The sequence below is a fragment of the Triturus cristatus genome, chromosome 4_1 (assembly GCF_964204655.1).
Source record: "Triturus cristatus chromosome 4_1, aTriCri1.1, whole genome shotgun sequence".
Classification (NCBI taxonomy): Eukaryota; Metazoa; Chordata; class Amphibia; order Caudata; family Salamandridae; genus Triturus; species Triturus cristatus.
In genome coordinates, this window is record NC_140585.1 from 751,629,148 (window position 1) to 751,917,505 (window position 288,358).

General features: G+C 44.5%; 1 protein-coding gene and 1 long non-coding RNA gene across 2 annotated transcripts; one reads left to right on the plus strand and one right to left on the minus strand.

The window, feature by feature from the left end:
• The first annotated feature begins 13,022 nt into the window (after window positions 1-13,022).
• Window positions 13,023-127,746, plus strand: LOC146855479 (uncharacterized). Its single transcript, XR_014980844.1, has 3 exons — window positions 13,023-13,071; window positions 105,439-105,531; window positions 127,207-127,746. It is a non-coding gene; the product is annotated as an uncharacterized LOC146855479 (long non-coding RNA).
• Window positions 127,747-138,450: 10,704 nt separating this feature from the next.
• On the minus strand, window positions 138,451-220,242 carry SPIC (Spi-C transcription factor). The gene is made up of 7 exons (XM_085650610.1): window positions 220,162-220,242; window positions 219,877-219,902; window positions 216,054-216,147; window positions 167,968-168,098; window positions 153,092-153,209; window positions 144,839-145,292; window positions 138,451-138,735 (listed from the first exon to the last, which is right to left on the minus strand). The coding sequence occupies exons 2-6, from the start codon at window positions 219,877-219,879 to the stop codon at window positions 144,865-144,867; spliced, it is 774 nt and encodes a 257-aa protein (XP_085506736.1). The 5' UTR covers window positions 219,880-219,902; window positions 220,162-220,242; the 3' UTR covers window positions 138,451-138,735; window positions 144,839-144,864.
• Window positions 220,243-288,358: the final 68,116 nt, after the last annotated feature.

Consider the following 288,358-nt stretch of genomic DNA (forward strand, 5'->3'; position numbering starts at 1 on the left):
TCTTGAATTATAATTTTTAGGTCAGGATGTAAGAATTAGCAGTTACTAGAGCTCCTTTCATAACGAAAAAGGGTTTTCAGAGAGGTGCTTTGGGCTAGCTACTTTGCTGATCAGTCTTTTTATGGCAACGCATCATTTAACTGACTAGGAAGGGAAGCAGCGTTTACATCGCATGCAGTACAACGCATGCGATTACAACACGGTCGTTACAACGACCGCGTTGTTACAACGCTAACCATTACAATGCAAGTCGTTTCTACGACTTGCTGTAGGGGGCGCTCTAAACTAAGGAATAGTATAATTTACAGGCTGGAGTTGGAATTGTAAATTATACTATTCCTAAGTCCAGCATGCCCGATACAGCAAGCCGTAGAAACGACTTGCGATGTAATGGTATGCGTTATAACAACGCAGTCATTGTAACGACCGCGTTGTAATCACATGTGTTGTTCCGCATGCGATGTAACAACGCATATTCGCCTAAAAAGTACTTCAATGGCAGTAGATCGATGGTGAAGTGCCTATGCTCTGCAATGTAGGTGATTTGTCATCATATATGTTCGCCATTCACTTAACCCAGAGCAAAGTTCCACCACTGCTGCCACATATCTCGTCCTCGTGTTCTACATCATTGTCTAGCAAACTCTGAGCAGAGTTAGAAACACTTTGCATCAGGTTTGCATCACTTTTTTAATGAAACCCGATGCAATGTGTATTGGTGGTATTTACAATCCAATGCAAATCACGACTTGAGGTGGATTGAAAGCAAAAGTAATGCAAATGCTCTGCCTTGCGTTGCTTTATGTTAAGGAGGCATTCCATGGGTAGTGCATGGGTGTTCCCATGGTTTTGACACAAATCCCTATCTACAAAAAATTGAAGACAGGGATTCGCACCAAAATCCTGCACCTCAGTGAGGCAGGCGAGTCAAGGAGAAATGTTTTAATATATTTCTCTGTTTGCTTGTGTGCAACATTCTACCGCACACATGCACCGTGGTAAATGCCTTAAATTTTAGTGTTTTATACTGGAAGGGACGCCGTCCTGTATAAAAGCTCTGCTTACCACAACACAGACACCCTTGCTCTAAGGTGCAAGGATATCTGTGATGGTGCAGGATAGCAAAAGTGCACCAGAGCATAGAAGAAAGCAGAGCAGCGCCACATCTTAGTGCATAATGGCACTGTTCTGCTGTTTCCCATTCATGGAATGCAGTGCACCAATTTTACTTGCTGCGATGCATTGCATGATTGTTTAGTAAATCTGGGCTTCTGTGTTTTCAAGTAGGAATAGGACTGGTGTGTCACATCATAATGTGTATGCCTCTGAGGTTTAGTCAAATAAGAAGTATCACAGTATTGTAAAAACATTGGTTATTGCCACTGGAGTCAAGCTATCCAGGCTTATGAGGGATGAAACCCCAAAACCGGACCCAGGATGCTTGGTTGCAGTCCAGGGAGGACCTGGCCTGGCAGTTCAGGCTGGAGTGTTCCCACTGGGCACAGGGTCAAGACTGATTTGCATATGGCTGGCTTCAAACCGGAATGGCATGGTGAGAAAAAACAGATGGATTTAGGCCCAGATGTCTGTACTGGGGTGAATGTATGACATTGTTCTGCATTCTGTCCATCAATAGTTCTTTTTGCATATGTCACCCCGAGTGGGACGGGTATGCACAAACGTGAGTCCTGGGCTCACTGTGCCACTGGATTCAAGCTATCCTGGCTGGTGAGGGGTGAAACCCCGAAACTGGTCATAGGATGCTTATTTCTGGTCCAGGGAGGACCTGACTTGGCAGTTCGGACTGGACTATTCCCATGAGGCACAGGGTCAAGACTGATTTACATATGGCCAGGTAGCATGGTGAGCAAAATAATGATAGATTTAACCCAGATCTCTTGACTGGGGGTGAATGTTTTGATTTGTTCTGTATTCCGTCCATCAATTGTGTGTCTTTTGCTTGCTATGTTGCCCTGCAGTGGCTGCTTCTGTCTTGCACAGTGAAAAGACTGGGCTGGACTTTCTGCATGTTTTCGATCAGTTTCTCCAAGGGCTTGAGGTAGAGCTTGCCCCCTGTTCAAGAAGTCTCAGGAACAAAAAAGACTTCAACTTCATCTGCTACCAGCACTTGGAACTGTGTGTTTTGTGCTGCAACAGAAGAAAAAGAAACCCGGCTGCATCAACGCCGCCACTACCGGCTCGGTGACCTGAAGGCAAATCAGCAAATCAGAGGGCACTGCAACCATGAGACCTCTTTGCTTCCCACCGGCCTCGATACCAATTGCTCCTCTAGATTGTTCCCTATACCTATTTATTTTTTGAGATTCTGGGACCAATTCTGCAGCTGTAGATACTTAAACCTAGACATGCCCTCCTCTAGCCTATTGTTGAAAGACGCCCATGATAAAAGTGACCCGTCAGGAGCCAGATCTCTCCATATCATAAACCCTGCTGTTCTAAGTGGTATAGCTAACTTGTCTTTCAGACAGTCTGTAGCCCCTGGAGAGTCCCACAGAGGAGCTAAGCTGGAAAAGTAATTTAGGCCTGTGCGTTGCTTAATTCTAGCCCATGTTCGGGCCACTGCCAAAAGGACTTTCAGCCTGATCTTCTTGAAGTACTTTTGGCCACCATATTTAAAGAGAAACCCCTCAAGTGGCAGCCCCACCCCCTTTAACATAGCAGAGAACATGAACCCCCTCTCTGAGTTGTCCGAGGTTTTCAGCAACATCCTCTAGTGTGATAATTGAAAAGCTCAGGCATAGTACTGAAGGTCGGGGAGCGTAAAGCCGCCTTTCTCCCTCCTGCGTCTTAGCTTTTTCCAAGCTATCCTCATGGCCCTATACACCCATGCAAACGAATTGACTGCTTGCTGTAATTTATCAATTGCCTGTTTTTCAAAATGTTGGGTAATAGCATTGAAGAGAAATGTAACTTTCGGTAGTATAATCATTTTGATCAGATTGATCCTGACCAAAATGGTCAGTGGGAGATGGGCCCAGGACTTCATATGTTTCTGACATTCCCTGGAGATGTTTGCAAGGTTAGTCCCAGCTATCTTATCTACATTCTGTACAATCCTGACCCCCATATATCTCATATCATTCTTGGTCTGATGTCGGCACTCCGGCAGGCTCCACGCCATGATTCCTGTTTTCTCTGCATTCACCTCATAACCGGAGACCTGTCCAAAGTCTTGTGCCTGCCTAACGACCTGAGGAAAGGACGCCTCCAGATCTGATGACAGGATCAAACCGTCGACCACATACAGGGCTACCTTCCTCTACCACGCTCCCAACTTAAATTATGTAATACCCAACTCGTCTCTTAGGCACTGAGAAAAAGGCTCAATGTACAGATCAAAGAGGAGCGGGGAGAGTGGGCAGCCCTGTCTGGTACCCCTGGTGATCTTGAAAGGGTTAGTCAATTTGCCATTAACTAGGAGTCTTGCCGAAGGATCTCGATATATAAGCTGAATAGCTCGACAAAATTTATCCACAAAAATTGAACTTTTCCATTACTGCAGAGAGATCTATCCAGTTGACCCTATCAAAAGCCTTGGTGGCGTCTAGTGTCGTGGCTGCCAGAGGTAAGGAGAGGGTGGAAGCCAAGTGGATAGCTCCGATAAAATCATAAGTGAGATCAAATAGGTTTTTGCCTCTTACAAAACCCTTCTGGTCAGGATGCAACAGTCTACCTGCTACTGCTCCCAGCCTGTCTGCGAGGATCCTTGTAAAGACTTTATAGTCAGTGTTTAAGAGGGTGATGGGTCTACAAGACCCACAGTTCGCGGGGTTCTTTCCTGCTTTCACGATTAATGAGATGGTAGCTTCTCCCCATGAAGCAGGAGGTCTAGCACCTTCAGATAGGATATTATTAAAAAGTGCTGTCAATGTCTGGATTACTGCCTCCCCCAGAGATCTATACAGTTCCGCTGGGATCCCATGAGGCCCTGCAGCCTTACCACCCTTGCAGGCAGAGATGGCCTTCCTGACCTCTTGCTGGGATATATCCAGCTCCAGATTTTCCAGCTGGGAAGAATTTAGGGAGGCGAGCGTGTTTCCGCCTAACCACTCCCTTTCACAAGTTCTATCTACTGCATTACCTTCTTTATATAGCTCCTGAAAAATGGCAAGAAGGCTTCTCCAATCTCTTCGTCGGTGGACACCGAAGAGGTGTTATCCTCGCTGTAAATTTGTTTTATAACATTTCGTGCCCTATCCGACTTGGCTTTCAATGCCAGGAGTTTGCTGGCTCCCTCTCCATATTCAAAATGGGCCAGCTTGCTGGCCTCCCATCTTTTTGGGATCCTCAACTGAATGATGGTATCTAGCTGGTCTTTCAGCATCCCTAATTTCACCATATGCTCTTGACGTTTTTCAGGGACGGTCTTGCTGGTCAAGCTCAGCTCCACTACCTTCATCTCGGACTCTGTTTGAGCCACCTCTTCCCTATATTGCCTGTTCTTATAGCATACCCTGCTTGTGACCATACATCTTAAGAAGGCCTTCCAAGCATTCCACACCACTGAAATCTCAGCCGAGCCAATGTTCGTGTTAGAAAAGCACTCTGTTTCTTGAAATAAGTACTTAACTTCAGGATCATCGAGAAGTAATTAACGATCAAACGTCCATACCCTTGATTGATCATTTCCTGCCAAACCTAAGTCCATCCATACAGCTGCATGGTCCGAGAAATGGGGAGTCAGGTAGTCCATATTCTTGATCTTACCCCTAAGGTCATGGCTGACCAGGATATAGTCAATCCTTGACTTTTGGCCATACTTACTGTTGTAAAAGCAGACACCTAACTGGGATCCCGACCTTTCTCTCCAAACGTCACACAATCCAGTCTGTACCAACATTGTTTGAAGATAGGCCCGAGACTTGGACAGTACATTTGCTCTACTGCTCGGGGACTTATCTAGCAGGGGATCTAAAACAATATTGAAATCGCCAGCCATGATAATTGGTTCTGGAAATTCCAGCAGGTTTGCAAAAATAGTATTCAAAGAAGAGGGGTCGTCTTGGCTGGGTCCATAGTAGCCTACCACGGTTAAAAGAAGACCTTGAATAGACAATTTGGCAATGACCCACCTGCCACCTGGGTCCATCATTGTTTTTAAGACACGTGCATTAGCTTGCTTTTTAACCAAGATAGCTCCACCCCTAATATTAGCACTCTGATTGGAGCTAATGAAATGTTCCACCCATTTTAATTTACTAAAGATTCCAGCCAATTCCTCTTTTAAGAGATGCGTTTCCTGCAAGATGATAATCTGTGCAGAAGAGTCTTTAAGGTACTGCAAAATTCTTGTCCTTCTGGTTTTCACTTGCAGGCCATTGACATTCCAGGATAAAAACTGGATAATGCTCATGCCGGAGTCACGATCCCAGACCAAACATAACAAAGATAAACCATCCGAGCTAAAAGGTGAATGAGAAAGACTTTTTTTACTTTTTTATCCCTATTTTATCCCTATTTGTCCCCCCCGGAGTACCCTACCCCCATTTACCTGGACTAATAGTCCAGCTTCTGCCTGCCGGGCCAACTTACCCTGTGCCTTCTTTACTTTATATACTACGAAAAGACTAGAGACTAAGGCTAACAGAGAACACTCCATTTTCAATTTCCGATAGAGATACTTCTGAAAGTGTGCCTCTAAAATCTTACATTTAACTGGATTGTAGTTGGCAAGTCGTTGTGTTGTGCATGTTCTGGTAGCATGGAGATCCCAAGACCTAAAGCAAAATTACACCCTTCCCCGAGTGTCAGAAAAGCCTAATACAGGGAGACATATATAAGGTTCCGTGACTAAGCTATTTAGTGACTGTGACTTTAGCGAGACTCTCGAGAAGCTGATCTGCCTCCTGTACTGTTTTAAGATTGTACATCTTATTGTTGTGCATAACTTTCAAAAGTGCAGGGAATTTTAACTGGGCAACCGCACCAAGTTTCTTAAAATCGTCTATTTTCCTGCCCAGCTCCCATTGTCTGTCCAAGGTTGTTCAGGCCAGGTCTGAACGGATTTCATAGGCAAAGTCTCTGGGTTTCAGGACTTCTGCTTTAAGGCACAGTTGAGGATCTTTTCCTTCAGGGAAAACGTCAGAAAGTTTATGAGGATCTTCCTCGGCTTTGACCGATTGGGATGCTTCCGGAAGGGATCCCTGTGGATCCTCTGTATATCTTTCCTCAAGTCCTCCACTGATTCTTTGATCTGAACTGATTCCTTTATGAGGGTGACAATGAAGGACTTAATATCTTCTCCTTCACACCCTTCCGGGGTGTTCAAGAGACGCAGGTTATTCCTTCGTGAATTATTTTCTAGCATCTCAAGTCTGTCCCAGAGCATTACCTCCTCTTTCTTGAGCAGTGCGATGTCTGTTCTGGCCACCCCCAACTCATCCCTAATTTCTCCCACAGAATTTTCCAAGACCTCTGTCCTGGAGTTTAGGAGATCGATTTTCTTGCCCAACGTCTCGCAAAAGAGCTGGATCTCCCCTTAGTTCGCCTCAGAGACAGAAAAACCCCTCTTTATATCCACCGATAAGGTGGAGAAGAGAGCCTCCAGAGAAGCCACTGAAGACCCACCAATTCCCCGCTCCTCAGCAGCTTTGCCGCACTCTGTGCTATAGTTGTCCAGTGTGGTTGAACAGCCAGGGTTCTCCTCTTGTGGAGGGATCTTATTTGTATCCAAAGCCACAGTTGTAGCTGTTGCAGGAATTGCCGCTATGATCTCAGAAGGAGTCTGCCTGACCAGAGAGGGGCTACCAGCCGCCTCCATCCTTTCTAAAACTGGGGATAACTCCAACTGATCTTTCGAGCGCCTCCTTAGAGCCTCTCCTTGTTTAACTACGTCCAGCACTAATGGTTGCACCCTAAAATAAGACCGCTAGGAGGGTGTAATCTTAAATTTTGACTTTAGAAAGTGGCTTTTAGCTCTACCTGCTTTGATACTTCAGCCCTTTACCTCACAATGTTGAAAAGTAGAAAGGTTATTAGCCCCCTATATATCGAGGTATGTGTTAGCCTTCCCCTCTTTCGCTTATGCCAGTTATTCCTACCTGAGTATGTTTATTATTCTTGGCATCAATCTTAGCCTTTGCAGCCCCCTGCATCCCACCACCACGCCTCTTACCTTTCCTACCACCAGTTGTTGTGGGCGAAATGGTTGAAGTGTCATTACCAAGCTGACTAGTAGGGTTCACCCTCTCCCCCTGGCCCTCCAGTACCTGGAATAATGGTTTTAGCTGCGGCCGCGACTGCAGCTGTGCGGCAGTAAACACTAGCTTACCCCCCTCTGTGGTCAAAGTAGCAGTAACTGGAACAACAGTAAGGTGGGGCCCTCTAACCTGCCCCCCTGCACCTGTTCTAGTAGCAGTAATTGTCATTGTCGTTGTCTTCTTCGCGGTGACTGTAGCAGGAATGGTTCAGTATCTCCGTCTTTGGGAGGCTGGAGCGCGCTGGACTGCTTGAGTGGAGAAAATCGTCTTGTGCTGCCTCTACCTGTGTCAGCCCGGAGGAGCCCGTGAGCTGCTGCTCTGCAGCCCCTTCTTAGCTCCAGGGCAGCAGCAGACCAACGCGGACATGCTGTGATTGGAAATCACTGCCCGGCTTGAGTGGCGGGGTGCCAAGGACCACAGTGCGGTAGAGAGGTCCAGAAAGAAGCGGAACATAGCCATGAGCATGTTCTGTGACGGCATGGGATGGGAGTTTGTTAGACACAGGCTCATTAATCTGAGAATGCCAGGCTATTATGCATAGACATGGGTCCACCTCTCAAGGGTTAGTATGGATATGTTCCTTCTTAACAAAGTACGGGCCCTCAGCTGGTGGGCTGCTCATAGCAACTTGACATGTTCTTCACAGCTTCGTGTCATCTTCAGAATACTTAACGTTCCCACTAACGCTCACCACAGCCCGAGCCCAGTGTTTCAAAGAACAACACCCTGCGTGGTCTCCACGAGTAAGATACAGGAAATGCTCGTGGAAGCCACGCTCATGGGCACGATACAAAACCACACCGTGAAATGCATATACAACACATCTCCCCCTTCTTTTTTTTTTTTTTTGTGTACTAATCCATAATATAATCCTTAAACCTTTCCGGACAATGGTGTTCACGTTTTCCTCTAGGAAAATCCCTTTTCCAATGAGAACAGCCAGGTTGTTGATCATACCTTATCTCATTGTGCACATTATCCAATCGTGTATCATTAAAAACATTCCTAAAAGAACTGTCACTGCGTACATCGTCTACACATGTGTCATTAGAAACATTGCTAGCTGGTTGTATAGGACCCTTAAACATAGATACTCTGTTCAGATTCCAAAGACCTCCATCCTCTACTCTCACCGCATTACTGAAAACTTGTACAACTCTTTTTGGGTCTGACCAACTTTGGGATCCTTTAAGAACATTCTCTTTCCTTTTTATACGAACCAAATCACCAACCCCAATTTTTTGTTTGCTCATTGAACCTCTCTGCTGGTCCATAACTTCTTTCATTTTGTTTTTGCACTCATTGACCCTTTGTCTAACTATATCATAATCTATAGCAATCAATTCCTTATCATCCAGACCTTTCTTTAACCACCATGGAACCAAACTAGTACTGGGTTTCCGTCCTCTCAAAAGCTCAAATGGACTAACTAAAGTTACCGAATTAGGGGACGTCCTGTATGCTAGTAACATGGACTGTAAAGCATTGCTCCAATTAAGTCCACCCTTAATAGCAAGTTGAATCGCTTCCTTCACCACACGATTAAAACGTTCCACCTGACCATTTAACTCTGGATGGAAGACTGAAATTCTCCTATGAGTTATGCCACACTTTCCAAAAAATGACTCAATTTCTTTGCTAATGAACTGGGGACCATTGTCTGTGACAATCTCCTGTGGAATTCCTTCCCTACAAAATATGCTATCCAGAAATTCAATAACACTTTGCGAAGTGACTTCCTTGACCATTTTGACTTCGGGCCACTTTGAAAAATAGTCAATCAAAACAATTCCAAAACATCTATCCTTGGGCAAAACATGAAATGGACCAATGATGTCGAGTCCTAGTTTCCTCCATGGACCAACGGGATACTCAACAGGACAAGATTCAACTCTCAAAGGTACCGCTGATTTATCACTATTCGAACATTTATTACATTTGCGTACAAAATGTTCAACAGCAGAATGAATACCAGGCCACCAAAATGCCTCCCTTATTCGGCTTCTAGTGAATGAAACTCCTAAATGTCCCTCATGACCAATTTCCATGATGGCATTCCTAAGAGAAAAAGGAGGAATTATTTTGTCCATTCTCATAACCAACCCATTTTCAATAGCTAATTCATCATGAATCTTTGAATAGCTCATCATATCACCAGTTAACTTCCTTACCGCTGGCCAACCTTGCACAATGTAATTCTTAACAATGTTTAGTTCATTATCGTTCCTCATTGCTTCCATCCAAACATTCTCATCAAGACTTGCCCTATTACCATGTATAAAGTTGATATCATGTGTCGTGAAAGCGACCTCACAATCATCCTCCTGATAATCTTTATCACTATCTAGAGGTAACCTGGACATGCAATCCGCATGCATATTCGCTTTCCCCTGGACATACTCAATGTGAAAACGAAAGGATTGTAATCTTGATGACAGTCTAGCTAACTGCGCAGACATGGATCTACCTCCACCAGGGGACATTAGAAATACCAATGGTTTGTGATCAGTTTTAATTATGAAATCAGTTCCCCACAAGAAACTTCTAAAATGTTCTGCTCCCCATACGCAAGCAAGTAACTCTCTTTCAATGACTGAGTAGTTTTTCTCCGCATCCCTTAATACCCTGGACGCATAAGCCACAATCCATTCGCTGGAATTATCTTTCTGTAGTAATACACCTCCAAGACCAAGATTACTTGCATCTACCATAACTATGCATTGTTTTCCTGGAACAAACGGTCTTAAACAAGGTGCATTGACTATAAATGCCTTCAAGTTCCCAAAAGCTTCAGTCATGTCACTTGTCCACACAAATTTAGCATTTTTTTTAAGCAAACTCCTGAACGGTTCAATTTTCGCAGAATAATTAGGAATAAACTTGGCATAGAATTCAATCAATCCAAGGAAAGCAACCAACTGTTCTTTCGAGGTCGGTAAAGGAGCATTGGTAATACTCTCAATGTGCTTATGTTTTGGTTTAATTCCCTTCCCACTAATTGTGTGTCCTAAATATTCTACTTCCTTTGCTTTTATTTTACATTTATCCAACCGAAGAGTGAGACCTTTTTTTGCCAAAGCCGCAATAACATTATGCAAGTTTTTATCATGCTCCTCATCATCCTTCCCGTAAACCAAAATATCATCTTGGAAAGCAATGGCCCCTGATAGCCCTTCTAGGGTTTCCTTCATCAACCTCTGGAAAACAGAGGCAGCACTGGCTAAACCAAATGGCATACGACAATACCTGAAAAGGCCTTCTGGTGTGATAAACGCCGTAAAAAATTTTGAACTGTCAGATAAGACAACCTGGTGGTACGCGCTTGATAAATCAATACAGGAGAATACCTGCTCATCGGATAGAGTGGAAACCATCTCATGCAGGTTAGGAAGAGGATGTGCATCCACCCAAATGACACGGTTCAAACTGCGCAAGTCCACACATAATCTGAGTTCCCCTGAGGCCTTCACTGAAATCACAATGGGAGAAACCCACGGGGAAGACTCTATTGGTTCAATAATGCCATTGTTGCAAAGATTTTTTAACAAATCTTTCAACTTGTCTCTGTAGGACAACAGTACATTTCTTACTTTGTGACGAACAGGAATGGAGTTTTCATGGAGTTTAATTACGTGTTCAAACCCTTTGTATTTCCCAAGGTTCCCACTAAAGACACTAGGGAATTCCTTAATTAACTTATCCACAATGACTGACCCATGGTGAATTTCAGGATCAACAACAAATACAGGAGGATTAGCTCTGGGATCAAGTTTGATGCTTAATTCATGTTGATGTGGCCACCCTAAAAGTGATTTTCCAGACTTTGCCACATAAATCTTACTGAAAGTGTGACGTCCTGCAAATTTTATATTCGCATAAAAATAATCAAGTAAGTCAATCTTGTGCCCTGTATAACCCCCTGGGGAAACATCAGGGTCAATTAGTTCCCTATTTGGCCAACTTTCATGGAAAACCTTCAAAGAAATGATGGAATACCAAGCACAAGAATCAACCAAAAATCTCAAAAGGATGCCATCAACACTAATGAGACAGGCAGGAAATTTTGAAACTTTGTCATCGCCACATACATTAATTACTGTATTGATGTCATTTTCACCATTATCATAGGACGTTTCATAATCCTCAGAGAACTGTATGTCATTTACTTTCTTTGTAATTGTTTTGCAAAGCCTGCTAAAATGACCTTTCTTATTGCATTTAGAACAAACTTTCTCAATAGCTGGACAACCTTTAAAGTTTGCTAAATGACTGTTGCTTCCGCACCTAAAACAAAGTAATGATGGATTATGTCTTTCAACCCTAGAGTTTGAATACTTGAATTTGTTCACATTTTTAGCAGGGTTGTCAGATCTTTGAATAAATTTTTTTTTTGTTTGTCACTTTCTTTTGGCTCTTTGTTGACACTAAATACATCTGATTTTTCAGTGCCTCTGATTTCCTTCACAAACTCTTCAGAGTGTTCAATGGATTTCACAATGTCAATAGCTGCATTTAATGACAAATCAGATGTGGACCACAGTTTTTCCTGAACTTTCTTCTTTTTTTTTTTTTGAAACCGTTTATTACAGAATCCAAAAGATATACAAAGATGGGCCTACAACCTTCAGGCCGGCCGCTAGCAAACAGAAAGAGCATATAATACAAACAGTAGAACACACGCTGCGGCAGAAGAGAGATCACAGGAGTTGAAAGAAGCGTTGGCAGCCACCCCATCTGGATCCCATACCACGGTTTTTATATAAATAACAAAGAAACAAGTCCACAAGGCAACCCACAATCGAAAACAATAGCATGTGCTCCCCTGGGGGGGACCCTACCGATCCACAGGAATATCAAGGGGGGGATAGGTCGGGACGGAGACAAAGTGGACTCAATGCCCAGGACCAGGAAGACAAGCAGGCTAAGGAGACGGTTCCTGAACTTTCTTGCTGTTTGTACGCATTAGAATTTGATCCCTCAGTACTTGTTCGTATGATATGTGTTCAAAATTACAAGATGCTACCAAAGACCTGAGTGCTGAGACATAATCGTCAATAGATTCATCGGTGCGTTGTTTACGAGAATAGAAAATAAATCTTTCCATCACTACATTTTTCTTTTTCCCAAAACGTATATTTAGCTGTGACGAAGCATACTGGTAGACATTAATTCTTCCAGGACTGATTAGAGCAGGTAATGTTTTAAATTCTTTTAGTCCAAAACCACCTAAACAATGTTTTAATAATGACAACTTCCTTTCTGGCTCACAATCATCACCTTCTAGAACCTCCACATATGCCAGAAATACTGGTTCCCATACTTCCCATGGCATAGGAGGATCACCAGATGACGATAGAAATGAGGGAGGAGGTACAATACCTGACATGTTGCACTATTAACAATAAAGTTGACTATATAGTTAATATGCAGAAATAGTAATTATTTGCTAAATAAAGAAATAATAAACTCATTGCACTAAAGAAATAATAAACTCATGGCACTAAGTAAAACTAATAAAGTTATGTCAAAGATAATGTAACTCACAAATTGTTTGTTGGTAGATTTTCCTTCATAAATGTGACAAATTAATCACATTCCATTCAAATCCAGTCTTCCAAGATACATTTAAACATTGCTCTCTCTCCGTTACACTAATACTAACACATAACACGCTATTTCTGTACTGGATCTTGGAATTGCGATTTGTGTGGTGAATCAGGCACTCAGGAAACAAAGTTAGTTATAAATCCGGAAAAACAACGTGACGCGATGATGCTATACGCGCATGCGCATTACATTGCAGGAAGGATCGAAGTCGAAAGAAAACAGGTCCGAGAATTCCAGTAAAATAGTGAGTGAAACCACTTGTTTTTGCTTCAGTTGTGCACTAAATGAATTCTCTGCTGCTCTCTTTACACTGATCAACTGCTCCCTTTAACTGCATCCTCCAAAAGGTTCAATGCCGTACTCCCGGAACATTAAACAGCATTTCCCATCATGTACTTTTTTTTTTTTTTTTTAAATTCCTCAATCTTTCCGAAACTTCCCACTAGCAATCCAGGCAAGGGGAAATGAATTCGTTAAATGAACGATGATGTTCTCGAAGAACTCTTCCCTTCCAATGCCAGTTTCAAACGGAAGTTAAAACAGGATTAATCCTTTTGAATTTACTGCTTAATATGCGTGGGCAGGTCCGTGCCCGATCGTTGCCAATGTAGGAAAGATCCTTAGTCCCTCCAATTACAGGAATAACGAGCAGACGAGGAAATCCAGTTGGAAAAGAAGTTTATTCCGTCTTCACAGCTTCGTGTCATCTTCAGAATACTTAACGTTCCCACTAACGCTCACCACCGCCCGAGCCCAGTGTTTCAAAGAACAACACCCTGCGTGGTCTCCACGAGCAAGATACAGGAAATGCTCGTGGAAGCCACGCTCATGGGCACGATACAAAACCACACAGTAAAATGTATATACAACAGTAGTCATTGGGATGCCTCCCGGCAGGGACACCGAACAGCAGCAAAGGTCCCCAAATGAGAGTGGAAATGCAGGCACGACACTTTCAGCCCGGGTGCGGCTGGAGAGAGACTTGCATGCCACATATAGGTAGCAAAGGAGGGCTCTACAAAGGTAAGCAAAGGAAACAATGAACTAGCATGTTGGTGAAGGACAAAAGGGTTGATGTAAACACGGTGAGTATATGCAGAGGTACAAGTAATGAGGGCAAATGGCGATATATGGTTTATTAATGAAGATGCTGCTTGTAGACCTTAAGCAACAGGGTATGTTAGTAGGTGCACAATTCATTGCAACTTTGTGAGAATTGTGACATTTAATGACTGATTAATACTATGATGCTTCATGTTCATGGTTTTAACATTCTAAAATTGTCAATAAACTGCTGCCTTTGCTACCACCCTTCGTGTGGTCCTTCAGTCTGGGGCAAGGGTAGATAGGAGGGGTGGCTGGGTAAGTGGGTAGTGTTATTAAAGAGGTCTGAATGTTGGGGACAGAGGGCAGCCCACCTGGGACAGGTTATGCACAATCTCTACACATATCACAGAAAAGTAACACAGTGCCTATAAACGGAACCAGTCTCCATCCACTACACACTGAATATAATGAACATATGCACGCACATACGTGGCTTTACATTGCTCACAGAGTGCTTTATGTGGGATGAAAAATAACTAGGAATCCTTTCCAAGAGGCGTGACCTATGACATAAAGATTGCGGCTTAAAACTTGAATTATGTGCTTCACATCATGCCACCTGACCAGTATTTGGGTGCCTCTCTCTCTCTCTCTCTCTCTCTCTCTCTCTCTCTCTCTCTCTCTCTCTCTCTCTCTCTCTCTCTCGAGGTTTTACATCCAGACATATAATACATCACACACGTCTAAAAAGCAAGACATTTTGGTTTTGCTAATGCTTATTAATTTGTTTACTTTGTAAAATAAATGGTGCATTTCATGCTCTTATTCGGAAACTTAGAATGCTGACTTGTCATCAGTGATGTCTGCAGTGGACACTCGACTGAGCTGTTTTAGTGCACACTTCCTGAGGTGATGATTTCCAATAGAGAGAAGGCTATGTGGCTTGTTTAATTAAATTGTCATTACTGAGAGTCAAAACATAAGTGGCATTTTTCAATGTTCATAGTAATTGCATTAAAGTGGTGCACTCACTGCCAAACCACTTAGAAATGTGCGCTCCGAATTCTTCACATAGCTCAAGTCCTGAGGTACACTCCTGGAGTGTCTCCTACACAGCAAGCCATGCGGGGGAAATGCTGTCCTTGAAGCTGCATGTTCTGAGTGTGCAGAGCAGAGTATACAATTTCTTTCAAGTCGACAACGTAATGTAAACAAAATGTAGCTTCTAAAATGTGATCTTAGATTCAGCTCTCTCACTAGGGCATTCCACCATGTTCTAATCATCTCATCTGCAAGGCGGAACTGTACACGAGTCAGTCACTGAGAAGGAGATTTATGCCCCAAAAACCAACTATTTTTACTTGACTTGCTGCCCAGTTTTAGGTCACTAAGAAGATCTGTCCGTCTTTGGTCCCCAGGTTACGGGGTGCACGGGATGGACATACTCTCCTGTGTCAAGGGGAGTTCTGTGATCCAAAACAAACGCCCCTTTAGAGTGCTTGGCCCAACCACAAGATTTGGGAAGCGTGGATTTGAGGGTGAAGGTGACATTTCAGCTACCTGTGCCAGGGCTCGGGGGTGCGCAAGGGCCTCGCCATTTCGGGTTGAACAATGCGGAGCCCCACTGATCCGCTGCAGGAAGTTTGCTTCAACCTTTTCCCTTGTATCACGTACCGAAAGCCCCACTAATCTTTTAATAGCTTGGCGAGAACCTCAAACATAGTCCCCTCCGGGGCAACACATACTGCTTGACCATATGACTCGGCTGGCACTGGCCGGCATTGTTGCTACCTCGCCTTGGAACAGTATTCGTGAGGCGTGGCTGTTGCCATTTATGTCTGTAAGGGAGGGAGGCCAAGGGAAAACAGACGGTGAATACATAGCAACGGCAAGCACTCTTTTACCGCACATGCACTCTACAAAGGCAATGGTCTCTAGGCGCTGTAAGTGTGTTACTAATGTTACTCAATTCAATGGCGCTCGGTATATAAACTTCTGGATTTAGAGTCGGTTCTTGCTTGGTTGACTCCTGAGTGTGTATTCGTGCATGCATGTGCACGTGTGTGTGTCTGTGCAGATGGGTTTAATATAGTGTCTCCCGAGTGTGTATTTATGTGTGTGTGTGTGCACAAATGGAGTTAGTGTATATGTGTGTTTAAGCTTGTGTATGTGTGAATCTGTGTGTATGTCCGTGTGCATGTGTCTGTGCGTATAGCTTTAGTCATGAAGGAATGCCTGGGTTTGATACTGGTTGGAGCAAAGCTTGGAAAATGTGGTCATAATGCGACGCTGTATGTACTTGAGCATTTATCCTATATATTCAGTGCTTTAAATGGGAAACAATATGTGCAGGTACTCATTAAAATGAGCTAGAGGTGTATGTAGTGAGGGGGCTAGGCTAAGGGCAAGACATGATGATACTTAACAACTTCTATATTAGTTGCAGCACATTCCAAATCATATGAGCAATGTGTTTAGATAAACAAAGCAGGTTCACTCATTACACAAAATGAAAGAGAAATTTGATAATATGTTAGCATTTCTTTTTTTTGCACCTTCTTAATGCCATACTGTTAATTGCTGTTGTTTGGCACAATGCTATATATTTCTGAGCAGGTGAGTAGAAAGAAACTGCAAATACCCCCACTTCGAACCAAAGCTCTTATGGCACCAAGCAAATGAAGCAAATCATCATGACCCTCCCCAGAAGATATCTCTTGTCTCGTCACTCGATCTATCCATTCATCCTTTCATCCAACCATTTACCTGCTGATGTCCACCATTTAACCTTTACATTCTGTCTGTTCAGTCTTTCATCCATCATTCAGTTTTTCAACATTCCGTCTGTCCACCCTTCATATCCAAATCTATCCACCCTCCCTCCCTTTCATTCATTCATCCATCCATCAAATCTTTCACTTATCCACCCATCATCCACCAAGCAGACATGTACACACAAAGTACCACCGATTTTCCTTAAAAATACATCCTTGGAGTGTCTTGATTTTCTCTCTTTCTTTCACTCACTTTTTTCTTTAAAAAAACAGGCATACAAATGTAGGTAAACACACAAACATAAGCAGACACACAAAAGACTCGGGTATGATAAGAGCCATGTTATACTCTTCACCTACCATGGCTTTTTTAATTGCCACCAGGGCCGGACTGGCCGTAGCCTGATTACCACTCCCAGGGGACTGACATGATTCCTGTGTTTGCACAAATGTACAGGATAGTGTGAAAGTGATTGACAGCACAGGGTCTGAACGGACCCTGCTCTGTCAAACACAGTGTGATGGTGAGCACCCGGACACTATATATGAATAGCTCAGCTGGGGCTCATATCGGGGCTACAGAAGCGGCGCCTTGGCTGCCAGAGACACGTTCCGCTCCTGCTTAAAAAAATTCAGTTCAGGATGTTTGGTAACTAAAAACCTGACTTACCTATTGTTTAACAAACAATAGCGTTGCTCTACATACTACAATATTGACCATATATACAGTGCACATGACAAACTGACTTCTGTTGGCTCAGTTATGGCAGAGTTGTCAGAGCATTAGATGTAGGGAAATATCATATTTAAAAGCTATTACTTTCACCAGATGTCAATCCAGTAAATTGATCTAATGAACTAATGTAAAGCATCAAAAAATAAACTTTCCCAATGTCTATCATACTTTTACATGGTATTTGCTGTATCATTTACATGTTGAACCTTTTGATGATTCTTAGAATTAAGCCAGACCCCTTAACATGCTTTTTTGTGTCTTTAGGAGTTGTTCATTCTGGGATATTTTCTATTTCGAAATAATCTTGACTTTAAAAAGAGAAAAAAAGAAATTTCACTGCCAAATTTTCAGTGGTAGGCAAACATTTTATCACAGCAAATTTAAACCTATTCTATCTTTGCAAAATAGAAATGAACGAAGATTGTATGATGTTACAATGCCTGCCTTTACTATGCATGCCTTTTCAGAAAACCCTTACCACGTTGATGCGTTTACCATGCATGCTTTACCAGGAAGGAAATACAAGATGTATTTACCTCTACAGAGTTAGAATGACAATTTATTCCAGGTTTTATTTAACTGCATAGATCAATAATACACCAATTCAAGAAAATAATCTTGTTCATCACTGTCATTGGGATCAACAAGTAGACAGTGGCTTTCAGAAAGTGAAATAAGCATTCGCCTGTGCTTCTGTTCTAACAATTCCAGGTCAGATACATCTTGGTAGACAATGGTTCAGACTGAACTTTTAAGGAAGACTCACTCCAACTTTATTTGTTGAAACTTTCAGTTTTTAACTTAAGCGTAATTTGTTCACAGAAAATGACTATTTGCAATTGCGTGGGAATATCCTGAATAACAGTATTTCACCATTTTCATTGTGCAAATCCACAGGGCTTACACAATTTTCAAAGCAGAAGTGGTAGACAAGCTTGCCAGGCCTACTGTCTTGCTCAATGTGGTTTTAGGGTTGGTTATTCTCATGGTTAATAAAAAAGTCTAACTAATGACTATAAGTTAGACTTAAGATCAAATTTGTCCATATTCCAGTCATGTCTAAATGTGCTAGTCAACACATACATTTTTTTGTCATTGTATTTGTGTAACTAGCAAAGCTTTATAATTAGAGATGATGTTTAATATTCAATAATTCTGCTATTGCTGGGCACAAAGGCATAATGGCGACCTTACATTTAATTTTTCACTCATTTCATGCCTTTCCTTTGGAAATTCATCAAATTATATGTAACATCTTGACCAGTTTGTGCTCGACAACAGAACATACTAACAAATCATTAGTGCATTTACGTACATTACCAGTGCCTTCTGAACCCTTTCATACCATCTCCACACATGTTATCAGTAGTTTGTCCATGTCTGTTGAGTAGATTATTATGGGAACAGTAAATCATGTCTCCAAGACTATCTTTTCTAACATTTAAAGAAGATACATTCACTGTCCGAGGTGAGACAAGTGTTGCTTACTCAGCCTGCTCCATTTAATTATATTAGCTTGTGGTCTTCAAAATACTTCTCGCTTTTGAAAGGCTGTTGTAACATCAGAATTTAACATAAAATGTCATCCGCTTACCATCCACAGACAAATGGAAATAAGAACATTGAGGGAGTAAACCGATCTATAGGAAGTATGAAAGTTTCACCTAGCATGCTACTATTATCTCACGACAAAACAACGCTAAACAAATTTCTGTGAGCATAGCATATAAAATAAGGTAACAGCACAGCATAGCATGTCATAGCATAATATTTACCACATATTGGATGAGGGTGATCTCTTCCTACTTGTATTGCTGAACTGTCAGCAGTATTTGAGTCTGTAAATCATCACAAGCTATTAAAATTACTTGAATGCGGAAGGTACACATAGCTCTCTCATCACGACCAACTGGAAAAAAATAGACCCCACAACTCATCCATTGCAATGAACTGTGTTTTCCCAACGCTCACTCTTAGCACAAATATAATTCAATTTCTACCTAAATCCTCTTTGTGAAATGTTAGTGGACTCTGGATTAGCAATATGAAAAGATGCTGATGACGCACCATAATATCTAAAAACTTCATGCATCAATGACATCAGTACTTCCAGGTCCCGTCTCACTAAAATCCATGATAGCCAAACTCTGAAGTGCAACGCAGGTGTATGATTCCCTGCACTCAACTACTCACTGGAACTTAAGAGTGGTTGTACTTTTTCCCTGACTCTTGCCACTCAGATTAAATTCACAATTTTAGGTTTATTCATAGTGTCTCATATAATGGACCATGTTACCATAGTCTTGAACGTTCCTTCCTCTTGTTCCTTTTCCTGGTAGAACCCAATTTCCCATGACTCTAAGCTAAAACTTTATGTGTTTGATGCGTTGGGCCACACAAGTCTCCTACTGTTGAGATTGTGGAAGATTTTCTGGAACTACGTGATACTTTTTTTTTTATGTGAATCCATTCAAAAGTTATTTTGTTACTTTACCTGGACGCATTTTTATGAGTTCTCTACATAAAGTAAAACAGTATTATAGGCCTCTTTTCCACTTGAAATATGCTACAGAGTTAAAGAATAGCTAGGAAGGGGAAGAATGGCAGCTGCCAAGTGTTAAGTGTCAGCTACTACAGTTAACAAGCATTGGCAAAGACAATAGATCTGGTGTTGACAGCCAGCCTTTTGACAATTCTTTTTTTCTTTTGCCATGGTTTTTGCAAAACTTTATTGTTCAAGAAGCTGCTGGGCTCTTATTAAATCTAAAATGCATATGCTAAATGGTTTTTCTGGTCTCAAAAAGTGCACATTACAATAGTATACCTGGTACTCAAGGGAGCTACTTTGTGTGTGGACGTGCTCCCCGTGAAAGGGCAACATGCCATAAATAATGTAAAGTCAGTATATGACCAAAGTGGGCTAACATTGCCCCTTGATGCATGCTGAACTGCGTGGAAGAAAAATGTGAATGACACAATCACAGACTAATGTATGAGGTCTGACTGAAAACCCTTATAAGTAACTATGTTATACATACCTTGAGCAAGATCAAAAGGTCTTAGCATACACAGACCTATAAAGCCATTGGTCTGGCATTGGCTGCTAGCCTCGCCTTTAAGAAAGAAGGCAAGAAAAAAGGGAAGAAAGCAAGGATGGAAGGGAACAAAGGAAGCAAGGCAGACACAGAAGGAAGCAAAGCGGTACAAAAGGGGGTGGTGATGGACAGAGCATCAGAACCAATCAAACACTCACACCCAGTCAGCAGATCTGGGTTTGATCCATCACCGTTCTTTAGCCCACTCTGCCACCCCAGTTCAGACATGGCCATATGAAAATTAGCCTGACCCTGTGCCTCATGGGAACAGTCCAGCCAAGTGAGCAAGGGACTGAACAGGGAAGGCATGGCTTGGCAGTTCGGGCTGGACTGTTCCCATGAGGCACAGGGTCAGGTTAATTTGCATATGGCCATGTCTGAACTGGGGTGGCAGAGTGGGCTAAAGAACGGTGATGGATCAGACCCAGATCTGTTGACTGGCTGTGAGTGTTTGATTGGTTCTGATGCTCCGTCTATCACCACCCCCTTTTGTGCTGCTTTGTTTGCCACAAGTTGGCAGGGTATGCTCAGACGTGAGTCCCTTGCTCACTTTGCCACTGGATTCAAGCAAGCCTGGCTGAAGACGGCTGAAATGCCAGAAACCGGTCCTAGGAAGCTTGTTTCCGGTCCAGGGAAGGCATGGCTTGGCAGTTCGTGCTGGACTGTTTCCATGAGGCACAGGGTCAGGCTAATTTGCATATGGCCATGTCTGAAATGGGGTGGCAGAGTGGGCTAAAGAACGGTGATGGATCAAACCCAGATCTGTTGACTGGGTGTGAGTGTTTGATTGGTTCTGATGCTCCGTCCATCACCACCCCCTTTTGTACTGCTTTGTTTGCCATAAGTTGGCAGGGTATGCTCAGACGTGAGTCCCTTGCTCACTTTGCCACTGAATTCAAGCACGCCTGGCTGAAGACGGCTGAAATGCCAGAAACCGGTCCTAGGAAGCTTGTTTCCGGTCCAGGGAAGGCATGGCTTGGCAGTTCGGGCTGGACTGTTCCCATGAGGCACAGGGTCAGGCTAATTTGCATATGGCCATGTCTGAACTGGGGTGGCAGAGTGGGCTAAAGAACGGTGATGGATCAAACCCAGATCTGTTGACTGGGGGTGAGTGTTTGATTGGTTCTGATGCTCCGTCCATCACCACCCCCTTTTGTACTGCTTTGTTTGCCATAAGTTGGCAGGGTATGCTCAGACGTGAGTCCCTTGCTCACTTTGCCACTGGATTCAAGCAAGCCTGGCTGAAGACGGCTGAAATGCCAGAAACCGGTCCTAGGAAGCTTGTTTCCGGTCCAGGGAAGGAATGGCTTGGCAGTTCGGGCTGGACTGTTTCCATGAGGCACAGGGTCAGGCTAATTTGCATATGGCCATGTCTGAACTGGGGTGGCAGAGTGGGCTAAAGAACGGTGATGGATCAAACCCAGATCTGTTGACTGGGTGTGAGTGTTTGATTGGTTCTGATGCTCCATCCATCACCACCCCCTTTTGTACTGCTTTGTTTGCCATAAGTTGGCAGGGTATGCTCAGACGTGAGTCCCTTGCTCACTTTGCCACTGGATTCAAGCAAGCCTGGCTGAAGACGGATGAAATGCCAGAAACCGGTCCTAGGAAGCTTGTTTCCGGTCCAGGGAAGGCATGGCTTGGCAGTTCGGGCTGGACTGTTCCCATGAGGCACAAGGTCAGGCTAATTTGCATATGGCCATGTCTGAACTGGGGTGGCAGAGTGGGCTAAAGAACGGTGATGGATCAAACCCAGATCTGTTGACTGGGTGTGAGTGTTTGATTGGTTCTGATGCTCTGTCCATCACCACCCCCTTTTGTACCGCTTTGTTTGCTATAAGTTGGCAGGGTATGCTCAGACATGAGTCCCTTGCTCACTTTGCCACTGGATTCAAGCAAGCCTGGCTGAAGACGGCTGAAATGCCAGAAACCGGTCCTAGGAAGCTTGTTTCCAGTCCAGGGAAGGCATGGCTTGGCAGTTCGGGCTGGACTGTTCCCATGAGGCACAGGGTCAGGCTAATTTGCATATGGCCATGTCTGAACTGGGGTGGCAGAGTGGGCTAAAGAACGGTGATGGATCAAACCCAGATCTGTTGACTGGGTGTGAGTGTTTGATTGGTTCTGATGCTCCGTCCATCACCACCCCCTTTTGTACTGCTTTGTTTGCCATAAGTTGGCAGGGTATGCTCAGACGTGAGTCCCTTGCTCACTTTGCCACTGGATTCAAGCAAGCCTGGGTGAAGACGGCTGAAATGCCAGAAACCAGTCCTAGGAAGCTTGTTTCCGGTCCAGGGAAGGCATGGCTTGGCAGTTCGGGCTGGACTGTTCCCATGAGGCACAGGGTCAGGCTAATTTGCATATGGCCATGTCTGAACTGGGGTGGAAGAGTGGGCTAAAGAACGGTGATGGATCAAACCCAGATCTGTTGACTGGGTGTGAGTGTTTGATTGGTTCTGATGCTCCGTCCATCACCACCCCCTTTTGTACTACAGAAGGAAGCAAGGCAGACAAAAAAGGAGGGAAGTAGGGTAAAAAAGAAGGAAGGAATGCAAAAAGGAAGGAAGGAAAGACGGGCAAGAAAAGAAGACAACAAAGATAGAAGGAAAAAAGGAAGAAAGAAGGCAGAAAGAATGATAGTATTAAAGGGAGAAAGAATGAAGGCAAAAAGAAAGAACGAAGGAAAAAAGGAAAGAAGGTAAAAAGAAAGATATAAAAATATAGGAAAGAATGTAAGAAAGAAGGCAAAACAGAAAGAAAAATGAGAGAAGGCATAAAGAAAGAACAAAGAAAAGAAGGCAAGAAAGAAAAAGGAAAAAGAGAAAGAAGGAAGAAAGAAGTAAGACAAATGGTAAAAAAGGCAAAAAAGAATGAGAGGAATGAAAAAAGGAAAGTGGACAAGAAAGAATGAAAGATAAAAGAAAAAGAAGGGAGAAAAGAAAGAATGAAAAGAAAGGGAATGAAGAAGGAAAGAAAGAACGAATGAAGGAAAGAAAGAAAAAAGAATGAAGGAAAGAAAAAAAAGGAGAAAAGGAAAGGGAAAAAAGAAAGAAAGAAAGAAGGAAGGAAAGACACGAGGAAAGGATGAAAAAAGGAAGAAGGCAAAAAGGAAACAATGAAAAAATGAGGAATGAAAGAAAGAAAGAAAAAGGAAAGGCAAAAAAGAAAGAAGCAAAAAAGAAAGAAAAAAGAAAGAAAGGAAGACAGAAAGAAAGAGAACAAGTATTTGCAATGCAATCGGTCTCGCCTTTGGGACCGTATATGTATTTAGCTATGCAGCATATTAGCCTGGGTGCTGAAACATCTACTGTTCTTTAACATGGAGGGAAAGTAAGCACCAAACTGCGTGACACGCCATGTATGGGAACACGTGGAGAGAAATATTGCCTTTCAGTGGGAAATGGTATAGTCCAAAGCTCTGTTTTTAATATAAAATTAGGGCCTTCGTGGTCATTTCACTGAAAATACAAGATTTGAAAAAAATATTATTGGCTATGCAGACCCCCCAGGAAATAGCGGCATAGATTAGCAAATTTAGCGGCACAAATATGGAAATTTAGCGGCACAAATATGGAAATTTAGCAGCAATTTTGCGGCGTTTTATTTGGCAGTTTATCCTACAAAAAACACAGATCTTTGTTTTTTGAGTTATTTAACGCCATGAAGCTATGTATACATAACTGCATAAGCACATAAATATATAAACGTGTTTTATTATGAATATAGGAAAGAGCAAAACTATTCATCATTTGAAATGTTCTAAAAAGAGGTTGCATCTCATCTCACCTGCGGCCCAAATTACACTATCCCCTCCACCCACAACCAAATTGCTATTTTTCCCATAAACTAGACATTCCCATCATTGCTCCCAAACCCCTAAACCCATTCCCAAAACCCTAGAACACCCCAAATTACCATACCAAAAACGTGCATTACCGCGACCTCACACAAGGCCTAAAGTCGCGTCAAAAATGCACTTTGAAACTAAGCCCAAAACACCCCTTCCCCTCCATAGATTTCCTTCAAAACACTTGCAAACAAAATTAGACATTCCCACCTCTGATCCAAGCTAAGTACATCCACTCGGAACCACCTGGAACACCCTGCAATCGAACCCCAAAAACATGTAAACACTCACATTTAACATGGGCTCCTATGGCAGCTCCTTCCTTCCTCGACTTTGACTAAAAACACCCTTCCCATCGATCGATTCCTCCCAATCTTCCTGCACACCCATGAATTCCCCCTCCATACCACCCACAGCAGCCCCGTTCCTCTCGAGCAAGTGGAACACCCTTAAAACCACTTCTCCACCATCCCAAAAACGCCCATTGGATAACATGGCATTTCGACCCTTTCAAAAAAGAGCGTTGTTTTTGCACTTCCCCTACTTCGATCCTCTTGAAACTCACTGAGACAGTAGTTCCAGCGATTACGAAGAATCTCAGCAAAAATTACACAAATACCTTCAGTGGAAGGGGAACGACTTTTGCGTCAAACACGCGCCCCCCGCAAACACCCAAAATCGCCCCAAAATCAGCCAAATCTGGATCGATTTTTGCCAAACAACTGGCAAACCTTCCCAACACCAAACCACACAAATCCAAACCAAATCCAGCCAGCTCACAGCAGCTTACCTGGGCGTCTGGGCCTCCTCAGACGACGATCTACCACCAGCACCAGCCACAACGATATGATGACGAGCCAGACCGCCGCTCCAGACCAGGTGAGTCGAGTCGTCAGCACTGCCTGCTGTGAGGACCCCCCCTACCCCCCTTCTATTGGTCTATTAGACCCGTGGCAAGAGCCACTGGCCCAATAGAACAATAGAAGAGGAAGAGGGGCGGGTGGTCTGCTGTCTGCTGCTGGATGGGGGGGATGCCGCCAGGATGCCAGGATTTCGCGGGCACTTTTGTAAAAATCGCGGCATTTTTACAAAAGTGCCGATTTCGCGGTTTTTTTGCAAATCGCGAAATCGCGAAATCCTGGAGGGTCTGGCTCTGGGTCCTTGTGGAAGACAATTTTGATGGACTGGAATCTAAAGAATGCTAAAGTGATTCTGGTATTTTACTGACCTCTGCTGGTCGTTTTCTATCAAGAAAGTTAAATAGAGGCAGTTGCCAGAAAAATTTAAAAAGAAAGTCCCTCAGCAGAAAGCAATTCTGGTATTTTACTGACCTCTACTGGGCGTTTTCTATCAAGACAGTTAAATACAGGCAGTTGAACAAGCAGAAAGAATTCTGGTATTTTACTGACCTCTACTGGTCGTTTTCTATTAAGACAGTTAAATAGAGACAGTTGAACAGAAAAAAAAGTCCCTAAGAGGAAGCAGACAAGTCCTAGGGCTGATCTCCAGAGCCCACAAAGTACATACACATATAAGTAAATACTAAAGTATATACAAGCAATGCTCGACCTAAAAAGGTAAAAAATAAATGAAAGAAAGAAGGAAGGAAAGAGGGTTCACAGTATAAAATATTGGATACTAAAATCCACATTACTCCTCACCCATGTTTAAAAAAACGTTTGCAATCTTCCTGCAAATGAAACATGATAAAGTGTGTGTTTCTTCATGGGCAAAGTTTATTAAAGAACCATTAGTGAAACCCAGTCCAGGAACACAATTTGGTATGCAATGAAATGCCAGCAGTCCACTTCAAAGGGAATTTACAACCACATTGAAAGGAGACAAAATCTGATAAAGCTGGAATGTGCCATGTGCTCACTTCAAATGTGTCCTACAATCACTTCAGGCAACACTGGCACTAAAGGGAACCAAACTACTTTGTTTGCAGATGTGCTAGCTGTGAAAGAGCAAAATGCAGTCACTCAAAGTGACAATAACCAGAGGCTTAAGTAAGCTGACCCATTGCCCTATAGTTTTATTTATTTAAGTGTTCGGTCTTTGAAAAAAAAGACATTACACCAAGCAACATTAGCAGCGCTAATAAAAAACATTGATAGAATTTTGAAACAGTTAGTCTTTGTTTCTATGTCTAAAGTGCAATGAAAAAAATTATTTTAAAATTGAAAAAACAATGTCATTACAAAAACCCATATATAAAACAGCTTATTTTCTTAATAAGTTTTTTGTATTGTTCCAGTAATTCTAAGAATCTGTTTGGGACTCCACAGGATTTTGACCAATTTTCTTTGAATACAGATTTAAAAGTTTTACCCCCCTACAGAGTAGGGGGATTGAGGACCCACCAAGCCAGAAGGTTACTGCTTCATTGCCCTATATTATTTACTGTAGTGGGCGGAAGAAACATGGGAATGACACAAAAACAGACCAATGGGTGAAGAGAGGTGGCTGAAAGCCCCTGTAAGAAAGTATATCATACATATTATTTTAGTAAAATCAAAAGTTCTTGGCTAACCCGAGACCTAAAACGTGACAAAAATTAAATTGTAAAATATAAAATGACTGGATGATTCTGAAGTTATTTGTATCGTAGACTATTAAGTGCCCCTAAACCGTATTGAGTGGGAACGTCTCCTGTCACTATTTGGCTGCAGCTAGTTAGCATGATTTGCTTTATTACTTATCAAACAGTACCACCAAGTGGCCGAAAGACTTTGCAGGTAGCGTGTTTCGCTATGCGTAGAATTATGAATTCCATTTTCCTCTCTTCAGCGCAAGGAAGTCTGGTCGTTCGTCTAATGGAAAGACCAGTAGCACCAGCTGGAATGGGGTTTACTAATTAAGGGCTTAAATGAGGGTGCGAACGAAATGTGCTATCACTATGGCTACCTTTCCATCGGTAACCAGTGCTCTGAAGTAGCCGAAAGGTTACATGCCAGCGCAGTGCAAAACCCAAGAAGAAGGGGAAGAGAAGAAAAAGAATGAAAGGTAGGAGAAGGAAAGGGAAAAGAAGAAGCCGAGAAGGAAAGAAGCAAAGAAAAAGACGAAGAAATGCAACTGCAAAGCGGTTTCCAATATCTGAGCTGGCTGAGGCTTTGCAGTCGGAAAAAGCAATTTCCTTTCCTCTAAATTGGACATGGGAACCGCGGTATAGACCCATCAGGGCATCTGTACATCCTCAGTGAATGCCCTATGAGTACCATCACCAAATGATCCCTTGATAAGCTGCCTTAGAAGTGCAGCCTAACATTCAATGAAGCCACTACAACTTGAGCAACTTGAAAATTCCGACAAAAATAAATCTCAGATGACAGACACTTGGATACTTTTTCTTTTTTTAATCATTTTTCTTGGACTATTTTAATATCTAAGCGAAGATTGGCGCAATCAATATATGCCCATTAACCATAGCAGTAAATGGACAAATGGAAGCAGTAAGTTAGTTGTTACGCTTTCTTTGGAGAGATGGATTCCAAAGTTTGTGCCAAGAATGCTCTATGTAAAGAAGACTGAAAAAGGTTGTCATTCATCCAAGTGTAATTGAGTAAGAACAATAAACAGGTAGGGCCTCGTTCGGAAAGCTATTTGCAGATGAGCCTGACTTACAAGTTCAAATATCGTTTTTTACCAGAGCCAAATGACTTTTGTACGGCATAGAATTCTGTTTTGCTCTTGTGTTATGATTTAAACCCACTGTTTTTCGTATGAGTATATCTCCTGTGGGTAGGGACTGGACTTCCCAGGATGCAGTATTCACAAATCATATTCCGATCACTGCCCAGCCTAGAACGGAATCAGGGGCAGAAATTTACATTTCTACTCTGGAAAGGGGAAGGAAGCCCCAAGGAGCATTACAAAAACTAGTGCGATTTCAGAGAAGTGGTGTCTCCTCTTTTACACATGGGGAAATAAGAATAAAAGAATTAGCAAATACGTTTGAAATTGCTTTGCTGGTTTTCTTTCAATGCAAAAATAAAAATATACAACTTTTTTGTGCGCGAAAGGAATTTACAAAATGTTATCAGGATTATGTCTGGGAAGATAGGACTCGTGTAGGCTTCCAGGCGTAACTCGAAAGAGATTTGTAAATTCCAAACAGCTAGAAATCTGCACTGCCGTGATATTAGGATGCTGCCTCCGGATTTCCGATTTTTTTTTTAAGAATTGGGCTAATAATACTTGTCTGAGGAATTGATTCTCAATGCCTAAGAAAAACAAGCATTTGCAATGCAAATTGGTCTCACATTAGTGAGAGTTAGAGGTATAGGCGCTATAAATGAGAATGTGTTTTACCCATGTGTTTTGGATTGGATTGGATGTATGTGGTGTGAAGTGGAACTATGTGGTTTGGAATTGTTAGTTGTGGAATTGTGTGTGGTGGAATTGTGTGGAGTGGATGTGTGTATTGGAATTATGTAGAATGGTGTGTAATGGAAATTTGTGGATAGTAATTATGTGGTATTGAGTCTATTGGAATTATGTGTAGTAGGAGTGTGTGTCAGAGTGTAATTGTGTGGAATGGCATTCTGTGTGGTCGAGTGGTATGCTGTGGAGTTTAATTATGTGGTATGTTGTTGAATTATGTGTCATGATGTGAAATTCTGTGGTGTGGATTGGATGTATGTGGTGTGTTGTGTAATTGTGTTGTTGAGTTGAAATATGTGGTTTGTTGTCAAATTATGTGGTGTGGAATGGAAATGTGTAGAGTTGAATTGTCTGGTGTGGAAGTGTGTGGTGCTGAGTGACATTTTGCTGATTGGAATTATGTGGCATGGTATGGAGTGTATTTGTGTGGATTGTGTCACCAAGTTTAAAAATGATTAAAGATAATTACAAAGAAAGGTTTGCCTTTGATTGCGCACACATTTAAAAAACCTTATAATATGTAAAGACCAAATATCAAAACAAAAACATGCAGAGTCAACTTCCAGCGACATTTATGTTCATGAACTCAACCGGGGGCTTGAACAAAGCACATATTTAGGGTACAGTCTTCCAGCAGAAGGAACTATGTTGGCCTTAGTCCCAAACCAAAATGAGGAGAGTTCGAACTCCTCAGCCAGCAGACAAGCAGAGTACCAGATGGTGCTAATGTATAATTTTTGGAGGGAGGTGAGGTGGGTGGAATGAACAAAAACAGACGTGAGGAGGAAGGGGCTGGTTAGAAACGTCCTCCTTGCTCTAGTTCTAATGCTATTGATCCAGCGCGAGACCGGAGAAAAAGGGGAAAATATCTATATACACAACTATCCTTCCTGCGTCGCAGACCCGACGTCACACTAGCTCATTCACACATGCAGTCATTGGTGGGGCCCATAACACCAACACTCACACGTCTCCATTCACAAGTCTGCACACAGGAGGGATGATGATTTCGCGCTGGACATGTGGGGGGGTACCTTATTACCTATAGGGAAGAAAAGTTATTTTACAGAATATACATTAGCATTCACCACCTATAGATTCCTAATCCCAAACATCAAGGCACTCTACCACTTGGTCAACGGACCAATTAGTTGGATTGGTTGATGGTGATCTAGAACCAACTAAAACACATTTAAGACTCAGAATCCTTTATTCTCTTCATCGAAAAACCACAAACTCGTAATTTCTGTTAATCAAATATTTGTTTATCTAAATATTGTTTGCATTTAATATTAGCATTTGTCTCATCAAAAGTTTTAGAATTTTTGGTTCAATTGATACAAATTGCATGACATTATATTTACATATTCTTGCTATCTGGATTTTTCTCTAATTCATTTGGCTCTGCATAACCAAATTTAGCAGTTAATTGTCGATATAAAGCAGGCCAAAGCTCAAAGTCCGAAAGTTCTTTGCTCAGCACGTTACAGTCCCAAAGATCTCCAAAGGACCAGAAATCGTGCAAGCATCTGTCATCGCCTGTGGGGTCAAAGAGGGTGTGCAGTCATCCAAACCGCCGAATGCCAGAGACCCTCCCTATTCTACTACTCTTTTATAATAATTTTCGGGATAACATGAAACATTTTTAGGCCAAGAAAGACGGTGATTGGCTGGTTGGGAAACGTCCAATTTTTATTCTATGAGGTTCTCATGGATTTTGCTGGTTCATTTCCTCTGTTAGTGTTGCCCTTATGCAACCATGTTGAAGGTTTGCTTGTATGTCCCAATTGTTCATTTAGACCAGTTTTTACTGACTGAAGCTTGGCAGTCCACCAAGATCCCATCCTTGACCAGGAACACGGTGAACTGAGGTCATCAGAAAGTTCACGGAGCCATCCGAGTCTGCGCAGTAGGCATCGCGCTCACAAGACAGTGGCCACTTCTGAACTCCATTTCGGACACCATTTTTAGGTAGGCCCAAATGCCAACTTAAGCGAAACAAACACAAAAGAATCATTAATACAAAGAAATGAAGATTCTAATGTTAAGCCCTCACTAATCCCTTTATGTATTAGTATTTTCCTAGCATTTAGCGACATTTAAAGCGATAATACTCACCTTTAGGATCCAAACAGGAACGCAAACATCACAAAAGCAACATAAATCATGCGATATCCTATTACCACATGCACTACTATTAATGTGCGTATATATTTTAGTTATTAGAGTTATTTTGCCATGCAAATAGCAATATCCCACGTATAATTGGTGTATGCAAATGGTTGGTTTAGTTTCACACTGCAATCCGTTAGTAAAATCATAATCAGTAGGTTATATAGTTAGTATTTTCATGCAAAATAGAGGAGGTATACAACATTGTGTTCTACCTGCTCCATCAATCCCCCCTTTGGTGATTTCTAAACATCTCCACACTACCTCCAAATTTTGTAAAATTTGTAAATAGAAATGAATTCAGTTCTCTCAATATTCTGTTAAATCACATGACTGTTTCTCCTGTCTCTTCTTCTCTTGTCTTTTCATACATATTCTCTTTCCACTCTTCCAATTCTACCTCCTCATATTCTCTTTCTTTTCTTTCTTTCTTTCTTTTCTTTACAGTTTCTCTTTTTGTGTTATTTCGTATTTTCCTTCTTTTGCTACATAGACATCCTAATCTCAGAATTAATACTAGAATAATCACACATGTTACTGGAAATAATATCTTACCAATAAAGGTACTACCTAGTTTTAGTAAAAAGTCTTTAATAGTAGAAAACGTTTTCCCAATCTTTTCCCAAATACCTTCAACCTCCAGTGGAACAATCTCCTCATGCAAATCAGTTATTATTCTTTATGTACGTCTTTAAATCTTGACTTTCATCAGGAATGTAAGTACAACAATGTTGAACTTTCAGCATTCCACAGACTCCACCCTCTTTTGCCAAAATCATATCAAGGGCAAGTCGATTTTGCATTACCATAGCTCTCATGGCAACCATTTTGGTATTTACCAACAAAAATCCTCCAGCAGTGCTTGTTGACAAGCGATCCACTACTGTTGATAATTTTCAAATTTTATGTGCATTCAGAGATATTCCAACTGCTGGTATCAACGCTCCAAAAATGTCTCCTACAATTTCTGACCAAGATTCTCTTCTCCTACGTGTTAGTTGTCTACCTATCTCATGTACACCATCTTTTCCTCTTCCCACATGAAATATCTTTGGGAAAACCAGGCCTAGATAACATGTGCCATACCATTGGTCAGGTAATCGATAATAAGCTTTGTTCCCGCAGATAAAATATAATCCAGGAAAAACTGGATCATTTCCTCCTTTAAATCCCCATCCACCCATGATTCTATAAGTATCATGGCAATCACTTGTGCCTACAAAATAGTTATCATACGCAGTTTGATTTCTTCTAATACACAACTTCCCTTTCTGAGGCCAATCTAGAGCCATTGTTGGACTAGCTTCTGCTTTCAAATGTTTTTCTCTTTCAACATCCCAAACTGTCTTTTCTTCTTTTTCCTCAGGTACTTTCTTTTGCATTTTTAATCTCCTTTCTTCTACCATATCTAAGAAAGTCTTCTCCTCTCTTTTCAGACTACAAGTTAGATTATTTCTAATTATTAACTCTAATGTTAATTCTTTAGTTTCTAAGAAAAAATCACCTAACACTTTAGCAGGTTTTACTTTATTCAGTTTATTGACTACAGGTACTTGTGAAAATATGTTATCTACATCTGAAAAATAATATTCTAGTCTCCCTATTTCATAAAACAAACTTGCTAATACGCTACAGGTCATTCCATATGTTGCTGGGAGGTGATGGTACGTCACTCCCTCAGACACTGATGCAGGCAACTGCATGTAGACATAACAATCCCTCACATCCATTGTCTTCACATATTCGTACAATAATTTTGCGAAAACATTTTTAGAAAAGTCAGTTATGGACCTACTTTTATATAAATAATTTCTATCTATTTTAGTCGGATACATCTTTTGAATCTTTTCTACATTAGTCTTATTCTCACTATGACCTTCTATTGTTTCTAATGTAACCTTAAATGAGACCATTAAAGCTAACAAACTCCACAGAAGCATTAGTAATCCTGTACAACAACAACACATTTTGCACCATCTTCTAAGGAACACACATGTAGATTTTCTACTTTCTGTGTTTGCCATTTCGAAAAATGATCAGTGTCTTTTGACTTAGCCTCTTCCACTTCACAACTAGTTTTGTCTAAACCAAGGCTCTAAGCACCTACTTGGTTCTTTTCAGTTTATGTCTTTTTCGGTAAATTTAAAGTTTCTCCTTTCAGAGCACTTTTGTTTCTTCAGTTTGGCATTTGATCGTCTTTCACTTTCCTTTCACAATCTTGATTCAGAATTTCCTGAACATCCGTCTCTTCCCCGATGTTGGACAAGATAACTCTCAGGATTTCCGATTCTTCGTCTTCCTCAACCACTTCTGGTATAGTCAACTCTAGATCTCCTTGGCTGTCTGACTCTTCTCGTACTTCAGGAAGTGCCACATACGACCATTCTGGTGACTTATACATCTGGTTAGGTTTTCTCGTTCGCTTGTTTTCTTCTGATGGTGTCTGTTAAACGTCTTTTGATTTCTCTTGGCTAGACACCTCATTCACTTGTTCAGCTCTAGATGAATTTACTCGTGTCAATCTGTATCTCAATCTCTTAATCTTGTTTGGCCAAATTTAATCCTTTGCTGACCTTTTTAGCTTACTTCCCTTTTCATTTCTCTCAGTTCTCCATGCTCTTTTCCTCAGGACTCGACCTTCTGGTACTTCTTCGTCACTGTACTCCGATTCAGTTCCATCTTGACTCTTACTTTCAGTAGTCTTTCTTTCCCCCACTTCCTTTTTCTTACCTACTTCTGTCCCTCCTTGTGGTTCTTCCACAAAATCTTCCGGCTGACTAACTGTCCCTTCTTCTACCTGGATGTCTGGTTTCCCTACATCTCCTCAGGGGTCTTCCGCGACAATCTTTCCCTCTCTCTCTGTATCTGGTACCTTACCATCTACTTCTGTTTTTTCAGGTGGAATTTCTCTTGACTTTCCATACAGAACTTCTTTATCAAGAATTTATTTGACGGTCTCCTCACTGTTTTTATTTTCACTCTTGTGTGCTTGTACTGGTTCAGTGTCTGATTCGGAGCTGGTGTCAGAAATTTGCAATTTTCTTCTTAATGGTAGATTCTCTGGTGCTATAGCTGAACTTGGTTCTGACTCCCCCCTTTCAGGGGTTTGTCTTGCTCTTGTTTCTTCTGTATCTGATTCGGAACTTGGATCAGATTCTTCAAAGTATTTCCTTCATTGTTATCCACTGGATTTGGAATTCGCAAGGTGTGGCTAGCATGAATCCAGTTCTTCACTCCTGCACATTTTACAGCTGTCGTCGTGGTCAGGATCACCTGACATGGTTTACCCCACCTTGGGACCAAACAATTTCTTCTTCTATGCACTTTTATTCTCACCCAGTCACCTGGGCTCAGATCATGAGCTGGCTTCTTTTCAAGGGTGGTGGCATCCGATCCAACCTGATGAAACACAGAATAAACGGAATCAGCCAACCCCTTGCAATAATCCAACACCAAGTCATCAGATATAGGCAATAGCTTGTTGACTGGTATGAAAACATGTTGCATTGCTCTCCCCATCACAAGTTCATGAGGACTCAAGCCTGTATTTCTATCTGGAATAGATCTTATAGTCATGAGTACCAGAGACAAGACATCAGGCCATTTCAATCCTGTGGCTAAACACATTTTTCCCAGTCTGTTTTTAATGGTAAAATAATCAATGGGGAGGGAAGGAGAAGCTGTGGTCCATTCGGCTTTCATTCATAGATACAAAGAATCAATAGAGAGTGGACCACTTGTCCTGTGTCGCCAGGGTCTATTAGCTCTTGGTTCCGTCATAAAAGAACCCTCACAACTGTACACAGGCGCGAAGGCGGTATATACTGGGTCACCGCTTATGTGTACTAGTACAGCATCATCATAGGGTCTTTTTTAGTATGTATGCTGTCCTCCGCCAGGAGGAAGACCAACTGGTAAAACAGTAGCGTCCAGACATGAATATGAGGGAGGGAGGGTGTGAGAAGTGCTCTTGATAAAGTGAGGTTAAAATTCTCTTAATCACTTTTTCTAATGAGACTTTATTGAGAGAATGTTGAAAAAGAGAAAAATAAAATATTGAAGTAAGGATATAGACCGAGTTACTGGTCTACCGTACTTTTAGATGTCAAGGGTCAGGGTCAACATGTTTCAGCCTTCTGTAAAAGTCTAAAGGCTTTCGTCAGGACCGATCTAAAGGAAGGCGCGTTGTGGCTCCTTGGGTAGTGAAAATTATTCACTAATCATATGTATAAGGGTCAGATCCATGGTATCTGTGCCTCATAAAGGTGCAATTTGCATTTCTTGGTGGTACCCGAAAGGCGTACACGGAACTATGTTCGATTCCGTGAAGTCATTGACTTGTTCTGCCTCTGTTCGCGGTATCCCCGGTGACCGTCACCAAGAAATGCAAATTGCACCTTTATGAGGCACAGATACCATGGATCTGACCCTTATACATATGATTAGTGAATAATTTTCACTACCCAAGGAGCCACAACGCGCCTTCCTTTAGATCGGTCCTGACGAAAGCCTTTAGACTTTTACAGAAGGCTGAAACATGTTGACCCTGACCCTTGACATCTAAAAGTACGGTAGACCAGTAACTCGGTCTATATCCTTACTTCAATATTTTATTTTTCTCTTTTTCAACATTCTCTCAATAAAGTCTCATTAGAAAAAGTGATTAAGAGAATTTTAACCTCACTTTATCAAGAGCACTTCTCACACCCTCCCTCCCTCATATTCAAGTCTGGACGCTACTGTTTTACCAGTTGGTCTTCCTCCTGGCGGAGGACAGCATACATACTAAAAAAGACCCTATGATGATGCTGTACTAGTACACATAAGCGGTGACCCAGTATATACCGCCTTCGCGCCTGTGTCCAGTTGTGAGGGTTCTTTTATGACGGAACCAAGAGCTAATAGACCCTGGCGACACAGGACAAGTGGTCCACTCTCTATTGATTCTTTGTTTTTAATGGTGCCATTTACTTGTTCCACCACACCAGAAGCCTCTGGGCGATAGGCACAATGTCATTTCTGTTGTACATTCAAAGCTTCACAAATTAATTTCATAATGGAAATGTTTTCCTCTATCTGACTCGATCGTGACTGGAAAACCAAACCTAGGAATGAACTCTCTCAGTAGTAGCTTGGCTACTGTAATTCCATCACTTCTTCTAGTTGGGTATGCCTCCACCCATCGAGAGAATAGACAAACCATCACTAGAACATACCTCAACTGGTTGCAGGGGGGCATTTCAATGAAGTCAATCTGCATTCTTGTGAAAGGCCCTCCTTCTCGTCCTATAGTTCCCAGACTTACCACTGTTTTTCTTCCAGGATTGAATTGCTGACATATAAGGCATCTTTGACAAAGGCTTTCAGCTACAAGTCTAAATTTTGCATTATACCATGTCTGTTTGAAAAGTCTGATCATAGCATCTCTTCCTACATGTGCTTGTCCATGATACATCCGTGCCATGGTAGAAACCATGCTATCAGGCATAACTGGTCTTCCATCCCGATAAACCCACACATGATCTGTTTCCCGTGGTGCACATCCTGCTTTTACCCACTGTCTCATTTCCTCATCTCCTGCTTCTTCCTGCAACTGCCTCACTTCTTCCCATGTATTCACAGTGTTAGTAAACAACAAGGGACATGAATTCATTTCTTTTTCTCTCCCACGATTGACTGAGTTCTGATTTCGTGCACAATACTGAGCCATGTCGTTGGCAAATCGGTTGCCAGCTGAAATATAATCAGCGGACTTGGCATGCACAGCACATTTCACCACTACTAACTGCTTAGGCAGCTGTATCGCCTGAAGCAATTTTCCAACCACTTCAGCATTCCTTATAGGAGTTCCACTCAATGTCAAAAACCCTCTTTGGGACCAAATTTGCCCAAAGTCATGCACTACACTGAAGCCGTATTGACTATCGGTTATCACAGTCACGCTCACATTCTTTCCCAACATGCATGCTCTCGTTAATGAAAAAAGTTCAGCAACTTGGGCTGATTTTACTCCTTTCAGACAAGATGCTTCCAATACAGCTGCTACTGTACATACTGCATACGCTGCACTCAGAATTCCCTCATCTGTTCTTAAGCATGATCCATCCACGAACATCACATAGTCACTTTCTGTCAAAGGTACATCTTTTATATCAGGACGTGGTTTGGTACAGAAATCAAGCACTTCCAAACAGTCATGATCCACATCATCTCTGACTTCCACATTCTCAGTATCAGGTAGCAATGTTGAAGGATTCACATTCAGACATCTCACAAGGCTTACATTTGTCGCACCTAAGATGACTTTCTCGTATTTAGTCAGACAGCTATGCGTCATGAACTGAGTGCGGCTCCTTGTTAAAAGGATTGCCACATCATTAGGTACAAACACTCTCACAGGATATCCCATCACGATTCCTTCACTCTGTTCCAGATTCTTACAAGTAGCTGCTACAGCTTTCAAACAACCATGCAATGCTACAGCTACAGGGTCTAACATAGCTGAAAAATATGCAATTGGTCTCCTCAATTTTCCGTGTTTCTGTATTAATACAGAAAGTGCACATCCATTTCTGACGCTGCAATAGAGTTCAAATTCTTTTTCATAGTCAGGCATGTCAAGAGCTGGTGCGTCACACAACCCATCTCTCAATTGTTTAAAAGCCTTCAACTCTTCTTTATTTAATTCAATGGGATCTTTCACATCACTCCTTGTCAAGCGTACCAAAGGTTTTGCAATCATGGAAAAATTACTAATCCACTGACGACAATATCCAACCATTCCAAGAAACATTCTCACTTCTCTTTGAGTCATTGGGGCTCTCATTCCTTTTATTATCTTGATTCTATCTGCAGTTACTTTTCTTAATCCTTTTTCAATTTTGTGGCCTAAATATTGTACTGGACCAGTACTGAGCTTTCAGGCATTTTTAAATTATTATTATTATTATTATCAAGGTTTTGTAAAGCGCGTAGTAACCCTAGAGCATCCCAGCGCTGGAACCTGAACTCACGGGGGTTAGCGGGGGAGGGGGTTAAGGGTCAGGGAAGAGAAGAGTCTTCAGAGCCTTCCTAAAATGCAGGAGATTGGGTTCAGTTCTCAGTCTCCGGGGGGGGGTTGTTCCAGTGTGTGGCCGTGTGGACCGAGAACCGCCGGCCTCCGGACCTGGCTTTATTGACTCTGGGGACTGTGATGAAATTCTCTCCGCTGGAACGGAGGGCCCTTTGCGTTTTGTAGGGGATGATGAATTCCTTAAGGAGGGGAGGGCCGTTGTTATGAAGAGTCTTGTGGGCCAGACAGAGGGCCTTGAAGGCAACCCTTTCTCTGACTGGGAGCCAACGGAGAAGCTTGAGGGCTGGCTTTGCCGATGATCTGGCGGGGGTGTCAGTGAGTAGGCGGGCCGCGGCGTTTTGAATTTTCTGCAGGGTGTTGAGAGTGGCTTCGGGAGCTCCTAGATAGAGTGCGTTGCAGTAGTCAAGCCTTGCCAGAATAAGGCCCTGGATCAAAAGTTTCTTGGCGGTCGCGGGGAGCAGGGGGAAGATTTTTCTACAGGCCCTGAGAAGTCCAAAGCAGATTCCTGCCGTCTTTTTTGCCTGTGTTTTAAAGCTCAGGTCTTTTTCGAGCCATACACCCAGGCTCTTGACCTCTTCCTTGGGAGCAGGGGGGTCACCCAAGCAGTCAGGCCAGAGGTGAGGCGGCAGGGAGGGCCCTTTATGTCCTAGCAATAAGATCTCGGTCTTGGAACCGTTTAATTTTAATGCTGAGGAGTTCATCCAGCTGTGGATTTCAGTGAGACAGCTGTGGAGGTGGGAGGGAGATTGGTGCGGGTGTGAGAGGGTTACCACCAGTTGGGTATCGTCGGCGTAGTTGATGATTGATACGCCGAACGGAGTGACCAGTTTCTCCAGCGGGGACATATACACGTTGAACAACGTCGGGCTGAGAGAAGAGCCCTGCGGTACTCCGCAGCGGAGGGGGATTGCGGGTGAGTGGCTGCCGTTCTCCCAGACTTGAAAGGAGCGGTCATCTAGGAAAGATTTTAGCCACTTCAGGGCCGTGCCCCTAACTCCGATTTCTCCCAGTCGTTGGATTAGGGTGTGATGGTTCACAGTGTCGAAGGCCGCACTGAGGTCCAGGAGGATCACTGCCACTGACCCTCCTGTGTCCAAAATGCTTCTGGCCTTCTCCACAGCCGCCAGGAGGGCGATGTCGGTGCCCTGGCCTGGACGGAACCCTGTCTGGGAAGTCCCGAGTAAGTTGTTGCTCTCCAGGAATAGTGAAAGTTGTTTGTTCACTAGTTTCTCCGTGATCTTACTGTTTCCTGGGAGAAGGGTGATAGGTCTATAGTTGGAAAGGTCGTGGGGGTCCAAGGAGGGTTTCTTTAGTAGGCCTTTGACCACTGCTGCTTTCCAGCTATGGGGAACTAGTCCCTGCGAGAGGGAGGAGTTAATGAGCGACGTGAGGGGGGTGATGATGGTGCTGGATACTTTTTTCAGGAAGCGGAGAGGGGCGGGATCACGGGGGGACCCACTTTTGATTGAAGCCAGTGTTGCGGATACCTCTTCCGTAGACACTGGGCCGAAGGTGTCCAGGGAGGGAGAGGGGCCGTCCGGTAAGTGGGAGAGGAGGGTAGGATAGTTGGCAGGATCCCTGACCATGTGGCTGGCTACGATAGGGGGAAGGGACGAGAGAATTTTTTGTATTTTCTCATCGAAGAAGGTGGAGAGTTTAATGCATTTGCTTTCTGCTGCTTCGGGGTCCAGTGGTTTAACAGGGGGGTCTGGGGCGTGAAGGAGTTCTTTAAGAATGGCGAAGGTTTCGTGGGCCGAACAGGAGGCGTTTTTAATTCTGTCTTCATAGAAGGCGCTTTTGGTATTGCGTAGCTCCGTTTTGTAAGATTTTATGGAAGCACGAAATATGTTTTTCTTCTCTGCCGTTTTATCCTTCCTCCAAAGGCGTTCGTTCCTCTTGCATTCCTTTCGTAATAGGTTAAGTTCGGGAGTGTACCATGCCGACGGATTGACTCTCTTGGTACGCTTAAGGGTGCTAGATTTCGGGAGAATGTCATCCAGAGATTGGGTAACCCAGGTATTGAATTCGTCGGCGGTGGTGTCTTGAGAGGGGAGGGGGGTGTTTTCTTTTAATTTGGCTGCCCATTCGTCCGGGACCAGTTTGTGCCAGCGTCTAGCAAGGGTTCTGATTTTGGGGGGTTGAGGGGGAGGAATGCTGATAGGCCATTCAAAGGGAACCAGGAAGTGGTCGGTCCACGGGAGGGGGACGTGAGCACGGGTGGTCAGATTTTGGATGTTAGTGAATATGGGGTCGAGTAGCTGACCTCTTTCATGAGTGGCCTGTGGGTTTTTTAGGCCGAGGCCAGTGGAGGGGATATCCTGTAAAAGTTCTGTCGCCTGTTTGTCGACCGGGTCTAGAAAGTGGATATTGAGGTGCCCCAATAAAAGATAATTGGAGGAAGTTATACCCTTAGTGGTGATCAGGTCGATGAGTTTGCTGGGAAATTCGGCGAGTTGGCCAGGGGGACGATATACAAGCATTCCCGACAGCGATGACACTGGGGAGATTTGGATGGCGAAGTGGCAGCTTTCACATCCATCGATGTTGCCATCCGATGTTCTGCAGGTGAAGACATCCTTGTATATTATGGCTAGTCCGCCTCCTCTACCCTCTGGTCTATTCAGCGAGCATATTAGGTAGCCAGGAGGGAGTGCGAGGACTATGGCAGGGCCATTGTTGGGAGTGATCCATGTTTCAGTGAGAAACAGGATATCCGTGGCGTGGGTTAGAATCAGTAGGTTAAGTTTGTGCGCGTGTTTCACGAGCGACCTACAGTTGAGTAGGCCTAGTTGGAGTCCGCCGGGTACTGGGTCAGGGCCAGGGGGGCTGCAGAGGCTGCAGCTGGTGAAGGGGTTGTCGCCCGTGTGGGTATAGGTGCAGGAGGGGTGTTTCTGGGTGTTTAAGGCCAGAAGCTTATCCCGGGAGTAAGTCGGGCATTTCTTGGCAGAAATGGGCAGAGTAACTGGGCCTGGGTCCGGCTGGGCCCGGACGGGCCCAGACGGGCTTGCCTTTGGCGCGCCTTCGGCGCGCTGACGGCGCGCCCGCTGCGCCCGTCCGCTGCGCTGCCTGAACTGACACATGATTTATGGAAGGAGATCAGGTATTTGAGAGGTGGGCGTGTCCGTGGCTCCTCGCGGCCGGTGATGGCGGCGTGCGAGTGGATTCCTGTCCCTGACAGCGTTTATATCGGCTGTCTCAGGGAGTCTCAGGTCAGTGCTGGGGGTATGTGCAAAACGATTTAAAATACAAATTTATCACAGTTTTAAAACAATTGTCTAGTTTCTAGCAGAGCGTCGCTCCCGGCTTCCGCCTCAGGAGGTTCAGGTAAAGTGCAGCTCTAGTAATCAGGGCGCGCTTTTATATGCTTTGCGAGGGGTGGGCGTGGCCACGAGAGGTGGGCGTGTCCGTGGCTCCTCGCGGCCGGTGATGGCGGCGTGCGAGTGGATTCCTGTCCCTGACAGCGTTTATATCGGCTGTCTCGGGGAGTCTCAGGTCAGTGCTGGGGGTATGTGCAAAACGATTTAAAATACAAATTTATCACAGTTTTAAAACAATTGTCTAGTTTCTAGCAGAGCGTCGCTCCCGGCTTCCGCCTCAGGAGGTTCAGGTAAAGTGCAGCTCTAGTAATCAGGGCGCGCTTTTATATGCTTGGCGAGGGGTGGGCGTGGCCACGAGGGGTGGGCGTGTCCGTGGCTCCTCGCGGCCGGTGATGGCGGCGTGCGAGTGGATTCCTGTCCCTGACAGCGTTTATGTCGGCTGTCTCGGGGAGTCTCAGGTCAGTGCTGGGGGTATGTGCAAAACGATTTAAAATACAAATTTATCACAGTTTTAAAACAATTGTCTAGTTTCTAGCAGAGCGTCGCTCCCGGCTTCCGCCTCAGGAGGTTCAGGTAAAGTGCAGCTCTAGTAATCAGGGCGCGCTTTTATATGCTTGGCGAGGGGTGGGCGTGGCCACGAGAGGTGGGCGTGTCCGTGGCTCCTCGCGGCCGGTGATGGCGGCGTGCGAGTGGATTCCTGTCCCTGACAGCGTTTATGTCGGCTGTCTCGGGGAGTCTCAGGTCAGTGCTGGGGGTATGTGCAAAACGATTTAAAATACAAATTTATCACAGTTTTAAAACAATTGTCTAGTTTCTAGCAGAGCGTCGCTCCCGGCTTCCGCCTCAGGAGGTTCAGGTAAAGTGCAGCTCTAGTAATCAGGGCGCGCTTTTATATGCTTGGCGAGGGGTGGGCGTGGCCACAAGGGGTGGGCGTGTCCGTGGCTCCTCGCGGCCGGTGATGGCGGCGTGCGAGTGGATTCCTGTCCCTGACAGCGTTTATGTCGGCTGTCTCGGGGAGCATTAACTAACCGTTTCTCTGGAAATAAGACACCTGTTGGTGACGCTCTGCTCCTGAGAAATAAAACCAGAGTTTCACAATTAAGTCGAATGCTATTTCATGCCTGTTGATGCCTGGGGGTGGAGTACTACATTACCCTAATAGTTTTTACAATTATTATACACCCGATTGGTGTTGGTTTTTGTAGAGTTAAGGATATTATTACAACACACAATAGGGACTCTTTGTAATTACTGTTTTTAACTGCTGCCAGGTTTTGAGACTGAGGCGGATCCGACTCACTTAAAACCATGAATGTAAGTAGTAGGGTTACTGGGTTTTGAATACTTTTAGTGTAAGCACAGTCAAGAGTTTGAAAACCTTTTCCCGGGAGAATGTGCAGAGAAAATGAGTGGCTACTTTAAGTAACAGTTCATCATGGAATGTACTGCCCATTCTTATAATGGATTTTGGGAAATATTTAATACTTTTATTGATTTCACAGATTGCTTCTTTAGAATTTACTTACTTATTTGTTTTATATAGCTTTCTTGTGATTAGGAGCTACTTCGTAACATTAGTGGGTTGACAGAAGTTTGCCTCTGTTGTCCCTTTCCTGACAAATGGAGGTTGTAAGATTCAGCACTTTCCAAAGCTAGTTCTCAGTAAGCTTGGACTGTTTGTCAGGGCGCCTGGTGTGGTTCAGTCGACTGTTGCCCTAAATCTATCATTAGCCAAGAAAACTTCATGGAGTGAGTCATACTACCTGTGATAAAGACCAGTGCATTCTGGCATCAATAGTACATCGGAGGCGAATTGCCTTTGGTAGAAAGGGATCAGACTGGGGCTTTAAGTGGGTTAGTCCTGCCGGTGCTCAGCACAGGCAGTTTTTAAAAGCAGGTTCCGAGACAGGTCCCTATTGGGCTCTCCATTTTTACCCTAAAAAAACAACCCTTTACTTTGCAATAGTACAAGCAGTCACTGCCTTTGATGTACGTTCAAAGAGACATGTTTTTCAGTTTTATATAGCGCAAACTTAGTGCGCTTTACATGAGCACCAGTTGCTGAGAGGCAGGAAGATGCCTTCTGTTTCAAGAAAAAATGCCTTTCGACATGTCTGATTCATGACTTTGTCAGCATTTTGGCCCCCATTTTAAATATGCAAATAATGGGTATATGTCGCTTTTTCCACTGAAAATGCATCTTTTGATTACCTTGTAATGCTGCTGCAGTTCGACGATTCTACACAAATCAAAATCTGGCAGACAATTAGCATGTTTGGCCTTCTCTTGGCATCTCGAGCTACATGCCGATCCGTAAAAGAGAAGAAAGGGCAAAGTAAAGGTCGGGGAGGCTGGTGATTGGCTAAAAACTTAGACAGTGTTTGATGGTTCTGCATTAAAGTTAAGATACCAGTGGTCGGCGTGATAACTCTTTGTGAAGCTGGAGGCTCGCTACAGAGCTTAGGCACTTGCTGTCGGCAGAAGAGTGCTTTGAACACTGGGATTGGCTGTAGGCCTGGCCCTGTAGTCCACACCCAAGGAATATAACCAACAGCCATGCATCGCGGGGGTTTGCTGCATGGTGGGTTGATTGCAGGGCTTGGCCTAAGGCAAGCTTCACCTGTTCTGGGTTGGAAGAAGCTTGCAGTGCAGCTGCCTGCATTTTGCTTTCAGCGATCGTGCTATAACATTTTTTAAAAAGCATTAGGAGAGAGCGAGCCCTGCCTGCAGCAGGTAGGACAAAGCTATTCGAGAAAATAGTGCTTGGAGGCTGTCATGAAAGCGTACAGAGTAACAACATACGTAACAGGGGTGTCGCCATGGGAGGTTACAAAATGAGACAAGGCAGTAGTAAGGAGGGACTACTAAGCCTATTGACCAATGAACAGCCACAGTTTACAGTGGACAATGACACAAGCCAATGAAAAATATGGGCGGAGAGTGGGCAGAGCTTCAAGTCCCTGCCTGAATACAGCATGCCTCACAGAGCAGCACATGCGCTGCCCAGGCTCAAACTAAAAATACAATACACCTGATCTCTCATTCCTCTTACCAGGTTGGCAGAGTAGATGCACGGGTGAATTGTAGGATTCTCAAGCACCAAGTATTACTTGTTCTTTCTGTAGATTGCTGTACATCGTTTGGCCCCTAACCAAGATGGTTACACAAATGGCAGCTTAGTTATAAGTGTTGGCTGCATGTTCTCTTTGCACAAGGTGAGCAACCGTATGCTCTGTGCGCAGCAACATAAACCATTTAAAATACAATGAACATGACAACTCAAGCTTCCCATGGGAGCCCATTGATAGTATTTGCAATGCGGCATGGGGTAGACTCCTGAGCACAAGTCACAGCACAATTACAAAAATAACCAATTTACACAATCCGCAAAGCATGTGCTTGCTTCATTTAGAAAGTGACTTGGGAAAAGAATAGGGTGTACTGTAGCTCTTTCCAGCTACACAAAAAAAGACATACCACTTCATTACAGCTCCTTGGCTGTTTGGGCTAGTAACTAATCCACTCACGAAAATAGCAGGTACATCGTCACCATTATCTGCATGTTTTCTTTGTATAATTCCACATGAGAGAGCCATCAGAACATAGCACAATCACCATAAGAAACATTGGCAAGCCAAAGGTCCCACACATACTGTTTTTAAAGCAAGCAGCATTAACAGAGTTAATCTGTACTCTCAAAGAGAAATGTTAGGAAAATGAGTTAGAAGATTAAGGGCCTGTAAGTTTACTATTTTTTTTATATATTCACAAACTATGAGTTTAATTTTACTAATAGTGATTTTACGACTGCAGAGACTACACACTTGCAGCGGAGATTCTGCACATAAAAAGATAGGCATGTCCTAACATTTTATGTGCGGAGTTCTCCCCCTCGACTGCGGAATTTCCGCAGTCATGAAATTACTATTAGAAAAACGAAACTCGTATTTTGTGAATGCCAAAAAATACCTGTAAATTTACACAAAAGTGTAAGTTTACCTATGTGAATCAGGCCCTTTGTAGGTTTTTTGCAAGTGGGTGCACTTAAATGACATACAGAACAAAATGTGGCATAATATATTCTTCTGAATATGGGACAGTGTTTTCTTTGCTTCTTTAAGCAAGCCTATCTGACCCCGCATCTTTAGTTTGTGAATAAAAAAACTGCAAATGCCACGACTTGTTATAGGGACAGCAAAGTTAAACGAGAGAGCAATGGTAATTAGTGATTACCAGTTACTTTATAGCAGGCTTAAGGCATCGAAACAGCACGCAATTTCTAAGCAAAAACAGATAAATCAGCAATGAAAGGTAGTTGTTCGAGAACATTAAATACATCAATGAACACAGACGTGTTCCAATTACAAGCTACGTCATGCACATGGGCAGCCTAACACAAGCATTTCTTGATGCTGAAAGATTGCCCTGGTGAGGGACCAGAACATTTTACAACACAACAGAGCTATAAAGAACTCGCAGCTATATAAATACATGTATTCTATGTATGCGGTTTATAAAGAGCAAACTACAATATGTTCTTGGATTTAGATTAGAGGGACCATGCGGAGATGGAAAGAATTAACAAGGTAATTGAGTATCTTGGGGGTATGGAAGAATACACGTGTTCTGCTGAGGAAGGTGGGTCGTGCTATGAAGTGCCCATAGGGACCTGTTCTATAGGGAGGAGCAGACTTTGGTGTGACAGACATTCAATATTTTCGCTTGCACAAGTGGAAAAAATCCTCTGCAAATTAGTGTTTTGAGTACTTTGAGCACTTAACACGCTTTATTTATGACCTTTAACATTGTATGTTAAGAAATGTCTCTAATCGTAGCCCCAGATGCAAATGTTTATTTATTGGCGTAAACAAAAGCTGTATTACAGACTGCTTCATCGAGCCTCCTCAATGAAACAGACATGAAGCAGACTTACAAAACAAGGGCCAATAGCCCTTCCATAAAAGCCATGTTGGCGTGGAGGCTGGCGGGATTGCTTTATGCCAAGATGGTATTCATGGTCAGCACTCTCAAAAACAAGCAGGAGCAGCACCACATATGCTCATAGAGTTGTGTAATTCAATGTGCACATGTTCTACATTATTTAGGAAAAACAGGACTTTGATGGTTCGGTTTATTTACCGCTGTGGGTGATATTTAATGGAATGTCTCCAAATCCAACTTATTTGTGGCTAGTACACAAATTATTTGCTGTAGTTCCCTTTTGAACTAAGGGTATCCAATGTACGCCAGGGAGGGGCGGGTGTTTACCAGATTTTGATGATATCTACATGAAATAAATTGCCCTACAATGAACCTACATGTAACTCATTTACATATCTAGTGGTTTTCTTTGAAACTTATCGCAGAGCCAGTCCTCCTGAACCTCTGTTGGACCTCAATGCTTTAAAGAGGGACTGTTCTTGTTTGCGTGTTTAAAATACAAAACCACGAGTTAGAACCAAACAAGGCCCCACAATTCTCTCAAGACCTGCCCAGCTTTTACCCAGCGCCCTGCTGATTCCGACTACAATCGGTGCAATAAATAATATATAAAGAAGGTGCATCTTAAAAATAGTAATGCATAACATAAACAAGTACCTTAAAAGCGCATCAGAGTGAGTGCCACACAAGCCGTCTCCATCTGAACCTCAATCAAACAGCAATGTAAACAGACCTGAGGAACGACCCATCTCTCTTTAAGTAATGGTGAAGTTGGAACTTTCCCGGAGAAGAACAAGCCATCTCATGTATAAAAGAATTACCCCCTTTATCAACTTTGAATTTGCTTTAGGAAACAAAATGAAAGTTGTGTGCAGCACGGTGTAAACACGCACAGAAACCAATAGCACCTGCTATTGGTTTCATGTGCTTTAGAGAATATATATTTTTAACATGCCACACTAGTACAGCAGAAGGCAGGAGTGACACATTAGACGCGGAGCTGACTATTCAATTTAAAACATTTGAAAGAAACTTCAGGAAAACTGTAAACCTCAGGAAGGAAATATGTACTACCGGAGCTCAAACGTACACACGTGGGAAATGCATAGGCTGGCAACCACAGAGAAAAAACAGCATGCCTCCTCCTTCTGTTGGTACGGTCTCAACTAAAGAAGGACATAACACATCTCACCCGGAGAAAATACGGCATTCTAATTAAGAGAGAAAAAGGCCCAACGCTGCCGACTTTGGTACCAGGGAACAGGATTCGAGTCTGGCGCCGGTTCATCATCGTGTGATTCTAGATAAATCACTTTATCTCCCGGGACCACAAAAAAAGAAAATACATGTTTTCTTATGTAACTTAACTGGTGCATGTGCACAGCGCTTAAATGCCGTCAAGTTTCCATTTTTAAGCCCTCCACAACGTATGGAGTTTAAAGCATGCCCTTTGATGCGCCTTCTTCTGGCGTGAAGCCACCCTTTAATGAAGCAGCGCACTGATACGGCAATTCACAAAGCTACATTCTCTATACCTAATGTTCCTTGTAATAGCACTGACTACGTGAGGTGTCTGTGGAGAGAGCTGCTCGGCGATAAGAAAAAGCCTTAATTGTGTGATTAAGGTGAGCAGTGCTTAAGACATCAAGGTCAGAGAGACACATTGAGGCTGCAGCGGGGTACGGTTAGAGAATTCGAAAGTAAAGCCTGTGCTCGTAGAAGCAATCACAGGCAGACCCCGAAGAAGTGGCTGAGCTCAGGAAGGGTTGGAGGGTGGGCCAGCGGCAAGGACATCGAACCGAGCAGAGCAGTTAAGATCGGTGCACAGAGTGGAACCCACCGCGCTTCACTTTATCCCGTTTCGCTGCTTGTGCTGTCTCTGCCTTCCGCCGTCAATTGGCCCGTGTATAATGTGTAGTACAGACCTTGTATGCGCATGTCTTCTGCACAGGATAGGACAGGTCAGGCAAAATATAGTGCGAACTCACCCAGCCAATCCGAGGAGAAAACAAGCATTTGCAAATGCAATAGGACTCGTATTTACGCGAGAACTATTGCATTGTAAACAAAAGTGTGGGCTCCAAGAACCTACGAAGGGGAGTGGGGGTGGGGGGGTGGTGGTGGGCAGAGAAGTTATAAACTGTGGGAGGGAACAGGGGGAGGCAGGGGAACAAAAGAGTTTTTAAAGTAAAGGGGCTGATAGCCATGGAAGGATAAAAATGATGACATGGCTGTCAGGAGGAGGGACTAACAAGCTAAAAACCAATGAGAATGCAGGATTTACAATTCAAGCCAATGAAAAAGATGCTTGGAAAGTGGGCGGAGCTTCCCCCACTGTACTGTATACTGCATGCCTCGCAAAGCGAACAGCGCATTGCGCTGCAACGCTATGTGAGACCTAAAAAGGGATGTTCCTAGTGAAGACCCAGCACTCTCTTCTGAAGAGGAGCAAGACGCTCTCCCCAAAAAAGGCGGTAAGGTCCTAAAAAAATCTAAAAACATTGAGCCTCGTGGTAACCTTCGTGCTACCAATGACAGGGTTTTATCGATTGGTAGCCTGTGCGCTTCAAATGACCTATGTACCCTGAGCGGCACAAAAAGAATGAGTGACCTTCATGGCGCAAAGAGCACAGGTGTCCCTCGCGGCACACAAGGACCAGGTGTCCATCGCGGCACAATAGACATCATCGAATCGAAGAGGACGATGATTACCTGTCTTTACTTGATATTGATGATGAAGCTGATGAATATGTCTTTGATCCCCAAGAGAAATTTGATGATGACCTCCTTGATGAGGACCTGGGGCAATCTAGCAACAACTCTGACTCTATTAAAGACCCGTCAGGGTCTGAGATGTTTAACCCCTCAAAGATCACCCATCCTAGAGGTTCAGAATGGTGGCCTTTAGATCATGTATCTAAATGTATTAAGGCCTGGATAAGGAAACCCCTTGAAAGAGATTCTCGCAATCTCATGAAATCTGAGTGTCCAAGACCCTTTTTGGATAACATGACTGGCATGACTCCCAACCTTGACCCTGAACTTCTGACTTTCCTATTCAAAACCGGTAGAGATCCTCGCAAGGGCCTGGAACGCTGCCTTAAGCAGTGCCAGGACAAACTATTAGACACACTTGGTCCCCTTGTCAGGATCTTGGACCTAGCTGAGGAGTCCTCAATGAATGGGATCCCGGTTGACACTGAACTCCTACGAGGTTGGAGCCAATGTGCCATTTGCCGCTCGGAAACGCTAACGCCAATTTAACCTCCGAAAGACGAAGGGCAATATTAAAGCGCATGAACCCCAAGTTGGGAGATCTAGCGAACAAAGATGTTCAAGGAGACCCGAATGGTCTACTCTTTGGAGAGACCTTCATTAAGACACTTGGTAAATACGTCTCCACATTCTCTGCCTTTAACAAAGCCCAAAAAAACATGAGACGCATGTTCGGAGGAAGAGTTTTTGGAAGGGCTGTCAGGGCAGGACCAGCTACGAGGCGTGGATATAACAGGTCCATTTACCAACAAAACCAACGTGTTTTTTTAAGATAATATCGGGGGAATAACAGCTTCTTCCCCCAGAGGGGCCGTAACAGTCGAACACGAGGCAGAAACAATCGAGGAAGATTGCAAGATCAAGGACAACAAGGTAAGGAGCTCTCCTCCTGGTTCCTCCCCCCCAAAGGTAGGGGGAAGGCTCTCTCTTTTCAGCCACAATTGGTCATCCATAATGAACGATGCCTGGGTCCTAGAGACTGTAAAAGGTTTCAAAATAGATTTTATTACTACTCCTTATCAGACCAAACAACCCAGAGAACTTTCACTAGACCAAGAACAATCCATTCTAGTAGATGCCGAAGTGAGTCAAATGTTAGTCAAAGGGGCGATTCTTATTGTTTCAAACATTGGTCCGGGCTTTGTGAGCACAATCCTTCTCGTGAAAAAGAAAGAAAAGGGCTGGCGCCCCGTAATAAATCTAAAGGAATTAAACTCCTTCCTTGTATACAGACACTTCAAAATGGAGGGTATACATCTTCTGACAGATATTCTCCAAGAGGGAGATTGGCTCATAAAACTAGACCTCAAGGACGTCTATTTTACAATCCCAATGGATCCAGATTCTCAGAAATACCTAAGGTTTGTATGGAGGAATACAACCTACCAGTTTCGCTGTCTCCCCTTCGGCCTATCCTCAGCTCCTTGGTGCTTCATCAAGGTCCTGAGGCCAGTGGTCACCTCTTTAAGGAGAAGAGGAGTACGTCTGATTATCTACCTAGACGACGTCTTATTGATGTCTCAAAGCCAGGAAGAATTACTGACTCACATGAAATTGACTGTAGAACTCCTAGAGAGTCTAGGTTTCATTATCAATGTAGAGAAATCCATTATGACCCCTTCAAAAACCTGGAGTTTCTAGGTTTTCAGGTGAACACACCTCTAACTCAATTACAACTTCCCTCGAAGAAATTATCAAAAATAAAGAAAGAAGTTTCCTATGTTTTGTCCAAAGACACAGTGAGCCTGAGGAAACTAGCAAGGATAGTAGGGTTCTTATCTTCATCCATTCAAGCAATTTCCCCAGGGCCCCTTCACTATAGGGCCTTACAGAGACTAAAATCTTCAGGACTAAAGAAAGATCTTTGGTACTCGGACATCGTTCCCCTGTCTCTGGAAGCTTGAGAGGATCTACTATGGTGGCGCAACAACCTAGACAGTTGGAATGGGAAAGCAATATTCGGGAATACTCCAAATCACACACTGGAATCCGATGCGAGCAATCTAGGCTGAGGTGCCAGACTAGGAAAAATAGAAACTGGGGGGAAATGGTCCCAGGAGGAACTCACCCTACACATAAATTGCTTGGATATGTTAGCCAGCCTGAACGCACTAATGAGCTTCAAGTCTACCTGAAAAACAGTGTAGTTCTAATCTAATTAAACAATTTCATAGCCGTCTCCTACATCAACCGATTAGGGGGAGCAAGGTCAAAGCTACTAGCAGATCTAGCCAAGAAGATTTGGTATTTCTGTTGGAATCACAAAATAATTCTGAGGGCAGAATTCATCCCAGGCCATCTAAACACAAGGGCAGATTGGAACTCAAGGTTCCTAAGAGACTGCAGTGACTGGAAACTGAATCCTTCGGTTTTCCAGAGAGTTCAAGATCTATGGGGGCCCTTCGAGAGAGATCTCTTTGCCAGCAGGCTGACCTTTCAGATAAATCTTTTTTACAGTTGGAGGTCAGTCCCACTAGCAACTGCAGTGGACGCTCTTCTCCAACCTTGGGACATACTGAATTGTTATGCCTGCCCTCCTTTCGCACTCATCCAGAGAGTTCTCTTGAAAGTTCGAAGGGAGCGTTGCCGCATTGTTCTAATTACTCCTTTTTGGAATTCTCAAATATCGTTCCCAGGCGTGAAGACACTGGCAGTAGAAACTCCACGCCTTATCCCAGGAAGTTTGGACCTCATTCAGGGCCCAGATGGAGAGGTACATCCTCGTCTCTTAGAAGTAAAGATGAACCTTCTTGCCTGGAAGATTTCAGGGGTTCAAGAAGATACTCGGGCCTTTCAGGAGAGGCTAAAAACCTATTGGATGAGTCATGGGCTCCGGGAACAAGGAGAAGATACATCAGTGTTTGGAATAAATGGTGTAGTTGGTGCATGGAATGGGTATGGATCCCGTGGACGCACCTGTTGTAGAGGTAGGAAACTACTTAGCAGACCTTTTTAAATCAGGACTTTCCTATAGAACAGTAAATTGTTACAGATCAGCATTTTCTGCAGGACATTCCTTGTTAAATTACTTCTCTATCGGTACTGACCCCCTAGATCATAGAGTGATGATAGGAATAAGACTGAAACGTCCTCTTAAAGCCAAATATGATTCATTATGTAACGTAAATTTTATCTTTGACCTTATTACATCCTGGCCTGGTAACCTTTTCCTTACAAGGAAACAACTTTCCACTAAGTTAGCTACACTACTTTGCTTAATATCTTTTAGACGAGTTTCAGACGTTAAAGCATTAGGAATTTCTAATAGGATTTATTCACCTGATGGTGTATTATTTGAGATATGGAAAAGGACCAAAACAATGTCAGAAAACATTTTCTACCCGTTCTTTTTTGACTGTCCCAAACTTTGTGTGGTAAGTTGCATGAAAGTGTATGAAGAGAAAATGAATGTTTTTAGACCTATGAATGAAAATCAACTACTGATTTCTTTTGTTAAACCCTACAAGGCAATCTCTTCTGCTACTATCTTGAGATGGGTTAGAACGGTGATGTTGGAAGCAGGTATTGACTTATCCAAATGTGACGCTCATTCTTCCCGAGGGGCTATGGCCAGTAAGATTTTCTGGGGAGGAGGTTCCCTTTCAGATATCCTCAAAGAAGCAGATTGGTCAAATGCTTCCACTTTTAGATTTTATCTTAAACTTGTAGAACATGTAAGCAACGTATCATTGCAGAGCTTTAAACTTGCATAATGTAGCCTCCGGTCTTGTAATGAAATGACGATTCTCCAATTATCATACAGAGAGAATCTTGATTTCATTAAAGACAACAGAGGCTGACATTATCCCTCCCACCACTCCCTGGTGGATGTTTTATCAATGTTAATTTATATCAAATGTTACTTATATGGATTTATGGAAATAGTCACTACGAATATTCCTTTTTTCTATTCCAGACTCTACATCTTTGTAAAGATGTCATAATGATGTTTATCTTGGAAGAAGTTGTCTATCTGTAGTATGTGTGTATTTAATGTAATTCATTTATAATGGATGTTGTTGCTTTAAGATATGGAATTCATGTGAGTGTTCTGTGTGACTAAGTATGATTCTGGAATGTCGGTGTGTGACATCCAGATGAAGACTTGGTTACGAATAGAGCACGTCGTGGGTCTGCTGTACTTGGATTAAACCTTCTAACATTTTAACGTCTTCCTGTGTTCCTGGAGTCCTTTATTATCTTTACTGCTGGAAGACGCTTACTACATATTTTGGCGACGCTAGGATTGGGATTCATTTGGCAAGAACGCTGTCGATTTAAGGAAGCGTTTAACCGATTTTCACATCCAAATTGACAAAGGAGAGGATTAAAGACCCACCGACCGATGCATCCTGTGTATTTTGGCATTTAATGCAACTTGGCACTTGTGAGTACGATTTTTTTCACTCACCCGTCTTTTCAATTCAACGGCTTACTTCGTGCCGGTTGGTTGATTGGGCATGATTTGAATTGCTCCCTGGATTCTGTGCGCATGCTGCTGCGTGGTCCGCGCTGGTATTCTGATTCCAGCTGATTGTTCGAAAGCCTCCTTTCCTGCTTCACGTTGAACGTCAGAGACACGGCAACGCGTGATTACATCATCACGTTTGGGCGGCCATTTTGTTGGATTGGGATAGTTTGTATTGAAAAGCATTGGAGCCACGTCATACTTTTTGATCGTTTTTTTTCTTCTCGTTTTTTTTTTCTTTCTCTGCATATTTCCGGACACAGTCTGTGAAAGAACAGTTAAAAAAAAAAAAAAAAAAAGAAACCTTTAATTTTCACAATGCCTAATTCCAATGAGAGCATTGTGGCTCCACCAGCTTTTTTGAAGGTTGCAGGTAAGCCACCTATACCTTGGCACAAGTGGTTAAGAGTGTTCACTAATTATTTGGAAGCAATTGATGCTCTTGAGTACTCTTCTTCAAGGAAAAGAGCTATTTTATTTAATCATCTTGGTGATGCCGGCCAACAATTATTTGATAGCCTACCTTCTGTTCAACATCCGACCTCTGATGACTCTTGGAATGTATATTCGGAAGCTTTAGCTCGCATGGGTAATCAATTCAAAGATGAGCCCTCCATAATGGTTGAAAGACATGTTTTTTTTAAACGAAAGCAGTCATCAGAAGAATCTATAGAGGATTATTTGGCAACGTTAAGGGTTTTGGCTACAAAATGTGATTTTGGATCCTATTTAGATACTGCACTCAGGGATCAATTAGTATTTAACTGTTTCAACAAAAAAATACAGGAGCGCATTTTGACTTGTAAAAACCCAACCTTGGATGAAGTTGTGGTTATTGCAAAAAGTATTGAGTGCTCTGTTACATCACAAAGAATTTTATCGGAGACTGCTTGTGCACCAAGTAACGCCAATGTTATGAGTTTATCGTCTGAAAATAGTAACCAAATTGAGATTAATGCTGTAAAAAATCGTTTTAAAGATAAAAAAGTGTATGAGCGTAGACCTAACATTTTTTGTTACAGGTGTGGTTCAAAATTTCATGTGGGTAATTTTCCTAATTGCCCAGCTCAAGACAAAAGATGCAATAATTGTAAAAAAATTGGTCATTTTTTTACTATGTGTAGGGCACCTAAAGACAAAAACACAGTGAATTATGTGTACACAGAGGATGAAATTTGCGAAGCCTTAAATGTTTCTTCTTTATTGGTACATATTAATTCACTAGATGATAAAAAAGTTAAAGGCCCCAATTGCAAGGTTTTGATAGGTCAAATTGATATTGATGTAATGGCTGATTCGGGTTCGCCAATCACCATTCTAGATGAGAAGACATTTTACAGGTTGTGGCCAAATACTGAGTTGATTTTTACTGATGTGAATCCCAAAGCGTTTGGTGAATACGATATCATCATGCGCGGGTACTTTAATGACACCATTAATTTTAAAGGACGGGTTATTGACACAAAAATTTATGTAGCTTTGGATGGAAGGGATATCTTGGGTTGGCGTGACCAAGCAGGGTTAGGTATATTTTTGAAACCTGGTCATCCTGAACCTGTTGTTCTGGGTGATTTTCCTGTTCTATTTGTTGATGATAATACAACACAAGATTTTATTCTGGCTGGATTGATTGAAAAATACAGGTCTGTGTTTAGTTCAGAAATTGGCTTAGTTAAAAACTTTGAACACACCATAAAATTGAAGGAGCAGGTCTGTCCCGTCATTCAAAAGGTACGTCCTGTCCCACTCTCGGTTAGAGATGATCTCAAGAAACATCTTGATGAGCTGTGTTCCCAAGATATTATTTGTCCTGTGGAGTCGTCTGAGTGGGTTTCGGCTGCGGTTGTGGCACGTAAGCCCTCTGGCGATATTCGTCTGTGTGCGGATTTGAGGGTTCTCAATCGCAACATTGTGGTTGATGCGCATCCTCTACCTAAAATTCATGACATGCTTGCAAAGTTGGGTCGCAGTAAATTTTTTTCCACTATTGATTTGCGCTCTGCGTATCACCAGATTCCGTTATCAGTTAAATCTCAGCCTTTAACTACTTTTGTTACTCCCTTTGGGGTTTATATGTATAAGAGACTTCCATTTGGGTTAGCTTCAGCTGCTAGTATATTCCAGAGGTTGATGGATACAATTTTTGGTAACTGTCCTGGTATTCAGGCGTTCCAGGATGATATATTAGTGCATTCTGAGTCTTTAAAGCAACATTACATTTTAATCGAAAAGGTGTTTAAGGGGTTACAAACACATGGCATGACTGTCAACATGAAGAAGTGTAATTTTCTTGCTCAAAATGTGGATTACTTGGGTCACAATCTATCTAGTGAGGGTATCAAGCCTAAAAATTCATTATTAGATGCTATAAAAAATGCACCAGCTCCTGCTGATAAGGATTCCTTACGAGCATTTCTTGGGTTAAGTGAGTATTATGCTCGTTTTGTACAAGGGTATGCTCTCGTTGTGCAACCCCTTAGGAGTTTGTTAAAAAAACATGCAAAGTTTGACTGGTCTTCAGATGTTGATGAAGCCTTCACATCAGTTAAAAGATTAATTCTCAATGCACCTGCGATCAAACCATTCACATATGGAGTTCAAAGTATCATAACTGTTGATGCTAGTGCAAAAGGTCTTGGAGCTGTTTTGAGCCAGATTGTGAATGGTCAAGAGTCCACGATAGCTTTTGCTTCGCGTACGTTGACCTCTGCTGAACTCAACTATAGCACCATTGAGCGTGAGGCATTGGCTTGTACTTGGTCAGTGGAAAAGTTTCGCATGTACATTTGGGGAACTAGGTTTCAGCTTTTTACGGATCATAAACCGTTAATGTACATGCTTGGTGACAGTTCTTCCAACAAAGCATCTTCACGGTTGGTGAGGTTGTTAGCTAAACTTCAGGAGTTTAACTTTGAGATCAAATATATTCCTGGGGGCAAAAATGTTAGGGCCGATTGTCTCTCACGTATTCCTCTTCCTCACTGTCAAACAAACATTGATTCTGAGGATGAGTTTGAATGTGTCTTTTTAGTTGAAGATGTTATTCAAAATTACAAAATCACACAGGAGGATTGGATAAAAAGTTTTGAGTGTGATGATTGCTTGCAGAATGTTAAAAAGTTTTTAGTTAAGGGTTGGCCTTCGGACAGGAGTCTTTCTGTGGAGGAAAGACATTTTTCACAAATTGCTTCTGAATTGTCCTTTTCTAGTGATATTTTGTTACGACAGGATAAATTTGTTCCTCCTAGGGGTATTCGGGACAAGATTATTCTGCTTGCACATGAGGGACATCCTGGTATCACTGCTACAGTTAACAAAATTAAGCAAATGTACTGGTGGCCTGGTATTGACAATCAAGTAAAAACTCATATTAATCAATGTCCTCAATGTCTTTGTTCTGACAAACATTGGAAGTCTGCAAATTCTCCCCTGTGTCCTGTTCAATGGCCTTCTGCAGCGTGGAAGAAAATTGGGTTAGATTATTCTGGTCCATTTTCTATTTTCAATTCAGATAAAAAGTATCTTATTGTCGCTGTTGATTATTTTTCGAAGTGGATTTATTTTTCTTTTGTTAAAAATGCGGATTCTGGTTCGGCCATTTTATTTTTGCAACGATTGTTTTACACTGAAGGAACACCTGATGATGTAGTTACGGATAATGGTTCTCATTTTACTGCTAATGATTTTAACTTGTTCTTAAAAAACTTTGATGTTAAGCATACATTAGCTCCTTTGTACAGCCCAGCTACTAATGGTCTGGTTGAGCGTGCTAACAGGGTCTTGAAAGATGCTGTACAAACAGCTGCTAGTAATGGTTTAAACATTCCTTCTTTCTTGTTTCAGAGAGTATGGAACTATAATACCACTCCACACACTACCACTGGTGTTTCACCATTCATGTTGTTGAGAGGTCGCATACCTACCTCTAAACTTAATCCGTCATGGTTATTGGAGAAAACTTCTAATGTTCCACTTGATGTTAACAAAATCAGAGAGAATGTAATTAAGAAACAAGAGAACTATAAGCATGATTATGATAAACGTATGCATGTTACTGATCAACCTTTATATCCTGGTGATTGGGTCTTGATTCGGAAACCAATTAGAGTTTCTAAAGGCAATTCTAAATTTTCATCTCCTGTGCAGGTTCTAAAAGTTTCTCGTATGTGTGTTCTTTTGCAAGATCGGGGCTGGTGGAATAGAAATGCTCTGATTAAAATAACCTGTAAACAAGCTGACATTATTCGTAGTAATAAGCTTAACACTCAGGTGACTGAAAATTTGAATTCTGATTGGTTTGGTGTTTGTGATGATATTGGTACTCGTTCACGGGCTCTTTCATCTCCTGGAGATTCAGGTCCATCGGATAGAGGTGATTCTAATTTCACTTTATCTCATCAAATCTCTTCTTCTTCTTCACCTCAAAAAGGAGAAGGTGATGGTAGTGGTGTAAGGTCAGTTCCTGGCTTTTCTGTTAGTTCAAGGGTTAGGTCAGCTCCTCTTCGTTTCCGTGATTATGTTATGACTTAGTTTATTTATTTTGTTATTTTTGTTCTCTGTATGGATTATATTTTATGGTTATGTTCTTTTAGTTGATATCTGTTTCTATTTTGTTAAAGGGGAGGATGTGTAGTATGTGTGTATTTAATGTAATTCATTTATAATGGATGTTGTTGCTTTAAGATGTGGAATTCATGTGAGTGTTCTGTGTGACTAAGTATGATTCTGGAATGTCGGTGTGTGACATCCAGATGAAGACTTGGTTACGAATAGAGCACGTCGTGGGTCTGCTGTACTTGGATTAAACCTTCTAACATTTTAACGTCTTCCTGTGTTCCTGGAGTCCTTTATTATCTTTACTGCTGGAAGACGCTTACTACACACTATCCTTTCGCAGCTCCAAGAGGAACATAGTTGGTTGCCATGGCACTTTGTTATTGTTATTTGGAATGTTTTATCTATGATGTACTTGTTACACTTTAAAGGGCTGCATGTCTTTGGCAGCAATAAAAGTTTTTGCATAATGTCAGCCTCCGTTGTCTTTAATGAAATCAAGATTCTCTCTGTATGATAATTGGAGAATCGTCATTCGCTGGTATGCTGTACCAGAAAATGTTTCGGAATGCAGCACTTTAATCGCTTATTCATTTAACCACGTGCTACTCATGTTTAGTGTCAGTTGCTGAGCGCCATTCCAACTTACAGTTTCAACATCTGGGTTCAGTTGAAATACACAAAAAAATGGCGAGTGCCTGCCTTCCTGCGTGTCTTGGTGCCAGCTGAAATTACCAAACAAGCCTGCTCCTTGCTGCCTTCAGACTGGCAGCAGCATGCTGATGCCCACAGAGCCAGGCAGATGTGCATCATTGTGTTTTCAAGGGGGGGCAAAAGTGAGGTTCTTCATTGCTGTGCTTCACATCTGGAACTAATTCATCTATTCCAGGCCTAAGCACCAAAGAAGACAAGCCATAGCTGCCCTAAGCTTAATAAAAACTGGGTGTCTGCATCCCGTCTCACCAGTGTACCAGTGGCCTCCTGAAGCACTGCTAAAATGTAAGCATAGCGCTCAGTGCAAAGTGAGGTGCCTCCAGGCGCTAGTGTGGCGGTATCTGGTCTCATGATGAGACACCGTCTATTCCCAGTAAAGCCTTTCTGGCCTAAACAAATAAATGAACTAAAAAGGGACGCTGCCTTGTTGATACCAGCACTTTTCCAATGTGAATCCATAATTATGGCCGTGGGTTGGCCTCTATTGCACCCTGAGGCACAAGAGCAATGTAATAACAAGCATTTGTAATGCAATAGGTCTCGCATTTGCAAGAGTTTAAGTTATTGGTATTGTAACTGGCAATGCCTTTTATCTATGTTTAAAAACCAACACGTAAATAAAAGGCATTGTCATTTATAATGCCAACAGCTCAAACTCTCGCCAACGCGAGACCTATTGCATTGCAAATGCTTGTTTGGTGCTACGACGACATGAGTATCACGTTTCCTCACAGGTTAATTTTTACTGTTGTGTAATTTTATGTTTACACACGTCAAGCAGCTCTCAGCCATGTACCTGCATGAAGCAGGTGACGCGATTTCACAAGGCGCATATCCTGCTCTTTAGTCACTCCAGTGCCTTTTAATATCAGTTGCATGTTAATTCATCCCAGTTCTTAAACAAGCATTTGGCTGCTGCTGTTATTGCGCGTGTCTGCTCATGAAGAAACAACATACCTAGGCAGCAATGGATATAAATACATAAATCTAAATTAACATAACACCTAAAGTTTGAATCAGTGTACTCATGCTAAGATAAAAATGTCAATCGTTTTATTTATTTTAAATAAAAATGTAGCTTTGTGTACATAAATGTACTACACATAGATTACATATAACATAAACACAGTGACATAAATCCATCATCTTGACAAATACTAGTACACAAAAAATCAATACATAACAACATATATAATACAACAAAATTTGGCTGAAAAAATAAATTGAAGAGTAATTTCAGAAGAGCGATGTAATTTTCTACGTGCGTTTCGGCATGTAAAGTGCCTTCTTCAGGAAAAGCCAAAGTAATTCCTAAATGTAAAGGATAAATAAAAAGACAATATATATGTACATGAGATACTTATTAACATAAACCTTATAGGTTCTCAGAAATAACATGAATTCCTAGGCATTGAACCATATAAATTATGAAAGTGTATAACCACATCACTAAAATACTAATCGAGTACACTGAAACAATATTGGTGTATATCTTAATAATAGGCTGCCTCACAAAAAATACCAAAAAAGGGACTACGACACTAAATGGTGTCTGTAGCTTATAGAAACCAACAGAATAAACAAGAAAGGGATTTGTTGTCCTAAAAAGAGATAGATAGAAGATTAAGAAGCTAATTAATGACCATTTTTTTAAAAGAAAGAGGGGGGAAAGGAGAAATACAACTAAATGTGCGCAAAAAGCAATTGGTCACCGTGCTTGTGAAAGAAAAATTCAACAATGTGTGCTAAACCAGTATCGTTGTGACTATAGCCAAAGGACCCATAGAAGAATCGTGAAAATGCAATAATATGTATCAGAGTAGCACCTAATGGGTCCCAAACAGACGTCAATACAGCGACAACCGGTGATAATAACCGGGACTTGTGCTAAATCTGTAGGAACCTCGAAATGGGTAAGGGGAAAAAAAGAGGGAATATTTAGCTGAAAATAGAAAATGAATAGTAATTTTATGGACCAAAGAAGAGGATACACAGAGGGAATACAATGGAAGGCGTGTCTGCCCCTTGTTTATATATGCATCGCGCTTTCACCTTAAGTGAAAGCGCGATGCATATATAAACACGTGTGTCTGGAAGAGACGCCGTGCACGAGCGTGCGCGAGCGAAATCTGCAGTCCGGGTGGGCGGGGCCTAATGCCGATAGGACGAACACCAATCCCGCTTCCACAGTCCCTGGACACAGAAGCTGCAACAATAGATCTCGCCGAGGCGAAGCAGCGCATGCGCGCTGAATTCACAGTCGAGACCTAAAAATAACCTAATATTTTAAACGCCCTAAGGTAACCTCAATAGAAAGGACGGCTTCATTGTTCAAACAATCAGGCAACACAGTTTGTTTCTTATAAAAAAGAAACACTTCTAGAACGAAATATATATATTTCTAATATTCCACACCGCCTTTGATAGGCCAGTAAAGCACTTGCAAAACCTTCACACCTACATAAAACAAGAGAAGAATAACCCGTCTCGTTTTCCATGCTGGAGAAAGCCTGAAGCATGTGGTGAGCTGTGAAGAGTTCTGGACGCTGCATTCCTCAGTCTGTAAGGTGAGCACTTGGCCCTTTTGCCCCCTCCTGAGTTTATGGCCAGAGCAGAGCGTGTTTCTTTTGAAAGATTTATGGGTGGTTGGTAAGGACAGCCAGCGAAACCCAGAGCAGAGGCAGGCAAACTAAAACCAGAGGGGAGGAGGGACAAGTTTATGCTTTGCGATGGTCATAAAATCACAGAGTCCAGACTAGTGAAGCTCAACTCTCCCGTGAGCAGAAAGATGAGTAACGCCACCATGCAATCTTTAGCAAAGCATGTAGCGTGCTTTTAATACAGGGCTTCAAAGATGTCCATAAAGGTAACATTTTCCACACGATCCTTGCTGTAAAAACCTGCCATGCTGAGATGGGCTCAGTCCAGCCGCTGCCCAGTCCGGGGCTCTCACCTCCCTGCTCTGCCGCCTCAATCCGCCCCAGCTCCGCGCTTCCCTCTTCAATGATGATTTACAGTTCATTATATGACAGGCGGGTATGAGAGCGTCCCTTGGAAGAGAACTGAACCCATCTCCTTGGAGTGTTGCCACAGCTGTCAAACTCGTGAATGGTTTAGCCTGCACCCGGGGGGCGCTAGAGGGCGCACAAGCAGAATGGCCGCACTGACGTGAGGCTCCTGCTGCCTGGAAATATATTCCTGCATTTATCCTCTTCAAACCGCCGATCCTCCGGCCAAAACCACGCCGGGCTGTTGCTGACACTGTCTTGTTGCCTCGAGGGAAGTTTGCTGGCTGTGTGACCTGCTGCGGAGGAGTAAGTGGCGCTGTGACCCGAGGCGGGCACTGGGCTGCGGAGGAGTGGAGAGACCTGGCGGCCGCGTTGCTAAGCTAGCGCGGGGCGCACCACGAGGGGGACGGGCCCTAGCGGACACCTGCTCTTCCGGCACCCTGTACTGCCTGCGGAACTGCTGCGAGGCGCGAGGAGAGCGATCTACGGCTGCGGGACACTGCTCGGTGCTTGTCCTCCCCCCCCCGCCCCTCGTCGCTGGAAGCGAGTCTAACGGGCCGCTGCTCGGAGCTATACTGGACGCGTGAACTGGAGGGCGCCTGACGGCCGCTGCGGGGGGCGAGGTGTGGGACTGCTGGAGAGACGTGGGGGCATCTGGAGGCCTGGTGAGTCGTGTACCCCCCCACCCCCTCCCCCTCTGTGCCCAGGGGAGAGGGTTCACCGAGGTGCCTTAGGAGAGACATGGTAACGAGCGGTGCGGGCGGACCCGTCGGATGGGATGCCCCTGGGGGACCTAGTGCACTGTGCTGCCGGGACGTGTCTGGATTGCCTGCGACCCGCCTTATGTGCGCAGCGTTGGTGGCTGGTGCATTGGAGGCCCCACTTGGACGGAGGAGGCCTGATCTTGCGGGGCGGGCGCTGATGTGACGGCGCACCCACCCGACTGCGCCGCTGCTAAGGCTTGTGCTACGGTGCCTTGGGGGCACGCGTTGGTCCTGTGCCTCCACTGCCTCACGACTATAGGAGAGTGGCGCTCCAGAGGCTGCTGGCATTACCGTGTCGCGCGGGCACGGGCGGTGCTGGCCTCGTTACCTTTGCTGATGTGGACTGCTGAATGCTACCGGTCCCGCAGTTGCTTGTCAGGTGGAGTCTAGGTGGTGCAAAGAGACCTATGCTGCTATCCCGGACCGTCGGCGGCTAGCGTTCCTCTGGAGGACACTGTGGTGGATGCCCCCCTTCCTGCCTGCGACTCTGGCACTCCGGTCCGAGTTTGGGGCTTCTTGTGCGTTGCTGGCCACTGCTGCAGACGCGCTGTGATACGCCTGGCGCCTTTGACCTCATCCGCGCCCACGTGGCACACGGGTCTTGCCCTGGTCGCCCGCCGCTGCGGGCCCGCACACGAGACCTAAGATGGGTAAGCAGGACAGTCGACAGCCCAAACTCACGTTTGAGGCCCCAGCTGCCAAGAAAAACGCACGGAGTGCACAGGACACTGGAAGCTCTACTGACTTGCCTGCGGATGGTGCGTGCTCCGGCCCCCCAGCAGCAGACTTGCGACAGCTGATGCAGGAAATTAGGCAGGGCTTTACTACCGTGGTTGATAAGGTGGATCGGCTGTCGTCCAGAGTGGACGCTTTCGTGCAGAAAATGGATATCCATGTAGAACGTATCTCGGAGGCGGAACGACGGATATCTGATCAGGAAGACACCTCTGTTTCACACACCTCGCAACTCTCAAGGATGGATAATGTTTTAAGGGTTATTGCCGCGAAGAATGAGGAGTTGGAAGCCCGTAGCCGACGTAACAACATCCGCGTGGTGGGTGTGCCCGAGTCCACCAATACAGGGCGCATGGAAGATTATGTAGAGAAGATACTCCTTGCCTCCATAGGGGCTGAGGCGTTCTCTAAGCAGTTTATCGTCGAGAGGGCGCATCGCTCCCTTGGACTGCGGCCCAAACCTGGAGCCCCGCCGAGGCCCATCATTGCTCGGCTCCTAAACTACCGGGACCGTGATGCTGCGCTGCGTGCCGCGCGCACGAATAAGACACTTGCCTGTGATGGGGTCAGCTTTACTATCTACCCTGACTTTACACCGATTGTACAGGAGCAAAGGCGTAAATTTCTAGACGTCAAAAAGAAATTGCGGGCCCTGCAAATTGATTACGCCTTGTTATACCCGGCTAAGCTGAGAGTCACCCACCAAGCGAAACAGCATTTTTTTACAAATGCGCAACAAGTGGAAGATTTTTTGAAGACTATTAAGCCTACGCGAACTGTGAGACAAGGGGGTGATGTGGAAGACCACAAGGACGATCACTAGGTGTGGAGTCACAGCTTTTTGTTGGTTGCCCGCCACACTAGTAGTCTACGGCTAATTTGGCAGCGGGCGGACCCACCCGCTGGACACACTGCTGAGACGGCGCTTCGGAGCACGGAGACGTCGTGACCGGCCATAGGACGGTGGTTGGTAATGTACTCCAGGCACCACTCCCCCCCCTCCTTGTTGGGTGGTTCCCTCCCTTTGGGAGGGGGCCGGACTTAGGGAGTGGACACGGGTGCCCTCTGGCTGGACCTCATGGGGTGTGCCCCACTGAACATGATGACTATGTTGCTCTTGTTGAGCTGTTTGAGGGGTTTCTTGGGAGGGGGAGGGAGAGGGTATTCTGGCAAGTTGGGGATGCTTCAGTGGGTTGGGGGTCTGTAGTGCGACTCAGGTCCCCTCTGATACACTCATTGTCTTCGGGACAGCTGTGCCACGACGGGCAGTCAAGCAAAGGCCTGCACACGCAATTTGGTTCTTGATCGTTGGTGGGTGTTTGGGGTGCTCGGAGCTGGCAGGATCTCTGGTTATGGCATGGGTCCTCCAACGACATGTACTACGCTTGGAAACCATTAGTGGATGGTCACCCTGGGCCCCTGGTTGTGTTTTATCTAGGATCGCTTTGTACTCAATACAAGTTAGACGGGCTATTGCAGGGGCGGTGGGTTACACCTTGCAGTTATTTTGGCAGGGGGGTGGGGGGTTGGGGGTGTTTAACACTGTTGTTACGATGTTTGGTGCGCTATTCCTTACAGTGATGTTGCATACTGTTCTGGCATGTGTTTACGACAAAGGGTTGTGGGAGGGGCCCCTCCTGCCGCCTGAGGTGCACGTACACATTCATATATGGCCTAGCAAGGCTACTTACAGTGCTGTAGGACACGTGATGCGCTATTGCAATGCGACGCAGGTGACACACCACTCAAGCACGCATCCACTACTGAGCGACTTGCGGACTCCTCTGCTTGTGCAAACTGATTCCTTGCTTCATGGCTAAGTCAGGATCTGATGTAAATGTACTAACCTGGAACGTCAGAGGCTTAGGGGACCCCAGGAAAAAGAGACACATCCTTTCTTATTTGGATCGCCATGACATCCACATAGCTTTCATTCAGGAGACACATTTTAGTCCCCAAGCCACACCCACTTTTGCCTCCAGATGGGCAACCTGCGCGTTGTTCTCCTCCTACTCCACATACTCTAGGGGTACGGCGATCCTGGTAAAAAAGGGGACACCCTTTGTTTTGGCGGGAACGAAATGTGATGCTCAGGGGAGATATTGCTTGATGTGGGGCAGGCTGGGACGTATGGCCGTTACTCTGGTTTGCTGCTACGGCCCCAACATCGATGATCCGCAATTTTTTGCAGACCTCAATGCGACTATTATAGGCATGGGCCCGCAGCACCTCATCCTGGGTGGGGATTGCAACACCACACTCGACCCAGGAAGGACAGATCTCACCCGGCCCCGCATCACTACACCAAAGCTCGTGCGATGTTGGCAGACATACTAGCTGAGCATAACATGATTGACACATGGAGAAGCCTCCATGCTGATCAGCGGGAAGGCACACACTTCACGGCGCAGGCGAGATCATGGGCCCGGCTTGACTATGTCTTCATATCTCCTCTCTTTTATACGGCACTGACTGGAGCACGCTATCTCCCACGGACGTTCTCGGATCATTCGCCAGTTCGTGTTACGTTGCGAGCTGCAGACCTTGGCCCCCCCGTGACTGCATGGCGCCTGCAACCACGGATGCTACTAGATCCTGTGTTTCAGGAGGAATTGAGGGAAGACTGTCTAGATTTTTTTAAGCGCAACAAGGATACTGTACAGGAAGTAGAAACGATTTGGGATGCATTTAAAGTGACGCTGAGGGGCATATGCATCGCTAAAGGGTCCGGGGTACTGAAAAGTATACTGTCACGCCTGCGAATACTGGAAAGGGACCTTAGGGCATTGGAGACGTCTTTGGTTGACGGTCCTGATGATATAACGCTAGCACATATTCGCGACAAACTGACGGAATATACAAGCGAGGCCACCAGGGAGACGAACTTTAGGGGTAAACACTGGATTGCCCGACGCTATGACGAGGGAGAGCGGCCTAGGAAAGCCCTGGCAGCAACGATTAGCTTGACGCGGCCTCCCACCACCATAGTGGAGATTGAAGACGTGGAGGGGGTAGTCTACAGGGACACCGCGCACATCCTTAATGCGTTTGTGGAACACTATGGTCAATTGTATACATCCACTAGGGTGGGGGATTTGCAATTGCAGGACTACCTCGAGGATGTGTCCCTCGGGTGGCTTAGTGATGCTCAAAGGGAGATTCTGAGCACCCCTTTTGAATTGGATGAGGTACGTGAAGCTATTATGCATATGCGGTCGGGCAAGGCTACGGGCCTGGACGGGATACCCATAGAATTCTATAAAACCTACATTGAGTTTATGGTGCCGGTCTTACGGGAGGTCTACGAGGATGCCCTCGAGATGGGCCGGTTACCCCCGTCCATGCGCATGGCCCTAATTACGTCACTACTCAAACCCGGGAAAGCTGCAGATAAATGCGACTCCTACCGGCCCCTCTCATTGCTTAACTGCGATGTGAAAATACTCGCGAAATTGATTGCTACTCGTATTAACTTGCTCCTCCCTAACCTGATCTTGCCTGATCAGGCAGGGTTTGTGCCCGGCAGGGCAACGTCCCATAACCTGCGCACTTTCTTCTCGATCCTAAATTCGGTACATGAGGACCTGCCAATGGCTGCTGTCTTCCTGGACGCCTCGAAGGCTTTTGACTCGTTAGAATGGGACTATGTCTTTAGGATACTGGAACGCATGGGGTTTCCACTCATTTTCATCTTGTGGATTAGACTATTGTATACGTCTCCTGGGGCTAAGGTGCTAATCAATGGCGTCCTTTCTGCAGCGTTTCCCATTTCCAGGGGCACTCGACAGGGCTGCCCCTTGTCGCCTCTGCTGTTCGCTATAGCTATGGAGCCGCTTGCTGCAAAATTGAGGCAACATCATAAAGATAAGGCGTTGCGATGTTTTCACAGGCAGATATTAATCTCCATGTATGCAGACGATATTACTCTGTATATACGAGACCCCAGCAATAATCTTAATCCGATTCTCAGAGAATTCATCCGCTTTGGTAGGCTTTCCAGAATTCAGATTAATTGGAACAAGTCGCGTATTTTCCCTCTCACGGCATCTACCAAGCGATTTGCGCTGGACTACCCTCTCGCTTGGAGTGACGGCGACTTTACGTATTTAGATATCCACATAGAAAAGGACAAAGATGAGTTATTGCGGGCCAACTATGGAACGACGATGACGCGTATGTCTGACTGCATTACAAGATGGATCACGCTTCCCCTTTCTATGGCTGGCAGGGCCTCCCTGATTAAAATGGTAATCTTACCTAAACTGCTATATTTGTTTTTGAATATCCCCTTTCACCCAGGTAGGTTTTTCTTCCGGCACCTCCGCTCAGAGCTTATTAGACTAGTCTGGGGTGGGAAGTCGCCCCGGCTACGATGGGAAGTTCTCACTAGGCCATATAGTCAGGGCGGGTTTGGCGTCCCCGATTTTGAACTTTATTTTCAAGCAGCGCAAGCACACTACGCCTATTTCTGGATACGGCAACCAAGATATATGCCTCAGCTTGCTGCGGAGCACTGGCTTGCACACCCGATCCCCATAGAAGGCGCCTTGTATATCCCAGTACGGGGGACAGATACTACGCCCTCGACCGTGATGAGCACGGTGACTGCATGGAACCAACTCACGACTAAATTAGAGAGTGCCGTGTTATATGCGCCGCTCTTACCACTTGTTTACCATCCCAGTCTGCCCCTGTTACAGGAGGTGGGGTTTCGGAAATTGGTTCGCACTCCAAACGTCAGGACGTGGGGAGATCTATATCATAATGGTATGTTCCGCTCTATGGAGCATCTATTTGGAGGCATCCAACCTTCGCCCCTCGAGGTTTTTCTGTACCTTAGGCTCCGGCACGGGATCAAGACACTAACACCTGACTTTCCGAAGGAGCCTCCGGCTGTTGTGCCCTTACAACGTATCCTCTTGGACGAGGCCCCTGCGAAGCTAGTTTCCAGAATCTACGGGTCGGTTCACACACTAGTGATCGCCCCGCCATTGGCGGCTCGTGCGAAATGGGACCAGGAACTACCGGCCCCTTTGACGGACAAACAATGGGAGTTCTGCCTCCAGCAGACGGAGCGTGTCTCTCCTAGTAGTAGATTTAGGATAATACACTACAAATACATCCACCGATTATATTACACACCTGCGCGGCTGTATAGATACCGTCTCCGAGACGACGATAGATGCGACAGATGTCACGCCCCTATGGCGGACTTTCTTCACCTGGCATGGGAGTGTGAGGCGGTGAACCGCTATTGGGGCCAGATCTTTACGGCACTCTCTACAATGATTAATTCAGAGATAGTACCCTCCCCTATCCTTGCCCTTTTGGGTTACGTAGAGCCCATACAAGCATCACATCGTAAATTCATTGCGCTAGCCTTCTTGCTTGCCAAACGCCGAGTTGTATGTAAATGGGGTAGGGGCAGGGCCCCCAAATTTAAGGACTGGCTGCGAGATCTTACTTATTGTCAGGAACAAATACATACATACTCTGAACTTCTACCACCTACATCGCGACCTGTGGATATCTGGGCTCCGTTACACTGCTACTTGTTAAGAGGGGAGGCGGCTGTTGAGGACACGACATCCACATAACCTTCCCGCTGAGCCAACACTTGAGCCGTACTGACAGTCAGTTAGGAGAGGGTACCCCCCCCTTTGGTATGTGGTGCTCTAGGTGCTTCACAATGTGGGACTTCATTCCCTAGGCTACCTTGGTGCTGTGTGCAGGGAACCGTTGGGGATGCCTGATTATCGGGAGCCCTATGGATGCGATGAGACAACTGTAATTGCTTGCTACGTGGGTTAGGATCGCACTGTTTATGCTTGATGTGTTTACTTCCTGCCTACATTGTATTGTTAGTGAATGAGATGTGTACCAATTGCTGTACTGATGCAACGCACTGTATGTTCGCACAAAAAACTTCTAAAATAAAGGTTTAAAAAAAAATAATAATAAATGGTTTAGCCTGCACCCAGTATAACAAAGAGGTGAAGCGGCGCATGAAAGAGCAGAGGCAGGCAAACAGAGAAACCGTGCGGGACCATTCAATAAATGTACTAAATAAATAAATGTACGCTGAAAATCAAAGTTACACAAGCAATGATCAAGGCAGGAAGCATCAATTAACAAGGAGGAGGGGCGGGTAGCGGTGGGCGACACCGAGGGTGGGTGGCAGTAGGGGTGATGACGGTGGGGGCACAACAGATGTGCATCAAGCACTGCAATGCAGAATAAGCAAGCAACGGAAAAAAACAAAAGAGTTCCAAGACAAATACTTCATTCCACTAGCAGCATGTTTACAGCAGTTAGGCTATGCTGCATAGGCGTTCCCAAAGAAATAAAGGAGGAACTAAAAAGCGCATTAGCCTGTGAAAACAAAGTGATTGAAGCAGATAAGCAAAGAAACCAATAAAAAGCCAATAGGGGGAGTAGGTGGAGTTTCACCACATATACTAATTACTTGATGTTCGGAGAGATAGCGCATGCAAGCGCTGCCAAGGCGAGACCTAATAAGCAAACAACATGCACCAGTTAGACCTGCGCCTACAGGACAAGTTACCTATTTATGATCATTCAGAACCATTTCATTGAGTACCTATGCTGATTGTACAAGGCATAAGATGCCTATGAAAGTGCGCTTGAATCACAGATACTGGTTTGTCCACATGCACTGTCACAAGCCTTGCACAAGAGACTTGCAAATGACCACCGTGAAGTGAAGTAGTCAGATTTTTTCCTACACTGACGTAAATGCGCTTAGTCAATGGAAGAAGGGTTCGATTTTGGGGGAATATTGATAAAAGAAGCAATCAATTCCCTCTTATTTGCCCTAGTAATATTTCTAACTTGAGCCAGATTGGTTTAAGAGTTCTTAACTACCAAGGAACGAATGTGCAAGTCCTGTGCTTTTGTGTCATTGTGACTCCCTGGACTATGTTAGTGCTCGGCTGCGTGCTCCCTCCACTGATGGTTCCCGCACTGAGAAAATGATGTTAAAATGAAGCCTAGGCGGAATACGCGGAGTTCTGCTATGCGGAACTCCACGAAGTGCAAAAAGAACTCCGCCGCATTACGCTGTTCGTGGTGATTTTCAGTGCCAGGTGCTTGTCCGCACTGTACAATCATCGAGAATGGCACCATGCGCAAGTGGACGCTGCTTCCTTTCTGCCGCTCGAGTAGATTTCTCAATGCGACTGGATGGTTTCTCAACGCTAGTGGTCGCAAGCATACGCGGCCACTCGCAATGAGTAATCTGACCGCCTGCAGTTGAGAAATCTCGCCGGGAAGTTGATTTTCCACGCTCTCGCTCACCAACTTGATGTTGGCGATCGCGAACGAGGAAAATTCTCTCCAGGAGGTGGATTTTCCTCGCTCACGCTCCCCAGCTTGACGTTGGCGATTGCGAGTGAGGAAAAAAACTCTGCTCCACAACGCGAAGCAGAGTTTTTAGGAACTCCGCGAGCTCCGCGTAATCCGGAGTGCTGAATACTCTGCAAACGCCACGAGTTTAGCAGAAGTTCACCGCCCAGACTTAGTTAAAATGGGGTGAAATAGTTTTTTTAAAGTACAATTATCAAATAAATGTACTAAAAATCCATAGAATCAGAAAGAGAACTCAAAAAAATATTCAAGTACTTTTATTCGGTTTGCTCATCTTACTTCATCATACTCATTCAGACTCACACTCATTGCCACTCTCGCTTCTCCTTATACTCCTGCTCAATTACTCTTTCTCACTCACTCACATTCATTGTCATTAATGATCGCTCACTCCCCTCACTTAGTTACTGTCAATATCATGCTTTCACTCATTGTCAGTCATACCTACTGCCACTCTCACTCACCATAACTCACACATACACACTCACTTGTATTAAGCACACAACATTTGAGAGTTTTTTTAAAACTAACCTCAGCTGCCTGCGTTGGTCTGGTTCAGGTCCCCAGGTGCTGGGTGCTCCGTGAAAGTTTGGCAGACATACAGTTTCCATCTCATCATGAGATGTGGAGAGGTTAGTGAGGAGTTTGACCCCCACCATGTGAGAGGTGTGCATAATGCATACATTTATCAAGGTAGAAACATATAAAGGTTTGTTTCGGCAGAGGTGGGGCTGGTGGGGGAGTTTGCCAGTGTAGGAGTTCAGTATCTAGAAGGAACACAATCTGGATTATGCATTCGGGGTTAGTCTGTAACGAGGTTGGCTGAATCTAAGGGCCAGATGTACGACCCTACCAATTTGCAACTCGCAAATTGCGTCGTTTTGCGACTCTCAAATTGAAATGTAACACTGTGGTGCCGATCACGATCCGGTAAAAAAATTCCCCGTACGACTCGTATCCAGTGCCGTACAAACTGCCAATTATGATTCGCATGGGAAAAAGACCATACGAATCGCATTGGGAAGAATTCCCCACACGTCCTCGGGTCGGAAAATGTGTCCGACACGTCCACGGACGATTTACCGTACAAACGTGAAAAGTGAAGTCCGACCGAGGAATCACGATCCATCCCGTGCGTCCGATGTTACAACCGTATGGAAAAAACACTGTCCGCACCGAACACCCATAGCAAATATGGAGACATGTGCCCGCATACGCGTCGAACCCCCCCAGCCCCCGTACATTCGAGTCGTACCCCCACCCGTGTATGTACACCCCTGTACGTGTCGTACTCCCCCGTGTATGTACACCCCTGTACGTTCGAGTCGTACCCCCACCCGTGTATGTACACCCCTGTACGTGTCGTACTCCCCCGTGTATGTACACCCCTGTACGTGTCGTACTCCCCCGTGTATGTACAAACCCTGTACGTGTCGTACACCCCCGTGTATGTACACCCCTGTACGTGTCGTACTCCCCCGTGTATGTACACCCCTGTACTTTCGAGTCGTACCCCCACCCGTGTATGTACACCCCTGTAGGGGTGTACATACACGGGGGAGTACAACACGTACAGGGGTGTACATACACGGGGAGTACGACACGTACAGGGGTGTACATACACGGGTGGGGGTACGACTCGAACGTACGGGGGCTGGGGGGGGTCGGCGCATACATACGGGGGCTGGGGGGGGTCGGCGCATACATACAGGGGCTGGGGGGGTCGGCGCGTACATACGGGGGCGGGGGGGGTACGGCGCGTACCGGGCCACCTACTCTGGTCGTTTCGCGCCGTACTTCGCTTTTCCGGCACTTTTTGGGTGCTGTGAAAATATTGCCGTCCGGACTGCTGTCGGTTCGAATCGTACTTCCGGGGTCGTGAAACGCTGCCTGAAAGCGTCCCGACGTCACGTCGCAGCATTCCCGGATCACATTCGTATGTATATTTTCGTCGGTCGGTGTTTTTTACGATTCGTACGGAAATGGTGTTTCCGTGCGAATCGTAATTCCATGTTTGTAAAGTTTTACGACCGGGTACGAGTCGGACGGAGAAAACGCTCCGGCCGACGGTTCGTACCCGGTTTTTACCGGATCGTAATCGGCACCTGTGTCTCAGACACTGTTTGCAATTCCTAATGGGATCGCAGATTGCATGCCTCATTATTATTCATGAGGCAGGTGCAATATGAGAGAGGATGTGGTCCGTCGGCTTAAACTGCCGACTTTGGTGCAGGAAACCAGGGTTCGAGCCTCGAGGTCGCGTCCACATCCTGTGATTCTGGGCAAATCACTTACAGGCACATGCATCATCATAGGGTTTTGCGATTCCTTAATTGCGATTATTAAGGAATCGCAATTAAGGAATAGCAAAACCCTATGCATGTAGGAATCGCTAAAGAAATAGCGATTCCCACAAATTCCTTAATTGCGACTAGCAAATTGCGAGTCGCAATTAAGGAATGTCTTCCCATTCATTCCTATGGGCCTCCAGGCCCATGGGAATGAATTAGAGATTGCGGGAGCAATTTGCGAGTACCAGTGGGTACTCGCAAATTGCTCCCGCAATTTCGATGGTGCAAGGGTGTCAAAATGACACCCTATTGCACCCATGTATGTTAACTCTGCACATATGTTGCATACTCACATGCTCTAAGGGTATGTGTGTGCGCAACATGAAACTTAGAAAAATGCAAATAAGTGCATTTTTTCAAGTTTTCGCAAATTACCATGAAGTCCAGCTTCATGGTAATTTGCTCACGCTAATAGCGAAATCGCTATTTTTAAAACTGTAATGCATCGCATTTAAGGAATCTCAATTAGGGATTCCTTAAATGCTATCGCTATTTAAGGAATCGCTATTTTGAGAGTCCTTAAATAGCGATTTGTGCATTTGGGATGATGCATCCCAAATGCAAAAATACCGGTCGCAAACGGGCAGATTCTGAGAATCTGCCCGTTTGCGACCGGTTTTGTGGTTGATGCATGTGCCTGTTAATCTCCCCGTACCTGAATATGTAATGTAAATACGGTGCTCATGTACAGCGCTCCAATGCCTTCGGGTCGAGTTCGCGCTATATAAAAGATACAAAAAAAAAGAAAAAGAAAAATATGCGACCCCATTAGGAAAGGCTAGCACTCCCAGGGAAGGTGGCCTGCTGAGGTCAGCAGACCACCATGTCTGTGAATGCTTTTGTTTTAAGGAAAACGGGCTGCATTTAAAAAAGACAAATGAAACATTTCTGTTTAATTTTCTAAGGGCAGGTAGTGGTCGCTGGGACCACTGCCTGCTCTTAAAAAATATTTTTGCATCCATTCACAAAGGGGAAGCCGTTTGTGAGTAGCTTACCACCTGCTTGAAGTAGGTGGTACATTCCATTGTGACACGCTATTAGGAAGGGATGCTCCTTCCTAATAGCGAGAGTCGCAAACGCTATTTTGCTACTCACCGACTCGCAAAATAGCTTTTGTAAATGCCAAGACCCTTTTTTGCGGTCGCAGACGGGCCGATTTCCCATTTGTGACCACAAAAAACAGTCGTACATCTGGCCCTAAGTTAAGAGCTGAGACGTATCAACTCAAGATTCGAAAGGAGTGTTTGGGAAGGAGCCAATTATGACTCTGAAAACCAAGATCAGCAATTATCAGTAATGTGTTAAGAGATCTATTTTTATCGGACAAACAGCCATTTGGTGACAATAGTCACAAGTATAAATCAGTTAGAGTGTCCTTGTGGCAAAGTTTAGGGCATTTTTGGTAGAGATGTTTCTGGGGCACTGCTGTCTGAGCCTGGAAACAACAATGTTGTTCCTGTTTACAATTCACGTTTTACTTATTCTAGATTTCCCAAGTGCATTTAGTTTTTCCAGGATGGTGTGTTTCTGTAGTTTTTCATGCAACGTGTTATTCATGTATAGAACATAGTGTGAGAATATTTGCTCCTATGTAGCTGTGTGTTTTCAAGTTGTGAGTGGGCTATGATTGAGAACTGTGGAGTTCAGAATGAACATAGTGCAAATTTCTTTCAGTGTTCGTCAGTGGGTCATAAGGAGGTTTGGAATGCATACTCATCCAGCCATTGCCCTCTCTGCAGAGCGCACACATCAATGGTCAGGTGGCACTGATGAAAGTTACAGCGCAAGGAGCGGGAGCTGGTGATTGTGGTAACAAGGTGTGGTGTGTGGTAGGACTGGGGCCACACCAACCCGCTTGGGATTAATTTCTTTCAAACTTGTCTAAAACACGGCGACTCATAAGAGTAAGAATAAAGCACTACAACTACCATGAGGCCACGGTGTGGCCACACCTAGTTGGGCGGGAACTGTGATGAAAGAAAGGTGCCTTGAAACGGCCGTAGTCCACTAGCAGCGAGTAAGCCTTAGCCCATGAGGAAGTGCTGGGAAGCACGAAACGCGTCGGGCTTGACTTTGTACTTTGATGTGAGGCTCCTTTTTCTGTACCCACGCCGCAACCTCTTTTAAATACAGTGTGGCAGATCAACTACACATGTGGGCCTCTCCATTTTGGGTGTAATTCTGTTGGATTTGTGGCGGCCACACCTGATCAGCGGAGAGAGCCCAGCTGCAATTTCAAGCAGTCTGGCTGTGGCGCTGATAACCGTTACAGAGCAAGGAGCGGGAGCCGGTGATGGTGGTAACAAGGTGTGGTGTGTGCTAGGACTGGGGCCACACCAACCCGCTTGGGATAAATTTCTTTCAAACTTGTCTAAAACACGGCGACTCATAAGAGTAAGAATAAGGCACTACAACTACCATGAGGCCACGGTGTGGCCACACCCAGGTGGGCGGGAACTGTGATGAAAGAAAGGTGCCTTGAAACGGCCGTAGTCCACTAGCAGCGAGTAAGCCTTAGCCCATGAGGAAGTGCTGGGAAGCACGAAACGCGTCGGGCTTGACTTTGTACTTTGATGTGAGGCTCCTTTTTCTGTACCCACGCTGCAACCTCCATTAAATACAGTGTGGCAGATCAACTACCCGTGTGGACCTCTCCATTTTGGGCGAAATTCTGTTGGATATATATATATAAATATATATTTATTGAAAAAACCACAGGTTTCAGGGACGTTGTAGTTAGTTGGACATTTCACTCATACAGAACCAGAGAAATGTGGTTGTTATAGTTAGTTCAGCTAACTATAACTCACACTCCCGCAATGCACTGCTGATGACGTCACATATTACATCATTCATGACAATGTCAGTGACATCACTGATGATATCTCATATGACATCACTGATGACATCACTTATGACATCATCTAGTGACTGTGTGTTTCTGGGAAGTTTAAATATGTTTTATATATATATAGGCCAAGGTGTATTGAAGAATGAGTGAGTGTATGAGTGTGTGAATAGATGATTTAGTAGGTGCGAGACTGTCTGTATAATTGAGTGATTAAACGTGTCTTGCTGAATGCATGAGTTATTGACTAAACTGTGTGAATGTCTGTATCAGTCTGTCAGTTGGTGTATAAGCGGTTGCATGGATTGGTGAGTAGCTACATGAGTGTCTATATGGATTATTGATTGGTCGTCTGAGTATCTGTATGGGGAACTGAGTGTCTGTGTGGGTGGGTGGGTGGTGTGTGAGTCTGTGCATAGATGTGTGAGTGGGTGATTCACTGGGTGTATGAGTGAAATGTCCAACTAACTGTAACGCTCCTGAAACATATGGTTTTTACAGTGAATTTCAAAGGTTTTTTAAATGTTAATTTCTAACTATAACGTCCCTGAAACCTATGGTTTTTTCAGTGAATTGCAAAGGTTTTTTAAATGCCAATTACTAACTATAACGTCCCTAAAACATAAGGTGTGTTCAGTGAATTTCTAAGGTTTTTTAAATGCTAATTTGTAACTATGCCTACAGAGGTAGGACATGTGCAGAAAAAGGAAGAAAGGAGCAGAAAGAAGCAAGAGAAATGCAGAAAGAGGCAACAGAAGTCCAGAAAGACAAAGAAAGGTGCAGAAAGAAGCAACAGATATGCAGAAAGAGGCAACAAAAGTCCAGAAAGACAAAGAAAGGTGCAGAAAGAAGCAAGAGTTATGCAGAAAGAACCAACAGAGGTGCAGAAAGAAGCCTTGTTGCAAAGTCATCCTCTGCCCCCAACTTTTTGCTGACGGGTACTGGTGGTAACTTACTCTGACTAACCAGGCCTAGAGCCAGTGCTATGCTAAAAGACACTTAGAATACAGTGAAAACACCTACATACACTAGGGAACACTATGCGTTGGGGTACCCCTGTGATTGGCATGACCTCCTCTGCAAGGTTCTAGTACATCATAGGGCAGGGGTATTAAAACTACCTCTAAGTCAGAGGTGGAGAAAGATGCTTATATAAGTAGTAGCCACATTTGCAGAGTGATAGAGAAAGGGCGCTGGGCCTCCGACCAGCGCTCAGAAATTCTGCTACATAGGACTTACAGGAGGTACCAGGAGGGCTTCTTGGCCCCTAAAGTCCCTCAGGGGTAAAGTGGACTTCATCCCCCATCCTGTAGTCAACCATGAGGCGCGTTAGCAGAGTGGTGGAGAAAGGGGGAGTGGCCTCTGTAGACATCTTAGTAATCCTACTGTGTGGGACTTACTGGAGGTAACAAGAGGGGTAGTTGGTTCCCAAGGACATCCTTGGGGGCCAACTATCCCTCCTATCACCTCCAGTAAGTACCACACAGTAGGATTGCTAAGACATCTTCAGAGGCCTGGAGGTGTGGTGCAGCGCCCCTGCCCTACTGAAACTAGCTGGGTGTCGGTGATGCCCGGGCCGCGGAGGCGGGGAGGACCGCAGCCGCCATCTTGCCTTCTCTCTGCCGGAGGTGCCCAAGGCGAACTTTGGCCTTGTTCAGCAGACCCTGACTGCAGCCTTTCACTGCTGGAGCGGCATCCTGGACCACCCGACCCACAGTTTAAGCCCTGAAGGTACCAGGCTGGAGGTGCGCAAACGCTGCTGCTGGGGGAGAGCCGTGCCAGGGGGTGCTTTTTTTCCGCCGCTGCTGACGGGGACTTGGACACTGGCGGATTGCAGCCTGGCTCTGAGTGGTGGCACCCCATAGCTCCCGGGTCCCCCTATCCGAGGACATGCAGCAGCTAGACGATTAGGTGGAGGTTCTTCGCTACCAGGTGTCATTTTGCTGTAGAGCTCAGGTGCGCACATGAATCTGACTTCTCGGAGCCTTCGATCCCCAGGGGGCATTGCGGTGGGTGTGACTGGACCTCCAACTTCCCTGGCGTACACCTCGACTGGGGAGTGAGACTTGCCCCCTGTGCCCCTACTGCACTGCTCTGATCGGCGGGGAACCAGGGGACCTTAAGCTGCGGAGGTGGGGAAGGCAGTGGCTGCCATTTTGTGCTTTCTTTTCTGCTCGAGGCGCTTGGGAGAACTCCTGACCCAATTCAGCAGCCCCTGCCTGAAGACTGCCAGCGCTGGGGTGGCGACCCGAGTTGCGAGGGTACTGAGATTGGGGTGTGCCTGCTTCATTGGAGTGTAACTGCTCGATAGGCTTTGGAGATAGCAGGATACATATGGTCGCCTGACAGTGCCTCTGCAGCAGTTCCTGTCACCTACCAGTGCCGCTCTCCTCCTGGAGTAGGGCTTTATCCTGAGGACGTTACAGGATGTTGGTGCCATTGAGTTCTCTTGGCGCCCCAACTGGCCATTAAGCCATGTCTCCCTACCAGCCCCGGCACACCTTTGGGGAGATTTGGGGGTTGTTACTATGCTGCACAACCTAAGTTGGATTACACCCCACTGGCACCCTGTCTGGGTAGCGGGATCTACTCACTTTGGCTGGACCTTGCAGTGCCCTTGTCAGTGTGGCACCTGTGGAACAGGCCCGTTAGCCTGGGGCCATGACCCGCTCGCGGACCGTGAAAGAAACCTCTGCAGCTCCAAAATATAACCCGGTTACAGCTCTGTGGCATAAGCCAGGTACCACCGCAGCAGCAGATATGGCAGTGGCGGCTGGATCATCCTCTGAGCCTGTTACACAATCTTTTATGGCCACTTTTATGCACACACTCAAATCTGAAATCGGATCCCTTAGAACAGAGGTCCAGTCCTGTGTCAAGGAGCTCCGGAGGGATGTAGTGGAACTTGGGGGGCGAGTGGATGATCTGGAAAAGACACTTGACGCCCGTTCGGAGGATCAAGAACATCTTTGGCAGTGCCTGGCCACCTTAGAGGAGCAACATATTGAGCTGCAGGTCAAACAAGAGGACTTGAAAAATAGGGGACATCGCAACAACTTGCGCTTGCGAGGAATCCCTATTGGTGCAGAAGGTGCAGACATCATGACCTTTGTGGCCGAGCTGCTCCAGGATATTAGGGGGGACGAGGATGCTTCGCTGCCAGCATTAGACCGAGCGCACCGAGTGTCGGGCCCTTCTGGAAAATCCAGCCTCATACCAGACATTCTGACACAGGTCCACTTTTATACAGAGAAGGAAGCTATCCTCAAAGCAGCCCGTGATAGGCCAAATATCTCCTTTAAGGGCACTCTCATCCAGCTGTTTCAGGATCTTGCGCCCGCGACGCTCTGTCGCCGCAGAGCCTTCCGGCCTATAACGGAAAAGCTACGTGAACTGGGTATACGCTACCAATGGGGCCATCTGTTTGCACTTATTTTTCAGTGGCAAGCCCAGCGCCGGGGTACTGAGGTCCTTCTGCGAAGCTGCTCAACTGCTTCAGATCCCAGATTCTCCACCGTCGAGCCCCTCGCGCTCGGCCCCAAAAGCCTGTGACCCGATAAAACCCGTGTGGTCTACAGTGTCTCACTGCGGGCGCCCCTCGCAATGCAACATCTACACATCATCGCAAGAGAAATAAGACATCATACAGCACATTCGCTGCTTAGAGGGTGGACACTCGCATACAAGCTCTCAGTCGCCTCCTAAATGAATATACAATGCACTCTCACAGTGATGCAGATGGCCTGCTTCTACTTCTTCGAATTAGTCTCCCGTGGAATCAGGATTAGCGTCCTCTCCCCTGGAGATGCCCTCTGGATGTGACCTTTTCTGTGCCGGCGCCACGTCCCGACGGCAAAGCCGGGTTCTGCTCCCGATGGTGATGAGGTCTCAGTATGACCTACCCCCACTTCTATTCTTTTCTCCTCTTCCCCTCTTTCCTATCTTACTCCTTCCCTGGGCAGGGGGACAGACCCAATGACTCTTGGGACTCACGATGGGTGGGGCATCCTGCGTTCTTCTAACGCTTTGCGGCGATTGCGCACGCCTTGATATTCTCCACCACACCACCGGGGGGAAGCCAGACCGCCTAGTATCCAGCCCTCACCCCACAGCTTGTGCTAGCGTTCACCCCTGACATGCTGACAGCATGACCTCAGTACCTTGCTTGAAGCTTCTCTCCCTTAATGTAAAGGGGCTTAATGCCCCCAATAACCACCACCAAATTTGGCGCTATCTCCTATTGCAAAACCCAGACATTATCTTCCTGCAAGAAATTCACCTTTTGCACGAAGACAACCCCCGTATGACCCACCCCTGATACCCTCTTCAATTCTGGGCCTCGGCCTCAACCAAGATGGCAGGAGTGGCAATCCTTTGTCGGGATGGAATCCACCAGGGAGACTCCACAACAATTTGTAGTAAAGATGGTAGATTCCTCAAAGCGACGGTCAAGCTCGAACACCGTGCCCTCACGCTATGCAACACTTATGCACCAAACCAGGCCCAAGACCCATTTCTGCGGGGGCTGTTGCGCGAGCACATAACACATGACGACCTCGGTCTTATCTTAGGGGGTGACTTTAACCTAGTATGGGAAGCGAAGCTGGACCGTAGTGACGGCACTTTTCATGGGGCGGGGACCATGTTAGCTGCCTTAAAGAAGCAACTAACTGCACTAGGCCTGGTAGATACCTGGTGATATAATTTGCCTGACACACGCGATTACTCTTATTATTCTAATGTCCACCGCTCCTACTCGCGTATTGATCACCTTTTTGTCTCACACTCCCTAGTTAAGGACAAGCTAACAGCGTCTATGTTTGATATCTCAATTTCTGATCACGCGCATGTGGAACTTCTTATCCATGATAGCTTCTCCCTTCCCAAACGCCCTTCACGATGGCGGTATCCCCTTCATGTTCTCAGAGACCCCGTAGACGCTAAAGAAATTCGGGACGCCATCATATCTTATTTTGAGATCAACGACCTCCCGGACACCCCTCTCCCAGTGGTCTGGGACGCGTTCAAGGCCACGATTCGTGGCCCTCTTACCTCTATAGCTATAGCTCGGGCAAAGGAGGCAGGTCTGTTCGAGGACAAACTCTCCCACGACATTAAGAAGCTGGAGAGGCTGGACCAAGAACGTCCCTTGGCGGTGCACAAGAGGCGCATAGCCTTGCTCCGCGGCCAGCTCCGGGCACACAGAACTAACAAGGCCGAGCACGCTCTCTTAACTTTGAAGCAGCGGTTTTATGAGGGAGGAGACAAGGTGGACACAGTGCTGACGCGCCATCTTCGAACGCAAGCAGCTAAGGCCCACATTGCTAAAATTAAGCTGGACGATGGCACCTGGGCCACCACTGAGGCGGCTAAACTTCAGGCGTTCAGGAATTACTATTCGTCCCTGTATGCGAGGGAGTCGTCTGACCCGGACCAGATCCTGGCTGCCCTGGAGGCCAGTGAATGGGCCCCGATTAGCAATTACCATTCACAATTAATGGAGGAACCTATCACCATTGAGGAACTTACTGGAGCTTTAAAAGATCTTCCCTTGGGCAAAACTCCGTGCCCAGACGGCCTCCTGGTCTCATTTTACCGTGCCTTCCTACCGCAATTACAGTCTTACATTCTCTGCCTTTTCAACTCTTTCACGGATCAGTTAAGTCCTTCCACAGATATGATAATGGCAGAAATTGCCCTAATTCCCAAGCCCAGGAAAGATCCTGTGCTCTGCTGTTCATTCCGCCCCATTACACTTTTAAATACAGTTCTTAAACTGTACACTAAAATACTAGCTAAACGCCTCAGCATCCACCTTCCTGGCCTCATAGAACCAGATCAGGTGGGCTTTATCCACCAACGCCAAGGGGCGGACAATGTTCGCTGTATTGCGCATCTAGTAGGGAAGGCCCACCATTGGAACATACCAGCCTGTTTACTATCGCTCGATGCTGAGAAAGCATTCGACCGAGTTGACTGGTCATTTCTCCGAGCTGTCTTGCAGAAAATAGGACTGGGTCCACAAATGATCGCCAGAATCATGGCTCCTTACATCTCCCCGCTTGCTTGGGTCCGAGTCAACGGTCAGCTCACACAGCCCATTTCCATCCACAGGGGAACCAGACAAGGGTGTCCCCTATCCCCTCTCCTCTTCGCCCTTGTGGTTGAAACCTTGGCCATCCTGATCAGGCGAGATCCGGACATTCATGGCATTAGGCTCGGGGGCCTGGACCATAAAATAGCTTTGTTTGCAGATGTCCTCCTTCTTACTTTATCTAATCTGCGGGCTTCCTTACCTGCCTTGCATAAATTGCTCCAAATGTACGAACAGGTTTCGGGGCTTAAAATTAACCACACGCAATCATGGGCTTTAAACTTTACGATCCCGCAGACGAGGTCTCTGTGTTACAATCTCTTGTTCCCTATCAGAGGGCAGCTCGCTCCATTCGATATCTGGGACTTAACTTGACCTCCTCTCTCGCCACATGGATCCAAGCAAATTGGCAAGAGTGCAAGACTGCGGTTATAGCTGACTTAAGGGCATGGAAGCCTCTGTCACTCTCCTGGTTGGGGCGATTAAATACGATCAAAATGTCGATCCTCCCGAAGATACTTTACATTTTTCAGACGCTGCCCACGCCCATTCCGGAGCACCAAATCTGTAGCCTCCAGCGAGAGCTCAACGGGTTTTTATGGGGAGGGAAAAAAACACGCTTTTCCTACAAACTCCTTATGCTTCCGCGAGACAGAGGGGGACTGGTGTGCCCCAACCTGCTCGAGTATTATTGGGCGTCTCACCTTCGTTTCATCTCGGAATGGATGGCATGGGAAAGCGAAAATGTCTGGTTCCATATGGGGTGAACGACCAAAATATAGAATCCAAAATATAGACAGGACAGAATATCGAATTATCATAATATAGATAGAACAGAATATCGAAATTGGGGTATGAAATATCGATTTCCATAATATAGAATTTAAAAATATAGATTTCCATAATATCGAATTTAAAAATATAGATTTCCATAATATCGATTTTTTTTAGTGTTATGTATGGTAGTATATGTGTTAAAATTTGGTATTATTTTTGTAATGTATGTTTAATTTTTTTAAACTAATGAATGTTATGTAATTTAATTTTTTCGTAATTTAATTCCGTAGCGGGTTGTGGGTTTATAGGGGAATAGGGTGGGAAGTAATTTAATTATGGTAAATTAAATATTCATTGTATTTATATGTGTTGATAATTAATTGATTGATAATTAATCATTAATTGGTAATTATTTTTTATTAATTGGTAATTAATTTATATTAATTGATTAATTGATAATTATGTTAATTGTGTTTTTTATTATTAGGAGCGGGTTGTGGGTTTATAGGGGAATTGGGTGGGAAGTAATTTAATTGTAATTGAAGAAAATAATAATTTTGTTATTTATGTGTTTTGATAATTAATTGGTAATTAATTATTAATTGGTAATTAATTTGTATTAATTGGTAATTAATTTGTATGAATTGCTAATTCATTTTTATTAATTGCTAATTCATTTGTATTAATTGATTTATTGATAATAATGTTAATTGTATTTTTTATTATTGAGAGTGGGTTGTGGGTTTATAGGGGAATTGGGTGGGAAGTAAATTAATTGTAATAAAGTAAATATTAATTTTTATTTATTTGTATTGATAATTAATTGATAATTAATTATTAATTGGTAATTAATGTAATCTTATTTTAATATTAAATCATTACTTTCCCTACTGTTGCACTCATTGGAGTGGGAATAATAATTTTTACCCTCCCGCTATCCAACTCTTTCCCTACTGTTGCACTCACTGGAGTGGGAATAGTCATTTTTACCCTTACGCTATCCAACGCTTTCCCTACTGTTGCACTCACTGGAGTGGGAATAGTAATTTTTCCCTTCCCGCTATCCAACGCTTTCCCTACTGTTGCACTCTCTGGAGTGGGAATAGTAATTTTTACCCTCCCGCTATCCAACGCTTTCCCTACTGTTGCACTCTTTGGAGTGGGGATAGTAAATTTTACCCCTACGCTATCCAACGTTTTCCCTACTGTTGCACTCACTGGAGTGGGAATAGTAATTTTTACCCCTACGCTATCCAACGCTTTCCCTACTGTTGCACTCATTGGAGTGGGAATAGTAATTTTTCCCTTCCTGCTAATCAACGCTTTCCATACTGTTGCACTCTCTGGAGTGGGAATAGTAATTTTTACCCCTACGCTATCCAATGCTTCCCTACTGTTGGAGTCACTGGAGTGGGAATAGTAATTTTTCCCTTCCCGCTATCCAACGCTTTCCCTACTGTTGCACTCTCTGGAGTGGGAATAGTTATTATTACTCTCCCGCTATCCAACGCTTTCCCTACTGTTGCACTCTTTGGAGTGGGAATAGTAATTTTTACCCCTACGTTAGCCAACGTTTTCCCTACTGTTGCACTCACTGGAGTGGGAATAGAAATGTTTACCCCTACGCTAGCCAACGCTTTCCCTACTGTTGCACTCTTTGGAGTGGGAATAGTAATTTTCACCCCTACGCTATCCAACGTTTTCCCTACTGTTGCACTCACTGGATTGGGAATAGTAAATTTTACACTCTCACTATCCAACAAAATCTCTACTTTTGTTACATTACTTTTATTATTTTTACATTTTAAGCTTTTTTATATTATATTAGGTATGGTTTATTTAATTGTTTTTAATATTTAATTACTTTTATATTATTTTTAATACATTTAAAAAATTCGATATTTTAGCTAACTATATTTTAACATTCTATATTTTGGAATCGATATTTTAGTACTTACCTGTTTGTAGATAGTGAGTCTATATTGTGTCCTTCTATATTTTAGAGTCGATATTTTGGGCATTCTATATTATGTCCCTCGATATTTAGTCACTGAATCTCATATGGACCGGGCGGTGACTTGTCACCCCATCTGGGACCTAGCATGGCTTCCACGGGAGGCACGCTCTCGTAGCGCCTATCTAGCAGTTCCCACCAAGACTGTTCTTGAGATATGGGATAAAGTAGCAGTGCGCAAAGGTCTCACGTCTTTTCTGTCCCCTTATACTCCCATTGCTCACAATGCTCACTTTCTGCCGGCTCTTCATCCGCCCTACTTCACGGACTGGACAGAAGGGGGCTGTAGGAGAATTTGGGACCTTTTTATAGGGGGCTCTCTTAAAACTTTTGAACAATGTCAACAGGAATACCAGCTGGATGAGGGGGCACGGTTTCAGTATGCCTAACTCTGACATTGGGTACAGACATCCTCGCTGATGCAAGCGGCTACTCGGGCCCTTACTCCTTTCGAACAGTTGGTGCGGTCATTTGACAATTCTAGGGGATTAATATCTCGCACATACCACGTTCTGCAACATTCGCAGCGAACCGCTCTTCACCCTTATCAGCAGAGGTGGCAAGCAGCCTCTGCTACTGATATCACACCTGCCCAATGGATATGTCTGTGGCGGGACATTCCCAAGGTGTTCTGTAGTATCCTCCAACAGGAGTCGGCATACAAGGTTATGACGCAGTAGTACTACAACCCTCATAGATTGCACACAATGTTCTCTACTGCCTCGTCCCTATGTTGGCGTTGCACTGGGGCCACAGGGGACTTTCTTCATGTTTCGTGGACCTGTCCGCTCTTGACCGTCTTCTGGAAGAAAGTTCTCAGTCATATCTGACAGGTATTAGGCTACCCAATCCCAGAAGACCCACTTACAACAGTCCTGGGCCTCCGGCCAGTGAACATGCGAGCCACGACCCGACGTGACCGGCACCTCAGCCTGCATATGCTGGGGTCTGCCAAACAAACTATTGCTCTTTCCTGGAAAAAAGCGGAGACGCCTCCGATTAACATATGATTCACCCGCCTGTGGCACACGGTGGCGATGGAGCTCCTTACAGCGCGACTACAAAATCAAGATGCCAGGTTTGCCAAATTGTCGAGTCCGCTGGTGGATCACTTAGGACAACTGGAATATGCTAGACTCAAACCCCCGAGGTTGAGGGCCCTTTGCCTCTTTGATGATGCAATCTCCCCCACAAATGCAGGCCCTTAACTCATGCCTTGCTGCGACTGCCGCTGTCTCTGATCTGCATGCTCTCAGCGCTGGCTGGTGACCCTCAACATTATAGCGTTTGTGCTTTTGCAGTCTATGGCTTTGGTGATGCCAACTGCTCTCCCGCCCATCACCCCCCAGTCCTCTCTCCCTCCTTCTCTCCTTTGCTCTCACCTTATTCTCTCTTTTCTCCCTCACTTGACTCTTTGGGGACTTTATCTCCCCCCCCTCTCCTTTTCTAGTTCTCTTTCTCTTTGTTTCTATATTTCTATTAGAGTTGATTTGCTTTTCAGTGTGAAGGAGCTCCATCACAGCATTTCTTTAATACAGTAGTCTCTGCACGCGGCCGGCCCATTTTGGGTTGTAGGCGGCTTGCTGTGTAACCCAACAAGTGTGATGTCAGATATTGCCTTTATCACATATATTGAATGCTAACCAATACATGTAGCCGGCCCATCATTAGGTTGTAGGCGCTTAGCTGTTTATTATGCTGAAGCTCCTTCTGTTCCCTAATAAAAAGAGTTAAAACAAAAACAGCGTCCACACTGAAGTCGGAGAGATGTTCACTTCATGTCAGACTCGTTGTGGAATGCTGCTGTCACCTCGGACTGAGAAAGAAGATAGCAGTGCAGAAGAAGTGTGCAGGCTTGAGCGTGTATTCCTTAATGCACTTAGGCTGACTTTCTGACATACAATACCGAGGTATAAGTTTGGGTCATTCCAATAGACTGGCAGGCTGTCTTTAGTGTAGAGACATTAGGACTAGGACTAGATATTAGGACTAAATAGGAGTAATGTTAGTAACATTATGAACAATTAACAAGGTTGATTTGTTTGTGTTTTTCACCATTCTAATAAAGTTTATTACAATGATGTCTCATTTTTTTCATAACAGCAGTTCATATTATATTTACAACGATTATAGGTTTTTAATAAATATTTGGAAATGCAATAGTGTATCTTTTCTTTGTGACCCTTTGGGCATGCATGATTGACAAACTAAAGGGTTAGATCTGCTTCCACAATTTCCTTGGGAATCTGAGAGTTATGTTGTAGGTTACTGTGCAGAAGTAAAAGAAAGGAAAAATAAAATGATAATAACACAATGTTATTATCATGTTATTCTTTCCTGCTGCTGCAGCATGAGGGCGGGGCTGCTCTGCTGACAGAGCAGGGGAGGAGTGATGGACACACTAAAGTGTGCATGGTGACTTGACCGGCCCTCTCAGGCCGGCCAAACAGTCATGCACACTTTAGCGTGTTCTACATGCAGGCTGCATTACAGCCTGCATGGAGGTCATGCCCAGGCCCCCAGTCCACATCTGAGTGCAGAACCACAGCACTCAGACCAATCACAGCACTGCATTGCAGCGTTGTGATTGGTTTAGCGTTGTGATTGGCTCAGGGGGGCTCGGTTGCTTCCTGTTTGGCGGAGGAGAGATGACTTGGGACAAAGCGGCAAGGGGGTAAGTGAAATTATTTTTTCCTCCTTACCCCCTCGCCCACCCGCCCCACTACCACAGATCCGTGTTGGCCGCAACTACTGACAGCATTCTTTGTGACACTTTGGGCATGCCACTTTGGGCGTGACACTTTGGGCATGCACGAGTGACAAAGGAAAGGGTTCAATCTGTTTCCACAATTTTCTTGGGAATCTGAGAGTCATGTTCTATGTTGCTGACACCAACTATAATTCTGTTGGTTTAGGAGATTAGATGCAGTACTGTGAGCTAGCTAAACAGATCAACATTTGCTGATTATTTAGTAAGACTCAGCCCCTGTAATATGAAGCTTTGTTGTTCTAATTATAAAGTCCTGCTAGATCAGTGGGAACAGCTTATCAGCCCATCAGCAGAACATCTCAATTCCGGTGGTTAGTCTAAATATCGAGTTTTAAATGTCGACCTACAAGTATATCGAGTTGTTAATATCGTAGGTAAAGAATATCGAAGTCAAGAATATCGATGGACAGAATATCGACCCCAAGGTAAGTATTATCGAAGTTAATAATATCGAAGTCATTAATATAGATGTAAGTAATATCGTAATGAAAAATTTCGATGTCAATAATATCGATATTTTATTAGTGTAATGTATTTTAATATGTATTTTATTTGTATGTTAAAGATTATTGTAATGTATTTTAATACATTTAAAAATAAATGTTTAGAGATTAATAATTATTTAAAATATAATTTAGCGTTTTAGTATCAGAGCGGGTTGTGGGTTTATAGGGGAATAGGGTGGGAAGTCATTTAATTATAATTAATTAATTAATATGTATTGTTTAATTGGTATTTATGATTAATTAATTGTTAATTAATTACTAATTGTAAATTAAATATATTAATTGATTAATTCATTTTTAATTAATTATTAATTGTAAATTAATTTTATTAATTGGTTAATTATATAAGTTATAATTAGTTTAATATTAATATTTATTTATTGGTATTGTTAATTAATTAATTGTTAATTACTAATTAATTGGTGATTTAATTTTATTAAGTGATTAATTGGTGATTAAATTAATTATGTGAATTTTTATGTGCAGTGGGTTGTGGGTTTATAGGGGAATAGGGTGGGATGTAATTAAATTCAAATAATTACTGATAATTTTTATTTACTTGTAATTAATAATAATTAATTGGTAATTAATTATTAATTGGTAATTAATTGGTATTAGTACGTTAAATATAGTCAATATAAATAATTTATTATTTCATGTTATTTGTTGTTATTGCTAATTAATGTATTGTTAATTAATAATTAATTTGTGAATAATTGTAATTTGGTAGTTAATATGTATAAATTAGTAAATAATAAGTATATTAATTATAAAGAATGTATTATTAATTGTAAATATTAGATAAACTGATATTTAAATGTATTGTGTATTTTGTATGTGTAGTGTGTTGTGTGTTAAAGGGGGAATAGTGTGGGATGTAATTTAAAGTTATTTATATAAATATTTTTTTAAATAATTGGTATTTAAGAATAAATATTTTGTAAATTAATTATTAATATGCTATTTTTTTATAACTAATTATTTAATTGGTTATTATGTTTATAGAATCCCTATGCTATCCAGTGCTTTCCCAACTGTTTTACTATCTGGAGTAGGAATAGTAATTTTTACCCCTACGCTATCCAGCGCTTTTCCTACTGTTGCACTCTCTGGAGTTGGAATAGTAATTTTTACCCCTACGCTATCCAGCGCTTTCCCTACTGTTTCACTTACTGGAGTGGGAATAGTAATTTGTACCCCTACGCTATCCAGCGTTTTCACTACTGTTGCACTCTCTGGAGTGGGAATAGTAATTTTTACCCCTACGCTATCCAACGCTTTCCCTACTGTTGGACTCACTGGAGTGGGAATAGTAATTTTTACTCCTACGCTATCCAACGTTTTCCCTACTATTGCACTCTCTGGAGTTGGAATAGTAATTTTTTTCCCTACGCTATCCAACACTTTCCCTACTGTTGCACTCTCTGGAGTGGGAATAGTAATTTTTACCCTTACGCTATCCAACGCTTTCCCTACTATTGCACTCTCGGGAGTTGGAATAGTAATTTTTACCCCTACGCTATCCAACGCTTTCCCTACTGTTGCACTCTTTGGAGTTGGAATAGTAATTTTTACCCCTACGCTATCCAGCGCTTTCCCTACTGTTTCACTTACTGGAGTGGGAATAGTAATTTGTACCCCTACGCTATCCAACGCTTTCCCTACTGTTGCACTCTCTGGAGTTGGAATAGTAATTTTTACCCCTACGCTATCCAGCGCTTTTCCTACTGTTGCACTCTCTGGAGTTGGAATAGTAATTTTTACCCCTACGCTATCCAGCGCTTTCCCTACTGTTTCACTTACTGGAGTGGGAATAGTAATTTTTACCCCTACGCTATCCAGCGCTTTCCCTACTGTTTCACTTACTGGAGTGGGAATAGTAATTTGTACCCCTATGCTATCCAGCATTTTCACTACTGTTGCACTCTCTGGAGTGGGAATAGTAATGTTTACCCCTACGCTATCCAACGCTTTCCCTACTGTTGGACTCACTGGAGTGGGAATAGTAATTTTTACTCCTACGCTATCCAACGTTTTCCCTACTATTGCACTCTCTGGAGTTGGAATAGTAATTTTTTTCCCTACGCTATCCAACACTTTCCCTACTGTTGCACTCTCTGGAGTGGGAATAGTAATTTTTACCCTTACGCTATCCAACGCATTCCCTACTATTGCACTCTCTGGAGTTGGAATAGTAATTTTTACCCCTACGCTATCCAACGCTTTCCCTACTGTTGCACTCTTTGGAGTTGGAATAGTAATTTTTACCCCTACGCTATCCAGCGCTTTCCCTACTGTTTCACTTACTGGAGTGGGAATAGTAATTTGTACCCCTACGCTATCCAACGCTTTCCATACTGTTGCACTCTCTGGAGTTGGAATAGTAATTTTTACCCCTACGCTATCCAGCGCTTTTCCTACTGTTGCACTCTCTGGAGTTGGAATAGTAATTTTTACCCCTACGCTATCCAGCGCTTTCCCTACTGTTTCACTTACTGGAGTGGGAATAGTAATTTGTACCCCTACGCTATCCAGCGTTTTCACTGCTGTTGCACTCTCTGGTGTGGGAATAGTAATTTTTACCCCTATGCTATGCAATGTTTTCCCTACTGTTGCACTCATTGGAGTGGGAATAGTAATTTTTACTCCTAAGGTATCCAGTGTTTTCACTACTGTTGCACTCTCTGGAGTGGGAATAGTAATTTTTACCCCTACGCTATCCAACGCTTTCCCTACTGTTGGACTCACTGGAGTCGGAATAGTAATTTTTACCACTATGCTATCCAGTGGTTTCCCTACTGTTGCATTCTCTGTAGTTGGAATAGTAATTTTTTCCCCTACGCTATCCAACACTTTCCCTACTGTTGCACTCTCTGGAATGTGAATAGTAATTTTTACCCTTACGCTATCCAACGCTTTCCCTACTATTGACCTCTCTGGAGTTGGAATAGTAATTTTTACCCCTACGCTATCCAACGCTTTCCCTACTGTTGCACTCTTTGGAGTTGGAATAGTAATTTTTACCCCTACGCTATCCAACGTTTTCCCTACTGTTGCACTCTCTGGAGTGGGAATAGTCATTTTTACCTTTACGCTATCCAACGCTTTCCCTACTATTGCACTCTCTGGAGTTGGATTAGTAATTTTAACCCTATGCTATCCAACGCTTTCCCTACTGTTGCACTCTTTGGAGTTGGAATAGTAATTTTTACCCCTACGGTATCCAACATTTTTCTTACTGTTGTTTTTGTTGGAGTTGGACTAGTAGTTTTATTGTGTCTGATATTTAATATGTTTTGTATTATTTTTGCTATTGTAATATATCATTAATAATAAAAATTATTCACATTAAAAATATTGATTATTATTTGCTATATGTAATTATTAAATATTTATTAATGTTATTGTTTATGTGTATAGATGTATCGGTAATTTTTAAAAACATTTAATAATGTATACGTTACAGAAATTATTATTAAAATTAATTATTAAGTAAGTATATATATTATATATTATATCACACGCTGCAGACTTCTTCAAAGAAGGACTCGCACTCAGGGAAAACCAAGATTTATTCACCACGGTAACGCGTTTCGACAGACAAGCTGTCTTGCTCACAGCAAGACAGCTTGTCTGTCGAAACGCGTTACTGTGGTGAATAAATCTTGGTTTTCCCTGAGTGCAAGTCCTTCTTTGAAGAAGTCTGCAGCGTGTGATAATTATACCGGGAGACCTGCCCGGTTTGACTCGCCACCTGTCTACGGGCCACAGACTTTGGAAACTTGGTCGTTTGGAAAGCTATTATATATTATATGTATATGTTTAATTAAAGTTTTATTAAATTATATATATTAATTATACATTTTAAATATTATACAATATTTAATTATGTTTATTTAATTTCTAAGTATAATTTGGTTTATTTTACATATATTTTTAAATTAAAAGAAAAACGATATTTTTAATAACGATATTTTTGACATCGATATTTAATTTTCGATATTTTTGTACTTACCATGTTGTAGATAGGATGTCGATATTCTTGACATCGATATTTTTGTTGCGATATATTTGTAGGCCGATTTTCTGTCTGTCGAAATTATGTCATAGAACCCTCAATTCCTACAAACAAGCCCTAATTTCTCTCATATCTAGTTTCACAAATGCCAAATTTTCCTATTAACAAATCTGAATCTACTCATTGTACACCCAGCCCACCTTCTGCCTTATAATATTAACATTCTTCTGTCCCCTCATTGTATGTCCATCACTCATTCCTCCCTTTTAGATGAAGTTTAATTGTTCATGTTTTATTCTTAAGCTCACCTCATCTGTGGCTTTAATCATGAGTAGAAAAGCAGGCAGATATACTGCCCGCTCTACCACCTTGAAATATCTAATTGCTTCACCCGACAATTGAAAAGGTGTTAGTGAACACATTACATTATAGAGACATGACACACCTAGGTCACTTATAGATGGAGGATACATTTCTGACATTAGTTAAATTCCAATAGGATTATGATACCCCATCACTACACATATTTATATATACCAGAATGAAGCAGGCACTGCATGTAACTCTTTCTGTCTTTTACAGAGGAACCACATACATTTGACATAATTGACTACTGTCACAACTATAGGTGGTGGGTATCAACACATGAAAATCTTGTTGTGCACAGACTTATAAATATCAATGAGCTGTAGACATAAATTACTCTATAAGTCCCATCTGTGGCAGATGTTTATAGACGTACGCAAACTTCATTAAGTTTGCTTGGCATTAACAGCGTATGGTACAAAATCCATAATGTTTTATCCAAGATCTCAAATGCTCCTTTGTCTTTTTTTCACCACTGGCATTACTGTTGGATTATGTGGCACAAAGTATGTAACCTGTCATGTACTAGCTCTTGTGCTTTTGTTATTGGCTAGGTGCCAAAAAGGAATGACATATTAGCCAGGTGCCAAAAAGCAGCAGCATGGGTAAAGACCCTACTCGATGTTTCATGTCTCCGGGTGAACTAGTCCAAGTTGGGACTGTACCCCTTCCAAGACGGAATCTCTAATCCGAATGTTAATATGAATGGCTCCCCTCTCCGTTGGCACCCATCCACATTTCGCTACCTCTGCATTTTTATTTATAGAGACCCTAACAACATCCTGGAAGGCAACCTGATAACAGCAATATCTGCTATCAAAGCACAGATCCAATTCTGGAAAACACTCCCACTGAACGTGATGGGAAGAGTAGCACTTTCCAAGATGGTGGTGCTACTGAAGTTACTGTATTATTTTGCCAACCTCCCGGTATATGTTCCGGCGGAAATTTTATGTGAGCTAGAGTGGTTGCTCCGCGAACTCATCAAGGGGCCGGGGACAAGGGTCGGCCCCGGGTGGAGCTCTGGAAACTCTATGCCCCTACTGACAGAGGCGGCCTGGCGGTCCCCAACCTGAAGCTGTATTACCTGGTGGCACAGTTACAGTAGGTAACAAAGTGGCTGGTGGGTCTTAATGTAGATGAGATGGCTACTACGCAACCCCCATGGTCCCAATTCCTGGTATATCGCTCATTCCACCGTATTGTCAGACCCCTACGCCCATCATAAACATGTCGTGCCCTAGCATATCACTGCTATAAAAGGAGCCTGTATCTCACTAGGAACACGGTCCCTTATGCCCCATCCTTACCACTCTTAGGGATGCCAAGAGGCAGGACGAGCATCACCAACGGGGCATTGGTGTCCTGGCATGAGGCAGAATTGCATACCCTAGGTGACCTTTACGTCGAGGGTGCCCTGATATCTTTTTTTTTTTGTGGAATTTTTTTATTGATTAACAAAACAGATTTGCTGACATCAGATGTTATTAGCAGTCTCAAATTGTACAATTGACAAGGCATTGTAACGTTGAATATTAAATACAAGTTTACGATGCACCCTTATCTTTGTAGCATCAAATTAACACATATCACTTCCATGTCTTCTATGCGTACCCACAGCATGTCGGGGAGGTTAGTCACTTAGGTCAGGGTTAGAGGCCACTGCCGGAGGGGAGCATATGTTGCCTCGGAATGCATTCCATCTGCCCCATACACGTGTCCATTTATGGGGACAACCCCTGTGGATGAATACAAGTTTCTCCGCTACCATTGCCCTATCTAAGTCTTGACACCAATGATGGTGCAGAGGGGCAGTAGGCGCCCCCCAGTGGTGTGCAATAGTCCGTTTTGCCAGAGTGATCCCCAGGGTTGCCCATGTCTGCACTGCCCTGATATCTTTTGAGAGTTTGGCGAAAGATTATAATTTACCCGCAGGTCAATTCTTATTATATACCTCTATTCTGCGGTCACTTACTGCAGCATGGGGTGACGTTAGTGCCGAATTGGAAACACACCTACTAATGCAATACCTGCACGTTATGGGTAATGGGTCCCATATCATTCACTGGTTGGTGGAAGCATTGCTTACACACACTATACAACCACTGACGTCGCTCCATGTCAAATGGGAAGCAGACAGAGGCACCCCTTCGACAGACAGCGAATGGGCCCGGATCTTAGTCACCCCCACAAACATACCACACAACTCCAGATTCAGGCTCATACAAACATATATTGTGCATAGAGGATACCTTTACCCTGACAAAATAAATACATACTTTCACACGACTACATCAGCATTTCCCCGCTGTTTGCAGGTGAACGTGATTTTTTTACATATGCTGTGGTTTTGTGCTTCTTTGCGCGCATACTGGCAAGAGGTTACCACGGCGCTTGCGGCATGCACTGAAAGAGCGATACCGCAGACATGGGAGGTGTGCATACTGGGTTTATATCCTAGACCCAAGAAACATAGAGTCGCATCCAGGTTCATTGACCTAGGCCTCATTGTGCTAAAAGGTTAATCACTAAACGCTGAAAGCACTCCGACCCTCCCGTAATGGCCGGTTGGGGGAACTCTCTCTTAGTGTGAGCGCAGGCAGAAAGCACATCCCTGCTTAGGAAGGAAATAGCGGGAGTGCGTAAATACCCCATTGCCCAGCCATGGGATGCTATACTGACAGATTTGATGCGTGCAGACATGGAGGGGGGAAGAGGCTCCATCCGGGAGGGGAGTAGATCCGATGGGGTTGACCGAGGGGAAGCAGGTACACCTGTCTTTTGCATGAGCCAAAGAAGTGATAACACAATCATTGATCCTTATAATCACCAGTGGATAGGGAACCACCTAACTCAGTATGGCGATGTAAAAGGTTCATTTACTCAACACACACTGATCAGGGTGTGACGCTGTAATGACGATTTTCTTTGTTTGTTGTTTCCTTTTTATGTTTCGCTATAAGATTTTCGAAAACAACAATTTGTACCTGATTTTGTTACCATTTAGCACTGAGACGAATAGCCAAGTGCAGTCACGGACGTGTGAAGTTAAGACAGGATGGAACATTCTATCTGCTTGGTATAGACACTTACAGGTGATATTCTAAATAGCTGGTGCCTTAAACTTACACTCTTTGGTCAGCCCATGGCCACGTGAATTTACTATACACTACAGCTGAATGCATCAGAACTGACTGTTAGCCATTTACTGTGCCTGTACTACTTACATGTCTATTATGCCATCCGTATGAAAGAAATTATCCGTCTCCATTTTCCCCTTCCTATCCTTTTTCATTTGCGTTCATTGTAATTTGTTTGTTTAACAAAATGCAAATAAAGATATTGTTTTTAAAAATGGGTAAAGGCCCTACTCCAGGTGTGCAAGACTGGCTTAAGGGGGCTGTAATGGTGATGCAGAATTGTACTCCTCAATGCAACCAATTACTGGGAGACCTAGAGACATATGGGAGCCCTTAAAAAACTAATGACCATACATTTGATTACTACATGGGTGTTGACCATTCCTGGCTGTGCACCCACCAAAGGCTGACTTGTGGATATTTTGTGAGCTATTTATATGCAATGTTGGTGTTATAACTGAGATTATAGATAAATGATAGGACTGGGCACAATGCGTCGAAAAGATTTCTGTTAAATATCTAGAAAGTTGCACTACCAATGAGTATTACAACTTGGGCGATTGTACTAGCAAATTTTTGCTGCAATATATTACTACTTAGAAAACATTTGAATGGTGTAATTCCTGTTCTGGTGGTTCACCTCATTCTTCCTGGCTCATGCTCAATAGCTTTATGAACTTCCTCATTGGTTCAGGCCTGCTTGATGATCCACTTCAGTCTGGTTTTGGTTTTCTGCAGTCCACAGAAACTGTAATCACTCATATGTCCAGTTTTATTAACTCTGCCATCACAATCAACTCTCTTCTTTTCTTATAAATCTTGACTGCTCTGCAGTATTAGACACTTTAGATTACCCCACTTTATTATCCACCCTTTATTGAATTAATTCTCATCCCATTTTTTGGTGTGGTCTAATTATTTTGTACACTGTAGGGAATCCAGGAATATTAAAATCATATTTGATCTTTTGGCAGTGTTTAATTATTTCACTGAATGATGGAATGGCTGCTTCATAGGAATATATTGGCAATAGGTACTATCACATTAACCCACAGACACTGAGGTGGCGATTCTGATCCGGGAATTTTCTTTTGCGTATGACTCGTATCCGTATATTTTCACGTACGAATCGTACAAGCACCGTACAAACTGCGAAGTACGATTCATACGTGAAAAATACATACGAATTGCGTCGGGAAAATGGTCCGAGAGGGAGCCGTAAATTTTTACGTCCGAATAGCATCGGGAAAAGTGTCCGATAGGGATCCGGACATTTTTTACGTGCAAATCGTAAAACAGAAGTCCGAGCGCGCAAGTACGATCCATACCGCCCGTCCAAATACACAACCGCATGTAAAAGGCCCCGTACGGAGCGAACGCTGTAGCCTACATGTACACGGGTAAACTTGTGCCCGGATACGAGTCGTACAGCCCCCCTCACCCCGCACATGTCAGCACCGTACCCCCGTATGTCAGCACCGTACCCCCCCTCCGCACCGTACCCCAACACCGTAGCACAGCCCCCCACCTGTACACGCCGTACCCCCAGCCCCCGTATGTACGCGCCGTACCCCCAGCCCCCCGTATGAACACGCCGTACCCCCACCCCCTTATGTACGCGCCGTACCCCCAGCGCATAGCGCTGGGGGTACGGCGCGTACATACAGGGGCTGGGGGTATGGCGCGTACATACGGGGGGCTGGGGTACGGTCCTGGGGTACGACGCGTACATATGGGGGTGGGGATACAGCGCGTACCGGGCCCTCTTTTCCTCGTGAATCACAGCGTACTTAGCTTTTCCGGCACCTTTTGGCTCCCGTAAAAATATAGCCGTGCGGAGTGCTGTGGGTACGAATCGTACTTGCTGGTCCGTAAAACGCTGCCTGACTCCGTGCGGATGTCGCGTACGCGTTGTCCAGGATCGGAATTGTATGTATTTTTTAGCCGCACTGTGATTTTTACGATTCATACGGAAAAGGTATTCCTGTACGAATCGTACTTGCTGGTTTGTACGGTGGAATTCCTGGGTACGAGTCGTACGGAGAAAACGCTCCGTAAGACCATTTGTACCCGGGTTTTACAGGATCGGAATCGGCACCTGAATAGGTAAAACCCTTTGATAAATCAGCCCCCTTCTTTAACAATTCAGTATTTATAATGAGTCAATTGCCAAACACCCTTGGCTTTAAATATTCAATGCAAGCTGTAGTGACAAGTGCCTGTGAAAATAATGCTGTCACCATACAGATTGGATAGTGGTGAAAACATGACTCAAGACTTTCCAGATACCATCAAAATTCATAGCTGCAAGATGTCCCATTCTTATGTGTGATGCCTTAAACTAATGTGGCTTTTTACCCAAGTGCAGCTTACTGTAAATTTACAGTTACAATGTTAACAGCAAAATGTAAATTCCAAGAGTAGAATATGATGTATTTTAAAAGGTCATGACTAACTTAAAGAGAGACATATGCCATGAGATGATAACAAAATGTGATGAGTGCGCACAACATATGTATCCGATACAAAAGTCAAATTTTCATTATTTTTGATGTGCTCCTGGAGCGTTCAAAGCAAGAAGTAGTGTGCCCTAAAATAGGGTTCCCCCAGGCACAATCAGGACCCCACGAAGGGTATTTCAGGTTTTTCGTTCAAAAAAGAAGAAGAATCATCCAGAGTTTATGGTTGAATGCTTCAAAAATGTATCCAAAATTATATAATCTATTATATAATCTTCATATTGCATTAATGGCAATAAATCCAAGCCTACTATTATACAGCATAATTATCCTCCTCTTGCTTCATGCCCATCCCAATGCATTTCGGGCACTCAGCTCTTCATCAGGGGATAATTCTATGATACAAAACAAATAATATAACTTGAGAAAACCATCCTATTGTCTAATTTTCAATATAGGAATGCTTTGCGGTGCCCGGTAATAACATACATCTTTATTGACTGCTTTGTTGCTCAATCAGTCATGCTCTGCGTGCAGGCTAGATCTTTTAAGGTACAGTGAGGTTAATAAACAACCAAACAAAGGGCAAAATGGTCAAGTTTAAAAAATAAAATAAAACAGAATGCACGTAATAAGTAAGTACAACTAATAAGACACCCTTAAGGTGCTGTAATCGGCGATCGTACCACTGGGAGCTGTCCTTGTCAAATGTGCGGTTGTGAAAAAACGTGGATCGTAAACTATGTTATAACATATGTGAAATTATAGTACCGTAAACCCCAGTGCTGTTTAGTAGTGAAAACCGAAACAAAGATTAGCGCAATTAAAGAGCTTAATACTCACTCATAGAGCCTGTGTATGGCATCTTCTACATGCAGTGGTTAGTCAGCAATCAAACGAACGCATGCTGTGAACTGTTAAGAAATAATGTGAATGAAAAAGCGGACTTGTGCATTCAAACGGTTCTTGAAAACGAAAACAAAAATGAAAAAGAACTACTGTGTACTCTTGAGTTAGTGCAATTCACGGTGGCCATATTGTAGAGTTAAAAATACACCCATTAAACACCTAGAAAAGTACAACATATCATCTCTCGTGTAGGTAATAATCGTAAACCATACCTAATCCATGAGCAATGATTCAAACAAGAAAATTATTACATGAAATCGTCAATTAAGAGCTTTTCAAAATGAATTCAAAGATAAAAAGGAACGGAATGTTAACAATAGTCAACGAAGAGGTACAGATCACAAGTAACACTGAAATTCCATTCTATCGTTCATTCCGTGTGGTTTTAGTGTGTCAAGATATTTAATCCAAAAGGTCTCCCTTTGTAGTAAGTGGTTGTTATTATCTCTACCCTAGCTTTTAGTTACAACTTCTGAAACTAAAAATTTTAATTGACTGATGTTATGGTTTTTTTCAATGAAGTGACAGGTTACAACAGATCCCATGTTCTTAGTTCTAATGTCACTTTTGTGTTAATTAATCCTTGTTTTAAGTTTTCTCTCGGTCTTTCCAACATACACTTTGCCGCATGGGCACTTCAACAGGTAAATCACATTCATAGTATCACAAGTTGCTTTGACTTTCAAACCAATCTTGGTGCCCTTTCTGGGATGTGTCATGGTGGAGCCTCGAATAACATTATTGCAATTAATACAATTGTAGCAAGGAACTGTTCCTTTTGATTTGGTTTGCTGGTAATTCTCTTTATAACCGTTCAAGATCTTTCCTAAATTTTCCCCCCTCTGATAGGCGAAAATCAGATTTTCTGCAAACAATTGATGAAAAACCGACTCCAATGTCAGGATAGGCCAATGCTGTTTAATGATTTTCTTGAAAGGGTCACTAATTTTTGAGAATTTCGACACTATTACCATGCGGTTTTGAGTGGATTTGATTTTGCTGGAAAGCAATTCTTTACGAGATTTTGTGTGACAACGAAGCTTAGCTTGTTCCAGGACCACTTTAGGATATCCACATTCTGCGAATCTGTGGAACGTGTTTTCTATCTGTTCCGTAGATTTGATTGGGTTGGATACTATTCCTTTAATTCTGAGTAATTGTGAATACAGTAGGTGGGGTTTTAACGATTGTTGGTGGAAGCTGTTGCAGTGAAGTGTGTTGTTTCTGTCCGTTTTTTCCCTGAAGGCATCAGTTTCTAGTGTATTCTAGGATTTTCTGATTTCAACATCCAGGTAGGTGATGCTGTGTTCTTGTATGTCATAGGTAAATTGAATCCTTTCATTGATTCTGTTCAACTCACTTAAGGCATTGGAAAGTTTAACATTTGACCCATTCCACAAGTTTGCCCCTTTCTGGACAAAAATCATCAACTCATCTCCCAAATCAGGTTGTGTCCCAGACTCCCTTCAGCTAGGACAAATCACACCTATATTAAAAAAACCAGGGGCTGACCCCAACGAGCTCAACAACCTCAGACCTATCTCCAACCTTCCGTTCCTAGCTAAAACATTGGAGATGTGCGTTCTCCAACAACTTAACAAACATATTGATGACTTCAACTTCCTTGACACCTTTCAGTCGGGTTTCAGGAAAGGTTGTAGCACCGAAACAGCAATGCTCAATATTCCACACGATATCCACTGAGCCTTAGATGAAGGTGAAGCCTGTCTCCTCATCCTTATTGACCTATCTGTGGCATTTGATACAATAAACCATCGAGCTTTACATGATTCCCTGAAGAGGCGATCTGGCATTAACGGCACAGTACTAGAGTGGTTCACTTTCTTCCTTCAGTACCTTTTGCAACAGAATAAAATCAACTCCTGCCTCTCTGTACCAACACGAGTCAAACTTGGAGTCCCACAAAGATCGAACCTCTCACCATCCCTCTTCAATCCCTTCATGGAACCCCTTGCAATTATTCTGAAACAAGCAGGGGTTCAATGCCACCTTTATGCAGACGACACACAAATATACTACAAAATAAAATCACCCAGCGACGTCCGACACCTCAATGGCACGCTAACCAAGATCCAAACCTGGTTTAATGCAAACCACTTAAAAGTGAACCCAGACAAAACGGAACTAATACTGTTCTCTCCAAAAAATAACCACCAACCAACTCAAGACTGGCCAAGGAGCTTGATGCTCTTAACTGCACCCTCGTCCTATCTGACTTTGTAAAGTCACTAGGCATTACCCTGGACAAGAACCTGTCAATGAAGGACCACATCAAGAACTCTGCAAAAAGTGCGCTTTACTCTCTAAAACACCTCAAGAAAATTAAACCTTTCATTCCTTAAGATGATCTCAAGACAATTGTACAATCCCTAGTCCTAATCCCTTGTCCAGTGTGGTTTGTGGCCGAGATCCGCACCGGTAGGGGTGGGGTCAGTGGGCGGGGCGGGGCTAGAGTAAAAAAAAACAGTTTCAAAACATTAGACAATGCTGTATTTCAAAAGCAGCTGTAACTACAAAGAGCACATTTTGATAATACATTCAGACAATAGCAATCTTAAGAAGCATTGCATAGCTTCATACACACTTTGACCCCAGTTCCATCACAGGGTTACTTTTGGCTCACCCTTAACCCCGCAATAGCCTGCAATTTCTTGCAAACGGAATGGCAGAAAGGTAAGGACCAAAAACTGAAGAAAGTCAAGAGGACTCCAAGAGTTTACTTTTTATTCCTGGAGCAAACTCCATGAACGCTGAGGCCAGTCTGAGAGGGCACCCCAGATTTTCTTCCCCTTCTGCCTGGCCTTCCTCACTTTATGTTGTTATAGTGCAGACTCTAAGAAACGGGATTGCGATCCAGCCATGATGAAGAAATACAAATATGACAAACTGCCATGGCGATGAAGACCATCTCTTCCTTCACTGTTTACTTCATCTTTCTCCTACAAGGCAGACACCTTCATATCCATGCTACCACACTCCCATCACACACCCTGTATCTACTACCCATAGGCACTAGCAGTTTAGCTGACTGTTCTGATCATTTTTGTGGAATCGCTATAGACAGCTTCAGCAGTCTTTCACAGCTGCATACAATATTACATAGAGTGGGCTTTGGTTCAGTCCTTGCTCATGATTTCAAGGCTTTTTGTCAATTCCATTGCCAGATCCTGATTTTATGTCTTGTCTCTCTATTATTGTGCTAGTGCCACTCCTAGAGGAATTTGGCTTTACCTTGATTGAATGATTTATTTCCTTGAAATGCTGATATCAGTGAACAACTTTTCTTTTTTTTTCTTCACCATTTGTGTTTACCACTCCCGGGAAGTGCATGTCCTGCTCTTACCCCTATATTTTCTCTTTATTTAGCTTTGCTCTTTTCTAGCTCATGCTCTTTCCCTTGCTTCTCCTCTACAGTAATCTTTTCTTGTTTCCTCCCTCTGGCACAAAGTACTGACTTCACAAAGTACTGGCGTCTCTCTCTCTCGCTCTCTCTCTCTCTGTCAGTCAGTCTCTCTCTCGCTCTCAGTCAGTCTTTCTCTCTGTCAGTCAGTCTCTCTCTCAGTCAGTCACTCTCTCAGTCAGTCACTCTCTCTCTGTCAGTCAGTCTCTCTGTCAGTCAGTCTGTCTCCCTCTTAGTCAGTCTCTCTCCGTCAGTCAGTCTCTCTCGCTGTCAGTCAGTCTCTCTCTCTCTCAGTCAGTCTCTCTCTCTCTCAGTCAGTCTCTCTCTCTCTGTCAGTCCTTCTCTCAGCCAGTCAGTCTCTCTCAGCCAGTCAGTCTCTCTCTCAGTCAGTCTCTCTCTCAGTCAGTCAGTATGTCCCTCTCTCTCTGAGTCATTCAGTCTCTCTCTCTGTCAGCCAGTCAGACTCTCTCTCTTTCAGTCCGTCAATCTTTCTCTCTCTGTCAGTCAGTCAGTCTCTCTGTCAGTCAGTCTCTCTCTCTCGTCAGTCAGTCTTTCTCTCAGCCAGTCAGTCTCTCTCTCAGCCAGTCAGTCTATTTCTCAGTCAGTGTATCTCTCAGTCAGTCAGTCTCTCTCTCAGTCAGCCACACTCTCTCTGCCAGTCACTCTCTCTTTCAATCAGCCAGTCTCTCTATCAGTCAGTCAGTCTCTGTCAGTCAGTCTGTCTCCCTCTGTCAGTCTCTCTCTGTCAGTCAGTCGCTCTCTCTGTCAGTCTCTCTCTCAGTCAGTCTCTCTCTCTCTGTCAGCCAGTCTCTCTCTGTCAGTCAGTCTCTCTTAGTCAGTCAGTCTTTGTCTCTGTCAGTCAGTCTTTCTCTCTGTCAGTCAGTCATTCTCTCTCTGTCAGTCAGTCTCTCTCTCTCAGTCAATCAGTCTCTCTCTCTCTGTCAGTCTCTCTCTCTCTGTCAGTCAGTCTTTCTCAGTCAGTCAGTCAGTCTCTCCCTCTCTGTCAGTCAGTCTCTCTCTCTCTCTCTCTCTCTCTCTCTCTCTCTCTCTCTCTCTTTCAGTCAGTCAGTCTCTCTCCCAGTCAGTCTCTCTCTCAGCCAGTTTCTCTTTTAGTCAGTCTCTCTCTGTCAGTCTCTCTCTCAGTCAGTCTCTGTCAGTCAGTCAGATTCTCTCATAGTCTCTCTCTCTCTGTCAGTCAGTCTCTCAGTCAGTCTCTCGCAGTCAGTCAGTCTCTCTCCCCACTCTCTCTCCACTCTCCTCTCTCTCTCTCTCTCTCTCTCTCCCTCCACTATCTCTCCCCACTCTCTCCCTCCACTTTCTCTCTCTCTCCCCTCTCTCTCTCTCTCTCTCTCTCTCACACTCTCTCTCCACTCTCCCTCTCCCCACTCTCTCTCCACTTTCTCTCTCCTCACTTTTTCTCACTCCACTCTCTCTCTTTCCACTCTCTCTCTCTAAACAGAAGCTGGGGGCAATGAGGGCATTACCTGCAAGGTCCCCGGGCTGCCAAGAAAGGCCCACAGGCTGTACTATGAGTCCCACGGACCTAGAGGGTTCCTCGTGATAACTAACTTGCCTCTTAGTTCAGTATTGGCATTGTTGCCAAGTTAGGAGGAGGCATGACTGTTTCTATGTTCATTTTGAAAACTGTCACTTTTAAAAAAGACATCTCACTGATGTAATCTGATGACTAAGGTGAAATGCATGTTAATGAAATATACTTTTTTAATTAAAAAAAAAAAACTTTATTTGTACACGTTTCTTGAAAGGTGTCTTAAAAATGAATGTGTTCCTAAAGTTAAGAGGTGCAGGACACCTTATGTGCTTCTTTTCTTTTAGCTCAGTTAGGTGTGTAAATAAACGCTTTCCCATTTAATTAACATCTTTGTGAATGTTAGTGCTATCAGCACCCCCGTTCTTTTAGCAGGGGGCCGCATGTGAAGGTCAGGATGTCCACATGCACCCCCTGGCCGTACTTTGAGTATCCCGTGTCTAACATAATCCCATTGACTACACTGCCAATTGAAAGACTCTACATACCCTGAATTAGTTCACCTTCAAATTAAATATGTGTTTTGTAATAATCACTGTAAAAAACATGTTTTGTAAACACTGGAAAAATACAGTTTTTACTATTTTGGGGGGTTATTCAGCTGAATAAGTACTGATTTCAAAATATTTGAAAACACTGAAAAACACCACTGAAATCTACAAAAAATAAACACTGAAAACAGAACAGTCCCGGGCAGTTTCCTTTTCTCTCGGCACACCCGATACTTTGGCAACATCATCACTTGCTTTGGCTTTTTCTTTTATTTCTACTTTGATGATGCCCAAATATTTCTCTCGTTCACTCCTCTCTTACAGACTAAAATCTCAAATTGCCTCAGTAGCCATCTGCTACTGGATTTCAATTTACTTTCTACTCCCCCCGATACACTGACCCTTGGCCCTCCTCCAGAAATCTTGGAGTACACTTCAATACCTCTATGGCATTGGAATCATTTCTAACCAGTATTAGCAGTCAGATTTCAGTCATTTAATATTAGAAACATTCACCTTTGCATTTCCCTTTAAACATTGAAAGCACACTTGTCCTTAGCATACCTGACTTCTAAAACAATCTGGTGGGCCTGGCCTCTTCACGTGCCAATAGAACAGGCAAAATAACTCTTGATGCATCTCACACTTTTTGCTTTGTGAATGATGACTTCTCTGTTACATGTCTATTACCAACTAGAAAATATGTCCTGTGTCTCTCCTGTGGTCCTGGATAGCAGATAAGTGTGAGTGTGTTTGAATGTCAGTTACATGCACAAGTTGTTAACTTCCTTGACAAGACTATGGGCCTTATTACGAGTTTGGCTGTCTGTGTAAGGTTTGACCGAGGAGAGCTCTGCAGTCCAACTGGCATATTACGAGTTGGGCAGATTGCCTTTGCGAAGACAGCAGCTGAACCGACGAGACTGCCAACACACCGCCAACCGCCAAGTTTGCGGTTGGAGAAAGGCAACTGCCATGGGGCAGTACAGGGGAGATATTACCTATTACGAGTTGCCTTTTCCATGAGTTGACCGAGGCAGTCCGACCGCCTGTTTCAAGGTGTCAGTCATGAAGGATTTGGGGTGTGTACTCATACCTTTCTTGTTCTTCCAGGAAGAGTCCCACGTGGATCCCTTTCTTCAGGTCCCCCCTTCACAGGAGGATCCTCACCCCGAGGATTGCGACCCTGTTTGCGATGAGCTACAGGTGAGTCCTTTTCGCACCATATACCCATTTCCAGGACTGCCCACATATGGGCTGGACTCTGGCAATGCGTAGATGGTATTTTTCCACATGTATCATAGCTAAATACATATAACATCCCAATAGCGAGACCGATTGGCATTACCAATGCTTGTTTCTTTTCTTTTCAAACTGCCGGTTTGTATCTATAAAGTACACAATATCCCTGTTCTATGCTTATATCTGTTGATTAAGTGTTAAAATAAAAATAAATAATCTGTATAATAGATACCCAAGAGGATATTTAACACAGTTTGGCAATCTGATTTCTGCTAATCGAGTCACATTTAACTGTCTCAATACTGTGCTATCATTAAATGAACTGTAGCTTTTCACCAAATTTAATTTAAATTGATTGAATGCAGTTATTCTTGGAAACAGCTTGTTAAAGCAACTTAACGATAACAATAAACAATCCTGTGCGACAAAAACATTACCTTAACAGCAACGAAAAGACGACAAATGGTTTCACTCCATAAACTTCCAATTAAACATGGAAGCAAATTAAGATTAACATCATATTAAGAATACACACACCCTGACACAAGGTTTAAAATAAACACTTTACCCCTTAAGCTCAAGTAGTAACACTAATGAAACGATACGCGTCCTTGTGAAGTGGTTTCCAGTCTTACTAAGGGGCGTGCGGCTTACGCCGTTTTAACACTGCAGACCACAATCAAACCCACTCTTAAGTGATGTGTCTCGGACATGACTGGGCAGGCGAGGCCTTCTGGCACAATCTAGCGCCCACGTGTGAAATGCCATCTGTGCTGGAACCGTAGTAGGGAGGTGAGCATGTGGAGTCTAGGGGACATTTGACCTTGCGAATGGGTTCGGGAGACAGGACAGCTTTAGAAGGCCACCACTGGGGGCCTCTCACCATTAAAGCCTCTAGCAAAGTCAATAGGTCCATTTATCACACAAGAGCACCTTTAAATTCCCAAGTTCAGGATGCGGGCTTCACAAAAACCTCTCGTCTTTGATTTATTAGCCTATAATGTTGCTCCACCAATAATTATCTACACCGCAATATAGGGTGCATATCACTGGAGGCAAAGTTGGCAGTGGGTGGAGCGAGTGGCAGTGGGTGGAGAGAGTGGCAGTGGGTGGAGCGAGTGGTAGTGGGTGGAGCGAGTGGCAGTGGGTGGAGCGAGTGGCAGTGGGTGGTGGCCTCTTAAGAAAAATGTTGACCACCTGCACTTATTTTTTTACAAATTAACCTCTGAGATCTGTGTTTTATGTTCCAACACTAATAGTAAAGTGCCACACACACGGGAGACAGCCAGCAGGGAAGGATAGAGAGGGCTGTAGCTGAAAAGTAGCCCCTCACAGTTCCATGTAAGAAATCAAGTGGAGGCGGAAGGTTACACCCAAACAATGGCCTTAGAGGTGATATGAATACTCCACTGGGATGACAAACGCATGATTGACAAAGTCTCAATTCAATGGGCGAAAGTAGCTGGTCCAAACAAGCCAATGGATAAAAGGGGAGGACCCAAAACCCACTTCCTTGTTCCTGGTTAGCAATAGATCTATTTGACAGCTGTGCTGTTAAAATTCAGATCAAAAGAAAAGAGGCGAAGAAACGGAGATGGGTCAACGATGGTGCAAAACCAAAGCCCTTGTGAAAACTCAGGCTGTGTCAATTATGCATATGGAAGAAATACTTCTTAAAGGGAATCAGTAACAACCAATAACACACTGCATTGAAGACAACAGTAAACTGCACGTCTCGTTTTTTTCAGTAGTCTGACTTTAGAGACATATGTTAAACAAAAATCTTAACCTGCAAAGTTGCTACATGAAGGCTTTATGACTCAGCAGGCCAATAAGCAACTAGTAGCGCATGGCAAGACACTGCACTTTCTCCACATCCTCCCCTGTCTCAACTATATACTGAAATCTTTTTTAAACAATGTTAATTTCCACTATCAGCAAGGGAAACACTGAATCATAATGTCAGTTTTTCAAACGCCCATCAAAGTAAGCATGATGGACAGAGAACCCTATACACAGAAAGCATATTAAGGGTAACTGGCTACACAATGGGGTGTGTTCTATAAGTTGTAGCAAGATGTAGGTTCACTATTTTGCAAAAACATGGTTCTAAATATCTTGAGCAGAATTGCTTAGGGTACTGCTACCACTCCAGTTGCTTTTCCTCCAAATTATTCTTTTAGTTTTTTGCATGCAAGACTCTCCCTTCAAAGACATGCAATTACTGTTTAGGTTCCGGCTTCTTTAGGAAATACACTATTTAGCAAAATATCAAGTGCACAGAGAAGAATCTATGTAATAATGCCAATAGAAAATTTTGAGAAAAGCTGTAACTATGATGAACCTATGTGCAATAACAATATCAAAAAACACATTGATGGAAATAAGCAAACATAAAAATAAAGTGCTTTGAAGCAGACGCCATGACGGACCCCTTCTGAGAGACCAACATTTCCCAAGGTATATACTATATAGTTTGACAACTTTTGGGATGTAAACAGCGCCATAAGATACTATGGATTTGGTGAATCCCATACACACTTTAGAGACCTGAAGAAGTCGTATGTGGACGAAATGCAATGGCTACTGGATTTTATCATTCATTTCATTGATGTAACTGATTGAGAAGATTATTTAATAAAGAACCAATGAAGAAAGAAAATGTCGACACTGGAAGTTCTTACTTGTTTACATAGAGACTGTGATCTTTGATGTTGGTGACTAAAACATTGTTGCTATACTCTTATTATCTCTTACAATACAATAGGATTACTGAGTGCTGAACCACTATCCGTTCTTTAGTATTTTTGAATTTATTCCATTTTGGAGTAGAGAGGGGTTATACTCCTAGGTTCATTGCAAATTTGGAAATATTTTGTATCTTTCCCGGAATATTAATGTTGGCAGGTGTGGTTTCTTTTTGCCTCAACCCTTCAGTTCTGTGTAGTATAAAAATAAAGTGCAAAGATTGGTGTCTGAAAAATAAAAGCAACTGGGAAAACAACCAACCAATCAAGAAGAAATAATAACATTGATTGATGTAGCATGGATTGTACTGATGGGGAGATAATATGCAGAAAGTGGGGTTGCTGATGCTGTGCACAAGGTGGCCAAGTTTTGCGGAGAGGAGCATGCAGACACCAAAGATGTGGAGGTCAGTGTGTGACAGAAGACAGGACTATGGATGAGTGGAGTCTGAATTAATATGTGGAGCTTATGCGAGTAAAGATTAGATGTAATTGTGAGTACACACTGGATGCATGAGTAAAGCCCACGTGTGTGTCAATAAATACTAGGTAATGAAGACTAGGTTAGAGTGCGTGTTTGTAAGCAACTTTTGAGGGCGATCAGAGTGCCGGTATAAAGCATGACAGATCTTTCTGTTCAGTAGGATGATAATGTAGGCTCTTCAATGTTCATGTCAGCTCTTACAGTCGCCAGGAGACCAGTGCTGGAGTAGCAAATATATGCACATCCTCAGCCACTCTCTGCACATGCACTCTTACATATTTAGCCACTGTTTGAAGAACCTCAGACATGCTCATTGGATGGGGCTAGAGGAAGACTGACTATTTATCCAGTTTTGGACGCGATCTTGGGAAGGTACAAGAGACAAGCACTACCAGAAAAGATGATCAGAGGAAGATGTGTAGGAAGACCACAAGGGGAACATACTACCTTCTACTTTGATGTCCCCGGACAGTGTTTGTGAGCATCTGGAGGTTAATGGCGTCTTGGTGGCACACATGATCTTCAAGATAAGTTCCTGCAAAGTTGAGCAGCACTTTCCAACAGACAGTCCTGACTTAGATGATTCCTTTAAATATTCCTGTGGAAGCCAATGCAGGGAACTGGTGCCACCAGTACTGAGAGTATTGGAGGCCGAAGTATAACACAGAACTGACAACATGGCTTTACAAAACTCTGTCACGCAGTCTTCGTTCATTAGTTTACAAATTGTAGCGATCCCTAAACCATTCCTAAATAAACCTCCCACACCTACTTGTAACAGCATGACGCAATTCCTGTATTGAGAATGTGTTTTGATGCATCAAAGGAGTACTGAGGTTCCTTGCACCTAAAATACAAGATGGTGGGAGCTTGTCTCAGCTGGGCAAAGCTCTTCTCTGCCACAGTTCAGCATAGGTTTCCCAGAAGGAAGGGACATAAGAAGGCCTCACTAACCTCCACTCTTAAAGGAAAAGCGTGTTACAGATTCACTTCAGCAACAATTGTGACAACAATACAGAGATGTTTAAAGGCATTGGCAAAGTGGGCACTGGCCAAGGGAGCCTGCTCGGTTCTGCAGACAGTCCTACCCTGATGACCTTGAATGAGTCTTAAACAGTTTGTTTAAAAATCTGTTTTCCTTTCATTTATTTTTAATGTGGATGATCTGTAGGACTCTGTAACAGACATTTTGCAGAGAAATGTAATGCTTGTTTTTCAACACCATGCAACATCCATAAAAAATAAGTTTATTTTAGGTCGGAACAGGACCTTGCATTTGAGGAAAGAGAGGGTGTCAGATTATTTGCAGTAATATTCATGAGGTGCTGCTCTATTACGATATTGAAACCACGTCACTATCACCGAGTATTAGATGTAAACACACTTAGACTGTGGATCAGTGTGCCTCTGACCTGTCACTGACGTGCCACAAAGGCATAAAAGGCCTGCAATTTGATCATACAGTCACAGCTGTTCTGAACAGGGCCCTCAACATCTTTAGGATGCCCCTGAAACACTATGCCAAAGCTAACCACTATTGGTCCTGTGCACTGTGTTAAGAGTCCATTTAAAAGGTCTACTGGAAAGCTGAGAAATTACTAAGTGTGAATTACATATTATTGAAATACACTTATCGTGACTGTAGGCAGAATACCTCATAACTCATAACTATTATAAGCATACAGGAAGACTGGAATCTAACTGCAGCTTGTTTCGGTTCAGATTAGCAGTACAATGCACATTTTGCTATTTTCCCATTTTACAGTCAAGGATCCAAATTAACTGTCACATTGCTCATTAAGGAGCAGTGAAAATATATTCCTGCACACTAACTGCCAGGAAAATATGCAAGCTAAAACCAAACTTAATTCAAAAGCAAGTGGGACAAATCAATCTTCTGCTTCTGTTTCCAATATCTGTACTAGTTCCAGAGCTTCAAGACATCTGCACACAGACAGCGGTCTTATGGGAAGGACAAATACGATAATATAGCATATAGACACGCGTATCCTTTGTATAGAACACAAGTGCCTAATCACATAACAGCCAGGCTGCAGCCATAGCAAAGGACAAAATACAAAACAAAAACATGCGGAACACACTAAACAGATTGGATTCCCTCATAGCATCATATTGTGTGTGAAAAGCATTATTGGAAGTGCTTGAAATGGAGAAATAGAAGTGCAGGTAGGCTGTACCAGAGTGCCTGCTTGTTTCTAAGAAGTGCAGGTACTCTCCAATTAAAAGTATTACGTTATTCTTGAGAAATGCCGGTACTCTCCTTCTCAAAATAAAAATGTGTCGGTACTCAGTACCGGCCCGTTTAAAGCACTGCTTATAGGTTGTACACATTTGTAGATGCAAATTTCTGATAATAGTGAAAATGCAATAATTATGTTTCAAGACAATAAGTGTCCACTACCTTTAAACCCATGAATACCGTCAAATGCGCAAGGAAAGGCCACATTCCCCACACTATGATATTAAACTCCCAGAGCATGACAGGAATATAGGTTTTTTCTTTTTAAAATGCGTTTCAGGGCAAACACTAGGGACTGCCATGCACAAGCTGTATGTGTTCTCTTGGCCCGTGTGCTGTTGGTCCAGTGTTGCTGGTTTGCATGCCCAGGTACGATAGGCTGGGGGTAGGTGCGTGGGCAAAGCATGTGTGGTGTAGGATGTACATCAACCTACTTTCATTCAGTTAATTTCTTTCTTCTCACTAGTCCAAATGATTGAGTTAATTAAGAACAGGAGAGACAGTGCTGCCCCCAAGAATATTACACCTCTGGCCCTTCTGAAAAACCTGGCGGAAGCTCATGAATCTAATTAAATCTTACTTCAGCACAGGGATGTCCCAGCAGACCTTACACATATCGAGGCAACACCAGTATTCTTTAGAATACCAAAATGTGATAGATCTTTCCGCAGTGCAGAGACGCCGACGAGAAGAAACCGGGGGTCGCACGGGCCAGCATCGGGCTCATCGCAGCCCGCCTCACAACAGTGCAACCCCGAGCAAAAAGGCTGACCCTGTCAGGACCCACCAACCTCTAACAGGTCCAGCACGGCCGCTTCTGGGCCCCTCCGCAGTGCAGAGACCACGGCAGGAAGACACCGGGGGTCGGACGGGCCTGCATTGGGAGGTGGCTACAGAAAACCAGGGGAAGAAACATGGAGTGCTGGCTGTGCTACAGTGCGCACCTACTCCAGCGCATGTGGTACTGCACGTCCCATTCGGCAGACATTTAAGAATCAGGCAAATCTCCTAGCAGCTACGCAAGTCGCTTTAACAGCATTTAAATATTTATTTTGCCCCCGAGCATGAAGCGTGTGCTTTTCTGCACTGATGTTAATCCGTTTCAAATATTTCTTTTGATGGCGAGCACGAAGCGTGTGCTTTTGTGCACTGATGCATATCCGTTTCAGGCCAACTGTCTGGTCCCGGTTCCGCAGGATAAGAAAAGCTAAACAATGAAAGGAGACCTCTATTGGCGGGTTCGGGTGCAGCAGGGAGCAAAGTCTCCTGTTTGAACACAGCACCCTAACTGAGCTGTATGGCTTTAGCCATGGTATACGGGGAACAGGCGGCACGTCTCCACTCACTGAGCCACGCTCACCACAGAGGCACTAGTTCCTCTGCAGCTTCCTGCTCGGGCCTCGGATGGCCTGCAAAGCACAACAGGTGCTGTATCTGCCAGGACAGCAGCAGGAACAGATCGGAGCCCTCGTGCTCCAGGGGAGCGGAAACAAATCGGAGCCCTCGCATTCCAGGGGAGGGGTGGCAAGAAGTCAGGGACAAGAAAATAGTCTGTGCAGTAAAGGGGCTGATAGCCGTGGAAGGACACAAGTGACGACATGGCTGTCATGGGGAGGGACTAGGAAGCCAAAAACCAATAAGAATGCTGCATTTAGGAAGTAAGCCAATCCAAAACATGGGTGGAGAGTGGGCGGAGCTTATACAAAACTTCCCTGCTATAGTATATACTGCATGTCTCAACGAGACAGCGCAAGCGCTGCCTAGGCGAGACCTAAAAATATCTATTAAATGTGAGCTAAGGCAGAGAAAGGCACATGGTCCGAGAAGGCAAAGAGACATGCACGTAGAAGAAGGATGGAAGAGGGGCAAGCATACAATAAAATATTCCACGCTCCTGTAGCAGATGAGGAGTAGGGGGCAGCTGCAAAGAGAGTACAGCCCGAAGCCAGGGAAAGGCAGTGCTTGTAAGTTGTGTTTGCCATGGGGGTGAGGCGTTTGGAAAATCCTCAAAACTGTGCAAAGTCTGCAAAACAAAATTCCATAAAATCCACCCAGCTCAATACAATTGTTGAAAATAGCAAATGAACTTTGTCAGCTAAATTTCCCACATGGGCGGGTTACTCACGTTCCTCAAGAGTGTTTTCCTTTCACTGTTTCCATATTTAAAGGTGGCTGTCCGCAGTTAGGTATTGCTTCAATATGCTGTTGTCTGTAGTTAAACTAGCAGCACTGTGCATTACCAATTTTTGAAGCGTGTGCCATGACAGTAGATGGAGCACACAGGGTCCTTCCACTACCAGCACTCACTCAGTGAGAGAAATGAAACAGAAGTCAAATGTAGCACATGACATGTACTTCGAATGCACCGAGACACATACTTGAGCCCTGCTGAGAACGGAACGCAATGCAGAGTGGCAGCTTCAAATAAGCTGTGGGATAAACTAGTACAGGTTGTAAACCGAGCAATAAAGATGCCAGTTTGACAGGCAACCCTTCCCCTTACTCATCCTATTTTTGGCTGGAGCATGCTAAAGCTACTTACCAAAACAGATGAAGACTAGTTACTGGACTTCCCGAATCAGTTGACATGCTGGGAGAGCGTGTGTATTATGTCAAATCACAGGATAACAATGATGCCCAATGGCATGGCGATCTGCCTGTAAAAATGGCCTAACTGTTCCCCCTCTTTAACATAACAAAGTGGATGGCGCTCTCGCGAGGCTGGTACTTTAAAAGCTGCCGACTTTGGAGCTGGAGAACCGGGTTCGAGCCTCGGTGTGGGAGGCATAATTTAATTATAAAAAAATAAATAGCGATCTCGGTGGGGGGGGTGAGACAAATGTAAAAAATAATACACGTGGAGGGGGAGACAGATACAATTTTTTAAAAACACGGGTGAGATGGGCAAATGTAGCATCTGAAACCAAGCAATAACAAACAGTGCGAGGTGTTGGCTCAACAAGTAACGCTGCCGTCTTTGGAGCAGGCGAACAGGGTTTTAGCCTCGGCAGTGGGCTGCATCATTTAAGCATCTGGGCTGCATCATTTAATTATGAATAAATATTAAACGTAAATAAATATAAATAAACAGCGTCGGGTGAGGGCAGGAAGCTGTCAGATGTGGAAATGCAAGGAGCAGCAACGAAAGAAAAAAAGTAGTCCCTAAATAAGAAGATAACAGCCAGCAGTGTAAGTTAACCGTAGTTAGTCCATACTGCTTCCTGAAGAAAGGGAAGAAAACGGAAGTGACATATCGGACCACCAGCCAACAATGAGCAAGATAAGAACAGCAATGCCAGATTCCACCAATGGCAAGCGACAAAACAAAGAGAAACGCAATGGGTGGAGTTTCACTAGTTATACTGATTACTTAATGCCTCGTACAGGCAGCTGCGCTGCCTATGCGAGACCTAAAAAACAGCCAAACAGCCCAAAAAGACACTTCACAAATTACAGTTAATGACAGAAAGGGCAAGTTTTCCATTGATGGCCCTCTACTTTAAAAGTAATGCAAATCGTGGTTAAGAATCACAAACTGCGAGGAGGAGGAGCCTAGCGCACATCCAAGATGGTCGCGTGAGCACAGGGCTCCCCGGACCCTCGCTGCTCCTCGGAATTTATCCTGACTTTATCCTGACTTGGCTGATGGAATCTGGAAGGCGAAATCTGGCTGAACGTTGACCTTCTTTCAGAAATCGAATCGGACCTGGAAATCCTGATCTAAGGTGGTTTGAACTTTCGAGGCCCAATCGATGGCTGTGCCCGGTGCGAGGGTGAACTGTGGAGCCGGGGCGTAATTGAACAATAGCGGCAGCGGATCTGTGCCAGTGGCCGCTCCATTACTTTCGGTTTCACTTTTGGATCCCTGAGGGGCTGGAAATCGTAACTGCTTGGAGCGGCTGGGTGTTTATCTCTGCTGGATGCCCTTGTCTCTGCCTGCCACCAGTGTGCCCGTTGACTTTGGTTTTCTCGCCCGGCCGCATCACGGTCTCTGGTGCGGCTCCTGACTGAGTTGCCGGTGCCCCCTTGACGCTTGGCCGGTGGTCCCCGTTGGTGAGCGTGGTTCTCATGGGTGGCAGGGGGGGCCCCGAGGGGCGTAAGACTAAGACATCCCTCCGCGGGGGACCGGTCCAGACGAACAACATGGACCGCTATACTCAAGGAAGAGGGTCCCCTGGAGCGGCCGGTGCCCCCCCGAACGACGCTGGTGGTGGCCCGTCCGTCTCTTCGGATCTGTCCCTGCAGGACATTATGGGCGCCATTAACGGCATCAAGGAGACCATTGCTACGCAATACGAGGCCTTGGCCCGTAAAATCGACACGGTGGCTATTGATGTCGCACTGATTCGGGCGGATCTCTCTAAGACCAACGAGAGGGTTCAATCGCTTGACGTGCGGACGTCCACCCTGGTTGCGGATGTGTCGGACCAGCGGGCCACTCTCGGCGACCTCAAGTCGGCCAACGATCTGATGGCCCGGCGGCTGGAGGACTTTGAGGGACGGGCCCGCCGCAATAACATTCGCGTCATAGGCGTCCCGGAGACCTCCGACAACCACCCGGTGGATCTCATGGTGGAGGAGCTCATCCTCAAGCAGCTTGCCCCCGCTGGCCTGAGTAAGTTCTTTGCCGTGGAGCGGGCCCATCGAGTTCCGGGCGGTCGACCGCGGCCGGGGGCCCCCCCGAGGCCTATTGTTGCCAAACTATTCTACTATAGAGACCGAGATGTGATTTTGCAGGCCTCGCGGGCCCATGGCCCGGTCCGCCATGAGAATGCGTTTATTAACTTTTTCCCGGACTTCACCCAACTTGTCCAGAAACAGAGGATGGGCTTCCAGGGGGTAAAGCGTCGCCTCCGCGACCTGGGTCTCAAGTACTCCATGCTTTTTCCTGCTAGGCTCCGAGTGGAACACGACGATCGGACTACCTTTTTGACTCTCCCGCGACTGTGAGTGACTGGCTTGACTCGCTGCCGGGCCGCGGGGACCGGCCTGGGCCCTTTGCTGGTACCGAGGGTGGCGGGTCTCCCTCGGAGTGACTTTGGTCCTTGACTTTGCCATTTTGTACTGTTCGGCTGGGTTCAACTTCTTTTTTGCATTTTGTTACATTATGATCTATGTGGGGGGCGGTCGGGGACGGGTCCCTCTCCCCCTCCGGGGTCTTTCCGTAGAATGGGGTTTATGGGGCGACAGGCACACTGCAAGTTGGGGTGGTTTTTTGGGTTGCAGGGGTGCAGGGTGGGGGGGGTTGGAAGTGGGGGGGGTTGGGGGGTTTTGATTTGTGTGTTTTGTTTTTAATGCGAGGTCTTTGTTCTGTTCCAGTTTTGGGCGTTGCGCTATCTGCTGAGGGACCCTTGATCTATTGGAGGGGATGGGGGGGACGGGTTGAGGTTGATGTCATGGAACGTCAATGGATTGGGGGATCGTATCAAACGGGGTGTTGTGCTGCAGTATTTGCGAAGTATGTCTCCTGATGTGGTGTTTTTACAGGAGACGCATCTGGTGGGTAACGTTTGTCATGCCATGAACAGGGGGGGTTACCGACTCTTTGCCCATTCTGGTTTCACCACTGGCTCTAGAGGGGTAGGCATTCTCCTGCGTTCTTCACTTCCGCTGGAGATCACCAGGGTAGTCCCGGACGATAGAGGGCGCTATGTGGCTTTGACTGGGCGGTGGGAGGGGCAGTCCCTTTCCTTGGTCTCTGTCTATGTTCCCCCGGGCCTCCAGAACTCCACCTTTTCAGACTTGGGTCGAATGCTGCTTGAGCTTCCTGACAGTCTTCTGCTTATGGGTGGGGATTTCAATTCGGTAGTCTCGGGCGACCGGGATCGCCACCCGCCCAGGGCCCTCCCTGCTGCCCAGGCGTGGCTTGGCGGATTCTTGGAGACCTTCGGTCTTGTAGATTGCTGGAGGTTAATGCATCCTACACAGTGTCAGTACACCTTTCACTCTGGGGCACATGGGAGTCTCTCCAGATTGGATTACTTTCTTATGCCCGCGGCCCAGACTGCCCGGATTCGAGAGGTTAAGCACCTGGCCCGGGGTATTTCTGATCATTCCCCACTGTGGTTGCTTTTTGACACTGGGACGCGGTCTGCTGGGCGGATCGCTCCTATTAACCCTTGGTACCTGCGGAACCCCACGATAGCCTGGTCAAGTCGATTGACCAATACTTCCATGAGAATGATGGGTCGGTGTTGTCCGCAGTGTCCCTGTGGGAAGCTTTTAAGGCAGTACTCCGTGGGCAGGCCCTATCCCAGATAGTGGCGGCTAAGAAGGTTAAGATGGAGGCGGTGGTGAAGCTGGAGACCGACATCTTGGGGTTGGAGGCGGCCTTGGAGACGGGTGTCACCCCGGATGGGCTACATGCCCTCAGCCTGAAGCAGTTTGAGTACAAGTCCCTTGTCACTGACGCTGCCAAGACCATGTATAGGGAGCAGCAGGGCAGGTTGTATGATGCCGGGGACAAGGCTCGTAAATTGATTGCTTGGCTGGATAGGAAGGAGAGAGTGAATCGTGTGGTCCCAGAGCTCCGGGTTGCGGATGGAGTGTGTGTGACTGAGCCTGGCGAGATTGTGGAATGTTTTGCTGACCACCTCCGGGCGGTGTATTCCCCGGTGTCTGATAGAGATGAAGACGACTCTCGTCATCTACTACGGGACATTGCCCTGCCCGGCATATCCGTCGAGGACCGTGAGCAGTTGGATGCCCCCTTGTCCGTCGATGAGATTGCTACTGCGATTAGCTCCCTTCGCTCGGGCAAAGCCATGGGCCCCAATGGCCTGCCGATCGAACTATATAAATTACGCCCGGATAAAATCGCGCCTTTCCTTCGTCGTATGTTTCAGGAGTCGATCGAGAGGGGTTCCCTTCCCGCCGACCAGCGTCTGGCGACTATAGTCGTGATTCCCAAGGAGGGTAAACCACGTGACCGCTGTGCTTCGTATAGGCCTATCTCCCTCTTAAACGCAGAACCCAAAATCCTTGCTAAAGTCCTTGCCAACCGCTTGCTGAGCGTTATCTGTGATCTGATTCATCCGGATCAATGCGGCTTCATCCCCCACCGTAATACCGCTCTTAATCTGCGGCGTCTGCACGGCGTCCTAGCTAGGGCGGAGTACTTTTCTGAACCAGCCGTATTAGTTTCCTTAGACGCCACGATGGCCTTTGATACCATTGAGTGGCCATTCCTCTGGGCTGTCTTGGAGAAGTTTGGCTTTGGGGAGGGATTTATTAGCTGGGTGAAGCTTCTTTATGCCGGACCAATGGCTCAGGTGGTTGTCAATGGGCGGGCTTCTCAGCCTTTTGCTCTCGGGAGGGGCACTAGGCAGGGGTGCCCGTTGTCCCCTCTGCTTTTTGCTCTTGCCTTGGAACCGCTCGCCGCCTGGCTCCGCTGGGAGCCCTCGATCAGAGGGATCCGGTGGGCCCCGGGCTTCGAGGATCGGGTCTCGCTGTACGCGGATGATATTCTTTTGTACCTCACCTCGCCGCGACAGTCGCTTAATGTTCTCTTTGATGTCCTTACTTCGTTTGGGAGAAACTCGGGTTTGATAATTAACTGGTCCAAATCTTGCGTGTACCCTATCTCTGGTGGCCTTCCCCTTTTGCCGCCTCTACTTCCTATCCAAACGTCTTCATCCGGCTTTAAGTACCTGGGGGTATATGTTTCGTTGGACCCGGCGGTCCGCTATGAGCAGAACCTCCTGTCTCCACTCCGACGTTTGAGGGTGGATACGGCTCGGTGGTGTAAGTTGCCCCTGTCTCCGCTTGGTCGCGCGGCCCTGTTTAAAATGATGTCCCTTCCCAGATTTCTTTACGCACTTCAGAACTTCTTTGATGTCATTCCGGTGGCCTACTTTCGGGAGGTGGAGAGTCTACAGAGGAGACTGGTTTGGGACGGGCGGGCGCGTATCGCTCTGGCAAAGCTTACTCTCCCCTGGTATGACGGGGGCATCGCGCTTCCTGACATTAGACGGTACTATTGGGCCTCCCAACTGTCGGCAATTAACCATGCCACGTATGCTCCTGGTCTGAACCCGGCGTATGAGATGGATAAATTCCTGCTTCCCGGCGGTAATTATAACAGAGCGCTTTACTCCCGATCGGCTGGTAGGACCCTCACGGGCCCTACTAGGATTGCGGTACGGGTGTGGAAGGCGGCGAATGTAGCGATGGGCTGGAGTGAGCGATTAACGTGTGCTACTCCCTTGTTCGCCTCAGACCGCCTGGGGAGCCTCTGGACGACGAAAGGCTTTGAGCACTGGGACACGATCGGCATTAGCAGAGTGGGGGATCTGTGGGTTAAAGGCGCGGTCAAGACCTTCGCGGCGCTCCGGAGCGAGTATGAGCTTAGTGAGAGGGAGTTTTTCCGCTACGCTCAGGTTCGGCATGCCCTGCTCTCGGATTTTGGGGAAGGGACCACGGTCCCTGTTTCTTCGCCCCTCGAGGACCGCATACTCGACGGTCACGTTCCCGATAGTACTATCTCTTTGATCTATAAAAAAATGATAAATAATCGGGCTGACCTCTTGGTGCGTCTACGGGAGGCATGGACGGGGGATGGGGTTGAGTTGGACGACGAGGACTGGCAGTCCGCGCTGTCATCTCCTAAGGAGGTTGCCATCCCGGCCCGTCTCCGTTTGGTCCAGCTTAAGATTCTCCATCGCGTTTACGTGACGGGTCCCCGATTGGTCTCGATGGGGTTTTCTGAGGACGGGCTCTGTAAGCGTGGCTGTGGGCTCAGTGCCACCTTTCTCCACATCCTGTGGGAGTGCCGCGAGGTGGTGGAATACTGGCGTCAGGTGCATGAGGTTATGAGGCGAGTCACCGGGGTCACGCTGTTGCCGGAGGTGCGTCGCTGTGTCCTGAATGTGTGGGAGCCCAATGACTATAACGCGGCCCAGACTCGGTGGGCGGCCCTGGGGAACATGATAGCAAAGAGGGACATAGCGCAGCTTTGGGGTTCGCAGCGGCCCCCCACCGTGTCTGTCTGGAAGGAGAACATGGACTGGTGCATGTTCAGGGAAAAGACTGTGTATGTGGCTCGTGGTAAACCCGGGGCTTGGAGTAGAATTTGGGGGCAGTGGAATGTGTATCGTGGAAGTATTTGTGCTCCCCCCCGGTGGAAACGTCTGAGGTAGCCTTGTCCCCCTGATCCTGGATGGTTCCTTACTTATCTGGCACATCTGAGTATAGATTTGGTATTCCCGTTTCTCCCCCCCCCTACCTCTTAGTTCCCCTTATTCCTGACTGCCATCGGGTGGTCGGGTATGGAAGTGCCCCTGCTGTGGTCCGACGCCCATCTCATGTTTTCTTGCCTCGCTTTTTGTTTTAAGTTGTTATTTATGTTAAAAGGGTGTATCCTGATTTTCCTTTATGTGCAGTCTGAGCTTCTGTAGGGTGCGGCGCCCCGGTGGGCCAGTCATTGTGTTTGCACTGTTTGAACTTTTTACCTACTAGCGGCCGGCCCAGGCGGTTGTAGGCCCGTGCTTGTACCCTTCTTTCTGCACAATAAAAAATTTCAACAAAAAAAAAAAAAAAAAAAAAAAAAAGAATCACAAACTGCGAACCTAAAAATTGAACAAGGTCCCAAGAAGGAATGTTACTTCAAATACTGACATTGTCATGCCAACATTTCCTACATTCCTGACTAAAGTATTAGAAAGAGTGGCAATTAGGGTCATTCTTCATAGAATTTACAATAGAGGGGACAGGCAGTATAGTGCTTCTGTGGTACAGAAGCAATAATGGTAGAAGTGTACAGAGCTGAGGCATCACTGTTGGTGATACTCCACCTCTCGGCAGGTGTCAACACTAAATATCATAAAATATTAAACAGTACACAGCAGCATATGCTTGGTACTTCAAGTGCATAAAATTGTCACCCTCCTTACTTTGGATAGTTACTTCAAGGTCTGTATTGAAATACGTAAAACAGTTTGCTGCGTTTGGTCTACCGAGTGCCACAGGCCACCCCTCTCAACTAATCTGTTTCTTACTTATATTCAGAGCCACTTGAATTACCAAATTATGTGACTATGTTTATTAAATTATGAGGCAGGAAAAGGCAAATTCTGCGGCATAATGCAGCTTATTTTGTGATAATATAACTTCCTTGTCTTGTCCTTCTTTACACAGATTAACAATGCCTCGGAAAATGTGTCACATAATTAGTACCAGTTTAACACCCAAATACAGCAATAAGCAACAGAAAGGGAGCAGTCAAGCTCTACAAAGGCACTTTCACTGCACGTTAATTCACGGCACCTCATTTTTAGTAACTTTTGTACCATTTGAGCTAGAAACAATTTTTTTCTTAAAATCTGCAACAAATTATGCAGCAGATGGTAAATTCTATGGCAAATGTGGCAAATCCATAATTGTGCAGAAAACACAGTGGCCATAAAATCACATAACTCCAGTAGCCCTGGCTATATTAAATCACTTCATGACCATTTGCCAAAAGGAGGTGAGCACCATAATTATTCTTTTGACTGACAGGTGCTTTTTTGGTTAACAGCAAATCGAAATATAGATTGCATAGATCTAACGTTGTGTGAGAAATCAGGAACTGTTTGTAGTGTCCCCCACCCCCCCACCCCCATTATTGACTACTAGGTGCTGTTTTTTTTACTGTGATTGTGCCCTGGGCTCTGCTAACCAGACCCAGGGCCTGTGCGCTGATTACTGATTAAAAATACATGGTTAGGTATCATTATAATTGCCAATGACAGACGTTGTAAGTCCCTAGTATATAATAAGGCAATGGGGATTCAAACTTCCTATACGTCCCTAGTATATAAGAGAGCAGGGAGATTTGGAGGCCCTGTTGGTTTCCTTCAATAGAGTGTGCAATACTGTGTTGCCTACTGTCATTTTAAAAGCCAGCCCTGCCTTGCAGGCTGCTTTTAAATAATAATTATTTGCAAATTCGACTTTGGAATAAAAGGTACTTCCAAAGTAGATCTACCGTATTTTTACATATAAGTCACCCCTAAGTTCTCCCCTAGGTGCCCTCGGGGGTAGGGTACCATGTAACAATAAGCAGGGATATTATAAAAGATGTTTTGTAAACTCTGGTGAGGGAAGAACTGCCAATTTTGTTTGTCCCCATTGTAGATAATGGGCTCCATGGGCTAACATTGAGATGTTTTATTCAACTATAAATATTGATAGCAGCCACGTAAAGATATACTTCAAGGTATCACATTAATATTTAAGATAAATCCAACAATCTGCTTCTGTTAGAGTTATAATAACTATGACAGCAAAGAAGTTATTAAACTTTCTTTTCTGTGAGCCAAAATCCAGCCTTTCAGCTGCTCTCTCCTGTTTGGCCACCCTCTGCCCAGGCTGGCCAGGCTGCTCTAATGAGGCGTGAAAAGCCCTGCTAGCGAGACAATGGGTTTCCTGTGAGTAGAGAAGTAAAAGCTGCCGAGCAGATGGCAGGAAAGGAGTGAAAGTATCCAAACTGGTCTTTAAAATGGAGAGTGACACTTTAGGACAGCACAGGCTGACACTCACATCCTGGCACCCAAGCCACACATGAGCCCCTGTAATTAGATTAGATAGAAGGTTGGAAGGGGAGTGTTTAGCAAATTAGCCACACCAGTAGGTTGGGTTAGCCTGATCCCACTCCTCTGGAGAGACTTTCTCCATTTTGAGAGAGTAGTGCTTTCTGGGACAAGAATATGCAACACTTTGGAGGAAGTGGTAATACTCATGGGTGGCACCCTGCATCCCATTAGTCAGGCGTGCCCCCCTGCTTGATGCCCAGGAACACTGGATAAATACGGTAGGGCTGCATAGCTACTCAGATCTGCTGCCTGAAACTACAAGGAGAAGAAGAACTTCCCTGCTGGAACCCTGGCCTGCACCCCAAGGATTACATTCTGAAGAACTGCACCTGCTTCACACTTAGGACTACAGCCTTAAAGACGTTGCCTTGCATCAAGAAGGATTAAGGAGTAGACTCCTTGCAAGCTACTGGTTAATAGAGCCCAGCTGCATCACCTCCACCAAGAGTACCCATCTTGGAATGCGTCCAATGGACTTTTAAGGATTTGGCTAGGGTCCTTCTTGGAATTGTAGTCCATACATCCCAGGGAGCATCTAGGAGATTCCAGACCCTTGGATTTGTATTTGGGACACCTTGCACCCTCAAGAGGAACTTCAGGAAGACATCCAGAAGTTTGGAGCAACTTTTGGAAAAAGCTCCATCAGGTAACCAGCTCGACATCGAGAATCAAGTCGGCTAACTTCAACCGCGACCCGACCTGGATTTCAGGTTCTTCCCACTGAAAGTTCCAAAGCTATAGACTTCCAGAATTTGACTGGGGCCTTGTGGAGAAGCAATCCGGCCATGTTGCATCGAAATCAGCTTGCTGGAGGGGACTGTTTGACATCGAGAGAAAAATCCTCTAGTAAAGTTTCCAAATATGAAGGTAACATTTTGACTAAGGCCTCCTACTTGGTGTATCTGACCAGGGCTCCAATCTTAGCTTGGTCCCGGTCAAAGGTGACCAGATGTTCCAAAGTGGCGCTATACATTTTTAAACACTATAAAGTGTTTATTCTTTAAAAATTCATATGTCCAATACCCTACATTGGATTTTTGTCATTTTGGTGCATGTTTTATGCATAAAAATGTAAACTCTTTTTATTAATTGGAGTTGGATTTTCATTGTATATTGTGTCTTACTTATTTAATATATTAGTGTTTTGAAATGTTTTACAAAGCTATCTCCTAAGTTATGCCTCTCTGCTCGTTGCCTGCGCCCAAGGGTTGAGCAAGGGAATAATTTATTGAGACCTTGACTGACCCTTTTATTGTGTTTGTGGCCTTATTACTAGTGGTAAGTCACTACTCATCACTACTAAATATTCACTTTCCAACACTTTGTCTCTTAAATCACCACATATCGAGTGTCAAAATTAGACTATTATAGCATAATATACGCCAACCCTACGAGTAACACGAGTAAACAGGTGTCAGTCTGTAGAGGATTGAGAATTGGGCCATAAACTATACTTGCCTTTTTTGCATGGTCAGCCTGGATTTTTTCATGGATCCTAATAATGCTGGTCTGTGTGCACTATGACACCACCATTTAGTGCCACAATGTGTGTGTTGGTTTGCTCCTAAAACTGTACTGTAGCATTAGTTGGACCCCACTGGGTTATTTAACTTTGCAGATGTGTCATTGTAAGCAAGTGAAATTTTAATTATGACTGCACAATTGGTGAAATTTTGTAGAGCAAAATGTAAGTGTACCTGCTGAAATTACACCATCACACTACTTTTAAAATAAAAATCCTGTTGTGGTGAGAAATCTTAAAGTGAGATGCATGTAAACAATGAAATCAACACAAACGTAAGCAGAATCTTAACAGCTGGAGGGGTAGATCTTTTAACCTGGCGTATTAGCAAACATTTCCAGTTTTTTTTTTATCTGAGATGACCGCCCAAGCATTTTTGGAGCATGAAAATACATTTCTGAACATGCGCAACTCTTCTTTTCATGCAAGCGATCGGAAAATTAATTTTTTTTATCCAACATTTACCCTATTTTTTTAACAGGAAGAAAGTGCCATATTGATTGGGAGGCTATTGTGCATGCAGTAGCAACTTCCTCTTTCTGTCCTGAAGACTACTCCCACTGTTTTGTTCAGCCCTTTGTCATTTTAGATTTTGGAGGGAAAGCATCACTCTCTTTTTGTCTGCAAATCTGTTGCATCCATATTCTTGAAATTGTTACCTTTTGATTAAAATCATGTCAATTCAAGGCATTAGTTTGTCAAAAATGTGTTGCTTGAGGGAGGAGAGGCAGGACTTTTTTGTTCCCTTTTTGCTTTGTTATTCTTTTTGTTTGTTTGTTGTTGGATAACCTAGATTTAGGGATAGGGGCATTTGTGGGACTAGGTTGGTTTAAGGGATAATGCTTTCACATTTTTCAGATGGTGGAGGCCTTGGGTTATAAATACATTTTCTCCATTTCCATTTTTTTTTATTGTGTACAGATGTGTTAAACATTTTACTGTGCTGTTTTGGTTTGGGACCCGGCCTGCCTGCAGTAGGCCTTGGGTGTAATTTTATGGTATTTTCCGCATTGGCGCATCTGCGGTGCTTGTATGTTTTGTAATCATTGTAGGTTATTTTTGTCTGCATGTGCTTATTGGTGGATAGGGTTAGCGTGGCTCCTGAAGTCCAGACTCACGTAACCATATTTGTTCCTTTGTTCTCAGCTATCTTCATCCCCATGTGCTGCCCACCATTGTTTGTGTATGCGTGAGTTGATTGGAATTGTGTTTTATTTTTTTTCTGCATCATTTAAAATTATTTTGGAGGGGTAATTGATGTTGCTTTAGGCTAATTGTGGTTGGGGAATTTTGAAAGTTTATTTAATTTTGTTTTCTGACATTGCAGAGTTACTTTTGTGGGTAAGGTCAGTCCCATGTGTGGCACATTTGGTTAAATGATATATATCAGCACAATCTTTTCCTAGCAATGGTACAAGATTTTGTTTGGGGCACAGGAAGGTGCACAAGACAGGATAGTGGAACAAAACACAATTGGTCCCAATGGGAATATTTTTCTCCAGTAACCAAAAAATAATCACAAACACTCAAAAAATGCCAAAAATGCGAAACAATTCATAGCTTTATCATAAATCTAAATAGCCAATACATGTTTATGCAGGTATCTTACACAAAATTAAGTTGCTCAATGGTTAGCGAGAAGAAGGGAAGTTATTAGAAAAAGTGCTTGTGAAGAGCTCAAGAAGGGGCGAAAGTTGAGTGCCAAAATACAATATATACAACAGATGTACACAAATTAATACGGGAGCACCTGGCTGGAACTCCCTTGTAATACTATAATCCACGGTTTTATAAAGCACCCTATAGTTTTAGAAAAAGTTAAGACGTGGATATTATCTCCAGTACAGGTAGCTATAGTTATAAATGTCAGGATAGGGCATCCATGTTATCTGTTCTCCATGTCTCCTTGTTTGCTGGCCGTGCAGCAGTGGCCATTCTGTGTAGCCAATCAGCCAGTCTGTGTGTTTCTTTGTTCTCCATGGTTCCTTCTTTACTGGCCATGTGGGGATGACCATTTTATGTAAGCAAAGTGTGTGTGTATGTGGTTGCCATTCTGTTTTTGTTCCCTATGCCGCTGTCTTTGCTAGACATGCGGCGACCACCATTTTGTGGAAAGAGAGGGAGAGGAAGAAGAAGAAAGAGAGAGAAAAACAGAGAGAGACAGAGAGAGAGTTGGTCATTTATTCTTTGTTTTCCATGCCTCCTGCTTTGCTGGCCAGGTGGTGGCTGAGCTATTTACTGCCATTTTGTGCAGTCAGTCTGTGTTTCCATCCTTTTATTCACTTTTAAATGCCATTTTCCAGGTGCAGTGATAGAAGAAGCCCAAGGCATTTTTGCTCAATTTTTCCTGCTATGTTTATTTGTGCTTGTGTCTGATTGTAGTACAGTGCTTTTGTTTTTTGATTTATTCATTCAATTTTTGTCTCCTCTTCCCTCTGTAGGGTCTGAATGGGCCCTGGAAGGGCACCAGCTATTATTTAATTAAGTTATTTGATTTTTGCCTTCCATGAAGTTTCAATTACTAATTAATTTATTACATTTTTGCTTGCCCCCACCAAAATCCCACAGGGTTACCAATGTCCCTGGAGGGACGCCATCAATTATTTTATTCATTTATTTGGCTTTAATGTGCCCATTTTGCCTCCCATGGGTCCCAGATTATGAATAATTGCCATTAGTAAATATTTAATTAGTTTATTTGCGGTTGCTCTACCTGCCTCCCATGGGTCACTAGGGGCCCTATAAGGGCACCAGCAATTATTTAATTCATGTATTTGATTTTTGTCTGTGACCCCCTGCATCCATAGAGCCCCATGAGCCCTAGATTGGCACTAGTAAATATTTCCTGAATTTTGGGGATTTTTATCTGCCTCCCATTAGCCCCCCATGGACCATGGAGAGACACCAAGATAGCATTTTCTAGTGTAATGTCTAGCAAAAATAATTAGTTTGTTCATGGGCACACTAAGCATTTATAATGATGATTATTTGTATTACACTGTCTAGATTGCCCTAACCTCACTGACTTTCCATTTTTCTTTAATTGCCGGCAGGTGCACAAGACGTCACAATACTAAGATTTAAAGCAGTGTGCGAATTAGCTGACAACAATACCCGAACCCTCTGTTAAGTGCTAAGTGTTAACCTATATAAAAAGTAAATAAAATGGCCAAAAGAAGGAGGTTCCAGTGAACCAAGAAAGTGGATAGTAAGGAGATGGAGAAGTCTACTGCCAGTGCAACCACTGTCCTCAAGCTCTCCTCCTCGTTCAAGAAACGTGACGTACCTCCTGCACCCTTCTCTGGGCAGTAAGAGCCCTGGAGGGGATTGCCCCTGAATCAACGGTACCACCCCCGAAACCAAATCTCATATCTGTCAATGGTGAGAACAGTGAGCCTGAAATCGAATTGTCCCAACAGCAAACAGAATCTTCACTGGAAAGTCAGCAACAGGAACCGCAGCCTGCAACACCTGTTCTTCTGGAATAGTAGCAGGACAGGAAGTTGAGCTTGCTGCAGAGGAGGATATTGTTGTGATTACTCTTTCACTAGGGCACATCAGCTTCATGAACTGCAGGAAGGAAAAGAAAGAACTCTCCCCCATCTTCTCCGAACCCTTTTTTTTAATGATCTGCATATGGATTGGAACCCAGACGAGACCCACCATGAGAGATGAGGGAAAAAGAAGGTTCTCAAAAGCCTTGTACGTGCGGAAGGTGATGATGAGCCACTGATTGCTAGTCATGTTGTTCCACCAACACTGCCTGCTTCCATATTTTCAAAACCCAAAACCTGCAGCACCCACCACCCCTACAGCAGTTGCAGTTCACCCTACAGAAAGTCCAACACAACCACGCAGCTCCACCTGTTGTGTTGTGTTATGTTATAAGTTTTGTAGAGCACAAAGCTGCCCCAGCAAAGGGGCGTCTCAGCACTGACTGTTGCAGATATTGAGAGGACACTGAAAGAAGAAAACTAGGCATATACCGTAGGGAAAAGATGAGTTTTAATGGCTTTACGAAACGCAGTATGGTTGTTGATGCTACAGATGTGAACCGGGAGGGAGTTCCAAAGTTTTGCAGCGAGGATGCGAAAAGAGCGTCCTCCCGCTCACACTTTCCTCACCCGGGGGACAACCGCCAGATGCTGGCTCATGGATCGTAGCTGACGGGTGGGTATGTAGGGTGAGAGCAGATTCCCTAGGATATCTGGAGAGTAGGGATTCATGATTTTGTGAGCGATGCAGAGAGAATTAAACTCAATGTGTTTCGCCAACGGCAGCCATTGTAGTCTGCGGATGGCATTGGTCGTGGGACAGGTTCTTGGAAGGCCAAGTAGGGTTCTAGCAGCCGCATTTTGAACCCTTTGCAGACGTAAGATTTCAGTCTTATTAGCCTCTAGGTAAAGTTAACTGGCGTAGTCCAGCCTGGATAGAATGGAGGCCTGGGTGATGACTTGGCGGACTTTGGCATAATAAGAAAGCTCTCCTTCCCAGTTTGGGACTTTTTTACGCTCAGATCACATGAGGAGCACATCACAGATTGCTAAATTTCATTAGAAAGGTTTGTTGTGGAAAGCCTGGTAGATGTTATGGTACTGGGGACCAACTGGCCTATCTGAAAAATCAACACGTAATTAGGAGCATCTCCTAAACCTAGCTGGTGGTGGTGAGAGAGAAGATGTTCAACCATTAGAAGGAGGTGGTCTTGAGGAAGAAAAAGAGGATTTTGCCATCATGAGAAGCAGCCCTGTGACTGTCACTTGTAGTGTGCAGTCATCACCCGCAGCAGCCTCATAATGGTACCTGTTTAGGCAGTACAGGCCTATCAATACATATGTGATTAAAAGGAGAGGGGATGCAACTGCCAACGCCATGATGATGGAAATGGACAAATGTGGTCTAGTGGTGTACCTGATCAAATTCTTCTACCTTTTGAGATTATGACACTGTAAGTCAGCAAGAAGGGAAAGCAGCAAGCGATCCCATTGTTGCACCTGCTGCAGGAACATTTAGCAATGTCAATGAAGAAGTAGTTGCCTAGGTCCACGTCTTAATCATTTGCTTGAACAGCAAAGGCTGCAAAAAGAGACTGTGTCCTTCCAAGAGTACATATTTGACATTATACTGGATCAATAACACAAAAAAGAGCTGTCTACTTTCAGTCCTTTCTCAGAATTGGATGTCTCAATTTACAAGAATTGGATCATCAGGGTAATAGTTAATCCAGAAGAAGAACTCCTCAAAATCAAGGCCAGGGTAGAACTGAATTCCTTCAAACTCCAGAGAGGGCGGTGCTGTTGGCTTTCAGTCTATGCAGCAACGACCAACACCATTGCCGGATTCTAAAAGTATGGCAACAACAGCTTCAGGTTTACTGGCAACCTCTGCAGTGGTTTGTTTTCAAGTGCACAGGTGCAGGCAATGCAGGCACAGCAAGTGGCAGAACCAATAACAATTAAGAAGATGGTTCAAGTCTGTCTGGATGATCCAACCTAGGTGTACCTGGATGAAGAACCGTTGACCTTTTCACATGGAAAGAAGGGATAATGGCAAGTATGCAACTGGCTGGAAATAAAGTATCTAGTGTCTCTGGTACTAGTGTGTCTTTGCAGTGTGTGTTCAGTGCAGTTCGGGCAGTTGTCACAGTCAGGAAGACGAGTCTCTCACGTCAAAACTTGGAAAGATTGACGATGATTAAAATGAACTAACACGTTGTACCATAAATGATAATGCTCCTGCAGACAGTCAGAGCTGACTGGGTGGTGGGAGGTGAGAAAGACTAATTAAACTTTAGCTCAACTGTAGACTTGAAATGAACACTGATATCAGTTATATAATGTAATCTCCAATTCACAAAAATAAGATTTTCATGCTGGGCTGCCAGTGATGATATTTTTTCATAAACTGAATTTTTTGTTTTAATTTATTGTTTTCAAATGATGATACAACATTTCATAGCCACGCACACAATGGTGATAAAACACGTACACATGCTTCACCAGATACTCTTCACAGTAGCATTGTTCTGTAGCATTCATTTGTATTGTAACCATTTCCCCCATATTTGTCCATGTTTCTTGGAGCATTCACATGATATATAAAGCATATCATCCTATTTGGTACACTAGGCTATCACCTGAGTCCAGCAAACCAGGAGAGAGGAGGAGGCAGAGTTCCATGTTTTTGCTATTTCTCTACTGGTTAGTCCGGTTCCAGTTCCCACTAAGGTTCTGTCCCTAACTGTGTGACTCACCCCATCTAGGACCCCTAGGAGAGTTATCTCTGGGGTTGGGTTTATCAGCTTCCACAATGCTCTAGATAAGTTGACGAAGATTGCCTGCCAGTATTGCGTAATTTGAGGACATTCCCATGCCAAGTGGAAAAATGTGCTCATGGTTCTGGACAGCTCCAAAAGCCAGGTGTAGCTAATGTGTCTGTGTGCTAGAGTCTCAAGGGTGTCAGATAGGTTAGATGCAAGAAGTTGAGTTGAATGAGTCGGAGCCTTGTGGTGGCAACTAACTCTCTCGGTGACATACATGCGTACCTTCCGTCTGAGTTGTCTAGGGGGTCCAACCCTCCCTCCCAGTGGGACTGCAATAGTTCAAACTTGTCTGGGGAATTAAACATGAATGTTTTGAAAAGCTTCAAGATTTCTATCTCCTCTGAGGAACACATAAGATTTCAAAATTTAAGGGGACTAAACTATGGGACAGTGCCAAGAGAATCATGGTGCTGCTCAAGAGCATGACATTGTTGTAAGCATTTAAAAAATGTAGATTTGTGTAGGCTGTAGCCTACCTGAAGGGACTGAAAGTACTTAATATGGGAAACTTGCCACATATCTCCAACTGTGGAGATCCCAATTTTGTCCCATGCTCTAAAGCCATCCAAAGAGGACAACTGATGTAGCCAGCAGCATGTCCATAACGGGGTCTCCAGTGTGATCTGTTTGTCCCAGCCAGTCCACCATAACGCTAAATGCCATGTAAGAAGGACTATCCGGGTCGGCTTTGGAAGGTGCAAGGGGATGGGGTTTCCATAAAGCATACCTCTGATATTTCCTAGACTCTGATATTTCCTAGACTCCAGGAGGAACACTAAATCACTCCATCCTCCGTACATCCATTCATTGATCACCAACAGGTGGGCCACCCAATAAAAGAGGAGGATATCTGCCATGCCCAGGCCTCCATCGTAGAATGAGTGGATACAGTTACTGTGTGTGTTCTGCTTCAGACTTGAAACAATAGGACACACAAACTCAGCAAACCTAAAATGAGGCAAGTGTGTATATATTACTGCACCTCTTTTAAATGACACACATAGAAAAAGAACTCAACACTCTCAAAATGAGGCAAATAAACTGATCCAGGTGCTTTTAAAATGAAACCTGTGTATTTATTAGTACAACACATTTAAAAGGAAGACAAAATATATTTTGCAATGCACCTTCCCAGATGTCAAATGAAAGAAGCCAAATATAAAGAGCATGTATACGCAGCAGAAAAAATGATGAAATATACACATGGAGTAATGAAACTTATAGCATATATACACAAAGTTAATTATAAAAATACATCACCAAAAGAGTGTCTTTCAACATTCTGGCCAGCAGGACTGGGGAGCCCTCACAGTCAGTCAGAAGTCTCGATCAGGACCAATGTTCCCTGTGGCAACACGTCTGCTCCACAGCGTGCTCCTCTCTGAGAGCCAAGATTCCCTGTCTTTAATACATTTTGCTCAACCCATAGAGAGATTTTTAGAAACCTTTCCCCATTCCTTCTGTTGCAAAAAACAAGGCTGGCCGTACCTGTCTGCGTCAAGGCCCCCGTGATTACTTTGAGGCAGAGATGTACATTCAGCACATTTCTCTGACAAAAACAATCTCAACCCTGTGAACGTGCATATACCACACGATATCTTCCAGCTTACTCTGCGCGGTGAAGAGCAATAACAGGTGGAGAGCAAAAACATCCCCTCTGAACCCGGCCTCTCTGTATAGTGTAAGTATCTGAAGCAGTACTGGAAATGGTCATGAAATGAAGATAAGGAAATCGTCCACATATAGAGCAATGGGGTCCTCTGTTGCCACACCCCAATCGAATCCCCATGTCGGCACGTTGCAGCGTATTCAGGCAGCCAAAGGTTCTGTGGCCAGAGTACAGAGGATTAGGGATAGCGGGCAGCCTTGGAGGGTGCTGTGGCCTATTGCAAAGGGGGCAGAGAGGATGCCGTTAACAGGGGTTTGGGCCTGAAGATGGGAATATATTGTACTTTAATGAACAATCTAACATTTTGGGTTCAACCCCATCTTTTACATCACTTCATTGAGAAATGACCAATTGACAGAGTCAATGACCTTCTCAAAACTTAGGACGAGGAGTGCTGTGTGGTCGCTGGGTCAGGGCCACATGTAGCCTAAGGAGACAATGCTGGTGCTCCTGTTGGGCATAAACCCCCATTGATCTGGATGGATTGATGGTGGTAGGGTTTTAATTAGTTGGTTGGCTAATATTTTGGCGTATATTTAATTTTTGAGTTGATGATGGATATTGAGTGGTAAGACGCACATTGTTCTGGTGGTCGGGCTGGTTTCAACAAGACCACTATGGTAGCTAATTCAAGCTCTGGGGCGAATTATGATTTGTCATTCACTTCTTGATATAAATGAAGGAGGTGTGGGGTCAAGTGGACCTGGAAGTTTCAATATTATTCCATAGGGAAGCAGCCTGGGGTTTTCCCCAAGTTCATGTTGCGAGGTGCCATAGTGATCTCCTCTGTCGTAATGGTAACATCCAGTTTGGCCTTGTCACCTCTGCTTATTCTCAGCATTGGGATGTTGGCTGCTAGTGCTAGTGAGGATGCTCAGGGGCTGCATACGTGGAGCATAAAGTTTTTGCATAGTATGCCACAAATACTGCCGCAATATCGGTGGCTGTCTCTGCCACTGTCCCGACCGCGGTCATAATCAAAGGCACTATCCAGGAGGTGAGGTCTTTTGTCACCAGTTAGTAGAGCTGTTTGCTCGATTTATCCCCCCAATCGTAGACCCTGTTCGTCCATGCCAGCAAGAATTGGTGGGCCTCCTCGAGTGCCAGTTATCGAAGTGATTCTCTCTCTAAAGCCAGATGTTTGCGCTTGGATTCAGTCATTTCGGCATAGCCAATTCTTTCTAGCGTAAGGATATTAAGTTCTAGATTGATCAATTGTTGGAGTTTGGTCCATACCTTCCCTTTTAAATAAGAATGTGCAATTCTACATAGGGTGGCCCTACCGGCTACCCACACCACTGGAGAGTCTACTGTGTCTTGGTTTAGTTTGTAGGAATTGCTTATTTCTTGAGCGAGAAAATCTCTAAATTCAGGTTGCCGCAGGTGCCATGAATTGAGCGGCCACATTGTTCCGGGTCTCTCCCTCTGGTGACCAAAGACTAGGGTTACTGGGGCCTGGTCGGGAATGATGTGAGGTAGTATGTGGGAGCCCACTGTGTGTGTGAAGTCAATTGCGAAGGATAATATCAAATCAATGCAGGATAGTGAGCTGTGTGCTGTGGAGAGGTGAGTGTACACCTGTACCCTCCAGGCATCACAGAGTCCTAGGCTCTCTATTCAGCCCTGCAGACCTCTGACCACTCTACATTGGGTAGTCTCAAGTCCCATGGAATCTAGTGTGGAGGTCCTGATGTTGTTAAAGCCTCTCCCAATGGTTGTACGATGGTACAATGCTGGTAAATACATCGCATACATTTAGCACGGATGTTTTTACCGCGATTATGCATTTACATTGCATGCCAATACCACGCATTGTTTTTAGTTTAAAAAAATATATATTTCTAGGGTGAGACCCCCTAACTTACCTTGAATACGTGGTATTGGCATGTGATGTAAATGCATAATCACGGTAAAAAATCCAAGGCAATGGCATGCAATGTATTTACCTCATTGTAAAGGCTGTTCCCCCCATACATGTAATACTGTACAAAAAGTCCACCTTCAGGTCATGCATAGTACAGCAAATCAAGGTGGGTGGGACATATACACTAATAAAATGGTATATACATATTTCTAGGGTGTCCTCAACTACACCATACTGTCCTATAGGGTCTAGCCTCAAGTGGGAGACAACAAGGGAAGAGCACCGCCGCTTCCCTAGATCCTCATGGGTATCCTGTAAGGTAGACTCTATCATATCCAAAGTGGGCCAGGAAAGGGCAGTTAGTCCATATCAGGGGAGAAATGTTATGCAGGGCCAGCATGGCCACCGCTGTGGGTCCTCTAATAGTGGTGTTGAGTTCTCTGAGGTTAAGGTGTGAAGACTGTAGGTACTGTGGCAGATGTTTGGACATGTAGACCAAACAAAACATTGAAAACTGCAACTCAATAAAGCGGAACTCAGCTAACATAACAATCATTCCCCTACAATTCTCCTCAGTGGCATGAGCCTCCCTAATCCCCAAAGACAAACTAGTTTAAACTGAGATGTAAGTCTAGGTGAGTGCTTCCCACTCAGGTCAGCAGTGACCAGCCATGCAAGAAGGTTACAGGTGTGCTGATAGGGACCTTGAACATGTTGGTCTCGAGAGACTTTAGGCAGTGTCTGTTATGTCCAGCGGAGGATTTGCTCTAGTTTGTTGGTTGGTGAGTGCCTTTGGGGTTGTTTCTGTGAGTGATGGAGCTTCTGGTCCGAGCGAGGGCCTTCAGAGTCAGAGCGGGAGGTGGGTGTTGAAGCTCAGCGACAGCATCTTTGTGATTTCTAGCGTCTGGTGGGGACCCGGTAAAGTTGGGGGGTATCCAACACCAGAACCAAACCCCAGGTGGGAGGTGGTTGCATAGCATGGGTTGTCGTTCTGTTGCCCACTTTCTCGTGGACTCGGGGTGTCAAAGAAAACCATCTTAGAGTTGTGGATGACCTTGAGTCTTGCTGGGAACAACAGCATGAATTGCAGTTTAATTGTCAGAAAGTTCCAATTTAACCACTTCAAGTGATTTCAGGAGTTGTTGCACATGACAGGTGTCGTCTGGGAAAATCATGATATGCTGTGATTGGTAGGTAACCTCTTTTGCTTTTCAAGCTTTCTGAAGGATCTTGTCCTGGTCTCTGTAATTCAGGATTTTAGAAATGATCAGGGAGAGGGCACCCCTGGGGGAGGCCTCTGCAGCAGGGATCTATCTGTTCTCTCAACTACGAAGCAAGTGGATAGGTGAGATGATCATACCCAGCAGGAGATTCAATTCTCCAGGAATGTCTCAGGGGTTGAGCTCTCGGTGCCCTCCTGGAAGCCCATAAAGCGCAGGTTACAGAGTCTGGGCCTGTTTTCAGCATCCTGAGTTTTCTCTTTGAAGAGCTTTGATGTTGCAGACAGTGCAGAGACTGTGGATTGAAGTTTGCTCAGGGTATCTTTCGTTGTTGAGAGTTGCCTTCAACCTCTGTGATTCTGTCACACTGTGGAGGTCGTGGCACCGAAGGGAGATCTCTACCCCCACCTCCCCAATTTTGGATCCAAGAGGGGTGAGGTGAAGATTGAATTGCCAGCAGAATAGCTTCAGCTTCTTCTGAAGGAGAGAGGACATGTGAGGAGGTCCTTGGGCTCCAGACATGTATTTGTCAATCTTACGCTGTCCCTGGGCTGCACTGGGCTTGTCCCAGCCCTTGATCTGGGGGGGTGTCCAGGAGGGGAATCCGCCCAGTTGGGCTGCCAAGCGAGGAGTCAGGTCTACGTGGGTCATATCACCAGGATCTTCCACAGGCAACCTTCTACAAGGTGTGGGCACTGTCAGCCCACATGCTCCACCGGGCTTGGTTGGAAAGCACAAGCAGCTGTGCTTGGGCACTTACAATTTCTACCCAGTAGTACCACAGATGGGTCCAGGCCCCAAATGACAATCTCGTAGAGAGAGGGAGCAGTCCAGCCTTCTCCACCAGCTCCTGCATTTTCTGTCCTTAGTGCCCAGCAGTCATCCTCCATCCAGAAGCTTCCCATTTGCACAGCACTTCCTGGGCATCCGCCTATTGATTGGGAGGAGGATATGGTGACGCGGGCTTCGGACAATAGAAGCAGCCGCTTCAGTATTTGGAGCGTATCATATCACAGTAGGCATGCATTTTCTCACTGCGCCCGGAGCGAGTCATGGGCTGGAGCCCTCTCAAGTGTTTCTGTGACACCCTCTCAGGACGAGGGGGAGAAGGCACTATCCCAGGTCAAAATTTGGGCTGTGAGGGGGCCACTGGAAATGGCAGCGGTCCACCCCACAAGCTGTGTCACTAGGCCCCAGGGTGGCAAAAACAGGGCAGATACAGCTGTTAGGGCTGAAGGTCGGCCCCTCCCTCCATGCGCCTCATGGGCCCCAGGGTCTCCCACTGATCCTCTCTGCTGGGTACAGCTCCCACTGACCTTATTGGAGCTGTGCGGTCGCCAGACCGGTTGGTGTCACCAGTTCTGGACGGCAGGGGAAAGATACAGCCCGGAACCACTCAGGGGAGGCCTCCCAGGTTAAGTTGCACCCCAGCAGATGCTCCCACTATGGAAGTGGGAGGAGCAACAGCATGCTTCACTTAAAGATGACTGTGGGCTGGTGGGCTGTCACCAAGTCCTGGGGGCCAGGATGAAGAGTAGGGTGAGTGGACACTTCGGGGTCACTGGGCCAGCCTCTACTCTGGTGTATCTGTGGCTCAGAAAGGGGGCGAGGGGCCATGACAGGTTGTCCCAGTTATACAAGGCTCCATACACTCAATGTAGCCATGTTAATCTGCAGTGCTATCTCAGGCCGGCAGCCACGATTGATGGTAGAAAGGGGTCCGAGTGGCAATGTCATATTCAGCGGACACCCTCGTCACAAAGGGGGGGCGGGAAGGCAGTTTGTAGTGCCCTCACTCTGTCAGCACCAAGAGTGGGGCAGGAGCGAGCCCGACTTGTCAGGAGCTCTGGCAAGGAGCGACCACCATCACAGCCCGTCAAGCCAAGCACCTCACCAGTCAAGATTTTAAAGACTGTACTGCACTGTATTTTGTATCGCTTCTATTGTAAAGAGAAACACAAAGGTAAATGGACATCACATTTGAAACAAGTAACTTGCACTAATGCATACCAAATGATGATGATTAGTGTTATTTGGATCTTTACAGGTAAACTAAACTTGATATATTGATATGTAATGTTTGAGTGATCATTCTGGATCAATGCTTGCCATACACATGTACTTTTAATTTTCCTTTCTAAAGGAGGTTACCACAAATTGCACTTGCCACCCTTCACGTTATACCAAGGCAAGAAGGGAAATAATACTGCAAGGAATAAATTACAACAATGGTTGGACAAGAATAGGTAGTGTGCACAATATATGCTGAGCGGATTCTACTAAAGTAGCCTTCTTCTGAGTCCTCTGTGACTTGAGGACTTCTTAATGCTTACTTTAGTAAATAAATCTACATTGGTAGTTGTTGCTTTATCATGTTGGCTCACTCTGTGGTTTCTATTAGCCTAGTTGCCTGTGATGCAAAATGAGAATCTCTTGGCTAGTTAACCAGCATCATTCATAACAGGTGAAACTTGTTTTTCATGTCATGTAGTTTCTGTTAGCAGTTGGCTACTCATCACCTTTGGAAAACACTGCTTTCAAGTATTGGATCAATTGGGGGAGGTAGCAGTCATCACTTTTTCCAGCAGGTAAGAAAAGAAGTTCTAACGTAAGGAATGAGTGATTGTTGTTTTTTGGCTCTGTGTTGCTAGACGCCATTAACGGGCAAAAGTTACAGAGGGTAGGCCAAGGGCAGTAAGTATACAACTGTTACTGATGGAAGGATGGGTGTAGTTTACCTGATCAAGATATTAAAGGGGTAGAGTGAGTATGAGCACTGTCAGTTTCCCAACAATGATTGCAGGGGTGGAATGGACTGGTGGAGGTAAGATAAGTAAACTACTTAATGTGGCAAGATAGCTCAGGTAGGGAGAGACAAGAGACCGAACAAAGGGGATGGACACAGTTATACAATTGCTTTGTGATGAGCCAGGTGTAGGGCTCAGCCTTTGTCGTCATCACGATGTGAGTGCTCTCTGTTTAATTAATGGTGATGCTACACTAACCAGTAATGCCTAGTAATGAATTTAATAACAAAATAAAAAGACATTTTGAAGAAAGAACACACCCATTTATTAACAACACCTCCTGCAACAGGTCCACCCCCTCCCTAAACTCTGAAAAAAAACCTTCTTAACTGTCCTTCAAACCCTCCCCTCCTGTAATAGGCCCACAACCACCCTAAAGGAATGCACCTCAATGGCCTCCAGCCTTTTTCAAAGGTCTTTTGTTTTTGCTTCCATTTAGTGCTGACCCTCATTGACGTCCTATGATCAGTTGCTGAAAGAAGACATCTTGGTTTTTGGTGAGGTTTGCTTTGGAACTCAGCTGCCTAAGGGACGGTGATGGTGTTGCCAGGATCCCTCTAGCTGCTGACTTGAGGAAATGGCAGCATCCTCCTCCAATTCCTCCTCCAGGACCACCAGCCGGCAGTACTCCACTGCAATGTCCTCCATCTTGAGGCTATCTCCCTCTGGCATTCTGGAGCATGGCCTCTGACAGGAGCAGCTGGATGATTAAAAAAAAAAGCATGGATTATAGTATTCAATGCAAACATTTGTTTATGTATTCATACAGCAGCATTGCTGGCCGCCTAGCACCACTAGAAATATCTTTATGTGATTCTTTAACAGAGGGCCTTTTTTTCCCATACATAATTCATATAACGCAGTTCCTGGTATGAATTAATTTATAACCATCACCATATTCAAAAATAGATTTTTTCATGAGGTGACAGTCACTTTTACCAAACACTTAGGTGCAGATTCAGATCCTGTATTTTTTTTTCCCGTACGACTCGTATCCGTATTTTTTTATGTACGAATCGTACAAGTACCGTACAAACGGTGAAGTACGATTCGTATGGAAAAAATACATACGAATCGCCTCGGGAAAAGTCTACGAGACGTCCCCGGACAGTTTTACGTATGAGTCGTAAAACTGAAGTCCGAGCGCACAAGTCCGTCCGTACCGGCGTTCTGAATGCACAAGCGTATGGAAAACGTCCCGTATGGAGCGAACTGTGTACGACCCCTACCCCGGGTACACTTGTGCCTGGGGTACAAGTCGTACGGCCCCCCAGCCCCCCATATGTACGCGCCATACCCCCAACCCCCCCGTATGTATGCGCCGTACCCTCAGCCCCATATGTACGCGCCGTACCCCCAGCCCCGTATGCACGCGCCTTACCCCCAGCCCCCCGTATGTACGCGCCGTACCCCCAGCCCCGTAGGTACGCGCCGTACCCCCAGCCTCGTATGTATGCACCATACCCCCAGCCCCCCCGTATGTACGCGCCGTACCCCCAGCCCCATATGTACGTGCCGTACCCCCAGCCCCGTATGTACGTGCCGTACCCCCAGCCCCGCCGTATGTACTCGCCGTACCCCCAGCCCCATATGTACGCGCCGTACCCCCAGCCCTGTATGTACGCACCGTACCCCCAGCCCCCTGTATGTATGCTCCATACCCCCAGCCCCGTATGTACACGCCGTACCCCCAGCACCCCCATATGTACGTGCCGTACCCCCAGCCCCGTATGTATGCACCGTACCCCCAGCCCCGTATGTACGTGCCGTACCCCCAGCCCCGTATGTACGCGCCGTACCCCCAGCCCCATATGTACGCGCCGTACCCCCAGCCCCATATGTACGCGCCATACCCCCAGCCCCCCGTATGTACGCACCGTACCCCCAGCCCCGTATGTACGCGCCGTACCCCCAGCCACCCGTATGTACGTGCTGTACCCCCAGCCCCCCGTATGTACGCGCCGTACCCCCAGCCCCGTATGTACGCGCCATACCCCCAGCCCCGTATGTACGCGCCATACCCCCAGCCCCGTATGTACGCTCCATACCCCCAGCCCCCCCGTATGTACGTGCCGTACCCCCGGCCCCCGGGAGGAACGCACCGTACCCACAGCCCCATATGTACGCACCGTACCCCCCAGCCCCATATGTACACGCCGTACCCCCAGCCCCGTATGTATGCGCTGTACCCCCAGCCCCCCAGTATGTACGCGCCGTACCCCCAGCCCCGTATGCACGCACCGTACCCCCAGCCCCGTATGTACGCGCCGTACCCCCAGCCCCCTTGTATGTACGCGCCGGGGCTGGAGGTACGGCGCGTACATACGGGGCTGGGGGTAAGGCGCATACATACGGGGCTGGGGGTACGGCATGTACATACGGGGCTGGGGGTACGGCGCGTGAATACGGGGGGGCTGGGGGTACGGTCCGTACATATGCAATGTTGGGGTACGCACCGTACATGATGACATGTACGATGTGGATGATGGCGTGTACGGCGCATACCGGGCCCCCTTTTCCTCGTGCATCGCGGCGTACTTAGCTTTTCCGGCACTTTTTGGGACCCGTAAAAATATAGCCGTGCGGAGTGCCGTGGGTATGATTCGTACTTGCTGGTCCGTAGAACGCTGCCTGACTCCGTGCGGACATCGCGTACGCGCTGTCCAGGATCGGAATTGTATGTATTTTTTAGCCGTATGGTGTTTTTTACAATTCGTACGGAAATGGTATTTCTGTACGAATCGTACTTGCTGGTTTGTACGGTGGAATTCCCGGGTACGAGTCGTACGGAGAAAACGCTCCGTACGACCATTTGTACCCGGGTTTTACAGGATCGGAATCGGCACCTTAATGTGTTATTAAAAAGTGACGGAGCTGCAAAATATACATATATTGCCAGTAACAAATATAGCACTTTAAATGTATGTGATGGAGCGGGTAGTACAAAATTTTGTATACCTCCCCCATTTCTGCATGTTCATACTAATTAGAATAATCTATTAATTGTAATAATATGAATGTGTTTTGAGTGGTATCTAACCAACCTTATTAATGTATGAATTATACGTGGGATTTGCATTTTGCATGGCTAAAATAATTTGTAAACTAATATGCGAACGCATACTAATACTAGAACAATAGAATATTGCATGATATATGTTGCTTTGTGACGTAATTGTAAGTTGCACCAGATGACATCATTGGGTGAATATAAACGCTTTAAATGTCGCCATTATGCTAGATAATTACACATACAGAGGGGAATTAGTGAGGGTTAAACATTTTATTCTTTATTTCCATGTTTTAATTATTTTTTTGTGCTTGTTTCGCTTAAGTTGACCGATTGGGCCTATGACAAAATGGCCGACCAACGTACACGACGAGACAGCTACCATTCCACGAGGTTTCAGACCAAGTGCGCATGCTCCAGTGGCCTCAAGATGACCTACACAGCCTGTACCCGAACAAGGTCGTGACTGGGCTTTTGCCAAGAGCTTTAACAATGGACAATTTTGACAAACCGGATGGATCATGTCTGACAGTGTGACATCTTAGACTTTGGGAAACCAAAACGGACGATCTTAACCATCCAATCAGAAGTGCCTAAAACTGACTTTTGTTACATTTTGTCATTGATTTCATTATAAAAGATGGTAGACTAGTGAGTTGGTAGTAGCGGACCTTTTCCTTTTCTCTGACGTTATGCTGACGGGGAGGACGGTGACTCTGCAGGACAGCTGTTTCCCTGAATCTTTGACAGACTAAATTCCTGCCCATTTTCCTGATGAACTGAGGACTCTCAAACTGATGGGCATTGATTGATGAGTACACGCTTATGGTCCAGACCTAATTTTGGGACTGTAGCGTGCTGCATGACGACTTGATTGACTTAGAGGTCGACTAATAGCCAGATTAGGTAAATATGGTGTTTTGTGGTCTGATTAACGTTTTATTAAAATTTGCATTAATTAGATAAACAATATTATTGATTAACAAGCAAATGTGTTGGGTTATTTATTGAGAAAAAATAGATTAAGATTTGAATATAAATGAAGGAGGATTAAAATCACTTTTTCCAACTCAGCTAATTTGATCCATCGGCTAAATGGAAGAAATATCTCGAGGTTCAGGATTAAGATGTGCTGGATTAAGGATATTTAGTGTATGTTTATGTAAATAAATTTCCTTTAGGTTATAAGGTATTCTTTTCACGTCAGCGTTTGGAACACTTATCTCTCCCGTAAGAGCAGACCAATGAAGTTTGAGTGTTGGTGTTATGGGACCCACCAATGAATGTATTGAGTGAATGCGTTAGTGTGATATTTGGTCTGTGACGAAGGGGGGATTTGAAATTCCACGCTGCACAATTTATTCTACTATATTTATATATATCTCGTAAAGCATTAACGGAGCCAAACTGGTAGAGCAGCATGTTTTTTGGGACAACTACTGCCATCTCTCAACTTCCAAAGGCCCTGCTAGTACTCTACTCCCCCTAGAGCCACCCTGCACTTACAGTCTTTGTCCCTAGCAGGAGAGAAAATCAGTTCTAGCACTGACAGAGATGAGAACACCTTAACTCTGTTGGGGAGTGTCTAGAAGGAAGGATTAGGCTTCTGCAGCTGTGAGAATGCAAGGGTCATTTTAGTTGAGGGACTATGCAAGAAAGGAGACAGGACTGGGTGTACCGGTTACTCCATGGTGCATAGAATAATACTGGCACTTCACCACAACCTTCTGAGAACATTCTTGGACCTGGGAGGAAATAATTTTGGGCAAAGATGACTCTGCTTGAAAGCTGGAAAGCTGGAAGAAAGAAGACCCAAGGGCTCTTGACTTCTGCCCCAAAGGAATGGAACTGCTCTTCAAGAATTAAGTGGTCTGCTACAGGGACACAAAAAGTAGAAGAAGGCTTAGCTGACCATTATGGGCAGGACCCTTCAAGACTGTTTAGGAGGAGTTTTACAACAGCTGGAGAAATCTGGGGCTTAGTGATTTTTTCCATCTCCTGAGGACCGTAGAAAAGAGTCCTCGGTTGGCAAGGTTCGTCGTTCAGCTCAGAGCTCTTTACTACAAAGAAAAATGTTTTTGTGAGATCACATAACAAAGTTATTTAGCTTCGTGAAGGTCAGCCTTGACTCACTAATGCATTTTGAGAATGCAAAACGTTGTCAAGTCTGACCCAGGCAATGCTTCAAATCTACCCTACCAGTGAAGCACCATTGGCGGGTGCTCAAGGATGACATATTTGAGTTTGAGAGACCCCCGCCAGCTTAAGCCTCTTGCATTGCCGTCCTGTAGGACTGGAAGGCCAAAAATAGATTAAGTCAGAAAGTAAAAACTTTGACTGTCAGTGTGAAACTGTGGCATTTTTGCCTTAAAATGCATATCTTCAGTTCCCCTTATCATATTTTGTTTGGTTGGTGTCTGTTTACTTATTAAAATGTTCTTGACTTTTTCCATATTGGTTTGGAAATTGTATTGTGTTGACTTCTTGAACTTAAAACAGCTTGGTATTGCTTTAACGTGGGCCTTTAGAAACATGCCTGCTGCTTGTGCCAGTGGCAGAGCAGAGATTCTCTTCAAACTGTGCTGTGTCATAATCGGAGTGTATATATTGTGTTGGTAGGGGTTTTCCCTTCCCAAATTGATAAACAAGTTTCTGGCAAGCATTCATCAAGCTAACAATACATATGAGCAAGTATGACCATATCACACCGAAAAGACAAGTTCACATCAAACTGACTTTCTTAAATTGATTGGTATCTGAAGATGTGTTTTAAAAACGACAGCACTTTTGGGGTGATGTAGACCTGAAACTAAATTTCAAAAGCAGTGGTAAGCGTTTTTGGCGCTAGCACCTACCTTTTAAATAACAAAACATGTTCTACTTCTTGATGCCAGAGGAGAAAGCTCACGGGATTCAAGCAGAGAGAGTCTGGTGATTCAATTTCACCCTGGTGTTGCTGATAGTGAGCATGATTAATACAAAGGTGTTCTAATTGTTTCAAGCTGAAGAAAGAGAATGTAACCAGCTACGGAATGCTGCATTATGGACCACATAAGAGCCTATCTCCTACCTCTCCTCAGCATGTGCCCCTGCACTTGGGAATCAGGGTCCCAGTAACTGAATATCAATGTCCCATCTTCTTTTACTTGCAAGAAATTTTGAATTGCATTCGCCGACATGGACGGGGACACTAGGGGTAGATTAGTCGGCACTGCATCCTGTAAAAAGTACACAACGCTAAATGCAGCTTCCTTTTACATGATTTGTGTTGTTGTTGTCTGTTGAATAATACATATTTAGGATATAAACCAGGTTGCACAATGTTGAGGTCTAGTCACAAAAATATAAATAAAAAGAACTATTACAGTGGATGCTCATTTGACTGCTCTAATGATCATTCCTTTAGAACACGGCTCCTGAGCTGCAGATAGGCTAAACTCCCAAAAGTATACACCACTGGCTGGATTGGTCCATCATATGTAAAGTGAGATCTCACTCCCAAATCAAGAAAAAGACAACTGCATAATTGTCACCCATCACCTGCCCATGTGAATCCTCAGCGTCCTGCCACCATGTTCTCCAGTTCACAACCTGCTCCTAACTGAAGTGTGCACTTTGCCCCTAATCTAAAAGTATGCCGTGTGCAGCTTTGTGGTTGGCAGCTATAGTCAAGGCTAAAGTTACACATTTTCTCATCCATCCTGGACCTCTAAATTCTAAAATACATTCCAGAAAAAAGAGTTCTAGGTAAGGGTAAGAATTCATGTGCATTTTTAGATGAGCGGGAGAATACCTTCAGCAGTGTGAAGAAAGGGCGCGTTAATTGATGCTCTGGTTGAGCTCATATTCAATGCCACACATGCAACTGCAGTTTGAGCTCCAGTTGTCTGTCGTGCAGTATTCTGAGTCCATCTGGAGGTACTGACAGCCTATGGTCTCTTTTCCTAAGCAACAAGCAGGGGAGAGTCTTTGCAGAACTGTCGCACTGAACTGGTAGGTGAGCTTCCTTCTGATCTTCATGATCTCCCCCGTCCGACTGTAGTTCCTGAGGGCGCGCGCCATTTTCTGGTAGGTCATGGTCTTGCGGTTGCCTTTCCGCTTCCCCCAGATCTCTGCCAGCGTCTCCTTGTTCTTGGATATGAACTGGAAGACTCCGTTGCGTTGATCCACCCACTGGATACAGTGGCACATGCAAGGGTCGTACAGAGACTCGTGGAGGTACTCAAAAAGGCGAAGTTTTTTTCTACCTAGAGATAAAAAAAAAGGGTGAAAAGTTGAAAACTACCAAGATATAATCCAAATATACACAAAGGGGCATATTTACCAGCCTCTATCCCCACCATAACGTTCCCTTTTAGCGATGTTGTTGTGGCGATAGCGGCTTCCCCTTATTTACAAGGCGGTGTTAAGCCACTTCACGTGGCGTAACGCTGCCTTGTAAATAAGGCACCCTTTCACACTGTACTTAGCGTGAAAGGAGAGGGCAATGGGTGTTGCACTGGGCCTTCCAAGGCAACACTCATTGATTTTGACGCTGCCTCCTATTTATAAGGGTGCCGTAAATAGGAGGCAGCACACATAGAAACAGCAAATTGCCATTGATTGTTTATATGCAGGAAGGTGACCCTTACTGCACATAACCAATCACAAAAAAATATGTTTATCAACTTCTATGTGTGCTGCATTAAGCAGCACACATACAATTTACAATATGTCATTTTGGGAAGGGAGACCTTCCTGCACATAAACAATCTTCCCCCCAATGCAGACACCCTTGCACTATGGTGCAAGGTGTAAGGGTGCATGTGTTGGCGCTAGGCTGCTAAGTTTAGCACCAGTGCAGGGGGAACGCAGGGCTGCACCATATTGTTGTAAATATGGTGCAGCCCTGCGTTTCTGTAGTGGTGGAGTGGGGCGTTAAGCCAGGATGGCTAATGCCGCACTCTGTCACTATGTTGTAAATATGCCCCACGTTTAGCCATTTACTTTGAGTTGTGTTTAGAGGTAGTAGATCAGATCACAGCACAAAAATGTGGTATCAGTGTAAAGTGAAAGGAGATACATTGAAGATACTTTCTATTATGTGTGTGCAATCAACTCCTTTTATGTAGATATATGTCCTAATGAAGCTTGATCTATGCTCTTAAGCAAATTTGGGTACATAAAATAAAAAAAATTCAGAGTGAATATTTTCATGCAATATTCATGTTCTTACACAATTACTACATCAATTATTAAATGCATTTTTAAATTTGCAGGCAAGGAACCTTTTGCAAGATTGCTGACAAAACAAGATGGTGATTGAACGCTCCGATTTTGTTTTCGAAAAAATCTTTGTTGTTTATAATGGCAGAGTACATCATCAAATTGACCTTCACCAAGTGCCTTATAATAAGAACAGGTAAAAGTGCATTCTCAGTAGTGAAAGTGAGTCAGTATAGCTCCATAGCACAAAACTGGCATATGGATATGATTCATGACCATACTTTACAATTAGATCGCCTGATGTAATGTGCTTGTCAGTAGTAGTGGTGAGGGGATATTGGATGGAATGGGGGAATGGATGATGAAAGGTGGCTCAGCACACACGGTGTCCAATAATGCCAGGGTCAGCTCAGTGGTAAAACATCATGGAACATCAAGGATACAGGAGGGACACTAAAGTGTATACAAAAAGAGGAAGGTGCAGGAGGATGTAAGAGGGAAGGAATAGACAGCAACCTGTCATGTGGGTCATTTAGGTTTAGCCCGACTAGTTTTGTTCCTCCAGGCATGACCAGTTACGAAGTCTCCAGCATGAGGTCATTGTGTTTGGGGGCATTTTCAAGTGTGAACCAATGTGGGATATTCCTTATAGCTTTAGGTATAGTGATCACTACAATGTCCAGGCAAAGACTCCAAATAAGGTCAAACAGCACTATCTAATCACTAAATCTGTATATTATGTGATCACATATTGCTAGGCACAGTAATTTAGATAACCATTCCACCTGTGTTGCTGTGACAGGCGTCTAGTGTCTGAGGAGACAGATCTTGATTTATTTTTTAAATCTCTTTATTTTTTGGGAGGGCATTTACATAAATGATACAGATTTGCTTAATTTTTGCATTGTTGTAGTTACATGTCTTTTAACCATACAAAACACTGATACAGATTACATCATATGAGTAGTCTTTCATATTACTGTTGTATGTACTGCGGTTTTGTTGCAATGGTACAGTTCATGTGTCAGCACTCACAATTATCAATCCACATTTTTGGGGCTAGCAACTGTGCAGTCTGTTTAGTTCTTAAGCGCCGGTTACACATTGTCTGCATGTGCAACGTATACTTTCTGATATGCTAGCTGTGGGTACGGGTTGTATCGGAACGGGTACAGCAGAAAACACAGTGGGTTGCTTGGTTTTTCAATCCCAGCGTTCTCCTGGTGGATTCAGATCTTGATGAGTCTGTGATGTGGCAAACCATTGGCATTAATGGGAGGTTGTGCTATCTCAGTGAGAAGTGTCATGAAGCAGTGCAAGCTTGGCAGACAGTTGGAAGGGACAGTCACTCATGGTCCTCAGACATTTCCATATCTCGTGCCAGAATGGCGACAGCGCTGGGCAGGACCAAAACAAATGAGAGGCAGATCACAGTTTCATGATCCACATCTTCAACAGAGGTCATTCAGAGGCAGTACCAGTCATGTAGCACATTAAAGTATGTGTATTTAACACATGCTTTATTCAAAGCCCTATTGTGTATGTTGGGAGGTCCAGTTTTTCTGTCAATGTTAATGTTAATAAAACTTATTGAGCGCACGAATACCCTGAGGTGTCTTGGCGCTAAGACAATGGTAGCCCTAGATGAAGCAGCTAGTTCTGAAAAAGCCATGTTTTTAAGTCCTTTCTGAAGGTGATAAGTGAGCCGGCATTTCTAATAGCAAATGGTAACTTATTCCATAATTTTGCTGTGCCGCACGGAATACTATGGCCTCCCCAGCATAAGGTTCGGATCCTTGGAACCACCATGAGTCTGGCGTCTGAAGAGCGCAGTTGTCTGGTTGGGTAATACCAGGAGAAGAGCTTCTTGAGAAACATTGGCCCGGTGTTGTTCAAGGCCTTGTACGCTAAGCATAACGCCTTGAACTTAATGCGCTGTGCCACCGGAAGCCAGTGAAGTCTTTGAATTTCCTTGGTTACTGACTAACATTTAGGGACATTTAGTAGAAGTCTTACAGATGCGTTTTGAATCATCTGGAGCTTTTTTAAGTATTGCTTCTGCATTTTTAGGTAAATTCCATTGCAGGAGACAGCAGGCAGCCAAGCCTTGTCCCCTGGCATATAGGAAAGGTTTCCTACTGGAAATCACCAGTCTATAAAGGTCAGGTGATGGTATAGTCGCTCTCACCTTTCATGCTTATTCCTGCTATTTTGGTGCTATGAAAAAGGAAGCCCCAAATGCCTTGTCGGCATTTAAAGAAACTGACTGAGCCTCCTCAGGATAGTTTATTACTTTCCACAAGATGTCAGATGAAAATTAGATGGGTTAGATGGTTTCTGAAGATTCGTCTAGTCCCCAAGTATACCTTTGAGCCATGGATCAGGTTCAGAATGACTTTTCTCAGTTGGCTTGCCAAGACCTTGGCCAGAATTCTGACATCCAAAACGGTGAGCGAGATGATTCTAAAGACAGAACATTGCCTGGTTTTGGAACAAGACTGATAATGGCTTTGTTAAACTTCTTACATCCTCTTTTGTACAACTTGTTTACTATACAGTAGCAGAATGTTTTAGTTGTTTTATAGACCAAGTAGGTCATAATTTCCCTGAGGTTTGTTTTAATGGAGTTATGAGATCACCTCCTTAATTTCTTCCAGTGAAATCTCACCCTGCCCTGACAGTTCAATGGACCTAGCCCTGGGAATCCTATCTGACTCAGAGCTCTCACTCACAAGTCAACACAGTGGTCAAAGCATCAACCTGCTGTTTTCCTTAGTATGAAAAATTCTCTCTGTCCTACAAACTGGCCATCAGGTAGAGCTGATGAGAGTCCTAGGGATAGCTTGCTTAAACAAATATTACATTTTTTACAACAGGTTTTTTTGTTATTATAAAAAAGTCCTATACAGCCCTCTTTAGCTTGAGGGTCTAAATGCATTGCAAGTGGCTGCCAAATAAGGCAGAGCAAGACTGTTACATAAATAAGAAAGTTTAACATGTTTGTCCAAAAAGGGAATGTGGAAAAAGATTGATTTAATGTCTTGTGGCAATGTGCTCCATAATTTAGAGTATAGAACTGAGGACGCACACTCTCCTAATGAGGGCCTATGAAAGAAAGGCACTGAGAGGAGACATTGTTAACCTGATCATAAATTCCATGCAGGGGAATGTTGGCATAGTTTACTAACACAAAATGACCATTTATACATTTATAGACCAGACATAGAGCCGTAAGTTATACTCTGGCCTGAACTGAAAGCCAATGAAGTTGTGCTAGAATAGGTTTGTACTTTTAATTAGATACAAATTCTTTCACAGAATGCTTTGGAGCAGGGAACAATTAATCCATATATCCTTCTGTTTGTGTTTCAAAATCAGAAGTACAGCAGGAAGTCAAAGTTTACAAAACTGGATGTGATTTCGCTCAAGTTGTATGCACTTCAAATTGTGTCTTTATTTTAATGTTCAAGGGTGTTGTAATTCCCCCCTGCTTTAGTAACTACAGCAGCGGTGGAGTCCTTTATGGGCATCTTTTGTCTGCTACCTGGCAGATAAAAGCTCATAATTAACACAATAAGAAAGAAAGGAAAAATGGATTGATAGAAAAGGGATGAACAATGAATGAGTGGGTGCACCAGTGAGTGAAATGATGGATGGATGAGTGGGTGAAAGGATGGGTAGATAAAAGTATGGATGGATGAGTGGGGATGAGTGGGTGAGAAGAAGGGTGTATGGATGGATGAGCGAGTGAAAGGATGGATTGGTAGGTGAAAGGATGGGTAGCTAAAAGGATGGATGGATGAGTCGGTGGGTGAAAGGATGGGTGGCTGTGAGAATGGGATGGATGGGTGGGTTAGACCATGGAAAACTTGGCCTCACCCAGCACGTTACTGAACCCACCCACAACGCAGGACCCCTGTTGGACCCAATTTTCTGCTCAATTAGCAACATCACAATCAACAGCCCACTGTGTCTGGATAAGCATCACAGAAGGGGGTGGGCTTCTGCCTCCTCCACACACCAGCCCAAACACACTAGCAACTTGCTGAAAGTCATCACGAACCTCAACAGCTAGATCATGTGTCAGCATCCTGACTCACCTCAAGTGCAATCCAATGGCAAGAGCCTCAACCACAGATGAGTTGGTATACAGAGGAACTGAGGCTCACTAAAGGACACTGCAAACAACTAGAGCACAAATGGGGAACAAGTAAAGACACCACAGATAAAGACATCTTCAAATCAGCGCTAAAATGCTACCACCAGCACATACAGAACACCAACTTCAAAGGTCTTGCATATTGCATTGATGTCGGCACTAACAGAATCAAGGAAATCTTCACCAGCATCAAAAATTTCACTGCGCCTCCTGACACCTCAAGCAACATCCTCAAAGGACTCTAACTGAGCAGCAAATAAATCACACCCATCCTCAACACCTCCATCGACTCAGCTACATTCCCGAACACCTGGAAACATGCCACCTTCATGCCCCTGCTCAAGAGATCATCCACTGACCCAGCCATGCTTTCCAACTACAGACCCATCTCTCTCCTACCACACTGGCAAAGGTCTTAAAGAAACTAATCAACTGATGCCTCGCCGACTACGGCAGCAACCACCAGCTCCTAAACACCATGGAGTACACATTTACACCCAACCACAATACAGAAACAGCACTCAGTGCCACCACAGAGGACATAAGCATGATCCTTGACAAAGGAGACATGGGAGTCCTCATTTTCCTTGACCTCTCTGCAGCATTTGACAAGGTCTCACACATCATCCACATCAAGCGCATGCACGAGATGGACATTCAAAGACTTGCCCTCTGCTGGATCTGCTCCTAATTAATGGATAAAAGACAAGCTGTCAGCCTCATGCCTTTCTTCTGGAAAGCATGCTAACTTTTCTGCAGAGTGTCTCAAGGTTCCTCACTCTACCCCACCCTCTTTAATGCACATATGATCTCCCTGGCCAATGTCATAAACACACACAATCAACATCCTCTCCTACGACAACAGCATGCAACTCATACTCTCCCTCTTGGGAAAGACTCCCAACACAAAAAAAACATTCACTGTCTGCATGACTGAAGCTGCTAAGTGGATGAAAGCCAACTGTGTCAAGCTCAACAACGACAAGCCAGAAGTAGTGTTTTTCAGCAAAAACAACTCACCATGGGATTCCAATTGACTTAACTTGGGCCCACGCCCAGCACCCATGCTAGGAACCTCAAAATAATGATATACAGCAAACTGGACATGACCACACAAGTCATCGCGACACTGCATCCTGCTTTCACACCTTAGGGATGCTGAGGAATATCTTCAAATGACTCCAAAGCAGCAAGCCCTAGTCACCAGCAAGTTGGACTACAGGAACGCCTTCGATGCAGGGATCACCAAGCAACTCACTAAAAGACTACAAACAGTCCACAACTCAGCAGCCAGACTCATCCTCAACCTCACTCACAGTACTTACATAACAACACATCTCAGGGAGCTCCACTGGGTCCCAATAGAAAAACATACTCACTTTGAACTCCTCACGCACACATTCTAGGCACTACACAACTTAACTCGCACCTACCTGAACAGTCGCATCTCCTTCCACTACTCACCCAGACACCTCAGCTCTGCAGGACTCCCACTCTCACACATCCCATGTATACACAGAACCAGATAAGGAGGACAGGAGTTCTCTTACATTGCTCCTAAAGTGTGGAACAGGCTCCCACTCCACATAAGAGCCCTCCTCCTCTCTACTTGAATTCTGCAAGAAGATGAAGGCCTGGCTTTTCAATTAGCCAACCTACCATAGGCAGAGCTAAGCACACGAACCTGCTCTGCGCCAGGATGATAGTGCACTTTCCAAATATATAAAACAACATACCAACATTTGGGAGTGGATAAAAGGATGAGTGGATGAGTGAGTGGGGATGTGTGGATGAGTGGATGAGAGGATGGGTGGAATGAGTGGAACAATGGCATAGTAAATGGAACTCTGAGAGGATGTATGGATGGCATAGTAAATGGAAATCTGAGCAGATGTATGGATGGCAAAGTAAACGGAAATCTCAGAGGATTGATAGACAAAATGATCAATTAATGTCTTTTTTGATGGATGGGTAAGTTAAATGCTGGATCTATGGGCGGATGGATGTATGGGTGGATGCATGCATAGATGACGGTTGTGTGAATGGATAGATAGAATGAAGAAAGATTAAATGATGGATGAAAGACTGAATAGATATGTGGTTACCAGTGGGTGGATGGAAGGGTGCAAGGATTACTGGATAGATGTTTGGATGAAAGAGACATGGAAGCTCTTCTAGATCGGTTCAGGCTCACTTGCTTCACTTGCTTAGCACCATCAGAGCTTTAGCTCAAAGTGGGTGGGGGGTATGCTAATTATATGGCTATTACCTCGTTAATGATCAGACCACTGGAATAAACGTTTTTGTGAATAACTGTTTATACATCTTTATTTTAAAAAATGGACATAATTTGAAGCTTTTTATGATGGATTGATGGATTTAAACTGAATGAATCACACTTGGCCTAAAACAGAAACAAAGTGTTTGAATTGGAGGGCTTGCCATTGCTTCTATCGTCTTCATGCATAGAGTTAAAATTAGATACTCCTTCTCCCGCCTCTGAAAGCAGGTGTATTTCCTTTGGTGCACCAAACAAGACATTAGAGCAGGCTGTTTACTACACATTTATAAAACATCTAATAGCTAAAATGAAGTGAATAGTCCACAAAGTCGTAATGGAAATGAAGAACATTAATTTCATTGTCCAGGTATATAGTAATTCAATAAGATGCTTTGTTTCACCTTTTACTCCTTTTTGCTGGATAGAAGCGGTAAGCACGGTGTGTATGACTTGATTTTCTTCGACATTTTGTAGACATTGGTTGATACTTTCATCAGGATAAAAATCTTCAGGAAAGCTCTGAAAAAGATAAGCAATTACACTGTGCAGTGTGCAGACTTGTAATAGGCAACACAATCCCGCAAAAGTACAGCATTGTAAAAACAAACTTTTAAGTTGAGGAGCAATCATGCACAGGTTGTAAAAGACCTGTCAGGAGGTACATTCGGAAAGCAGATATTATCTTCATGTAAAGGTAATAGCTATTTTCCCTTTCATTTCACGGACTCATGTTGTATTATCTGCAAAACAACTCAAACATGGCTTATTCTGAAAGTCAACTCAGAACGACCAACGTGGATTGATAAAAATCATGGGTAAAATCTATCTGTTATGAAGAACGCCAGAATCTAAAGTAGATATGTAGATTTATTGTAATATGCAGCACCACCAGATGACATCCACATACGACTCAGGCAGGCTAGTAACTGTTCTCTGAGAACCCCCACAGCACGGACCCAAAACTCTAGAACATCTATAGAGTCTGAACAGGGTCCGTGCTAACAGCATGTTTACATTTGTAGATGTTTACTTATGCCCAGCCAACCACATTATACATAACACATCTTCCTCCCTCAAACAAAGGAACAAAAGATTTAAAAAAAACACAAAACAAAAAAAATTAAATAATTATGAGTATATCTTTTTTTGGATAAAAGTTACAAAATCAGATATCCATGCAGGTTTTTTACGTAAACGTTTAGTCTCAGAAAAACTTCCATTGTTTTGACTGACATCCGAACTAGAGTAGTTAGAGGTTAGCACAACCTCATCACAAATGTTCTGACGTGAAGTATCGCTACTATCAACACTACGATTGTTGTAACTATCAACCCTACGCTCTTCAGGGATATTCTCCAAGACATGACTCTTTGTTGGAGAAGAATGAACCTCTTTGTATAACTTTCTGTCACCTTTAAGTACAGCAATTTTGTTTAAATTCCACACCTTGTCATTAGAAAGTCGGACAGCATTTCTCAAAACTTCTTTAACAACAAAGGGACCCATGAACTGACTTTCACCTTTAGATGTTTTCCATGGTTTCTTAAGTTTCACCAACATACCTACATCTACGTTAGAATCTGATTTAAGACTTCTACTAAGGTTAAACCTGTGCTTGTTCACAAAATGGGGCTTCTCTAATCTCTTTGTCACCTTATCAAGATCTATGTGGCATTTGGTGGAGGAAATAAGCCAAGAAGGATTGACTTTTGTCCTTGGTAATCCACCTCTCATGATCTTGAAAGGAGTACACTTAGTCACATCATTGGGAGTGATCCTGTACTTCCACATGGTCTTCATTACTTGACACTCCCACTTTCCATCACCAACACCAACCATTTGAATTGCAGCTTCAAGTACTCTGTTGAACCTCTCAATTATTCCATTACCACTTGGATTATATAGTGAAGTGGTACAATGAATAACGCCAGTCTTTCTGAAGTATTCCTTCGCCTTATTAGATAAAAATTGTACACCATTGTCGATAATTACACGTATAGGCAAGCCTTCCTCTGTAAAAACCTCATCTAAGAATAGCAAAACAGTGTCAGTATTAACATTATCAACAACTTTTACAACAGGCCATTTAGAAAATAAGTCAATGGCAGCCACAATATATTTGCTCAATGAGCCAATAGGACCCATAATGTCCATAGAAATGCACTCCCAAGGGCCATTAGGAATATGATGTCCTTGCATAACAGGTTTTAAAGTCTTCAAGGACTTGTCAGCATTAGCACAATGGACACATTCTCTGACAATTCGTTCAACAAAAATGTCTAATCCAGGCCACCAGAACGTCCTTTTAACAGACTGTTTAGTTCTGATGATGCCATTGTGGGCTTCATGACCATGTTTGACAATGATATGCCTCAAACCAGAAGGAGGAACGGCTTTATCACCTCTCCAGATAGTAAAATCGGAAAAAGACAATTCATCTTTCACCTCCCAAAAATGTCTCAACTCAGGAGAAAGGTTCTTTTTAATGGGCCAACCTCCAATTAAGTACTTTTGAACTTCTTGTAATACCTTATCTTTGGAATACTCCATGTTCCAATCTTCAACCTTAATAGGCAGTGCACCCTCTTCATGAACCAGGGCAATACGAAAGTCATCCCAAGTATTGCAAATACACTCTTTCAGAGGTAAAGGGAGTCTAGATAAAAAATCAGCTGTGACATTGTCTCGATCGGGGACATAAACCATCTTATAAATGAAATCTTGTAATCTCATGGACATACATGCAATCCTAGCAGATGCTTTAATTAAACCATCAGTAGTAAGTAATCGTACAAGAGGTTTGTGGTCAGATCTGATCTCACATTCTTTCCCCCAAACAAACACTCTAAAATGTTCAAGTGCCCACACCACAGCTAACGTTTCTCTTTCGATTGTGGAATATTTCTCTTCAGATGGGGTTAAAGCTCTTGATGCATATGCAATGGTAGATTCACTACCGTTCTCTCTTTTCTGAGACAGAACGGCCCCCAAACCCTTCGAACTAGCATCAGTGGTGACAATGCAAAGGAGCTGAGGATCAAAGTTATTCAATGCAGCAGCATTACTAATGGCTGATTTAACATCCATAAACTCTTTTTCACATTCTGCATCCCATAAAAATATGCTCTTATTTTTTAAAAGCTGTCTAATGTTAAACACCCTACAAGAGAAATTTCGCACATATTTGGAATAAAATTCTGTCAAACCTAAGAAGGATCGGATGTCATCTTTAGATCTAGGAGAAGGGGTAAGTTGAACGGCTTCCACATGGTCAGGTTTGGGTTTGACGCCATCAGCACATAGAGTATGCCCTAGGTATGTAACAGAGTTAACTCCAAATTTACACTTGCAATGTTTAACCGTAAGTCCATTAATGGATAATTTACTGAGGACTATCTCAAGAGCTTGAGCATGAGAAAATGTGTTCTCGCTAAACACAAGGATATCATCTTGGAAACAAACTGCATTTTTACAATCACCAAAAATATTGTGCATGATTCGTTGAAACACAGCAGCAGCTGAGGCAAGACCGAATGGCATTCTCTTAAGTTGGAAACACCCAAATGGTGTGATAAAAGCAGTGTACTTCTTGCTATTTTCATCTAAGACAATTTGGTGGTATGCAGATGACAAATCGATACATGAGAAAAACTTAGCCCCAGCAACTAAAGCCAGCATTTCAGAAATACGGGGAAGAGGAAATTGGTCGACTACAATATTGTTGTTTAGATGGCGCAGGTCAATACATCACCTAATATTCCCATTTGAACGTCTCGCCACAACAATGGGAGAAACCCATTCAGAAGATTCAACTCTCTCTATAATGTCACTCTCAACCAATTTATCAAGTTCTTTTTTTACTTCATCCCTAACCGTAATGGGAATATTTCTAGCTTTGTAAATTTTGGGGCATGCATTGTCTTTTAAAATGATTTTATGTTTGAAATTAACCAACTCCCCAATACTGTCTTTAAATACGTCAGGGAACTTACTCAACATAGCGCTACTACATTGATTAGGTTCCCCAATAACCATGACAAGGTCTGGACTATTGGGATTAAGAATGATGTCAAGTTTTCCTTGTTCAAACCACCCTAGGACGGAAGGTCCGTGTTTGGATATATATAACTTAGCAGTACATTCACGATCTTTAAATTTGAATACAAGTACTCTAAAACCAAGAATGTCAATTTTCTCACCCGAATACCCTTGCGGGATAATGTCCCCAGGATACAACATGGGACCAAGTTTATCTATAAATTTAGACTTCCATACACTCTCATTAATTATCGAATAAGGAGAACCTTAATCTGCATAAATTTGTAGCTGTACTCCCCCAATCGTCATTTCACAAATAGGTTTTTTTGGGATTAAATTATTGTCAATATTCAAAATGATAGGTTGACCTTTCGTAATATTTAACATGTACCACTTTTCAAAATCGCCCTCTTTAGTGTCAAGGTCATTCTCACTGAATTCGCCATCCTCAACACACCTTACTTTTTTATTTTTATTTTTTCTACAAGCTTTGGCAATATGGCCTAAGACACCGCAGACAGAACATCTCTGTTTAATTGCTGGGCAACCCTTAAAATTTGCTAAATGTGAACTACTATCACACCTGTAGCACCTGAACTTGTTGGGGTCCATCAAATGTTCTTTAACAGAATTGTTTTTTTTATAGTTTGATTTGATTTTGGTATTATCAACCTTAGCTACGGCATTGCTAGATTTATTACTTTCATCAACTTTAACTTCTTTTGCACTACTGCTAGACATTTCTGCCTTTCTAACAATTGCTAGAATATCTTCTAATTTTGAATCACCATTCACCCACAATCTATCCTGAATGGAAGTATCCTTAATGTGCATGACGACCTGATCCCTAATGAAATCTTCTTGTAGATTCCCAAATTGACAATCCAGAGAAAGTGTTCTTAAAGCGGATACGTAGTTGTCTACAGATTCGTCAGCATTCTGTTTTCTCTGAAAAAAATTGTATCTTAAAATACCAATGCACACTTTGGGCGAAAAGTAACGGTCAAAGTCGTTGACAGCCACTGTAAAAACATTCTGATCACTACCACCGCTAACTTTAGTCATTTTGATTGTAGGCTTTAAGACCTTCAGGCCCTATAGAATGCAGAAAAATCCCTTTTTTTTCCGCTGGAGACATTTTGCCTTTCACACCTAATGTCTCTATGTAGTTGATGAAATATGCTTTCCAATCTGCCCATTCCATGCAGGGATTACCACCAGCCGGCCAGAAGCATTGAGGAGGTGCCAAGTTATAATTTTGAGCACTAGCCATTTTAATCAGAGGAAATGCTTAAATAAAAAAAACGAGTGGAGAATCTTTTGCTGACAAGTCAAGATCAATGGCTCACTTTCTAAATACAAGTACGAACTGAGAGAATGATTTTGAAGTATAGGTATGAAATACCTTGTAGAGGATCAGCGTGTAACGCTCGGTCCAGAATGCCGATCACTCGTTGCTAGGCAATCCTGTAAACACCAGGAAAATACGAGAAACAAAATGGCGGCACGTTGCGCACGTACGCACAGGCAACCATAGAGATCGACGTTGAAGGCAGGAAGGTTCGTGTATTCCTGGCGCTGTACAGGAAACCCTACTCTGAGCCTTGCGGACTGCGTAGAAGATCGGCGGAAGATGTCACGCCGATCTCACAAAGCGCCATAGGAACCATGGAACCTCGAAGAGTCACCAGTTGCAGTAAGCGTATATTTAAAAAAAAAAAATGATGAATTTGTACAAAATCCGACAAAATGGAATGAAAACAAGTAGAAACTCCTGGTAAAGAAATCCAAGTATATCTCGATATGTAGACGTGGAAGTTCGCACTTGTCAGCGGAGATAAGCTTCTTTTAACGCATACGCGAGTTCGTCTTTAACGGTGGTGCCGCTGATGTAGATTTTCCGATCGTCGCCAAGTTTGTTATGAAGAACGCCAGAATCCAATGAAGTAGATATGTAGATTTATTGTAATATGCAGCACCACCAGATGACATCCACATACGACTCAGGCAGGCTAGTAACTGTTCTCTGAGAACCCCCACAGCAAGGACCCAAAACTCTAGAACATCCATAGAGTCTGAACAGGGTCCGTGCTAACAGCATGTTTACATTTGTAGGGGGTCGCAACTTGCCGGAATCAGGCTGGGTAACACGTGAAGGGCATCTGCTGAGCCCTACAACTCCTCACCGCCATCCTTTAGCCCACCGAGCGCCGTGAGGGAAACGGCCGGCCACGCAACTCGGACTTCATTTCCCAGGTGCCCCGGTGGCAGAGGCGCACCTGGGACGTCGCAGCCTGCGCCCGGAGGCGCCTACAAACACCGGAGCGCCGATAGCTCTGTGGGGGTCTCAACTTGCCGGAATCAGGCTGGGCAACACGTGAAGGGCATCTGCTGAGCCCTACAACTCCTCACCGCCATCCTTTAGCCCACCGAGCGCCGTGAGGGAAACGGCCGGCCACGCAACTCGGACTTCATTTCCCAGGTGCCCCGGTGGCAGAGGCGCACCTGGGACGTCGCAGCCTGCGCCCGGAGGCGCCTACAAACACTGGAGCACCGATAGCTCTGTGGGGGTCTCAACTTGCCGGAATCAGGCTGGGCAACACGTGAAGGGCATCTGCTGAGCCCTACAACTCCTCACCGCCATCCTTTAGCTCACCGAGCGCCGTGAGGGAAACGGCCGGCCACACAACTCGGACTTCATTTCCCAGGTGCCCCGGTGGCAGAGGCGCACCTGGGACGTCGCAGCCTGCGCCCGGAGGTGCCTACAAACACCGGAGCGCTGATAGCTCTGTGGGGGTCTCAACTTGCCGGAATCAGGCTGGGCAACACGTGAAGGGCATCTGCTGAGCCCTACAACTCCTCACCGCCATCCTTTAGCCCACCGAGCGCCATGAGGGAAACGGCCGGCCACGCAACTCGGACTTCATTTCCCAGGTGCCCCGGTGGCAGTGGCGCGCCTGTGACTTCGCAGCCTGTGCCCGGAGGCGCCTACAAACACTGGAGCGCCGATAGCTCTGTGAAGGTCTCAACTTGCCGGAATCAGGCTGGGCAACACGTGAAGGCCATCTGCTGAGCCCTACAACTCCTCACCGCCATCCTTTAGCCCACCGAGCGCCGTGAGGGAAACGGCCGGCCACGCAACTCGGACTTCATTTCCCAGGTGCCCCGGTCGCAGAGGCGCACCTGGGATGTCGCAGCCTGCGCCCGGAGGCGCCTACAAACACCGGAGCGCCGATAGCTCTGTGGGGGTCTCAACTTGCCGGAATCAGGCTGGGCAACACGTGAAGGGCATCTGCTGAGCCCTACAACTCCTCAGCGCCATCCTTTAGCCCACCGAGCGCCGTGAGGGAAACGGCCGGCCACGCAACTCGGACTTCATTTCCCAGGTGCCCCGGTGGCAGAGGCGCACCTGGGACGTCGCAGCCTGCGCCCGGAGGCGCCTACAAACACCGGAGCGCTGATAGCTCTGTGGGGGTCTCAACTTGCCAGAATCAGACTGGGCAACACGTGAAGGGCATCTGCTGAGCCCTACAACTCCTCACCGCCATCCTTTAGCCCACCGAGCGACGTGAGGGAAACGGCCGGCCACGCAACTCGGACTTCATTTCCCAGGTGCCCCGGTGGCAGAGGCGCACCTGGGACGTTGCAGCTTGCGCCCGGAGGCGCCTACAAACACCGGAGCGCCGATAGCTCTGTGGGGGTCTCAACTTGCCAGAATCAGGCTGGGCAACACGTGAAGGGCATCTGCTGAGCCCTACAACTCCTCACCGCCATCCTTTAGCCCACCGAGCGCCGTGAGGGAAACGGCCGGCCACGCAACTCGGACTTCATTTCCCAGGTGCCCCGGTGGCAGAGGCGCACCTGGGACGTCGCAGCCTGCGCCCGGAGGCGCCTACAAACACCGGAGCGCCGATAGCTCTGTGGTGGTCCCAACTTGCTGGAATCAGGCTGGGCAACACGTGAAGGGCATCTGCTGAGCCCTACAACTCCTCACCGCCATCCTTTAGCCCACCGAGCGCCGTGAGGGAAACGGCCGGCCACGCAACTCGGACTTCATTTCCCAGGTGCCCCGGTGGCAGAGGCGCACCTGGGACGTCGCAGCCTGCGCCCGGAGGCGCCTACAAACACCAGAACGCCTCCTGTCCCGCGGGACGTGCGCGGGGAGCGCCGGGGCTAAGCCCGGGCAAAGGGCCCGCCCTCTGTGGCCCTCAGAGGCTTGAGGAGACTGGTCTGGGCCATAGACTTGAGTCCTTTAGCGCCGGACTTCACTCGCAAAGTGAGACCCAATTTGTTTTATCTTGTTATTTGTGTATAGTGCTACTTTTATTTTTATGTATTTATTTATTTTTTATATTTTTTTCTTCTGCTTATTAGCCGAATCATACTTGTACATAATGTCTAAATCGAAATTTGATAAACTCGCTCCTGTGTTAGGGACCATGGATAATTATTTGGTGAAAAAAGTGAACCGAATAAATAATGATCGTAGGGCCTCCCTGGGACTGGAGAGCACATTAGTGTTACAGGAAGATATGCCCCTGCTTATGGTTGACATAGATGGGGGCCCTAACCTGGACATTAGAGATAGGGCGGAGATACCATTTGTTGCCCAGGTGCATGCAGAGTCACAGGAAGACCTGCCGGATACCTCAATTGAGGAACTAGTGGAGGTACCACCAGCCCCAAGGCCGGTGCGATCCTGTAGGAAAACACAAGTGAAACGGGGTGGGAAGCATAATAAAAAAAAACTGGACCCAATTCAGCCAGTTTGCAATGGCTTAAGATCCTCTACACCCGGCAGAAACTATGAGGGTGATGTTAATCTAAATCTTGAGCAATTAGCTCTACTGATTAACACTTTGGAAGTGAAGATAGAGGCTAAATTAGAGGAGATGGTAAGACCATTGACAACTAAGCTTGATATTTTGGCATTGGAAGTAGATAGACTAGGTGGTCTGTTAACTACACACTTGGCGTCAGCTACTACGGCCAGAGCTAAGGTTGTGGAAAAGGGGCAGGAAACTATGTTAGGGAATGCACAGCAGATTCCACAGCAAGTTGCTGTAGCAGTATCTGTTCCCCCTGTGACACCGGCCATACCTGCTCTGCCTACACATCCCACATTAGCTCCGGAGGGTAGACCTGATCTCATGCACATAAGGAAAAGCCGCTATCCTAACCTCCCACATGATTGCGCACCGTATGAGGTGGTGCCTACAAATGTTCCATCTTGTGATGACCACTCAGCTTTATTATATGGGGAATCCCACGCCTCATTAAAAAATAAAACAGTCGCATGGCTTAGTAAAAACTGTGGCTTTCCAATTGCATATTCGGACCAAATAATAGCAGTAAGAAGGGTGAATTGGGTTGGACCATCTAGAAAAACAAGTAGTGGGGATTGCATTGTTGTCAATTTTAAGCATCCTCAGCATGTGGCAACAGTTTTACTAAGAGCATCCTCACTAATGTGCAATATGAACAGTATATGTGTTCGCTCACTGGGCTATTTTTATGCACACCTGAGTAAAGACCCGCCTCCTCAAAGGAAAATTAGGCCAGCAAATCCAACTCAGACCCCTGCTTTGGATGCACCATATGTGTACAATGCTGTTTATCAACGTGGGTATGGGCCTCCTGCAGAAACACAGAATAGATTTAATTTTGTTGGTTATTGTAGTAATGGGTTTAATGTGGATATACAGAATAGATATGATGTTCTGTCTGGCTTGGAGGCGTGCGACTGACGTGAGGCGTCTGTGGGTCAGGGTAATGTAATACCAGCTGAGACGGCACCCATTGAGATCACACAGGCCAAAGCAAGTTGTAATAATGTTATTTCTTGGAACATCGCGGGGCTGGCATCAAAGATGGCGGACGACAATTGGATTATGTATATTAAGCAATTTATGATCATCTGCTTGCAGGAGACCTGGCTACAGGATTGTGACTTTTTCCTTGAAGGGTAAAAGGCCTTTTATGTTCCTGCAATAGCATCAAGTAGAGGCAGGCCTAACGGGGGTTTGGTGACTTTTATTTCCGTCATACTCTCTTGTAAAATTCGTAGAATTTTAACAGCAAACTCTGGATTTATGGGTTTAGTACTGAATGGAGAAAATTGTCTGGCTGGTTTGGTGAACTTTTATAATGCTGTCAATGTTAACACAGGTCCTAACCAAATATCTGCACTAAATGTATTTATTAATTCTTCATTGAGGGAATGCCTCCATAACCTTATGATTATGGGAGATTTTAATGTTCATCCTTGTGGTGACCCCCTGTCGAAATGTTTAATGGATCTGCAGTGTGACCGCCTTGGCGGTTTGCATTTGGAACATACGTTGGAAGGGGAACTTTTTAATGATTTATTGAGCAGTTTAGATCTTTCTTTGGCTATGGCACTGAGGGATCCCACAAAGTGCTTTGATACCCCAACTTTTAAAGGTCATGGGAGGGGTACTTTCATTGACTACATGTTACTCTCTTTGCCTATGCAGTCTTTTGTGGACTCTTTTACCATTGAACAAAGTGAATTCAGTGATCATAACCCACTCACTGTTCATTTGAAGGGTCCCTGGATAATTAAGGAAGATCGGAAATGTATTACTGGCAGATTGAGCACAACCGATGGGAGAGGGCGTCTTAGATGGTCAATGATTACTCCTGACCTAGTATACAAAAATAGTAGGGATAACTGCACGGAGGATATTAAGAACTGCATTCAAGAAGGGGCAGACCCGTATCAGGTTCTTAGTGCTTTTCAAAGCTTGTTGGAGAAGGTGTCTGAGCTGATGATGGTCCCAGTAAAGAACACAGAGAATGGGGGACTGAGATGGTTCAATCACGTTTGTTCCAAGGCGGCACGTAATCTAAGGATAGCCTTGGCAGCCAATCCTAGAATAAAAGCGAATGTAAAGTTGTGTCGCAAAGAATATAAGTCTGCCATCGCCCTACGCAAGGATCTTTTAAGAGTGGAGGCCTGGGATGAGATTCTTGATCCCTCTACTTTAAAATGCAGCTCTAGATTCTGGGCGGTAGTTAAAAAAACATTTTTGGTCCAGGATCCGGGTGATGGTCTAGAATGCTGCATAAGAAAGGAAGAGTGGGAATCACATTTTAAACAATTGTATAGCTGTGTGGTGACTGAAAATGTTAACTTGCTCCCTGGCAATAGTTTTGGAATTATCACGTTTGATAGAGGCGAGATTTTGGAGGGTATAGAGGGACTCACAGCCAGGAAAGCTCCTGGCCCTGATGGAATCCCACCAGACTTATATAAGTCTGAACCTAGCTTTTGGGCACCCATTTTAGAGTCGGTCTTTAACGCAGCTGCTGAAATTGGCTGTCCCCTATCATGGGGAGTCTCAACGATTGTCCCTGTTTTTAAGAAGGGGGATAGGGGCAGTCCTCTTTGTTATAGGCCAATTTCATTAATAGACTCTATGGTGAAAGTAGTGGGGAGAATTCTGCTGCAGAGACTGACAAACTGGGCGCTGGAAAATAACATCATGTCCATCTCCCAGTATGGCTTCTGCAGTGGACGTTCTACTATAACTCAGTGCCTTAATCTTTTCTTAATACTAAGTAAATACACTGTGGCTCAGAAGGGCACTGTCCATCTCGCCTTCATGGATCTGTCATCAGCCTTCGACTGTGTCAACAGGGGAAGGCTGTGGCAGTCCATGAGGGAGAAGGGTGTGGATAGTGGGATTGTTAATTTTCTGGTAGACCTACACAGTAAAACCAGTGCAAATGTTAGGTATTCATCGGATCTGTATACTACTGGTAACTTTGATATTAAGAAGGGTGTGCACCAAGGTTGTATTCTCGCCCCCTTCCTTTTTAATTTTTATATTAATGAGTTAGATACCGTTTTGCAGAAGGTACAGGCCGACTGTCCTAGAGTTGGTAGGCGGGGTATTCCTGTTCTTTTATACGCAGATGATGCGGTTTTAATCTCTAGAACCGAGAAGGGTCTCCAAGCTTTATTAAATGCTTTTAAATCGTTCGTGACAGAAAGAGACCTAATGGTCAACAATTCTAAATCATTTAATATGCAAGTTGGCCTACAGCCAAGAAGGAACTTTGTATTTAAATTAGATGATGTATCTATCCCCATTTGGAAATCGTTCTCGTATCTCGGGGTCCTATTTGATACTAAACTAAGTTGGGGCCCCCTTCTGGCCAAAAAGAAAGGGGAACTGGCAAGGGTCAACGCTACCATTTTTAACTTTGCTTCGAAATTGGGGAAGAAGCCCAACAATGCCATGATGAAACTCTATAATGCAAAATCAGTGGCAACTGCTGTTTATGGCAGTGAATTATGGGGCTATGTGGCTGGAGAACAGCTACAGGTGGCTGAAAATGCCTTTATGAAGCGTCTTCTATGTGTTCCAATTGGCACATCTAATCTGGCAGTACATGAAGAATTTGGGGCACAATATTTATGTGACATTTTTTCCCTGCGCCCTTTGACCTGCTGGGTAAAACTGTGGTTGAACCAGGACATTCCATTAACGCGCTTGATTGTGAGAGATCTTGTGTCTCATGATAAGGCAATGTGCACCCCCTGGTTAAAATATCTGAAATCCTGTTTCTCTCGACTTGGTTGTCTGGAGTTGTTTGAAAACGAGAAGGAGAGGAGCTCCTGAAACCCAGTATTAGGAAATATGTCATGTTAAAAACATGCGAGACAATGGAGCCATATTTGACGGGCTCATTCAGCTCCCACGAGAAGTTCCTGCTGACAAGGTTCAGGTTAAATATCTTTCATCATCTGTTAACTAGACCTAAAACAGATATTTTTAACAAGGCTGCAGCTCCCTGTGGCTGTGACGGAAAGTCTCCACAGGATATGCTGCATTTTATATTTTTATGTCAATTTTATGAATACCCACGCAAACGCTATCTGGTTGCTCTTTTAAAGAAACTTAATTTTAATCAGATCAGACCAGCACTAATGTATTTACAACTTTTGTACAGTTACAGTGTTCTCCATGTAACTGAATTCTTAAAACTGTCTGTTAAATTGAGAATCTGTATGGATCATTGAGGTTGCCTTTTTACTGTTTGACTGCCTCATCTACCTCAGGAACCTATTATATGGACTATACTATATTTGGCACTATTTAACATTTGTTTTTAACTGTGATGTTTATATGCATACTTTTATGGTTTGAGTCAAAATCGAAATAAAGTCTCTCTATCTATCTATCTATCTATCTATCTATCTATCTATCTATCTATCTATCTATCTATCTATCTATCTATCTATCTATCTATCTATCTATCTTTGTAGATGTTTACTTTTGCCCAGCCATCCACATTATACATAACACTATCACTTAAGCTGGGTGACATCAAGTGATGTTAAATGATGCCCCCAGCATACTTATATTTAAGTGAAAGTGAAATATAGAGGAATCTACGTCACAGATAGAAACCGGAGCAGAGTTGGTACCATGGCAACCTCTTTGTTTACGCAAAGATTTTTCACAGGGTCATACAATAATGTAAGCTTTCCCCATCAAATCTGACACGCCTGTGCTCTTTCCATCAGTGATCTCTTTATGAGAAGAAGGCGTTTATAACTAACCCAAGCAATGAATCTGACTGAAGCTTGTGTAGCACTATTGATATCAACTTCAAATGATCGAATCAGCAGGAGCACCGTGTCCATGGGATTCAGCAAATGAAATAAAGTGACCTGGCAGCTGTCTCAAAGGGTTTTCTCTAGCATAGCTAATATACTTTGCTAAGATCAGCTCAGCTGCCATTAACGGATCTGGATAGGTTTTGAATCAGGGCTAGCATTGAAGAACGTCAATGTAAATGTGAAATTAAATTGCTAAAATCTCTGATGCTTTCCTTTTTCATGTCTCCTATCACTGAAGTACTAGATTTAAAATGTTATTCTTCATCAAAAACACCATAAAAATATCACAGTAAAATACACAACAGTATTTTTTAATAAAACACATAAAAGACTGGCATGGTCAAAAGCAACAGTATGCAACAATAGGATTTGAGATCAATTCATTTGACTGGTAATCCTGAAAACAGTTTATAGTAGCAACAATCACACAATCAGCAAAATCCCTTTCAGCAAATAATTATAAAGTAGAATCTTATTCCTAATGCTTTTGATTTGGTACGTAAAGCCTGATTAGCAAGTCCCATTGCAATATCAGAGTCAAAAACCAGCATCTACAAGTTTAAAATGGGGCAAAAAGTGGGGGGCATCTGCAACGAAGCCCAATTTCCAACAGCCACTCTCTTACCCATACATCTACTTACACACCCAGTGACTCACCCATAGAGCTATTCACACAGCCACTCAGTCTCTCATACAGACATTCACAAACACCCTCATCCACCAATAGAGCCACTCACACAGCTACCACAATCACCGATACAGCCACTTACTCACACACTCACAGGCCCATGCAGCCACTCACACAGTCACTCACTACCTATACAGCTACGCAGACATCCACTTATTCACTCATACAGCCACTCACACTGCCACTCACACACCCATACAGGCACTCAGACATCCACTCCTACACTGATACATACAAAACAGTGCACTATGATGACATATATAAGAAACAGTATCACTCATTAGTAGTACAAAAGGAATAGTAATTTAACTTATGCAGTAGCTTAGAATATATCTTAGTATGTATTCTTCACTCTGAGAAACGTTTATGAAACACACTCACTGGATGATGTCATCAGTGATGTCATTGAGATGTCATCAGTGATGTCACTGACCCGGCCAAGAGTGATGTAATATGTATCCTAATATCTGCTCACACAAAGGCAAGCACCTGCTTCATAGAGAGAGGTGTGGCTCACTGGTTAGAGGCGGCAGACCCGTAAGCAGAGAATTGGCCAGGGACCAGGGTTCAATTCCTGACGCGGCAGGGTTGTGGACCAGGGTCAAAACGGACTCGATAATTCTCGCCTCGGTACCTACTCTAACCAGGAACACACTCGGCAACTCTGGGCATTAAGCTTGCCTCATCTCTACAACGGCCCTGGGGATGCCTGGTTTCACCTTGGAGATACCCAGAAAGGGACCATCTCACAGGGATAGCCAGGACGGGTTCCCCAGCGGTATATAGCGCCGGGACACCTCCTCGTGAGGTAGCTGTTCGCGCTTTACAAATATCAGTATTATTATTATTATTATTCATAGACTGGCGTTGAGGAGACATTGGCACGGTTGACTTACTGGATGGTCCTTCCAGATACCACCTGGTTCTTCCACAGGGGCAGCGGAACAGCTGCTTAAGTTTGTCATAATGTGAGGGTGGCTGTTAATGAAGGTCTGGTATTTTTCCCATTCACAGTGCGATGTAGAAACTAAGAAATATAAAAAAAAACTGATATTAACATTATATTGTACTGCAACAGCATTCATATATCACTTACTTCTCCTTGAGAGGTGTTGACACGCTTTACTCTGAGCTGAGCAATGCTCCATGAACCCAAGGTTAGTGGTTAGACCTGTGTTTATTGGTTTGTGGGATTAGTATTGTGCTCTCAAGGAAACCATTATGTGCATTTACTTAAAATTCTTTGTAGTAAATTAAGTTAGTAGGAGTTAGGTGTGCTCATTCATAGGGGGAATTAGTTCATGTGAATGTTGGTGGGATTAATAAATAAGCTAAAGGGGATGCTGTGGTATTACTTATGAGGTGTGGGTGATTTTCAGAAATATAATGATAGAGATTAAGGCAAACACATATGTGACAACGTAGGCTATGTTCAGAGAGAAGATGGGTAGCAGAGACAGAAAGTAGGGAAGTATAATTAAAAGGTAAAAAGGAGAGGCGACAATCAGAAGTATTAAGTCTAGGTCATTTACCATGCAGGGTTTCAGGAATATAGAGGAGGCTTTTTGATACAGCATACAATTTGAGGGTGCAACATTGTAGAAAGAACCCACGTCTGCAAGTGACATAGTGCTCTACTACGAAAATATGATAGGCACTAGATTCAGACAGTCTGTCTTCAGCTCAGCTACCACCACTTCAGTGGGGTAAGCTGGCCAGCTCAAGAGTTGGAAGGGTAAAGTAATGTCTGAGTGCAATGCTAGAAGGAAGTAGTAACTTTGTGATCATAGCAGTGTGAGAGACTATATGAAGTAAACATCAAAAATGAGATTCTGCAAATGCTGAAGTGGAAGTCTTCTGTCATTCACCATAAAAATGTGCCTCACCGTATTATTTATAAAAGCAAAGTAGATCCTTTTTGATACACTTAGTTTAGGATGGATTAAATGGAGGAGATGAGAGTCTCCCTAGTCAAAGGAAATGTATTGCCTTCATTCCTATAGGTGAAAAGTGGAGATCAAGACACTGAAGTGAGGGAGGTGGAGACACAACTACCTTTAGAAATTCCATGAAGACTTTGTTAGTAAGAAGATCGGTATTACAAATGGGGCCACACAAGCATCTGCGGCCCCTTATGTAATACCAAAGTACCACGGGGCTCGCGAAGTAGGCACAAACGCCAGTTGCGACCCTGAGGCACTTGTATAATACGGCCCCAGATGTTCTCAGACAACTTGGGACCCAGCGCGGATGGTACAGGTAACAGCGGTGGGGTGGGGCGGTGTGGTGGGGTAGGGCAGGGGGGAGTCAAATGACGGGGGATAGGGAAAGTTGCGGCGATGCGGCGAGCACAAGGTAAGTGGTTTAATTTATTTTCCTTTCCCTGTTACGTCGTCTGTCGACTCTCCCCTCGCCTGCACTGCCTCACCGCTGTTACCTGTGCCGGCCGCGCCTGCTTGGGACACTATTGTTGCTATTAAAGATCCTGCTTAACTATCCTCACAGTCCGAATCCCCTGCTATTACCTCATATAAGTTCTGATTCAGTTCCCGCAACTGGAAGGACACAAACCTCACTGACACTCCTACAGCCATGTTCTATATGGAAAAATGTACTGTTGGTGCAGCAACCCACCTTTATTTCTAGTGTTTGAAAATACATGCGTTATATCACTGTCAATCTTAATTTACACTCCCAGAGGACAGAAATGTGCAGAAGCTGCTTTGTTCTAGGCTTAAAGTACATGTTGCGCTCCCAGTTGGCAAAGTCATAATTAAAATTTTGCTAACATGTTAAGAATCAAACATGCTAAGTAATCAGAAAACATTATCTAAATTGTTAGTTTTTTATCTGGAAATTTTTGGGACTAGTAGCAGTTTATAGTACCTTGGGCTAGAATGGACAAATTTGGCTCACGACAAGCAGATGCAGAGGGCGGGCTGAAAAGTGGATATGGCCTAGATTAGTAAGGCAAACTACTACTTCAGCTAAACAAAGTTGTGTCACTGTTATTGTTCAGCAGGACACATGGCTCCTAGGCGGTGTTTGACCAAGTAAACCTGTAGAATCTTTAGGCTTTACTCAAGAAGCATACGTTAAGTTTTCAAATATAATTATGTCTATTGGAGTGACTAATGAATTGCAAGGTGAACATTTAAAGTAACAAGCATTAACAATAGATCTGTAATATGCCAACACATTTAAACACAGGCATATTGTTTATGTGCATTGCATGCATATATTTTGTTTATCATATTAAAGCCAGCCATATGGGTTTTGTCAATCCAGGAAAAAGCAGCATAAAGGATTGTTTTCTATATTGAAAGCATATAGGGGCTACATAATAGAATGTGTCAAAAAGTGTCAGTTTTAATGGACTTTTCAGATTTAAAATAGTCCGTCATGAATTCCAATGGAAGGGACTGGGATGGCTACGGCGGACCACGCCTCCGCTTAGCCACAGGTGACCGCTGCCCCATTGACCCGCCCTTTGGAATGGCGGATTCGGCGTTCTGCTGTTCGCGCTGCTGCTGCTGCTGTGTGCACTAAGGACGGAGGAAGCCGCAAGCAATCCTGCCGCCTATACTGCCTGTACCGGAGGGTGCTGAGGGTCAGAAGGATAGCCGAACTCAGAAGGAGAAAGATTGGAATGGAACGGTGCGGCGCTGAGAGGTCCGGGAGAGAGCCGGTATTCAGATGATGGTATTTAGAGACTGACTCGGGAGACGCCGTAAACATCGAGCCTTTCAGCTGTCTCAACCTCCCAATCTTCACCGCGGACATTGTTGAGGTGAAAAGGAATCCAGTTTCCGGTATCCCGGTAAGCTGGGTGAACACAGCCGGGGAGACTCTGCGTTCTAGTGAATCGTGAGTCGTTCTAGGGGAAGGACACTGTGTTACTTATCTCCCATTTTGACTCCCCCCATCTCCTATTACCTTTAAAGCCTCCCCAGGACGGTATGCCATACTGAAGCAACGTTGGTATACAGGGGATGAGACTAGAATTAATCTGAATTAAAGTGATTATTTTTCTTTGACCCCCCCCCCGAGGGATTTCAGAAGGTGGGGCGGACCGAAATTTCACCGCCTCTGTTGCTGCCTGTGCTGTGTTCTTAGAAGGTAGTGGAGAGACTGGTGTTCAGTGAAAAGAGGAAAGAGCGTTACGGCGCAAAGGAGTCCAGTGACTTTTTACTGAAAAGGGGAGGAAAGGTCAAAGATAAAAGAGGGGAGTTCAAGATATGGGAAAACCACTGAAACAAGGAGGCATGGCTACAAAACTCGATACAGCAGCACGGTCTAAAACTAAAACTCGCCGAGCCTTGGCTAAAGAAAGTGCACGACTAGCCTCCAAGGGAATCAGAGAAATTAATATCAACACTCAGGGGCTTGATAGCACTCTGGAAAGCTCTGAAGAAGAACGATCCCCTGTTATTTCCCCAGGAACTGAGGTGACAGGGGTTGATACAGTTAATATCGTCTCAGGTAGCCTAAGGGTTAATTCGAATGGGGCCAAACAGTTTCCATTATTTTTCAAAAAAACTATCCCTCCATCGCCCTTGCTAGAGTCAATCCTAGATCTATCTAAATCCGGACCAGTCGAATCAGTACCTCTCCCAGCCGTCCAAGGTTCCCCTAACGCAAAAAGAACTGAAATCGATAAAGATATCGTCCATCGAGTCAACCCAGAAGGTGTAAAGGATCAAAACCATAGCCAGGCTAGCCAGGCTAGCTATCAAAATCTTGAATCTAATATATCGCCGGCAGAAGCTGACCTTTTTGAACAGGGGTCAGTATTACTCAACGCAACCCTGCCTAACCCCCCCGCGAGAAGCCATTACCGGGGGGACAACTACTAATATAGCTGAAAGGCAGAGTTATCCCGATCAGACAGACCAGTCCGCTTATACTACCAGTACCCATCAATTGGATGTCAGGGACATGCTGAATTTAATTTTAGATGAAGTTCGCGAAATCAAAAGGACCCAGAAACTGGAAATTGCGGCCCTTCATGCACGCCTGGGGAAGATCGAGGAGGCAATGTCTGGATTTCCTGCCAAACTCCAGGAGGCAGAGGCTCGGATCTCAGTGCTGGAGGACCAAGTCAATGTGGTCTTGTCTGAGGCAAAGGAAGCAACAAAAAAGAGGAAACTCTTGGAAAATAGACTGGAGGACATTGAGGGCCATTCACGAAGATCAAATCTAAGAATAGTGGGGGTTCCGGAAGGCATCGAAAATTCACAAACGCTACAATGGGTAAATACATTCATTAAGCAGACCGTGCTTCCTGAATTTGAGGGGGACCTCACTATCACCAGGGCTCACCGGGTTCCTCCACATCCTTTTCCGAACTCTACTATGCCGCGAACAATCCTGCTAAATTTTGCTGACTATCGAATCAAGGAGAAAATCTTGACGAAAGCTTTTCAGCAGAGACAGTTCTCCATAAACGCAACCTCAAAATGTCGTATATTTGCCGACATGACTGCTTCAGCAGCTCGAAGAAGGAAAGAATTTGTAAAACTCCTCCAGTTATTTAAATCTCATGGAGCCCAAGCCTCTATAGCTCAGCAATCTAAACTTAGAGTACTAGTTAAGGGCAAATTTTTTATTTTTTCAGATTTGGAGGAGGCCCAGGCTTTATTAAAGGAGATTTCGCAAGGTCAATAATCTGAGGAAACACATTTCGTGGTTCTGGTGGGGGGGGGTCACTGGGGTAGAAGGGTCACCCGGGTGTAATACCATGACACCCATGATTGAAGGAGGGAAGGGTGAAATGTGGTTGGCGTGGTTGGGGTATCCACATTCTAAGGGGAGTAAGGGAGGGGGGGGAATCGGAGCAAAAAAGAAAAGGAGCAGGGGCAGGAGTAAACGGCATAGGAATTATATGATTAGAAACTTAAGCTTATCTGTAACGAAAAATCTAAATGAACTTTAGCAATTGTAAAATCTTGTCAGTCAATGCCAATGGAATGTTAAATAAGCAAAAATATGGCGCTCTCATAAAATGGTTAATTTCATCTGACCCCCAAATAGTATATTTTCAAGAGACGCACCTAAAATCAAACTCTCCAAAACTTTTTCTACCCAGATTTTTCTCCCACGCTTTCTTCGCATCAGCTGGATTGGCCCAGAGGGGAGTTGCAATTTATCTTTCGAGAAAAATACCCTGGGAAATCCTACAAGTTCAGAGAGATATACAGGGAAGATGGATATGGGTAATGGTTAAATTGCAGGGAAAATCTTTCAATCTTGTCAACTACTACGGCCCTGTTACTGACGAGACCGAAAGCTTGATTAAAATTCATGAGTCTTTGAGGGGAATTCCGGGACAGATCATACTAGGAGGTGATTTTAATTTCATACAAAACTTGAAGAAAGACACATCAAATAAAAATAAAAAACAATGTAAACCATATACTCTAAGAGCGGTGGATGCCCTAAAAAAAGAATATCAACTGGTAGATCCTTGGCGAATTAGGAATCCGGAAGACACAAAATTTACTTGTTATTCACATCGCTTCGCCACTGCATCTCGAATTGATTTTTATCTTATATCCAGATCTCTTCAAATTTTAAAAATTGACAGTGGGTGCAATCCTTTTTCTGACCACGCTAAAATCGAACTTAAGATCGCAATAGATGGCGGGAAAAGGGAGCAGCCGAGGTGGCAGCTCGACCGTACTCTCCTCCAGAACCAGGACTGGGTTAAAGATTTTAGGGAATGGATCTTGGAATTTTTTAAACTAAATTCCAACACCGCTAATGTGTTCTCTGTTTGGGGTGGGTTTAAAGCTGCTGCCCGTGGTCAGATTATTGCCTTTACGGCAGCCCAGGCCAAAACAAGATCGCTTAAAATAGCTCAACTCCAGGCTGCAGTCGAAAAAGAACATATTCTCCGGGATCGGAAATGTCCCAACGAATTCGAACAGGCAAAAGCTATCTTGCGGGATTTCTTCACCCTAGAAGAGATCTGTAGTTCCAAAATGTACCAGCAAAAAGTCTATGAAGAAAATCAGTTAATAGGTAAATTGTTAGCAAATGCAACTAGGAAAAAACAGGAGTCAGCATTCATTTTAAAGATACAAGATCCTCAGACAGGTCGTGATGAAGTTGACAGGGAAAGGATCTCGCAGATTTTTGTTACACATTACCACAGTATCTACGCAATGGAATATTCAACAGGCGACGATATGATTTTTAATTATTTTTCCAACGTCGCATTTCCTAAACTTTCTGAGAGTCGGGTTTCCCAACTAGAACTAGAGATTGAAACAATAGAAATATCAACTTCTGTAAAGGAAACAGCTGGAGGAAAAGCATGTGGGCCAGATGGATTTCCCATCGAATTTTATAAACTATTTTTAAAAGAATTGCTGACCCCTCTGAAACAATTATTTAACAACATTAAAGAGGGAGGTCGCATACCGGCAATATTTAAGGAGGCTACAATCGTGTCATTCGTGAAGAAAGACAAAAACCCCGACAATATCAACTCCTATCGGCCCATAAGTCTCTTAAATTCTGACTATAAAATTTTAATGAAAATATGGGCCAAACGTTTTACATTTGCGGCTCGAGAGGTGATTAGTAGAGACCAGACAGGTTTCATAGCCGGTAGATCCATGGCAGCCAACACCGAATTTCTAATTCAAGCTTTGGACTATTTTAATACCAACTTAACCCCAGCATGCATTGTTATGGTAGACGCGGAAAAAGCTTTTGACTTAGTCAACTGGAGCACCCTGTTTTTTATCCTAAGACAATTTGGATTTCCAGCCCAGATTGTCAACATGCTACGTATAATTTATCAAGACGCCTCGGCCCAGATTTTTATTAATATGAAAACTGTCGGCTCGATAAAAATTAATAGAGGGACCAGGCAGGGTTGCCCTCTTTCTCCGTTGCTATTCACCTTTTTTATTGAACCTTTAGCAATCAAGATTAGAAATAATGCTGCTATTCGATCACCGGTCTTCCGAATGTCCAAAATAAAATTATTTGCTGACGACATTATTTTATATCTGAGGCCCGATAAAGAAAATATTGAGAGTGTTTTAAAAGAATTTAGAGAATTTGAACAAATTGGTGGTTATAAAATAAACTCCAATAAAACAGAAATACTAGCTTTAAATACTGATATTAATTATCTCCCATTGGACTTAAGAACACAAGCAGCCAATAAAGATCCGATTAGGTATTTAGGAATTTACATTAACTCTCATTACCACCAGCTGTTTGAATTAAATTACACCAGGATGAAAGATAAAATTAAGAAGCTTTTGGATCAGTGGCTTGTATTACCACTCTCAATTGTGGGCAGGGTATCTCTTATCAAAATGTCAATACTTCCGTTGCTTATATTTTTATTTAGTAATATCCCTATAAAAGTCAAGCTCTCCTTTTTTAAAGAAATTGAGACGATGTTCAGAAGTTTTGTCTGGGGGAAAAAAATTTCTAGGGTCAAATTACCAATAGTACAACTATCTACCTCACAGGGTGGTCTTGCCCTACCAGCTGTGAAAATATATTATGAGGCCGCCTTTTTAGATATAGTGGCGGGACTGATGGGCTCGACATCTAAGCGAGACAGTTTCTTTTTGGAAAAAATGCTTCAGGAAAATAGCTCCAATTTACAAGTGTTCCTAAAGACTTCCAAATATCCCAAAAAAACCCGATATAAGACCTTAAGGGAATATCATTCTAGACTTCAGTGTCTTTCAAAAAAAATGGACTCCTCCGGCTGGCAATTCTTGAGTTTGAGGGAATGTTTAGATCTCGGGCTCTAACTAAACAAAAGTCATTTAATTAGATGGGAAAAGTGCGGGCTAAAAGAAATAAGACACTTTTCCATTCTTAATCGAATAATTTCGTGGCAAGAGGTGATGTCCAGAGCAAACGGCCCGAATAGACCTACGTTTTTCGAATATATACAAATCGTATACTTTATAAGGAAAATACATGGTATTATTAACTCTCCATCTGAACTAGCTGTAGCCCTATACGGAGCCAAAATAATGGGTATAGGGAATTGGTATAAGCTGCTATTTCAACAAAATCATACGCCACTGGTTGAAAGCCACCTAAGAAAAATAGACCACGTGACACAATGCAGCCTTCAATATAAAGACTGGGAGACGATATGCTGTTTAGGCAATAAAGCACTAAGAGCAGCTAACTTTAAAAGGATGGCCTTTTTATCACGCTGGTTAGCCTATTTGACACCGGAGGCCCTGGGGAAAATTTACCCGGAAGTTGAAAATAAGTGTTTTAGATGTCTTGCTAATGGTCAAGGTGGCTGGCACCATATTTTCTTCTCTTGCCCGAAACTAAATCTATTCTGGAATACAATTTTTGCGGATTTGGGAAGGGCAATCGGGAAAAATATTCAGCCAGAGGCCGAATCGGCTTTGTTTGGTATCGCGAAAAACAGAACGATAATTAATAGGGATGAAGAGACTTTTCTATTTATTTCATGTATGGTTGCCCGATCCTTAATTCTACAAAATTGGAAGTCCACCGATGCTCCCTCTCACTTGAAATGGTGGATGAAAATGAGAAGAACTTGTAATTTTGAAAGAGCTTATGCAGGCCGGGTGGGTTCCATTAAGAAATTTGAGAAAAACTGGAAGTATTTTAGTGATCTGGAAAAAGACAAAGGAAACTGAACAATGTCTGGGTCAGGCTGTTAATAATTGTAGTAGTTTTATACAATCAAAAAAACACTAGCCTCTTTTTTCTATGTAATTGCTGCTACAAATCTATAATGATGGTTATCAAATCTTTTCCCAAAGCACTTTACCACCGTCGTCTCATAAATCGACGCACTTGAACTTTTCTGTCTCCTAATGACTATACTTGAGAAGCACTAGCACTTTTTTTTTTTCTATACATTGCTGCTTATTAACAACGGATATTATATCTGTTCCTTTAGCATTTTATGGTCTGCTGTTTAGTACATTACATCCCTTCCTCATTATGGATTAGTTTTTCTGATTACTACTTTTAGCAACATAAAGGAAGGAGCTAAGATGGGAAGGCTATTTAGTACTCTTTAGAGGTTTCTAATATTGAATTCTTTGTATTTATAACATCTTGTTATCATAAATTGTACTTTGTATTTGGATGCTATGTCGTTGCTCTGCTCTGCTCAATAAAAAATTAAAAAAAAAAAAAAAAATGAATTCCAATGGAAGTAATTCCTTGAAAGTGGAATGACACGTCAAAGCGCCAATAGTATGAGCAAGAGAGATCATTTATCTGGGTGAAACCAGAGCCTACTCCATGTAGGGAATATTGTAATATGAATTTCATTGCATCATGAATACAAAGGATCGCATTAAAATACAAGCCATTAAAATAATGTACATGTTAAAACGTTGTTAACAATAGGTCTTGCAGACAGATGACAAGCCAGACGTATGAATGCCCCCTTTATAAAAGGGCGATGACAGTTCCCCCTCACTTAACAAATAGACGGGTTGGGTAACTGTATTAAGTCTTTTGGTTCGTAAACATTTGTTCTGTAGACATAATAAAATATCAATTACAATCATAAAAGCAATTAGACACAGTCAATAATTACGAACAAATTCTGAAAGTCGAAGGATATAAAAAGTATCACCATAGGTTTAAAATAGCTCAAGCAATTAAAAAACAGCGATATGCAAAATCCCAAAATGTTGTGAGCTTTGCCATGGATGGGGCGTCATTCGAAGAGGAGCAGTTTCTAACTGCATCATGTGTTGTTCTGCACTTTGCACAACTGCCAGACTTCAAACACTTTTTCCTTAAGCGCAGTAACTGTGGGCATACACAACCGATATGTTCTAGTGATTCAGTCTTATAAACACAAAGCGGACAGGATTTTGTTGGAAAGCCCTTCCTGTTCCATGGACCTCCAAATTGGGCAATTGGAACATGCATAAGGTGTAAGCTCAGATATTTGATTTCACAGCCAGAGTTTAAGGCCAAAGCAATCTGTCTAATGTTTTCCCTCAGAGACTGCCTTCTGAGACTCCCGGCCCGATTCAGATAGGCTGGAGAGGAGCGACAATGAAGGTAAATCAATCTGGGTAATAACGTTGGTAATTGATATTAGACTGAAGGCTGATGAAGAATCACTTAACGACGGCATTACTTAATATATAGCGCTTCAAAGTATCTTATTTGGCACTAGAGCAATAACGCTGCTCCTGTATGTCTCGCGAGTAGCAAGGATAAAGTCAGTGCTTTAAATGGGAAAAAATAGGTGCAGGTACTCATTAAAATGAGCTAAAGGTGTGGCAAGTGGGCAAAGCTAGGGGCGGGGCTAAGGGCAAGACATGATGATACACAATGACTTCTATACCAGTTGCAGCACATATTAAAACACGAGAAATGTGTTTAGGCAAACAGAACAGGTTAACTCATTACACAACATGAAAGCCAAACAGGATGATATGTTAACATTTCCTTGTCTATCTATCTATCTATCTATCTATCTATCTATCTATCTATCTATCTATCTATCTATCTATCTATCTATCTATCTATCTATCTATCTATCTATCTATCTATCTATCTATCTATCTGTCTGTCTGTCTGTCTGTCTGTCTGTCTGTCTGTCTGTCTGTCTGTCTGTCTGCCTGTCTGTCTGTCTGTCTGTCTGTCTGTCTGTCTGTCTGTCTGTCTATCTATCTATCTATCTATCTATCTATCTATCTGTCTGTCTGTCTGTCTGTCTGTCTGTCTGTCTGTCTGTCTGTCTGTCTGTCTGTCTGTCTATCTATCTATCTATATATATTATTAAAGTTAATAAGAAATACAGCAGGTTTTTAACTTTGCACAGATTTGTGTTAAAATGCCATTTCTAAGCCCCGATTTCAGAACTGAACAAATATCTGGTATTTTTAATCTGAAAAAAGTGTCAATCCTAACTTCACTTGTCACCTCACTTTTTATTACATTCCTCCCTGCCCCTTCCTTCTATGTTCATCTCGTTTTTCCCCCAATCAGACCCATCACCAGTTGTCATGGGAGCTCATTCCTGGGGTGGTGCAGCGGTCCCTGCTATTCATTGCTCTTTGGGCAGGGCTACCTTCATACCCATGAATCTCTCACTGTTATGTAAATGCAGCCATTAGTGTTGGAGGGGCACACAGAGGGAAGCAGCTCCTGCGCTGAAAAAACACAAACATGAAAAGACAAGCATTTGCAATGCAATAGGTCTCGCATTTACGCGAGTTTGAGCTATTGACATTGCAAATGGCAATGCCTTTTATTATTGTTTTCGTTCTTGAAACATAAATAAAAGGCATTGTCATTTGGAATGTCAGTAGCTCAAACTTGCATAAATGCAAGACCTATTGCATTGCAAATGCTAACGGCTGTCCTGCAGTCATCCACTTCTGTGAGGACAGCTGATCTCAGCAAAAAGACAGAAGTGGATGCCTGCATGTGCCCCTGGGGGACTGGCATAAAAAAAACACGCAATGGCCAAATGGCGAGAGCAGCCATCTTTGTCCATTGCAGACGCGTGCATGAGAGCCCTCACAGAATTGATTCCAAAAGGTGCACTCCTGGCTAGGGCAGCGCATGCGCTGCTTTCACCAGGCGAGACCTAAAAAACGGCTTTGAGGAAGGTGTAGGATTGTGCTGCACTGCCACTTGGTGGAGAGGTGTGATGCAGCGGCCAGGGCAGCTGACTTCGGACCACAGGTTTCACGGTTTGATTCCTGGCTCCGGCAGCAGCTGAGCACCATGTAACTCTAGGCAAAAGCTCCCTTAATTTCCATGACGGCCCCCAGCGCCTTGAGACCTGTAAGGGTGAGTAGTTCGCACTTTACAAATACAGACTTTTACATTTTACTCGCTTTAGTAAGGCCAGTGCAATACCCTAAATGGGACTGGATTACTGACCGCAGCCCCAGCCCAGACCATTTCATGCACTTGATGGAGAGGGGGTGGGGCTAAGGCACTTTCACCTGAATGGTCGTTGCATGCCTAATTAATTAACAGTGCAGGGACTGCCTAGACACTGTCCTGTTAATTACAGCCTGATGGAAGCCCTCTCAAACCCCTGCAGTGTGGGGAAATTCAAAGGGGTGCCTCTGGACTTTAGCAGCATCTCGGCAAAAGTCTACTTTAGAGGCTCAGAGTGATTGCGAGATCCGGAAGCAGAGCGGCATCTGTCCTGCGTTGGAGGAGATACCGAACCCTAGCCTGCCATGCCATCAATCAGGTTACCGGTACTCTCCCTGACTAAAGAAAAGTGCCGGTACTGAGGGCTAGAAAATTTGAAAGTGCCGGTACTCAGTACCGGTGAGTACCAGCCTATTTAAAGCACTGAGTAAAGTGATCTCCAGTTGGATTTTACAGTGCGGGATGGAAGGACGAAGGCCTAACAAGTGCCCAATTTCCTTCATATAAAGGCTGTTCAGTGTTGTGATTGTTTTATCATTAAAGACCAGGGAGGCATGCAAAAGAGTTGAAATGCGTTTGCTGTTGAATACCTCAATGGATTGAAGAATAGACTGGCCACCGTAGAAGTACTTTTTAAGCGCCTGAGTAATGACATAGGCATTTGTTTGTCTATTTGTCATATGTTCTGCCCAGGTTTGTTTTTTATCAATCGCCCAGATAGTTATAATGGTCTACTTCTTTGAGGCAGTTATTGTCGATCACCAGTCTGGTTCAAATTCTGGTGTTGCCGAAGAACATGATTTTGGTCTTGTCATAATGTACTGGAAAATCATTCTGTTTATTAAAATCACATAGGCTTAACTGCTAATATTGAAGAGCCTTTGGGTTTATTGACCTAATTGCCTTGGAGTCTAGTTTGGGGGCTAACCCGTTCGGGTGCTCCACAGAAGAGGATGAATCAGCTATGTTTAATGAGAAAAATGAAGTCGCCAGAATGCGCACCTGTTTTTGTCAATTTCCAGTATTCGATCTGGCCGATAAGACGCCTCCAGCAAGCTTTATTTGCAACCAGGTGTTATCATGTAGGAGCATAAAAAATGTAACAAGGATTGGTTAATGCCCCATTTTGTTAGTTTGCCCCAGAATTTTCTCTGGCTCACTTTGTCAAATGCCTGAGAGTAGTCAACATAGCACACACAAAACGAAAAACGTCTTTCTAATGTCTTGTTCACCAAGAACTTAAAGGCAGTGATAATGTCGGTAATAGAGCAGGCAGCTCTAAATTCAGTTTGATTAGTGGGTATTAATTTGTTATCAGCTGTCCAATCATGCAGATTCATAAGAAGTTTGCAAAGAGCTTCCCATATGAATCTAAGAGGGCAATAAGACGATCATTTTTTGGAGCATCTTTTAGTCATTTTTTGTGAATAGGGTGAACAAGCACACCTTCCCAGGACAGCAGAATTTGGCCATTTGAAGAACAAGTGAGAATAAAGAGTGTAATATTTCAGACCAAAGGTTAACATCTGCTTTTAAAAAATCAATGGGAATCCCGTTCGGCCCTGCAGCTTTTGATGGATGTGATTTTTTTAGCAACTCTATTATTTCTTCATTAAGTTTTTCGCGAATTGTTAAGCATTCTCTGCATTCTTTTTCAGACCTTCTTTGAGAATGCTTTAGCTCTCTTGCTGTGTTATAGCGCCCACCACTCAGCACTTCACCGCCATCCCACCACTGCAGCACACCACCATTATTATCCCACAGCTACAAGCTACCACTTACGACATCAGAAACCGACCATGATAAACATCCATTCACCAGAATTGTACCATCAATCTCAAAACACTTTGGGGCATATCAGCAACAACTGGCACTTAGCGCTAGGATAATTATCGCCGGCTAGCGTGGATTTTTATCGCTGAGATAGCGTGCTTTTAGCAACGCTTATCTCAAAAGCGATAAAAATCCTAGCGCTAACTGCCAAACGTGAGATTATCGCTGGAAACCCAGTGAAAATCCCATGAAGTTTGATGATAGCTTGCTGATAGGGCCTCACATACTTAGCCACCTTCCATAGGATATCATGGCTAAGTCAGTTTCAAAGCAGGTGTAAGGAAAGTAGCGATAACAGAGGTTATCGCTACTTTTCTTGTTGCTATGCTGCTTTGCGTGAGGCTTGATATTAGCGACATTTCTCCCGTTATCCTAGGGAGGAACGCCCACTTTGCATCTCATTAGAGATGCAAAGATGGGCGTTAGGAATTCAGGCGCTAAGGCAAGGTTTCACGCGATAGCGTGACCTTGCTGATATAGCGATAAAATTATCGCTGCTTTTCGGCCGAAAACGGCTGCAAAAGTGGCGATAATTTTATATCGCCGCCTTGTAGATATGCCCCTAAATCCGTACACACACCACAGCACTAAAAGTCCAGTAATGCACCTCGACTCAACTTTTTGCAGGAAACAACAGCTTCATTAGTCCTTTCGCACTGCACCGCCAATCCAGCATTCCAGCCACACCCAGCATCACAGCACAAGGAGGGTTTTACCCCCCCCAGCACCACACTACCACCTGAAATGCATCCTACCACAAAAACAGAACTGTAACACCACAACGCACTACACATCCATGCAAGCACTGATCTCTTAATACTACACAAGCAGCACCAGGCCTGTGTAACCACTACCTACCATCACTGCACCACAGCACACTCATCTGTGAGCACACCACTACCAACCAGTGCTGTACCAGAAGGTTGCATCACTATTACCAGCATCACCCAACCATCTCTGAGCACCACAGCATTCTTAAGTATCATACTCACATTCCTCATTCCTACTATAGCACCATGACACCAGCACCATGCCACCAGCACTGCACTGATAAAACTCAGCATCAAAGCACTAACATTACTTGACTGCACACCATCCTGGGCACTGCACCGGCATCACCCAACCATCTCTGAGCACCACAGCATTCTTTAGATCAGACTTTCATTCCTCATTCCTACTACAGCACCATGACACCAGCACCATGCCACCAGCACTGCACTTATAAAACTCAGCATCAAAGCACTAACATTGCTTGACTGCACACCATCCTGGGCACTGCACTACCACTCTTAGCAGAAAACCACCACTTATCAGCGATGCACTACCAGCACACCCCTGTCCCCCAGCATCACAGAGTTTCCATGAGCAGTACACCATTGTTGTCCTACATCAGAGCCCTGGCAGAGCATCACTCTGCCACCCCAACACAACTCCCCTAACAAAGTGCAATTATCCCCTGACGTCACATCTCTGCCCCATCACTACACCACCACTGAGCATTAAAAACTACCACCAAACACCCACCACCTCTCCAGCAAAACATCACCACCTGACCACATTGCAACATTACCACCAGGGCCCCAGCACCACATCTAAAAAAACAAGGACCACCCTCAAAGCAACACAACCACGTCCAGCACTGCACCATATTCCCCAAAAGTACATCAACCTAACCTAGTATCATCCTCCAGCCCAGCACTACCTTCAGGTTACGTCAATTGAGAGCCTACACAAAACACACCCTCTTCAATGCCTCCAGATTTGCTAGGGGGTCAGATTTAAAGTATCTCATAAACAGCCAGGTGGCGCTGCTCTCTACCCACACTCCAGTCACCCGCATCTCAGGGAGGGAGAAATGAAGGTGAGCAGTCAGAGAAGCACCGAAGTGGAGGCAGTGCAATGCGTGGTCCAGCTTGTGACCAGGCAAATAATATAACAAGGCTCTTTATTCTTAAAGCATTTGCTGCCTTTTTCACTTCCCCTACTAATGAATCCCTGAGGCAGCACATAGTGGACTGACCAGTTCTTAGCCTGCTCATACTTTTTAATTTCCAGAGTATGCAACAAATACAGTGGAATAGGTTATTGTGTTTACAAACGTGCTTCAGTCATGATCTTTTATCAGCAGCTTAAAAAGACTGAGGCTCTATCGGCGAGAGCTTCTGAAGACCTTTATTCTCACTTTCACAGAACAGATGTACATTATTTATTTCCCGTCTGTTCTGGATGTTAACAGCACATAACACCTTTTAGAGAGGGCCTCAATTTCTGTTAATTGTCCGTCCACAATTCACTAATGTGGCAAGAGCAATTACAAGCTGTTAATGCATGACAACACGTTGGGGAATAAGGCTTTTAGAACGTGATCCCCTAAAGCCACCCAGTGCAGCAAGAAAACACACTCTCCCGGCCAGCTTCATGTATCTAAAACTAAACCTAGAGCGCAAACAACAGTTGTTAGAACCAGCATTCTAAGCATTACGATTGGCTGGGACAATCTCAATCCTACATACAGGGTTCTAGATTTGATTATTGACAGTGTATGCCTGACTTCTTCGCCCAGACTAATGATTCCAACCTTTGTCGGTGTGCTCAAGCAGTGGCGGCTGGTCCATGGGGCGCTGGGGCAGCGCCTCACCAGGCAATCAAGTCAACACAAAAAGAAACTGCTCACTGAATCAGGCAGCAAGAATGTAAGCAGACGAATTGACAGCTTTGACAATTGGTCTGTTTACATTTCCGGCCAGTGCAGGCAGCTGCTTCACAGGTGAAAGTGCACATGACAGTCAACAAACACACAGCACACGCAGGCGAGAGCAGCAGGAGTCCAGATGGACTCCGACTGCGCATCTGCGAGAAGAGTGCTTTTTATTTCATCTCCCCCACTCCATTCTCAATACATTAGGTATGCTGCGCATGCCTAGTGTAGTGCAGGCGGTGTGAAGATAGGATCCTGGCCGGTGGTGACGTACAGTCGCCCCATGCCCTGTCAAATGGGAGGATACAGCCGAGAAGCAGCCCTCAGTCGCATCCAGTCTTCTGATTTGCCAGTCAAGCAAAAGAGCGGGGACAAGTTAGTTCCCATGTCTTGTGAGAGGAGACATGATGCGACGCAGGACCGGAGCGGGAGATGCCTGGTAAGTTTATTTGTTTTTATTTAATCTATCATTAAATTAAACCCCCTCCATGCGTTCCCCACCGAGTCATGCCAGCCGCGACTGTGTGCCTTTGTGTTTTTGAATTATTGCTGCTTTGTCAAATTGCCGAGGACAGGTCAGTTGTAAACGCGAAGTGGAGAGCAGACATTACACGTTTTGCGTCAGACTGATGCAGGCAAGGGTTGCTAATGTACTCTGGGGATAGGAGGAGGAACACGCAGTTAGGGTCTATGTAGTATCCTTAGGTCATGTTAATATGTTCCTTTTCATTCTGTACCTAGCTGCTCAGCCAGTGTGAGTGTTCCGCGTAGAATGTTAGTGTGAGTGGAATGCTTGGGTTCCTGTGTGTGTGAGAGACAGTTGGGAAGATGGGCTGAGCAGCTAGGAAGCTGCTCCTGGTGGGGCTGTTCTGGGGCCTATTCTGGGGCCTGTTCTGGGTTTGTCCTAACTTGCTGTAACGTCTATCTATGGACTTAATAAACTACCTAAAACCATCTCGGCTACGTCTACTTCATCATCTGAACATGTGGGCCCAGCCCACTACATTTATGGCGACGAGGATGGGATCCTTATTTGACATGTGTTATCCCTGCCTAAGGGATAGGAGTGGGTTTTAGTCCCATTTCCTTTAATGATAGTTTTATCCCTGCTTAGGGATGGGAGTGGGTTTTTTAGTCCCATCACCCCACGTTCACAGTAATTAATATGGGAATGGGTTTTAGTCCCATTTTTCTAGTTAAAAAGGGTTTGGGTGTCAGTTCCATTTACTCTGTTATAGGGGGTTGGAGTCCCACCTATGTTATTAGTAATGGGTGTCAGTCCCATTTACTAAGTTTAAAGGGGGTGTTAATCCCACCTTTGTTATGTTTGTGTGGGGTATGAGTCCTTTCATTTACGTATTCGCTGTCGTGTGTGTGGGTAGCCATCCTTTGATGCCACACTGTGCTGCATTTCGGCTTTACATGCTGCTCAAGTCAGTGGGTTATAGTCCCATGTGACGGATTCTGCACATTTGGGTGTTAGTCCCAAACAATGTTTATTTCACTTGGGTTTAAGTCCCATAGTGTCCCTCACATGAGGGGTGGCGTATTGGGTTGTCACCACAGTCTTCTCACGTGAGAAGTACTTCCTTGGGTGTCGTTCTACCCATAGGATTCCTGTCTGGGTATCATATTCACTTGTTTTATGTAAGCTTTTATTTCACTTATTAAATTTTTCTTTGTTCAGTATTAAAGGAGGAGGATGGTGTTAGTGTGTTGATCTATGCTTTCATCTTTCCTTTCTCCTTAGTGTGTCTGTTTTCCCTCTCGTGATGTATTTCTTCATGCATCCCTGGGTTTATGGACTCTTTACATTTTTTGTACATTTCTGTACTTATTTGTTTTCATTTCTGTTTGGGTTTAGTTTAGGTCTTATTAATTTTCAGTGTAAAGGGAGAGGATGTGTAGTATCCTTAGGTAATGTTAATATGTTCCTTTTCATTCTGTACCTAGCTGCTCAGCCAGTGTGAGTGTTCCGCGTAGAATGTTAGTGTGAGTGGAATGCTTGGGTTCCTGTGTGTGTGAGAGACAGTTGGGAAGATGGGCTGAGCAGCTAGGAGGCTGCTCCTGGTGGGGCTGTTCTGGGGCCTATTCTGGGGCCTGTTCTGGGTTTGTCCTAGCTTGCTGTAACTTCTATCTATGGACTTAATAAACTACCTAAAACCATCTCGGCTACGTCTACTTCATCATCTGAACATGTGGGCCCAGCCCACTACAGTCTAGTACGGTACTTGCTCGGGCCCACTCATCTTCACAAAGCAGGTTCAGCCCCTGACATGATGTCCCCTAGCTTGGATATGCTTATAAGGTCCCATTTTTTCGGTGCAATCCATACGGTGCTGCGTGAATGGGGAATTGAGGTGGGGCACTCTCGGCATATCAAATCTCTTTATGTTGGTGATGCGTTGTTTTATCTTAGAAAGCTTAGTACATTGGTGACGGCATTAATTAGAGCTGCTTCTTGAGCTTGGCAAAGTGTCTGGCCTCCAAATTAACAAACGAAAGACCTTGCTGACTTGTGTGCCAGGGAAAGGTTGCCTGACCTGGAGTTGAAATGGAAGGTGGAGAAGTTATATCTTGGTGTGATGGTGGCGCATATGTGTAAGAAATAGCCACAGTATAATATTGAGAGGGTCACTGGCGCACTGCTGGCCTCTGTCCGTTTTAGGAACGCGCTACCAATCATTGATGGGTAGAGTTGCGGACTGCAAGATGGTGTTTTTTGCCTCACAATGCTTGTAAGTGATTTAAAATTCACTGTGTCCCCTGCACACAGGGGTGTTCCGACAGTTAAATTCCCTTCTTACCAGGCTTATCTGGGCAGGAAAGCAGACTAGAGTAGCGCACCTGACATTGATGAGGGGATATGGGTATGGTGGAGTTAGTGTGTCGAATTTGGAATGCTATTATTATGCTTCTCACAGCAGCACACTGTGAAATGGATGGATGAGGGGGCCTATTGGGAGAAGGACCTGCAAGCAGGGTTGGTGCGACAGACAGCAGCGGTGTGGCATAGGGTGGTGTCGGTGTTGTTAAAGAGTGCTGCAGAGGTGCATATTGTGAAGCAGCCCCTTCCACGTATCGCAGTAGTGAGAATCCTCTGACGTAGGAATGCTGGTCCAACCTGAATTTTACTTTGGCATGCGATGGACGGCAGGAAATGTGTGTGTGTGTGTCTGTTATTTTTTAACTGAAAATAACCTCTGGGACACTAACCCAACAGTGGTCTGTAAGTTGCTTGTTAGATGTTGGGTTGCTTCAGCACTTGCCTTTAAACATTTTGTGACCTGGTTTTCCAGTTAGAGTTGCTTGCAACGAGATGGGTGTTTCTTTTCTGTGTATGTTTCAGTCGATTCAGCTGGTTCGACTTTTACGAGCAATTTTGTAACACCGTTCACTCGCTTTCCATTCACACAAAAACTCACCGTAAATTATTACTGCAGTGCAGATGCATTGGTATGTTTACTGTACTCCCGTGCTTGGCTGGCATTTTTCCATGTGTTTCGCCCTCACTTCCCAGGCTTCGCGAATTATAGAAACCTTGCACTGAATTAATTTCTATTTCACGTTTGTACATCAGTGTCATGTTAAGGATTTTAGTGTTCCTCGGCAACAAATATTTTAGGGGAGCTGTTTGAACTTTGAATTGTATTTGTGCTTTCATGATTGACTGATTTAGTACATAAGCATGAGCGCTTTTTCTGCAAACCGTTTTTAGGCGCTGGAATGTATTAATGTTACACTGCCACTCCCGGGCACTGCCGCTACACCACCCGTTTATGTTTCTGTATGCAGCTCGACGAGATAGTAAAATGTACATTAAAGATTCCAATAGTTATAACAAGTAAATGCTAGGTCTAGTTTAACGCCTACTGCAGTTAATTAATATAAGTGGAAGACCAGGGAAATGCCTTCCACTGAGCAGCAAAATTGTACAGTTCTATCTGGCTACGCGGGCTGGCGGTAGTTGTGTGCATTGCTGTATAGATCTGAATAATGGCCTCACATTTACAAACACGCAAATACGCCTGTGATGTATAATTCAGTGAGAACGGCTTGTTTCATGTGTCTGCTTAAATAATATTTAATGCATTAAACATCCACGCGTTTAGCTCGCTGTCTACATAGTGCCTCTTCTAATTACTGAAGTGATAGAAACTGTTTCACTCTTGTTCACGCCCTGCCGAGGATGACTTAATGCGTGGCATGCTGAACACATTTATCTGTATCCATGTCGCCTTCTCTGTCTGCGCCACTTATCCAAGCCATCCAGCCCAGAGCTCGGGATCTCTACCCTGTCACTTCTGGTTAAAGTCCCGGCTACAAATGAAAGGAGTCTGGTCCCTCTAAGTGAAAGCGTCAGCCATTTTTTCTGCAGAGCTCAGCCCTGGTCAGACACAAGTGTGGGGACCTTATATCCTTGCTAATTTACTAAGTATTTTGAGCACAGCCTGCATAACTTCCGGGATAGTGCCACACTCTCAAATTTGCTTGAAAATGCACCATTTGCCTACTCTGTTTAAAAAAAATTCTTGGGGGAGAACCCCCGTACCCCTCCGTAGGGAGTTCAGGCTCGCTCGCTACGCTCGATTGCCGCAGTGAAGTATGACAGTTGTTTTAAGCCGCACCACTTTCAAATGTCACCAGCCACCACTGGTGTGCTGTTTATTTCCAGTCTCAGTTCAGAGTCCCATATGCTAGTGAACTTGTGCTTTTGCTGTAATACTTGAAATGCTGTTCCATTTTTGTCCTCCATTAGAATACCAAATGTCGATGCTTTCCTCTCCCCTGTCTTGCTTTTAGGGCACCTTACAAGGAAGCACTGGTATTTAAAAGCAGCCCTTCATAACTTTCCCATATTGCACTAACAAAACTAAGTCTAACAATCACCATGTGGGATCGGCATGTTCTCCCTCCCAAGAATATAATGTACGTATTATTTTAAACGATTTTCCCAAAATATTGCTTAAATAGAGCGTAAATTTAACATTATCCAGGAGCATTATTCAATCCAGCTGAAAATCATGAATGTGCCTACGTTACAATTGTGATAAGCTCTCTCGGGGCTTCAGGCTGATGGACTGAGGATACCTTGGTCCTGGAAGTCTACCGCTGCCTCAATCTTCCAGGGCTCTAACAGTTGTCCAATAAGGCCCGTTCAACCCTTAGCACTGGATACTCTCTACACCATCATCAGCTGCAGATGAGGGTGTGGGGGTGTTATTGTAACAGAATTTACAGGCACATGCATCAAACAAAAATCAGGTCGCAAATTTTGCTAATCGCAAAATAAGCCTGTTTGCGATCGCAAATCACTGTCATCCAATGCATGAACCCACAATCTGCGAAAACACCTAAAATCACAAAAATAAGGATTCGCAAATAATTTGGAGACATATTTTGCAAATCCTTATTTGCGATTTCACTATTAGCGAATCCCAATTAGTGATTCACAAATAAGGATTCGCAATCAAATGCATGAAAATTCGCAAATAGCGTTTGCAAGTGCAATTTAAGAAGGATCCCAACCAGGTGGTGACCATAAGGGAAAATAATAAACAGCTGAAATTCAACTGAAACCTACTTAAACACACCCAGAATGCCTCAGAACCACTCCCAATGGCAGCGCTTTATCTGATGGCGAGGAGGATGAGGCTCCAGGCAGCAGCACACAGAAGGAGGAGAATACAGGAGCGCATCTTCAGAGTCTGCATTACATTGCTAGGACAAACAAGAGGAAATATACAACAAGTATATGCTGAATGATGCCATGATCCTTGACCTAATAGAGGAATTGGATCCCATATTGCGGCATCAGACTCATAGGACCAATGCAATTCCCATTCATGTGCAGGTCCTATGTTGCCTGCACCTACTTGCGTCTGGCAGTTTCCAGAGGGTAGTAGCAGTAGCTGGAGGGGTGTCACAAAGTGCCCTTTCACGTTTCTTCAAATCATTCCTTCATGCCATGATGCCAAGGATCAACAACCACATTAGCTTCCCCACAACTACACATGAACTGAATAAGACCAAACAGGAATTCTATCAACTAGCCTGCTTCCCACATGTGTTAGCTTGCATTGACTGTACCCATGTAACAATCTTTCCACCAGCTGTGAATGAATATATATTTAGGAATCAGAAATGCTTTCATTCGCTAAACATACAGGTAGTCTGCAATGCTAAATATATCATTACTGACATTGTGGCTCAATACCCGGGAAGCGCCCATGATTCCTACATATTTCGCCAGAGTGGCATACACACTTGTCTGCTCAGGGGTGAATTCGAAGAGGGACATCTGCTTGGTAAACATGTGTTATGACTACACACAGACATTGTACGTATGCCAATGCATTACCGTCACTAACCCTTTGCCTATTTCACTGTAGGTGACGCCGTGCGTAACTATCTATTGACGCCATACCTCAATCCAACAACCCCCAATGAGCAGAGGTACAATGCTGCGCACATCTCCACCAGGGAACATCATTGAGTGCACCTTTGGGCTGTTATAGAGCCACTTCAGATGCCTAAAAGAGACAGGAGGAGTATTACAGTACAAACCCGAACAATGCTGCAGGATTGTGGCTGCGTGTGCCATGTTACACAACATTGCCACAAGGAGAGGCATTCCCATTGAGGTGTCTGACAGCGAGTTCGACGACGAGAAACAGGAACGGCCACAACAACTTGCAGCACATAGGGCAAGCGCAGCAGAAGGGCACAGGAGACGTACAGAAATCACACTTAATTATTTCTGATGTGAGTAATGACGAGACAATACACAGCTTTTTTGACTGAACTATACTTTGCTCAAAATAAATAATTTGTAGTGTTGATGCACACGTATCACACAGTAGCACATGGATAGCTTTACTAAAATAATATTCAAAGACATACACATTTGACTTGAAAGTCAGTCACCAGTAATGTCCATGGCAATGGTTACCTCACCATTGTTGAATGTCTCTAGACATGCCAGTCTATCTCCTCCTCCCACGCACACCCATACGCCTTTCACCTGCTTCACCTCAATCCCTCATGTCGGATACGAAGGGTGTTGTGCTGCAAGTGTTGTGCCTCCTGCCAGTGGTGACAGACATTAACAAACTACTGAGACTTGAGGCCTCCTTCACTCCTCTCTTCCCCTGTCACGTTGTTGGCCCCAAAAGTGGCAGCATGCATTTGTTTCACCGCATTTGTCACCTGGCCCAGGGCCTTGGCTACATCCTCACTACAATGGGACATCTCAATCTGCATGTTGACGGACCGACGGGCCATCAGTGCAGTGTTGGTGCCCAGGCAATTGTTTGTTCGTGTATAGCCATGCAAGAAACTGGCGATGGTGTCTTGTCTGTGTCACTTGTCCCTCCTTCATCACCCTGGTCAGCTCCTGCGTCTACTTGTTGCCCTCCACCACAGCTTTAGTGAGTTCCCTCACGCAATCAGTCAGTCCAGCGATGTTGTCTGCCATCTTGCTTATTTGCGCCTGCACTAACCGCATGTTTCTTGCATGCAGGCGCTGCACCCGGAGCATCTGACCCTCCAGACCGCCCCAGACATCAGTAGATCTTTCTGCCTGCAGTTTGATGCCTGGCCTTGCTCTGCGCCTCCGACTTGGGACTGTGCCATTCCAGACAGGTGCTTGAGGTGTCGGCATGGGTGTACCTTGAGCCTGGCTTGTCTCTGGCATGCTTTGTGACTCATCCTCAGGCTCCATGGTCTGCAGTGGGACGACTGCAGCCCTGCGTGTAGTGGGCTCACGAGCTGTTGTCTGTGGGACCACAGGTGTGTCTATGTCATTCACAGCCGGAGTATCCTGGGTGACCATGCAGTCACTCTCCTCAGCCTCTCCTTCTTCTGCATCTCTAATGTTAAACAGTGCAAATCTTAATTAATTCTATGTGTGATGTCATGTCATATTAAGCATAATTTTGTCATAATAAATTAATGACTGTCACACATTGTTCACGTATTCTGACTTCTCATTGTGTGTTTGCCTGCGAACCGGCCTGCCCTGCCTGTGTCTCCCATAATGCACTTGTTTGTGGCTGGAAAATGTGAACTGGAGTTTCTTACTAAAAATTTGTGCTGAACTGAGGTGATGTGCTAAATTCAATCTGTGTCTTGTAATGGTCACTTGCATGCATCTTACCTTGAGATGTTTTGGCCGCTCCAAATGTGTCCAGCTGCGTCACTCCCACCACAGCTTCAGGCTGGAGCGTGAACTCCACCAGGTCCTCCATGGGCGTGTTTGCAGGCTGTGTTGGTGGTCCCCCTCTGTTCTTCTTGGCTTCCTTCAGCCTCTCAACGATCCTTTCTTTTGCCCAGCTGCGCAGGTCGTACCACCGCTTCTTCAGTTCATCAATTGAGCGGTGTGTGACCCCCACTACATTTACTTTGTTCTGGATCCTAAGCCAGATTTTTATTTTTTGTGCCTCTGGGACCTTCAGTGAAAGTTTGTCAAAGAGCGTGTCATGACTTGTCACTACATCCTCTATGAGTGTGTCAATTTCCTTTCTACTGAATTTAATTTTGTGCTTCCGCCCTGTTGTACTGTCCCCAGATGTAGTTGATTCCATTTTGGTCCAGAAACAGGTCTGCAAACAGAGTTCTTGGATGTACTGTCCTGCTCCTGCACTCAGCTTCCTCCTCTCACAAAAACTGAGCCCTGAATGAAGTATGAGCTGGCTGACTTCCTGGTAGTGATGTCGTCACTATGCATCAAAAGGTGACCTCGCTATTAGCGATGTCACTAATTGCGAAATTGCTATTTGCGAAATCGCTATTTTCACTATCGCAAATAGTTTTTCTTTATTTGTGGGTGGATTAGATGAAATCGCAAATAGCTTTTGTGATTTTTAGTGAATCGCTGATTATTCTCTATTTCGTTCATGCATAGGAATTAGCGATTCCTTATTTTTCGCAATTAAGGAATCGCTAATTTGGTGTTTGATGCATGTGCCTGATAGTGTTTTAAAAATGTTGTTCTACAAAAAATAGCATAAGTATAAATCGGTAGGTATAGATTTACTATTCCTAATTTCACATAAGGATGATGGCAATTATATATTATTTATTACCTACTTGTGTTCGTCAGTAGGTAGTTATAGTTAGGTTTCCATTGGAAGTGTTTTTTTTGTTTTGCTAATACTTTTGGTGCCGTTTGACGAAATTTTCAAAACTAGTTTGCTAGTCACTTCAGTTACTGTCTGGAAAGTTTTGGGGCAAAAAAAAAGAGGGGTCCCAAAACGTGTTTTCCCTGTACAATTTTCCATATGGATTTTAGACATGACTACAACCCGAACTGATGAATAGAAATACACCAAATTTCTCAGAAAGCTTTATATTATTAAAGTAAAAAGATTTATATATATATATATATATATATCCAAAGATACAAAAGTCTCGTAAATACGCTCTCAGGAAGGAAAGGCAAACACAGTAGTCCCAGTAACCAGTTTAATGCACACGACGTGTTTCGGCAAAAGCCTTGTTCACATGTGAGGTGCTGTCAGTATCACACACTGATAAAGTTTGTCACGATCCAAATGAGAAACAAACATAGGACAATTTACACAGTGTAGAATACAAGCACGTTGGCCATTATTGAATGGGTAAAATACCCTGCTGTATATAAGGAAACAAAACCCTCCCCTGGCATACGGTTCAGATATATTCAAATAATGTTCATTTACACAGAGACCGAACCAACTATGTGTGGCCTGAGGAAGGAAAAACCAAATTAAATATGTCAGAAACAATGAATATACACTTGTGTTGGAAGCATTCAATTTCAACTAATAAAGCCCAGGTAGGTATGCAAGGCTGGACGTGGTGATCACATAGTGTGCCTTAATTAATAAACAAATAACCTCTGTACAATGTTCTGCAAAATAACGAAGTAGGTACATGAATGTATCACTTAAACCAGATTAGGCAAATGTACGTGGCCGAACATGACAGAAGTGATAACAAATTAGATACAAGGTATGTATAGTTATCAATTACAGTCCATGACTTATGTGGTAAAGTACATAGTTATGCGAAAGCAGACACCTAGTGTGTACAAGTGTGACAGGGCCAGTCCATGTTTGGGAAGAAAACAGGAAAAGGTCTTTCAAGCACAAAATTGAAAAAGAAGGACATACTTGATAGATAGATGTTTCCACAATATAGAACTACATGGCCAACCTGGAACGTGTAAATATCAGTGGACATTACTGGTGACAGCATAGAATAAAGATGTGCCAAGCGTGTTATCATTCCGGATGAAAAGGGTAGGTTGCCCGTGCTGGTGAATACGTGAAATTGGGCCCCTTCCTTTTCTCCTGTGGAAAAGTAGATACAAAAGACAGTTCAAGTACGAAATGTTAAAAACAAATATCATTTGTTGCACATCCTAACAAGGAGTTGAGGAAGCAAGAAGGAATATATATACATAAGGTAACAACAGTTAGACAGGTACTGACAAGCCTGTCCCTACCCCAAAATAGCCTGTAAGAGAAAGGAGACATAAGACTAGTTATAGTCATACATACTAATATATACATCACATGGGATAAGGCAATGCCCTGTACCTGGTGTCACAAAGGTAAACAGTGTTTATGAACTTTCTTTAAGGTGAATCGATAACTCCTCATCCATATTCAGACCCCATGGAGTTTTTGTCTGAAAATCTATGATATATCTAGACTCCTGTTGTCGTAAAGAAAGTACCCTGTCACCACCTCTAGGATTTCTGGGGACATGTTCAAGGATGGTGAAACTTACATTAGAAACATTGGAATAATGCAATTCTTCAAAATGGCGTGCTACGGGGTACTTAGGGTCGTGATTGGTGATGGCTCTCAAATGTTCCAAGACCCTCTTTTTAGCTGGACAGGTGGTACTGCCAATGTACCATAATTTGCAAGGACATTCTATTGCGTAAATTACAAAGCTGGTACTACATGTTAGAAATTGTGTGATCTTTTTAGATATGCCATTATAAGATAGAGTACCTCCGAACTTACTATACTTGCACGCCTTACAGTGGCCAGATGGATAAAATCCAATTAGACCATGACTTGTGGTGGTGGGAGATTGAGTTATATCATTTCTGACAACCAGATCACGGATATTTTTGTTACGTCTGTAAGTGATGGTAGGTCTATTGGGAGTGCTGCTTTCCAGGACACTGTCATTTTTCAAAATATCCCAGTGTTTGACAAGTATGTGTTTGATTTTTTGTGAGTCGGAATTGAATGTAAGAATCATCCTAGTGTTGTCCGAATCTTTATCAATGAGGGGCTCTATAGGGTCAGATAGAGTCTCTTTTCTCTCAATAAGTTCTGCCCGATCTTTGGCTTTTTTGAGAACCCAATTGGGATAACCCCTATGTTTGAATCTTTCAATGATGTTGTCCCTTTCTTCTACATACGAGTTATCATTGTTACAGTTTCTTTTAGCCCTGAGCAGTTCCCCATAGGGTATGCTCCATTTCAACGCTTCCGGGTGGCTACTGAGAGCATGTAGAACGCTGTTGCCCGCAGTAGCCTTCCGAAAAAGGGAAGTGCAGATCTGATCCTGTTTGATTTCTAAGCAAACATCAAGGAAGTCCGTCCGTTCTGCACTGATGTTGCCTGTAAGTAAGATGTTATATTTGTTTGTATTGAGTTGTTTAATGAACCTTTCAGCATCCCCCTTAGTGCCATTCCAGATAATGAACAGGTCATCTATGTAGCGAAGCCACATGATGACCTGTTTGAAATCTTTTTTCAATGTGGTACTACCAAAGATCTCTTGTTCCCAAAAACCCATAAACAGATTGGCAAAGCTCGGCGCAAAGCACGAGCCCATAGCAGTACCATTGATCTGCCTGTACAGGGCGCCATTGAATGAAAAAATGTTATTGTTGAGACAAAAATGTATCATTTCCTTGAGCATCTTACTATGTTCTCGATATCTGAGCGGTCTTTGTTTTAAAAAATGCTCACATGCCTCCATACCATGTTGATTGTCTATGATGGTGTAAAGTGAGTGTACGTCAAGAACAATGAACAAAAAGTTGGTGTTCCAACTCAGCTTGTCAATTTTGCAAAGAAAATCTTTTGTGTCTCTAAGATAGCTGGGCAGCTCAATAACAAAATCTCTCAGAAAATGATCAACGTATTTGGATATATGTTCGCTGACACTGCCAATGGAGGAAACTATGGGGCGCCCAGGTGGTTTCGTGCTGTCTTTATGTAATTTGGGAAGTAGGTAGAATATGGGAAGTTTGGGATGATCATTTTTTAAGTAGCAAAATTCTTCCCACACTAACAGTCCCTTATCTTTCCAGGTGACAAGTTTTTCCCATAAGTTGGTAATGCTCAGATCATAAATGTCTTGAGTGATGGGTGTATAGAATTTGATGTCATTCAACTGGCGTAAGGCTTCCTGTATGTAATCCTCTCTGTCCAAAATCACAATGTTGCCCCCTTTGTCAGCAGGGCGGATCACAATGCTAGTGTCATCATAAAGGGCTTCAAGTGCTTGTCTTTGACTAAATGACAAATTATTAAAGTTATCCCTAGAATGTTTCTTGTTTTTTCGTCTTAACTCCATGAGTGTCTGAGTGGTGCAGTCGTGGAAGGTATCTATGTTATCGTGGGGTAACGTAGGTATAAAAGTAGATTTGACCCTGAATTCTGTCCTAGCCGGTGCCCCTTGTTCCAGTTCCATATTCTCAAGGATTTGGGAAGTGGTGATATCATCATTAGGGATCTCATTGGTATTGTCTAATGTGGCTAAGGCAATGAGAGTATCCACATCTCCAATGGTGAGATTATCATCAAACCTGATGGTATGTTGTTTGGCCGGAGTGTGATTAAGCCTTTTGAGTTTGTGCCATTTTTTTAATATTAATTTTCTGATAAATTTGAACAGATCTATTCTAGCATCCGTATAGCTGAAGGGAGAAGAAGGACAAAGAGAAGAAGGAAAGGCCAAAACATAGAGTTCTTTTATCCAAGTCACTAATGGGCCTACTAGACAGGTTAACCACTGTTTTGTTTACCATGTTCTTATCCATTAGTATTTTCTGTTGGAGCGTGTTCTCCGATTTCCCATGGCGCCCCTTCCTCTGTCTGTGCTCCCATCGTTGCTTGAGTCTCTTTTTTCTATTGCGTTGTTTCCTTGTCCTCTGCCCCGGCCCCGTCCTCGTCCTCTCGCTCTCGTGGGTGGATTGTCTCTCATTTTCTGTCGATCTTTTCTCATCACCCGAAACTCGTCTAAAAAATTGATCTGTTTCTGAATGTGCTCTTCACTTGATGTATTTCCCTCTGACACGTCCGATTCTGTATCACTGATAACGGAATCATCTGTTGTTTTGTTGGTAGTCCCTGTCTGTATAGTCAAAGATGCCTCAGATCTGTAAAGGTGATCATATTTTTTACTAAAAGTCAGAATCCTGCCGCTTTCATAGTCCGCATAATCGCGGTTCATTTTTCTTTGTTTTCTTGCCTTTATCTCTTCCTCATATTTCGGGAGGCGTTCTTTCATAGACTCCAGTGCTTTGTTTAGCATGCTGTTATCCATTAGTTGCGACAATTCAGAAAGAGTTTCTTTGATCAATTTCAAGGTTTCTTCTCTATCCTGCCAGGCATATTTTATTAGAATTTCCATCATAATCCTGGAACTGGCTGCCGAATGTTCTGACCATTCTTGTAACATCTTGGGGTTGGGTGCTTCATATGTCGGGGTGATGAAGATGCGTAAGCCCCTCGGTGCCATAGATTGGTCCACATAATTTTGGAGTGAGATCGCTTCCCACCATTTATATGTTTCAGTTCTTTTAAGCTTCTCAAGTCTTTTAAGTTTCTCCTCAACCGGTTGAATTTTGGGGTTAGTCTTCTCAGTATTGCCCTGTTGGCTAGTGTTTCCTAGTTTTCTGCTGAATAGAGTTAGAGCAGCTGCTCTTCTTTCTGCCTCTTCCTCCATGTCGTATATTAAACTGGCAATGAATATTCTGTTGTGTTTGCCTGTCTTCCCCTCTCAGAGAATTGAGAGTTCCCTTTGGCAAACAATCGCAGTTGCTTTCAAACACCAATGTGAATTGCATAGCGAGAGAACGACATACTTTTAAGCAATCGTACTGTAAGCGGGAGAGACAAGACACATGTTCATGTAGACAGCGATATTAAAGCTACTAGAATGACTGGTCTTGTACTGATAGTTCCTCCACGTATGTCGGTGAGTGGTGCTAAGATGTTTCAATGCTTCGCAGTTCATCCGCATGCACGAAAAGTAAGAATGAAAGTCACAGAGATATTCGAATACCCACACTCGGCAGCTCCCACCGCTCCCGCCGTAATCCCAAGGAAAACGCCACGTTACGGATCCGCCGATCCAGCCCCGCGACCCTCCCTACGAGACCCGAACCGGAGTAAGGTGGGCTTACCTACGTGTGGTGGGTGGATGTATTCCAATCTCCAATTGCTGATGCGATCCAAAATGTTTGGCCGGTCCAATGCGTTCCTCCTTCAATATCCAAAAGCAAAACAGCTCCTACTGGAACGCTGGGACCCTCGAAGGGTGGCGTATGCTCCGGTGGAGCGAGCCGGAAAGGCAATCCAAAGATACAAAAGTCTCGTAAATACGCTCTCAGGAAGGAAAGGCAAACACAGTAGTCCCAGTAACCAGTTTAATGCACACGACGCGTTTCGGCAAAAGCCTTGTTCACGTGTGAGGTGCTGTCAGTATCACACACTGATAAAGTTTGTCACGATCCAAATGAGAAACAAACATAGGACAATTTACACAGTGTAGAATACAAGCACGGCGGCCATTATTGAATGGGTAAAATACCCTTCTGTATATAAGGAAATAAAACCCTCCCCTGGCATACGGTTCAGATATATTCAAATAATGTTCATTTACACAGAGACCAAACCAACTATGTGTGGCCTGAGGAAGGAAAAACCAAATTAAATATGTCAGAAACAATGAATATACACTTGTGTTGGAAGCATTCAATTTCAACTAATAAAGCCCAGGTAGGTATGCAAGGCTGGATGTGGTGATCACATAGTGTGCCTTAATTAATAAACAAATAACCTCTGTACAATGTTCTGCAATTAGATACAAGGTATGTATAGTTATCAATTACAGTCATGGACTGTAATTGATAACTATACATACCTTGTATCTAATTTGTTATCACTTATGTCATCTTCGGCCACGTACATTTGCCTAATCTGGTTTAAGTGGTACATTCATGTACCTACTTCGTTATTTTGCAGAACATTGTACAGAGGTTATTTGTTTATTAATTATGTGGACCAATCTATGGCACCGAGGGGCTTACGCATCTTCATCACCCCGACATATGAAGCACCCAACCCCAAGATGTTACAAGAATGGTCAGAACATTCGGCAGCCAGTTCCAGGATTATGATGGAAATTCTAATAAAATATGCCTGGCAGGATAGAGAAGAAACCTTGAAATTGATCAAAGAAACTCTTTCTGAATTGTCGCAACTAATGGATAACAGCATGCTAAACAAAGCACTGGAGTCTATGAAAGAACGCCTCACGTAATATGAGGAAGAGATAAAGGCAAGAAAACAAAGAAAAATGAACCGCGATTATGCGGACTATGAAAGCGGCAGGATTCTGACTTTTAGTAAAATATATGATCACCTTTACAGATCTGAGGCATCTTCGACTATACAGACAGGGACTACCAACAAAACAACAGATAATTCCGTTATCAGTGATACAGAATCGGACGTGTCAGAAGGAAATACATCAAGTGAAGAGCACATTCAGAAACAGATCAATTTTTTAGACGAGTTTCGGGTGATGAGAAAAGATCGACAGAAAATGAGAGACAATCCACCCACGAGAGCGAGAGGACGAGGACGGGGCCGGGGCAGAGGACAAGGAAACGACGCAATAGAAGAAAGAGACTCAAGCAACAATGGGAGCACAGACAGAGGAAGGGGCGCCATGGGAAATCGGAGAACACGCTCCAACAGAAAATACTAATGGATAAGAACATGGTAAACAAAACAGTGGTTAACCTGTCTAATAGGCCCATTAGTGACTTGGATAAAAGAACTCTATGTCTTGGCCTTTCCTTTTGTCCTTCTTCTCCCTGCAGCTATACGGATGCTAGAATAGATCTGTTCAAATTTATCAGAACATTAAAAATAAAAAAAAATGGCACAAACTCAAAAGGCTTAATCACACTCCGGCCAAACAACATACCATCAGGTTTGATGATAATCTCACCATTGGAGATGTGGATACTCTCATTGCCTTAGCCACATTAGACAATACCAATGAGATCCCTAATGATGATATCACCACTTCCCAAATCCTTGAGAATATGGAACTGGAACAAGGGGCACCGGCTAGAACAGAATTCAGGGTCAAATCTACTTTTATACCTACGTTACCCCACGATAACATAGACACCTTCCACGACTGCACCACTCAGGCACTCATGGAGTTAAGATGAAAAAACAAGAAACATTCTAGGGATAACTTTAATAATTTGTCATTTAGTCAAAGACAAGCACTTAAAGCCCTTTATGATGACACTAGCATTGTGATCCGCCCTGCTGACAAAGGGGGCAACATTGTGATTTTGGACAGAGAGGATTACATACAGGAAGCCTTACGCCAGTTGAATGACATCAAATTCTATACACCCATCACTCAAGACATTTATGATCTGAGCATTACCAACTTATCGGAAAAACTTGTCACCTGGAAAGATAAGGGACTGTTAGTGTGGGAAGAATTTTGCTACTTAAAAAATGATCATCCCAAACTTCCCATACTCTACCTACTTCCCAAATTACATAAAGACAGCACGAAACCACCTGGGCGCCCCATAGTTTCCTCCATTGGCAGTGTCAGCGAACATATATCCAAATACGTTGATCATTTTCTGAGAGATTTTGTTATTGAGCTGCCCAGCTATCTTAGAGACACAAAAGATTTTCTTTGCAAAATTGACAAGCTGAGTTGGAACACCAACTTTTTGTTCATTGTTCTTGACGTACACTCACTTTACACCATCATAGACAATCAACATGGTATGGAGGCATGTGAGCATTTTTTAAAACAAAGACCGCTCAGATATCTAGAACATAGTAAGATGCTCATGGAAATGATACATTTTTGTCTCAACAATAACATTTTTTCATTCAATGGCACCCTCTACAGGCAGATCAATGGTACTGCTATGGGCTCGTGCTTTGCGCCAAGCTTTGCCAATCTGTTTATGGGTTTTTGGGAACAAGAGATCTTTGGTAGTACCACATTGAAAAAAGATTTCCAACAGGTCATCATGTGGCTTCGCTACATAGATGACCTTTTCATTATCTGGAATGGCACTAAGGGGGATGCTGAAAGGTTCATTGAGCAACTCAATACAAACAAATATAACATCTTACTTACAAGCAACATCAGTGCAGAACGGACGGACTTCCTTGATGTTTGCTTGGAAATCAAACAGGGCCAGATCTGCACTTCCCTTTTTCGGAAGGCTACTGCGGGCAACAGCGTTCTACATGCTCTCAGTAGCCACCCGGAAGCGTTGAAATGGAGCATACCCTATGGGGAACTGCTCAGGGCTAAAAGAAACTGTAACAATGATAACTCGTATGTAGAAGAAAGGGACAACATCATTGAAAGATTCAAACATAGGGGTTATCCCAATTGGGTTCTCAAAAAAGCCAAAGATCGGGCAGAACTTATTGAGAGAAAAGAGACTCTATCTGACCCTATAGTGCCCCTCATTGATAAAGATTCGGACAACACTAGGAGGATTCTTACATTCAATTCCAACTCACAAAAAATCAAACACATACTTGTCAAACACTGGGATATTCTGAAAAATGACAGTGTCCTGGGAAGCAGCACTCCCAATAGACCTACCATCACTTACAGACGTAACAAAAATATCCGTGATCTGGTTGTCAGAAACGATATAACTCAATCTCCCACCACCACAAGTCATGGTCTAATTGGATTTTATCCATGTGGCCACTGTAAGGCGTGCAAGTATAGTAAGTTCAGAGGTACTCTATCTTATAATGGCATAACTAAAAAGATCACACAATTTCTAACATGTAGTACCAGCTTTGTAATTTACGCAATAGAATGTCCTTGCAAATTATGGTACATTGGCAGTACCACCTGTCCAGCTAAAAAGAGGGTCTTGGAACATTTGAGAGCCATCACCAATCACGACCCTAAGTACCCCGTAGCACGCCATTTTGAAGAATTGCATTATTCCAATGTTTCTAATGTAAGTTTCACCATCCTTGAACATGTCCCCAGAAATCCTAGAGGTGGTGACAGGGTACTTTCTTTACGACAACGGGAGTCTAGATATATCATAGATTTTCAGACAAAAACTCCATGGGGTCTGAATATGGATGAGGAGTTATCGATTCATCTTAAAGAAAGTTCATAAACACTGTTTACCTTTGTGACACCAGGTACAGGGCATTGCCTTATCCCATGTGATGTATATATTAGTATGTATGACTATAACTAGTCTTATGTCTCCTTTCTCTTACAGGCTATTTTGGGGTAGGGACAGGCTTGTCAGTACCTGTCTAACTGTTGTTACCTTATGTATATATATTCCTTCTTGCTTCCTCAACTCCTTGTTAGGATGTGCAACAAATGATATTTGTTTTTAACTTTTCGTACTTTAACTGTCTTTTGTATCTACTTTTCCACAGGAGAAAAGGAAGGGGCCCAATTTCACGTATTCACCAGCACGGGCAACCTACCCTTTTCATCCGGAATGATAACACGCTTGGCACATCTTTATTCTATGCTGTCACCAGTATTGTCCACTGATATTTACACGTTCCAGGTTGGCCATGTAGTTCTATATTGTGGAAACATCTATCTTACAAGTATGTCCTTCTTTTTCAATTTTGAGCTTGAAAAACCTTCTCCTGTTTTCTTCCCAAACATGGACTGGCCCTGTCACACTTGTACACACTAGGTGTCTGCTTTCGCATAACTATGTAGTTTACCACATAAGTCATGGACTGTAATTGATAACTATACATACCTTGTATCTAATTTGTTATCACTTCTGTCATGCTCGGCCACGTACATTTGCCTAATCTGGTTTAAGTGGTACATTCATGTACCTACTTCGTTATTTTGCAGAACATTGTACAGAGGTTATTTGTTTATTAATTAAGGCACACTATGTGATCACCACGTCCAGCCTTGCATACCTACCTGGGCTTTATTAGTTGAAATTGAATGCTTCCAACACAAGTGTATATTCATTGTTTCTGACATATTTAATTTGGTTTTTCCTTCCTCAGGCCACACATAGTTGGTTCGGTCTCTGTGTAAATGAACATTATTTGAATATATCTGAACCGTATGCCAGGGTAGGGTTTTGTTTCCTTATATACAGAAGGGTATTTTACCCATTCAATAATGGCCGCCGTGCTTGTATTCTACACTGTGTAAATTGTCCTATGTTTGTTTCTCATTTGGATCGTGACAAACTTTATCAGTGTGTGATACTGACAGCACCTCACACGTGAACAAGGCTTTTGCCGAAATGCGTCGTGTGCATTAAACTGGTTACTGGGACTACTGTGTTTGCCTTTCCTTCCTGAGAGCGTATTTACGAGACTTTTGTATCTTTGGATTACCTTTCCGGATCGCTCCACCGGAGCATACGCCACCCTTCGAGGGTCCCAGCGTTCCAGTAGGAGCTGTTTTGCTTTTGTAGATATATATATATATATATATATATATATATATATATATATATTACCTACTGGCGGTCGCCAGTAGGTAGTTATAGTTAGGACCACGTTTCCATAGGAAATCCGCAACATTCTATTTGGAATAACTTTGGCGCCGGTCGACGAATCCTTGCGAATTTTTCAAAATAGGTGGGGCGCTACGCTCCGCTCCTACCCTGAAAGTCTCGGGGGGATTCGTCAAGCGGGGGCTGAGATAAAAGGGGGGTCCCAAAACGCGTTTTTCCCATGCATTTTTCCATAGGACCTTTAGACAGGGCTACAGCCCGAACGGCTGAACAGAATTACTAGAAATTTGGCAGAGAGGTAGTCCTCAGGTCAAGGAAGTGCCTTTTGTAGGTCTGGTGTAAATCTGTTCAGTAGGTCCTGAGAAAATAGCCTTTAAATCAATATATATATCTGAGCCAGCTTACGGTACGCTTACCGTACGCTTACCGTACGCGTACGGTGGCGTGCGCGAGCGCGATTCTGATTGGCTCTTAGATCTTAGTAAACATTCGAATCGGCCGAAACCAGGAAGCGGCGGCCGCCATTTCGTATGTTTCACTCAGAAAAAAAAGAGTGATAACAAGAAAAGGGGGCAAGGAGGAGAGTTACAGACCCCCTTACATTTGTGAGGGGGTCAAAGAAGGACAGAAAAGTTCAAAGAAAACATTTATTGATTTAAAAAAAAATCACGGGGTACGCGTACGGTAAGCGTACGGTAACAAAAAAAAAAATAAAAGAAATGAAATGCAGATTTAAGAGTTTAGATATTAGGGGGCTCTAAAAAGAGCCGTTGTGTTTATGAAGTTATTTTTTAGTGGTACCTACAAGTAAGTACCGATGCAGAGTCTAAGGTTCAAGAGGAAGACTCTGTTCCCTTCATCATTGAAGTGCACACCATCTCCTCTATAAATGTCTTGCATGTCGTAACGCAAGTTGTTGTGGTAAATGGAACCCATACCATAGTCACGGAGGAAAGCAGAAACAGATTTGTTGACGTGCTTTCTTGCTTTGTCAATCTGCGGACAGAAATGATTGGACCAGTTCCATTTTTGCCTTTGGCATATGTTAGAAAACACAAAGGCAGTTTTAGGGAAAAGTGAAAACAGTTGTGCAAAGGTGTCCTTCATAAGCATTTCCAGACCTACCCCAGTCAAAGTGCCTAGGTCATTGCCACCACAGTGCACTATTATGAGGTCAGGGTGTTGGATTTGCATGAAGGATTTCACCAATGGCATCAATTGGTGCCACTTTAACCCTCTCTGACCAATCCATTTAATGTCTACATTTGGCAAAGCAAGGTCTCTCACCATACCTGTTTTCTCTGCAATCTTTTCACTCCAGAAGACATAGCTGTGTCCTACAATCCACACTGTGAACATCTTCAAAGGAGATCTGGATGCACTCAGGAGGTGTATTTCAGTAGAATGGTAAAAAGAAATGAAAGACAGTTTGGAAATGGAGGCATACATATTTTTTTATTAAAAAAAAAGAACTGATTGGCTGTTTCATACCATTCTACACTAAAAACTAGGCTGTATGTGTAAATTTATAGAAGCATGTTTTGTATTGGTACAGAAAAATGTGTTACCAAAGAACAGTACTATGGATTTGCTGTTAGGTTAGAAAAGTCAAGCACTCTTGCTCTGTGGAATTGAAACATTGTTTGGTGAACTTCTGACCTAACTCCACACAGCAGTGTTCCATGAGCTGTTGCTATGGTAGCAGGCAGAAGTCAAGTTGGGGGAAGGGTACTAGGCAGAAGTCAAGTTGGGGGCAGGGTACTTTTGGAAAAGGGTTGGTTTTCAACCAATTGAAATGTGTGATTACATTTGAAAAAAAGGGGGAAGCACTGAGATTTGAAACTTACTGTATATGTGTGGAAAAATAGAGGGAAACTTTGCCATTATCTGGTTCTGCTGAGAGGAGAGAGGTGAACAGAACAGAGATCCTGGCTCTGATAATCTGCTGTTTGAGTGCCACATTTCTTTCACAACTAACTAATTTTAAAGGTGAGTTTAGAGTCTGAGAGGGGATGTATATGGTAAATTAAGAAATGAATAATAGAAATGGAATTCCTTTTGTTGAAGTTGTGTTTATTATTTTCTGTTTTGGGAGAAATTTAAATGTGAGGAACATGTAAAATAATATGGACTATGTTTTCACGATAAATTAAGGTGTATTGGTATAAAAAAAAGAATAGTTTAAGGGTTTGAGGTTGGACTCAGTAATGCAAATACATTCAGCATCACTAAGGCTGGTTGCCCTTGCTGGAATGTAGGCAGTCACCCAGGTTACACATGTTGGGAAATATAGGCAGAGATTTATTGTGTACTACTCTGGTAATTTTATATTTGCATTAGTAGGAAAAAGGGAGAGCCATTTTTTGGTGCAGAAGCAGACTCTTAGCACACACCCAGCTGCTTTCCATGTAGAATCATGCACAGTATTTACAAGCGAGTGGGGTTTGAGGTTTCAGTCTGTAATGCAAATACATTCAGCATCACTAAGGCTGGTTGCCCTTGCTGGTATGTAGGCAGTCACCCAGGTTACACATGGTGGTGGACTGAAAAAGCAGTCTGGACATGTGCTTTTTTAAGAATCTGAAAAGTGGATTCATAATGTGTCAGTCTGTAAAAGTGATTGTCACTTGCCAAAAAAAAGAGCAGTAAGTGTGCTTTCAAATTGGCAAAGAAATTTCGTTTTGTGACTAATGTGAAAACATGACTCTGTGTGCATATAGGAATTACAGGTAGAGATTTATTGCGTTTTGCTCTGGTGATTTCACAGTTGCATTAGTAGGAAAAAGGGGGAGCCATTTTTTGGTGCAGAAGCAGACTCTTAGCACACACCCAGCTGCTTTCCATGTAGAATCATGCACAGTATTTACAAGCGAGTGGGGTTTGAGGTTTCAGTCTGTAATGCAAATACATTCAGCATCACTAAGGCTGGTTGCCCTTGCTGGTATTTAGGCAGTCACCCAGGTTACACATGGTGGTGGTCTGAAAAAGCAGTCTGGACATGTGCTTTTTAAGAATCTGAAAAGTGGATTCATAATGTGTCAGTCTGTAAAAGTGATTGTCACTTGTCAAAAAAAAGAGCAGTAAGTGTGCTTTCAAATTGGCAAAGAAATTTCGTTTTGTGACTAATGTGAAAACATGACTCTGTGTGCATATAGGAATTACAGGCAGAGATTTATTGTGTACTACTCTGGTGATTTTACATTTGCATTAGTAGGAAAAAGGGGGAGCCATTTTTTGGTGCAGAAGCAGACTCTTAGCACACACCCAGCTGCTTTCCATGTGGAATCATGCACAGTATTTACAAGCGAGTGGGGTTTGAGGTTTCAGTCAGTAATGCAAATACATTCAGCATCACTAAGGCTGGTTGCCCTTGCTGGTGTGTAGGCAGTCACCCAGGTTACACATGGTGGTGGTCTGAAAAAGCAGTTTGGACATGTGTTTTTTTAAGAATCTGAAAAGTGGATTCATAATGTGTCAGTCTGTAAAAGTGATTATCACTTGCCAAAAAAAAGAGCAGTAAGTGTGCTTTCAAATTGGCAAAGAAATTTCGTTTTGTGACTAATGTGAAAACATGACTCTGTGTGCATATAGGAATTACAGGTAGAGATTTATTGCGTTTTGCTCTGGTGATTTCACAGTTGCATTAGTAGGAAAAAGGGGGAGCCATTTTTTGGTGCAGAAGCAGACTCTTAACACACACCCAGCTGCTTTCCATGTGGAATCATGCACAGTATTTACAAGCGAGTGGGGTTTGAGGTTTCAGTCTGTAATGCAAATACATTCAGCATCACTAAGGCTGGTTGCCCTTGCTGGTATGTAGGCAGTCACCCAGGTTACAAATGGTGCTGGTCTGAAAAAACAGTCTGGACATGTGCTTTTTTAAGAATCTGAAAAGTGGATTCATAATGTGTCAGTCTGTAAAAGTGATTGTCACTTGCCAAAAAAAAGAGCAGTAAGTGTGCTTTCAAATTGGCAAAGAAATTTCGTTTTGTGACTAATGTGAAAACATGACTCTGTGTGCATATAGGAATTACTGGTAGAGATTTATTGCGTTTTGCTCTGGTGATTTCACAGTTGCATTAGTAGGAAAAAGGGGGAGCCATTTTTTGGTGCAGAAGCAGACTCTTAGCACACACCCAGCTGCTTTCCATGTGGAATCATGCACAGTATTTACAAGCGAGTGGGGTTTGAGGTTTCAGTCTGTAATGCAAATACATTCAGCATTACTAAGGCTGGTTGCCCTTGCTGGTATGTAGGCAGTCACCCAGGATACACATGGTGCTGGACTGAAAAAGCAGTTTGGACATGTGCTTTTTTAAGAATCTGAAAAGTGGATTCATAATGTGTCAGTCTGTAAAAGTGATTATCACTTGCCAAAAAAAAGAGCAGTAAGTGTGCTTTCAAATTGGCAAAGAAATTTCGTTTTGTGACTAATGTGAAAACATGACTCTGTGTGCATATAGGAATTACAGGCAGAGATTTATTGCGTTTTGCTCTGGTGATTTCACAGTTGCATTAGTAGGAAAAAGGGGGAGCCATTTTTTGGTGCAGAAGCAGACTCTTAACACACACCCAGCTGCTTACCATGTGGAATCATGCACAGTATTCACAAGCGAGTGGGGTTTCAGTCAGTAATGCAATATATTCTGAAAACAGCAAAAATAAGGCAAAAATATTTTTTGATAAATATGTAAATATGTGTACTGTATTATAAAATGTTTTAAAAAATATTAATACTTTTTTCTTTTTTTTCAGATTGATATAGAAAATTTTCAAAACCTAGAACCATTTTTAAAGCAATTTTAAAAAAAAACAAATGAATAAATATTTTTTTGAGCGGGTATGGTAAGTCAATAGTATCATGGTTCCTTTTTTTCTACTTCTCTACAATCACATTTTCAGTTTTTAATTGTAGTCTCTCAAGGACCTTGTAATGTGATAATTGATTTTTAGTGTTTTTAAAAAAAAAAAAAAAAAATTACGCGCACCGTACGGAAAAAAAAAAAATTAAAAAAAAGTTTTTAAAAACATATATAAAAAAAAGATGAAAGATAAGGTTGGTTCTTAAAAGAGCCGTTGTGTTCATGCAGGGACAGAGGAAAGGTAGATTGGGAAAATTAGTCTCTGCGACAAGTGTGCTGATCTATTTTGCTGTTCACTAGGGAAACACTGGTCTCCCTATGACAAATTAGATCATGACAAGAGGCGCATCGAATATCAACCCTCAGAAACCGAGGGTTAATTTCCAGAGGGCCAGCAAAAGGAGATGCTCCCCCCACAGATGAAGGGCTCACCTGACCTGCAGAAAAAGGACTCGGCCCTGCAGATGATGGTCCAGGCTGAGCTGCTGTGGATGTGCTTGGTTGACTTACTGAAGGGTTACCTCCAGTAAGTCGAGCATGTGTCCTTTTGTGTACATCCTTGAGGTGTCTCATCATGGTATGATTCCCAAAGGAATACTTCCTGTCAGGATTCCCTCTTGAAAGTACACGACCACACAGCTTACAAGTCACTAAGGGTGCATTTACCTTTTGCTGGCCTTCTGGAAAAGTAAAATAATCCCATACATAAGAAGTCTTTTGTTTCCTCGCTCTCTGCCTCAAGGTAGTGCTGCTAGCCTCACTCTCAGAAGGGCTCTGCTGTTCTGCCATCGTATCACAAAGACAACCCAGCTCCTTCTCCTAAGGGATCACAAGCAGAAATGAGGGGAATGGGTGTGGTGTAGGAGAGTTCTAGAACTGAAAGTAGTTTCAACCAATCAAAAGTTGTGTTTCATGATCAAATGACCTACCGTACGCTTACGGTACGCTTACGGTGCGCTTACGGCAAAAGTACGCATGCGCGTAAAAAAGACACGCGCTTGCGCGCATGCGCTTAACAGTCACTCCCCGACACTTCCGCGTAACGTGCGCGTGTAGCGTACACGCGTACGCGCCCCACGCGGAGTACGCACGACTACGCAAATTGCGTAACTATACGCAAACAGCGTAGATAAATTACGGAAATTGCCTAAACCGTACGCTTACCGTAAGCTTACGGTACGCGTACTAAAAAAAAATTTAAAAAAAAAAGGAAAAAATGTATTGCTAATAAATTTTACCTGTTTATTTTATAAAAAATGTTTTAAAAAAACATATTGTAGAATTTGAAAAATTTAACCATAGTCTTTAAAAAAGGATAGAAAATTAAAATAAAAATATGTAAAAAACAAAAAGAAAAAAAAAAAAAATTAGCATTTAAAAAACCTTGCAAATTCAATGAAAAAACCATGAGTTTCACTCACGTTATAGTTAGGAATTAGCATTTAAAAAACCTTGCAAATTCACTGAAAAAACCATGGGTTTCACACACGTTATAGTTAGGAATTAGCATTTAAAAAACCTTGCAAATTCACTGAAAAAACCATGGGTTTCACACACGTTATAGTTAGGAATTAGCATTTAAAAAACCTTAGAAATTCAATGAAAAAACCAAAGGTTTCACACATGTTATAGTTAGCTGGACATTTCACTCGTAAAAAACCAATGAAATTCCCCCGTTATAGTTAGTTCACCTAACTATAACTCGCGCGCCCGCAATGCACTACTGATGACGTCACATATTACATCACTCATGACATGGTCACTGACATCACTCATGACATCACTGATGACATCTCAAATGACATCACTGATGACATCACTGATGACATCATCCAGTGAATGTGTGTTTTTCTGAAAATAAAATATGTTTTATATATGTATATCTCAAGGTCAATGGAAGAATAAATGGGTATATAAGTGTCTAAATGAATGCTTTGTTTTTGAAAAATTGATTGTGTAAATGACTGATTAAGTGTATCATAGTAAATACATGGCTTACTGGGTAATGTTTAAATAAGAAAAAATCTGTATTAGTCTCTCACTTTGTGTATAAGTGGCTGCATGGGTTGGTGAGTAGCTTCATGGGTGTCTATATAGGCTATTAGTTGTTTTTTAAGTATCAGTCTGAGTGTCTGTATGGTTCGGTGGGGGGTATTATGTAGTGCATAGGTGCATGAATGAGTGATTCACTCTTTGTATGTATTGAAGACAGCATGTGTGCAGGACTGTATGGGTGGATGACTGTGTGTATGGGTGTATTAGTGAGTGAATGACTGTCTCAATAGTGTCTTCATGAGTAACTACATATCTATTTAACTAGAAAATGTGACTATTGGTGTATATAAGTGAGTATATGTAAGAGTGAGAGATTGGAAGAATTCCTGTATGAATAAGTATGTGTTTCTATAAGTGATTGTTTAAAAGAGTAAGTATATGTAAGTTTCTATAGAAGTAAGTGTGGTGGTGTGTGTATAACTGTATATGCAAGTAAATGGATGTTTGATTCTTTATTAGCATGAGTGACTATGTGTGTGAGTAACTCTATGGATGAGTGGCGTTGTGTAACAGGATGTGTAGGTGTATGAATACATATGATGAGTGAGTGCATGTATGAGTGACTGTAGAGGACTGTTGGTGAATGAGTGGATGTGTATGTGTTTCTTAGAATTACTGAATAGGTTGTTGTAACTGGTATTGGTATGTCCATTGTTTTGAAAATTTTAGTCTCTATTTTTGAATGTGTGTTTCAATGGTTATATTAGGGGAAGAGGAGGTCTACCACTCTATCACAAGGATGATGTCATCAGTGATGTCATCAGTGATGTCATTTGAGATGTCATCAGTGATGTCATGAGTGATGTCAGTGACCATGTCATGAGTGATGTAATATGTGACGTCATCAGTAGTGCATTGCGGGCGCGCGAGTTATAGTTAGGTGAACTAACTATAACGGGGGAATTTCATTGGTTTTTTACGAGTGAAATGTCCAGCTAACTATAACATGTGTGAAACCTATGGTTTTTTCATTGAATATATATATATATATATATATATATATATATATATATATATATATATCTAGAGAGACGGATCCACTCGCCAAAAGCAATGCAGTGATTGGCTGGCTGCAACCTGTGAGGAAAGTTGCAGTTGCCATTTTGTGTAGAGGGGCTCAGTTCCCAGGGGGGAAATAAAATGTAAAAGTGATAGAAGGGGTCAGGGTAGAGGTACCCTGACCCCAATGGGACTGATGAAGGGAGCTATGATGGACCTTCCTGTGCAGTATATTGTCCCAACACTTTTTTTGTTAAGTGTGAGGTTCTGTGGATCCAGATCCCGATTAGAAAAACACATACACCCATTCACAGACCCACACACCTGCTCACACAGTCACATGTCTACTTACACACCCACACAACCACTCACACATCTATACAGTCACTCACACACCCACTCATAGACCCACAAATGCACTCACACACCCACTCACAGTCCCACATAGCCACTCACACACTCACATAAGCACTTACACACCCCCAAAACCACTCATACACCCATACAGCTACTCCCACTCACAGACCCCCCCAAAACCACTCACACACCCACTCACAGACCCACAGAGCCACTCACACAGCCACTCACACACTTTCTCCCACACTGACACACCGACTTACACACCCACACAACCACTTACACACCCACTCACACAGCCATATAGCAACTCGCACACCCACAGAGCCACTCACACAGCCACTCACACACCCACATACAGGCAGTGATACACATAACAATTGCAATAGCATATTTTTGTATTAAATGTGTTGTTGTTTTAGTATTGTATGTGTGCAATATAACCAGTAGATTTGTCTGAAGATTCACAATGGATCCGCAAATCCATAAAATTAATTTAAAGAAACAAAAGACTTGGTGTATTGCATTTTTAGAAAGACTACATTATTTACCTTACCTTTTACATTTTTCGTTTGAAAATATATAATAACAATGAATGTGTGAACAAAATGTATTTATCAACTTGGAAACATGTATATTGGTAAAGTTAACTTATGGGTCAAATTGCAGTACAATTTTTATTTAAAAAAACTGGTGAAATTCACTTAAACACCAAAGGTTACAGGGATGTTATAGTTAGGAAATAGCATTAACAAAACGTAGAAATTCACTGAAAAAAACAAAATTAACATGGTTGTTATTGTTAGGAAATAGAATTAAAAAATCCCTAGAAATTTACTAAAAAAAAAACAAAGCTTACCGGAAAGTTATAGTTAGATTCAGATTTTACACACCCAAAACGATAGAAATTCAGCAGTTATAGTTATAGTTATTTCAAGTAACTATAAATCGTGCCTTAAGGTAACTATAACTCGCACCCTCACTATGCACTGCTAATCACCCCACACATTACTTCACTCATGACATCTTCTACGATATCATTGATAATATCATTGCAACATTTGCAAGGAAATTATTGATGAAAAAACTGTGCATGGCAGGGGCGCGAGTTATAGTTACTTGCAAAAACGATTACTATAACTGCTACAATTCTATGGTTTTGTGTGAGTAAAATCTGGACCTAACTATCACGTCCCCTTAACTTTTGTTTTTTTCAGTCAATATGTATATATATATACATATATATACATATATGCATGTATGTATGTATAGATGTATATTTACACACGCAAACCCATAGAAATTCAGCAGTTATAGTTATCATTTTCTCAATTAATATATATATATATATTTATATAAATATAGATATATATGTGTGTGTTTAAGGTATGACGATGTGAAGCTAAGAATAGTAAAATAGTTAAAAAAATGCAAATGTACTTACTTTTGCAGTACTGAGGTACACAATATTCCGGACTCAATATTTCATTATTTTGTTGGACAATATTTATGAACTTTATGTTCTGACAGACAACCCTCATGGAGAATAATTCATCAGAGGTGTGTCATAGCCCCCACTTTCTTCAATCTCTTTATGGCACATCTTACATCAAGGCTGAACTGCTACAGTTCCCACGCCCCACAGCTGGGAGGATTGGTACTTTCAAATGTCCTTTACGCTGATGACTTGGTACTAATAAGTTGCACTCCGGTTGGGTTCCAGCATTTGCTTGATGCTACTCAAACTTACTCGGCCGAGAACGGCTTGAAGACCAACTTAAACAAAACTAAGACTCTGGTACTAAATCAAGCAAAGAAAAAGGGCCCCACACTGGTATTAATCAATCTCTGGAGACAATGGCAGCATATAAGTACCTGGAAGTGATAATAAACAGCAATGGATCATTCATCCCCCAGAAAGAAATTTTGAGGACGAGAGGCAGCGCTCTTGCCCTCACACTAACAAATTTGAAGGAGAGAGTGGTTAGTTCCAGCTTTACACCACTACTATGGGTGATCCAGGCAAAGCTTGTACCAACAATATCCTACGGCAGTGAGCTGATGCAGGGCAGAGAAGTGTCAACTCTGGATGGAATAATGGTGGGCACATATAGAATGATCTTCAACCTCCCCAAATTCACCTCATCAGCGCGTCTACGGCTTGAGTTCAACCTACAGAAGAATACACTTGCCAGTAGGTGTGAATGCATTTACTGCTGGCATAAGATCAAGAATGCACACCTGAACACCTTGAATGCCCACCTCTAGATAAAGTTGACAACCAGGGATAACTCCCCCACAGGGGCCTACCGCAATGGGTCAATAAAACAACTCGGCCTTCAAGGCTTGTTGGAAATGCCTGCAACCCATGCCAGCTTTAAAAATCTTTTAAATAAAACCATCAGACAGATCTCATTAATGGAGGATAAGGCAACATTGGCAGGCAGAGCCCATGGCTGGTTTGTATTGCATAGCTATGTCACAACAACTTGCAACCCTACCTCCATACAGGGTTCACCAAAGCAGTCAAAGAGAAGTACCTGTACCATCGTCTTGGTGTATCGCCTTCGTTATTTTATCACCATCCTGGAAACACTACCCAGCCCAAACCTGTGCGGAGCAGGAAGAGAAGCTATGCCACATTTACTATACATCTGCAAAGTTTTAATGGTTGAGCTTAGAGCGATGCTTCGCCCGCTTTTCTAGCAAAGAGGAATTTGATCATGCAGACAGGCGGTCGTGGCCTCCTTCACCCTGGAGAACTTGCAGCTAGATTGCTGCCTTGTGAGATATCTAAACAAGTTAGAAAGGAAAATGGCAGCTAAAACCAATGTTAAGGGTGAGTAGGAGGATCAAGGCATGCCTGCAGAAAGGGGACAGTAGTCTATGGCTGTTTATGAAGCTGTGTAATATCGTTTTCGATTCCAGCAGTCGTGGAAAGAGTCAGCTGCATCAAATCGCCTGAATGCCCCAAGAAATTACCAATGTCATCAACTCTCCAGGCAATTGACATAGACTAGGAATCAGCCATCACCTTTATATCTGCGTTCTCTTTCCTCAATGAACTTGCCTCTGATAAGGGACTGGCAGGCACTGGGGGCTTGCCTCACCTTTGCACTTTATCTTTTTATACTGGAAGCTGTTTCCTATCTGATGACTTTGCACATTCACTTTCAAGTCTTGGCATGTATACACTGGCTAATGAACTGATCTCGTCTGGGTGCTGGCAAGCATTTTAACTTCAACAACATGTCAGCATGCATTTTTCGTTTGTGCAATTTGTGACACCTTGTTTTTTTAACTGAAGTTGTATTGTGTTGGTACGTTGTTTTATATATTCTTTTTACTGTTTGCATGGTTTTGATTAACCAAGCAATAATAAATGTACTTACTTACACTGAATGGATTAACATACATTGTGTGTTTAGGATTATGAACAAGTAATTCAGCACACCTTACACATTAACAATATTTCCTTACCTGGCGGACAGTGAAGTCCAAAGTTTGGCTGCTGTTGTAAAACTTCGAAGGCGTCCTGAAAAGCCTGTCCTATTGTGTCTTGATCAGGAAAGCTCTAGAGAATGAAAGTTTCAGAAAACTCTGTGATGCAAATATTGTCTTTAATCAGCTGGAAGTTCTGTATTTCGTAAATTGCCTTATACTTAGCTTGCCTCCCCAAACATCGTCAAAGCTTCCATTATGGCCCACGTTCTGAGTGGGCCAATAACTGGAGGGGGAAACTGGTCCCATCTGGTATCTGCACTCCAGTTACCAGATAATTCAAGTTTTCAGGCCTGGGATGGGGAATTTCAGGCCTAAGATGGAGAATAACTTGATGGACCTGGTGTGGTGCTGCAGGTGGGACTACAGTCAAGGCCTGCTTCCAAGCAAATTTTCTTTCCATCTTTGTAAGAAATCTACCCGACTAGCAGATCAATTGAATATACTCACTGAGAACATCTAATTAGATAAAATTGATCACTTCAAGGCAAGGCAACTGACTACAGAACTTACCTTTACTTTACTGTACTATGGGACCGACCTTGTGATTTCTAAAATGGCTCAGAGCGAAACCTTTTGATAAATATTTTTGGCCCACACTATTTCTTGCCTTCAACCCATCTCATCCTGTTAACAGCCCACAAATGCATATGTCTGAAACAAAAAACTGTAGAAAGCACCCTGGATGTGATCTAGGGATAACTGTGGTTATTGTCACTACCGCTTGCTTGCCATTTGGCCACTCTGGCACTGTCCTTTCTACTCTTAGTCTCAGCCACCATGAAGGCAGGGATATAGTGTAAACAGGGCATCAAGGCACCCCTTTAGCATCAAATACGTGCCCACTGAGCCTTAAAGGTTGCAACAAGGGGTCAGGCTCGTGATTTCACAGGATACGTGTTGTCACTTCCGCAATTCCTGGATTTTTGGCCAAGTGACGCTCAACACTCTCTGTGCATGAAGTTAGCACTATATTAAGAAATTTAGCAGTGGTGAAAGGGACATCGTGCTCGGTCAGAAAACAGAGCACAGCTGACATAGGAGTCAATTTCACCTTTAGTATGTGTAAGATTTAGGAATCAACCTCAATGGCTCGATACACAGTGCACTCTTAAAAGAGTTCAAGTGAAGCACTTATCAACCTGAAGAAAGGAATGCAGGACTGCTCATCAGTTGATTTAGAAATACAATAAATATTTTTAAAACAATTGACACAATCACAGCTTTCTGCGCATAATCACAATGGGTGTTTCTGTTTAAGTGTCTTAAAGTGCCACGCATAATGATGTATAGCCATATCCTGTTGAACCCTCCCCTTTACACACCACAGTGGCCAATACTAACGAAGAGTTCTGGACTGACAGCATATATGTCATCATCTGTAATCACAGGATAAATGCTTCTTGTGAATATTTTCACTTTGGGTTCTACTAAGGCAATTTACCCTAGTATTCTGTGTGTTCTTTTCCTCATATGCTGAAGGAATATATTGCACATGTTTGGAAAAATATGTTGCAAATGTAAAGAATAAAAAATAAAAAAAAATCTAGATGTTATTACACTTTAGATCACTGCACACAAATTGCCAACATTTCGAACCTGGCCCTGGGGTATTACGCACAGGGATATAGCCAACAAACCTTTGAAAAATATAAGAAAAACTCTAAGCTCTTTCTCACGCACAATGAGGGTCAACAAACAACCTTGTTCATGGTGGCAACAATACAGTTATGACTTTATGAAAGAGAAAATCCACTGGACATATGTTTCCAGCAGCTCTTACGCATTGCCTTTGTTACATAACACAGTTGTAAAGGAATCACATACAAAATCTCCAATGCTACTTATTATCCCTGGATCCAGACCCCCCATCCCCTGATTTATCCCTTCAATCACCTGCTGCTGCATCCTCATTATGTCACACTAGTCAAGACACCAATACATAGGGCTGAGTCCACCTCCCCTTATGCTCTCCCTATTATTGTTTATCCTTTTGTTATCCAATGCTTGTCAATTGCTATTCCTACGAGCTTGTGGAATAATGTCACTCTATAACTGAGTCATGTCCTGATCATGTTTTGTTAACATAATGCTGAATGTCTTGTATTTTTTTCTCTTTTCTGTGTTCTATTTGGGAAAAATCACTCAATAAAGATTGTTTTTTAAAAAAACGTTTTGAGTGGCAAACCTCACAAATAGAATATGAAACTGACATTTTTGTTATGTTGTACAAAGCTATTAGTCATGAAATTGTTTACCAGCGAAAGTGCCATCCATGGTGGAAACCACATATGACCACTTACAAATGTCCTCTAATGGATGTTGGGTGTGGCTTTTTGATAGGTAGATGATGTACGTCAAGGCATTAAAAAAAGAAAACCTAGACAATTAACTTGTTAGATACAAATCACTACTGTACTAACATTACCCAGCATGTACCAATAGAGAGACAACCATTTATAAGAAATAACCGGAATCATCTCAATTGTTACCCACAGCCGTTCAAGGGGTGTCAAAATAGACAAAAATTAGGCATTTACCACCCCGAATTTCAACGTGAATTCCCACCAGGAATGTTTCACAAATGTCTCTTTCACTGAAAATGTGCAACCTCTCATGCTTCACCCCAGGTCCCCAGCAGAACATTACTTGCTAGTAGTTCTTGTAAATAGGATTTTGTACGAAAGTCTGTCTGCAAGAAACAAACTTCTGAATGGGTAAGTAGGAAAGATCCGTATTCGAAATTTTAGAACTGTTTCATGCAGTACCAAATGTTGATGTTGTTTTTTTAGAGACAATAATCTAAGAAGGTCTTATTATATTGTGTTAGAATATGTGCAATGTTATTTTCTGCACAATGCATATAGACACCCTCAACGATTTCTGCATAAAAGTTCTTTCAACTTGTAACCATGAACTGGTTCTACGTATATTGCAGGCAGTGTTGGAGTTAATGTACAGAAGTTGCACATCTCTAAGCATGCGATTAACATTCACTATTTCTTTGGACCGAGTCGAGGTATCGGATGGGTGTAATGCTCAATTATTTAGAAAATAATTGTACAGTCAGACATTTGTCAGCTTCCACTAGAGACGTTGTCAGGAAGATCCAACCTCCAGCCAATGGAAGTTTTTTGTGCAAGGAACCCTTACACATCTTGACACGAATCAGTTGACTGACATGCACAGCTGCGTTGTGCATTAACCCATGCAATTACCTTATTTCTTTGTAAGAAAAGGGCATGTCAAGTAGTTCTATACAACGTGAGTGGATTTGTACATAAAACAATTGGTGTTCTTATCCAGTCTCAAAATGCAAAACTCCAGGTCATCATACTTCTTTCTGTCTGTGCTGGACTACAGCATGAACACATTTTCCAGTTTTCTTAAACGTCTTTAAACTTATGTCTACTACTTTCTAATATCACACAAAAATCGTCTATATAAATGATATATGCTAGTAAAAAAGGAATTGGCGTTCCGAATGTATTTCAAAGTTATACTTTACAGAGGCATCACTTAACAGAACTGCTCAGCATATCTGTGAACCTGCATCAAATTGGCAAATATTGTGCCAAGACAGCCCTTAGCTGACCCTTGTTTCTAGACTCACTCCCTTGCAACACTCAATCATGAGTTGCATACAGGAATAAACATTTAAATTGTATTTAGACCATCTTAACATGCACTTATGCACATTAGCAGTGTAATACTCTAAATAATAAATTGTCAGTTAACAAGAACAAATGCCAGAGCCACAAAGAAACTATTTGCAAGCAGGGAAAAAATGGTATAAACTTACCATAATTATATTTAAAGGGGATGCACCTGTAAAGACATTGCATTCAATTTTACTATGATTTAGAAATGTTAATAAAATAATTAACGAAATTACAACAATTTAAGAAGTCAATGCTACTATCCAAAAAGCCAGTAATGTTCACCACATAGCCTTAGTTAGATGCACTGAAGAACACATTATGCACAGAGTAGTAAAATGTGATGAATAATACAAAGGAATTGCTTTCAGCATTTCTGCACGCGCTAATAGCAATGGATGCAACACAAGGAAAGAAATCATATTTACCTGGGTGGAAGAATTTCTCCAAGGGGATCCCACTGTGATCCAATTGCAGGTATTTAAGCACTTCTCATTTTCCGACGTCACTAAAAACATAAAAGAATGATTTAGATTCCAGCACACTGCCTAGATAACTTTCAGACTAACTGTCAGCACATAGGCAAATGAGCCTGTTGGATAAACAGAAGTTTAGAAAGAATTTGCAACCAGCTTGATACTGCAAACGTGGGAAAACACGAGTAGAACTTCCCATCAGAGGTTGAGTGGGCAAACAGAAGCTCGAGATTTAATCCAGGCATTGAACATTCGTCGGATTTTAAAAATTGCTTCTCTCTGCAAAATAAAATGGTATTTGCGTTGGAAAAGAAAACGTAATTATAATTCCAGAAAATAAAACGTGATAGTGTTGCATGCTATATACAAGGAAGTTAGGAATTCTATTCCACATATTGATAGAAGGCAGGTAAAAGCAGAATGAGGACTTTGACTAGAACTGGATTTTAAATCAGCCCCGTAGTGACCCATTAGCAACATCTTAAGTCACTTTTGTGTTTCTGCAATAGTCAGAGACACTGGTGCATAACTTGACACAATTCTCATCCCGAGCCGTGATCAGGAAAGTTTATTAAAGGGAAGCAATGTTTAGCCACCACAAGAAAGGCAAAACAGGTATTACTTCTTGTTGTCAGAGTATATGTGGTGATCAGGGGACAGTGTGCAAAGGGGTAGCATGAGAGTACTTATGGTGATCAGGGGACAGTGTTCTAAAAGGTAGTGAGTATATATGATGACTGGGTGCTACGAGGTAAAATTAGAGTATATACGGTAATCAGAGGACAGTGTTCTAAAAGGTAGTATTAGAGTATATATGGTGACTGGGTGCTACGAGGTAAAATTAGAGTATATACGGTAATCAGAGGACAGTGTTCTAAAAGGTAGTGAGTATATATGATGACTGGGTGCTACGAGGTAAAATTAGAGTATATACGGTAATCAGAGGACAGTGTTCTAAAAGGTAGTGTTAGAGTATATATGGTGACTGGGTGCTACGAGGTAAAATTAGAGTATATATGGTGATCAGGGGACAGTGTTCTAAAAGGTAGTGTTAGAGTATATATGGTGACTGGGTGCTACGAGGTAAAATTAGAGTATATATGGTGATCAGAGAACAGTGGTCTAAAAGGTATTGTTAGAGTATATATGGTGACTGGGTGCTACGAGGTAAAATGAGAGTATATATGGTGATCAGGGGACAGTGTTCTAAAAGGTAGCCTTAGAGTATATACGATGACGGGGGGGAAGGGGACTGTGTGCTAAGAGGTAGCATTAGACTATATATGGCGATCAAAGGGCAGTGTGCTTAGCGGTTACCTTAGAGTATATGGTGATCAGGAGACAGTACACTAAGATGTAGCATTAGAGTATATATGAGATCAGGGGCAGTATGATAAGAGGTACTATTATATTATATATGGTGATCAGAGGGCTGTGTGCTAAGAGGTAGCATTATATTGTATATGGTGATCAGGGACAGTGTGCTAAGAGGTTGCCTTAGAGTATTTCTAATGATCGGGGACTGTGTTCTAACAGGTTGCATTAATGTATATATGGTGATCAGGGGCTAGTGTGCTAAAACGTTGCCTTAGGCTTAGAGTGTATATGATGATGAGAGGACTGTGGTCTAAGAGGTAGCACGACCCAAATGGGGTGCACGTAGTTTTGTAAATCTCTTCTCCAAAACAGAAATGGGAAAACAAGGGGTTTGCAATTTGGCTTACAGCTAAAAAAACAAAACCACGAGGAAGAAAATTACACAATATCATAAATCTAGGCTCAAAGTAGCGGTCGCAACACCCATTGTACTTGTAATAAAGAAAACCTGAGTAGGGTAGAATCGCAGACAGATTGTTTTATGGTGATTGCAAAATTCTCTGCAGACTAATGACCCAAAATTGCCCCATCAAGTCCATAGATAGGGCCATAAGTACTGTTGGCCCACTCTTACAAGAAGATCTGCGTTACACCCATGTCGAGCTATATGGAACAAGCACAACATCAAATAGTGTGGCACTATGTGACCAGCTAAAATCATCCGTACTAAAGCCAGACAATATAGCTTTACATGAGTGTAATCCAGATTTTATTTCAACTTCAATTTGGCTAAGTTTGTTTTTCTTCTTTCTTATATATATTAGTGAAGTCTATGGGGTGTTTGTTTATAAGCATTGTCCTGAGGATGGTCTTGCATATTAATTATGCAAGAGACCGAAATGTCGACGTCCTTCCACTACTTGCTTCTTTGAAACCAGCTTGGCTTTTGTCAACACACTAATAATTTTCTTATCAACGGATTCTGTCCCAGTCGAACTATCTTCTTGCAAGAGTGGACCAACAATATTTTTGGCCCTATCTATGGACTTTATGGGACAATTTTGGGTCCTTAGACAGCTGGATGCTGGCATTTTGAATAACCCTCTATTTCTGTTTGTGTCTTTTGTTTGAGCTTTTATGTAAAAGGCAGTTTTTTTCTTGTATTCGCCTGAGTGCTAAATTATTTATCACTTTGATGCTCAGTACTAAGAGCTATCTCGATGTATATATTGTTGATTAAATCTATTTCTATTTCATGAGTTAGAGTCCGAATGATGCCCTTGTCAGCCTTCTCCTATTTTCTCTATAGGGCAGTGTGGCATTGACCGATGGGCTAGTCTGACAGGTCAGTGTGTGGGACGGTTTTTTAGCTGTTTGTGGGCGTGTGTTACGGTCTTCTGGGGTAGTTTTTACTGTAAATTTCCCTGATATTAAAACAAACATTGCCTGTAGCAAGTGCAAATCTATGCCTTGCAAAATACCTACACAGAGTGCCTTTACAAGTTCATAACTGCCCCAATTTGCAAGCATGGGACACTTTTGTTTAGCTGTCTAATTCACTAATGGCGACACGTTAATGTTGGTGCTGGGCCTAATTTCTGTCCCTGACCCTGCTGGCACAATCTGACTGGAGAAATTTGCAGTTGGTGCTGTAATTCCCGCATTAGGCGGAATTCAGATCCATGCAGACACTCTCGTTTGCACAAGAAACAGAATTAGCCCTCACCTTATAATCAGGGCCATTGTGCCATTATGTCCATATATACATTTCTGTTGTATGCCGACACAAAGTGCAAATAGAGAAACAACCAAACCAACCTTTTCAGGTCTATATCTGAGTACCATTGAGTTGGGTAACAATGAACATCTGTTATTCAGCGCCAAGATACCCTGTTGGGGTGAACGTGCGCCCAAATACAAGGTATGTTATACTCTGCTCCCAGAATATGGCATTCCACGCTCCTGCACACAAGGCCTGTCTGTCTTCAGAGCCTCATCAATACTCCGGGCCTTAATGGAAGGGGGACCCCGCTACAACTCTCCCCGTCCCGGCATGCTCTGCTATTGTCATGTCCCTCGATCGTTTCCCACTTGCCTTACAGTTCTCTGTTGCTTCCCAACGAGGGCTACAAACGAATGAACTGCCAAGATGGCTCCCTGTGGCCAATGCTTGCTGCTAGCACCTGCTGTGTTGTGCATGTCGCACGTCAGCATACAGTTCAGCTTTCTCCGATGTGGAAACTGACAACTATTACATTGGGTAGCAGTGACTAATTATAGCGCATGGCAGAAAGCATACAATGACGTTATTACATACGTGGGAAACCCAGCGCCAGCAAGCCTCAAGTGTAGACCAAGCACCTCACTTTGCAAACAAACATCACGTTGCCTAATAGTAGTTAACCATAAGGACAAAGTATAACTGTGACATGTAACTGCATTTAATCAATGTTTAATACATTTACTCGGTACAGGCAATAGTTTTAGATTTGTAAATGTTCCTTTGCAAGAACGAAGCATGTGGAATGTCATTGGCAATCAACTCATTTACATGGACTGTTATTGCCAATATTAAGCTTTTGTCCAGAATAAAATGTATTCCTCTGTAGAAGCCATATCTACTTCATATAAGTAGGACAAGACATGATGAAAATAGAAGAAGTGAGCTTTGCAGAAGGCGAAGAGTTAAAAAACAAGAAACGTAATGTAAAGATCTGGATAGTCTCGCTGCTCCTTGGGCACAGAACTGACGCCATACCCGTGGTTTATACCTAACGAGAATTCAGGGTGTCTTGATGCGCACAATATTTATATATAAGCAACCACACAGTCCCTCAGTTTAAAGGCCGCAGAAGGCATCTGTGTGTAATGCGCGCTATTACACCGCAGGCTTCACACACGGCTCTCTCGGTCTTTGCAAGCACGAGGCGTGACTGCTATCATGCTATTTATCCAATTAAGACCCTCTCAGAGTAAATTCATGCACAATGTCCCGTAATCTCGGAGCACTTACCCACAGCAGAAGTTCACCGCAGTGCCAACCCCTGAACTGGCACACAGGGACATGGAAGGAGGGCCGAGATAACTAACACTTTGGGGAAGTTCAACATCTGGGGATTTTTGAAAGCCCATTGAGCTGTCATTAGCATGCAAAACCGAACGTGTGAATGAACTGTGAGGCCCTTAGGAGGCATCTGGCAGGCCTGGTGAGGCTGGGAGCATGTGCCAGTGTGTGCCAGGGCCTGGTATCTTTTCCTCATAACCGCAGAAACATGCACACAGCACACAAGCCTTTACTAGAGGGGGGCTGGGTACGTAAACTGGGTTAGGGACCGCTGCACATTGCAAAGCTGTGGGGTAGGTCACTTGAATTAATTAAAAGGCGATACCACTGTTAGGGCGCGATTTTTCTCTTTCATGTGTAGGGGTGCATTATAATCATGGGTAGTTCGCGCCGCATATAATCCCTTACTGTGTTAACATTGGGTCATTAGAATGTGTACTGTAATAACGTGAAAAGTGAAGTGTTGGGCATATTTTAAAAGTAAACGTGAAGAATTTAACGTTGCAATTATATGTGTTTAGATGAAAACCTTACAGTGTAGAATTCATATATGTAGCTAATGAATATTCTCACAATTAATATTCATTTATACGTGTGCTTTTATGAAATTATGCACCATTTCTTATGTTGACCAAATTCTGTGGTCCTGAATTGTTTGGAAGCTCTCGCATTAGACTCGTTAGTGAATTTCATGTGCATGTGGAATATGTTCTTTCTTTATCACGTTTCTGTTGCAGGTGGAGAAATTCATCCTTTTTAGTTAGAATAGTTTCTTTGTTTTAGGAGTTAGGCTTAGGGAGGAGAAGATACATTGAATGGCGATGCTGATAATACAGGACGGCAGTACTTTCTCAGCAGAGAGAGCCTGGAAATCAAGGTCATCGAGCCAAGGCCTGGGAGCATCACTGCTGCGTGGAAAGTTACATACAAGGAGGTGGCGTGCTTGGATGGTGTGCTGTTGTGTGGCATCTTGGGATGCTACCCCACAAATTCATGTATTGTAGTAGGAACAGTGCTTGGGGGACTACTGCCTTGCCTTTTCAGAGAGAGCATCTTAGAACGAGCTCTCTAGCTTCATGGTACTTGACCCATACAGCGTGAATGGTCTTCTTAGGAAGCCTTCACGAGTTGACATCTTTCCGGGACTTGCCTTGGGAAATGCCAGGTAGGGATGTCATGTTGATGGTAGGGTAGGTGCAGCCTAATGCTCTTTACCTACGAACCGCCAATGAAGGGGAATCTTGATATTGGAGCCATATGGCCAGGTACTACCTACACCCCCTCCTCCCTTAACCAGACCCAGAAAGTGACATGAGAGGAGTTTGGATGTGGGGGGGCATAAACCCCTGGCCGTATTTATTAACAAAATTAATAAACATTATCAATATCTACAATTTTTACAAAATTTACGCAGAAAATGATGCATTACATTGATTACAATTGATAAGTACAGATGTCAGATGTCTAACCTTAACATAACTCTAATACAAAGGTTTCCTATCCAAATCTAACATATCTTTAATAATCATTACAGCATTTATTTTTCTGCGTATCCTAATTGGGCCTACGGCAAGGTCACTAACTGGTGTCAGATCCTTATCAACTTAACCACGTCCTTCAGCCGGAGTGCGCATGCGCAGAGGGCCCGTTCACCGTGAGGGTACTCCACCCCCCCGGTTACCCCCGTACGCACTGTATATTATCTCCATAAAAGGGGCCCTTGCAGTTCTGCACCATTTACTGGCGCCGTTGTGCACGTGCGGGATGGCCAACCAGCCTAGAGAAAGCGTGACTCCCTCCTCCCCGCACCCAACTGCCCCTGGTGTTCTAGGAGAGACCACTTGTCCCTCCCACTTGGGCGACCCCATTCAAGAATAGTGCCGCCCTCTAAGAACCATAAATTTACTGCTCACCAATCATGATCTTACAGCCTGACCAAGGAATAGCATTAAATCCGACGATTGATGACCTGTGAACGTAACAAGTTGGTATGAACACAATCATGATATACATCCTATGAACAATACATATACGAATGCAGTAATAATCATACATAAGCATAACAACAAACCTTTCTTCTAGGGGATGGTGGGTGGGAAAATCAAATTACAGCCTCCTAACGAGGCTGGTGTGGCAGGCTGGGGAGCAAGGAGTGAAAAGACTGACTCCTGTGCTCCCAATCCTTTTATCTGTTTTTCTTGCCAGACCGGTTCTAACCGGCCTGGCGTTAGCCCATTGCGTGACCCGGAAGTAATTCCAATCACTTCCGGGTCACGCCCCTGGGCCAGGACCAATTGCTGAGGAGGCGCACCTGTCGCATCACCAAAGTGCGCGACAGGCTTGCCTCCATGTCTGGAGGGGGCCGGCATGACCGCCATACTTTTGGCGTGGCCGATGCCGGCCCTGCCGTTCTCTATGGCCAGGTACTACCTACAACCTCTCCCCCCTTAACCAGACCCAGAAAGTGACATGAGAGGAGTTTGGATGTGGGGGGCGTAAACCCCCCGGCCGTATTTATTAACAAAATTAATAAACATTATCAAAATCTACAATATTTACAAAAGTTACGCAGAAAATTATGCATTACATTGATTACAATTGATAAGCACAGATGTCAGATGGCTAACCTTAACATAACTCTAATACAAAGGTTTCCTATCCAAATCTAACATATCTTTAATAATCATTACAGAATAAATTTTTCTGTGTATCCTAATTGGGCCTACGGCATGGTCACTAACTGATGTCAGATCCTTTTCAACTTAACCACGCCCTCCAGCCGGAGTGCGCATGCGCAGAGGGTCCATTCTCCGTGAGGGTACTTCCCCCCCGGTTACCCCCGTACGCTCTGTATATTATCTCCATAAAAGGGGCCCTTGCGGTTCTGTGCCATTTACTGGCGCCGTTGTGCACGTGCGTGGTGGCCAACCAGCCTAGAGAAAGCGTGACTCCCTCCTCGCCAGCACCCAACTGCCTCTGGAGTTCTAGGAGAGACCACTTGTCCCTCCCACTAGGGCGGCCCCATTCAAGAATGGCGCCGCCCTCTAAGGACCTTAAATTTACTGCTCACCAATCATGACCTTACCGCCACAGGCCCGCATAGTTGTCCGACTATCTGGCCCCCCCCTGCGCTCACTAGGAGGTCATGCCCTGTTTCTGAGGCCACCCAACCTAGCTAGTATATTCTCTAAGAACACCTCATTGCCTACTTTTGACAAGTGAACACTGTATTTTAAGAAGCACGGTTCTCCCCTAATGCACCCATGGGCGATGGTCTGTAGATGAGGAGCCCTGAAAAGCCTCTCTATTTTGTTATTTATTCTCCTCGCAGAGTGATTCAATGCTCTTACAGATTCCCCTCTCCTCCATTGAAATCGTGGTATCATCTGTGACCACCCAATAGTGCACTCCTGGCATGTCTTGGCTAACCAACCTACTTCTGAGATTATGGTTTCCACCAACCCCCTTCTTCCCAGGCTTCCTAGATCGTTCCCCCCCAGGTGTTGAATAATAATATTGGAAAGAGCCCCCCCCTTATTCAATAGGTCTAACATGATACCCCTAAACTGACTAAAGCGGAGGTCCCCCTTCCCATGAAATGATATCTCAAAACCGGCCTGCCGAGCCCTAGATTCATAATTTCCTGTAAGGAAAAAATTAGACAGACGCCTTACATACGAGTGGCCAATAATCCAAACGACATGTGATCCTCCAACAGGTGGTGATAGTCCTTGAGTTGCCCGATGCTGTTGTTACAACGTTTTCAGTTTCCCCCTGCGAGATAGGTTTGAGAAACTGTAAATGAAAGCAGAAAGGACACAAGCGTCAGCGTCTGGCAAAATATCCCACTCACAGCATATGTAGTCGCACATAGCGCTTACAACAATTAGAGGCCGCCCTCCCAATCCTTTGAACGTTGTTGCTAGGTAAGCCCCTAGCTGTTGCTTCAGTGGCTGCCCCTATCCTAAAAGAGTGAGTTCCAAAACAGCTTGGGTTCAAATCTGCCTTCTGGATTGCCATATCCAAAACCTTTTTCAATTGAAAACGTGTGAGTGGGATCCCATCTGCATGCTCTAGTAAAGGCCCCCCTATGTCGCGGGGTCTACACTGCAGGTAAGTTTCCACATGTGAGAGAGGGCAGCAAGGGTTACTATGTGCCCGATGCAGTACTACCCCCTCCCCACATGCTTCTTGATCCGTCTTGGACTTCCTAATTGATATCAGTAGTGTATCCCCTTGCACCTTCATGCGGTCAAACTGCAGGCCACCGTGTACATCCTGTTTGGCACCATAAAAGGCCAATGAAAAAGCGGCGGAGAACAACAGCACTTCTCCTGAGGTGGTGCAGATCAAGGGGAGGGTCCCTAGTGGGGATGTCAACAGCTCCTCCCCGATTGACCGTCTCGTATCTGGGGCAGACCCTTGGAGGCATTGCCAACCTTTCAATGCCTTCCTAACTGTAAAGCTGTTGGTGGGATCCCCTTTGTCGCTAATTTGGGCAAAGAAAGAGATTGCCGCCACATGCCGCTTAGCTGCTGCTGCTGAACGTCCCTCCCCCTTTAAAAAACCCAGGTAATGAAGGAGTGATCCCGTGTCATGCCACTTCTCAGCCCACTCCCTTCCCAAGAAGGAACAATATGCAAAAAAAAAACCCTTCATATGCTTTCCTGGCCCTGGGTGCTAGGCTAGCTGCCACAAGGTCCGGTAGTTGGGGGCACCAATCTGCCAGAGTAGTTCTGGGAAGGGGGTGGCATAAGCCGCCGCAGCCGGAAGGTGTGCCCTGAAAACCTGCATCTTAAAGCGAGAAAGTGCGTCAGCAGCATGGTTTAAAACATCTGGCACATGTTTGGCTCTAAACTGCATATTTAGTTTCATGCATAAAAGGACAATTTCTTTCAATAGACGGAGAATCATTTTACACCGTGCAGCTTGTTGATTAATGCATTCGACCACAGTCATGTTGTCTGACCACAACACCACTGACTGATTACGCAGTTGTTCTGGCCATACCGTCAATGCCACCCAGATGGGAAACAGTTCTAGGAAACCAATGTTACCCGTCAAGCCCATCTCCACCCACCATGCTGGCCACCGCTGTGCCACCCACTCGGTACCGAGTATGGCGCCAAATCCCTCACTACCCGCAGCGTCGGTCATTAAGCCTAACTCCGCGGAAATAGCGGGCGGACCGGGCCACACTACCTTGCCATTGAAGTCCTGCAGGAATGCCATCCAAATCCGCATGTTCTGCCTAACCTCAGCTGACAGCCTGGTGTGGTGGTGTTCTTCCCTGAGCCCAGCCATGGCCTGTGAGATGGATCGGGAAAATAGCCTTGCCATCGGTATGACCCTCAGGGCAAACTTCAGTTGTCCTACAGTCTGTTGTAACTGGTGCAATGTGACCTTCTCCCTACCCAAGCAGTGCTGTAACGCTGCCCTAAACTTGGTGATCTTTTCTGAAGGCAATCCTGAAACACCCCTGAGTGGAATCTAACTCAATCCTTAGGAATTCTATTGTTGTTGCTGGCCCAACTGTCTTTCCCGGGGCCAAAGGGACCCCAAAAGCCTGCATGAGCGTGCAAAATTCCCACAGCGCCCACACACACTCCCGGGAGCCCGGTGACACCAAGATAAGAAAGTCATCAAGGTAGTGCATGACAAACTGGTGCCCTGTCTCCTGTCTGAAAACCCATTCCAAAAATGAACTGAACTTTTCAAAATATGCGCAGGACACCGAGCAGCCCATTGGCCTACACATGTCCATGTAATATTTCCCCTGAAACTAAAAGCCAAGTAGGTGAAAACCAGAAGGGTGGACTGGCAACAATCGAAAAGCGGATTCTATGTCTGACTTAGCCATCAGGGCTCCTGGGCCAAAACCCCTGAGCATCTCTACTGCTTGTTCAAAGGAAGCGTACTTCACACTGCAAATCTCATCATTGATTGCGTCATTTAATGAATTTCCCTTGGGTGCTGACAGGTTATGGATGAGTCTGAATTCGCCCTCTACCTTCTTGGGGACCACCCCCAAAGGGGAGCAGACAAAATTCTCCACAGAGATGGACTCAAATGGGCCAGCTATTCTGCCCAGGCGCAATTCCTTGTCAATCTTTGTTGCTACTACCCTGGGGTTGGCCCGCGCCGAGAGTTGATTCTTGCACTCCGGTGTTCCCACATAACCTAGTGCTGGTATACTAAAACCATACCTGAAACCATCCAGCAGAGTTTTAGCGGTGAGATGGCAAGGATACTTGTTGAGCCAGGGTGTCAATGCCATTACATCATGGGAGATTGTGCTTTGAGGGGTGCCTCTGACTCACTCCTGTTTCTTCCTACCCTTATCCCTTGATTTCTTGAGACATTTAGACTCGGGGTGAGACGGGTTAGCACAAATGGAACACGCGTGTTTGAACCTGCACATTCCTTGGGGTCTGGTGCACGTCCGTCTATTAAAATCCCAACATGTCCCCTTCCTTCCTCCTCCGCCTCTTGTATTATAGGCGGAACCTGTGCTTCCCTGCGACCGAAAGGACTGAAATGACTGACAGGGCTGGGGGGACTGGCTTTTGGTAATTTTTGTGCTTCCACACCAAATAGATCTAGCCATGCAATTGTGTCGATGTGGTCCCACGATAGAGATGGGTCAGATGCCTTAGTTCTCCTGAAGTTTTTGTCATATTCCATTCACCCCCCCGCAAATGTATCATCTGCCCGAACAATCCTGTACTGTTAACAAGCCATTTGTGCCTGTAAGTTCGGGAAACGCTCGGCTTTCACTGACATGAATATGGGAAAACCTCTGATCCAATTAATCAAGTTTTCCTCCACCCTGTACTTCTGTAGTTGATTAGCCTATTCCCTAGGGAGCATCCATTCTTTATTTTTTCTCGCATCTTCCCAATCTCTTTCGCAAATAAGCAAAGAGAACATATTAACGTACTCCCCAGACCAAATCCTGTTTTTTACCTCTTGTGTAACATGTCTCCCTACATCCAGCATTGGCAATGTCAGCTGCTTACCTACAGCGGTGGCCCCAGCTGCCTCCGGCTGCTTCTCATTTGTCAGACTGCCCCCTGGCAATCCCTTGCTGGTTTTAAGTGTGTTGACACCACCCGCTGAAATGACAGGGAAAGGAGCACCTGGCCCCTTAACAGTTTTTTCCACAGGCACCGTATGAAACTGAGAAACTATTCGCTTTGCCTCTGCTAGTGCATCAGTACCTATGTCCTTTGCCCCCACTGTTGAAGAGAGGATGCCTACCTTCCTCAACCATGGAAGGATTGCTGCCAAATGGGAAACTATATCCTGTGGGATCTCATTCCCCCCGCCGGAGGGACTACCGGGTGCTGTGGGCTTCCCCCTGATGGGGCCTCCCCTGCAAGCCTGGGCTCTTCCCTGGGCTGTGTGACTGGCGCGGGGACCACTGGTTCAACCGGGACCACACCTGTGGGTGCGGGTTCTTCTCTGGGCTGTGGAGCTGGCACAGGGGCAACTGGTGTCACTGGATGGGCTGGTACTGGGGAAGGTGGGACCTCTCCCAGAGGTACAGGTGGCACAGGTGGGATTTCCTTTACAGGGGCCATGGGCGCAACTGGTTCCTCCTCCACCCGCTTCTTTGCTCTAACTCTTTTCGGGATGGGAGGAAATGCCGCCTTGGGGGGAACAGTGCTGTCCCCTCCTGCCCCTCTACTTTCTCCCTGATATCAGCGAGACCATGCCCCAATTCATCCACCTTTTTCATCATTGCCTCCATCAGCTTCTCCATATGAGAACGCTGGTCACCCCTCTTCGCTTTCCCAGCCAGTACTATAAAACTTACTGCAGTATTACTGGAATGCACCGGCTAACAACCCAAAATCTCTACAATGGCCTGTTATAATCAGCCAATAGGCGAGAAACACATGTACTAGTCTGACTTAAGCACTCCCACGTCCTGCAATGATTTGGACCACAGTCCAGTCGCTTACCTTAATAAGTTGGAGGTATACAAACCGGCCATAAGGATCCGCGCAACCAGAGCCCACCACTAGCTAATCCAGTGGGTCAGGTGATCAGCTCCAAACCTGTGCGGCTCTCGGAAGTGCTGGAGTGCGGGCCTGTCTGTGTCCTCTTAGGCATCCTGTGTGTTTCACCGGTTGTCCAAACCCAGAGGAAGACTCTGCGGTCCTCTCCGTGTTCACTGATGTCGCTTGGGATCTATAACATATGAAGGAAACAGAATAAATGTGTGTCCCCCCTGTGAGGCTATGTTGCGCTCAGCACACACTGTTAGGCAATTTGATTTACTAAAAAGCAAAATACTACACACAATTGCCTATTAGGATTATACCCTGAGACCTCAGATTCAAAACAAAGCAGGCTCAGTGATAATAGAACAGAAACTTTGGGAATTGAACATTTAACCTTGACAATAAGGGTCTAAGATCCCAACCATTAGGCCACAGTAACTCTCGCTGCCAGGCAATACGGGTTGTGAAAGCCCCTGCTGCGCGCACGATGTTACCAATGCGCGCAGCCTACACAATGCGGGCGAAGACCGGAGGGGTGAGCGCTCTAACTAAACACAAGTGCCACCTCTACCGGGTACCTGTACCGGGCTCCACTCGCCCGTAACCGCTTCCCGATCTCCGGCAGTAATCCCGTCACTTCGACGCGACCCGACACTCCTCGTCGATCTCACTGGCCCGCGCTAGAACGCAACGATTCTTCCGCCTGCCTGCCGATCTCCGATGTCCTCATAAGGCTGCTGAACTGGATGCAGATGACAACACGCGGTTCTCCGTCGGCGACGATGACCCTGCAAAAACAAAGACAAAATCACATTACAGCCTCCTAGCGAGGCTGGTGTGGCAGGCTGGGGAGCAAGGAGCGAAGAGACTGACTCCTGTGCTCCCAAGCCTTTTATCCGTTTTTCATGCCAGACCAGTTCTAACCGGCCTGGCGTTAGCCCATCGCGTGACCCGAAAGTGATTCCAATGACTTCCGGGTCACGTCCCTGGGCCAGAACCAATTGCTGAGGAGGCACGCCTGTCGCGTCACCAAAGTGCACGACAGGCTTGCCTCCATGTCTGGAGGGGGCCAGCACGACCGCCATACTTTTGGCGTGGCTGATGCCGGCCCCGCCGTTCTCTCCTTTTCTGTATCCTGATTTTGGAACTGGTTATTCTGTGCATCCTGCACCGCCTTAACTTCACCCGTAGGTTTGGCTTTGTATTGGTTCCAATGTATTTGCACACCCTCATTTTGAGGTGCTTGTATGTGCAATTGTTCTTGACTTTGTAATAAACTAACTAAACTGATATGGGAGTCTGTGATTCTTCGGAGTCATATTTCATTGGAACGATATTGATGATTGGATAATGATTTCCCACCCCTCTACACTTTCATGCTGACAAAAAGAGACATCGGCCTAGGGTTCCAGAGAACTCTAGAATTGGGAACCCGGCTCCTTCACTAGGATAGAATGCTTTGATATCAAACATTCGTGACTTTAAGGAGCGACATAAGTAAGACAATGTAGAATTCTGTAGGTAATGCGGTGAGCAGCTTTCCTACTGCACATTACATTGGGTGTCTATTTTTTCATTCTTTTATTATATCATTAAAGGTGTTGGCATGATGTCATAATCAGGGCAATTGGAATTAGGCAGCACTGATGAGCCAAATTCATTATGTGGCAAGGGTATCTAAATTACGTGGCAAGAAAAGTCAAAGTATGCCAAAATGGCAGTATTTTTTTATTTTTTGCTATTTAAACACACATTAACACTGCCTCGGCAAACGTTTCACCTCATTAGCACAAGTTTAATATGTGAATACAGCAATCATCACATGACAAGTGACCAGTTAATCTATTCAGAGGGAATGCTAATATGCTGAAAATAAACGGTTGGGTTTTTATTTGTAACTTTTGACCACATTTGAGGTATACACAAATTGTTTATGTTGAAATCTGCAAATTATGCAGCAGATGGCAGAAATGCTGTAAACTCCATAGTTATGTGGAAAACAACATGTCTGTAGAATCACATAATTCTAGCCTAGTACACAAAAAAACAGTTTGCTGCTCTTACAATATCATAAGCCATCTGAACTGATTTGTCGAAAAGGATAGGAAGACTTTTTGAGAAACAGATCCTTAGTATTTCACTGCCTGACAATGTCCTTTTTTAGCCGTGACTTTGAGCCAAAGGTTAAATTCAAGTTCCTTCTTCTGGGCAGCAGAAACACATGGAGTGATGCTAGTATTTTATTTAAGAGCAGCCCATGGGCATGTGTCCCGCCCTTCGTATTTACCACTTGTTATTTCTTCCTTGGTTCATAGCCTGATCCTTTAAAGAATATTGGTGAAGGTTCTTAGGAAGCAAACAAGGAGATGATGGACGGAGCGTTGAAGCTTTTCAGACACTCACCCCCAGTCACAGATCTGGGTTGAATCCAGCATTGTTCTTTAGCTCACTTCCCCACCCCAGTTTAGACACAGCTATATGCAAATCAGTCTTGATCCTATGCCTCATGGGAACAGTCCAGACCGAACTGCCAAGCCATGTCTTTCCTGGACCGGAAACAAGCATCCTGGGATCGGTTTGGGCTAATAGCCCTAATCAGCGAGGCTTGCTTGAATCCAGTGGCAAAGTGAGCAAGGGACCCATGTCTGGGCATACCCTGCCAACTTAGAGCGAACAAAGCAAACACAAGGAGATGATGGACGGAGCGCTGAAACTTTTCAGACACTCACCCACAGTCACAGATCTGGCTTGAATCCATCATCGTTCTTCGGCTCACTTCGCCACCCCAGTTCAGACACTGCTATATGCAAATCAGTCTTCACCCTGTGCCTCATGGGAACAGTTCAGACCAAACTGCCAAGCCCGGTCTTCCCTGGACCGGAAAGAAGCATCCTGGGACCGGTTTTGGGCTAATAGCCCTCATCGGCGAGGCTAGCTTGAATCCAGTGGCAAAGTGAGCAAGGGATCCACGTCTGGGCATACCCTGCCAACTTAGGGCGAACAAAGCAAACACAAGGAGATGATGGAAGGAGCGCTGAAACTTTTCAGACACTCACCTCAAGTCACAGATCTGGGTTGAATCCATCATCGTTCTTTAGCTCACTTTGCCACCTCAGTTCAGACACAGCTATATGCAAATCAGTCTTGAGTCTGTGCCTCATGGGAACAATCCACGCCGAAATGCATTATGCCTTGCAACAGTGATTAAAGGGTCGTCCTGAATTTCCCCACTGTGTCCTCTGGTCTCTTTTTTGAGGTGATATATATATATATATATATATATATATATATATATATATATATGGATGGTTTAGCCGGTATAACTGACTGCATAAGTGAGTGATTAAATATGTTTTAGTGAATGCATGGGTGAATGACTAAACCGAGTGAATGTCTGTATCAGTCTCTCAGTTGGTGTGTAAGTGGCTGTATGAGTTGGTGAGTAGCTATATGAGTGTCTATATGGGTTAATGATTGTTTGTCTGACCACCGGTATGGGTGCCTGACTGTCTGTGGGGGTGGGTGGGGGTGTGTGTGAGTCCCTGCATGGATGTGCGAGTGGATGATTCACTTGGTGTATGGGTTCATGAGTATATCTGCAAGGGGCTGTATGGGTGAGTGAGTGTGCATATGGCTGTGTTGGTGAGTGAATGGATGTCTCAGTGGTATATCTTGTCAGTAACTACATATGTAAAAGGTGGTATATGTGAGTGTTGGAATATATAAGTGACTATATGTGAGAGTGAGTGACTGTGAGAGTGGCTGTATGGATGTGTTTGTGCCTGTGTCAGTGATTGTAGAAGAGAGTAAGTATGTGTTACTATCTGTATGAATGAGTGAGGTGGTGTGTGTATATTTGTGAATAGGTGAGTAAATGGCAGTGTGATTGATTCTTTGGGTGACTTACTAGGTAGTTGAGTAACTCTATGGGTGAGTGGTGGTGTGTGAGTGTCTGTATGGGTGTATGAGTGCATGTATCAGTGGCTGTATTGATGAGTGACTGTGTGTATGAGTGACTGTATGGGTTAGTAAGTAGATGTGTGTGTAGACCTATTAATCAGTGAGTGGGTATGTACTAACTGGGGTATTGGTGTGTCTATGGTTTCAAAAATGGTAGTCTGTATTTTAGAGTGGGTGTATCAAAGGTTATATTAGGGTGTGAGGAGGTGAATCAGATATTAAGTGGATGATGCCATCGGTGATGTCATGAGTGATGTCACTGACTATGTCATATGTAACATCATCAGCAGAGCATTGCGGGGGCGCCAGTTACAGTTAGCTCAGCTAACTATAACGGACACATTTCTTTGTTTTGTATGAGTGAAATGTCAGCCTAACTATAACATCCCTGACACCTGTAGTTTTTTAATTAATTTCTCAGGTTTTTCAAATGTTAATCCCTAACTATGCCTACATAAGTAGAACATGTACAGAAAGACGCAGGAAGAAGCAGCAGAAATGCAGAAATAGGAAAGAGAGGTGCAGAAAATGGAAAAAAGGTACAGAAAGAAGCAAGGAAAATGCAGAAAGAAGCAACAGAGGTGCAGAAAGATGCCCAATTTGATTGTACATTTTCACAAACTCAAACAAAGTAGTCTAATCACTAATCCTTTTCTCTTGAAGGTTCACTATTCATCGACTGCTCAGAATGTTAGGCGTACCAAATGTAAAATAGGAATCCTAACCATATCACTGTTGTAAGTCGTACTAGGTTTGTGAAGGTATGAATGCATGTGTCTGTGCTTTTACCTGGTGACATGCTACAAAAAATTAAACATAAAAATACTTGAATTCCTGTGATTCAAACAGCATACTCTGTAAATATGTGTAGAAAAAGGAGTATGTATTTCTTTCTGCTCATAATACGGGGCACATTGGAATTTAATAGTATATTTGAGGGGCTCTATAACACCTATATACAAAAGACATGTCTGCCTGTGCAATCGAATGACAGAGCAGAATTAAGAAGATTTGACCACCTATAAGAGAAGCTACCTGCTTTTAAGCTATCATCTTCAGAAACATAACATGTGAGAATACATGTACAAGTAGACATATACCTCAGTCACAAGAGCACGCAGACATTTAAACTTGACAGCTTGGGGACGCTAGGTGGCGCACTAGCGAATGGACGCCTTCTTGTAGGGCTCCCGCTGTCCGGCACCATTAATCCGTTTATTTATCCTTTTGTGGGCACACCTGGGTGCCGTCACTGCAGGCGCAGGTCCAGCCAGGTGGCAGGAGTGTGTGGACGGGCGTAGAGGGCTCCAGCTGCTGGGAGCCCGCCGCAAGAGGAGCCGAAAGTTGCAGCGGCTGCGACGCCGGAAGCCGCTGTGCGGAGGCCTCGGATCGAGCTGGCAGGCGAGGTCGTGGCTGGTAGTGCGTTGGAAGGCCGTGGACGGAGGCGACAGCCTGGGAGGAACCCCCGAGCTTGTGGTGACCTGGATGGGTGAGCGAAGCGGATCGGAGGTACGGAGTGACGAGTGAGAGCGAGCGGGGATGCACTCGCCCCCCCCGTCCCCTGGAGCGACTGCAGGGCCCAAGCGCCCGGGAGTGAACTGGTGGTGGCAGGCGCAGAGAAGGATCCTCGGGGCAAGAACGTTTTTTGCACCCCAAGATAGCGGTGAGGGGCGGTGATCCCCGTCCCCCCCCCCCCGGACACTGGGAGAGGAGCAGTGTGAAGAGCTCCTGATGCAGCGGCAGTGATATTAGGGGTACAGCGGGCCTGGTGGGGTGCAGCTTAGCGGAGGGGCGGACGGAGCCGCGATTGGCCTCACCGGTGACGGCGAACTGTCCCCCCAGGCCTGGAGCTCACAGCTGGTGCCCCCTGATAGTGTGGCTGCGTTGTTTGAACGCACGTGGCCTGCAATATTGGAGTGGAGCTGGTGCAGTAGATACAGTGATCGACTGCATGGAGGGACGTGCACGGTGATCGCTTGTGTTTTTGGACAGACGCATTGAGCGCCCCCGAAAAATCGGGGGGGGGGGTGTCGTGGTGCTCACGCAGTTGGTTCTGGAGACCTTTGCCCTGGGAAAGCGATGGGCAAGACAGACACTAGACAGCCCAAACTCACGTTTGTGGCTAGTAAGAAAGTGACAGCGCCAGAAGAGAAGTCGCGCCACCCGGATGAGACGGCTGATGCGTCGGGGGGAGCTGTGGACGCAGAGACGAACTTACAGGCAGTACTATGCGAGGTGCGGCAAGGGTTCGCGACGATCGCGGATAAAGTGGACAGGCTCTCGTCACGTATGGATGCGGTGGTGCACAAGGTGGACGCGCACGAGGCTCGCTTGAAAGAGGCGGAACAGCGAATATCGGACTCAGAGGATGTGGTGACCCAACACTCGTCGCAGCTATCTAGAATGGACAATCTCCTACGTGTCATCGCAGCTAAAAATGAGGATTTAGAAGCGAGGAGTAGGCGTCACAACGTACGCATCGTAGGAATTCCGGAAACAACAAATGTGGGCAACATGGAGGAGTACGTCGAGAAGATGTTGGTGGCGGCGATGGGCTCTGAGACATTCTCTCCACACTTTATAGTGGAGCGGGCGCATCGGGCCCTGGGCCCCAGGCCGAAGCCGGGGGCGACGCCTAGGCCGATTATAGCCTGGATGCTTAATTACCGCGACCGGGATGCGGCCTTAAGAGCGGCAAGAAGTACGAGGTCGTTGTCTTATGAGGGCAATTCCTTCACGCTGTATCCGGACTTCACCCCGCTGGTTCAAGAGGAACGTAGGAAATTCCTTGCAGTCAAGACTAAACTGCGCAATCTGCAAATAGACTACGCATTGCTCTATCCGGCACGCCTGCGGGTTACGTACCAAGGGAGACAGAAATTCTTTACAACTCCACAGCAGGTGGAGGAGTTTCTCAAGCAGCATAAACGGAATCGGAGATTGGGAGCGGGTGCAGACGATGAACTGGCCCCTTGTCCAGAACCGCTGGCAGCTGGGGAATCGTGAGTGGTCAGCACTGCACCTGCATATAGACTCATGGATGAGTGCGGAGCGCTGGTTAAGAGCTTAGATTGTGATTTATCGTTGAAAGACATTGTAATGATCGCTGCGCTGGTTCAGAGCTTAGATGGTGCTTTATCGTTGAAAGACATTGTAATGATTGCAGTGTGGGTATGGTTGACGTGGGGGAGTAGGGGATATTATGATAGATGGTTGTTGCCAGGGTCCCTGGGGTATGGGGTCCCTCTGCGTCTGTGAAGCAGGACCTTATCGCGATAACAGGTTTATGGTTATCATTAGAGGTTGACGGTATGCATCAGGATGCCTTTGATTATAGCGCCGGACGCCCCCCCTCCTGGTTGCCGGGCTGGGCTGCACTTGGTGTGGTTCGGGCGGGTCGCTGTGGGGGGGTATTAGTGATGCCACCTAGATAAGTTGCCCGATGGGAATTACCCTAGCATACGGTTTTGGGGTTGAGGGTTCTTTTAGCCCTAGTTATTGGGGTGTGTGTGGGAGGGATTGGGAGGGTACACTGCTGGCAGGTTGGGGATTGCTTCAGTGGGAGGGGGGAGGGTACGAGGGTTGTAGTTGCTGTTTGTATGATTGGAGCTCGCAAAATGAGAGGAGTGTAACTAAGTGGTATTGTGTTTGTAGGCTATGGACTAGGACAAAGCTAGGGATGCACAGCGCTGACACTGCGGGGGGTCCCGTGATTGCATTGGCTGGATATGGCCGGGGTTATGGGTGATGTGGCTGTTTCCTTTGGCGGAAGATGTGTTTGGGGGAGGCGGCGATCTGGATCATGTGTGAATGACTGCGGATGTCTGAACAAAGCCGCAGTTCCAGACTAACGGTTATGTCCTGGAATGTCCGGGGGTTGAATGATGCGAGAAAATTTCGGAGGGTGGTGGCCTATTTGGACCAGCATCAGGTGCAGATCGCGCTGCTGCAAGAAACGCATCTTAGCCCCCGGGCCACCTATACCTTTGCGAATAGATGGGCGGCAGTGCGTAGTTTTTCCTCATATTCTGGGTATGCCAGAGGTACGGCGATTCTGATTAAAAAAACGGTGCCGTTTGTGCGGTTGGGTGAACGCATGGATGATGAGGGTAGATTTGTATTGATGTGGGGTAGACTGGGTACTGATACGGTCACAATTGTCAACTGTTATGGGCCTAATGTGGACTCGCCTGTGTTTTACACCAAATTGTGGGGTGAGATACTGAATACTGGATCTATGCATATCATATGGGGTGGAGATTTTAATATCACATTGGCACCTGGGTTAGATAGATCGGATGGTAGCCCCCAATATAACAGACATGCGAGAGATGCGGTGGAGGGCATAATGACGGAAGGCGATCTTGTGGATAGTTGGAGGTTTGTGCATGCTAGGGTCCGGGAGGGGACGCATTACACGGTGTATGCCAACACTTGGGCTAGACTTGACTACTGCTTACTGTCCCGTGGATTGGCGGTGGATTTGGGCAGAGTGACGCATTTGCCGCGGTCCTACTCGGACCATTGTCCGGTGCTGGTGCAGGTAGCTATCCCGGGGTATGGCAGGGCAGCATCTCAGTGGCGTCTGCAGCCCACGGCACTATTGGATCCACTATTCCAGACAGAACTGGGGGAGGAGATTGCGGACTTTTTTCCACGCAACAAAGGGTCGGTGGATAGTGTTGAGAACATCTGGGAGGCCTTTAAGGTCACGGTTCGGGGTTTTTACATCTCCAAGAGCTTTGGGGTATTAAGGGCCATCCGTGGCATGCTCACCAAGCTGGAGGTCGAACTTAAGGAGCTGGAGACTGCCATGGCCTGAGAGCCGATGGGCCCACTCCACAAGGAGTTTAGGGAAAAGCTGTCGCAATACGAGCGAGAGGCGGAAAGGGAGGCCAACTTCAGGGGGAAACATTGGCAGGCCCGTCGCTATTGTGAAGGGGAGAGACCCGGGCGGGCACTGGCGGGAATTACTAGGAAGTCGCGGGGCGCTTCGCACATAATAGAGATACGTGCACAGAGCGGGGCTCTACATCAAGATACAAAGGGGATATTACGGCAATTCGTTGAGCATTACGAGAGATTATACACAGCCCGTGAAGTTTGTGAAGTCCAGTTTGGTGATTTCTTAGACGATATAGCATTATGTTGGCTGAGTGATGAACACAGGCAATTTCTGGGAGCCCCATTTGAGTTGGATGAGATACGGGAAGCGATTATGTCTTTGAGTAATGGCAAGGCGCCTGGGTTGGACGGGCTGCCGGCGGAATTTTACAAAAGCTATATTGACATAATGGCTCCTGTGCTTCGAGAAGTTTATGAGGACTCCCTGGAGGCAGGAGTGTTGCCGAGATCGATGAGGGAGGTGGTGATCTGAAACCAGATAAGGATGTGGTAGATTGCGACTCCTGTAGACCACTATCCTTGATAAATTGTGACGCCAAGATTCTTACGAAGGTGTTGGCCACGCGACTCTCATTGTTGATGACTAAAATTGCCCTTCCAGATCAGGCAGGGTTCGTCCCGGGTAGATCTACCGCTTGTAACTTGCGAACGCTTTTTTCCTTGATTCAAACGATAGCGCCGGAATTGCCTGTCGCGGCTATATTCCTGGACGCCACCAAGGCGTTCGACTCAGTAGAGTGGAATTATTTGTTCGCTATTCTGTATCGGATGGGTTTTCCCAAAATATTTGTTGCTTGGATAAAATTGCTTTATACTGACCATACGGCTAGAGTGTTGATCAATGGGGAGTTATCTAACCCGATTCCATTAACTAGGGGAACCAGGCAGGGGTGCCCGCTGTCCCCGCTACTGTTCGCCATCGCGATTGAACCCTTGGCATGTCGTATCCGACAACTCCACAAACACAGTGCCTTCAAATGTTTTCAAAGACAGATTGATGTGTCCTTATATGCTGATGACTTAACACTCTATGTGGTAGATCCGCAGAATAACCTGAATTCGCTGCTCCGCGAATTTGTGGTCTTTGGTAGATTGTCTGGAATACACATTAACTGGAGGAAATCGCAATTTTTCCCCCTGACAGCCGCGGTAGGGCGATATGCACTAGATTACCCATTGGAGTGGTGTGAATTGGATCTCCGATATTTGGGGGTTCGAGTCTTGAGGAACCGGGAAGAGACTCTTCGTCTGAATTATGGCACAGCCATCAGTAAGCTGACGGAGGATGTGTCGCGCTGGATATTGTTGCCATTGACCATGGCCGGTAGAGCCTCCTTGATTAAAATGGTGGTGTTGCCTCGGTTTTTATATTTTTTCCAGAATATTCCGTATTACCCAGTTGCGTTCTTCTTTCGGACGCTGCGCTCCGAGCTGCTGCGACTGTTCTGGGCTGGTAAACATCCCAGACTGGCCTGGTCGACTATCACCCTGCCGTACAGTAAGGGGGGATTTGATGTCCCCGACTTTCAGGCATATTACCTAAGTGCGCAGGCACACTTAGCTTATCATTGGATTACCCCTACGCCCTGCATGCCGCAGCTGGCGGTTGAGGACTGGGTGGCTTGGCCTCTGCCACTACAGGGAATCATTCATGGTCCAGTCACTGCGATCGACACGCCGCACACCACCGTGACGTGCACGATTGATGCTTGGCAGCCCATACTGCGCAGGCTGACTGCTAGTCTGTTATATGCTCCGTTGCTGCCGTTGGCTTATCATCCAGGTCTTTCTCTGTTGCAGGAAGGCGGGTTCCGCGTGTTATGTGCTAAGATAAAGATCCGATATTGGGGAGATCTCTTTGTGAATGGTAAGTTCAAGACGAAGGAGCAATTTTTCGAGGGTTATCAGCTACTCCACTGGAGGTCTTTTACTATCTCCGGTTGCGGCAAGGGATGAGACTGGTGATACCGCATTATCCGGCAGAACCCGAAGTGGTGACTCCGTTGCGGGTCTTGCTTGCTTCTACGGATGGTAGGCATTTGGTCTCTCAGTTATATTGCAGTATTCGAGAGGGGGGTGGTAAGGCAGGCTGTAAAGCGCTTCGCGGATGGACTGTTGAGTTGGGTAGGGACATCACGGAGGCACAGTGGGCGTATTGCTGTGAGCTCACTTCCCAGATCTCCTCCAGCTGCAGATTGCGTATTATCCATTATAAGTTTCTGCAGCGCTGGTACTACACTCCTGTTAGGAAGTTTCGTTTTCGGTTGTCGGATTCTGATCGATGTGAGAGGTGCCGTTCGGAGGGGGCTGATTTTCTGCATCTGTCTTGGATGTGTCCCGGGGTAGCGGACTACTGGTCGCAAATCCATACTGCGCTTACGGCCATGGTGGGGGCTGTGGTTGAGTTTGACCCGCTGGTGATGCTGCTGGGCCATACAGTGTCGGTACCTAAGGAGCACCGTAAACTTGTTAACATCGTACTGTTGCTAGCGAAACGGCGGGTCGCGTGCAGGTGGGGTAGGGGTCGAGCACCAAATTTCAAGGAGTGGTTAGAGGATGTTTTGTACTGTCAGGACCAGAACGCGATATATGCCAAAATGCAACCTTTGAAAAGCAGGGCGAAAGACATATGGGACCCGTTTAGAGCATATCTGACGGCGCAGACTAGCTCCGCTGAAGGGGAAGACCAGGTGCCGGAGAGTGTAGTGCGGGCTGGGGTGGCATCCGACTAGTGGGGCTCCTTATGGCTTGGCCGTGGTGGTGAAGAGACCCGTGGGGACGTATGTGGTGGGTTGTTCTGCTTGATTGCTCAGAGGGATTGGTATTTGTGTGACCCCTGGTGGGCTGCGAGGGTATGTTGGCCCCCATGTATGGGGAATGTTAACGCTACGTGGTCCGCATGGGCCTACTGGTCACTCTTTCAGTCCATGGCCCGAGTCTGCTCTGTATTACACAACATTGAAGTTCAGAGGGGTATATATGCAAACGTGCCGCCGGACCCCCGGGTTGTCGGCAGATTGGCTGTGTACAAGGTGTTTGAAAGATCAATACAATGTCTACTGTAGCCGGCCGATGAAGTTGTAGGCGAGTGGTTGTATGCTGTTGAAAGTTGCAATAAAGGTTTTTGAACTTAAAAAAAAAAAAAAAAAACTTGACAGCTTACATTTGATGACAGAAACAGGCAAGAGAAGTACAGAAATAAGCAAGAGAAGTGTAGAAAGAGGCAAGAGAAGTGCAGAAAAGGCAAGAGAGGAGAAGAAAGAGGCAAGAAAGGTTCAGAAAGAGGTAAGTAAGGTGTAGAAAGAGGCAAGAGAAGTGCAGAAAGAGGCAAGAGAGGTGCAGAAAGAGGAAAGAGGTGCTGAAAGAGGGAACTGGGGTATAGACAGAGGTAAAAGAGGAGCAGAAAGAAGGAAGAGGGGTGTAAACATTTGCAAGAGAGGTGCAGAAAGAAGCAGAAGTGCAGAAACAGCCAACAGAAGTGCAGAAAGAGGCAAGAGGGGTGCAGAAAGGGGCAGCAGAAGTGCAGAAAGAAGCAAAAGAGGTGCAGAAAGAGGCAAGGTAAGTACAGAAACATGCAACAGAGGTGCAGGAAGAGGGAAGAGGGGTGCAGAAAGAGGGAAGGGGCTGCAGAAAGAAGCCAGAGAGGTGTAAAAAGAAGCAAGGGAAGTGCAGAAAGAATCAACAGTGGTGCAGAAAGAGGCAAGAGGGGTGCGGAAATAGGCAACAGATGTGCAGATAGAAGCAAAAGAGGTGCAGAAAGAGGCAAGAGGGGTGCAGAAAGAAGGAAGGGCAGTACAGAAAGAACCAACAGGGTGCTGAAAGGGGCAAGAAGAGGGCAGAAAGAAGCAAAATAGGTGCAGAAAGAGGCAAGAGAAGTGCAGAAAGAGGCAAGAAAGTTGCAGAAACAGGTATAAGAGGTGCAGGAAAAGAGAAGAGGGGTACAGAAAGAGAGAAGGAAGCAAGAGAGGTGCAGAAAGAAGCAACAGAGGTGCAGAAAGAAGCAAGAGGGGTGCAGAAAGAAGCAAAGGAAGTACAGAAAGAAGCAAGCGAGGTGCAGAAAGAGGCAAGAGAGGTGGAGAAAGAGGCAAGAGACGTTCATAAAGAGGGAAGCGGGGTGCAGAAAGAAGCAAGAGGGGTGCAGAAAGAAGCAAAGGAAGTACAGAAAGAAGCAAGCGAGGTGCAGAAAGAGTCAAGAGAGGTGGAGAAAGAGGCAAGAGGAAGCGAGGTGCAGAAAGAGGGAAGAGGGATACAGAAAGAGGCTGGAAGGGTGCAGAAAGAAGCTAGAGACCTACAGAAAGCAGTAAGAGAAGTACAGAAAGAAGCAACAGGGTGCAGAAAGAAGCTAGAGAGGTACAGAAAGAGGCAAGAGAAGTGCCGAAAGAGGCAACAAGAGGTGCAGAAACAGGCAGGAGAGGTGCAGGAAGAGGGAACAGGGGTACAGAAATAGACAAGAGACGTCAAGAAAGAGACAAGAGAGGTGCAGAAAGAGCCAAGAAGGGTGCAGAAAGAGGCAAGAGAGGTACAGAAAGATAGAAGCAGGGTGCAGAAAGAGGGAAGAGGGGTGCAGAAAGAGGGAAGAAGGGTGCAGAAACAGGCAAAAGAGGTGCAGAAAGAGGGAACAGGGGTGCAGAAAGAGGGAAGAGGGGTGCAGAAAGAGGCAAGAAGGATGCAGAAAGAAGCTAGAGAGGTACATAAATCAGCAAGAGAAGTGCAGAAAGAAGCAAGAGAGTTGCAGAAACAGGCAAAAGAGGTGCAGAAAGAGGGAAGAGGGGTGCAGAAAGACGTAAGAGGGATGCAGAAAGAGGCAAGAAGGGTGCAGAAAGAAGCTAGAGAGGTACAGAAAGCAGCAAGAGAAGTGCAGAAAGAGGCAAGAGAGTTGCAGAAACAGGCAACAAAGGTGCAGGAAAAGGGAAGAGGGGTGCAGAAAGAGGGAAGAGGGGTGCAGACAGGAGCACGAGAGGTGCAGAAAGAAGCGAGAGAAGTACTAAAAGAAGCAACAGAGGTGCAGAAAGAAGCAAGAGGGGTGCAGAAAGAAGCAAAGGAAGTGCAGAAAGAAGCAAGCGGGGTGCAGAAAGAGGCAACTAGAGGTGCAGAAACAGGCAGGAGAGGTGCAGGAAGAAGGAACAGGGGTGCAGAAAGAGGCAAAAGAGGTACAGAAAGAGGCAAGAGAGGAGCAGAAAGAGGCAAGAGAGGTACAGAAAAATGGAAGCAGGGTGCAGAAAGAGGGAAGAGGGGTGCAGACAGAGGCAAGAAGGGTGCAGAAAGAAGCTAGAGAGGTACAGAAAGCAGCAAGAGAAGTGCAGAAAGAAGCAAGAGAGTTGCAGAAACAGGCAAAAGAGGTGCAGAAAGAGGGAACAGAGATGCAGAAAGGGGGAAGAGGGGTGCAGAAAGAGGCAAGAAGGGTGCAGAAAGAAGCTAGAGAGGTACAGAAAGCAGCAAGAGAAGTGCAGAAAGAGGCAAGAGAGTTGCAGAAACAGGCAACAAAGGTGCAGGAAAAGGGAAGAGGGGTGTAGAAAGAGGGAAGAGGGGTGCAGACAGGAGCACGAGAGGTGCAAAAAGAAGCGAGAGAAGTACAAAAAGAAGGAACAGAGGTGCAGAAACAAGCAAGAGGGTTGCAGAAACAAGCAAGAGAAGAGCAGAAAGAGGCAAGAGAGGTGGAGAAAGAGCCAAGAAAGGTGTAGAAAGAGTGAAGAGAGGTACAGAAAGATGGAAGCGGGGTACAGAAAGAGGGAAGAGGGGTGCAGAAAGAGGCAAGAAGGGTGCAGAAAGAAGCTGGAGTGGTACAGCAAGCAACAAGAGAAGTGCAGAAAGAGGTAAGAGAGTTGCAGAAACAGGCAAAAGAGGTGTAGAAAGAAGGAAAAGGGGTGCAGAAAGAGAGAACAGGGGTGTAGACAGAGGCAAGAGAGGTGCAGAAAGAGGGAAGAGGGGTACAGAAATTTGCAAGAGGGGTGCAGAAATTTGCAAGAGAGATACAGAAAGAAGCAATAGAGATGCAGAAAGAAGCAAGAGAGGTGCAGAAAGAAGCAAAGGAAGTGCAGAAAGAGGGAAGAGGGTGCAGAAAGAGATAAGAGAAGTACAGAAAAGGGGAACAGGGGTGCAGAATGAGGCAAGAGAGGTGCCGAAAGAAGCAAAGGAAGTGCAGAAAGAGGGAAAAGGGTGCAGAAAAAGGTAAGAGAAGTACAGAAAGAGGGAACAGGGGTGCAGAAAGAGGGAACAGGGATACAGAAAGAGGCAAGAGAGGTGCAGAAAGAAGGAAGAGAGGTACAGAAAGAGGTAAGAGAGGTGCAGAAAGAAGAAATATCAGTACAGAAAGAAGCAAGACAGGTGCAGTAAGAAGCAAAGGAAGTACAAAAAGAGGGAAGAGGGTGCAGAAAGAAGTAAGAGAAGTGCAGAAAGAAGCATGAGAGGTAAAGAAAGAGGCAAGAGAGGTGCAGAAAGAGGCAAGAGAGGTACATAAAGAGGGAAGAGGGGTACAGAAAGAGGCAAGAAGGGTGCAGAAAGAAGCTAGAGAGATACAGAAAGCAGCAAGAGAAGTGCAGAAAGAGGCAAGAGAGTTGCAGAAACAGGCAACAAAGGTGCAGGAAAAGGGAAGAGGGGTGCAGAAAGAGGGAAGATGGGTGCAGACAGGAGCACAAGAGGTAGAAAGAAGCCAGAGAAGTGCAAAAAGAAGCAACAGATGTGCAGAAATAAGCAAGAGGGGTACAGACAGTAGCAAAGGAAATGCAGAAAGAAGCAAGCGGGGTCCAGAAAGAGGCAACAAGAGGTGCAGAAACAGGCAGGAGAGGTGCAGGAAGAGGGAACATGGGTGCAGAAAGAGGCAAGAGAGGTACAGAAAGAGGCAAGAGAGGTGCAGAAAGAGCCAAGAAAGCTGCAGAAAGAGGCACGAGAGGTACAGAAAGATGGAAGCAGGGTGCAGAAAGAGGGAAGAGGGCTGCAGACAGAGGCAAGAAGGGTGCAGAAAGAATCTAGAGAGGTACAGAAAGCAGCAATAGAAGTGCAGAAAGAGGCCAGAGAGTTGCAGTAACAGGCAAAAGAGGTACAGAAAGAGGGAACAGAGGTGTAGAAAGGGGGAAGAGGGGTGCATAAAGAGGCAAGAAGGGTGCAGAAAGAAGCTAGATAGGTACAGAAAGCAGCAAGAGAAGTGCAGAAAGAGGCAAGAGAGTTGCAGACACAGGCAAAAGAGGTGCAGAAAGAGAGAACAGGGGTGCAGAAAGAGGGAAGAGGGGTGCAGAAAGAGGCAAATAGGGTGCAGAAAGAAGCTAGAGAGGTACAGAAAGCAGCAAGAGAAGTGCAGAAAGAGGCAAGAGAGTTGCAGAAACAGGCAACAAAGGTGCAGGAAAAGGGAAGAGGGGTGCAGAAAGAGAGAAGAGGGGTACAGACAGGAGCACGAGAGGTGCAGAAACAAGCAAAGGAAGTGCAGAAAGAAACAAGCGAGGTGCAGAAAGAGGCAAGAGAAGTGCAGAAAGAGGCTAGAGAGGTGCAGAAAGAGCCAAGAAATGTGTAGAAAGAGTGAAGAGAGGTACAGAAAGATGGAAGCAGGGTATAGAAAGAGGGAAGAGGGGTGCAGAAAGAGGCAAGAAGGGTGCAGAAAGAAGGTAGAGTGGTACAGAAAGCAGCAAGAGAAGTGCAGAAAGAGGCAAGAGAGTTGCAGAAATAGGCAAAAGAGGTGCAGAAAGAGGGAACAGTGGTGCAGAAAGGGGTAAGAGGGGTACAGAAAGAGGCAAGAAGGGTGCAGAAAGAAGCTAGAGAGATACAGAAATCAGCAAGAGAATTGCAGAAAGAGGCAAGAGAGTTGCAGAAACAGGCAAAAGAGGTTCAGAAAGAGGGAAGAGGGGTGCAGAAAGAGGGAAGAGGGGTACAGAAAGAGACAAGAAGGGTACAGAAAGAAGCTAGAGAGGTACAGAAAGCAGCAAGAGAAGTGTAGAATGAGGCAAGAGAGTTGCAGAAACAGGCAAAAGAGGTGCAGAAAGAGAGAACAAGGGTGCAGAAAGAGGGCAGAGGGGTACAGAAAGAGGCAAGAAGGGCACAGAAAGAAGCTAGAGAGGTACAGAAAGCAGCAAGAGAAGTACAGAAAGAGGCAAGAGAGTTGAAGAAACAGGCAACAAAGGTGCAGGAAAAGGGAAGAGGGGTGCAGAAAGAGGGATGAGGGGTGCAGACAGGAGCACGAGAGGAGCAGAAAGAAGCGAGAGAAGTGCAAAAAGAAGCAACAGAGGTGCAGAAAGAAGCAAGAAGGGTACAGAAAGAAGCAAAGGAAGTGCAGAAAGAAGCAAGCGGGTGCAGAAAAAGGCAACAAGAGGTGCAGAAACAGGCAGGAGAGGTGCAGGAAGAGGGAAGAGAGGTGCAGAAAGAGGCAAGAGAGATACAGAAAGAGGCAAGAGAGGTGCAGAAAGAGGCAAGAGAGGTACAGAAAGATGGAAGCAGGGTGCAGAAAGAGGGAAGAGGGGTGCAGACAGAGACAAGAAGGGTGGAGAAAGAAGGTAGAGAGGTACAGAAAGCAGCAAGAGAAGTGCAGAAAGAAGCAAGAGAGTTGCAGAAACAGGCAAAAGAGGTACAGAAAGAGGGAACAGAGGTGCAGAAAGGGGGAAGAGGGGTGCAGAAAGAGGCAAGAAGGGCGCAGAAAGAAGCTAGAGAGGTACAGAAAGCAGCAAGAGAAGTACAGAAAGAGGCAAGAGAGGTGTAGAAACAGGCAACGAAGTTACAGGAAAAGGGAAGAGGGGTGTATAAAGAGGGAAGAGGGGTGCAGACAGGAGCACGAGAGGTGCAGAAAGAAGCGAGAGAAGTGCAAAAAGAAGCAACAGAGGTGCAGAAAGAAGCAATAGGGTTGCAGAAACAAGCAAAGGAAGTGCAGAAAGAAGCAAGCGAGGTGCAAAAAGAGGCAAGAGAAGTGCAGAAAGAGGCAAGAGAGGTGCAGAAAGAACCAAGAAAGTTGTAGAAACAGTGAAGAGAGGTACATAAAGATGGAAGCGGGGTACAGAAAGAGGGAAGAGGGGTGCAGAAAGAGGCAAGAAGGGTGCAGAAAGAAGCTAGAGTGGTACAGAAAGCAATAAGAGAAGTGCAGGAAGAGGTAAGAGAGTTGCATAAACAGGCAAAGGAGGTGCAGAAAGAAGGAACAGGGGTGCAGAAAGAGAGAACAGGGGTATAGACAGAGGCAAGAGAGGTGCAGAAAGAGGGAAGAGGGGTACAGAAATTTGCAAGAGGGATGCAGAAATTTGCAAGAGAGATACAGAAAGAAGCATTAGAGGTGCAGAAAGAAGCAAGAGAGGTGCAGAAAGAAGCAAAGGAAGTGCAGAAAGAGGGAAGAGGGTGCAGAAAAAGGTAAGAGAAGTACAGAAAGAGGGAACAGGGGTGCAGAAAGAGGGAAGAGTGGTACAGAAAGAGGCAAGAGAGGTGCAGAAAGAGGGAAGAGGGGTACAGAAAGAGGCAAGAGAGGTACAGAAAGAAGCAATAGAGGTGCAGAAAGAAGCAAGACAGGTGCAGAAAGAAGCAAAGGAAGTACAGAAAGAGGGAAGAGGGTGCAGAAAGAGGTAAGAGAAGTGCAGAAAGAAGCATGAGAGGTACAGAAAGAGACAAGAGAGGTGCAGAAAAAGGCAAGAGAGGTACATAAAGAGGGAAGAGGGATGCAGAAAGAGGCAAGAAGGGTGCAGAAAGAAGCTAGAGTGGTACAGAAAGCAGCAAGAGAAGTGCAGAAAGAGGCAAGAGAGTTGCAGAAACAGGCAACAAAGATGCAGGAAAAGGGAAGAGGGGTGCAGAAAGAGGGAAAAGGGGTGCAGACAGGAACACGAGAGGTGCAGAAAGAAGCCAGAGAAGTGCAAAAAGAAGCAACAGAGGTGCAGAAAGAAGCAAGAGGGGTGCAGAAAGAAGCAAAGGAAGTGCAGAAAAAAGCAAGCGGGGTGCAGAAAGAGGCAACAAGAGGTGCAGAAACAGGCAGGAGAGGTGCAGGAAGAGGGAACAGGGGTGCAGAAAGAGGCAAGAGAGGTACAGAAAGAGGCAAGAGAGGTGCAGAAAGAGCCAAGAAAGCTGCAGAAAGAGGCAATAGAGGTACAGAAAGATAGAAGCAGGGTGCAGAAAGATGGAAGAGGGGTGCAGACAGTGGCAAGAAGGGTGCAGAAAGAAGCTAGAGAGGTACAGAAAGCAGCAAGAGAAGTGCAGAAAGAGGCAAGAGAGTTGCAGTAACAGGCAAAAGAGGTGTAGAAAGAGGGAACAGAGGTGCAGAAAGGGGGAAGAGGGGTGCAGAAAGAGGCAAGAAGGGTGCAGAAAGAAGCTAGAGAGGTACAGAAAGCAGGAAGAGAAGTGCAGAAAGAGGCAAGAGAGTTGCAGAAACAGGCAAAAGAGGTGCAGAAAGAGAGAACAGGGGTGCAGAAAGAGGGAAGAGGAGTACAGAAAGAGGCAAGAAGGGTGCAGAAAGAAGCTAGAGAGGTACAGAAAGCAGCACGAGAAGTGCAGAAAGAGGCAAGAGAGTTGCAGAAACAGGCAACAAAAGTGCAGGAAAAGGGAAGAGGGGTGCAGAAAGAGAGAAGAGGGGTGCAGACAGGAGCACGAGAGGTGCAGAAAGAAGCGAGAGAAGTGCAAAAAGAAGCAACAGAGGTGCAGAAAGAAGCAAGAGGGGTGCAGAAACAAGCAAAGGAAGTGCAGAAAGAAGCAAGCGAGGTGCAGAAAGAGGCAAGAGAAGTGCAGAAAGAGGCTAGAGAGGTACAGAAAGAGCCAATAAAGGTGTAGAAAGAGTGAAGAGAGGTACAGAAAGAGGGAAGAGGGATGCAGAAAGAGGCAAGAAGGGTGCAGAAAGAAGCTAGAGAGGTACAAAAAGCAGCAAGAGAAGTGCAGAAAGAGGCAAGAGAGTTGCAGAAACAGGCAACAAAGATGCAGGAAAAGGGAAGAGGGGTGCAGAAAGAGGGAAAAGGGGTGCAGACAGGAGCACGAGAGGTGCAGAAAGAAGCCAGAGAAGTGCAAAAAGAAGCAACAGAGGTGCAGAAAGAAGCAAGAGGGGTGCAGAAAGAAGCAAAGGAAGTGCAGAAAAAAGCAAGCGGGGTGCAGAAAGAGGCAACAAGAGGTGCAGAAACAGGTAGGAGAGGTGCAGGAAGAGGGAACAGGGGTGCAGAAAGAGGCAAGAGAGGTACAGAAAGAGGCAAGAGAGGTGCAGAAAGAGCCAAGAAAGCTGCAGAAAGAGGCAATAGAGGTACAGAAAGATAGAAGCAGGGTGCAGAAAGATGGAAGAGGGGTGCAGACAGTGGCAAGAAGGGTGCAGAAAGAAGCTGGAGAGGTACAGAAAGCAGCAAGAGAAGTGCAGAAAGAGGCAAGAGAGTTGCAGTAACAGGCAAAAGAGGTGTAGAAAGAGGGAACAGAGGTGCAGAAAGGGGGAAGAGGGGTGCAGAAAGAGGCAAGAAGGGTGCATAAAGAAGCTAGAGAGGTACAGAAAGCAGGAAGAGAAGTGCAGAAAGAGGCAAGAGAGTTGCAGAAACAGGCAAAAGAGGTGCAGAAAGAGAGAACAGGGGTGCAGAAAGAGGGAAGAGGAGTACAGAAAGAGGCAAGAAGGGTGCAGAAAGAAGCTAGAGAGGTACAGAAAGCAGCAAGAGAAGTGCAGAAAGAGGCAAGAGAGTTGCAGAAACAGGCAACAAAGGTGCAGGAAAAGGGAAAAGGGGTGCAGAAAGAGAGAAGATGGGTGCAGACAGGAGCACGAGAGGTGCAGAAATAAGCGAGAGAAGCGCAAAAAGAAGCAACAGAGGTGCAGAAAGAAGCAAGAGGGGTGCAGAAACAAGCAAAGGAAGTGCAGAAAGAAGCAAGCGAGGTGCAGAAAGAGGCAAGAGAAGTGCAGAAAGAGGCTAGAGAGGTACAGAAAGAGCCAAGAAAGGTGTAGAAAGAGTGAAGAGAGGTACAGAAAGATGGAAGCGGGGTACAGAAAGAGGGAAGAAGGGTGCAGAAAGAAGCTAGAGTGGTACAGAAAGCAGCAAGAGAAGTGCAGAAATAGGTAAGAGAGTTGCAGAAAGAGGCAAAAGAGGTGCAGAAAGAGGGAACAGGGGTGCAGAAAGAGAGAACAGGGGTGTAGACAGAGGTAGGAGAGGTGCAGAAAGAGGGAAGAGGGGTACAGAAATTTGCAAGTGGGGTGCAGAAATTTGCAAGAGACATACAGAAAGAAGCATTAGAGGTACAGAAAGAAGCAATAGAGGTGCAGAAAGAGGGAAGAGGGTGCAGAAAGAGGTAAGAGAAGTGCAGAAAGAAGCATGAGAGGTACAGAAAGAGGCAAGAGAGGTGCAGAAAGAGGCAAGAGAGGTACATAAAGAGGGAAGAGGGATGCAGAAAGAGGCAAGAAGGGTGCAGAAAGAAGCTAGAGAGGTACAGAAAGCAGCAAGAGAAGTGCAGAAAGAGGCAAGAGAGTTGCAGAAACAGGCAACAAACATGCAGGAAAAGGGAAGAGGGGTGCAGAAAGAGGGAAGAGGGGTGCAGACAGGAGCACGAGAGGTGCGGAAAGAAGCCAGAGAAGTGCAAAAAGAAGCAACAGAGGTGCAGAAAGAAGCAAGAGGGGTGCAGAAAGAAGCAAAGGAAGTGCAGAAAAAAGCAAGCGGGGTGCAGAAAGAGGCAACAAGAGGTGCAGAAACAGGCAGGAGAGGTGCAGGAAGTGGGAACAGGGGTGCAGAAAGAGGCAAGAGAGGTACAGAAAGAGGCAAGAAAGGTGCAAAAAGAGCCAAGAATGCTGCAGAAAGAGGCAATAGAGGTACAGAAAGATAGAAGCAGGGTGCAGAAAGATGGAAGAGGGGTGCAGACAGTGGCAAGAAGGGTGCAGAAAGAAGCTAGAGAGGTACAGAAAGCAGCAAGAGGAGTGCAGAAAGAGGCAAGAGAGTTGCAGTAACAGGCAAAAGAGGTGTAGAAAGAGGGAACAGAGGTGCAGAAAGGGGGAAGAGGGGTGCAGAAAGAGGCAAGAAGGGTGCAGAAAGAAGCTAGAGAGGTACAGAAAGCAGGAAGAGAAGTGCAGAAAGAGGCAAGAGAGTTGCAGAAACAGGCAAAAGAGGTGCAGAAAGAGAGAACAGGGGTGCAGAAAGAGGGAAGAGGAGTGCAGAAAGAGGCAAGAAGGGTGCAGAAAGAAGCTAGAGAGGTACAGAAAGCAGCAAGAGAAGTGCAGAAAGAGGCAAGAGAGTTGCAGAAACAGGCAACAAAGGTGCAGGAAAAGGGAAGAGGGGTGCAGAAAGAGAGAAGAGGGGTGCAGACAGGAGCACGAGAGGTGCAGAAAGAAGCAAGAGAAGTGCAAAAAGAAGCAACAGAGGTGCAGAAAGAAGCAAGAGGGGTGCAGAAACAAGCAAAGGAAGTGCAGAAAGAAGCAAGCGAGGTGCAGAAAGAGGCTAGAGAGGTACAGAAAGAGCCAAGAAAGGTGTAGAAAGAGTGAAGAGAGGTACAGAAAGATGGAAGCGTGCAGAAAGAAGAGTGCAGAAAGAAGCTAGAGTGGTACAGAAAGCAGCAAGAGAAGTGCAGAAATAGGTAAGAGAGTTGCAGAAAGAGGCAAAAGAGGTGCAGAAAGAGGGAACAGGGGTGCAGAAAGAGAGAACAGGGGTGTAGACAGAGGTAGGAGAGGTGCAGAAAGAGGGAAGAGGGGTACAGAAATTTGCAAGAGGGGTGCAGAAATTTGCAAGAGAGATACAGAAAGAAGCATTAGAGGTACAGAAAGAAGCAAGAGAGGTGCAGAAAGAAGCAAAGGAAGTGCAGAAAGAGGGAAGAGGGTGCAGAAAGAGGTAAGAGAAGTACAGAAAAGGGGAACAGGGGTGCAGAAAGAGGCAAGAGAGGTGCAGAAAGAGAGAATAGGGGTACAGAAAGAGGCAAGAGAGGTGCAAAAAGAAGCAATAGAGGTGCAGAAAGAAGCAAGACAGGTACAGAAAGAAGCAAAGGAAGTGCAGAAAGAGGGAAGAGGGTGCAGAAAGAGGTAAGAGAAGTGCAGAAAGAAGCATGAGAGGTGCAGAAAGAGGCAAGAGAGGTGCAGAGAGAGGCAAGAGAGGTATATAAAGAAGGAAGAGGGGTGCAGAAAGAGGCAAGAAGGGTGTAGAAAGAAGCTAGAGAGGTACAGAAAGAGGCAAGAGAAGTGCAGAAAGAGGCAACAAGAGCTGCAGAAACAGGCACGAGAGGTGCAGGAAGGGAGAACAGGGGTACAGAAAGAGGCAAGAGAGATACAGAAAGCTGCAAGAGAAGTGCCGAAAGAGGCAAGAGAGTTGCAGAAACAGGCAAAAGAGGTGCAGAAAGAGGTAACAAGGGTGCAGAAAGAGGGAAAAGGGGTGCAGACAGAGGCAAGAGAGGTGCAGAAATTTGCAGGAGAGGTGCAGAAAGAAGCAATAGAGGTGCAAAAAGAAGCAAGACAGGTGCAGAAAGAAGCAAAAGAAGTGCAGAAAGAGGGAAGAGGGTACAGAAAGAGATAAGAGAAGTACAGAAAGAGGGAACAGGGGTACAGAAAGAAGCAAAGTTAGTGCAGAAAGAGAGAAGAAGGTGCATGTTGGACAGGCCTCACAGACGGCTCGCTCCCTCCCCGCTCGACAAGGCCCGAACTCCGGCCCACCTGGCATATCCCCGCGACAAGCACCTGTACTCCGTCTCCCGACGGACCCTCTGCCCTCGGACCCCTACTCATCACGGGGTCCAGCCCCACCGGCTTTCCCGGCCGGGTCAAGCCGCCATCTTGGGCCCTGCACCACGCGGCCGCATGGCCTCCCCTCGACCCTAACCCCGGGCCTGGCCGGCCCCGACATCCCGGCACCACTATCCGCCCAGGAGGTGAGCGGACCACTTGGCAGGTCAATGGGAGACCGAAGTGTCAAGGGCTCTCCCCCGCCAGGTGCCGATCGCCCCAGCTCCCCCAGGCACTGGCTCCACCCCCTGCTGGGTGTCTGGACACCTTCATCCCGGACCCTCCGACCTCCAAGTGCGAGGGTCCGGACATCAAAGGGCACCAGCCCTATAACTGAGGCAGCTCCGGAGCAAGAAGGCAGTTGTATCCTGGAGTCGAGAGACACCGAGTGAACTCAACCCTGACGGTCTACTGGCGCTGCCGTAGCCCGCTCTTGTGAACCATCGTCCTGCCTGCTGGCGCTGCCGCGGCCTTCTGCAACAAGTCATCTTCCTGGGACCTGCTGGCGCTGCCGCGGCCCGTTGTAATGACCATCCTCACCGGGACCTGCTGGCGCTGCCGCGGCCCTTCTGCAACATTCATCTTCCTGGGACCTGCTGGCGCTGCCGCGGCCCGTTGTAACGACCATCCTCACCGGGACCTGCTGGCGCTGCCGCGGCCTTCTGCAACATTCATCTTCCTGGGACCTGCTGGCGCTGCCGCGGCCCGTTGTATCGACCATCCACACCGGGACCTGCTGGCGCTGCCGCGGCCCATACCACCTAACCACCAAGCTCGAGGATTGTGAGCTCATCATCACCTCAACCGAACTACCTGATTGGTAAATAGACTGTCCCGCTACCCCCTTCCCTACCTTGCGAGACTCTAATCGAGGGGACCCCTGAGTCCAGACCTCCTTGTACCAGTTCACCGTACCTTAAATAAGTGCCTATAAAGATCACTGAACCTTATCCGTGTGTGATATTCGTCTGTGGGGGGGAAGTTACTTGTCTGTACGATCGCTGGAGACGGCTCTCCCCGGAGACCTCTCCTCCTGACCCCGGCCGACCCTCCCGGTCCGTCTACCTTTTCTAACATTGGTGGCCAGCGGCGCGATCCGAATCAACGCGTAATCGTACAGAGAGTAGCTCGCCCCACGACAAAGCACGATGTCGACCAAAGATAGCAGCTCCACCGAGAAGGTCCAAATGGAGAAATTAGAAGAATACAACCACCGCGAACTGAGACAATTTTGCATAGAACTTGGCATTGCTACCACCGGCCTGAGTACCAAGGATGATCTGAAGCGCGCTCTTGAGTCGTGGACAGAAACTGGGGTCGCAAGACCCTCCGACCAAAGCAGCGTCACACCAGACCAAAACAGCATCGCACCAGAGGAGAACGCCACGACTCCCGAGGAGCGGGGAACGGGCCTCTCACAGGAGGAGATACGAGAAAGAGACAGAGTCAGACTACACGAATTAGAGATGGCACGACTCAAGATGGATGGGGAGCTCAAGTTAGCTGAACAGAAACTCAACCTCGAGCATATGCGGCTTCGAGAGGAACGAGAAGAAAAGCAGAGACAGAGAGAGCTGGAAGAGAAAAAAATAACGCTCGAGCACGAGCGCCAACTGGCGGAAATAGAACTGCGCAAACAGAATAAGGAACTGGGGGTGCCTGAGCGACCACACACCCCGGGACCAATCGAGAAAAAAGTTCACATCCCCAAGGATGTGGTCCGCGAGTATGTCCGAGAAGACGACATACAACAGTGGTTCAAAGCCTATGAGATCGCAATGACCTCCCACCGGATCGACCGGAGTGATTGGGGAGCCGGACTTTGGGGGAGATTTATCAACGAGGGTCGCGATGCCCTGCTGCAGCTCCCCGATCACCAAATGTCGTCCTACGACCACATGAAGGCTGCCCTCCTCACCCGCTACGGCCTCACGCCCGAGATGTACCGCCAGAGGTTCAGAGATTGCACCCGGATCCCAGGTACAACTTGGGTGGAATACGTGAACTATTTCAGCCGGGCCTTCGAGGGTTGGATCAAGGGAAGTCAGGTCACCACCTACGAGCAACTCTTCAACCTTATGGTATGGGAACACCTGTCAAACAACTGTTTCGTCGAGCTCAGGCAGCACCTACTCGACAGTAAGCTGACTGACCCCCGGCAGCTCGCCGCCGAAGCTGACCGGTGGGAAAGCACCCGGGTGGGCCGGAAAGGGCCACACGACCAGAACAGAAGCAACCAAGGCCAGCACCGTCCTCGGGGAGGAGGAGGGGGCCAGGGGCGAGGGAGAGACGCCTTACCAGCAACACCCGTGGCCAGCACCCCGCCTCCGGCCGGCCGGGGCAACCCCCCGTTGCGGCCTGGGTACCGAGCCAACGTCACGTGCCACCGGTGCCAGCGAGTAGGCCACTACGCCAACGATCCGAACTGCCCGCTGAACCAAACACCCAAGCCCCGCCAGGTAGCTGCCGCTGCCCTGGGGGAAGAGCAGTCGTCGGAGGGACCCGAGGAGTGTGAGCCGGACCAGCAAGTGTGGGAACCGGCCGCCATGGTCCTGGCATGCTTAGGGGGAAGAGACATGGTTCCGCGGGCTCCCCTACCCGCCAACACCAGAAAATACGGTCAGTGGGTGACCATTAATGGACAGAGAGCCGAGGCCTTGCGCGACACCGGCGCCAGCGTGACGGCCGTCCGCTGTCACCTGGTGAAGCCCGAGCAGATCCTGCCGAACATTCTCTGCCCCGTCCGCTCGGCAGATAACTCTGAGAGCATGTGTAAGATGGCCTGCGTCCCGTTTGAATGGGGAGGGGTCTCCGGCCTACTGAAAGTGACGGTCCGGGACGATGCCCCCGTGGACTGCCTCCTGGGGAATGACCTCGAGAGTTCCCCGTGGGCCACCGTCGAGAGAAGAGAGCACTTGGGGATGCTGGGCCTTCCAGACTGGGCCTGCATAACCACCCGATCCATGGCCGGCCGTGCCGCCCCCCGTTCAGAAGAAACCGAATGGCCAGCACCTCCGCCCCCGGTTGCCCCCGTAGAGGACAACGGCGAGTCCGACCTCCCGGACCAGACTACCGAAGAAGACGCGCAACCCCAGGACCTTCCGGATCTGGCTCAGTGGCGGCAAGAAGGGGGGCCCACCCAAGAACAGTTCCGCCAGGAGCAAAAGACCTGTCCTTCCCTCGAGGGACTCCGCCAACAAGCCAGTACCCAAAACGCCGGGGACACCACCGGAACCCACTGGGTCTACTGGGATAACGACCTGCTCTACAGCGAGCAAAGAATCGCCGAGCTGGGGGCCGGTCGAGTTCTGGTGGTACCGCTCCGCTTCCGAGACTTTCTGCTCAACCTAGCCCACGATGTCCCCCTGGCTGGACACCTGGGCCAGGATAAAACGTACAGTCGACTGGTGACCCACTTTTTCTGGCCGAAAATGAGGAATGACGTCCTGAACCACTGCCGATCGTGCCCCACATGCCAAGCCAGCGGGAAGAGTGGCCGGAAGCTGAAGGCCCCTCTACAACCCTTCCCGGTGGTCACCACCCCGTTCGAAAGGGTGGGGATAGACATTGTGGGACCTCTGGACCCCCGTACGGCACAAGGACACAGGTTCATCTTGGTACTAGTGGACCATGCCACCCGCTACCCCGAGGCGGTGCCCCTACGGACAGTGACCGCTCCAGTGGTTGGCCGGGCCCTGATGGGGATCTTCTCCCGGGTAGGCTTCCCCCGAGAAGTCGTCAGCGACCGCGGCACGAATTTCATATCAAAATACATGAAGTCCCTCTGGCAACAATGCGGGGTCACCTACAGATTCACGACCCCCTATCACCCTCAAGGGAACGGACTAGTGGAGCGTTTTAACCGCACTCTCAAAGGGATGATTGGGGGATTGGAAGAACCTCTCCGTCGCCAGTGGGATGTACTGCTCCCGTGCCTCCTCTTCGCCTACCGGGAAGTTCCCCAGAAGTCCCTCGGTTTTAGCCCCTTTGAACTCCTATACGGACACCCTGTGCGAGGGCCCCTCAGCCTAGTCAAGGAAGGTTGGGAGATGGCCCCCCTAACGACCCCTCCAGACGTCTTCAAATACATCCTGGCCTTACGAAACCAGACCCGGCGCTTCAGGGAGATGGCCAAGGCGAACCTCGAGGCCAGCCAGGAGGACATGAAGAGGTGGTATGATCACAATGCCTCCTCCGTTGAATTCGAGCCTGGGCAGCAAGTATGGGTGATGTCCCCCACCGAACCGTGTGCCCTGCAAGATAAGTGGACGGGGCCCTTCAATGTGGTCGAGCGCAAAAGCCCCGTCACTTACCTCATCGACATGGGGTCCTCCCGGAACCCCCTTCGGGTCCTCCACACCAACCGGCTCAAACCGCACTTTGTGCGCTCCGAACTAAGCCTCTTGATGGCTACAGACAGTGGCACGGAAGAAGACTCCGAGCCCCTCCCGGATCTCCTGAAGGCTCAGGAGAAGGACGGCTCCGTGGACGGGGTCCGGCTCTCTGACGCCCTCACTTCGGAGCAACGCCAGGACTGCCGGAACCTCCTGCTGCAGTTCGCTGCCCTGTTCTCCCTCACCCCCGGGGTCACCCCCTGGTGTTTGCACGACGTAGACACCGGGGACAGTCCCCCTGTCCGGCACCGGGCCTACCGCGTACCAGATCGGGTACGGGCCTGCATACAGGAGGAAGTGGCCAAGATGCTCACGATCGGGGTCATCGAGCCCTCGGACAGTCCCTGGGCCAGTCCGGTCGTACTAGTTCCCAAGGCCGCTGCCCCCGGCTCCGCTCCTGAACTGAGATTCTGCGTCGACTACCGGGGCTTGAACGCTGTCACCCGGACCGACGCTCATCCCATCCCCCGAGCAGACGAGCTGATCGACCGGCTGGGGGCCGCCCGCTACCTCAGTATCTTCGACCTAACGGCGGGCTACTGGCAGATCGGCCTCACCCCCAGGGCTCAGGAACGGTCAGCCTTCTCTACCCCCGATGGCCACTATCAGTTTAAGGTCATGCCCTTTGGCATGAAGAATGCCCCCGCCACGTTCCAACGCCTTGTGAACCAGGTCTTGGCGGGGCTTGAAGAATTCAGCGCTGCCTACCTGGACGATATCGCTGTATACAGCCGCCACTGGTCCGACCACCTCCGTCACCTCCAAGAGGTCCTACAAGCCCTCCAGCGGGCCGGCCTCACCATTAAGGCCGGCAAGTGCCAGATTGGCCAAGGGTCTGTGACCTACCTTGGGCACCAAGTGGGGAGCGGGCTGGTGGCCCCACTACAACTTAAGATTGCTGCCATCCAGTCCTGGCAGCCCCCCGTCACCCAGACCGAGGTCCGAGCCTTCTTGGGGCTCACCGGCTACTACCGGCGGTTCGTGAAGGACTACGGCAGCATCGTGGGGCCCCTCACGGGTCTCACATCCAAGAACCAGCCAAAGCGGGTCAATTGGACTCCTGATTGTCAAGCGGCCTTCGAGGAGCTGAAGGCCGCCCTGTGCACCGCCCCGGTACTCCAGGCCCCCGATTACAGTCGGGAGTTTGTGGTGCAGACCGACGCCTCCGACCACGGCATCGGAGCCGTCCTCTCTCAGTTGAACCCCGAAGGTCATGACCAGCCGGTGGCCTTCATCAGTCGACGTCTCCTGGCCCGAGAACAGCGTTGGAGCACCATCGAGAGGGAGGCATTTGCAGTAGTGTGGGCCCTCAAAAAGCTCCGACCCTATCTCTTCGGTACCCACTTCCGGGTACAGACTGACCATCGACCCCTGCAATGGCTGATGCAGATGCGGTGGGAGAACCCAAAACTCTTGCGCTGGTCCATCTCCCTGCAGGGAATGGACTTCACCGTGGAGCACCGACCAGGCCAAGACCACGCCAACGCGGATGGCCTGTCCCGCTTTTTCCGCCTCGACGAAGAGAGTCCCCAAGGAGATGGGTGACTCTCCCCGCCTTCAGCTGGGGGGGACGCATGTTGGACAGGCCTCACAGACGGCTCGCTCCCTCCCCGCTCGACAAGGCCCGAACTCCGGCCCACCTGGCATATCCCCGCGACAAGCACCTGTACTCCGTCTCCCGACGGACCCTCTGCCCTCGGACCCCTACTCATCACGGGGTCCAGCCCCACCGGCTTTCCCGGCCGGGTCAAGCCGCCATCTTGGGCCCTGCACCACGCGGCCGCATGGCCTCCCCTCGACCCTCACCCCGGGCCTGGCCGGCCCCGACATCCCGGCACCACTATCCGCCCAGGAGGTGAGCGGACCACTTGGCAGGTCAATGGGAGACCGAAGTGTCAAGGGCTCTCCCCCGCCAGGTGCCGATCGCCCCAGCTCCCCCAGGCACTGGCTCCACCCCCTGCTGGGTGTCTGGACACCTTCATCCCGGACCCTCCGACCTCCAAGTGCGAGGGTCCGGACATCAAAGGGCACCAGCCCTATAACTGAGGCAGCTCCGGAGCAAGAAGGCAGTTGTATCCTGGAGTCGAGAGACACCGAGTGAACTCAACCCTGACGGTCTACTGGCGCTGCCGTAGCCCGCTCTTGTGAACCATCGTCCTGCCTGCTGGCGCTGCCGCGGCCTTCTGCAACAAGTCATCTTCCTGGGACCTGCTGGCGCTGCCGCGGCCCGTTGTAACGACCATCCTCACCGGGACCTGCTGGCGCTGCCGCGGCCCTTCTGCAACATTCATCTTCCTGGGACCTGCTGGCGCTGCCGCGGCCCGTTGTAACGACCATCCTCACCGGGACCTGCTGGCGCTGCCGCGGCCTTCTGCAACATTCATCTTCCTGGGACCTGCTGGCGCTGCCGCGGCCCGTTGTATCGACCATCCACACCGGGACCTGCTGGCGCTGCCGCGGCCCATACCACCTAACCACCAAGCTCGAGGATTGTGAGCTCATCATCACCTCAACCGAACTACCTGATTGGTAAATAGACTGTCCCGCTACCCCCTTCCCTACCTTGCGAGACTCTAATCGAGGGGACCCCTGAGTCCAGACCTCCTTGTACCAGTTCACCGTACCTTAAATAAGTGCCTATAAAGATCACTGAACCTTATCCGTGTGTGATATTCGTCTGTGGGGGGGAAGTTACTTGTCTGTACGATCGCTGGAGACGGCTCTCCCCGGAGACCTCTCCTCCTGACCCCGGCCGACCCTCCCGGTCCGTCTACCTTTTCTAACAGTGCAGAAAGAGGTAAGAGAAGTACAGAAAGAAGCACTAGAGGTGCAGAAAGAGGCAAAAGAGGTGCAGAAAGAGGAATGAAGGGTGCAGAAAGAAGCTAGAGAGGTACAAAAAGAGGCAAGAGAAGTGCATAAAGAGGCAGCAAGAGGTGCAGAAACAGACAGGAGAGGTGCAGAAAGAGGGAACAGGGGTACAGAAAGAGGCAAGAGAGGTACAGAAAGAGGGAAGAGGTGTACTGAAAGAGGCAAGAGGGGTGTAGAAGCAAGTGAGGTGCAGAATGAGGCAAGTGAGGTGCAGTATCAGGTAAGAGGGGTGCAGAAAGAGGCAAAAGAAGTGCAGAAAGAAGCAAGAGAGATGCGGAAGGAGGCAATAGAACTACAGAAAGAAGGAAGAGGGGTGCAGAAAGAGGAATGAAGGGTGCAGAAAGAAGCTAGAGAGGTACAGAAAGAGGCAAGAGAGGTGCAGAAAGAGGCAACAAGAGGTGCAGAAACTGGCATGAGAGGTGCAGAAAGAGGGAAGAGGGGTGCAGGAAAAAAGGCAAGAGGGGTGCAGAAAGAAGCAAGAGAAGTGGGAAAAAAGAAAGAGAAGTGCAGAAAGAACCAACGGAGATGCAGAACGAGGCAAGAGAAGTGCAGAAGGAAGCAACAGAGGTGCAGAAAGAGGCAAGAAGGGTGCAGAAAGAAGCTAGAGAGGTACAGAAAGAGGCAAGAGAAGTGCAGAAAGAGGCAACAAGAGGTGCAGAAACTGGCATGAGAGGTGCAGAAAGAGGGAAGAGGGATGCAGAAAAAAAGGCAAGAGGGGTGCAGAAAGAAGCAAGAGAAGTGGGGAAAAAGAAAGAGAAGTGCAGAAAGAACCAACAGAGATGCAGAATGAGGCAAGAGAAGTGCAGAAGGAAGCAACAGAGGTGCAGAAAGAGGCAAGAGAACTACAGAAAGAGATAAGAGAGATACAGAAAAAGGCAAGGGCGGTACAGGAAGAGGGAAGAGGGGTGCAGAAAGAGGCAAGAGGGGTGCAGAAAGAAGCAATAGAGGTGCAGAAAGAGGCAAGAGAGGTGCAGAAACAGGCAACTGAGGTACAGAAAGAGAAGTGCAGAAAGAAGCAACAGAGGTGCAGAAAGAGGCAAAAAAGGTACAGCAAGAAGTACGAGAGGTGCAGAAACAAACAAGGGAAGTGCAGAAAGAAGCAAGCGAGGTACTGAAAGAGGCAAGAAAGGTGCAGAAAGAGGGAAGAGGGATGCAGAAAGAAGCAAGAAGGGTGCAGAAAGAAGCAAAACAGGTGCAGAAAGAGGCAAGAGAGTTGCAGAAACTTGCATGAGAGGTGCAGAAAGAGGGAAGAGGGGTGCAGAAAAAGGAAAGAGGGGTGCAGAAACTGGCATGAGAGGTGCAGAAAGAGGGAAGAGGGGTGCAGAAAGAGGCAAGAGGGGTGCAGAAATAAGCAAGAGAGGTGGGTAAAAAGCAAGAGAAGCGCAGAAAGAACCAACAGATATGCAGAAAAAGGCAAGAGAAGTGCAGAAGGAAGCAAAAGAGGCAGGAGAACTACAGAAAGAGGTAAGGTACAGAAAGAGGCAAGGGTGGTGCAGAAAGAGGGAAGGGGTGCAGAAAAAGGCTAGAGGGGTGCAGAAAGAAGCAATAAAGGTGCAGAAAGAAGCAAGAGGGGTGCAGAAAGAAGCGAAAAAGGTGCAGAAAGAGGCAAGAGAGGTGCAGAATATAGAAGTAAGAGAGGTACAGAAAGAAGCAAGAGAGGTGTAGAAAGAAGGGAGGTACAGAAAGCAGATGAAATGTGCAGAAAGAGGCAAAAGAAGTGCAGAAAGAGGAAGAAAGATGCAGAAAGAAGCAAGAGAAATGCAGAAAATGGTAAGAGAGGCACAGAAAGAAGCAAGAGTGTTTTTGCACCATTAGTACCAATTTAACACCCACATTTAGCAATAAGTAACAGGTGACTATTCCAGCTTTGAAAAGGGCCTTTGGCCACGCTGTAACACTTGTCGCTGTGGCGGTTTGAGCTAGAAACAAGGTTTTTTTTGTTCAAATCTGCAGAATATGTGGTAGATGATGGATTTTGTGGCAAATACGGAAAATGTGTAATTTTGTGAAAATCGCAGTTGCATAATTCTAGTGGCCCTGTTCATCCCTCTGACTAGGTCCAGAAGTGCTTCTTTGTTGTTCCTTCTTTTTTGTGTCTCATTGAGTTTATAGTTTAGCTTCTATGGAAATGAGGAAGACTAAACCTGAGGTTACCACTGCACAACACAGAATACCATACCACATAATTACTCTCCATAACACATAATCCCACTATATATAATTCCTATACACTAAATACCACATACTTTCAATCCACATAATTTCAATGACAACATACCACATAATTCCATTACACACAATGTACATCCACTCCGAAAAACATCAGTAAAAATGTTTTACAGACCGCCAGAACCCCGGCCCCCAATTCTGCAACTCCATCGCCAACCTCATCAGCACGCACGCGCTGGCCTCCACCGAATACATCCTCCTCGGAGACCTGAACTATCATCTGGAGAACAACAACGACAACAACTCCTCCACCCTGATCGACAAACTCGACAACCTTGGACTAAAACATCTCGTCACGACCCCGACCCACATCGCCAGTCACACATTTGATGCCATCTTTTCCTCAAGCCCCCACGTCACCTTCAGCCACGCCTCCGAACTCACCTGGACAGACCACCACTGCACCCACTTCTCCTTCCGAAAATCCCTCACGCACCACCGCACCCTACAGATCCCCCGCCGCTGCTGGGGCAAAGTCACTGAAGAACAACTACAGACAAGCCTCACACTCAACCCTCCGACCAACCCCACCAACCCCAATGATGGTGCACTCACCCTCGAACGCTTGATGAACGACTGCGCCAACACTGTAGCCCTGCAGAAAAAAAACACCAACAGAGACACCAGCAAAAGAGCCAGCTGGTTCACCCCAGAACTCCTCGCCTCAAAGCGCACCTGCCGGAAATTGGAGAACATATGGCACAGCGACAAGACGCCGGACAGCCGCGCTGCCCACAAAGACGCAATCCGCAACCACCACCACCTCATCAGGACCACCAAAAGAACCTCCTTCACAGACCGCCTTGACAACAACACACACAACAGCAAGGAGCTCTTCAACATCGTGAAGGAACTCTCCCACCCCTGCTCCAGGGCCACGACATCCCGCCATCGCAAGCCCTGTGCGACTCCCTTGCCACCTTCTTTCACCGAAAAATCACCGACATCCATGACAGTTTCAAACCCCGGACAACCCCTGCGGGCCTCGACGCACCGGACCCACCACACCCCACCGTCCACGACTCCCTGACAACCTGGGCCAACGTGAGCATCGAGGACACAATCAAGACCATGTTCACAATCCACTCCGGATCCCCGTCCGAACCTCTCCCACACCACATCTTCAGCAAAGCCGTCAATTCCAAAGCACCCCACCTGTGCAAAATCATCAACCTCTCCTTCGAGACTGCTACCTTCCCTGAGAACTGGAAGCACGCAGAGATCAACGCCCTACTGAAGAAACCCAAGGCGGATCCGAGCAACCTCAAGAACGTCCGGCCCATCTCCCTGCTTCCGTTCCCAGCAAAGGTCATCGAGAAGATAGTTAACATCCAGCTCACCCGTCACCTCGAAGCCAACAACATCCTGGACCCCTCCCAATCAGCATTCCGCAGCAACCACAGCACCGAGACCGCCCTCATCGCCGCCACAGACGACATCAGGATCATTCTAGACAACGGAGAGACGGCGGCCCTCATCCTCCTGGATCTCTCCGCCGCCTTCGACACCGTCTGCCACCGCACACTACGCACGCGCCTCCAAAACGCAGGGACCTGGGAGAAGGCCTTGGACTGGACCACCTCCTTCCTTTCTGGCAGAACTCAGAGAGTCCGCCGCCCCCCGTTCCGGTCCGAGGCCTCCGAGATCATTTGCGTCATCCCACAGGGTTCCTCCCTCAGCCCGACGCTGTTCAACGTCTACATGGCACCACTATCACGCATCGCCCGACAGCATGACCTCAACATAATCTCCTATGCCGACGACACGCAGCTGATACTCCCTCTCACCAAGGACCCTCTCACCACCAAATCCAACCTCCACCAGGGAATGAAGGCCGTCGCCGACTGGATGAAGGAAAGCCAACTTAAGCTGATCTCAGACAAGACGGAGATCCTCATCCTCGGATCCAACCCCTCAGCATGGGATGACTCCTTGTGGCCTGCATCACTGGGGACCCCCCCGGCCTCTACCGACCACGCACGCAACCTGGGAGTCATCCTCGACTCAAAACTCACCATGACCAAACAAGTCAACGCAGTCTCCTCCACCTGCTTCAACACCCTCCGCATTCTCCGCAAGATCTACAGATGGATCCTGACAAACACAAGGAAAACAGTCACCCAGGCCCTAGTCAGCAGCAGACGGAACGCCCTCTACGCCGGAGCCTCGTCCAAGCTCATCAACAGACTGCAAAGAATCCAGAACGCCTCGGCACTCCTGATCCTCGACGTCCCACGCCGTGACCACATCACCCCCCACCTGAGGAACCTGCACTGGCTCCCCGTCGACAGAAGAATCTCTTTCAAGCTCCTGATCCACACACACAAGGCACTCCACAAAACAGGCTCAGCCTATCTCAACAGCCGACTCTCCTTCTACATACCCAACAGGAAACGCCGCTCCGCTGACCACGCCCTGGCCACAGTCTCGCGCATCCGTAGAACCACTTCAGGAGGCAGGTCCTTCTCCCACCGCGACAACTCAAGACCTGGCTTTTCGACCAGTAGCAGCAGCACCCCCCCTCCCAGCGCCTTGAAACCCTTATGGGTAAGTAGTGCGCTATACAAATTAACTGATTGATTGATTGATTGTAACTAGTAATCGCATGCCCAGAGTGGTGGAGAAAGGGGGCTGGGCCTCCGACCAGCGCTCAGGGTTTGGCCCTCAAAGTCCCTCAGGAGTAAAGTGGACGTCATCCACCAACCAGTAGTGTGCCAGGAGGTGCGTTTGCAGAGTGGTGGACGAAAGGGGCGTGGTTGTCGAAGATCTCTTAGCAATCCCACTGTGTGTGACTTACTGGAGGTAACAGATGATGAGGTAGTTGGCCCCCAAGAAAATCCTTGGGGGCCAACTACCCTTCCTATTACGTCCACTAAGTCTCACATAGCAGGATTGCTAAGTTCTGTTCGCAGGCCACGCCCCCTTTGCCCACCACTCTGCAAACACACTTTCAGCACGCTCTGGGTTGGGGGATGAAGTCCCCTTGCCTCCTGAGGGTCCCTGGGGGCCAACTAGCCCTCCTGTTACCACCAGTAAGCCTCACACCAAAATTGAAGCCCCGGGTAGGTGCCGGTCCCTGGGGCTTGGGCCCCTCACCCATAATAAAGGAATGAACCGGGGAGGTGGCAGTCCCCGGGGCAGCATGGGGGGAATGAGCCCCCACAAATTTTTTATAAAAAGCACAGAGGAGGTGATTGTCCCCAGGGCTGCAGGGGGCTGCGTGCCCCAGCATATTATTATCAAAGCCCCCGGGGAAGTGGGGGGTCCCGTGGCTGCAGGGGCCCCCATGGCCCCCGCATAATAATTATACATTGCCCCCGGGACCTGGCCCACCAGGGGCTTAAAAGAAATGAAGCGCAGATACCACGCTTCGTTTCTTAAAACATTTTTCTGCAGGGTTCGCGCACCGTACGCGAATCCCGCAGAAATTTTTTTTAATGCTTTTTTTGGCCCCCGGGGTCCCTGTGGGACCCCTTGAGTAGGCCTAGGTGGTCAGGGTGTTTCTACCCTGCCCCCTTTTCTTTCTTTTTTAACCTTTTTTCTTGTGACTCGGTTCAACCAAGTCACAAGATGGCTGTCAACATTTCCTGGTTTGAAGTGTTGGCAGCCAATCAGAAGTTGCTCGGGTTGGTTCGCGGATCCACGGCGCTCACCAGATATCCATTTTTTATATATATGAATTTCTCAGGAACTACTGAACAGATTTACACCATTTAAGGCAAAGAGTACACTCTGGACCAAGAGCTACCTCTCTGCCACATTTGGTGTAATTCCATTCAGCAGTTCGGGCTGTAGCTGCGACAAAAGTTTCCCCCTTTTTTCTCAGCCCCCACTTGACGAATCACCCTGAAGACAGGAGATGACCTGAGCGGGCCATTAGTTTTGAAAAGTTTGCGAAGATGCGTCAAACGGCGCCAAAGATATTGGAAAAAGAAAAACGCTTTTTGAATAAAAACAAGGTCCTAACTATAACTACCTACTGGCAACCGCCAGTAGGTAATATATATAAATATATATATATATATATGAAGAAATCCACACTCCTGGATTGCCACCGTCACGGCAAGATTCAGGTACGGACCACAGAGTGCTTTAGTTGCTTAAAGTGCATTTATTGCAAGGTTATCAGCTTTCATTCATTACGATAAGTGCCTAGCATTACACGCGTTTCGACAGTAAAACACTGTCTTGATCACATGACGTTCTATGGGCCAATAAGCAATAAATAGTGACAGCAGTAGTGAAAAAACTGGTGAAGAAAAGCCCGCCAATTTCATTGAGCATAAAACTAAAAGAGATACTTCAACAATACAAATGCAGCCGCAATGGTGTAAGTTAAGGTAAAATCTGATTGCTAAAACGGGCAAAATTAAGTGCATTACTTAGTGATAAAGTGCAAGTGCTAATAAATTATATTGAAATAATATAATTATCTAAAAACCAGTTATTAAAAACATAACTGCCAATAGCATGTGAGAACGACCGTTAGATGCTTATAATTTTCTTGAAAATAAAATGCAATTGCATTATAAACAAATATAGATGTGCAACATGAGCTCAGTTCTGTAAGCAATAGGCAGTATATTGCCATTTTGTGGGCACAACCGGCTTAATATACCTGTATAAATAGATTTAGATATAAAGTGCTAGTGCATTAATTTAACATCATACAGTACAGCCAAATGGAGATAAAGGAAACATAGCTAAAATCATTATAGCTAAAAGAATTAAAGGTTAAAATCCCCAAAGTGACCATTAAAATTCCAAGTACAGCAATGTAATAACCAGTATATATATATATATATGTATATATATATATATATATATATATATATATATATATATATATATATATATATATATATATATATATATATATATATGATTCCTCCAGGCTTAGGTGACTGCCACCGCACTCCTGAACAGAGGGTGCGTCGTCGGAGCGGACCACCCAGGCACGGTCCGTAATAAATTTCGAAAGTTCCTCGCATCGCAAGGATGACGACGCCGTGTTCTGGTCAATAAAAAACTTTTATTGCAATCGGCTGGTAGGACGCGTTTCGCCTGACTAGCAGGCTTGTTCACCAACGACTTGCCCGTTTCTTTGGCCATTTTAAATAAAGTGTTCACATCGTGTCACATGACTAAGACTACTCACAAAGTGTATTGAAAGAAAGACTCGTAGTTTTTTGCCATCATAGCATACATGCACTCAATATACGATAGTCACATAAGATTCGATATCAATTTAGGTAAACAAATATATAAGTCCTCACTCCTCAATACATTACAATACATTACAAATTCAGGAAACATAATGCCATTTGCTGTGAAAAGTATTTCTTCTCGGGCTCATTAAAATGGAAGAAATAGCTCGAAAAGCGAGTCAGTACTACGCTAAAATTTGACACACACAGCAAACGCAAATTCTCAAAAAGTTGCCTGCTTATTTATGAGGTAGAGAATATGTTCCCTTGAGTACTAATATGTGCATAAATGGCATCAGTTTATCTTACGAGACTATTTGTAATTAAGCCCCAGTGGGCCGTTGATTCAATACATATATTAAGAACAAATTACAGGTAAATTTCATTCTTTTCCTACACCCCCAATGGGCTAGTACTACAGTATAATCCCAAATACATTCATGGTTAATCTTAAAGACTGAAAATAGTGATTGTGTATCTGTTATACAACAACAAATAAACAAAAAAATAAAATAAAAGATAAGTTAAAAACGGGGCAGAGAAGTTGCCTGTTTAATACTTAGTTCTATATTCCAGCGCTGACACAAAGTCTGATTATAAGTGTGTGACTAAATCTTCCTCAATATTCAGTCCTCCAGGGGACCGTGTATTGAGCTCTAAAATGTAGCAAGACTCAAGTTTACGCAACTTTTTTTCTCTATTACCTCCTCGTTGGTTTAGAGGAATGCAGTCTATCACAAAATAAACTAGGCCTTGAGTACTCTTGTTGTGGTATGCTGCAAAGTGTCTCGCAACGGGGTAGGAATTGTCCCCATTCCGAATTGCTCTAAGATGTTGTAGCACTCTCTTGTGGACTGGATGGATCGTGCTGCCAACGTACCTCAAGCCACAAGGGCATTGAAGGACGTAGACAGCAAAATCTGTCTTGCATGTGAGATGTCCTTTGATTTTTTTCATCCGTTTTGATAGTCCTAATGTATAAACCTGTGTATTTTTCCCAAAACTGCAGGCTTTACATTTGGTGCACTTAGTAAACCCATCTCTGGGTTTGAGCCAATTCGTGGACTGTTTATTAGGATGCTTCATAACGTTGCTCACCAGCATTTGCCTGAAAGACCGCGCCCTTCTGAATGTGATTGCTGGTCTTCTCTGAGTTAGTTTGCTAAGAATCGGGTCATTTCTGATCAAGTGCCAATGTTTGGTAAGAACGCTTCTAATTTGGCCATGTTTGCGATTATAGGTTGTAATCATTCTTGGTTGATTATTTTCTGGATTATTTCTTTTGTTTTTACTTTTACTGGGTCTGAAGAGGATAGCTTCCCTCGAAGATTCCCTTGCTTTTTTAGTTGCTGATTGTAGATTTGCCTTGGTGTAACCTCTGGCTCGAAATCTCGAGCTAAGTTTGGTTAATTCTTTCTCTAATACTGCGTCTTCACTACAGTTACGCATGGTTCTTAGGCATTCCCCATATGGGATGCTCTTAATCAGATTTTGAGGATGAAAACTGTCTGCATGAAGAAGGGTGTTCCCTGCAGTGGGCTTTCTATATAGTTTAGTCTGGAGTTTGGAATTGTTGACATAAATGGAGAGGTCTAGGAAGTCTACTGATGAATTGTTGATGGTACTGGTGAACTTAAGATTTAAATTGTTCACCTGTAATTTTTTAATAAAGTTTTTTGCTGACTCCTCCGTTCCTTTCCAAACCACAAACAGGTCGTCGATAAATCGACTCCAGTGTAGCACATTTTCCTCCCACTCAGTATGGTACGCGACCTGGACCACCTGCTCCTCCCACCAGCCCATATGCAAATTTGCATAGCTGGGGGCGAAGCAGGTGCCCATCGCTGTCCCACAGATTTGATGGAAAAGCTCATCATTAAAAAGAAAATAATTGCTTTTCAGGCAGGTTGACACCATGCTCAATAGCATCTGGGCATGGGCCCAAAGTTTAATCGGACGGTTACTCAAGAAATGTTTAATGGCATTCAGGCCATCCTCATGTTTGATGCTTGTGTATAGTGTAGTTACATCAATCGTCATCAACAGATAGTCATCTTCCCAAGGCAGATCATATATTTTTTTCAGAAAATCTCCTGTGTCCTGAATATAAGATGGTAAAGTTTTTACTATAGGGCACAGAAATGAATCTACAAACTTTGATGTATTCTCAAATGCTCCTCCTATAGCGGAGATAATGGGGCGCCCTGGGGGATTATCTAGGCTTTTATGCACCTTCGGAATGAGGTAAAAGACGGGGATAACCGGTTTTTCTATTTTCAGAAACATACGTTCCTCTGATGTTAATAAACATTGGTTATGCCAGTCTTGTAGTTGTTCATTAAACTTAAAAAAGCTCGTTTGCATCAAAGAATCAGTAACTCTTACATAGTTGCTGCAATTATTTAGTTGTTTGTATGCCTCATTCAAATATCTAGTTTTATCCCACAGTACCACGTTCCCTCCTTTGTCAGCATTTCTCACAATACAATTACCATCTGAAGTCAATTTAGTAACTAACGCCGAGTACTCTTTTTCATGCAGTGAATAGACTTTATGTTTCACACTAGTACATTTCTCCAAATTCTTAAGATCGTTAATCACTAGTTCATTGAAAATGTCAATAGAGTCTTTGGCAGTTATGGGTATAAATTTAGATGGTGGTCTGAAGCTGGTAGGTTCATTTGCAGTGATTTCAACCTCTTGTTCCCTGGCAGTTACTAATGCTTGACTCATAGAGATCACAGAGGTTTCTTCTTGGTCACACAGACTGGTGTTCTCATCCTGGTTATTCGTTGCAGTACAACGACCACCTTCATTATCCATACCACGTAAACCCAGCATAAGATCCATATCTGCCACAGAAAGACTGCCTGGATGTTCTAGGTCAACAGGGCCACTGCTCTCTTCTCGTGGTCTTAGTGCCTTCTTTTGTGCAAATAGTTTTTTCAATTTTAAAGTTCTAACAAATTTAAACACATCTACTCTTGTTGTTACGTAGTTAAAATCTGCTGGTGGACAGTAGGACAATCCTAGTTTGAGTAATTTGGTCTCCTTCTCAGTTAGTGTGATACCGGTAAGATTTATGATTGTGCTTTCCTCTTCTTCAGGTAAGGTCTCAGTTATTATTTCTTTTTCAAGTTCACGGGATTGATATTTCTTTGTCCCCTTCCGCCTCTGTTGCCTCTGCCTTTTCCTCTTAGTGTGCCTTCGTAGTTGACAAATGGTCTCGGGCGGAGATTGAACCTCCTTTCTTGTTCTAAAAAACCAAATTCTTCTAGAACTGAAGGTGCGTTTGGTTCTCCTTGTCTGCTTTGGCCTTCTTCCAAATCGGTGTCTACTTCGGAGCTTTGTAGGCTACTTAATTCTGATTGGTCTACTGTCGTACTGGGTCCTTTATAGTTCAATCGCTGTTTTCTGACACTCTCGAATTTCTTCGCAAAAGTGTAGATCTGGCCCCGTTCGTAGTCGTTTTTATCTCTCAAGAATTTTTGAGCCTTTCTTTCTTTTATGGTTGTTTCTAATTTTTTCAGGCGTTCAGACAGTTCTGTCATGAATTTATCAATTGGTTCTCTGTTGATTTCTTTCTCCAGCATATCAGAAATTTGAGAGATTTCTTCTATTATCTTTTGTCGATCTATTTCGGCATATTTAATGAGGATCCCTAGCATCCTCCGTGATGCCTCTTGGTTGTTGTCTGCCCACTCTATGAGCATATCAGGATTGGGGTCCTCATACGTGGGGGCCACCAAAATGCGAAGCCCTCTAGGAATCCTTTTTACTTCTAGATACCTTTGGAGGGACTTAGCCTCCCACCACTTAGACAGCTCACTACGTTTAAGTTTCTCCAAGCGTCTGAGGCGGGTTGTTATATCTGAGGCTTTATCCGTAGTTGTCGTAGATACTTGTCTGCTGCATTTAACAGTATCGTCAAAAATGGACAGCGCGGCTTCTTCTCTACTTTTAAGCTCAGCAGCCGACATATTTGCATTAAATTCACAAGCTCCAATGGCTTTGACCAGAAACCGCCAAGCTCTTTCTAGCACAATGCTGACAGAGTAACTGACTTCCCCTTCTTCCCACCACGCACTCCAGGCTTCTCCTACCTTACAGCTTCGGACGTTCACTGCAGAAACAGCCGTTCCGTTCGAAAAACGCCCTGGTCTCCGGTAGTCCGCCTTTCACTCCATAGGAGGGCTTTCACTTGCTGCTCCTCAAATTGCGTGGTGGGGGGGCGGTGGACCTTCATACGATTCCTCCAGGCTTAGGTGACTGCCACCGCACTCCTGAACAGAGGGTGCGTCGTCGGAGCGGACCACCCAGGCACGGTCCATAATAAATTTCGAAAGTTCCTTGCGAAAGGATGACGACGCCGTGTTCTGGTCAATAAAAAACTTTTATTGCTATCGGCTGGAGGACGCGTTTCGCCTGACTAGCAGGCTTGTTCACCAACGACTTGCCCGTTTCTTTGGCCATTTTAAATAAAGTGTTCACATCGTGTCACATGACTAAGACTACTCACAAAGTGTATTGAAAGAAAGACTCGTAGTTTTTTGCCATCATAGCATACATGCACTCAATATACGATAGTCACATAAGATTCGATATCAATTTAGGTAAACAAATATATAAGTCCTCACTCCTCAATACATTACAATACATTACAAATTCAGGAAACATAATGCCATTTGCTGTGAAAAGTAGTGGGATAAAACTAGAAATTTGAATGAGGCATACAAACAACTAAATAATTGCAGCAACTATGTAAGAGTTACTGATTCTTTGATGCAAACGAGCTTTTTTAAGTTTAATGAACAACTACAAGACTGGCATAACCAATGTTTATTAACATCAGGGGAACGTATGTTTCTGAAAATAGACAAACCGGTTATCCCCGTCTTTTACCTCATTCCGAAGGTGCATAAAAGCCTAGATAATCCCCCAGGGCGCCCCATTATCTCCGCTATAGGAGGAGCATTTGAGAATACATCAAAGTTTGTAGATTCATTCCTGTGCCCTATAGTAAAAACTTTACCATCTTATATACAGGACACAGGAGATTTTCTGAAAAAAATATATGATCTGCCTTGGGAAGATGACTATCTGTTGATGACGATTGATGTAACTACACTATACACAAGCATCAAACATGAGGATGGCCTGAATGCCATTAAACATTTCTTGAGTAACCGTCCGATTAAACTTTGGGCCCATACCCAGATGCTATTGAGCATGGTGTCAACCTGCCTGAAAAGCAATTATTTTCTTTTTAATGATGAGCTTTTCCATCAAATCTGTGGGACAGCGATGGGCACCTGCTTCGCCCCCAGCTATGCAAATTTGCATATGGGCTGGTGGGAGGAGCAGGTGGTCCAGGTCGCGTACCATACTGAGTGGGAGGAAAATGTACTACACTGGAGTCGATTTATCGACGACCTGTTTGTGGTTTGGAAAGGAACGGAGGAGTCAGCAAAAAACTTTATTAAAAAATTACAGGTGAACAATTTAAATCTTAAGTTCACCAGTACCATCAGCAATTCATCAGTAGACTTCCTAGACCTCTCCATTTATGTCAACAATTCCAAACTCCAGACTAAACTATATAGAAAGCCCACTGCAGGGAACACCCTTCTTCATGCAGACAGTTTTCATCCTCAAAATCTGATTAAGAGCATCCCATATGGGGAATGCCTAAGAACCATGCGTAACTGTAGTGAAGACGCAGTATTAGAGAAAGAATTAGCCAAACTTAGCTCGAGATTTCGAGCCAGAGGTTACACCAAGGCAAATCTACAATCAGCAACTAAAAAAGCAAGGGACTCTTCGAGGGAAGATATCCTCTTCAGACCCAGTAAAAGTAAAAACAAAAGAAATAATCCAGAAAATAATCAACCAAGAATGATTACAACCTATAATCGCAAACATGGCCAAATCAGAAGCATTCTTACCAAACATTGGCACTTGATCAGAAATGACCCGATTCTTAGCAAACTAACTCAGAGAAGACCAGCAATCACATTCAGAAGGGCGCGGTCTTTCAGGCAAATGCTGGTGAGCAACGTTATGAAGCGTCCTAATAAACAGTCCACGAATTGGCTCAAACCCAGAGATGGGTTTACTAAGTGCACCAAATGTAAAGCTTGCAGTTTTGGGAAAAATACACAGGTTTATATATTAGGACTATCAAAACGGATGAAAAAAATCAAAGGACATCTCACATGCAAGACAGATTTTGCTGTCTACGTCCTTCAATGCCCTTGTGGCTTGAGGTACGTTGGCAGCACGATCATCCAGTCCACAAGAGAGTGCTACAACATCTTAGAGCAATTCGGAATGGGGACAATTCCTACCCCGTTGCGAGACACTTTGCAGCATACCACAACAAGAGTACTCAAGGCCTAGTTTATTTTGTGATAGACTGCATTCCTCTAAACCAACGAGGAGGTAATAGAGAAAAAAAGTTGCGTAAACTTGAGTCTTGCTACATTTTAGAGCTCAATACACGGTCCCCTGGAGGACTGAATATTGAGGAAGATTTAGTCACACACTTATAATCAGACTTTGTGTCAGCGCTGGAATATAGAACTAAGTATTAAACAGGCAACTTCTCTGCCCCGTTTTTAACTTATCTTTTATTTTATTTTTTTGTTTATTTGTTGTTGTATAACAGATACACAATCACTATTTTCAATCTTTAAGATTAACCATGAATGTATTTGGGATTATACTGTAGTACTAGCCCATTGGGGGTGTAGGAAAAGAATGAAATTTACCTGTAATTTGTTCTTAATATATGTATTGAATCAACGGCCCACTGGGGCTTAATTACAAATAGTCTCGTAAGATAAACTGATGCCATTTATGCACATATTAGTACTCAAGGGAACATATTCTCTACCTCATAAATAAGCAGGCAACTTTTTGAGAATTTGCGTTTGCTGTGTGTGTCAAATTTTAGCGTAGTACTGACTCGCTTTTCAAGCTATTTCTTCCATTTTAATAAGCCCGAGAAGAAATACTTTTCACAGCAAATGGCATTATGTTCCCTGAATTTGTAATGTTTTGTAATGTATTGAGGAGTGAGGACTTATATATTTGTTTACCTAAATTGATATCGAATCTTATGTGACTATCGTATATTGAGTGCATGTATGCTATGATGGCAAAAAACTACGAGTCTTTCTTTCAATACACTTTGTGAGTAGTCTTAGTCATGTGACACGATGTGAACACTTTATTTAAAATGGCCAAAGAAACGGGCAAGTGGTTGGTGAACAAGCCTGCTAGTCAGGCGAAACGCGTCCTACCAGCCGATTGCAATAAAAGTTTTTTATTGACCAGAACACGGCGTCGTCATCCTTGCGTTGCGAGGAAGTTTCGAAATATATATATATATATATATATATATATATATATATATATATATATATATATATATATATATATATATATATATATATATATAGATAGATATTATTTTTCACTGAAAATACCATAGGTTTCAGGTACGTTATAGTCAGTTGTTCATTTCATTCGTACAAAACCAGAAATTCTATAACTCGCGCCCCGCAAAGCACTGCTGATGACGTCACATATTACATCAGTCATGACATGGTCAGTGACATCACTGATGACATCACTGATGACATCACTGATGACATCATCCAGTGACTGTGTGTTTCTATAAAGTGTAAATATGTTTTTTTATATATGCCAAGGTGTATTGAGTGTGTAAATGGATGATTTAGTGTAACTGATTGTATATGTGACTGACTAAGTGTATCTTACTGAATACATGGGTTAGTGAGAAAACTGTGTAAATGTCTGTATCAGTTTCTTAATTGGTGTGTAAGCGGCCACATGGGTTGGTGAGTAGCTACATGAGTGTCTATATGGGTTATTGTTTGGTTGTCTGAGTATCTGTATGCGTGCCTGAGTGGGTGGGTGGGGGTGTGACTCTGTGCATAGATGTGTGAGTGGCTGATTCACTGGGTGTATGGGTTCAAGAGTGCATCAGTGAAGGGCTGTATAGGTGGGCGAGTATGTGTATAGCTGTGTTGGTGAGTTAATGGATGTCTTAGTTGTACATGTGTGAGTAACTACATATCTGAAAGGCAGTAAATTTGAGTGTTGGAGTATATAAATGATTATATGTGAGAGTGAGCGATTGTGTGTATGGATGAGTTTGTGCTTGTGTCAGTGATTGTATATGAGAGTAAGTATGTGTTAGTATCTGTATGAATAAGTGAGGTGGTGTGTGTGTGACTGTATAGGTGAGTAAATGGGAGTGTGGTTGATTCTTTGCATGAAAGGTGGTGTGTGAGTGTCTGTATAGGTTTATGAGTGCATATGATAGTGCTGTATTGATGAGTGACTGCATGTATGAGTGACTGTATGGGTGAATGAGTGGATGTGTGTATGTAGACCTAGGAATCAGTGAGTGGGTATGTAGTAACTGGTATTGGTGTGTGTATGGTTTCGAAAATGGTAGTCTGTATTTTAGAGTGGGTGTATCAAAGGTTATATTAGGGTATGAGGAGGTGCATCAGATTATCACGTGGATGATGTCATCAGTGTAGTCACCAGTGATGTCATTTGAGATGTCTTCAGTGATGTCACTGACCATGTAATGAATGATGTAATATGTGACGTCATCAGCAGTGCATTGTGGGGGCGCGAGTTATAATTAGCTCAACTAACTGTAACAGCAGAATTTCTCTGGTTTTGTACAAGTGAAATGTCCAACTAACTATAACGTTCCTAAAACCTGTGGTTTTTTTCCAGTACATTTCTAAGGTTTTTTTAAATGATAATTTCTAACTATAACGTCCCTGAAACGTATGGTTTTTCCAGTGAATTTCAAAGGTTTTTTAACTGATTATCTCTAACTATAACGTCCCTGAAACCAATGTTTATTCAGTGAATTTCAAAGATTTTTTAAATGCTAATTTCTAACTATAACGTCCCTGTGTCGGGTTCTGGTCCCAGGTCAGAAGAACCAATATCCACAGGAGCGAGATTATGCAACTCCACTCCCATAGGGTACAGCTACCTCTAGTCAACTATGCACACCAAAGTTACGTTGATACCTCCAGGGAGTGAAGAGACCAGGAAGGACCACCAGAACTTCTTCTAATAAGGAGGAGGGAGGATCCGTAGGTTGGGGACTCCTGCAGGAAACAGCCAAAATAGACAACACTAAGGTTACACTAAGGACAGCTGAACCGGCATTAATGTAGGACAGCAGTACATGTTATGTATTCAGATTATATGCTTCCCTGTACTCACTTCTAAAATGACAGCTTCAGAATTAAATCAGGTCTCTCCAATATGAAGAAAAAAAAAAGTATTCCTAATAACAAGAACTCTCCACGAGTGTATCCGATTCATTTTATGCAAGGCTGATACCTGCCTCGCGCTAGTCCCCAAATCAAATGAAGACAAAAATATGGAAAGCCAAAATCCTCAACGCAAAACAAACGAGAAGTTCTCCAGCAGTCCGTGTATTCCCATATAGAACTGTACAAAAAATATAATTCGACGTGCTTGGAGATGCGAGCGAGAACAGAGAGTTACAATGTCTTAACTGCGTCCTGCCGGCACTAGTCTATAGTAAAAAAAAATCGTTGTTGCTCACGTGCACGTGTAAAACTAAGAGGAGCATCACCCTTGCAGCAGCGCTCCTCGCGCTCTACTCGCAAGGGTTAAACAGGAGTTGGCAGTCCAACCAAGGGTAGGTTAACGTTAGCGTGTAAACATACAGTAAAAAAAAGGGGAAGAAAAACTCCAGCGCGTCCTTGCGCTCAAGATAATGTAGAAGACTGCAGAATGCAGAGCGTCCCAATGTGTAGCCAAAAAGGAAGACAGGCTCCCGCGCGTCCTCGCGCTAATGAAATTCAGAAAGCCAGAGGAATACAGCACGTCCAGGCTGAAATAGAAGTGAAGGTTCACATAGGAAAAACTTGTGGCAAGATGAAGAACCAGAAGCACAGTATTACGGGGATTGGAAGCTCCACACGGTCACAAACAGGCAGGAAGGGCGTGGTCCTAGCTGGGAAGAAAGCCAAGCACCTGATATGCTGTAAAAGGTCACCTGACCTACACTAGTTCAGCATGGGAAAGCATACAATGTGATCGCCATCGCAGTGCATCATGGGAGTAGTCTTTTGGTTGTTAGTGAAAGGGTACAAGAAGCCTGACGGTTAACACCCTGAAACCTATGTTTTTTTCAGTTAATTTCCAAGGTTTTTTAAAGCAAATTTCTAACTATAACGTTGCTGAAACCTATGATTTTTTCAGTAAATATCAAAGTACTATTGTGCTATTCATCATTAAAACTCTTTTCAAAGTTTACCACTGCGTACAATAAAATACACCAAAAAACTGTTAGGTAATGTAATGTATTACACAAATTACACTGTTACTCTTTTATAACTACAACATAATTTAACATTTACATAACATTTCAGTTTCCCTTTTTTGCTGTTCTCAGATTCCACTTAACTTCACTATACACAGTGATGTCAATGTAGTATCATGAAACAGCGGGGCAAAAAACAAACAACTAGATTGTTGGGGAAAAAAACAAATGAGGGTACAACATTATTTTCAATAACTGTACCTATATATGTTCCTCCTTACAATGTTTTCATTACATCCTTCCTCTACAGGATGTCTTCTATTTATCTCAGGAATATTTTCAAAATGTACACTCATTTACAACTCCTACAATATACAGAACAAATATGTAAAGTATTTGCATTTCAACAAAATTGTTCCAAATGCAATACCAATCAGCACAAATAATAGTCCCAACACTAGTTATAATTTTTCCAGTGCTCTCTACTTTCTGTTCACATCTTCCCAATAGGCCAAATAATGTATTCAAAACTTTGGTTTGCAAAATATCCAATATAAATAAGTTAAAGCGTGTTTACATCTTCCCAATAGGCCAAATGATGTATTCAAAACCGTTGGCTTCAAAAATATCAAATATGAATTTGGTAATTCGTAAGGCAATCTGGGTTTTATTTCCAAGTGTGCATCATTGCAATGTGTCCATCATTTATTACACTTTAAATACACAGTATAGTGTTCAGATGTCGTAGTAGGTCCATCTTGGAAAATAATAGCCACTGTTGTAAAGTTCTTTTAGAAATACGTATTTGACTGGCAACAACATTTTTAATTCTGGTTTCCAGTTTTCTTCCATTTGCTCTACAACGTTGTAGCATGAAAATCAGATATTTTCCATAACTTTCTATGTGTAATGTAGATAACATCTCTGATTTACAATGAGAACATTTCATATCATGATTTGCCGCTTTTACTAATCTGTTAAAAGCTACAGATTTGCAGTCTGGTATTGTTGAGTATATGAATCATTCTGTGTCGACTTCAGTGCTTGAAGTTAATGAACACTGTTCACATTTATGATCCCATTTGTAACTTAGTCCAAATAAGTTTTCAATCTGTATACCTTCATCTTCTAATACTCCAAGCATAACTATTAGAAATTCTTGTGCATCTTGTTGTATATTAAGATTGAAGGTCAAAGTACCAGAACATATATCCAAGAGTTGGCGAACACCAAAAGCAGTATGGATTTTACTTCTGTCAGTTGTCAATTGTTGAAATACATAATGTAGTGCAGAACATAATCTTTTTTCATGATTTCCCATGATTTCATGATGAACATCTTGTCGATAAAATACAGCATTCAGAATCGCATTAGTGTAACAGTTGATACCTGAATTATTTTCCAATTGGTATCCCACAACGTCATCAACACTTTCCATTTTCTGTTTCTTTACACCTTTTCCTTTCTCTTCAACTTTTTTTTAACCACACTTGATTCTTTAACATATTTTCCTTTTGAACATACAATACGTTTCTCATAAATGGGATATTCACCTAAATTTGGTGCATAAAGTCTTCTTAAACGATTATATTCTCTGACACAATTTACGTAAGCATTAATCTTGTCATCAAAATCAATCAAATACAAACCAGACAATGTTCTTACTCGAGATAATGCAACATATGCCATTCCCTCTTTGAACACAGTACTTCCAATATTTACCAAAGCAGTGTCTATAATTAAACCTTGAGATTTATGGATAGGTACTGCATATGCTAAAGAGAAAGGAAACTATTGTCTGCGAACATAGAAGTCTTTTATGAGCAAAAAACATACAGCATAACGCCCAAACTGTCTTACCTCTGTAATCCGAACAAATTTTATTTTTAAGAATTCTATACCATCTCTGATCTGATATTTTACAAATTCAACAACTTTCCCCATTGCTCCATTTACTAAACCTTCTTCTAAATTCAAATTATGCCGCAAAATTACCCGACAGTTTATACATACATCTAAAGTTTTTTCTAAGCCAGCAGTTTTAGATACAGACTTTTCCAAAGAGTGCACTTTAGTCTGTAGTTGCTCTGAAAGAAGAACGGTCACTACCTGGTGCTCAATTTTATCAATAGCTTGAATGTGAACTATTTCTTGTTTTTCCAATTTCAGAAGCTCTTGATTAAATGTACAACACTCTTGCAGTGTAGGCATTAGGCAAACTATAGACTTCTTTTCTCCAATCTTCTTGTACATTACTTCAGCTTCTGTATTTTCAGTTGTAAACAAGTTCCTTAGTAGCCGACTTTCTAAAGCTTGTTTACCATGTTTCGTTAGGATACCAATTCTTATATCTTTGAGAATATTTCCATAATCTTCATCACTTGCTAGTCGCATATTCTTTATAAGTTCTTTATATTCAAAATGTAACCACATGTTCACATTTCCAATACTTCCCAAACATTTCCTAGTGTCTTCATGCACAAGTGTTTTAAACACTGGTTGTCCTTTTACAGGAATTAGTTGTAGTAGATCTCCAAATACAATTAAATGTTTTCCTGCAAACAGAACATTGTAATCTGGTTTTAAAACCTGTTGTATTCTCAGGTGTACAAAAGCAGGCATAAAGTTTGAGACCATGCTCACCTCATCAATGATTAAAAGTTTCATTTTCTTCAGCACTCTTGACACTTCATAACACGCATCTCCAGACAACTTCTGATATTCTAATTTATTATCAAGTTCAACTGGTAGCATAAGTAATCTATGTAAAGTAATTCCTTTAATATTGTGCACCGCTAATTCAGTCGGAGCTGTTACAACACAAGATAAATGTGAATCCGTAGTTTTTTGTAGATAATTGGTCAAAACGTATTAAAAAACGTTTACCTGTTCCAGCTTAACCACTGATGTACATAAGAATAGGTTTAAACGATTAACATAGACATTCTTTTTTTCATGCAACAAACCAAGTTGTATCTGCTCGTCACTTGTAGATGTATTTCTTTCTGTTCAATATTTAGTTGTTCTTCTAAGTTTTCCAACACAGTATTCTACTGTTGTGCTTGTTGCATTGCAATTTCTGCTTCATTCATGGCTATTGCTGCTTAATTTTTGATTATTTGTTGTCCCAGTGAATCTTGACTAGGTGGACCAGAACTTTGACTATCTTGAGAACTGTCATTAGCTATTTCAGCTGCAATAGTATTTTCTTGTTCAATTTCATTATTTAACATTTGTAAATATGTAGGGAAAATTGTCCATGCAATGCAATCTTTACATGCATTAAAAGAATCTTCATAGCAGTCGAAATGTCCAAGTAATTCAGTTTCGCTACACCATGGCTTGAACAGTTGCAGAAGTGCTAAATAGAAAAAATCTCTCTTATCTGGAGTTTCGCAACTGAGTTTTCTGTGGTTATTAAGATTTCCTTTGGCATGTTTTACTAAACAACCGTCACATCCAATTACTGCATATTTTCCTTGTTTTATTTTTGGTGTAACATTTTTATAAAAGCTGTAATGTTGAAGTATTTCATACAGACATAGCTCTACCAGACGTGGACTCCTTTTGGGATATTATGTATCAAAAATTTTGGTTTTAAGGATTTCTGTACTTTCTGGTTCATTCACTGCTAAGTATTCAATTTCTTCTAATGTTTTCAAAACTCTATTTTGTGTGTATGCAAGACCTAAACTTACCCAAATGATTCCTTGTGACTTTGAATTAAACTGGAAGAGCACAAGCGATCCGAACATTCATAGGATCCAATTTCTCTGTTGGAAAGCATTTTCAAGCTAAAGCTGTACAGTTTTTTTCCTAAGGCTCTTCTCTTGTGAAATTTCTTCCCACATTTCTTTCATCTCTGTCTTTTCTGATTTTGTTATATATGATGTAACATAGCACGCAATGGCAATTGAGTTATCTGCAACATATTGAATGTCCATGTTGAATTCCACATTTTCAAAGTAACTGGTTGTAGTCATTAATATACTTTGACTGTTCTGTTCTTTTTAAGTTATACATATTCTTCTGAGATTTCTGAGTTATTGTATGCCTTACAGCAGACAAAAAAGAATTTACTCCTCCTTTAAAAATTACTGGACGTGGGAATCCAAACCGACACTTGGTATAAAATTTTCCTTTAGACTTGTATTTTCGTCGACAGTACTTTCCACAATGGTGACTTTGGAAACGTAAAACCTGTTATCTCAAGCTTTTTTCTCCTCTTTCTTTTGGAATCTCACACTGTCGTGGGGTCAGAATGCCCGGGAGGTATTACCCAGAACGGTGGACTGGTGGGAGGCGCAACCTAATAAGACACTTCTCTTTCCTACACAGCAGGATGACTGGCTAGCAGTGTCACATGACGATAGCGAGAGTCCCGCTGCCCCTGAGTACTGCACCTTTAACTGGGACGAAGTGATATCCGACTCCGCCCCCAACCGTGACGTGGCAGGCTTCGGTCCAACAAGAGACAGCGAACCCCGGAAGAGGGTGTGTCTCTACACCGGAGGAAGAGAGGAGAGTGAGGAACGAGGAAGCGAGGAGAGTGGAAGCCGCATCGAACCAGGAGGAATGGGAGAGCATGGAGGAGCGCGAATACCAGCTGGTGGAGAAGACGTCGGGAGGCCGAAGGCGTCAGGAGAGTCGAGGAGTGCCAGGACCGTGCTTTGCCCAACCACGTTCCCGGAGGAGCGTGGCTAACCCAGGTACGCAAGTGGTTCCTGGGCTGGGTGGGGAGTCAGGAGAGACCAGAAGCCTAGGGGAAACACACTCTCGCCTGAGTCCTGCACTAGTCACTACCCCCTACCCGCACTATCACTACCCCATTTTTGAGGTGACATCACTTGTTTGGAGGTGCTCCTTCACTGCCCCACCCCACCTCATTTTTCACTGACCTAGAGACTCACCCGCTGCCTTTCCTTTTGTTTTCTGCATATAACTCGAGTCACCATCTGTTGTGAACCAAGACCGGGACCCCTGAAGGCCGCGAGGGACGCCCAGACGACTTCGTGAGAGGGGAAGAGGACAGCGGGAGCCTAGGACTGATCCCTTGGTGTTGTTTATTCCGTGTCTTTGTACTGACATCAAGAGAAACACTTGTATCATGTGAATACATCCTCTATATAACCACAAAGAGTCGTGCCTGTTCCCATTGACCCGCTAACACACACGTAACACACTTTTCGATGAAAGACAATACTGTTTCATCAGTATCCGTTCCAAATTTCAGAGCATTCCTTATCCATAATAGCATGTGTATATGTGGAGCACCTCGCGCTTGATATTCTTTTCGCACCAAAAAATCAATAACTTCTCCAAGAGGACAATTATTTTTATTGCAGATAAAAGACATCATAGTTTGAAACCTATGATTAAAATACCTGCCCACATTTACAGTATCCAATGAAGACAGTTCTCCAGGTGTCTTCATTTCAATATTTTTTATTTTGGAATTTGCTTCTCGTAGAAATTCAAGTAAATCTTCCCATGCATACTCAGCACAGCTTAGTGTTACAAACCATGTAGGTGTACCTAAGTTTCTTAACATACGCTTCAGTTCACCATGACGATGAAACCAATACTCATTGGTTCCACGTTGACATGCCATCAAATTAATTAACTGTGCTTCTAAATTTTCATCTGTTTGTTGAACTTTGTCCATGAATTCTTTGGCTGAAACAAGTGATTGATAAACTCCCGTTTTAAGTATGTGGTTCACTGCATATGAAAGAGAAGACAAATCACTTTCAAACAAAAGGTGAAATATATATATAGGTACTTCAGAGTATAATCTTGTTGAGCAATATTCTGAAGCTGGAATCCACACAGGTCGCTCATCAAATGGTCCACCTTGTCCAGTGGGAAACAGCTGTGGAAAACAATGAGCTTCTAAGCTTTTCTCCCGTTCACTTATTGGAGTTCCCATTGCTTTTTTCATTTGAAATAATTCAATGCTGTTTCCTATTATTTCTTTTGAATGTAGAGGACATATTGCGTAATGTTCATAAATCTCTTCACTCCTCGACTTATCCACTTTCTCTATTTGACCACTTGAAATTTCTGATTCATCTTCCAAACATAGTACCTGTTCATCAACATTTACAGTTTTATAATAAACACAGTTCTCTACAAGTTATTACGTAGCCTTTTGAAGTTTATTAACATCTACAAACTCTTGCCATATTTTCTGACTCTTTGTTGGTACACTGTTTACTAGAATAACTACTGGCTCATTTTCCTCTCTGTCTCCACCAACAGTTTCAATATTTTTCTTAAAATCTAAATGTAAGTACACAACTCTTAGTTTCAGACCACTTTGTAAATCTGTTGGTGGCAGTTTACCTGTTTTAGGCTGCGTACGAAATGTAGCTTGAAATAGCTGAACGGATTAAATAAGAACTGACTCATATGTATTCAAACCTGCCAGTTCCTCTGGAATAGGTACTAATCCTAAATTGGTATGTACTCCTCTAGCTGGCATTTTGTTCTCTTCTAATTTGTTGCAACAATATTTACAAATACGGTAATCAGTACCCAACTCAAATCGACCTTCCACCAACAAGTAAGCTCCAAATTGCTGCCTCCTATCATTGTTCTCCTTTTCACTTTTTAAATATAAATTACCATTCCTAGTTTGACTTTTATAATGAGTACGTCGACAACAAATACAAACATAGTTTGGTTTTTTAGATCACACTGTCTTAAACTTTCTAATTTCTTCTACAAACTGATCAATGCTAATCTCCTTCCCATGTTCTTCAACATCTGCACTGGTCAAGCTCTCACTTTCTACACACTGCTGTTCTGAACCAAAAAACTGAATCTCAATTTCATCACACTTTTTTTCTACCTCTGATAAACAACTGTGTAAAAGTGCTGTGTTCAGTTCACTTAAACATAATGTAGGAGTTTTTACATAGTACACTTTCCTTACAAACTTCCGCATTCCTGAGTGGTTTACTGCTAACATTCTTAAGTGATGAAAAGTACTTTTACACACTTTTCTTAAAAGACAAGCCAGAGAATGTCCGTGCAAATTAGTATATTGTCTTACATTACATGGATCTAATCCTTGTAACAACCTAATCTTCTGTTTAACACTTTTCTTTGCATATTGTCGTAAAACTTTATGCATTATGTCAATAGATTCCTGTTGAATACTGCATATACTGCTACAATCCCACTTATATACAGGAGCTTGTGTGCGATTCCCTTGCACTTCTTCAACTATTAATTCTTC

Bases quoted from the DNA above. Each gene is read 5' to 3' on its own strand.
- SPIC (XM_085650610.1), bottom strand. The intron at 168,099-216,053 runs GTAAGGAAATAT...TATATTTCTTAG, and splicing joins TGGACTTCACTGTCCGCCAG to TTTCTACATCGCACTGTGAA. The intron at 145,293-153,091 runs GTGAAACAAAGC...TTTTATCTCTAG, and splicing joins CCAGCAAAAAGGAGTAAAAG to GTAGAAAAAAACTTCGCCTT.